Source organism: Falco cherrug, chromosome 3 (genome assembly GCF_023634085.1).
Source record: "Falco cherrug isolate bFalChe1 chromosome 3, bFalChe1.pri, whole genome shotgun sequence".
Lineage (NCBI taxonomy): Eukaryota > Metazoa > Chordata > Aves > Falconiformes > Falconidae > Falco > Falco cherrug.
The window spans coordinates 48256275-48492626 of NC_073699.1; the positions used below are offsets into that span (position 1 = coordinate 48256275).

The 236352-nt window shown below is 40.3% G+C and overlaps 1 protein-coding gene across 1 annotated transcript; it reads right to left on the reverse strand.

Moving 5' to 3' along the window:
* Positions 1-2224: 2224 nt before the first annotated feature.
* On the reverse strand, positions 2225-233793 carry XKR4 (XK related 4). The gene is made up of 3 exons (XM_055705303.1): positions 232854-233793; positions 83059-83258; positions 2225-3745 (listed from the first exon to the last, which is right to left on the reverse strand). Exons 1-3 carry the CDS (start codon positions 233696-233698, stop codon positions 2799-2801), a joined length of 1992 nt encoding a protein of 663 aa, XP_055561278.1. The 5' UTR covers positions 233699-233793; the 3' UTR covers positions 2225-2798.
* Between the last annotated feature and the right edge of the window lie 2559 nt (positions 233794-236352).

The window sequence follows — 236352 nt, forward strand, 5'->3', positions numbered from 1 at the left end:
TCTGTATGAAACGTTTCTGCAGTTCTGTAAGCCCTGACCAAAGGGGTCACAGCTCTAAGGAAGAGCAAGACAGGACGAGAGGGACATCAGAAGAGGACCAGCCTCACTGATAGCTGCAATGCTGTCCCTCTCCCTGGGAGGTGCTGGAGGGAGCTGAGAGCTCAAGAGCTCTGCGGCCTGCTGTACCTCACCCATGCTAAAATTTCTGAGTTGTAAAAGCAGCAGCAAACACACTGAACCGTTTCCAAAAGAGACCTCACATCTTGGATTACAAAGCTTGCCATTTGCCTTGTTTGCAAAGAAACCCCAGCAATTTCCTTGTGCAAGCTAGTTTGATTCTGGAGTGAAGGCTACTGAATTTGACGGGACAAAGGACTTGCTCCCAAAATCTTTTTTTAGCAGTTTTTGCAGTGGTATATTTTCTGACAAAATATCAGTGCTTTTCTCTGAATAATCAGCTACATCTCCATGGAGGGAAGGACAATCACTTTATACAAAGCTGCAGGTTTGAACTACGAAAGAATTATTTTATTTAAAAAAATTACTATAGAGGCAGCTGGCCACTGCTTATTTGAAAATAGCTAAGAAAACCTCGAAGCATAGGTGGTTTTTGATCTGTGGAAAGTTCCCTCTGCCTTGCAGATTCCTGCACTTTCACAGATATTTTGTTTTGAGGAACTCGCCCCAGCAAAGAATAACAGGTATTGAACATTTCACTAATAAAAAAAGTCAACATTAAAAATGGCTAATTGAATGCATACAAATAAACATAGGCTGTGTAACCTTGGCCATTCCATAACACAAATACTAATAATAGGAAAGACTGAAATTTACCCAGCAGCATATACAGCAGTGACTACACTGGATACATCTGACAATGAAGATTACAATACCAATCATCTGGTCTTCTCCATTCTGACAATGCCATTTACAACAGTAATTCTTCAGTTCTGCTTCGCTCTCCTAAAACGGATGGAAATAGTTATAGCAAATTGTTTCTTATGGAACCGCTTGGTGTCGTTACAAGCCACTTACATTTGAAGTAGGATCCACGGTTTATAGAGTATTCTAAAAGTACCCATGTAGGCTTTCATATGGCATTACACTGCAAAACAAATCCATAATGTGTGAAAACCAGGTTTGTATCAACCTGCAGAAGCCAGTTGATAAAATTCATGGACCAATTCTTAAAATCTAAGCTATAAAGAGAATGAAATGTATTAAAAGATTTGAGGTTTATAAAAAGTAACCTTTTCATACCATATTTTTACTTTACAAAAATATTGAAATAATTCATGAGTTTTTCACTCTGCACCAGCTTTAAAAAAAATACTATCAAATTTTGACTTGCACCTTTAATGCATCTGAAAGCACCATCAGGGGATACTTTTAACATAAAGGAGGACATCACTGACTAGATTTAGGGAGGTATTTAAAACCCAAAAGCTTGCAGCAAAAGCACTCTATTACAAGAGATTCAACATAATTTTTAGACGTATCTGGACACAAGTCTCGAACAGGCAGAAGAGGGTCTTCCACATTAACTTGCTTATGTTATACTTCGGTGAATATACTTACTAAGAGGTGGCTGAAAGCCTTTAAAAGACATCACTTTCACCTTGGGTGGGAAAAATCAGAGCTGTCTCTACACGTTGAGAACTCGATTGGTCTTTCCTGCTTCTTGTTCTGGCAGGGCTTGTGCCACTCGTTATTTGTCCCTCGGACAATATCAACCTTGCAGTTATACAATGTTTGGCACTAGAAGGGTATGGCATGTCAGTCTCTTGTCACCCCTGCACACATTCACACACTGAATCATGCATTCTCAGTCCTGAAACAGAGAAATTTCAGTGTATTCATCTCCTCATAGTTTCTTCTGAAATATCTGAATGGGGTCCTCCAAAAAGTTTAGAATATGAAAACTATACTTCCCTGTTCTTTTACATATGTCTATATATTTTTTGCAAATTGAACACTGAATCATGATTATCATTTAATTTACATCACTACGTGCTAGAGCTCCTTATTTCTCCTGAAAACCAGAAGCGAGCTGCATAGGATTTCTGTTGAAAGTAATGTAAAGAACTTAAACTGCATTTCAAAAGACTTTGAAATTCCACAAAAAACAAACAGTTCTGGTTGTATTAATGTTTATAACCTAATTAATCAGAATTTAGCTTATTTTCCATTGACAGCCTTACAAACATGATGATGTATCTTTTTAATTAAGAACTATTTTGCAAATCTATTCTAACCCGAATGGTTGATTGATGGGAGTGTTGAAGACTACTAAGCTCCTATTTTTTCCCCAGAAAAGTTTTTGTAACAGCAACACTGTGTGCTACAGTTTTGTTATTTTTCAACAGGTATTTTTTGTTTGCTTTTGCCATTGATTATGCAAATATTAATCATTCATTTCTAAAATAAAATGCACTACTGGCTAGAGTTGAAAGCTCTGGGCAGAGCCTTCCTGTTGGTTTGATTTTAAATATCGTGCAGTCAGAGTTTCATAGCAGCAAGGAGTCATGGGTGAGTTTCCCCAGCTGAAGTAACTGATCTGTATGTGTGGGTCAGGGTTTGGGGTTTTTTTGAGGCTTTCAGGTGATGCTGCTGTATCAGTGTCCGGCAGGCAGACTGCACACAGTGGATCAAATGATAATCATGATGATAGCCAGACTAAGAACACTACAGCTTGCTGCTCTACTTGTAGTACGCAGTTCAGTAATTCCTACAGCCCTACTGTCAACCTTTAATTTGGACTGTTAATGTCGGAGCTTCTTCAAGATTTTTTGCTTTGTTTACAATGTAGTTTCATATTCCAAGCGCTCCTGGATGAGGGCATCATCTTTATATTGTAGCCGTGGAGGAGCAGGGGAACATTCAAACGCTAAGATCGCCTTCCTCAGGCTCCTGTCCAACACGTGTCTCTCCCACGCTGGGTACCTGTTCCTGAACAGATCGATTTTAATGACAGACTCCTCAATCCTTGGTGGCCGGGATGAAGGTGTGGATGGTGCGGTAGGTCTCACCTGAAACACAGGCACACACCCATCCCTCTCTGCAAATTTTTGATCCCGCTCGCTTGTGACACTCCGGTTGTTGGAGATGGACCGCAGAGTGTTTGTGGCCACTTCTGGGGGTAGGGTGAAGGCAGCAGCGGGGTCCTCACAAGCGCAGCTTGGTGACTGCCCAAACCTTGGTCCGTTGGGGTGAAAGAAGGCATAGTACATGAGCATAAAAACAATGCCTGTTAAAAAGCTGCTGAACACTACACACAGTGCTGGTATGGCAAATGCATCAGAGATTGGTGGGGCCTTGTACAGATACCAGAGAGCACTCAAGGCGGTGTTTTCTAAAAGGATCACAAAATAGTAAATGAAAAGCCTGCAGCGTGTCCTTCCTTCCTTGACATTGAACCAGCTGAAGATATAGATTATCCCAACAACCATGTCGAAAACTATCTCCTCCCATTTAGTGATGCAGAACTCTGTCTCGCAGTGGACGATCCAGAAGGTCATAATGCACCAGTGCAGCACGATAAAGATCCCAAAGTACAGCTGGAAAACCGAGGCAAACAGAGCAAAAGTAATGACCCTCGCTGCAATCGTGAAGAAATGCCAGCAAAATTGGATGATAACAGCCATATAACTGATGGGTTTCTTGTCATCACGGGAGTCACGGAGGGCCTTTTGGTAGGAAGCCAGAGCCCAAGCCAGGGATACCAGAGATGCCGCAGCAGTAAGACCTAGGAGGAAACAGGAGACACAGTTAAGGCATCATTAGTGTATCACCACTTGGTTGAAACCGGTGTGATTCTTTCTGCTTTAAATGTGCTCTCCACCACTGACATACTAAAATCTCTTCCTTCTCCTTTAACTCAGCCGGCATTGAGAAATGGAACTCTACTGCTAGGATTTTCTTGCCTCTACCATGTTGGATACACACAAACAGGAGTGGCCAGCAAACTACACTCTGAAATGCCTCTCTAGCAATTTTATGTTTGAAACAAATTAATTCATTCATAACTTTGAGCAAGTTGGGAATAGGTGTCTGTCAGCTGTGTGATTTAAGAGGATCTCCTGTGATTAATGCTTTAAAGAAAGAATAAGAATTTTCTAATTCTAATAAGTCATTAAAGCAGCCTAATACAAAGCAACCAAGTGTCTGTAATTAAAATGCCAGCATCACATACATATAATCTACATCAATAACAATGTGAGCATAAATCTACATTTTTAAAATAAATTGATGTAATGTTACATCAAAATTTAAATTAAATGCCTTACTTTTGCTGAGGGGAAAAAATGCGTCCCATTTTGATATTTCCACCACTTTTAAGCAGAATTTTAATTAGTAGAAAATGTAAAAACTTTATTTTCTTCCATTGGGAAATTAAAATAATTTTAGAAATGTTGGATTCCTCTACTGAATTAAAATTCTGAGTACAGATGCTCCTGCATTAGCGGGTTATGACTTAATGTTCATATAGCCATTCTATCTCCCATATATCACAGAACTGGTCTATTTATAAGGCCCTGACTATAATATTTCTGGAAAACCTGTCAAATATTTTTCACAAAAATACTGCAATATAAAATTATTTCTCATGAGATTTTCAACATTATTTTTGTGTAAATAATTCCTATTCACTTGAAAATATAAAACCCATAGAACATTTTTTTTAAAAAAACTTTCTATGTTTATTTTGAATGTGTATTATTCTTTTTTCTCAAGTGAGTGTGATTGTTGTCAGTAGATAAAATAAAAAAAAATATTTGCTTTGCCACTGAGTCTAATTTGTAAACGAACCTGATACTTCCATACGCTATCAGAAAAACACCTTACATTCCTATTTAAGAAGTGATATAGTTCAGCATAATTATTCAAACGCTTAACACTTTTGTAGTATTCTGTTACAAAGGAATGATAATTCTTCTTTACTAGAAGATTCATTTTTATTTACTTACCACTTATATCAAGCTGCTTTGGAAGGAAATAGGAATTCAACTGAAATGCAAAACCCCAGCCTTTCTGGTGTATTTATTATTTAAATAAAATTGCAATAAATATGTAGTATACAGAGGAAAAATGAATCAAACATTTTATACTTAAAACTGGTTTATTACCAAAGCAAATTTTATATACAGTTAATGAATGAATTCATAAGTCTTAGCATCCCACACTAAGAATTTATTCATAGACGATTTAAAGATAATGACGCTTCAGCTCACCCTATTTCTAAGCAGTTCCTTAACTTGGAATTAGATATTGAAGTAAATTAAACTGAAATGAAGACAACATTTCTTTTGTCTGCTGTTAAAAGCTGTTTAATAATTTCAACAACCTTTGGTTCTGGATGCATAGACAGTACTTTTCTTCCCTGTTCAATAGCTTCCTTTAAAATGGAACCAGCAAGAATATATTATTTAAATATTTTAAATTTTATGCAAATTTTGTTAATACAGGGTGGTACATTTAAGTTGTTGCTTAATACATTTAGCAACAATACATGTTGCTAAATACATGTTGCTATTCACTTTTGGAAAAAAGTTCATTTTAAAACAGAAAAATGTAGGTTATGGAAATAATACCTGATTGTAAAGGAAAAAAGAAATATTAAGCAATCCATCTGGCTTAACATGCCAAGATTCTGCTCAGTAAGTAGTACAGAGGGATTCATTGCTTTCAGGAGGGATTGTGTTTGCCAGTATTTCTCCCTCAGTCACTGGCAGGGTGCTAATGATGTTGTGAGCTCCCCTAAATCTAAACCCCCTTTGTTTTAAAAATAAAAATAAACAATCAGCAGAAATATAGAATAAACTTAGGATTCCAAGGAGAATTTTTAATAAAACATCATTTTTCTTCCCATGCAGATGCCTGGATGCCAAAACACCAGCATTACTTCTGGAATCTTCCTTCACAGAATAAACTATCAGTGATGAAGACAGGAAGGAGACATAGTATAAATCGTTATTTTCCTTTCTGACATGTATATTTGCTTTTCACGCTGGGCTGCCTTTCAGTAACCATTCTCTCTGGAGACAACACTAACAGCTGAAAACTTAAGTTCTCTTTTTCCTGTAGGACTGTTTTAAGTATTGAAAAAACCCACAGTTCATTTTCCTTATGAAATGAAAAATTTGGAAAGGTAGATGAATAGGATAAAGGATAAAAGAATCCTTCAGTACAAATAAGCTACTCTGAACAAGAGCTCAAAAGTAGTATTATCAGCACAGGAAAGAATGTGTGAGAGAAATCCATATGTTTTCTTTGCAAATCTAACTTTAATGACCTTGCACACTCCCCCAGAGGTTTGTAAAGATATCATCAGTTCTGCATTAGGAGGTGTACAATCATTCAATGAAGCACACAGAATATAATGTTAAAATTCATAGGATTTTCCAGTGTTCTAATGTTAATTAATTCCTAGTCATTTTCTGGGACAGAAAGAAGCAAGTACAACAGCGATGTAATTCTGTTATTTAAATAGTCATTAGTAGGGAAACATCCTTTGCTCTTACAGAACAAACTCAGTGATACTGGCATACAGGAGAGAAAAGCAGATGAGGAAATGTACAAAGGACAAGAACTGCCAGTTAAATTATTATGTATCTACCCTTGTGCTATTGGCGATGGTGTTAGGGATATAGAACTAAGATAAGGCTAAATGCTTCATGGGCACCATCCATTTTTCTTTATTGATGAGACCAAGCACTAAAGAATTATTAGAAGTATAGTTAATACTGATACAATAATGTACAAGTGATGCAAATGGCAGTTTGCTAATAAATATCACTATATAAAAATAATTCACTGGGAGTGGTGAGAGATAAAGTGAATTATTGTAGCACAGAATGGGTAATTCATTACTTAGAACATATTGATGCATTTGCTGCGTGTGTGTTCTTATAAACCTCTTTATCCCTATTTTAAAAGAAGAACTACAATACATTTCTATTACTATTAAAAACAAAACTTTAAAGGCACCAACATGGCACCAGGAAAAAAGGATCCTATAGACCTAAAGGAAAACAAAAGAATTGTAACAATGCAGGTGGTTTAACTTCTGCGGTTGGGAAGGCTTATTTGCCATTCAGAAATGAACTGTGATCTGTGGAGCCACCGTTGATGAAGACCGAGCACCAGCTCTCCTGCTTGCTCAGCTTCAGCCTCCGCACTCCCCTGGGGCATCGCAGCAGCTTTCTGGTGTATTTGACGGCCTTGTGTTGATGGTCTTGATCTTGTAAGTGAAGATTAACTAGCCATTCTCAGTGAATGTACTCAAGAAACTATATGTTCATCTGTTATAGACTGTTAAAAGTCTGGGAAAACAGGGATTCTGTAAAATGGCTGTGAGAAACATGAAAGCATGTTCCTGTTTCTTCCTTTACTAAAGCTGAACCTTCAATTTTTTTCTGCAGTATATGATTTGGTCTCTAAAGTTCTGTGCTGAAGAAGAAAGAAATACAGGCTTCGCACAGAAAAAAGGCCTTTTCACATATTGCATTAGGCAACTGATGCTTTTGTTTGTTTCTAAACTGGTGATCTGAAAAACTGAGTAACAATTAGTGGGGAGTGTACCTACTCACTTCCAGCCTTTGCAGCTCAGCCCATCGACAATAGTCTCAATAGTGAGACTAGCCAGTAATGCATTGTATCAGGACAACTTTCTGTCTGGAACTAATTAGTATCTGTTTTGAGTGAAAAAGACAATTTAGCCTCTTTTATTTTGTCAGAGGTTAGCATTATTTAATCATATTATTTGTACAAATGACAACTTTGTAATTACAGATGAATTTCAGATGTCCTTAAGACAGAGCACTTCCTGTCTGAAAACGAAAAAACAGAATTGCCTTGATTGAATTATAATTATAACTTCTTTCCCTGGAAATTATTAATTTCTCCATATATAAGAGTTGTTCTTGCATTTTATAGAGTGTTTCATATCTGTACTGGTACTTCAACTATAAATACATCATACACTGCAACAAGATACAGCTCATCAAAGACAACATATAAAAGAAATGGACATGACTTTCACAAGTGAAAGCAAACATATATGAGGGAAAAATCAATGCATACAGAGATGGCTACATTCACAAATGTAATATTATTTCAAGGAAGCAAGCTCATATAGCTACAGGAGAGCCCACAAAGTTCTCCTCAATGGTATTTGTGAGAAATCTGACTGAAATGTTTTGTTTATGAGTAATCCAAATATAATTGCTCACAACAGATAGGGGTTTTCCATTTTATATCTCTGCTTGGCAATTCACAGCTTAATTGTATCCTGCTGACACCTCTGCCTTTGCATTATGGGTCTCCCAATTTATTATACTTTGAGGAAAGCAATTCAATGTCTAAGCAGCATGTATGATTTACTAGTTTGTATTTTTCTCCCACTCCCACAATATAATCTTTAGACTGGGATGTAACTGAAAAAAATATGCATCTCATTCTCAAACTAATTATTTTACTCCTGATTTGTACTTGAGAGAGTAAAGGCATATTCAGGTCCATAAACTACTTTTTTTCTAATTACCCTAAGTCCATAAATCCTATATAGAATAAGTACAGAACATCTTAGGTCAGCTGAAAACCCTGCAAATGAATGAAGTGATCAAAGAAAGTGCTTAACATTCAGTCTGATTTTGGGAATCAAACTCCTGCCAAGGCTTCTGTCTCTGCTTCATCCCCCTTTTTAAACATGTACTCATATCACCATTTCCAGGAGTAAATTCGTGTATAAGCAGAGATACCAAATGCAGCAGGACATCTGAGCATGACAATATTGCCTGCGATCTGGGACTATGAAACATTTTTTAAGGAAGCCTATTTTTATGAGTTTCCTACCCAGCTGGAGGAGTGATATTATATTCATCCAAGCTTCCAGGTGCTTCTCTGAACCAAAGCCTTGATCCTATAGGAAACAGCATATCATGACTGCATCCCTCCAGCTTCAGAAAATGGCTTGCTAGATTTACACAGCTTTTGCTGTACTGCTCTGCAAGTATGGCCACAAGCTTGACATTCACGTGGAGGCCTTGCGGGCAGCTTGACAGTAATCAATGGGTTTCTGCACTAATTCTTTTGTTCCTAATACACTGGTATGGCAATGAATGACACGGCATACATACTGTGCTTCTGCATGTGGTTTAGTGCACAGGACGCTTTGCATGCTTCAGGGGCAGATTTAGATCATATCAGGGACCACGTGTCCAGATTCTCAGAATATTTCATGCTCATGGGTCTCATTACCTGACCAACACTGTGAGATGAAACCTAAAGATGAGACTTACTCTTTTATGCGTTCATATTATTTAAAGGGATAACAACATAAACTTTTGCCCTCACCTGGGTTATTTCTCCATCAGCATGTTGCCAAGATAATCTTATTACTTTCCCACATCATCAATTAGCTGTCCTAAATCATAGTCAAAGACGTTCTGTGCAATTAAAACAAGCTGTCTGAGGTCAGAAAGGCACTTTTTTTCTTCTTTCTTAGGTGCCAATAGGTCTGACGGCACCCAGATAGAAATGGCATCTTACTGAAATATTCCACATCTGTATTTTTAGACTTAGACTGTTTTATGTTTAGACTATTTGCTATCATGAACATGGGAGTGACAGTGTCTGAGGATGAGCCTCTCGGAGTTCATATGTCCACTGTTTGCCACAAGGCTGCATTCACAGCTGGGGATGTTCAAGGCAATAGAGATGTTTTCATCAGCTCATCTGCCAACATTCGGCTTAGCTTTCTCCCACAGCATACTGGGGTGGGGTAAAACAGCATAAGGGATGACAGGAACACTTCCTTGTTGAAATCTAAGTCAGATTAATGCCTGTTATTACTTCTCCTATGTGTTATTACTTCTCCTATGCCAGCACGTATAGGAATAATTTCTCCCATGATTCCTTTCAGCTGCTTTCTATAGACACTTCTGGTGAGACAACTTCCATGTGATTTGGCACTCCACAACTATTTACCTTTGCCCTGGAAGTCTAGAAGCATCATATATATGTATAAAATGTTATTTTCAATGTTGCTTATTTCACCTACTCCTAAATTTTTTCCAGTGGTGGTTTGGACTCTGTGTGGAGGACCAAACTCAACTGACAAAAAGGCTGGCTTGTTGTACCTATCTCTAGCAGATTCTTCAGGTCTGTACCAGATACCTGATAATGATTTACCTCTTGCTGCACTCAAGTTCATATCCACCTTAGCAAATCTAACTGTTGACATACTGTTGAGATGCTTCTGCTAAGCAGCAATCCTGGTCACAGCTTTAAACAGATCTGCAGTTGAACGATGGTCATAATTTTATTTCAAGCTAACATCAAGAACAGTTTATCTTTGTCTCTCCCCTAAATCCAAACTAAGTCTTTTATCCAAATTTTGTTGTTAATATCTAGGTTGACTTAGCACTCAGGGACCATAAGATGCATGAAAGTTGGACCTCTCCTGTCTTTCAAGAGACCACAGTCAGTAATTCAGACCTCTCTTTCTTCACAGACCACTAATGATTAAAGGGTTTTGGGGCACAATGACCAAAAGCTCTGCTACCTTCTCATCAATCTGTAGAAGTAACTGACTCTAAGGTCCTTGAACTGAAGTCACACTGCCAGAATATGCTAGCTAAGGCCAGTTACTAGATGACTGAGCATCCTGAGTGACCTCCTTTACAAGTACATTTTCCTAATATTTTTCAGTTTCTTGGTCAACTAAACATGTGTTACATTTATAACTTACAATTCAGGAGTCCTTGTTAGCCACCAGTCCTTCACAGGCAGTGACAACCACCAGGTACTCATGTATGCCATGCAGTCTCTGTTCTGCCAGGTTTGGCAAGGCAGCATGAGATCTTTTCGCCTGTTAGGAAGCTAAACCTACACTTCTGTACTTACATAGCTAGACTCCTTGTCTGTTAGGTAATTTGGTATCTTTATATTCCAGTGAAGTATGTGCAGCATAAACATACCTACTGACTCCAGGCTCATTTCTATGATTTGTACATTTCTTCTTAGGCAAATGTGCATTTGATGTCTTGAGGTTGCTAGAAGTAGCTTATAGAAATCAAGGGATTATCTGGAGACTGCAGCAACCCCAAGCAGAACAAAATCCCTGCCATTAGCTCTTGAGGAGAAACAACATCATGATCACATAATGCTAAGTTAAAGATAGGGCACCATCTATGGGAGAAGGCTCCACCTGCACTGCTTGGTCCAGTGCACTGCACATGTGGGCACCTTCCATAAAGTCAAAGGCAGAAGCAGTAGCATTTCTTCCTGCTACCCAATAGGAGGAAGAGGAAAAGATATATTCTACTAGACACATAAAAAATCCTGGCAAAACATAAGTTTTGAGGAAATGCCTTTCTGTTGATCCACATTTCTGAGATTTCACCTTTATTTTTCAGGTGAGCTTTTATATAATTTTGCTTATGCAACTTCTGGACAAAGTTCCTCTTGGTATATTCTACTGATTTGGAGGACCCAGCCCGGCAGATTTTCATTCCATGGCTGCTAACAAGATCAGGTGGAATTCTTTTATTGGAAGCACTTTGGAAAAATATTTGAGTGGAAAAAAACAACCAACCAACACCCAAAAGATGTACACAGTATATGCCACTTAGTTGATTTCAGTCTTTTATGAAAACAAAATATATTTTTTCTTTAGGAATATGCAAATATTTTTTTATAAAAGACATTGTACTTACTCTACAACAGTGTACGAGCATGAATAAGGGGAAAATTAATATTAGTGTTTGTTTCTTTTGCAAAGTCACTACAGTCACCAGCCTGAGGTCTGTTTGCTGTCCTTCCCAGCTTGCAGGGCAGTGGCCTGCCAGCCCCCGGCGGCTGGCTTGGGGCCTCTGCAGGTTAGACTGAACCCATACAGCGAAAGACGGCAAGAAAATAAAACTTCAGAGTAACAACTCTCAAAGCAACACTGCAAAAGCCAGAACTAAACCACTACATGATTTTGGAAATAAATCTGTTGAAGTGAAAACATGCTGGCACTAGAAACAGTATTGGTTTCCTGGTCAGTTCTCTATAACACAGTTTTGTGATGTACTGGGTGCCAATGCGCAGGTGCTGGCAGCGGGCGGGGGGACAGGGGGGTGGCCCTGTGAGGGGTGGCCAGGAGCTGCCCTGTGCCAGACACAGCTGGTCCCAGCCAGCTCCAAACTGAAACACAGCTGAGCCTGTCAGCCAGGATGGTGGTGGCTCTGGGAAAACATAATTAAGAAAGGGCAAAACCACCCGATAGGCAGAGCAGGGGGAAAAAGAAGGAATGGAGAGCAGCAGTGTCATCACCAGGGTGAGAGAAGGAGGAGGGGCAGGAGGCACTCCAGGCACCCCTGGGAGAGGACCACAGTGGAGCAGGTGTTTCCCCGCAGCCTGTGAAGGACCAGGGCAGAGCAGGCATCCTGCAGCCCGCGTATATTTCCTGAAGGAAACTGCAGACCACACTGGAGCAGGTTTATCTTGAAGGAACTGTATCCCGTAGGAGGGACCACTCGCTGGAGCAGAAGAAAAGTGGGAGGAGGAAGGAGCAGGAGAGACAGACTGTTTTGGGCTGACTGCAGCTGCCATTCCCTTTCACCCTGCATGCACCGCGTGCCAGGAGGAGGTGGAAGGGTCACGAATGGAGGAGTGAAGTTGAGGCTGGTAAAAAGAGAATGCCAAGGGAAAGTGTTGTTTTAATTTGTCTCTTTTTCTCACCATCCACATTTATTTTAACCATCAATAAATTAATTTTCCACAAGTCGAGTCTGTTTTGCCTGTGATGGCAACTGGTAAGTTACCTCCCTGTCTTTACCCCAATCCACAAGATTTTTCATCCTCTTTTCTCCCCCTGCCCTATTGAGGAAGGGGAGTAAGTGAGCAGCTGTGTGGGCGTCTGACTGCAGTCCAAGGTAAGCCCACCACATCTAATCATCTCACGGCAACATATTTTTCCATACACAAACCATATATATGGTCATTAAAAAGTGACATTCAGTCTTCAGGGGCCAGGCTGTACGTCTTCCAGGACTACTCAAGAAAAAGTCTTTTTCCTTGCACAGGGATGCATAGAAACATACTTCAAACTTCTGTAAACCCTCCTTGCTCCAAAGGGTGTTCTGCCACCTGCCAATGCCCTGTAAGGCACTGGCCACCTCAAAGAATGGGTGTCTGAGAATATCAAAGCTGCCACATAATTTCCTAAGATTTAGAGGATATGGGAGCAGAATGCACCTAATACCCAGGAGGATTGGAAAGTTACTACAATAACACTTTTTCTATGCTTGAAGAGAAGTATAAATTCTGGAAAAAGGAAGTACGTCTTAACATTGTCTGGTTTAGTTTAACATAGTCACAACCAATTTACTATCTTCTTCTATAGTGAAACATGCACAAAATTTGATACTTCAGTAGTGTGTTTCATAGATACAGGTATATATTCAAAGTGAGATAGCACAGTAACAGTCAGTCAGTGTACAACACAAGGCACAGAGCTTTACCTCATGAACACTGACTGAATACCATAATTGTGTTAAAACAGGCACATAAGAATTCCAAAGTTTCAAACAAGGGAGAAAACATCCAGGGATTATTTACCTTAACTTTAAAAATGCACATTTTTTTCCAGTCTGACTTTATCCACTTTTGATTTTCAGCCACTGATTTGAATGATATTCAAACAACTTCAGCGTAACATTTCACAGACCTTCAGAATTTTAAAAGCAATGGTTTCCAGGACATTAGTTTTTCACTCAGAAGCCCTCAGTACCTTTGAAATAACATAATGTTAGGATATCCTTGGAGATATGTCTGTCTTTCCTTCCTTCCTATTTTTTTTTTTTTTTTTTTTTCGGGAAGGATATCTCCTTCCCTTCTCAATATGCAATGGGACTGTAGAGATCAGGGTATAATTGACAAAGATGACTTGATGGTTAGTAGTATTTCCAAGTAGTTGTTTTTAAATTAGTTGAACATTTGTGTGTCCTGTTATGCAAAGACTAAATGCTGGAAGAGAAGGAGACATGAACTTTGACAATCCCATCACATATAGCCCTCAGAATGAGGGCTTAAAGCATTATTACTGATAGCTCTACGGTTCTTCATCATCTGTGTGGCTAAATGAATATCCATAGAAACGTCAACAGCATGGACAAAGCAACTTTAAAACAATTTTTTAATATCTGAAGACAGTTTTCCTAAGCCTGAAGTGAACTGGTGAAAGATGTATGTTCTTACTATTAACCAAGCTTTCTGATGTGTTTTCCACCAGCATCCCACAAGCAAAACAGCTTGAAATGACCATACTGGCTGCAATATGGTGGAACATATCAGAAATAGTATCTGGTGGATTCAAACCAACTATTCAACTCTCTTCTGTTTTTTCAAGAGATACTGAAATCATAAAATACACATAGCTGTGTCATACTAGCTTTACAGATGTCTGTTGAAGATTTAGAAGAGGAAGGGCTAAATCAATGTTTCTAATATACCAGAGATTTATTCTTTTTTAGATATTGCACTAGCAGTGGCCAGCATCCAGCACAGAGGGAACACTAAAAGCCAAGACATGTTTTGGCATGAAAAATATCCCAAATACCTTATACTACGTCTTATTACAAATCAATAGCATGGGACCAGGTCACTGGCAACAAAACACTGACTCCATGCAGAAAGATAGCATGGGGCCACTACTCCCCTTAAACCTCCTTAAGCCATAAGTTTAGGATTGACTTTCAGTGGTTCATAGGCTCATATTGGCTTTCTGAAAGGGGATAAATTTCAGCCTCATTAAGCAACTGATATTTATCCCACCTGCACATTAAAGTCAGCCTGAAGTTAGTACCTTATTTGACACAATTTGTCTAAGAAATATTTCATATGTAACATTTTCCTGTTTGCCTTTTAAGCTTCTCTAAGCTTTTTAGCTGTGAAAAGATGCTGAGGATAATGCCCGATATGGTGCTTTGGGACAAAAGGCAATTAGCATCACTCTGAAAAGGAAATCGATTTAGCATTTGTGCAATCCGTCTCAGCAGAGGGAAAACTGGAGATGTTAGGTTTGTTTGGTACATGATCCTTTTTAAGTTTCCTTTTGGCTCAAGTTGAAATATTACAGTTCTCACTCTTTGTTATGCTTCTTTCACTTTGAAAAACTTCAAATACATTTTTGCAATAACTCATTAAACAGACTTATTTTTCTGTTAGTGGAAAAGCAATCCCTAACCTCTTCTCCTCCTTCCCAAAAGAAAATCCATATTTTGACCTACTGTGCAGATAATGTAAATTGAAACAAAATCTAAGGAACTGATTTGAAGAATATTCAGCATATTCAGGGGAGTCTGGAGATTAATTCTGGTTCTAGCTCATGCCCAGGTTTGGATTATTTTAGATCTCATATTTATATCTTTGTCTTCAATATTAGTTATCAGTAAGGAAGATCTACAGCTATATCTCTACCTATCTCTGATATAGCTAGAATATGTCCACATGATAATACTATATAGGCAAATATTATGGACGGCATTCAGCTCTGGGGTCCCCAACATAAGAAGGACATGGAGCTGTTGGAACAAGTCCAGAGAAGGGCCAGGAAGATGATCAGAGGGCTGGAGCACCTTCCCTATGAAGACAGGCTGAGAGAGTTGGGGTTGTTCAGTTTGGAGAAGAGAAGGCTCTGGGGACACCTTGTCCTTTCAATCCTTAAAGGGGTCCTACAAGAAAGATGGGGACAGACTTTTTAGTAGGGCATGTAGTGACAGGACAAGGGGGAATGGTTTTAAACTGAAAGACGGTAGACTTAGATTAGATATGAGGAAGAAATTCTTTACTGTGAGGGTGGTGAGGCACTGGGCCAGGTTTCCCAGAGCAGCTGTGGATGCCCCATCCCTGGAAGTGTTCAAGGCCAGGCTGGATGGGGCTTTGAGCAACCTGGTCTAGTGGAAGGTGTCCCTGCCCATGGCAGCGGGGTTGGAACTAGGTGATCTTTAAGGTCCCTTCCAACCCAAACAATTCTATGATATATCTGTGTACATATTTAGATTTATATACTACATACAGACAGATAAACTGGCACAACTCGAGTACTCTAAGCAAAATAATGACTCAACATTTCCTCTGAAAAGCTTTCTCAATATTTATCTGTGGTTTGTGCCAAAATTTGCATCTTGTTGCAAGATTAAATTAACCTAATTTCAATTTCTGGTGCTTGTCTAGAAGATTGGAAAAGCTTCCCTGGCTCCTGCTATTAAACATTTTTTTTTTCATGTAAAAGTACCCAGAGAGAGTGATCAAATTACTTCTTCAGCCTTTTCCCAATATTCTGGGTTGATCAGTTCCTTAAAGACATATCCCAATGGTTGACCAATGGCCTCTGGGACCATTTTGTTCCTCTCCTTTGAGTTGCCATTAGTAGCTCCATCCTCCAGGAGCTGTGGGTCACAGAACAGGGCACAGGCTTTTAACAGTGGTCTTATCTGTGGTCACAATGTAATGATCACTTCAATGTGTCTACTGCGTATCTTCCTTCTTCTACATCCATGGATCAAAATAAGGCTCAAAGCCACAACTTGATACTGAGATCTCACATAAAAAACGTCTGCTGACTGCTATGCCATCTTCTGAATTACTGTTTTTTTTTAAGACAGAGATTTTCCCACCCTATAGGTACAGTCTGTGTTTCTGATTGTCAAATACACTTTTCTGTTTTAAAATATAATTAGTTGGATGTGATAATTCTGACCAAATTATTCAGATCAGCCTGTGATGGTAGGTGTCCTATGCACTATTAACTACCCTCACATCTCCGTGCAAAGCCTAGAAAAACTTTACCAGTCACTGGAAACCCAGCCAGCAAATATTATGCATCATCATTCATAAGGCTATCAAATAAGATGAGAGCAAGGACAAGTATTTTGTAAGTGCTGCTAAGCATTTCTTCACTCACTCTTTCCTAATTTTCATATCCCTCTAGAAGACAGATTTTAGTTCACTTAATGTAAGATTTACTCGCTCCTGCTTCAAGATCTCATATGACTTTAAGTCCCATTAACTTTTTTAAAAAAGAGCAATACATTATTCATTAGAGCTGCTGTCATCATTCTAACTTGTAAGCTTGTCAATGTAACATAACAGGTCTGGGTAACAAGACTCGATGTTCAGTAAAAAAAGGTTTGAAGAATTCTGCTATCTAGCTTCTAGTTCTTTGTTACCTGAGTACAGAGTTGACCTTTTTATTATTGTATACTGAATTAATGTCAGGCTAATCTATACTTACTTTTAGCTCTGTGCACCTTTTCTTTTATAATTTTTAGATTTGTTTCTTTATGCATCTGCACATCAGTCTGCTCCATGGCATTTTTTAGGAACTACCAACTGATTTCAACAGAATTTGACACAGAAATAGATGTCTCAAAGATACTAAATTCTGTAAAGTTCAGGGAAAATGGCAACTAGAGAATGGCCCATAGAAGTGCGCCCACTGAAAGGAAAGCAGACTTCAGGCATTTTAATGCCTGAATTTTAGGCATTTTTATTCCAAAAGCCAGGCACCAACTAGTAAGTGAATAAATATGTTCCTGGCAGCTGGCAAATCCATATAGGTATAATGTTGAGCTAACCCCAGCAGATACTGCTTCTTACCCATCCAAACCCAAAGTCATGAGAGAGAACTGGGAGCAAGGCAGGGAGCGAACAGGTCAGTGTGGTAACCCAGGGAATCTGAGGAAAACTCTTGATATTTTGAATGCAGTGGTTGAGGGCAGGGTATGAGTAGGAGACACTGCATGAGGAGGCTATGAAGACATTATGTGTTTATACCTGCAGCAGGGATAGGAAGAAGCCAGTAGGAAATGAGGCTTCATTATTTTTACTGCTTGAAGAACCTATGAAATTATATGAATAGGCACCCTGTTTTTCTGGAATTCACCTGCTTCTCCAATGTTTTGTCAAAAATGAATGTTTCTGTGTCTATAGACACCTGCAGTAGGGTCCTCCAAGCTGGAGACAGTATATAGTTCACGCTGGAAACAGAACACAAAGAGGGCGCTTTAACTGGAACTCAAAGACTCCAGTTATGTTTTAGCCATTACTGAGCACCTGCCTCAAAAAGCAAATAAATAGGTATTAGTGTTACACCTGTGTGACTTCCTGGTTCTCTGCAGACACAAAGGGGGAAGTGACAGTCCGCTGCATACCTAATATGTATTTGATTTATTGGTTTGTTGATACAGTGTGATAGCAGATTAGCAAGGCATTTTTTTCTGACACTGAAGATGATCAAGAAGTTATCAATTCCCATCATTGGCACATTTTTACAAACAGAATAACAATAAAGCATTCAATCTACACTAGTAACCTGACTAAAGAATCTGATGCCAAAATCCAGTCTTTTTTCAATAACACCAGCAGTAGCAATAACTGATAAAAGTCCAGAAGCAGTAGCTCTAAACCTATTGGTGAATACACTAGACTAACAAAATGCCTCCGGTCTGGCCCACCTTAATCATCATGACTTGGAGAGGAAAAAGGACAGAACACATGCCCACCATTTGGCAGTGGGGATGGGGAGGGGGGCAGATATGGATATGCTATTTCCCTTCAACTTTAGTAGTTGTTTGGATGTGCAACACTGAATGACTCTTTGTTCAGCCTGCAGAGAGAGAGCTTATCTCTGCTACTACTACATTTAGATAACTTGTTCCCCTCAGTCAATTAAAAACATTGCTATTCCTTAGAAAACAGGGTTTATAGAAAGCCCTCTGAGCCAAGCTACAAACACACTGCCAAAAAAGAATCAAAACCAGTACCCTGACAAACATCGCATTTCAAGATTTGAAAGGTAATATGGAAATACACTTCAAAGAGTTCACATTCCCAGTTACAGCAAAAAGAAGTGCCATCTTCTATTTGAGTAAACGATCTTCATAGAGAGATCAAGTAAATAGGCAAAAGTTTTTTTACAATTGCAGTTCTTATTAGAGCAAATGCAAAATAACTTTCTCCAAACACTTAGGTGCTGGTGGGAAAAAATATTTCACAATAATCAGAAATCCATTCAGTGAGCATGTATATTGCCTCTACAAGTTTTAAAGTCAGGATACCAAAATAAGCTATATTTTAAGATATTAGTATTTAATTTGAAGTCTAAGCACTTTATAACCTGGTTATACACTAATGAATTTAGCATTTTTCTGTTACTATCGCTGACTGTTTTGGAACAACATATTATGGATATTGATGTTAGTTTAGGAAAAAAATGCAACACTTTTGCAATAACTTAGTATGCTTAAATTATTTATATTATCATTTTCTTTCAGTCCTAACCTGATTTGGGAGGCAGGAGACAGAGACACTTTGTTTTGTTTAGGATTAGAACAGTATGCAAGTACAAACTTATTTAGAAATTTTCCTTATTCTGTTTTTGAAAAGTAAGGTCTATCAAGGTGCAAGAGTGTGAGCCAATTCATGCTTTCTGAGATTCTCAATGCTTCCTTCTCCTCTGGGAAATTAACTGCCATAAGTGATAGCTTAAACATCTCCTCCATTTTGGTTCTGCATCTTTCCCTTCCAGTGTTTCTGCCCTTAGAACATCACCTGCCTCCCAAATGTTCCTTGAGATACTTCCCTTTCCTCTTTGTCACCTCATCTGCAAGGTTTTCAAACCCCTCTTCTCTCAGTGGTCCTCATTTTTCTTGCTTTTCTGCAGGTTTCCCAGCTCCCATATTTGTTCTCTGTAGAGGTGCTCTGAACCCCCAGCCCTGCCTCCTCTCTTCCCATGCCCATCTCACCTGATGTTTCCACAATCCCCACGGCTGTCCCAGCACTGGCACAAGATGTCTATGCCTTTGTATTTAGATACAACCCCTTGATGATTAGGGCATGGAGACCATAGCTGCCTGGTTCAGGAATGTGTTGTGGTCCACCATAAAACCTAGACAGCTACCATTTTGTGCTCACTTCTCTCAGCAGCAGGATGTCCCAGCAACTCACTGCTCTGGTTTCCAGCCTGTACATAGTCACAGACAGGCTGTGCCTATTCGTTGTTCTCCAAGCCTTTCCCACAAGCCAGCTATTCTGCTCTCCTTAAACAGTCAGTTCTTTCAAAACCCTGTTAAAGAGCAGTGGCGTTTTGGTTTTTATAAAAAAAGATCCTCCTATAGCAATGAATTCCATAGGAAAGGAATATTATTGTTAATTTTAAAGAAAGTGTCGGTTTTATTAACTACTTCTCATATTTTAATATGAGATGTCATACTGAGGACAAAGGTCTGCTTGTGTGAGTAACTATCAAGTGAGCAAGGGTATTCACTGTTTCTTACTTTTTTCAAAGCAGTCCTCATTATCTAGTGGATTTCAATTCACTTTCTTCTGTTCTGACTAGTGCTCCTACCTGCTGAATTATGTCATCAGAATAACCTCTGCCCTGTGCATCTATTAATTTTTATTACCTCTCTTTCTCATAATGAGGTGAAAAAACCCTGAATACAATAGTCAAGTAATCAAGGTAAAGCTCCACAGAATGCAGGAATATATTTGTAATTATTTGCTCTCACATTGTATTTCTGTCTGCATTAAAATGATTTATGCTATTCACAGAGTATCTGGATCCATAAATTCATAATTTAACATACAAAATAGATAAAGTTATAGGCATGATCTCAATATACCCTATTCTCAGTGCAATTGAAAGAGTTCATAAACTGCATATCTCAGAGGTTAATAGAAAACGCGAGTGATGTTCCTACAAAAGATGTTGTCTGCCAGTATTCCGTTAGTAAAACACATTATTTCTGTCCCTAGTATAAGATTCCATCTCCTTTATCCATGCTGAAAAGGTGACAAAATTTCCCCTTATAGCTCCATTGTATTCCTCTAAGCTCTTCAAGCTGAGCAACATATTAGCTCCCAGCATGTGTATATTCCTGTGAATGGGACATTTTAACAATGCTTTGCAGATCTAACACCTTTTCTCAAAATATTTTAGTATTCTCTGTAGTCATTACATTATTCTTAAAATAGCTTCTGAAGAATGTCAGTTTGACATCCATTTTCCTGATGGATGAACCAGGGCAAAAGGAACAAAATGATTTGCCTGAAATATTAGCGTACAAAGCTTTTTCAAGAGGAAAAACCCAAGAGTTTTAAAGCAGAGTCTATTACCCTTGCCACAAATAACACACCTTCAGTGGCACCTCAGTGCCATTTTGCAGCAGACTCCTTGGCCAAACTTTTGAACAACAAATTAGCTGTCTGCATTGGTACTGTGCTTACCAGTGGACTCCAGCACCATTGTCCACGAACCAGCATTACCATCTCTGCCCGCACTGCCAAAGCTAGTTTATCAGCATAGACCTGAATCTTTGGAAACTTGTTTCCAGAGTGATCAGGTTACCAAAAAGATAAACAACTCATATACTTGGGAAGCCAACTGAGTACCACTCAATCTACCAAAAGCAACTAGGCTTTGAAAATAGGTCACAGCAACAAGGAGAAAATGTTTTCAAATTAGCCTTCAGCAGTACTGGGCAGTGACAGGGATTTCACTCTTACAAGCACATGGCTAAAACAACCACAATTCAGAATGATCACAATTAACTTTTCTCAAGAGCTATATAAATCAAACTTTCTCAACAACTTATCAACTTTCGACATCCTAGGTCAAGTGCTTAGTTTATCTTCTTACAGCTGCAGGTGAAGTTTTGTGCCTGTGCTCACCCAAGACAGTGTTTAACCATATTTTGAGCATCCTGAGAATGCCTGCCACAAACAGTGTCACGCCTTTGGGTGAGTATGAAATAAGTTTTCTTGGAGCTTTTCAAACCTTAGATGCCCTTCACAAGATTATCACAGCAGTGACAGATTGGTTAAAGACTTCACATTTGTGCAAACAAAATTCTAATACAGGGGTCCTCAAACTACGGCCCGCTGGCCAGATACGGCCCCCCAGGGTCCTCAATCTGGCCCCCGGTATTTACAGACCCCCCCACCCCCCCTCCCAGGGGTTGGGGGGGAAACCAAGCAGCCACAGATGACTGCCTGCCACTTCATCTGTGTGCCGGCCCTCTGGTTAAAAAGTTTGAGGACCCCTGGTCTAATGGATTTCACGCTAATTCACTGGTAAGAACTGTTAGATGAACTAATTCTTAGATTAGTTTTACAGAAGTGTAAAATTTCAATAGTTTCCCTCATCTGAAAGAAACTCAAGGACCGGGTATTGATGAGCATAAATTCTATGGATCATTAGCAGAATTTGGTTCACTAAATCCTTATGGGCCTTTTCAGAACGTCTTCTCTGATATACTTGGTACAACTATTCAGTCAAACACTGTGACTTGAATTTATTATTTCTGGACAATGGCACATTCCAGCACAGTCACATCTGGTACTTCTGTACTTGTTGCCATATGGTGTATACTCTGCTGTTTAAATAGCAATTAAATAGCTGTACTGGCTAAATGAGGATATTGGCTTAAATCCATATTTTATGAAATATTCAAGATTAATGGAAGCAAAAATTTTCTACTTGTCTTTAAAAAATTCTGTTGCATTTTTAGAATAGAAATCAAGCAGCAATTTTGTTGGCATATTTGTAAGTAGGATATTAACAAATTTCCCTAACTCTGTGAAAGCTAATGCATACTAGGTATTGCCAACCTGAAAAGAACTATTACTGCATCATAATAATGTCCTCAAAATAGAAGTCCATAATGTGAGTGCTTAAGCTCACATAATGAATGCCAGGCTATCATACAGTTATTACTCTGCACAGTGTATAATTAGAGAAACTGGAGAATATTCTGGGCTTGCACTTTTACTGTTGTTGGACTGTTTGATAAACTTGACTGGCAGCTTCTCTTTAATTTTTTTTTTAACCAGCAGGGAATCGAATCATGCCGTCACTTTGAGTGACAGCTAAAGGAAACCGACTAATAAGCAAACATCCCACACTGCATTTTAAAAATGCAAGCACCATCCAGAAAAAGGAATTGCACTAGCCAATTTGTATAATAAATGACTTTATAAGGCATGCATGATAACAGAACTGAGTAAAAATGGGATGACAGCCCTGGTGAGCCGCATGCAGCAGGCATCCACAGCACAGCACAGGATGTCTTCACATCATGAAAGGCAAACACCACATACCTTGGCTAAAATGCCAATTAATTAAATAAATTGTTAATACAATTAGTTTGGTCAGTTTTGATTTCCTGGGATGAAATTAATCAGAGCACCTTTTGCACCTTTGAAGACAAATGCTTAAATAATCACATATATTTGTTATAGGAAATGTAAATCCTTGGCCCTCGGAGCAGCTGGAGGGTGGAATGAGGGAGTTTACCAATATGTTAGCCTGTATAAATTAAAGCAGCTTGAAGGTGGCTGTCATTTGCCTTTGCTGCTGACAGTTTTAAAATACTATTGATTCAACTGATGAGCTTTGGAGGAGTTTAGCCACGTTGCCTTTCCCAGGGCCATGCTCTTTGCATGGTAGGGAACAGTTACTCACCTTCCAGAGCATCAGGGGACCGTTGCACACTGGAAAGCTCTCCTGCAGTCTCTGGCTGCGAATTAAGGGCTGCTGTGTGGTGGGAGTAATTGCCTGCATTTGTGAAATAGGTCAGCCTGCCAAGCAATGCAAGGCTTCTCCCTCAGTTACAAAGCATCAAAGCCCCAGAAAACCACCTAAGCTAAATGTTTGAGAGAGAAGAAAGTGAGGGAGGGAGGAAAGAAAGTAGAGCAAAGGCTTAATGCATTGTAAGCAACTAGAAAACACCTGTGATTGTTTCTATGAGGAAAAATAAAGGTCTCCAGAACTGCTTTCAGCACAGTCACATAGTCACATGGGAGGAAAAGGGTACTGCAAAGGAACATAAAAAGCTGTTTCTTAATACAGTTCTCTTTCTTGTGCTGACTGTACTTGCCAACATTTCACCTTAGGGGTAAACCTTTTTACTTTTGTTTAATGAATGGTGACCCATGGTACAACAAGGTGCAAAGGCAACACATAACATGGTAGGACCTGAGCCATGTTAAATCCATCATAAGAAAGATCTTCATTTAAATTTGTGAAAAGTCCTGGTTCCAGTTTCAAAAGTAACTTAAACTTGGATCTTTGGCAGTACTTAGGTACTTAACCCCCTGAATATCAGTGGAAGCCAGACATTAAAGCACTTCAGATGAAATTCTATGGGCCAAAATCTCCACATTTAAAAACAAGATTGACATCGTTTTCTGTAAGACCCCTACCACAGCTCAAAATAAACCCTTACACTGAACCCTCAGTGCCAGTTCCAATTCAGTCACAGTTTTGGAAATGTAAACTGAGCACACATTGATCTGGTCCCTTGCTGAGGACATATTCACTGCCTGTCTGGGAAAATTACACTTTCCCCAAGACCTGAACTAAGCTTTCAATGGCAGTTTTCTTCTGGTAACTTTTAAATGTTCAGCCTTGCTCTGCTGTTTCTAGGGGCAGACAAAGACGCTCTGTCTAGCTAAGATACCTGTGTATCCTTTTCTGCCTTTGGTCAGCCATGTACCCACGAACATCTGCTTTCTCTGTGCTGAAGCAACAATAGAAATCTATAAAAAATCCAAGATAAGATAAAAACACCATTAGAACAAGCTTCCAGGAGGGAAAACATGTCAACATTCAGAGGGGCAATATATTAATGTCTAGAGCAAAAGTTCTTTGACAGATTGCTAATTCCTTGCAGTAGTCCATGGTTTTCACTAAATCCTGCAAAAGTGAGTGGGAATGGATAGAAGGAATAACTACCTACCATGAAATCCAGGCCAATGCAAAGAGGAACTCATTCACCATGAATTCAAAGTACAACGTAAGTATTGTTCTGGTATATCCTCCCAGGCTCATTTTGCTGTACACTTTGGCAGCACAATCCCCCATCTGACCAGATATATTACTGGCAAAGACACAGGGTATAGAAAAAAAACAAGTAGGCATGGCCAACTTTTCTTCTGAATTAACTGCATACAGAGGAACCAAAGAAGCAGCAATACAGCAAACTGCTTCACTAATATACAACCAGCTGAAACATCAAATAGCAAACCCAGAAAACATTTGAAAATCCTACCCACAATTCTGACAGAGATGAAATTATTATTGCCCTCTTTCTGTTTGTAATTATCTGTTGCAATCCAAAGGAACACTGTGCTGTAAGTTTCTTTTTTAAAAAAATCTGGTTTTCCTCAGAAAAATTTCAAAAGATGTCAACAGAAATTTTCAAGATTAATTGTCAAATCCTACAAGACGCCACGTCAGCCTCTCTGTGGTAAATATAGGCTTTTGATCAGCGGACTGTTGACTGTATTTATTTATGAGCCAGTGTTCCTAGAAACACATCTAAAGGCTGTACTTAGAGGTTGTGCCACAGTACTGCAGTGCTGCAAAAACTGGTCACATATGGAGGTAAACAGTTTAGAAAGATTAACTCCCCTCAGCTGTGATGTGCTCTGACATCCTGTGGATGCCAACTGGCTGCAGACAACACCAGAAAGGAATAGCTGTGGTATGTCAGGAAAGGAGACAGCTGCTTATTTGGACAAAAATTTACAGCTTAAAATGCTAGGATGGAAAATCTGCAGGGTATTGTAGGAAGGTCAATGATATGGATGTTAAGACTGGGAATAGGCTCACAACTGACATAATCCTGAGTAAGTCTTATGCCTGAGATCATGAATATTTATTCTAAGTAATCAATTATTTATGTTAGATAGCTTATATTTGTTATAAATATAATAAATATACATCTTTAGTTAAAAAATACAAGTCATCTAGCACAGTCACCCTAGACAAGCATGCAAAAATTCTCCAAAAGATTTTCAAGGTCTAAGTTAATACAGACTTAAAATAAACATGTCTCACACTCATCTGTCCTGAGACAATCTCCCAAGCAAATATGAGCTGTGTGTCAGTAAATCCAGTTTGTGATGCACTCCTCTTCCAGCTAATAAAGCCTAAGCTATCAAACAACCCTCTCAATTAAAGTCTCCTCAAAATTCATGGTTGAGCCTCAGACACCCTTGTAAAGTAGTGTTATGTCTCTATTCTCATGTTATAAATTAAAAGCTGAGACATAGATAGACTCCTTTAGGAAATGTAGCTTATTTAATCAGTTTCTTTATGCTTTGGGCATTAATGAACCATCAATTAATCTCATTCTCTCCATGTAGCCAGGTTAGGCATTTTTAGAAATGAAATGCAATCTGACACAAACCTTTGTGCTTAGTATGACATACTTAGGTAAAACTTAATGGACAGGTATATACAGACAGTTGGACCTTAATTTCTATGAAACAGCAACTGTTGAAACCAGCAGGATGTCCTCTGGGAAAAGTTGCAAGATGGATCCATTTTCCCATGTCTCAGGTCCTTCCTTTCCCACAAGGCTCTATTTTCTCTTGCTAAGAACAGATCATTCCAGCATCAAGAATATTTTGCAGAAAGCATCATACTTTTTCCCTTAAGCCCACCAATAAATCTTCAAATGCATGCAGTGCCCTAGTGTTTCAGAAAGTGTATACCATGGAGACAAAGACATAAGAATGAAAAGAACCACCACCCCACCACCCCCCAGCAGATAAGGTATAACTTACAATATCAGTCACATGTAGTCCAAGGTAAAAGTATATGGCTTTGTTAATCTCCAGTGAATGAAAAAGAAAAAGCTGTGTGGTAGTGTTTATATATCCTTATTCACGCTAGACAGTATTGCCCTGTTCCCACAGTAGCAGCACTGATTAGGATCATCGCAAGGATACCAGAAGCTGTCCTTAGTGACACTTAACGTGCTTGAGAATACGCAATATTCTTTTTCACAGAAATGCGTTGTGAGCATCACAAAAGTACAATTCAGAGAGACAAGCAACCTGTCCATGGCAGGTTAACTCTCTGCAGAACCAGATTGCTTAGCTTCTTTGTTATATAGAAATGTAATAGCAGTAGTATCTGATCTTTAAAGGTATTGATAAAAAATAAAACCTAAGGAAAAGCTATTCACTCCAGTTCAAATCTGCATACTTTTTCCCCTTGTAGGGTGTGTTTGTAAACATTTTAAAAATAAAAAAAAGTCTTGTCAAAAAGAAGCCTTGAAATAAAATGTTGTCCTTAAGCGTTACTAAAAGAGAAGGTAAATTCAAAAGAAAGATGTTCTGCCTTGTGCAGGCCAAAACAGAAGAACCAGCTAATTGCATACAGGCAGATGCAGTCTTACCAGTGAAACTATGTCATCTCGAGTGTCTTTTCAGACCAGCCAGTATGGTGTGTGATCTTATGTTGCAGGATATAACTGAGGCTGTGCAGCTCTGCAGCACCATTTCCATGTGTATTCATGTCCCCCCACACTCCACTTAATCCTTCTGGCAGGCTATGCTGGCTCACACAGATTTACATGAGTATGACTGACTCCATGATGGTGTTGTGGGAGCATCCTCAAAGATAATGGTCCTGACAGGACCACTGTTAAGGTCAGGATAAGTTTCAAATGGCTGATGTAATTTCTGCAGGAGTCCATAGCATCCTTTAGGCAGGGTAATTAGGGCGATGGAAACCAATCCTTGCTATTGAGAGGCAATTAAGCATTGATGAGTCCTGTGGGAGTGGATGCCTGCTTATTTAGTTGATAGAAACATTAGAAACTGTGTAAGATTTAGGTGGCTGATTCAACAGACACCATCTTGTGATAATTTCCCACCTTGTTAGAGTCTTTTAAAAGTGTCTGATTATCTGCAAAGAAAGTGGTGATGACTCATTATTTTTTATTAACAGCAAAGCAAAAGAAAAACCTAATACATAAATACCAATGAAGAAAGATTAAGAAGACAGGAGTTGCCACACTGGCTCAGGCAAAGTTGCATAGAGTCTCGTATCTCTGTCAATGGCACATTATCAGTCAGTCACTAGGGAAAAGTGCACAAACAGGACAGCCATACCCTCCTCTTTCCCCAAATGTGAATTTATGTTTTAGCTACCTTCAATTCTCATTCTCTTCCATGACCGCTCATATCTTCTCTTTGGACTTGTGTAAAATTTATCACCCAGAATATCCTCTAGCAAGGAGCTCCACACTTTAAATATACCCTCTATCAAAAGCCACATCTGTTTATTCATTCTCAACCTACCATCTGCTAACTTCCCATCTTTGTCATCAGACCTTGTACCAAAAGAAACTGCAAACCACTGCTCACTCCTCATTGCACTCACAACTTCTTATCTGAAAAAGATAATTCTAGCCTTCAGTTTTCAGAAAAGGATGAAAACATGGCCCATGTGTTCAATTTCTTCAATGTAATAATACATCTACTTTTGTCCTCAAGAGAAGAGAAAAGGAGCTGCCGCTACAACAATGAAGAGACTGCAAAGCTGAATCAGGCACCATAGGATTGACTCATCCCTGGTGGAGGGTGAACAAAAGCCAATGCTAGGATTTTCCTGCTGCATAGTGGGCTGTTCCAGTAAACTCCCTAAGGATGAGACCAAAACAAAATGTCTGCATGTATAATAGGTTTTTTTTATGTATTTACTAACCTTCATTTTTATAAACTGAAATTTTTAGTTATTTTTTTATTTTAGTTATTTTTTAGTTAGTTATAGATGAAACACATTCTAGAAAATGTTAGCTCAGTGACTGGTGTCTTTCCAGTGCTGTTTATAGGACAGTATAGATCTGAGATATCCAATCCACAAAATAACTAAAAATTTCATCAGTGAAATAGTTAACAGAGTGGTCTCAGTTCAGTAACTGCCACTAAACACTTGACAACACATTGACACAAAGGAGGTATTTCACAGTCCTCAGTATTATCTATTCAGATTTTCTGCAAACACAGGCCCACATCACTTTCTTCATCTGGAGTTACTTTAATTTACTTCATAACTATTAGGAACTTCGGAAATAATTAAACTGAGATTCTGGAGAACAAAATGTCAGCCTCAAACAAGCAAGTTACCTTCCAGCTCATCTGAACTGAGATGGCAGGAGCAGCAGAAGCTTTAATGTGAGATCTTTCTTACTTTAGTCTCTGTTTCTGAGTCTGTACATTTCTCATAGCATACACTAATACATCGGACATCCTGCTGATGAGGGAAGATACTGGAAGAGAATCAGGTCTATTTAAGTCAGTAGACCCTCACGTATTTCTTATAGACAGAAGAAATAAAACAAGAAAATGGAAGCCTGCAACATACCAGTCCCTCAGTGTTGTTCAGTATCGCTGTTGATGAGTCAATGAAGTTTGAGGCATCAGGCCTGCTGATGTCCTTTATAGGTGGAATCAAAAAAGTTAAGAAAACAGTTTTAAAAACCCACATAATTTGAACATGTACCTTTGCAACAGCCTTGCATGGAAGGCAAAAAAAAGCTATTAAGTCTGCTTACCCAAACTTCTTTTGTTAGTAGATTACCTTTTCCTGCTCCTTCCAGAAAATAAGAAAGGAGAAGTCTGCTTGGAAGAGGAGCGATTATGCTGAATTGGCCGTAGAACACAATGAAGCAACAGAATGTGTATGGGACCTGCTGCCCTCAAAGCCTCTAAATGTTGCTTGCTTGGACAATTGTCCTAGAATCAAGTTTGGAATTAGGCAGTTTTTAAAAGGTGTTGGCCCTAGAGCTCTTACAATATTGTATTCTGAACCAGCAGTTCCAATTGGCTTTGGAAAGTATCGGTGACATGTTCTTTAGAATTAGGGCCCATGCAACCAATTTTTATTTTCCTGTACTAGTTCCATGCATATATTTCTATAGGTTGATTTGGAAATTTCCCCACCGGTTTGCAGAGGAGCTATGTGTGTACATGTTTTAGGGACCAAAACTGTCACTGTTTTCTTGGCAATGATTGCCAGCTTGTGCCTTTCTTGCACTGTCTCGCAGAACTTCATTGCAAGTGACATTCTGCAACAAAAGCCATGTACACCATAGTACACACTACCAGCTGAAAATATGTACAGAGAATATATATATTCAGTATGTTATACTGTTACAGTGCACAGTAATGAGCACTAAAAGAATTTTATCTCAGTAAGCCTTGTCTGTAACCTGGGGAAAAAAACAACCCATCAACCTGTAAGAATCTATGTTATTAATTTCCATTGTAAGGGGTCTGAATGGTTTGCTATATGAATAGAATACAATGCTCACCTTAGTTATGCCAGCCACTTGCTCAACACTATTTCAACAATATTTCTTATAAAGAAATACAATTCTTCAGCCGAGGCCTTTGTACTAAAGCAGGTTTAGATTCTTTATCAGACAAGTCCTGACACATTTCAATATAATTTACTAAAGGAAACTTGTGGAAAGGTTAGTATTGTTCTGTTTCTGTGTTTACTAGTAGTAGATGGCCAAGCTAACTCTGATTCATGGGTCATAAATGTAACTTTCAGTCAGCTGCCAGGACAATATTATATGAAAAACATATGTAGAATTCATTGCTTTATTATGAAGAACTATTAATTAGTGCATTATTTAGATTCACAGCACGAACCAGTTTCTGCTCTAAGACCTGGGTATTTTCATCTCATTTAATTTTTCATAATCAACCTAGTCCCTCCCTAATGATAAATGCTGTGACAAATAAGAAATTAAATAAAATCCTAAGCAGTACACCTAGCTCCCTCTATAAATACCTTGTGCTAAAAATGACCCTTCCAGAGCGTTTGTAAGATAACTAATACAGGCCTTAATGGATCATGTAGGAGACACAGTTTCAGCTCAGAAGTTCATCATGAAGAGTATTTGTCTGAATGCACTTACTCATGTCAAATGAGTTGCAGTGCTTCAGCAATACCAGCAGCAACTCTAAGAAATGGGTTGCACCAAATAATCAGAAGTGATAATAGCTGTTGTTCTCGCATGTTACTTGAAAGAGAGAACATGGAAAAATCTTGTTTCCTGAATAATTTTGGTATCTGTGCCTGCTGTGTGGTCTGCAAGAAGGTGAGAGACTGAACTCTGCAATGACAGCAAGAGGTTGCACTTAACTGGCCACCTAAAAGCAAAAGAAATTGCATTTGGTTATTTGTAGCCAGAGCAGAAAGAGGCCAGAATATACACCTGTGATACAAATTATGTCATCCTTTGCTAGTATCAGTATGATCCCTTGCTGTCTCTGCCACCTTTTCTCCATTTATCACCTTTCAGTCTGGATTGATCCATACATCCCTCCTACAGAACACCACACAGCTAGGAGTACATCACATCTACTCATAATCCATATTAAACAGACCTCATGACTAGAGAGCAATTACCCACAGCTGCTCATTAGGTCCTGCCAGAGAACAAAACCAGAACAATGTGAGGACCATAGCACCTGCCCTATTAGGACCTGCAACGTCTCCTTCATAATAATAATAATTCACAGCTTCTCACATATCTAGAAGAACCACAGTTTGTAACCTGTTCCTTCTGCTGCCAGAAACAGGTGAACAGGTCACGCAACTTCTTTTCCACATTCAGATTCCAATCAAAGAAGGTGATGGAAACCAAAAGCCAAAATTGCCCTAGCAACTCTTCTCAAAAAAACTCCATAAAAAAGTGGAGGAACAGCAATTCAGAGAATGGTCAAGACTTTCATCATGAAGTGTTAAGAGTTTTTGTGCAAAGCTGAACAGCTTAATCCGTTTCCTTTCAGGAGAAGCACCAACACCCTCCAACAGCCATGGGTACATGGCCTTCACAGTCTGGTAGATGAAACACATTCTAGAAAATGTTAGCTCAGTGACTGGTGTCTTTCCAGTGCTGTTTATAGGACAGTATAGATCTGAGATATCCAATCCACAAAATAACTAAATGAGGAAAACCCAGAAAATGACCACTCAGAGCAGTCTTCTAAGTCAGTTTGTCTGTGAGCAGCAAAAGAAACCATTCTTGATGCTGTGAACTGCCAATGCACATGATACTTCCTCTGACTATTCATCTGCGTGTTCATGAGGAAGAATAAAAGACAGCAAGGAGTTGTAGAAATGTTCAAGATAACATCATACTGGCTGCTGCTGAAGCAACAGCAACAGAAAAACCGTCCCCCTTCTCCAAGAATATGACTTTGATAAACAGATAAACCTTGTAGTGTTGCTTTATGGCCAGTGAATTTGGGATTTTCTGAATTAACTAGGTTACAGGGAAAAAGCATAATCTCAGAGAAAAGTCTGCCTCTGGTTGTCCAAAATACAGCCTAAGGCTTGGTACCATAAGCATTATAGTGTATCTTGATTGTAAACGTTATTTATTGAGAATACTGAATGGAAATCAGAGCTGGGATGTTCATCCCAGGGCTGTCCCATCTAAAAGTGTCCAAGTGGAAAAAAAACCCCAAACCAACTAAAGGCTATAGTGGCAACTTGTTCTCTGTTCTGGATTAATATAGTCTTGTAGCCCTGCCAAATTATAACAGCCAAATCGCTCCTTAGATAAGAAAAGTTAAATGCAAAAAGTAATTAAGAATGCAATAACTTTAAGATTCCTCATGAACGGCTGTTGAATTTCTAGTTTCAATGTTTCTTTTATTCATAAACCCCCAAGTGTTCCTTGGCTACCAGGTAGGCATTTAAAAGAAGTAATACAGTGTTTACACAATGTTGATGATCTCCAGTACAGTTGCTTAATTAAACAGTAAGGTTTACACAGGCACAGCCCAACAAAGGTCTGTTTGATTTAGATCCTGGCTATCAGATAGCCATCAGGGTCTGGGAAAAGTATGCTTAAACAAACAGCTCCATTTTATTAGTTGACAGGCATATCTGTGGTAAGGTATATTCAGTGAGAGACCCTAGAGTCTGAAAAGTCATTTTCACTTTTTAGTGAGCAGAATTAGAAAGATTTCACCTAAGGGTTTTCTGCTGGATTTCTGCATGGGTTCTGTTTACATTTTTATGTTGGGCATAGTTTCCGAAGTAAGTGTAAGCTGTGCATTTTATAATGGTAAAGTTTTATGTAATACCTAGCACTGAAGTGCTACGTAGCTGAAGTCTTTTGATACCGCCATAAGGATATCCATGCTGGCCAAAACTTGAAAGATTAAACTGGGGAGTTCTATAGCTAAAAAGAATTAACATACTACAGCCTGAGCTAAAAAAATGCAGATTTGCTAGGTTGCACTCTTACTAGGCACAGGCGCAAGAAGACCTACTACATACTCCCTAATGGGATGCACAACTTATTACTGATCCCAGTCTTAACCAAAACCAGCTAATACCTTAGACTGAAATATTTCTATCGCAAAGGCTTTTAAGACCTTTGGTCCTTTTGTAAGAATACCTACATTTTCCAACTAAATAAGAAATACAAATACTAATAATATTACTTATGTTGGCCATTGTAAGCTTGACATAATTATTATAAAGAAATTTTATTGGAAATTATTAATTCACAGCCTATTTAGTGACAAGATCTTTCTCTTACTTGCCTCTTGGGACTTTATAAGCTATGGAGGGCCAAGCTAGGTCAGATCTAGAAGCACTTTAAAGGTGCTATGAAAAGTAAGATATTCTACTTGAAAGTCTTAATGCTAAAGTTTTGGTCTCACTTTCATCCAGGTATTTCAATTAAACTGAAACATAAATCTATAAAGAGACTTCAAAAGGTTTTTTTCTAACTTACAAAGTTTAGTAGAAAAAATACTTGAAATGTAAGCGTGATATTTCTCCATATATATTAAAAGGTTCTGCCAACATTATGCGGTTATAATATTATTCAGTGTAACTTCAAACAAATTACTTCAGGCTCCTCTAGAAACCCCAGCTACAACTACAATTGATTTATGGAAGTAGTTAGGGAAACAGTGGACATACAGCATGTTTTTGGCTCATAAACTTGATGAATACTTGATTAGCAACTGTGGCAATTAACCATTTTATGCTTGCCAGAAGCAGAAGACAGCACAACATTATCTTCTCTTGTCTTACTCACACCCTTGTCCAGTTTTCTGCAGGTCACTGAGATACTGAGGCAACATGCTGAGGGGCTGGCGTAAGCTTTTGGGCCTTCATCCAGAACTGGAAAGCCCCTTTAATAGCAAGGCTTTATATTAAGGTCTTGTCAAGTATTAAATTGGTACAAATGAGTATTGCACTTGAGGTCAGTCAATAAGGCCATAAGGGTCAGTTTATGTATGTACACTAACTCATTCATTCTCCCTCCTCCCATTCCTCTGTGCTTTGCCCGATGTGGGTTACTGATGCCATTGCACAGGAAAGCTTTCTTGGCTCTGGAAAGGTAACAAGAGAAGCTGCCTTCATTTTCTCAGACCCTGGTGATGTAAACACAGTTAGCACACTACCCATGTGCTGTACGGATATGAAATAGTTCAAATGCATCTGTTGAGAGTGGATCAGATAAGCATGTAATGAATTGATTCATTGCCCATTGTAGCTGTTAAAAGGACTTATACAACCGGGTGGAATGCTTGGAATTGCTAAACAAAAGTTACGTCATTCAAATGTAGTGTTCAATCTCTCCAGTGCATTTTTAAATGGAATGTCAGGCTCATTTCTAAGAGCTTCTTTGATAGTGCTGATAATACATGATTAACCAGGCTCTTTACAGACAGACTCAACAGTTTGCAGTCACATAAGGGTCACCACAGGTATTAAGAATTTCTGATAAAAGCTTGAGGAATTCCTTTATGCAGACAAGTTACTCACCTAAGGCTATGCCATTTATATTTGGTTTAAGGTAACAGTGATTTGCACACCTAAACACACTTCAAATGTTGATTTCTTGATACTCAGCCTTAGAAAGTCTTATTTTGTGATTACCTTTATCAGGCTACAGCATTAGAGAAGTTACTGTTGGCCTCCTGATGTCAAAAAGTCTTGTCTTTCTTTTCCTTGCCTTGCCTTGCCTTGCCTTGCCTTCCCTTTCCTGTCTTGCACTCCTCTTAAAAATGCCATCTTTAAGGAGGAACAAGGAGCTTATTAATACCCCCAAGTATTCAAGGGTACAAAAACCTTTCAAAGAAAAGATAAGGATGTCCAGAAGACAGTAGCATGCCCACATTTAACATAGGATGAAAAAGAAGAGTGGACAGAAAGAGACACTTCAGATCTGAATTTTAAACTCAGTGAACATGGAATTTGATTGTCAGTAAAACTAACGCAGAATGAGAGAGCTATCTAGGGGAAAAAAATCACAGCATAGCCCATATAGCCATCAGTTCTATTATTCTTCCGATTTAGAAATACTTTAAGCAGCTATGAAGAAACAAAGACTGGTAATCATTTTAGCTTTATTAACTAAAATTTGGTTACACAGACTAGCATCATTACTACAGGCATCATTACTACCTTTTAAACAAAGCAGCTCCAAATCTGTAGCTCTAGGGATTTGGGTATGGCTATAGAAAATCATGCTTCAGTGACCCAGTAAATCTGGATCTAAGGTGCTTTGTACTGGACAAAAAGACCCAAAGTGCATAGGCATCTCTCAATACACATTTTTTTTATCTCTTCCAAGGTTTCTTTCACCTTTCTTTAGTATCATGACTACTTAAGTAACAGAATACTCCATCTCTGGATCACTTTTAATTTTTCTTGCACTTCACTAGGATTCCAGCTAATGGTATTTGAGTGAAAGCAAATACAATATTTAAGACCTTAGAGATATTCTAGGTGCGTAGACATTACTGACCGAGGAATTAGGGCCCCTGGGGTTTAGACTTCGTGCTGGATGAAAATAGGATATTTACTTTAGCTGAAATCACCTTTCCTGAATGTAAAATGGAGGTTATAAGAAGTAGCTATGCATAGTTAGTGTGAATGAAAAGCAAATATAAGAAGTGTTCATTCCTAAAAAGAAGCAGGTGAAGATACTGTCATGGATTATGACTACAGATGTCTGGGGGACCCACGACTTCTGCCAGAGCTTTAAAGTCTTAAATAGCTAGAGAAACTCCTAAAAAGCCAGGGGAGGGCAACAGCAGCAACATTGTCTCCTCTGAGAGAGGGGGACAGAATGTGACAGCATTAACTTCTCCAAGCACAGTGAAGCAGGTGACTTCCTGGATGTGGAAGCTTATAAGGGCCATGATTTAAGTAGGGTCTATTCTCCCTCTGTTTGCCTTGTACCCAAGCCAGTGAATCATATTTCAGTTTGAAGAAGCTGCCGGACAATCATTTCAATTAGCACTACCTCAACTGACAGACAAAAAAAGACTGCAAAGCTCATGCTATTGCCTAAAACATTGGGGGCTGCCATGTAGATCTAAGATGGAAAGTGGTTAGGCCAGAGAAGGCACCATCCTTTCAAAGAAGGAAATTAGGTCTATTAAAAACTGGTTAGAAAACATAGCTCATACTATATTGACAACTTCACCCACAGTCACCAAAGACTCGGCCCCTGCAACGCTGCATGTTGCAGCGCAAGCCCCAGCACTGAGATGGCTGCCTTGCTCTTGGCTTAGGTGAGGTACGGAATGAGGTGAGATAGATGCTCAAGGAAAGTGATCCCTAACAACCTGCATGCTGGTTAAACCAGTTGGAAATGCTAAAGAAAGAGCTGAATCACAAAACGTCTTGGGCTTAGGAACTTTGAAGAAACTGGTATTTGCAACCAGATGAGGCTGAGATAGATCCATGAAGTCAGGACCACACGTACCAGGACTCTGCAGAGCACCGAGGGAAATGTGGCTGGTTTGGAGGCTTTTTTCTTTTTGTTTTGGTGAAGTGACCATTTGGAGCAAGATGCCTACACTGTGCCTTACGACTTAACAAATAATTTTAATCTTCAGTGTTATACAAAATAAGTAATCCTTGCTGATCCTCTGTGAAGTATGTTCAGTTGCTCAGTCACTACCGAGGTGAGTACACCGTGCAGGTTTTGGTAAGCAAATTTACTATCTTAATTTTATCTGACATGCAAACAAGGTAGGGAGGAGGTTAGGAAATGAGAACAAGGTCTTGCAGTGACTCAGAGGCTGATGCTACACTGAAAATTAGACATCTTGGAGCTATTATGCTTAACTGTCTGCATTATTCTATTCCCTAGCTGATTCAGGTCACTCAAAATGAGAATATAGTAAAAAGGGAACACAGTAAAATGTTTGGATTTAGATTTTACACATTAAGCTCAGTGTAATTAACTAAATAATTATGCATTAAGATTAAAATAAAGACAGACTCCTGCTCAGACCAGACCTAGGGTTAGTCTTCAACTTCAGCACAAAAATATATACACTTTTAGCTCAATTGCTGATTGGCTTTACCAGTAAAGGCTTGCTTTTTGTTAGTGAATAGCTCACATGGTAAATTATGTATTTGAGTTTTGTCTTGAAAACCATTTTCTCTTGTGTGAAAAGACTAGAGGAAAAAATGTAATACAAGCAATGATTTGATTTTATCTCAGCATCTCCTCTACCCCCTCTAGATATCAGAAGCATAAAACAAGTTCCCATCCTGACCATGTAAAGAACTGTTGCTGAAGATTGAATACCTTGTTTTTATTTTTCATAATAACAGTAAAGTTGACCAAACCATTTCTAAGACATAAGCATTTGATTTCATTGATTCAGGCACATTCAAATATTCTCACTGTACCTTTACATTTTACCTTGTCTAAGTGAACACCCGATTTAACTAACAGCTTTCCAATCAAACAGGGCTTTTTGGATGGACAGTGGGAGCTTCTCCTCCAGGAAGGCAGGGGTGAGGTCTTTCAGCCCACTTCACCTCTTCTCCACAGGGCTCCCAGGCTCCTACGCCATCCTGTTTACTCCCGCACATCCCTTGTGCCAGCAGCAGCACTTGTACAGCCTTGCAGTTGGTGGTTTGGCAAGGTGATCTGGTTGAAAACATATGCATTTTGTTTGTGCATAGGGTTAATTTCAGCAGGATCTGTGTGGCCCCAAAAGCCCTACCACTAGACAATGGAGAGGTAGGAAAAGTCTGCCAAGAAGAGGACAGGAGGACTGATCATTTCATTAGTAATATGACTTTAAACTGGCCTTGTGATCCAGGCCCTAAAAATGAATTTTAGGTAACAATCGCTTTCGTTTTCCTACTTTGAGCAAATAGTAACTAGAAAAAGGCTTTGAAAATAACTAATGTGTTGCTGTCTCTGGTTCGCAGCATGAAGCATCTTCCAGGGTTTCAGCTATTTCATTTCAGTGATCAGAGCCCACCGTTCTCCAGAGACGTACACAGTCTGCTTTGGCAGGGCTAAAGTTTCCAAACCGCTATCTTGAAAAATGCCATTCATACAAGAACAAAGTAAGAATTTCCTTCCATAAGTCATATTTAAACACATTTATCAGCTATATATTCCTTATCAGGGACTGTATAACAATTAAGAGGCTCCACATTCAGCTGAATGTCTAGATGGATGCTTTACTTCAATCAAATACATCCAAATTTAGGAAAGAACTTGATGTTGAGGTGAATTTTGTTTATAATGAACTTTGATGAAAATATTCAAATGCTTAAAGCCAAGCACCTGTTTAAGGATTTTTCTGAGCCAGAGTCTAAAGGAGAAATACAGATTTGAAGGATCAATGCAGTCATCTACAAAGAACTGACTGATAACACAGGGAGTACCAGGGATGAATTTTTTTGTTTTTCTTTAATTGGGTTATATTTTCCAAACCCGTGTTTTAATGGCTGAAGGCCTTGTTCCACATACTTTTTCCTCAATAGCAGCACTGGCTTAAAAAGTTCTTATCTTCTTTCTCTTCCCTCTCACCCCTATGCCTTAAACTTCACCTCATCTGCTGAAACATCTATATTATTAAGGAAGCCTTTGAGAAAAACAGGAGTTTAAAAACTTTGATAACTGAAGTTACCCAGTTTAGAAGGCAATGTCGTAAGCAGCTGCACCAGCACAAGTGTGAGTGATCACTTTCAGGAGGGGACAGGAACAAATATGTTGCTTTGAAACTTATCTTGTGGTTACAGGCTGAATTTGAATGATCAGTTTATAAGGCCAGATGTTTTCAGCATCATTTAATAGACATAAAAAGTTGTGGGTGCCTTTCTACTGTTTAGGTGTGCAAATGGTTAAACTATGTGCAAATTAAGGGGTGGCTGTTGATTCCTTTAAAAATGATGCCTTAAACATGGTTCTTTGATGAAACATTACTGGAAGAAAAATATTGCAAGAAAAGTATGGGGCAGGGCTTGTTTCTTTCAAATTCAATCTACTTAATATACAACCTAAAGGTGTGCTGCTTTTGCGGCCAGTAATGTAAATTCAGAATATTCTGAAAAGTGACACTAGTGTCTTACTTCAGCAGCTATGAGAATCGCGCACTTAAAATAGGGGGCTAAATTCTGGTTCACAGAAAGGTCTCTTGGTGCTCTTTTGACTAAGGAGCAAAGACTTCCCTAGGACTGACACATTGGTGACTGATAGGCAACTGTGACCATTGTACTCCAACATGCATTGAGTTTCAGGGGCAAAACTAGATGTTTCTCCCAGCTGATATGAGAGAAGTATAGGAAGAAGTAACCTTTCCTTCCTCAGCAGCACTAGCCATTGTTTAGAGGTGCTTGAAGACTGAGAAGAGATTCATCAGTTCCTTAGATGAGGCTGAAACAGCAACACCCTTTTCAGGTCTGTTAGAGGCTCAAGGACCATTTGGGTAAAGGCTGGTGTGATGCTTAGCTATTCTGTTCAACTTCGCACAGCTTAAACTAGTTGGTCATGAATGACAGCTGCACAAAACTGCGAGAGGAAAACCAAGACTAATGGTTCATAGTCAGACTCAGACTGTGTTGCCCTGGCTTCTCAAGAACTTTTTTTCAGAAGCAAATGGATTATTTATGGAGTACGGTGCAGGAACTTCACAATATAACTTAGAGCATCAAATCTTGTAAAAAATGACATAAGTGGAAAATGTTAGTTGTTCCTAAGCATACCCAGAAAACCTAACACAGTTAAAAAATCAGAATATGTATGCTTGGTTACCTTACATTCCAAAATAGCTATGTGAGCTGGAATTGACAAACAAATGGGGGGAGGAAAGTGATTCAAGCTACATGATGACCAAAAAGTATTAGGTTGGCTGCGGTTTTTATAGGCGTTGCTATTTTTTTTCCTTTAGAGGAAGGATTGAGATCAGCTGTGAGTCGTGTCGTTATCTACAATTCTTTTAACAGCAGCATGAAGAAAAGCTGCCAAAGCATTTAAAATTAATTCAATCAGGCTAAAAGGAGTATGTCAAACTGACTTCTTTGCCTGCAAATTACAAAATTATCTGCAGTTAAAATTAGTTTCTAACCATCTTGAGAGGGAGGAGATGTGCTCCTAAAATTGCTGTATGCTGTGATGTGGCCGTGATGTAGGCTGGGCCCATCAGCAGTACTTGCAAAGTCAGTTGCTGTTGGTAGAGCTGCTGAGGTGCATATGTGGTGCACATGTGATAACCAATGCAAGACAAAGGAGGCAATAACAGTAACTGTAAACTATGAATAGCAGGTTATTATCACCAAAAAAAGAAAATCATCTAGACATTGAATTATGTTCTCTTTTTCTCTTAAAAAATCATAGTGTAGCCTACTTAACTCTTACATGGAGTAAAATTAATTTTTTTACTTATTACTACTGGCTAGAAATGTCAATAAAATTTCCCTTAGCAAATTTGGTTTCAGCCACATCTATCTTCTGATTGCTGTCCTTCAGCACAGGCACCATTACAGTCAATTATATTGTTATCTGACTCAAACATGTGGACAGTTCAGTCAGTGACTTTAATTACTTTCTCATCAAAGCCATGTTGGACAGCCTTTGAAATTTTTTCTTTGCCTCCTAGGACATAGTAAAGGACAAATGATTTTTGCATCCCGTTCATCAAACATGACAGGAAATCTTTTAGTTTAGTTATCTCAAGTCAAGTTCCACAAAAAACTGCATGTATGCCTGGATTGGCAATGGGCTTGTACCCCTTGAGATCTGACAGGCATCGTATGCCCTTAGCTTCCTGGATTACTTTCAGAAACAATAGGCAAAAATGCACATCTTCACTCACAGAGTTTGAAATCAATATATTAACAGAGCAATTCTTTTGTTAAATTAGTACCTTCACAATACAAAAAGGTTTTCAAGTGGTCTCTCCACTGGAGATTCACAAGATTCCATGCTTACATGCTAATTAATTGTGCTCTGCTTTAGCCTTGCCAGAACTACTGGATGGGACACATGTTTTTTCAGACTGAATAGGACTTTTGGTCCTAGCTGTAACTGCCAAGACACTAATCTGCAGGGTTAATTTCTAGTTTGCTCTAGAAATTCAAAGCATCACACCAACAAAACAAGCTCAAACTGCGTGTAGATTATTTTGAATGTGCAATGAACTTAATAATACTTAAGTACTTCTTATTGTTACTAAAGTCCGTGACCATGTGAATAAAGAGATAAACAGGATGCAATTACTGGAAGTTCATATCATCTGTTGCATTATTATTGTAGGAAGCAGGGCAGATATTTATAGCAGATGCATCTCATAAAACACATCTCAGATATAGTCAAAAGAATTGCCCCATGAGGCCATAATTAAGACCTTTTATCAAGAACACTTACTTCCACAGAAGAAGGTGTACTGCAAGTGTCCCTGATTTCTTTTTGACAGCTACATCTGCCATTCCATGCATCTAAGGGGGGCATTTGAGCCAATGTTTGAATAAAAATAATCATGGCCTCAGGCAGAATAATATTCTATGAAAGTGTAATCTAAATACTGTTGCCTTTAGAACAGACAAAACTGCAGCTGTTCATTTCATGAAGAACAGATTTAGACACATGCAATCAGAGTGAGAACTGCTCAGAGATGTGATAGCTCTTTGATTGCAGAAGGGACAATTACTCCTATAGGGCTTCTAGAATCAATGAATCACTGAGGTTGGAGGGACCTGGGTCACCTAGTCAAATTCCTGCTCAAAGCAGGATCAAGACTGAATACAAGCCAGACTGTTCAGGGCTTTTGAAAATCTCCAAGGAGGGAGGGCTTGCAACCTCTCTGGACAACCCACTCCATGATTAATTCTCTTCTTGCTGAAATTTTCTTCCTTGTATTCAGTCAGAACATTTCCTGTTTCAATTTACGATCACTAGTTCTCATACTTCTGCTGTGCAACACGGAGAAGAACCTGCCAAGAGGAGGGAGCAATATTTCCTACACATTTTCCCTAAGTATCTCTCCTACTGGCCACTGTCAGAAATTAAGTATTGGTCTAGCAGAACCTTTAGCTTTATCAAGTGCAGTGCCTCATGTTCCTGACAGAATCTCCACTACTTCTCTATATAGACTACTAAATAGTAATTACCAGTTTCTTTTCTTTTAACACTTCTGCTCAGCCAATGACTTGATTATAGAAACATGCAGCAAAAAAAGGGTCTGATCTACAGAGAGATTACAACAGTTGTTTAAATGCCCTACATGTTGTAACTTAGGAAGCTGAATAATTTTTTTTCTTGATAAAAAACCACATGGGAAACATCATTTAACAACAGAATCTGGTGAGTTATGGAGCAGGGATCAGTAATGGAGAAGAGCATTGAGAAGGAGCATGGAAAAAGTGCAGGTGCCAAACATGCATTTGTTAGCAAAATTGTCACTATGACTCCGAACTGCAAAGTATCGTCTCCCACTGCTCTAGGACTTTTGCACCTCTGCTCTTACATAAATGTGTGAGAAGAAGAAACTACAAGCGGTACAATGGAGGTGGGGATGCATGATTGCAACCACCCCCACTCTGGGAGGCACCCAGGCATTGCTGAAAGAAACAACAGGTTCAGACCTGTAGGAGTGCAGCCTGGAGGTGATGTCAAAGCTGTTGAAACTAGTGACTTGACTGGTTTGTTAACAGATGAGCTGGAAGCATGTGTAACATAAAGGGTTTGGGTAATGCAATAGAGCGCTATCACGTAACAAGAAGACTGGTTCAATGGGACTTACTCAAACAGAACTGTTATCAGGGATTAAAGTGGACTGGTATTGAGTTTATGATCTGAGCACACTCTTGATTTCTTCACACAGAGTTCACATAGACTAGCAGAGTGAGCTCAAACGTACCATCTATATTTGCCAAATTCATTTTGGAGTTATGTTGCATACAGAGGCACATTGGGCACTGGGATTTCTCTACCAAGGGTTAAAGAGAAAGTGCTGCACTGCCTTTTGTCCGCTATTCTTTTGTAACCTAGCCTTCATCTCCTTTATACTTAGCATTTTTAGCCTGTGCCATAAAACTTGCTATTTCTTTAAAGAAAACAATTTACTTAAGGATGAGTTTGTAGGAAGAAACAATACCCTTTATTGTAACAACTTCACTTATATCCTCAGGGTATGATGGTTACATTATTATTTGCCATTTACTTAGAAAACAGGAGTTGGCATGTCAGTCTTGGAACTGGGATCCTCATCAGCTCTGTCAGCTGATACACTAGCAATCTTCACTTGGCACTTTCAAAAGGAAGAGATTTGAAGTAAATGTTATGCCAAAAAAGTTGCTGGAACATTTACTCAAGTTAAAAGAATACCTAAATACACTCCTAAGCCAGTCTTTGTTTCTTATAAACACAAAGTAAGTGTAAATACACTTTAGAAGCAGGAAGTAAGCACAGCAGATTTTTTGATCTCTTTTAATTCCTTAACTTTTAGTTTTTCATTTGGTTTATAAAACAAATCGTGGTGAAGTTTTTGTTTGTTTTGGCTTTTACTGAAGTAGTGCATGGAAGAACATATGTTTTTACAGTTATAAAAAAAAAAGTAATCATTAAGGCACTGCAACTAGGATATGGGAAATTTGCACAGATTTCACAGTTGTCCTGTGGGCTTTCTTTTTTTACTCTGAACAAATATTTAAAAGCCCTAATACTCTTCCTCCAAAGTTTGTCTGTTTACATACCATTTTCACTTGAGAAGAGACTATAACCTACCAAATGAAGGCAGAGTAAGACATGGACCAAGAATAAGAAAAGGCAAATCCAGCTCTGTTTATTGTAACTGCATGCACTAAACAGCCAAAGGACAAATTATTTCCTGCAAATATGTCATGTTTCCCCTGAATACATAACTATTTTGCCTTGGAAGCTACAGAAAACTTTTACAAGGTCACAGCGAGCTTCACGTGCATTTGTGTGTGGTTTAAGGGATTTTAACATTTAGTGTATGCCACTAGGGTAAGCAGTTAAGTGATGGTGCTTAAACTGGTTTCAGCAGTCACCACCCTCCCTGCCCTGAACTGGTTCCCACCTCCACACTTCCCCCAGTGTTGTCACGGCATATGTGAAAGCATGGCTCTGCAGCAAACTGGATCATAGCTGCCATCCAGCCACAACTCAAACTATTTCTGTCCAGGTTATTGTTAAGCAGAATCACATTGGGACCCCAACACAAGAAATGCATCAACCAACTGAAATGAGTTCAGCAGAAGGTCACTGAGATGGTCAGTGCTTGGAGCACTTGCCCTGTGAGGAGCTGCTGCAGGATCAGGGTTTGTTCAGCCTGGAGAACCTATGAGGAGGTCGTCAATAAGATGGATCCAGGCTCTTCACAGAGGTGCAAGGTGGGAGGATAAAGGCAACTTTTAAAGTTGAAACAAGGGAGGTTCAAACTGAGCATAACAACAAACACTTTTCCCCACGAGGACAGTGAGGCAGTGTCACAAGGCTGCCCAGAGCTGTTGTACAGTCCCCACCTTCCAAAATTTTCAAGACCTGGCTGGATAAAGCCCTGAGCAGACTGGTTGACCACACTGCTGTTCCTGCCTTAAGCAGAGGTTCCTTCCAACCCCAGTGACTGTGATTCACACCAGAGTCAGGGAATGCTTGAACTGGCTCTGCTATGGACCAAACATACATGAAAATGTGCTATTTAACCCCAGGATCAAGCAGTTGGGACATATTAGTCAGCAAATGAAACACAATGCTTTCAGCCCATAAAACACATGAAAAAGGAATATCATGGTATCACATTCTATACTTTAACCACTACTGGATAAGCAGTACAAAGAACTCCACTACCAGAGTTGTTTATCCCTCTGTCCCTCTGTAGTCTATGCTTTTGTGTATTCATGTCTGTGAGCATACAAAATTACCACTGCTTGAGAGCAGTTTACCCCAAGCAAAAATTACTCTGCCCAGAGTGTTTGTTACTGTATTGCATACATTTCTTACCTGTCTCAACAGTGCAGAGAGTTAAATCTTTAGAAGTTTTCGGAGGGCCAGAACTGGTTATAAGGGTGTGGAGAGGTTCAGATTAAGCAGCACTAATTATCAGAAATCAGACTGTCAATGAAGCTGATCTCTACAGACATGCTGGTGCTGAGTGATTGCAGGACTACACATACGTAAGACTATTTTGGATATATTAGGAAATAATTGGCCTGTTGTGCTTATGTACATTGTACTTCAAGGGATGGATAGAATGCTGGATTTAAAAGAAAAAGAAATACCAACACTTCACAATTCTAATGGATTATTGATGTTCCTTTAACATTATTTTGTAAGGCAGGCATGTATGATCTTCACCTTTTCAGATGAAGAAACAGATGCACTGAGATTGAATGGCTTGCCCAGGATCACATGTTAAATCTGTGATGGAATCACAAAGAAAACCCACATATTAGTGGCAGCATGTCCTCTGCCTTTCCAAGTTTATCTTTCATCATCTTTTACTGATAAATTAGAAGGCTACCAGGTCAGAGGAGCTGGTTTTTTTATCTGCCTGTGAATCACCCATTACAATCTACCTTAGTAGCAGAGGTATTCCTTCACATTATCTGTGTACAAACGTGGGTACCAGCATTTACTCTCATAGGCAGTATTTTCCATTGGAATGAAGCCCTGTGAAAGATGCTGATACTCACCCGACTCTGCTCTCTTTTTGTAATTTAGTCTTGTATGAGAAGAAAAAGAGAACTTGGGAAAGGGAGAGCAAGAAAGAAAGCAGGGAAAGAAAAGGAATACCATAGAGAATGTAGAAAGACAATGAAGAGCAATGGAGATGGAAAGAAAGAAATGGAAAGAGAAAAAATATGAAGATGGAAAGAGGAAGGAGTATAGGAAGGCAGAGGAGAGACATATAAAGCATAAGTAAAACATGGCAAAGAAAGAAGACAAGAAGGAAAGCAGGAAAATTACAGAAGAAAGAAAACAACAAGAGATGAGGGGAGAGGGAGAGATCACACGGAAGTACTAGAACCTGATATCTGATTGTGTGCATTAAGTAAGCAAATTTAACAGAACTAACTAAACTACCTTTGTTTCAATGTCTAATTCCATGGATTATCATGGAATAGACAAGCAAAATGACTTTAAAGTTGTGGCCATAATTTCCAAGTTGTATTAGAAAAATTAAAATATGAAAAACAAAGATTAACAGTCATGCCAGGCCCTATGAAAGTCCAGCCTGATCTGCATAGTATACATTCTGGAGACAAACTTGTGTTTGGTATAACAAAGTGTGGAAAGTTTATCCCATGATTCACTGCATCTCCTAAAGAAAATCCATAAAAAACTGCACTCAAAATACTATATTGCATAACAGGATAGAAAGTGCATCACGGAGCAGCTTCATGATACTTTTTTTGCTAGGCTCTTGCAGAAGGCCTTTGAACTTCCTTCCAGAACACATACAGCAACTTTAACCATGTGCACTGCCATAGGAACAGCTATTGCTGGTTTTATTTAATTTACCTAAACTGTCATAACTTCTTTTTAAGATGCTATAACTCACTGGGGGTTTAAAACATTTATAATTTGATTTTTTTCAACTTAACAGAGCAATTGGATCACTAATAAAACTGAGATTTACTTTTCCACATTCTCTCCAAGCCTAAGCAAATGATTTTAGAGAATGTATTCACAAGTGAAACATAACATCATGTATAGATACTTCTGTATCCAGCTGGAAGTAAAGTATTTGCATTAAAAGAAGATTCAAATCTACTTAGCAGAAATATTTTAAGTAGACATATTGAGAGAAATAGATACCATTACATTGTGGTATTAAAAAATACCAGCTCAAATTCTGGAAAATTGCAGAGATTAGTCAATCAAGAAAAAAATGTGAAAGTTTAATTTAATGGAGAAAGATAACTTCATGTAATTATCTCTTCCTTGGTTTTCCTTTCTGCTGCAGATATTCTTTGCTCATTTTCTCTCTGTCATTTTTGGAGAGTAAAGCCAGTTCAGCCTGCCTTCCCATGAAAGTCTCTTACATCTACATCCTTTCAATAAAGTAACAGGGGTGAAAAAGCACGTCTTTATCCATGTTCAGACAGTGGGTGGGCACTACGTGCCTTTGCCTAAGGTTCAGTATTTCTTATATACATACTCCATCTCCACCTTTTCCCATTTAGAAGTATTGACTACTTTCATACTTCTGGGTGAAGTATTGCCTTTCTTCTTGCAAGGGCAAGGGCACTGACATTGATTCTCATCAAGCTTTAATTTAAAGAGGACAATATAATGGAAACATTATGTGCACACTTGTCTGCTCTCAGCTCCACAATTCATCATAATCAGAGAACATATAATATGTGTTTTCAACTGAGAATGCCCCTTCTGTGCAAATGACAAGTTTGGGGGTTTTTGAAGTTTGCCCTATAGGACACAGTAGACAAGGAAACAGAGATTAAACAAAAAAGGGGGTTAAGGAAAAATCCTAAGTACATCAGTCTCCTAGAAACTTTGCTGTCACTGCTTTTCAAAAGTGACCCAACATAAGCCTGCAGTGGGGGTCAGATGTTACCAAAAGACAAGAATTTCATCCAGTTGATCCTTGTGCCTGCTGTGTGAGGGGAAGGTGTGGGACGATGAAAGTTTGTCATTCCTGGAGAGCAAAGAACAATATCCAAAGTCATAGAAACCCTGGGAAATCCAGGAGCAAGGCATCGCTCAGAGGCTGACATCCAGCTTGATGCAGTACATTCTTCCTCAGCTTAAGTTACAGAGAGGAAAAATGAAAGAAGCTACCCTATGTGACCCGACACAAAATGCTTCTGTGCCACATACTGACCTCACCTGGTTACTACAAAGGCCAGGAGCAATCCAAACTGCTTCTGTGCACCCAGCCTTCAACTGAGAGCTACTCTCTGTGTTTAGAAGGGGTGGGCACATCTGAAAGGTGAGTTATTCCTTTACTCTACATCTTGGTGCCTGATTTCGCAGTCTGCAGGGAACAGATCTGATTTTGATTGGGGCCATTCAGTAAGAATAATTGTCAAATGTGGTATCAAGTATCATGATTCCTAGCCCGCCAAAATGAAGCAGAATTATTTTATATTTTAATTGTGCTGCTAAAACATCCCAACCAGCTTCTTCCAGCCTGCTCAGCAGTGGGGGCCTGCCCATGAGGCAACAGGGAGTCTGGCAGGTACCCCATACCAAGCTCCCTCCCAGCACCGGTTCACAGCCAGGTCTGAGCTGCTGACTACAAAGCCATGGGACCGTCACAAGGGCAACTGAAGCAAGGTCAGACTTGTTATTGGTGATGGTACTGTTATAACAGTTGTTAGGAAATGCTTGTGGCTCTCAGGTGATGGCTGTCTTGCACGGCGTCTGTGGCAGGACAAGACAAAGATGGTTAAAAACCAGTTGCAGTTATTTCTCAGATTGGTCCTAGGACTGTTTTCTTTTCGGTTAAGCCTCTTTTACCCTCACCCAGGCACCAGTAAACCCGATATTTTAATCTGCTCCTAGTTTCAAAGGGACCACATGTGCTATCAGGAAAAAGAGGGGGCATACTTCCTAGACATTGTCTCAGAGGGTTCAAGGAAAATAGTAGGAAAAGCAAAGAGAAAATAGTTTCAGAGATCAGTGCATATGACCATTTCAAAGTTTGACACAAATTTGACAGAAGTATGCTACCTATTTTGAAAACAAAATTAGAATTTTCAAAAGCATAATCTAGCCTCAGCTTCAAACACTCAAAAATATAACCGTCAAGACCAGTTCAGCTTAAGACAAATACAAAATAAATGAGCAAATCGTCATTCCTTGGGCCTGATTTGGTTAGTCTTGATCTGATTTTTCAAAAGTTACCACACTATGTGTATTATTTTAAATTTGGGAAGTATTTAAGCATTATTTCATAGCTAGGATATACAGAAGTAAAGAAATGCCGTTTAAAATTTATATACGTCCACAGCCTGCACCATTTTCACATTATAAAGGTGGGATAAGAGTGGATGGCATTTTGATTACAGCTGTGTATGTCGGCAGGAAACTGAAAGTGCACACCTGGTGAATCACAAGATTGGATTAAAGTAGATGTGTTTAGTCACTAGTACAATTAATCACATGTGTATACACTTATGTAAGCATATAAACTATTTATAGATTGAAATTTTTCAATAGGTATATCCACATAGTTTTGCATGCATGCACTCAAACGCAACATACCTGATGTTCACAGAACAAAATGGTCACAGTAATTAGTAGCCCAAGCGTAAAACCTCTTACTGCTGCCTGGCTGATGATACCACTGGAAACCCTCTTATCAAATGTTTCTGGTTTTAGGTGAGAGGTAGAAGCCTGCTGGCCTGGCTGGTAGGCAAGGGTGCGAGGTCACACACAGGCAGGCTCTCTCCCCATGGGAATGACTGCTGTCCCCCCACCATGTGCCCCATCAATCCCACCACTAAGGAAGCAGATGAGGACTTTTTCCCCGCTCCCCTTCCTTCTCCTGGGCTCAGACTCCCTCTCCTGGCCTCTGGCACCACTGTATCCTCGTTCCCCTCCACTATTTAATCCTGTCCCAGGGATTAAACAGCACTTCAGTGTCACTGTTCCCCACAGAATCTTGGGGTCAGCTTCCCAGGTATCCATCACATCTCCTGTTTGTGTCAATATGGACCTGCCTGTTGCTGTTTTCCCATATTTTCCCTCTTGTACACAGCTATCTAACACAGATGTCACCAGAGCAAGGTGACAGTTCACAGCACGGGGGTCTGAAGGGATGTCACACCCTCGACTTCCCTCCTTCTTCTGTGTATCAGGGTGATGAGATGAGCTGCTACCTTACCTATAGGCACTTGCTGGCAAATGCCCCCAACTAGGTGTGTGGCCAGCTCCTCTGGTTTTATCATTATATGCATTTTAATCTGCCCACTCTTAGTGTCAAACAATATTTCTATTTCAGTCTTGCAAAATTTCCCATTTTCATAATAGTCCCTGTTCAGAAGAGGTAAGATGCAGGCGCTGCTGACTGCGCATGCTGCTGCCCTAGTAAAGTGAACATCAGTTCCCACTGTTTCCAGGGAGACAGAAGGGCCTTACAGAAGATTTATTTGGGGGTTACACAAATAACTGTAGAGAAGATGGGACTAGATGATGTAAAGGAGCCAGAAAATGGACAGATAGAATGGTGGTGGATATAAGGCAATAAGAAGTAGAAGAAAAAACCTTAACGCAGTGCAGGAAAATGTCTGGACTGGTGAATAAAAATAAAATGGGGCAGGAACCATTGTCTGTCCCTGACGGCAGCTTCACTTGCACCCTTATAGTTGATCTTTCTGCTCCACCTCTGTCTCCTTAAAACCCCAGACCCAGACAAGCAGGGCAGTCTCATCCAAACTGCCCTCTGGTAGCAGACCCTGAGTCTGTGCTAATTCCACAAGCAGTCTAGCTATTGCTCGGGAGAGGGGGGCAATGGGTGGCTTGGGAGAGGCACTGTGTACCAGAGTCCATCACATCCTCATCCTGTTTCATGCACTTGGGTACATATAGATATAGATACATGTATGGAGAATGTAGCAACTGACAAAAGAAGAGGGAAATACAGGCTACAAACAGATGTGGAGGACCACAGAAGTCAGGACCAGTGGAGAAGCAGGAAAAAGCATTATTTGGACAGCTTTCTGTACAGGCTAATTGCTGTGGGATGCAGTAAGGTAGCAAGGCAGATCCCCACCTAAGCAGAGGAAAACAAAGCAGCCTTAAAGCAATGGGTAGGGAAGCCTCTTACATGCATAATGGTTGATTTATTGTTGAAGTTTGAACCTGAGATGACCATAGACAAATTTGAAGTTGTCAGCTTCACTCTAAAAGTGAAATTATAACAAGTCAGACAAAATCAATTTCATTAAAAAAACTCATGATTTGTAAGCCAAACTCATGGTTTTTTGGAAGTAACACACTCTTCCTTAACACCTCACTTTGGCACTGGTGAGAGCAACAAGAAGAATCAAATTGCTCATCTCTGTCGCCTGCTGCTGTCGGTGAGCAGTGCGTGTGACTGTGGCATGGTCCAAAACCATCATTCATAGGTGAGTGACATAGTTATCAAATCACCACAACAGACTTCGCATGCTACAAATCATTTAACAGTCATGAAAAATTTATTTGTGCTTTGTGTGCATGTGTCTGTGCTCCTGCCTACCTGTACTGGTCTCCCTCTTTTCACTGAGGTTATGGAGGAGATCAGACGTGAAGGCTAACTTCTCCATCCTAGATTGTAAGTCCAGAGTCAATTCCAGGTGACTGTGGAAGAGGCAATAACAATCTTTTCCATTCTCAGATCAGTAAAATGGTCTGGGTCTGGCTGGGATGGAGTTAAATTTCTTTATATCAGCCCTTATGGAGCTCTGCTTTGGATTTGTGGCTAACACAGTGATGATAGCACACCAATGTTTTGGCTGTTGCTGAGGAGTGCCTGCTTAGCACCAAGGCTGTCTCTTTTTTCAGTTTCCTCTCTTGCAGCCAGCAGGCTGGGTGTGAGCAAGGAGCTGGAAGGGGACACAGCTGGGACAGCTGACATGAACTGGGCCAGAGGGATAGTCCGTACAATATAGTGTGATGCTCAGCAACAAAAACTGCAATAGAGGAAGAAGGAAGTTGGGGATTTTGGCTTCCAAGGTGGTCGTTGCTCAGAGACTGGCTGGGCACCAATCTGCTTGTGGAAGCTGGTGAGTGATTCCCTTTGCATCAATAATATATTTTTTTTTTTCTCTTTCCTTCACTTATTAAGCTATCTTTATCTCAACTGTCAGGAGTTTTCTTGCTTTTACTCTTCCTATTCTTTCCCCAGTACTCCTGGAGAAGGGAGGAGGAGTGAGTAAGTGGTTGTGTGGGTGCTTGGCTGCTGGCCAGAGTCAAACCACTACACTAGGATTTTATCCCAGCCTTGTAAAACTTTTAACAGAAAGGAAGGAGTACTATGCATATTTTTCTGTCATGCATAGAAACACATACAATAACTATTTAAAATTTTATTTTGTTAATAGAAATGAAAAATAAATAGAGAGATGATTTAATGGCTAGCTTGATTGGTAATTTTAATATTGTTAACACATCTTTAACCAAAATTGTCTTCAATTTTATCCCAAAATTTAAAATAAGCATATACCACAGAAAAGCTACATTTCCTAACTAACCTTCTACCTTTATGATAGTAATAATAATCAACATAGCTAACTTATTTTGATGACTGCATGGAAAAATCTTTCAGTGACCCATCTGAAATATTTTTTTTTAACAGAGATGAAAAAACTTGGATATCTAAAAGAAGGCAGGGATAAATCTTCACTTATTTTTTTCTTATTTCACTTGTTTCACAATTGCTGCTTGCTAAAAAGACTCAGGCATAAAAGAGAGAAAATGGATGTCCTTCCTCATCTGAAAATTTAACTTTTCAAAATGACGGTGTTTATTGGACTGGAGACAGAGTCTTTATCTTTTAATAATCTTTGTGGAATTAAGTTTGTACATACTATAACTTTTGCACAAAAGGCAATTCTATTAATATTATTTTCTGCTTCTAAAGGCCTGTTCTGGTAATGATTGCTGCAGTGAGCACTGGAGCGCTGCCCCAGTCCAGGATGCTGTGGATGTCCATGATGTGGCAGAAAAAATAGGCATCATCTGCAAACCATGTCCCAGACAGTGGATTAGAAAAGCTAAAAGACCTTTAGAAAAGGAAATTAATTTTCTCTGTCATTGCAATGTAAGATAGTTATAACCAATGATTTATTTAAAAAAATAAAAACAAAAAAACCAAGCTGCAGTAGCATAGGAATCCATCATCGATTTTTCAATCCAGGAAAAACTGCATGGAAAAAAATGTAAAGAAATGCCACATTGCACAGATTCCCCTACACTGTATGACATCCATTATAACAGTAAATAGTGTTCTGAAGCTTCCTTTTTTAATGCCAAAATTAATTATGAAATTAATTCATGATGGCCACCTGCAGACAAGGTTTTTTTTAATGCAACACTTGCTTTTGCATGTGCCTTTCCGTGGAGAACCTCCCTTCCCTGATGTTCAAAGCCCTGGTGGTGGCACTGGGTGCAGTCTCAGGGGAGATGACCTGCCTGGGCACCTGCTCATCCAGCACTCGTCCAGAAATCCTGCTGCTCTCTACCCACAGCCTCCATCTCTCAGGGGCTGTTGGGCTGGAGCACAAATATGCTGTTGTTGGACAGAGCAGGAAATATTTCTGAGGTATGGTTTGCAAAGGCAGATCCCACAGCCAGAGAAATAAGCAGTTTCTTATGCAGGGAGATTCCTGCCTCCTATCCTGCTTTATCCATTTACTGCTCAGAGGTGCAGGAGCAAGGGCTGTCGTAGCAAAGATTTCTTCTTCTTCCCCCTCTTCTAACCCAACACTTCTGTATCCCCACTCTCTGCTTTTTCATGAAGAGTTTATGCAGACTTAGGGCAACCTCACAGATTTTATACATCATAAAACCTTTCTGCATAAAGGATTTTGATAAATAGAAGGCCCAAGGAGGATCTTATTAATGTATATAAATACCTGAAGGGAGTGTAAAGAAAATGGAGCCAGTCTCTTCTCAGTGATGTCCAACGACAGGGCAAGACTCAATGGGCACAAACTGAAGCATAGGAGGTTCCCTCTGAACACAAACCTCAAGGTTTTTTATTTTTTGTGGTTTTTTGTTTGGTTTTTTTTTTACTGTGAGGGCCATTGAACATTGGAACAGGTTGCCTAGAGAAGCCGTGGAGTCTCCATACTTGGAGATACTCAAAACCCGTCTGGACATGATCCAGGGAAACAAGCTTTAGGTGATGGCATTGTTTTGAGTAAGGGGATTTGACTAGATGATCTGGAGGTCTTTCCCACCCTCATCTAGTCTCTGATTTTGTCATTTGATGTTTGCTTCTTCTAACCATTTCGGGAAGGAATTTTGGACCCTTGGTTTTTATTTAGTTTTGTAGCCAGCTATGCAAGGCACACAAACCTGCAAATATAGATTTAAAAAAACCATAAGAGATTTGTGGATGCTTCTGTGTAGCTGGATTTGATGTTCCTCTGCTCAGTTCTGGACCCTTTTCTCCTCTCTTGGATGGTACATTGTAACATAGTATTTCAATACATCATAGCAACAACTACCAGAAACGGTAAAATCCCCCTATTGGCTTGACATGTTCAGTCATTTCTTTTCACTCCTCAGTGGGTGTTTTATCTCTGCACAACTGGTATCAGGAGGCATCTACCACCTTGTAGAAGGTAGATTCAGTGGTTCAGTGTAGCTGGCTTGCGCCTGGATACAAGGGATGAAATGAAGCTCTTTGGCCAGCAGTGTTCCAGCCTCCTGTCAGTGTCCAGAGGTATTTTCTGTTGTGTTTGTAAGATGGTGTCTGGTCCCAACAGAGCTGGGTCAGCTGCAGCTCAACAGCTGTACCACTTGATGTTGTACTAAACAGATCTTTCTCCGTGCACAGATCCTCTGAGCAGCCTCCAGCTTTCCAGACCTTTCAGTCTGGAAGGCTCACCAATGTATATTGTGCAAAGTTGTCAAAAACCTCCTTAGGGTTTCTTCCTCCTAAATTCTCTTTTGTCATTTGCTTTACTGTCATCATGACAGCTTAAATCTAATATTCAGTGTTTCTCTCCCATTCATCTTCTACTTTCCAGCCATGAATAAGTCTTGCTGTTGCTTTCTGTTGATAGATACCTGCCAGATCCTGGCTCTCAAAAATCAAATAATTTGGTGATGCTTTAGCCATTTCTTGATTTAGCAATCACATTTTCTGACTTTCTCCCCATGGATGAATTTCTGACACAGATGATTCCAGTTCATACATATTCCTGTTTCAGACTCTGTTCTCATCCCTGAGCATGACCTGCAGCTTCTCAATGCTTTGCACAACACATTAAATGTGGTCACCCTATTGCTTTTGTCTTTTCTAAGCTTGCCCCAGTCATCTGGCATTTCACCACACACACCAACAGTCATGCACTCCTGTTCTGCTCATGTTTGGTGTACAGAAATAGCTCCCAGCTTGTCCTCTTGATACCATCAGCACCGTCCTGTACAATTTTAATAGGCAGGCCAGTGAAAGGGAACAAGGGCACCAAGCTGCATATCAGTTGTGAAGTGACCAGGGTGGTGCATCCCCACCCACTGTTTTAGGTAGATGACATGTCATGGGGCTTTTCCTGGTCTTTCTGCCCTCCTGTATGCAGGGCAGCAGGGCTTCACACAAGGGACGTGCAGAGGAATGACTCCTGTTAGGCTTACAGCGGTCTTAAACCATGATACCCACAGAAGTAGCACAAAAGGAAAATGAAGAACACAGAGAGAAGGATGGCTGCTTGCTACAAAGCCATGCTACCTGTTAGGTGAATATTGCAGAGCTAGCTTCACATTTGTGACCCAGCTGTAATGTAGCAACAAACAGCTCCTGGTTCACAGGTGTCTGGATGGGGATGATGTCTTAAGCTTTGCTTACAAAAGCAAAAGTGTGTGTATTACCAAGGTATGATGAAGGCAATCTAAGGCTGTTGAGGTTGAATAAATAAATGTAAATCTGGGACAGTTGCCCTAGTGGCAGAACTCATGCCACAGGGAGAGTACTCCAGGGCACTTGATCCTGCACCGAGCTCTTCAGCTCTTGCAGTGTTGAGTCTCTAAGTGGCTCTTCACTTTTATTGTGAAGATACCTTTATCCAGGTCTATTAAGCTGTGGTCAAGGGGTCTGCAGTGCTAGCCAGCTCTAGCCACCAGAAGAGAGCAGACAGTAGGTTTGGAGCCTTTTTGAGGAAAGTCAAGTCAATGTAATTATTACTTATACTAACTGCAAACCCCAAATACTCTACTCCCTATCCCAGTGAACTTGCCATCTTGTTGAGGACAAGATCTGTCACATTCTTCCTCATAGAATCACAGAATCATTTAGGTTGGAAAAGACCTATAAGATCATCAAGTCCAATCATTAATCCAGGACTTCCAAGTCCATCACTAAACTATGTCAGTAAGCACCTCATCCACGCGTATTTTAAACACCTCCAGGGGTGATGATGCTACCGCCTCCCTGGGCAGCCTGTTACAATGCTTGACCACCCTTTCAGTGAAGAAATTTTTCCTAACATCCAATGTAAACCTCCCCTGGTGTAACTTAAGGCCATTTTTTGTCCTGTTGCTTGTTATCTAGAAGATACCTACCCCCATCTGCCTACAACCTCCTTTCAGGTAATTGTAGAGAGCAACAAGATCCCCCTGAGTTTCCTCTTCTCCAAACTAAACAACCCCAGTTCCCTCAGCTGCTCCATGTAAGACTTGTGTTCCAGACCGTTCACCAGCTTCGCTGCCTGTCTCTGAAGTGGGGGGAACGGAGTGCCCTCTTGCAGTGAGAGCCTCAAAACTGAACACAGTGTTTGAGGTGCAGCCTCACCAGTGCCCAGTGCAGGGGGACGGTCACTGCCCTGGTCCTGCTGGCCACACTGTTTCAGTTACAAGCCAGGGGGCTGTTGGCTTTCTTGGCCACCGGGGCACACTGCTGGCTCATGTTTACCTGGCTGTCGACCAGCACCCCCAGGTCCTTTCCTGCCAGGCAGCTTTCCAGCCACTCTGCCCCCAGCCTGTAGTGCTGTGTGGGGCTGTTCTGACCCAAGTGCAGGACTGCAGGACCCAACACTTCTCCTGGTTGAACCTATATAACATATATGAACATACATAAACCTTATGAACCATAACTGTCATCATGATTATCTCATCTACTGTCTTCCATTTCTCTCTGCCTCTGCTTTCCCCAAAATAGAGCTCCTCACTGTCCATCAGCCCACATCTTCTTGGTGCTCTCTTTCTCTTTCACTCACAGCAAGAACTTCAGCAAAATACCTGAATTCAGAACAAAACTATATTCTTTTTCATTCTTCCTCAAAACTCATCTCCATGCGATAAGTAAAGGCAGCTGACAACCTATGAAACTGTTTATTATATTCTGTGGTAGCAAACAGACTGTTTATCTGCCCTTTCAACGTTTTTATTTATTTCTGCTTTGTCCTCCATATGTTTTAATTCACTATGAGTTATTGCCTTCAGTATATGTAGGGATGGCACATAGTGCATTTTGGCAAGTTTGACAAGTACTTGTAAATATTACCTCAATGCAAATTACTAATTAAAGATAAGTAAAGAAATTCTTATAATAATTTCTATATACCCCTGTATGTACCTTGACAGAACCCTGCTTGCTTAAATGCTCTTTCTGGTACTTTCCTATAAAGACTGTTATGGTACATCCTCTGATTTCAATTTCTGATCTTTACGTTCTCACAGTCACACTTTGAATTTCAGCTTCAAAAGACAAGATATCACGAAAGAGATACTGTTGAAATTGTAGCTGTAGTAGACCATTTGTGAGAAGAAAGCAGGATGCTTTCATGTATTAACTTATTTGACACAAATGCTCTGTTCTATTCTGAATTCATACAGTTTGAATCAAACCAGGAAACTAGAATTTTGATTTAACAGTACAAACTACTCCAAATTTCCTGGAAAAGTCTGAACAATAGTGATCTTTTAGCTGAACACTGCTTGAGTCAGAAAAGCAATCAGTATTTAAGTTTGAGTTTGTTATGCAACGAGGAGCAAGAGTAGGCAACTTGAATTTTAAAGTGAACAATTTGCATTGTACTGTAACCACTTTGTGCTGAATAGTGTAGTGTTCCTGCATACCACTTTTCTCTTCATCACTGGGAGCTTGATTTCTCATTGCTTTGCACCTTTTGAAGTCGTTTATGGCCGTGTAAAGTGGGTATTTTAAAAATACCATTTTGGTTTAATCATATTTCATACCTACTTTGTGCAGGATGCAGAGAACAGACTTTATATTTCAATCCAGCTGTTCATTACTGCAGACATCATGATCTCTTAACTAACTAAATTTGCCATATTTGGAAGCGTAAACCCATCTTTTTTTCCCCATACCCATTTCAGAAACCAGTTCCTTGATATATTAAATGGCATTTTTAAAGTAGTTAACTTGCTTGACTCTTGCACCCCCATCTCCTTTCCCCCATATTAACATCATAAAGGGAATACAAAAAACTTTAAATAGCCTCTGGGGCTGCAGGGACACCCTGCCATCATGCTCCTAGACCACTTACTCTCAGTTTGTTAAATGGAAGCTGGATGTTCCTATAGTCCAAAACATGTAAACATGGCAGACGCCAGCTGGTTCCCCAGGTAGTTATTAGGGAAGACAGAAAATACAGGAGATACTGAATCTCAGTCCACAAAATCATTAACTTAGTGAATGCACTCTCATTTTTGCAGTATTCAGACCATTTGGTGTCAGGGCAAGATTAGAAGGAAAAAACCAAACCCAACAAACAGATGACTTTAATCAGAGCTTTCTGAAGTGTGTTAATTATCTACAGGGGACAAGATGCTACAATGAGAGACTGTAGTTTAAATTCCCTTTTCTGAGACTCTGGAGCTTGGTTTTGTTTCGAGTGAGCAGTGTGTTGGGTAGGGACTCTGGGGTAAACCTAGAGTGGATGTGTGTTGTGATCAGTGGACTGTGTAATGAAATACTGATGCAATATATTTCCTTTTTTCTGCAGGGGAGTCCCTCTGGGATTGCATGTAGCTACATTTGATATTATAAAGAATTTAAAACCGGTAATAAACGTGTGCATACCTTTTCCTAAAAAAACTGGTATGAATTTTGATGCACTGACTATTTAGTATGTGTGGAGCTGCTTTTTTCCAAGCAATGTAACAAATCTGCCTTGCTACGCTTTCTTTTAGCAGTTTGGAACTGGATTGTATGCACACCGTGTATCAGCAGCCCTAGCGAGACAGCTAAAGAAGCCAGCAAGGATGAGCAAAGCATCCCAAGCTCTGCAAGCCTACATGACCGCGCCTCTGCTGGATCCTCCTGCTCCTGCTTCCCTGTATCCCGTTGCTTTCGGTCTCCCCTTCGCCCATCGGTACTGTGCGTTTCTGGCAGTATATTTATCATCACAGATGTGAAGGACAGAGTTTGTCCTGAATTCCCATTTCTTTGTTTCAGCTTCATAAACTCTAGATTACATGCCCAGCGGCATCTAGTCAACCCTCGGCCATTCTGATGAAAGCCGCCGGAGCGCTTCCAAGTCTCTCCTGCAAGAACAAGCCTAACGGCCCCCAGCACCCCTCTGAAGGAGGCGCTTAAAACTCCAGAGGCTGCGTGAGAGTCATTCTCTCCCCTCTCTCCTTCGAGTCACCCTCTCTCCTCTCCTTCGTGCTCTTCGGAGCGGACAGCTACAGCTGCACTCGGCAGCCGTGTAACTCCAGCGCACAACCCCCAGCACGGCAGCCATCAGCGAGGGCGAGGGCCACCATCCCGCCGGAGATGGTGACCCCTCTCTCAGGGCAGCTCCCGCAAAACGCCTTTGCGGGCCGCTCGCACCGCCCGGCCTGCAGCCGGGGCCCGAGCCGCGGCCCATGGCGCCCCGCCGCGGCACGGCTCCCGCTAGGTGGCGCTGCGCTGCCGCTGCCGCGCAGCCCGCGGCGGCTCTGCCCGGGTTCGCCTGGGGGCGCCTCAGCAGGCCAGGAGGGATTTTCCGTGTGTTTTGACAGCGAAAGAAAAGCGGGGTCTGCCCGCCAAATAGTCCTGTTGCCTCTCCCTCCAGTGACTAAAGCAGCGAGAAGGATTTTTCTGAGCTGTTTCTGCCAGCAGGCTGACCGGTGGTGCCTCACGCGAAGCCTGCGCGGCCTGTAGCAGCCGTGCTGCACCGCTCACTCGCCTTAACCTGGAACTGCGCAGCAGAGCTATGCCGATGTGTTTTAGGGGAGCCTTGTGCTCACAAATACTTTGCACAGTTCCTCAAAATAGACCTGACCTGTGAGGGACACCTTGTTCTGGCCTCTGGAGAAACTTCCTTCCCAGGCCAACAGGCATCTGCAGGGGCTGGCAAACAGCAGCAGCCCTGAGGTAATGGTGAGAGGCTGGAACTTCTTGGTTCCACACACAGCGAACTAGCTGGACACAGCCTGCTCATTACAGACCACGTCAGAGAACCTGCATGAAAGTCAGGCTGGAAATAGATGAAATTCCACTTTAACTGCAGAGGAACCACCACAAGGCTAAAGTGGGGCACAGGGATGCTATGTGAACAACGGTGCTAGAGGGAATACCGGCCTTTCCACCCTCTCAAAAGTGAAGAAATAAACATGCTGTATTAGCGAGGTGTTGAGCCTTGGATATCTGAAGGTAGCAGATGAATTATAAATTAGTACAACATTCAAGCATTAGAAAAATCTTGGAATTAATTGCAAATGTGACCTGGGATCCTTGGCCTAGAAGCAGTGTTCAGCTTAATGAAGCTCCTGGAAAAGCCTTTGTTGTGGTAACTAAGAAGCACTCTCTGTATGGGATGAGTAAACGGTTCAATAGTAGAGATGGATCATATTCCATGACCAAATAAGATTTCATTTCTATTGACCTGTTTGGAAAAGATTATGAAAAGATGTTTTTAAGTTGATACTGCACAGGAAATTTAATTGCCATTGTGTAAGTTTTGAGGATGTTCCACCTAATTATGGGTCTTATTTTGAAGGAATGTAAAGTGTAGCTCCCAAGAAAACTTCTAGTATGAGGATGATGACTTGGTATTTACACACACACATGTGCAGATACATGTGTCTGTGAGGCTGTGTTGGTAGTACATCTGTGATTTAAATCTGACTTTTTTAGGAGTTTAGTCAGGGTAGAGACATATTCTGAGCTAACTTAGGAGGAACAAAAGATCTTTGGAAGGCATATGGTAATTTCTCACAAGTGAGTTCACAGGAAGTTTCTGGTTGCACTTGTGATAGGGAAACAGCGCTGCGTTTCGTCACAAGACAGATTTTAGGAGGTCCTAGGAAGGGCTCGCTGTTTCCAGAACTCTGCTTATTTATCCAAGCTCCCACAACTGTTAAGATGAGTTTTTAAATAAGCTCTTATTATGTAGTCACTTCAACAAATGGCTAAAGAAAGCAGTCCTGGGCAACCTTTACAAATGTGTTCCTCTCTACAGCTTTTGTGAAATTGTCATCCTAATCAATACCTGAGTAATTGAAATCCTCCAAGACCAAAGTTGTGACCTTCTGACTGCCCTCTTTCCTGATCTGCTTTCTCTAACTCCTGTAGAGGAGGACAGCAACACCCAGAGCCAGATGATTGGCTTTGTTGTTCTAAATGCTAACCAGTCTGCCTCTGCTGTGTCAGCCAAAATACATTCCCTCCTTACAAGCCCGATAGCATCCTTTAATTTTCTGCTTCTGGAATCTAGGTATCATGTTACACATTAAAAATAATAAATCTACTGGTGTTTCTACATGCAACATGAAATTGCATTTTTTTACCATAATTTGAACATACCTTTTAGGTTCAATAACTATCGTTATAACTTTGAGAAAAATCATGTTGCTACCCATCCAGTCTCACTTCTTACCTGGTCACTTCTCTTGGGAGTGAAATCCTGGCCACAATGTGAGCAATGATAAACTTCAGGTGAACTGAATGATCCCAAGATTTTTCTCTGCATTTTTTTTAATACTATTCCTAATGTACTCAGATGCAATTAGATTATTTAAAAAGCCTGATACTAGCAGTTACAGTAATTATTTTTTATTTTTAACAGACTACAATGGAAAGTTTTGAATCATGTAGTTAACAAATCATCATGAAACCATTACAAAATCAAGGTTTTCAGCAAGCATATTGTTTTCAAATGTTCAAGACTGTAGTTCACAGGAGAAAAATATCCACAGCCCCCAGAACCTGAGATTTAAGACTTTGAATCTGTAATAGGAGCCAGATCCCTGACTCCCCGTGGATCCTCAATAAAATCAGCAGGTCTGTATGTAGTGTAGGATTCTACAGAAATCCCATTTCCAGACTTGGTATACACTCATGATGAAACAATAAAAAGGTGGTATTAGACACTGGCAGCTTGGATAGGCTAAAGCAATATAGCAGTAATAAACACCTGGAAAATCAGAGAGTTGAAAAATCAGATCTTTTGATTAATCAGCTTGAAGATGCTGAAGTAAGGGAAGTTAGGCCTCCTTTCAGAATTACTTAATGAAGGGTTTTTCCATTATGTGTGCCACTTGCATAATCTCTCGCAATAACAGCCATATCTTTCCAAAACATAAGAGATTCAGCAAGCAAAACTAGCTAGACATAATCCAGGATCTCTGGCACCTTCAATTTGTTGATTATTTCTAGCCAATATTCTTCAGAAACAACTTCACAGCTCAGGCCTCCTTGGCTTTATTGGCTTCTTTTTTATTTGATTTGAAATCGCTCTAAAGGTAAGAAATCATACTAGCTGCTAGATACAATCTGTTAATTGCTCCTGCAGATAACGAGCACCCTAAGGGGCGAAAAAGGTTATGAGGCCTACAGAGACACATCAGAAATGCATAATTTATGTTTCTTCCAACAGTTATCAATGCAATGTTTCTGTGTGCACAGTCTATCTTATGCTGTTCAGCCTCCAGCTTTTCAGGCATTTCATTTTTGGAGAGTTCACCTTTAAACAAACTAGTGAAACCTCCAAAAATCTCCTTAGGGCTTTTTCCTCCTAAATCCTCTTCTGTTATATGCCTCAATTATTTGGTAGTGAAGTAATTTCCATTTCCCTGATCTTTGTTCCTCTCCTCACTTCCCTACTTGCAGTCCAGAGTAAGTGCCAAGTGGTGAAAAGTGTTTAAAATAATTAACTTGGCATCTTGTACAGCTTGATTGCAAAGCAGGAATTATTAGTACAAATGCCTGTAGGACCTTTGATATAATTGTTGTTTTATTTATGCTGACAAAGTATAATGTTTGCATTTTATTATTCAATCGTTATTAAGATTGTTGAGACGGTGAAGATATGTTTTCTGTATACAGAAGGCATTCATAATTTCTAGAACAAGCATTGTAAAATGTAGTGCAAGATCAGCACACATTATGTCTGCCTGTGAGAACCAGTTAAACCAGGCTTTATGAATGGGCCAGGTATTTCATATTCCATCCCTAGCAAACCAGTTTCCTTATACATGCCTGTCCTGGTTTCAGCTAGGACAGCATTAATTTTCTTCTTAGTAGCTGGTATAGTGTGTTCTGGATTTAATATGAGAACAATGTTGATAACACACTTGTTTTTAGTTGCTGCTAAGTAGTGTTTATACTAAGTCAAGGACTTTTCAGCTTCTCATACACTGACAGCAAGAAGGCTGAAGGGGCATGAGAAGCTGGGAGGGGACACATTCAGGACAGCTGACCCAAACTAGCCAAAAGGGTTTTCCATACCATCTGATGTCATGCTGTGTATATAAACCGCGGGGAAAGTGGGCTGGGGCTGCTGCTCAGGAAATGACTGGGCATTGGTCAGCAGGTGGTGAGCAATTGCATTGTGCATCACTTGTTTTGTATATTCTAATTCTATGATTATGATTATTCCTTTTCTGTACCATTAAATTGTCTTTATCTGGACTCACAAGTTTTCTTACTTTTTGTCTTCTCATTCCTTCATCCTGCTGAAAGGAAAGTGAGCAAGCAGCTGTTCAGTGCTTAGCTGCTGGCTGCGGTTAAACCATGACAATGCTCCTTCGATAAAGTGCTTGCCATACAGGCACTTGCAATCAAGCAGCTTTAGCTGGCCTCTGTACTTATCTTCTTTGCCCCAACAGTTCCCTGAAGCAGCTGACGGATGCTGGTGGTGCCTGTGTTGTTCTACACAAACAATCTCACTGATGAAATCTCATTTATCTTCTGATTCACTGAATTCAGATTGTGTCTGCCAGTATGAATTAGACAAACCAGTTGTACAAGGATACTCCCAAGGTATCATATTGGAGCATTTTCTGTACAAGGCTGCAAGGCTGATCTTGTGGCAGGTGGAACAAGCTGTTTCTTCCTCAGAGAGCAGCACTCTGTCATTTTTCAGGGCAGCCTAGATATTGTAACTCACTCTATGACCTGTAGCAGTATTAAGTCACAAACATTTGCAGTGCCTCTCAATGCTGCAGTTTTGACACGTTACTGCCATGAGTTCAACCATGAGTCCTTTAAGTGCAGCATCCTATTTTCACTCTAGAATTAACCTTTAGGTTAGTTCTGGATGATAACACAGGAAAACTTTTATTGGTGGAGGAATGAAAAATTTCTCAGATTCTAAAGCAATGCAAATTCCTGGCATGTGCACAGAGCCACGTGCAAGAAAGCTCTCAGCACATCTTTCAAGCACCTATTTGCAGTGAAAGATGTAGAAAAAGTGAATGTGCGCTCATCTCCATTGATTTCAGTCATCTTAAAGTCAGACATTGAAACTAAATTAATTACTTGGGCTCCATTTCTAGTCCATGGAAAGAAGTGAGCATATCTATAGGGTAAGTTATCTCAGCTATATTAGATGTCCCTCAAGAAAGAATGTCCTTCAGATGCCTCTCTCTCTTAATTGGCTATAAAAGTAGCTTAAACCGGACACCTAACTTTTAAACAGAACGACAGTTCAGTGAGATTAATTCCACCCTTAACATGCAGTTTCCTTAGTATCATCTTCACAGTTCAGCAAGGCATTTAAATACGTGCCCAGCTTTCCACATCTGAATCACTCTAATCACATGAACTGGCTTAAATATTTTGCTATACCAGGGCTCTATGGTTTCTTGAACTGAACAATTAACACTCTGTGTGGCTGCCTCTGTCAGACTCCAGGCTGCTTGTTCATGGTACCAATTCTCTTTAGCTTTCTTGAGCAGTAGCATCGGTATTTCAGAGGGCAACTGGAAAAAAAACTGTTCTAACTTCCTGCTATTTTCAAAAGAAAACATGGCATCATTTACTGTCATGCTTTGTGCTGCATGTCTGACTAGGAGTTTGAATTAGTTCTGCTCTCCTTTGCCTAAACCTTTTAATATATTTATCCTCTGCTGTTATTTACTGAGACCGTTTTATCTAACTCTGTTAAGTGTTCTGGGACACAGATGGTATGAAATGCTCCACACATAATAGAGACTCATTGTTCAGGCAGCTCCCATGGCAGTTGATGGTGGAGATTACAGTACTGGGCCATAAATTGTATCAGTATTGTGTAAGCAGGATATTGTTGACACTTGATGTTCCCAATTAAAAAAAAATATAAAAGAACTTGTCAGATTTTTGAGCAGCTTCCAATGATTTCTTCACATGAGAATCTAGGGAGCATACACAGACAGTTGACATCTCTCTGTTTGGTGTAATGCTGATTTCAGGCAAACTTTTCGTCTACAGCTGGCTGAGGAATATCTAGTTTAAGGCAGTTTTTCTCTCATGTTGACCTAACTATATACATTCTCGCATAAAACTCACACCGAAGAAGAGTTGGATATGCAGAGCAGTATCTATAAGAAGGTATGGATCAAAAGCCCGCTGAAACCCTGGGACAGTCCGTGATGTCTGAGAAGCATAACTCGAAATCACTGAGCCAAACTGAACCCAAACCTGAGCCAAAACCAGAGCAAACCACTGCTTATCAAGAACCAAAGCAGAACCCAAACCGCTAGTGTAAAATCTTTGTAAAAATCCCTTGTGCCCTCCCCAGTGCCAGATGCCCATGCCAGGGGTTGCTCAAACAGCCCCAGCACAGCAGGGTTGCAGCCTGCTCCTAATCGATGTGAGGCTGGCAGTCCTGCAGGGCACAGATCCACGCGGTGTGCCGATGGAGGCTCACAGGGGTATTGCCACAGACGTACAAGGCAGGAGAGTGCCCACGACACCTGCAGGTCTTGCAACAAAAGTTACACGAGGGGGGGTGGAGGGGGTGTTAGCTGGAGGTGACCTGTGTGGATGGGGCCTCCATGGGCAATGCTGAGCAGGGGTGAAGGCTACGCTTCTGTAGGCTGCTGTGAGAGTTGGGCACTGCTCCCAGTGCCCATGTTACAATTGTTCTAGAAAGCTATTTTATCTGGAAGAAAAATACGAGCCATGTGCTTTTCTTCAGCATAATGTTGCAGAAAGAATCAGTCCTACAATGTCTCACAGAGGCTTTGAGTGATGCTCGCATTGGGATGAGAATTAAAATGTAAATTAAAGTTTGGTGGATCAGTTACGCGCTTGCACTCTGCTGGCCAGTACCTTTATCTGTTTGCCTCTTTCTTCCCCTCTCAACAGCATATTTCTGCTATTTTAGATCTAGCTTTTTAGTATCCTTGGGTTATAGCACTTCATGGGAGTAAGAAGGTATAATTTTAGCATATTTTAGTTTTCATGCCATGATCTCTTGATCTGTCTCCTTACTTCCTTTTGTTCTTTTTCTCTTAAACAGAAAGGCAACAGAAACCAGGCACTGAAGAAAATGAATACTGCTCCCTGACAACAAAATCTAGAGCTAACTGTTGCAGTCAGTTTTAATTTGCATTCCCTGGTGAAACCCTGAAGCTTACTGGGACATGCAAACACACAGGCTAGAGCAATTTATGATCAAACACTTAACTGCTGCTTTTTGTTTTCATTTCTTTTTCCTTGCAATTGTTTAAGGGAAACATTAGCAGTCATGCAGACTTCTGCCAAACTTATATAGCTTTTAGGACATCCATGTACAGGGGGAATTCTCAGTCCTGAGTGAGGAGAGATGGGTATGTTTCTTGTGCCCCAGCTAAAGAACAACACAAATTTAGCACATATTTGCCTAGAAATTTCTAATCTCAGTTGTGAGTCCCTCCACACATAAATAGATGAACCACTCTGGGCAGTTTGCCTATTCTTGCTTCACTTTGGACACAGTTAGATAACGCATTGCTGATTTTTGTTGATTATCGTTTTATAGCTTAGCATTGTTTTATTAGTTTCTTTGCATTTCATTGCATGAGAGTCAGTTTGGTGACCCTTCTCATCTGACACCTGACATTCCTTTAACTACTGGGAGAGGCTGTGATAAAAACACACTGTGAGTTGTACCATCATAGTCTGTGTAATGTCTTTAGAGGGCTGAACACATTTTCATGACTGTACACAAAGACACTCAGCAGATACAGCATCTGTTTTTGACAACAGAAATACTGGCTGAAAGCATCACCTCCCTTTTCTTCAAAATTTATGACATGGTCCTTAAATCCAGCATCTTCTGCAAATGGCAGGGAGGGAAAAGTGTGATTGTGAGGGGGAATGGAGGGGATGACAAGAAGGAGGAGGAAGTAGGATTTGTCACTGTGGATTAATAAACCAGAGAATGAATGTTTGGGCAGTAGTGCTTAACTGGAACCAGCATCAAATAGTCTCTGTGAAAAACTAATGAACATTTTAGCACTCACTGTTGAGGTGCTAATGAATTTGTATGTATGTTTTTGTGTCCATATGGGGGAAGCAATCAAAAAGTAAATATTAGTTAATGAATAATCTCCTTAAGGAAAGATTTTGTTCCTCTTGGCCATCCTATCAGGCCGCAAACATGTAGATGCACTTATATGCAAGTCCACAGTCTGATGGGCATGAGATACTTCAATAAAAGAGCAAAAATGAAAGAAAATATAATTGTGTTCCAGACAACCCCATATTTTAAAGAAATGTCGGTATTCAAAATCCAGTAATGATTTTAAGGTGCTTATTAATGGAGTCAAGAAAGCATTATAAATTGCAAAATATCTAGTGACAGGATTATTATTGGTCACAAGACTACAAGATATTAACGATTTCACAGGATATCCTAAAAAGTCTCACAAATATTTTCATGGCTTTCAATGTTATATGATTTCAGTTTTTTAATGGGGCAAGGTGTCATTTGGTCAACAGGTATCTAGACAATTCCTCTGTAGCCATAACATATTTACAAACACATAATTGTAAACTTTTTTACAAAAAGTTACAAATGCTTATCCATTTGAAAAGCAGACTACCTATTTATGTGCTTAACTATGGATCCCTTTTCCTAATTTTAGATATCCAATTTTTAAAGCATTTGTCAAAGTAACAGGTCATTGATGTGTTACAGGAAGAAACAAACACAGCATCCCAAAAGACTTGATCTAAAAGTCTGGTGTTCTCTTCATTACATTCCAGCTTTCCTCAGACTTCAGATCTTTATCTTCTCTCCTTCCAGACTTGGCAGTGGAGACATTTGGCAAAGTTTTCTATATAGTTCTTAGGACCAGGTATTCAGTATCTGAGAACTATCTTTCCATAGTCTTGCCAGCAGGGCTTTTGTATTTCATGGCAGGTATGGCTCATATGTAGAAAAATGTGTGAAAGTTTCTAACTGGAATTCTCTCTTAGTTGAGGACTTTGTTCTACAAATTACTTACATTAAGGTATTTGTCTAACCATCTTCTACAATACCATTCAATTTTCCTTTTAACTTCTGTATATGCAGTGATCTGTCTCTTCTGTTTTAAGGCTGCATAAAGAGCTCTCTAGTTAGCATTAAATCTGGAAATCAGTTCACAGTGTGTACAGATATCAAGACTGTCAAAACAGGAGATATTTTTAAATGTCTGATCTTCCTAATTTGTTCTGCAGAGCTAGTTTAAATATTTCTGAATGTATAATCCAAAAGACTTGGTCTTGGTGACTGCTCTCTGTTTATGAAACCTTGAGTAGGAGAGAAAAAGTCCATACTGCAGAAGAGTTCCCCATGCATAGTAACAGATGAACGTAAGACACGTCAGCTCTACTGGACTTGCAGGCCAGCTATTTAATTTGTGTTGCTGATAACAACCAGTGCAAGACACTTCACTGAAAGGTATAAGAAATCCTAGGATAAACACTTCAGGAATAACCCGCCATGAAGAAAAGGGCTTTTTCTACCTCAGGAAACAGAACTCTGAAAGATACAAGCAAGTGAATACCACCAGAATGGCTGGATTGTAAGCATTTGCTGTTAGAATTCCGAATATAATAACAACAACAACATGAATATTTTATGAATGGCTATTAACTTTAATAATGATAATTTATTAATAGTTATTACTTTTAATAATAATAAGGTTCTTCAATCCTTGGTCACCCTTACTGGTTGCTTGGCCTCAGTGATACTTTACGACAAAGGGATACCTTACACAGGCTAATGGTTTAAAGAGAGCATGGTCTCAATACACAGTTTTGACTTTGTCATTGTTCATTTACCTGTCCTTTAGCTTTCATGTTAGGTGAAGTAAGGCTGACGTGCTTTCCTCAAGATCACTTGCAACTTTACATTTTATCCAGCTGATCTTTTCAGAAGAGCTTTTTTCAAAGCTCTGTTCATTCTCATTGCCTCACTTCTGCTTCAGCTTCAGAAACAAACACAGGACCCTATCTGTGGGGAAGCAGATTTTACTACCCTCTTACATTTCGTTTTTTTTCATACTGGGAAGCCTTTCATACAGAGATGAACTGGGATCCCTTTTTAGATTGCTCTGGGTCTTGGCCCATGTCCTTTTCAAGCTTCAGCTAAAAGTGAATTTCTACAGATGCTTCAAGTCGTTGAGAATTGAAATTTAGAAGTGAAATGCTGACACCACCTTCCCCATTACAACACTTAGTTGCTTCTGTCATGCTGCAATCAGCCCTGTATTGTAAGTGTCTGTGTTGTGAGCCTCTCTGATCTAAACATTTGTTAGCTTAAAATATCAATTCAATTGCAATCCATTATGCTTTGCTCAGAAAACCCATCTGGCTCCAAAGACTGCTGCCACACGATGTGCTGCTGCTGCGAAGCCAAAGGCCTGATCCTGCCCTTGCTTGCAGAGCTCTGTATTTCAAGGAATGGCTTTGAAGCAGCTGAAAGTGAACCACCCCCGAGCAGGTGTGGGGAATGAGTCAGCCAGGTGTATGGCTGTATCATACACCCGTCCCAACTTTTTCCCCCTTTTTGCTGCTACCTGCATTATCAAGGAAGTGAAATTCAAAGACTGGAAAAAAAGAACCATCAAAACCAGAAAACACCTTTGGACTTTTTCCTCAAGGAGATGATTGTAACCCCATTTCTTTCCTGCTGACTCACCATTCAAGAAACTTTCAGGCATTTCTGAGATAGCTCTTTAAAACAAAACTGACTCCATAGGAGTGGAAAGTAAAAATCACACTTTTTAAAGGAAATGCCAACAAAAAGATATAAAATATTCATCACTTTAGAAGAACCACTTTTTACTGCAAGCCATTTCAGTGTATATTGTGCTTGCAGGTAAAATACCTGATTAAAAACCTCTAGATGAGAGTCCTTGTCTCATGACATGCCTATGAGACCTGCTGGGACTACAGTGGATCTGAAGAAAAGACACGGGAAACTGTTTTCAGTTTACTGTTGCCTTGGACTCACGTTGCATGTTTTCTGCCTTCTGCTGAGCAAAACCAGCAAAGAGCCCAGTTACCTAAGAAAGCAGTTATGTTTTGTGCTATATATAAGTAATAAGGATGACAAGCTTCTGTGAGCACCCAGAGAGTAAATGCTACCATGCCACTTAGGGTCAGGATCAGGAAGATCACCAGAGCTCAATTTTTTATGGTTTTGGGGCATCTTACTTATTAAGCTTCATTACCAGGAGTGACTAACCTCGGAGTTCAAAATGAGCTCTGAATGCCTTTCTGTGGCACGACAGACCTGGTAAAGATCCAGTTTAACTAGATGGTGCATGAACAGCTCTTTCCTATCTATCAAGCTTTCCAATGATAATGAACCACTCAATACATTTTTCCACAGAGCAGGAAAGAATATGAGAGCACTGAAGGCACTCATTAAAACCTGAAAACAGCCTGAAGTTGCATAAGCTTTCCGAGGGCTTTGACGCAGGGGTGGCAGCAGATGGCTGAAGGTGGGGTACACCCCGTCTTTCGCTTGCCCCTGTGATGAGGACGACAGCACGGCTCACGAAGCAGCCCCTGAGGTACTGCAGATTTTGGCACGGCATAAAACAGTAAGCTGAGATGGGGGTTAGTTTATTTAATTTCACAGACTGAAAACTGCAGTGAATCAGGTTTTTCGTGAGTCATTCGGTTGTCCCCATTGCCAGGGACACGGCGGCAGCCTTGCTCAGAGCAATATGGCAGCTGGCAGAAGGGGCTCGCTGCTGCAGAACTCTGCTACCCGTGAGTCCTGAAAGCCCCATGGCCTCACTGCCCAGCACCTGTGGGATGCTCCCCATCAGTCCCTTGGCCGCTCTCTGACCCTGCCACAGTGTTGCTGTGTCCTCCTGGTGACACTGGGTGGGTGCTCCAGGAAGGTGCCGCTGCCAGAGCTCCTGTAAAAGCCTGTGACAGTCCCGGATGGCTGCTGGGGGGTGACGGGGAGGACTATTTGTGGCTGGGCCACAGCACCCCACAGAGAGGATTCAGTTCATGCTTTTGTCTCAATTGTGTGAGAATGGAAGAATTTCTCTACACCTTGAAACGTCTGTAGGGTGGGAAAGAGCATGCAGATGAAGTGTCTATTAAATGTAATGGACTGGCATCAATAGCGACTCAATAGCCTCCTATCATGAGAGTCTTCCTGCCCAGGCTATTTAAGTCATGTGAGCACCCTGGCTACCCATGCGCAAACGATGCACTAAATGCCCCAATCAAAACCAAAACTAGAAATTCAGTCTTCATCTGTAATGCAAAAGCCATTAATGATTTGTTCTTAAATTGTATTCATTATATACAGAGAACAGAATATAGTTTACCACCTTATTAACTGACACACTACAAGAAATAACACCCACAGGAAAAAAAAAAATTAAATTTATTTTCATTATAATTTAGTCAGGGAAGCAAAAACCTAATAAAATACATTTAATAGATTTGTATCCCCATTAGGTTAGGTAAAATGTCAAGCCTAACACAAAACAGAGCTATTTAATACCTTTTTGTAAAACAATGGTCCTGTAAACTCCAGCCCAGTGTATAGCTTTTATTCACAAAAGCAATTCCACTGACTCTGGTAAGAAGGTGCCCACAGGGGTGACCCTCCTATGCCAGACTGGACTTTTCATTTGAGACTCATTGTAGAACTGGCTATTCACTGATACTGAGCACAAAGCAAGAACTCAAGGGGGTTTGTTTATATTTGCAGTTCGATATTCACCTAGTGTATACACAACAGAAAAATACCAATACTTATAATTTATAGATAGTAATTTCCATAGGTGATTTCATCATCTGTAGTATATCCTGTATAGAATCAAACTTGAACTTCATGCAAGACACATTTTAAAACATGCAGTCCCAAATGATCTGCAACTTTCTAAAGCTAAAATCACTCTCAACAGAAAGGATTACTTCTCCGGTAAATTTTGGCAAAAAAGGTAATTTTGCATATACGCCAAAAAGTGCAAGATGAACAAGGGAAGGGATATATCATGCACTAACAAAAAAAAAGGCTGAGAAAACTTCAGAACTTGTATTTGGAGTAATCCAGCTTTACTCCAAATACATCTTGAGGTATTTGGAGTAAAGCTGGACATGTACATTTGGCTCCCTGACTGAAGCTTTAAAGGCCACTGCATGATGAAGAATTCACATTAATTCTTATCTTTGCAGTATTGGGCACTCTTTGAGTAAGACACAATCACGATCAAAATTTCTCACTGCTATATTAGACACAAGGAAGTTTTTTTCTGTGCCAAGCATGCATCACTTTTTTCCCATCCCTGAACAAAAGTACCAGTCATAGAAAACACAGTAGCCCAAAACTGAGCTAGGAATTTGTTCTCTGGCAAATGTACTTTCAGCACAACAAAAAGGGAGCAGAAGGATATGCCACTAACTTTCTGATATTCCCCAACAGATAAAATTCAGTGTGTAGGCAATATATCACGCTCACAGAAACTACATACACTACTTTGTGTCCCAGGCTGTCTTTACCACTTTACCACTTTATCACCAATATACGGATATATTAGCAGCTTTATGGAGCCACTATTAAATTTAAAAAGGTGTAGATAACCTGAAAGTAATTTTCATGGTGGGTTTGGGGTTGGTTTTTTTTTTTTGCCATTCCCCCCCAACAATAAAGACTTTCTGTCCACAATATCTCCAGACTCATAACGATCTTAAAGGCCGGACCCATCAGAGGGGAGCAGCCGACGTACTGGAGGGCAGGGCTGCCCTGCTGAGGGACCTCAGCACTCTGAGAGGAGCCAGGAAAAGACAAAAGCAAAGGAAAATTCTTGCTTGTCCATATGATTTTGGGTCCCCAATACAGGAGAGAATGACAAACTGGAGCGATGCCAGTGGAGGGCCACTGAGATGGTTAGGGGCTGGAACACATGGCATATGAACTGGGCTTGTGTAGCCTGGACAGAGGGCTGGTAGAGAGGGGCGTGAAGCAAGGGGAGAGATCTGATTGCCATTTTCTCCCACCTAAAAGGGGAATTATAGAGAAAACTCGGATAAACTTTTCTTAGAGGTATACAGCAAAAGGACAAAAGGCAACAGTCACAAATCGCAGTAAGGGAAGTTCTGTAAGAAAACAAATATTCACCAGGGTGGTGAGCACTGGTACAATTCACCCAGAGAGTCTGTGAGATCTCCATCCACGGAAGTACGCAGAACTCAGAGACGTGGCCCTGAGCAACCTGATCTATCTATGACCATGGTGGGCATGCTTCAAGCAGGGTTTGGGCTAGATGATCTCCTGAAGAACCTTCAACTTAACTTGTTCTTTGATTCTGTGACAAGTTAAGAAATTATATCTCTCAATCTGTATGAGTTGGAAATGCCACGGACTGGTGAGACTATCAGCTTGGTACTGGGACAAGCTGCATTGAAATGCCTTGAGAAACCAATCTTAAAATTGTGTTTGTGTGCAAACAAGTTTATAAAAACACTTATAGTTCTTTCCTTTGAGACTGGCATAATACTTTTAAGATATTACAAAATATGTGCTTAAAGTTGGGCTCACCTATGTAAATATATGACAAAATTTTTCAAAATTTAGTGAATGAGGCACTCACCTAATATCTTTGGTAATCAGCTAATTTTTTGAGGTTTTTCAATAGGGTTTTGAAGCCTAACTGAGGACATATGAATTTGCAAACATCACTAGGATATCTAAAGTGGCCAGAAGAAAGAAGACAAAATCTTCCTAATACTGTTTTTTAATGAATTTTTCTATTAAAATGGCATACGCAAATCTCATGCTGGTATGTTATGAAGCCTTACTGCCATTCATTCAGAATGACCTGCATGGTATATTCATTTTTCCTGTGATTTAATGAGCGGCAAAAAATGGGAAATGAGTGGCCAAGCACCTCAAGTATTATTTTTGGCATTGTATCACAAACTCATATTGCTATGTCTATATAGTGCTGTGTAATCCTGTGGTCTTTTTATGACTGATTCTTAGGAATGAAACAAGGATAAATATACTAGCAAAAGCTCAGTAAAAGAGAGTCATCACAACATATCATTTGGGAAAAAATGTTGAAGGCAGTTCCACTCTTGTTCCTGATTTTGCTAGAGGAATTATGGTGTTTTTTCCCTGCAGTTAAACAGAAAGAAGAAAAATGCTCATTATCTTCTCTGGCCGACTTTCAGGGGTTGAGGTCCTGTACACTGGGTTTGTTATGGATGTGCTAAGAAATAACACCATGACGCTGCCGACTCCTTATCTTGCTGACAGTCCCTGCCACAATGCATAAATCGCCTCTTTTACATTTACAAGTTGTATTGACTTATCATAGCTATAGATAGATGAATGGACAGGGACGGGACTTTTGGAAATACACGAAATAGTCGCGGGTACAGGGCATAAAGCACTATAGGGTTATAAGGAGAGATATAGGGTTACAGAAACATCATGGACTCATAATCACACCCTGGACATAGGTACTGAAAGGGAGCTGGTATTCAGAAAAGATGGAAATAATGGTAAAAGCGGTGTGTGTGAATGGAATGAGAGACTGATGTTTCAGAAAGGGATCCCCGATAAAATAGAGTCTGTTTGCATACAAAATTACTTTGGGGAAAGATAGTGGGTAGTTGTTAGACCCTGCTGTAGAATTCCAGAGTTAAATTTGGATATGGATAGAGATGTTCAAACTGTTATTACAGGGAGAAATTCTGTGGAGAATTGTCTCATTATGGCAGACTCTAATTTCTCAGATATAGACTGGAGAACAAATGCTACTGAAGGCAGCACAGATATTCCAGAGTGTGACAACTGACAGATTTCCTGACAGAAAGCAGAGAGGCTTCTTTCTAAACTTAGTTACAGAAAACATTGAGGTTGTTATAGGATGGCTACTTGTAAAAAATAACATCGGATCACATGAATGTTGGTTTCATTTAAATAAAATGGATGGATAAGCAAAAATAGATCCATTAGTAAGTCTGCCTATCAGAATTTTAAAGAAATGAGTGAAGGCAGCAGAAGTTAATTGTTCGGGGACTTCTCTGTGGAGGAGATTTGGATTTTCTTTAAGGCAAAACATGGAAGAATTTCTGGAGCTTTTCAACCCTGCAAAGCAAAAAAACTGGAAAACCCCTCAAAACCTAGCTGTGTGCAAACCCACCTCAAAAATGGTGCCTAGATGGAAATGGAAAAATATGATCAACAATGAAGGCTGTGCCTTATAGATCAATTTTCAAAAAGGGCTTTTGAAACAAGGGCTCAAAGACAGAGCCAGCTGATGGGAAATGAGAACAGGAAGGAAATCTGCATTACTGTAGATACAAGCAAAACTCAAAGCTCCTTGTTTTCACCCAGTGCAACCAGAATCCTGTTTCAGGATTCAAAAATGCTGGTGTATGAAATCCTTCTGCTGGTGAGAAGCATTTCACAAGCACCTGGCTAAAACAGGCTGACAATCTAGGCTTCGACACAATACAAAGTTTTAGAGCAGCTTTGAAAGCAAAACCTAATTAAAATGAAGGCAAACGTAGAAGAAGATAAAAAATAACATATACCTACAAAAAAAAAAGCAGATCATAAAAGAACCACAGAGGCTAGGCTAACTTGATATCTCTCTTTTATAACCCCTTTCTCAACAAACAAAATGTGGCAGCTGTAATTTAGCAAAACTGGCAGAGTGTTGATTACCAGGCTAAAGGAGAAATACTGGTGAAGCTTGAGAAGACGGGGATTAGTAGAAGATATCTAAGGCAGTTAAAGGAACTAGCAAAAGACACTGCAAGATTATGTTGAAATGCTATTGAAACACTTTTGAGCTGGAGTAGAATTATTATTACCTTTTTCAGTACTGATTACCCTTGGAAGCAATCTTGTCTGAATATTTTTCTTAATGACCTTGATTTTAAAAAGTAATACGCTAATAAGATTTTGGGAGACATTATCAATATAGAAAAGGAGAGTGATATGTGGAAAAATTAGGAGTACCTCGCAGTCTGGAAAAGCAGAAATGAGATGAAATTTCATTACATGCATTTAGTTGCTAATAAATTTTTTAATGCAATTGAAGCCTTATCAGATTGACATGACACCAGAAGAGCCTGTGTGTTTTAAAGGATCATGGAATAATTAGGATTAACCAGTGCAATGCCTGAGTCAACAGGGAATTACAATCCTAGATCATACCTAGTGAGATACTGCCATGAGAAATGTAATCTGGAGTAGTCTGTACAGTCTTGGTCATCCATATTCACCCGAGATTAATTCAGACTGGAACTGATGAAGGGAAAGTCTTGAAGATAATCAAGAGAATGCAGAACATTTCATGAGATGACAGAATGAGCAGCAGGAGGAATGATACTTACTTTCCCATCAAAGTGTCTCTTATTCCCTAATCCCATCTGTCTGTCACAATAGTCTTACTGGGCAGGGGAGAGAATTGCAATGCCTTGTCTGGTAGGATGCATATTTGGACTGATTGGTGGCTGGTGCCTTACAAAAAAAAAAGAATAACAGTTGAAATCTGCCTGCTTTTCCTTTTAGTGGAGGCTCTCATTTGTTGTTTTTAACTCTGACTTGGCTGCTTTTTTCACAAAATCTAAAGAAACATAATTATCTTTGAGATGTTAAAAGTCAGGACTGAAGGACAGAAATGAACTATATAACCACGTGAACCTCATTTCCTTAGGGAACAAGTGTAAAACCAGGGATGGCACAACGATAAATAGGGACAGACTGCTGGTGAAGTTAAAAAGGCAGGACAGCAGCAGCAGGTCTCTATCAATCATAGAATTAAACTTCCAACTGGTATATTAGATATGAATGGTATAAGTAGTTTTAAGATTGTAATCAGGTTATGAAATAGAATATATGACATGATGGCTTTCAGGAAGTCCTCTCCAGTCCTATCATAAACAAGGGTGTGCTAATATATGGCTCTATCCTAATGAGTGCACAATAACATTTTAAGATTGGCAAAGGGGCCTACAGATAAGTTTAGAAGTCACTTGCAGAAGACACATTTACTCCATCGTATATCATATTTGTTCATTCCTGTCACTGAAAATCTGTTTTGCCAAGTTGCAGGCAGAACCTCTGACTGTTGCTTGCTCTGCTTTTCCTTCTCCCTGGAAAGGCTGGGCGCTGAACTGCAGTGGTGCAGAACCTTGACAGCACAGAGAAAAGCAGTGGCAGCTTGCCCAGAACTCAAGTGCTGCACCTTATTTCCATATAAATATACATTGAACTGTATAAGATTTTACATCAGAATATTTTTTTTTTATTATTATTTAAAGGGCACTGCAAATGTAGGCAGCACCTTACAGAGACATCCAAAGTTGCTGTGCAGGTAACAAAAAAAGAGAAAAGCCATGTAAGTGTGTAGCATTGTCCTCACAACTGATATGAAAAGAGTTTGAATTCCTGATGCATGAGGATGAGCTTTGCCAGAGATTTTTTAATGAACTAGCTGACACATAATTTCCTTCTGCCAGATGAAGTTAGGACCTATCAGCCATGTCATAAACTGCTAGCAAATCTCTGAACTTCTCATTCAGCTCAGGCAGGAACAGCAATTTGTTTGGGGTAGGACTGGAGAGCAGTGCTTGCTGGCACTGTGAACTCTTGTATGCTGGCTGCAGTGTCAGCATATGAACAGTGTAGGAGTTTCCAACAGAGCTGGTAGAAAATGGGAAAATGGTTGGCCAGGGAGATTTTCTGGAAATGTTTCAGCAGAATCCAGCAGCTCTGCGGTGTGTGGTGACTTCAATGAAACTTGATGAATTTATAAGTTGTTCTGAACTTCTCATTTTGCTTCTGCACTACTGTCAGCCTATGTTAAGAATATGATATAAACTTTGATTAGACTTTGATTAAACTTTGATAGAGACTTTGATTAATAGTACTGTACGGAGAAGCCAGAACAACCCCTGCCAGGGGCTGATGAAGAAAAAACTGTCAAGTGCTGACTAACCAGCATAATACGCAGTAAACAGGAACGAGAAGCTAATCTATAATTTAAACAATGTGTTAATTAATACTGCATAAATAATGAAATCTGTGGTAAATCCAGGGAGTAATCTTGTTGATCTGCTCATCTAAGAGCAGCTAGAACACTGTGCCCTTGAATAAGACAACAGTAACTGTATGCTGACGGACAGGAGTCTCTCTCCAATCAGATGATCAGCAGGATTTTTTTCTTGATGCTTTTTACTAAATTTAAGATATTAAGTCTTTCTAAAATCAAAAGGCACAGTAGGAAAATCAAAAGAAGTAAAAAGAGAGTGCCAAGGGATGACCGCCAGTCTGCAGGTGTGGTTCTAAAACAAGGTGCCACAGAAGGGGACAGCCCTGACCCTTCCTATCCACCCTGATGCTGTGCCTCCCCTGCCTCCGCAGCGCTGGCACTACCAGTTGTATGATAGCCCCTTGCCCCAGGGAGCACGGCTGGATCCCACTGAGCCTCAGCCAAGTTAGCAATGGGGAAATAAAAGTATCCGAGGGACCCAGCGTGCAGCCACAGCAATGCCAGTGACATAAAGGGGCATGCAGCTTGGGTGAGGTGCTGGCAGGACTTTCCATGATTAAATCAAAGATTTTCAGGGGCAGTGTGCAGGTAAGCTGGCCTCAGGTGATCGCAGAATAACCCCACTGAGCCAGCTTGCCAGCCCAGGTCTGTCTATCAGTTTGTCAGTCGTAAAACCTGTCAAGCCAGCAGAGCAAATGTAGTGAGAAGTGACCGTTACGCTGCATGTCTGGAGCCACAACCAAGGAAGAGTCTCATAGCCTTTAGACTACTGTGTCAGCAGATTGGCCCAATACTTAGTCTATGGCAGTTTATTGTGGAAATGTTTGTTTTTATAGCAAAGACTGTGAAACTACAGCTTATTTGCTAAATGGCTTGAAGGGTGGAGGCATTTTTAAGGGAATTACTTGCAGCCTTCTGAGTTTGTTGGGGTAATCCAATAATTCAAACACTTTCAACCCTGGTATTTCAGTTCCGTGTGACTTAGATGTAGATCCAGTGCAGGACCTGGCTGCTCAGCCCTGGGAACAGAACTGAAAACACAGGGCAAAGTGCCCGAATCCCCAAGGAGTTTCAGGTGGTTGGTGTATGCAAGCTGGCACTGAGGTCAGTTAGTCCCCCCTGGCCTCCAGGCTGTTGCTGTTAGGCTGTTTCTGGTCGCTGACACTGGCTCACCTGCAGAGCTGCCCCATTCCTCATATAGTTCCCACCTAGAACAGGACTGGTGAAGCTAGTGACTCCCACCACAAAGATGCTTAGGACATGACTTTCCTACAGAGTAATTAAGGGAGAGGAGAAAGAAAGAAAAAAGCAAAAAAAGCAATACAGTTTGAAGGTGCTGCTGGCTCAGCAAAGCTGCTGTGGGAGTGTTGTGCTCAGAGCACATAAAGGGAAAGGAAGGGAAACAGACTCCCATGAGGAAAAGACCAAGGAATTACTTATTTTCAAGGCACAACTAACTTCTAGAGAGTGGATATTTCTTCAAACTCAAAGTAACCACCAGGGTGGAAAAGGTGGAGTTAATAGAGGGGTTAGCACAGCTCCAGCTTAGTCCAGCATCATACTGAAGTTAGTCTTCCTGAGGAGTTAACACTGAGAAATCATCAGCTTCCCCCATAAGCCAATTCACTTCTTCCACACTGGGAAGGACCCTGCTGCTGGGTGTAGGCAGAATAAGAAAGATCATTGCCTCTAATTGTGACAGTTTTGATGAAATCTTAAAGAAGAATCAGATTTTTAGATAATAATTTAGGTACTGTTTTATCAATACTCTGGTATCTCTGGGTGCCAACACAGAAAAGCGATGCCGCTTCATAAGAACTGTCTATGGCCTCCCATACAAGCAACGTTCTGCTGCAGCAGCCACGGTACAGTGGTATGCAATCCATGCTAGAAGTTCACATTGGATTTTTTTTATTCATGCTTAGGAGGCCCAGGCAAGTCCTAAAGGAACCTTGTGGTGCACCCTCTGGGCTTTTGAAGTGGCCCTTACTGTGGCGTGTGGATGACTGAGAGGGAAGGGTTTGCACACACTGTGTGACATTTTTCTTGATCTTCATAAGGATGTATGTACACACCTGAATGCATGTCTTACCTTGATTAGCAGGGTTTATGGGCTGAAATAAGAAATAATCCACACCTAGCCAACACCCACTACAAAATAAGGAATCCTCAGTCACACTGACAACATTCTCCTGCTGGGAATGATACTATTTTGGTGCATTTGGAGTGGAAAAGACAATTTCATAAATAAAATATTTAACAGTGTTTCCTGTGGTCATTAATGGCTTGATGCTAGAAAAACCCTGCTTATAGACCAAGACATTTGCAGTATCATTCATTTCCCATGCCAAATTTGTGGTTTGTGATGGAAGCCTACTTTTAAGAATGTGGACCAGTGATGGCATTTATCAACTGTCATGATAACTTTGTCCTGTGGGACAGAGAACTAGAAGAACAAAAATAAAAGCCAAGTAGCTTTCTCTAAACAAAGAAAATCAATCAAACACTCTGTTTATTGATCCATGTTAGAAATCTCTATAACAGGCTCAGTGAATGGACAGCTAGCTGAAGCGTATACCTTATGGCTAGGCCTTTTAAAACACCCAGTTGAAGTATGATATCACTGAGAGAAATTATGCTCTCTTTATGCAACCTCACAGCAAATCTACTATCCCATAGTGCAACGTATTATCCTTAACATTTCTTTAAGAAAGGAGAGAGAACAGAAAAAGGATTTTCACAGCTGGCAACGTAATAAAACTTATTAGCTTTCATCAGGAGAATATAATGGTACTACTGTTTAAGAAAACGCTACAAGCTTGTTTAATTTTCTTAGGTTTTTTTTAATGGAGCCTTTTCTCCTTGGAAGATGGAAGAAAATGGTGAAGACAGGGTAAGTAAATATTTTCAGCCTTCTCAGCTGAAATCCATAATTATAGTTTTATTTCCTTCTGCTTTCTGATACATAGATTTCACAGAGCTGATTGCAGGCTTCAGGAACCATTTTTCCTTTTAATGGAAGCGTTGCAGGTTTTCTCTAATTAACAACCACTTGCAGGCTTAGTGCCTACTCACCAGCCACATTTTTCATAGACAGATCTGTTATTGCACTAAAATGAGGGTGAGAGGCCTTTTGTATTAATAGTTTATGAAGATAGCTAGATTACAGCTGACCATATAGTATTCTGGTTATATTCTTCTCCTAAATCTTTCCCTGGACTCTCGTTTTCTAGGGGGACAAAGCTTCTAGAAGTGATAATAGTTTCTCCTTAATGATAATTGTTTTGACTGGTTGGTATGGGGCAGCATAATTTTGAGAAATAGCTGTAGGAAATGCTTAGGCAACCCTCCTTGTACAGAGCATCAGCTAATTAAAATAGAAACTTTGGCTTTCTCTTCCCCTTAAGGTGACAGTTTTAGATCTAAAGAAACAAAACACAAAAACACAGGAAGCAGGACAGCTGCCATTAGATGTCAGTCCAAAGGGGAGGTAAATGAAAAGGCTCTGATTTATCCACAGGAAACCACCCAGGATCAAGGTCTTCACACAGTTACCCACTTTGTTCCCAGTCCTTTTACACCCGATGAGTCTCACTGCATGTTACTCATAATAAGCTAACTAGACCCAAAGCTTCTTGCAGCAAGGTGCCGTCACAGTTTTATCTTGTACAGTGGCAAGCACATGAGTTGTTTCTTAGAAACAAAAAAAAGTAAAAAATGCTGCATTTCCTTCCTCCCCCTGTCCCTCTGCTCCTCCTCCCTTCCTTCTCACTCCTCACTGCCTCATGACATTTGTGTCACCTTCTGGATCCCATGTTATCATTCATCTTAATTCCCTTGCTAATAATTTCTGCCCAGCCGCAGCCATAAGGCAAAACAATGGTGCAATACAAAAGGAAAGCTGTCAGGTATCCAAAAGCAGCATCAAAACAAGTAGCAAAGAATGAGATTTTCTTCTGTCTGTATTGCTGACAAAACCCTATGGCAGGACATATGCATGCATTTACCATTTTAAAGAAGTAATCATGCCTGCTGAAAGCATCAACCTTAGAAGGAAACACAGAGCTTGAAGGAGTATTGTTGTAATGCTCAGATGATGACTTGTGTTATTTCAGATAAACGTGGCTGAGAACTGAGGGACACATATTCCATAGACAGTGGCATTTTCTTCACAAAATAGCTGTTTTCTGTTTTGCATAATACCATGTGAACCTCATTACTGCAGTTTGGAGGGCTTTAAACATTCACAGAAAGAAGCATAGGGAGAAGAGCCATAGTTAGATGCAATTTTCACATTGGCCCAGTGGATAATCAGAAGAGCTCTTCCATTACAAGGATATGCAGGAAGCAAAACATTACAAATCCTACCTACAACGCAGGGCCAATAAGAAAGGCTAAAAAAGCTCCAGCAACACAGGCTTTCTTGACAGAGTCGTCGTTATCAGCTTAATAGCAGCTAGCAGGCAAGATTTGCTCTTATGCCAGGAGTACAAGGCACACGGCAGTTTGAAAGAAGGATAAATATGTATGTATAGAAATTACATCTTCCTAAAATGATAAAAAACAAATAGATCAAATGAACCCCTACCTTGGAGAGCCTGGAGTGTACGAGTCTGTACAACAATACAGAGTTGCAGGACCAGCTGTGGTGCACTTTCCAGAAACGTGGCTAGCAAATGCAGCATACTCACATCTGCATACTCATACACCATTTTCCAATAAAACCGCCATCTGTTATTCTCTCCACTCTGTCGACTCCGAATACCCAAGTATATTGTGTGAAAATACCTAGAAGTAAAAGAGAGAGGTTATAGAAATGCAGAACGATATTTTACAGGTAACATTTCTGCTTGAAAATAGTAAACGTTTTTTCAATATACTTTAAAATAATGAACATTTATTTAGAAGGATTATTGTACTGCGATTTATAATTGTTGACGTGATACGAGTAAACTAAACTGAAGACAAGACTTGCCTTCATAAATCCATGTAAAAAGCTTAGCATAGTCTTATTTGTTAAATAGCATTCCTTTCAAGGACGCAGCTTTCTGAATTGAAATATAAGGGGAATGTGTTGATTACACAGCCTCCCTCAGAGTTTTTTCAAATAATGGTGGGGGAAAGCTCATTCTGCAATGGTCTCCGCTCAGAACCTGCAAAGAACCCATCTCCTTTCTGCATGGCTCTTTGTGGACTTGGAAGACCACCTACACCTGCAAACCTAAGTGGTCTCAGCCTGGGCTTCTGCTATGGCTAAGCTCATTGTACTGCTTTTCCACTCATCTAATGCATTGAATATCATATTTCAGATACTGCCAAATATATAGTGCTTTTTTCTCATAGCTTGGTTATTTTAGGAGGAGAGAAGATGTAGCTGTGAGTTCCTATTTTAGGGGGAGCAGAGATCTGGCTGTGGGTTCCCTTGGTGATTAGAAGTGACTCACTACAATAGCTTCCGTGCAGCAGCAGCAATAAGAAGCCAGAACCAGGAGCCCAACAGGCTGCTGCTGGCAGTAGTAACCAGCAGATTAGAGAAGTAACAGGCAGAAAGCATGTGTCAGCTCCGGTGGCCTGTGCAAGCTGGGGGAAAAACACCTGGCCACCAGCCAATTAAACAGATTTTAGTGGGTGCAGGAACAATGAGTGGTTTTAGAAAATGAGGGATGTCTTCTGATGGCCAGGCCACCCAGCTGATGTGGTGCTTTTCATGACCTTTGCAGAGCTTGCAGTGGTTTCCCACGACACACCTGTGTCACAGCACAACGGCTATTCTGGGTGAATTTTGATCCACTCTGTTATTCTGTGTCAGTCTAGGTTCCCACCTTGCTCCTACAATTTTAGTTCAAAATTAATCTAGGCTGGCTGAAACAAACAGTCTCACTTCACAAAAAACTCTGAAGATTAAGATACTGTTCTTCCATCAGGATGTCTTGCATCCTACTGGAATGCCCTGTTGGGCTATCAACTGATGTGGACCTCTGTTTCTCTTCTTTCTTGACATATTTTTCACATCCTGGTCCTGAAGCATTTCCTTATGATCTTTTTAATATGCTGCCACAGCACATTTTTTTAAAAGTGAGATTATATTTTCTAATAAGAAAAAAGTTAGCAAATTTTCACCACTTCTAATGTGAATTGTTTTAATTGGTTAAGATAAAACATTTCAGTATTTCTCCTTCTCACAAATCCTTGTCTTAAAATCCTTTTCATAACCAGTGGAGCATGATGAACTGAGGAACCCTCATTGTTATATAGGCTGCATGCAACCTTTCATCCCCCTCTTCCATTCAGTTGTAACTCTGTAGGTATTTTCTGCTGATGCGAAGATCTTTGGCCTCTGACTGGTGAGCAGCCCGAGACTCAGTTGCCCCCTTGAAGAATGACCATTGTCCTTGTACCCAATGAACCCTTGCACCCAATACACACAGCACTGCAGAGGGACAGCTTCACTCAGGAATATGCAAACAAAACCAGTGAGTAGCACAGAAACAGCTGAGAGGCCAGATCTGAGCCTGAAGCATTTCTCTTGACAATACACATCATAGCAATATAAAAGGAAAACACATTAAATTCACATTTAAATTAAAATCACACCAGGTGGCTTTGGATTTTATCAAAGTCCCATGTGGGAGTGAAGCGGCAATGAACCACTCTGAGATTGAAACCACAGAGGTACAGTAAACAAGAACACAACCCTACCTCTCATGCAAAACACTGAGCAGGTCTAGATGGGTCAGAGTATGATGGGATAACAGGGGCGCTTTGGTGTCCTCAGGGTTAGGTAATGTGAAATGGCTTGCTGCCCAGATCTGAAAGAAGCCGCTGAGCTGTAAAGGCATCTTTTTGCTGCACAGTTCTGCTAACAGGGTCCGTCAGACTCCCAGCTTCTCAGTCACAATCAGTTTAATTGTTCCTAGACCTCTCATTAGTCTCCTGCAGCACACCAGGGGCAGGGAAGACCTGGATTTTCTTCCGCGGTGTTGCTTGCTGGATGGGGCTTGTTTGGCCTGCCTCATGTCCTCCCAAAGAGGTGCATCTGGGAATAGTGCACATACAGGGGGCAGACGGCATTTCAGCATCCTTCTTTTGAGATATTACTAACCCTTGCTATAAATACGTAAAGTAGCTTTGGCTGCTGAGGGTTGTGCCAGGAGGCTCAAGCTCTGCCAGTGGAGCCATCTGCAACTTCAGTTCTACAGCATTTGTGCAAAAAATACTTTTCCTATTATGAAAATGACATGCTGTGCCAGGCAACATCCCCTAGGGTTCTTTACCTGCTCTGCAGAGTGGTTGTGCATGGCAAATATGTTGTGATTAATGAACCCTTATGGAAATATTTCCTCTCCCATTGCACTTTATTGTGAAACACTGGCAGTGAGTTATTGGGGACTGGGGAATCATTGCTCTTTGTCTATTTAGCTCTCTGCAATTTAGACACAAGAGGCAGAGGAAGAAGATACTTTCTCTTTTTACACACTGGATTTCAGCCTAGGGTAGATTTTTCTGTCCAATCAATTTTGGCCAAATTAATTGCAGGCTGAAATGAGCATTTACACACATAATTACTGTCACTGATTTATAGGCACAATCAGGTGATTAGACAGCTAAACTTTCTCATTTGCATACACAATTAATTGCACCAGCAATTTATGTTAGGTGTGCAAATTAGCAGTTATTAAAATAAAAAGATGGTCTCATAAAATGCTTCATATATCAAAGATTTTTTCCCCCACAGTGAAATGGGAAAAAAAATAGTGGGAGAAAGTTCTTTTCTTGTTGTGGTTTCCAAATATAGCTTAACACTGCAGTAATGACACATTCCATTTTATATATATATATGCAATTACATAATGCGTATATATATGCATCTTAGACACCCTCACTGGAGTCCTATTTTCAGCAAATGCTATACAGACACACTCAGAGGTAGTTCCTGTTCCGAAGAGTTTTTATATTTTGGTCTTCTGGTATTGTTTTGGTGGAAGCTCACATTTTTCTGAGTCCAGCTTGTGACTTATATACAGTTATTCCAGAAAGATGTAGGAAGTAGTAATAACAGCTCTGCATTGGAAAATATCTTAGGTTCATTGTAGGGTAAATTGATGCCAATGAACCTGAAAGAGCAGATGTGAGTGTTATTATTTTTGTTGTGATTGCATCCAGAGGCCTCAACTACAGTCTTTTGCAGGCGCTGTACCAATATAAAAAAAATTGCCTATCCATTTCCCCAAAGAGCATTTAATTGACCTGAAAAGAGATGACAAGGAGTGAATAAGCAAGAGTTAAAGCACTAGAGGAAGAAAGGGAAAAACAGGAGGAATGGAAAGTACAGTAGCAATATTGCTATCTAGTGATGCAACTACTTCAACTAATAAGTAAAATAGTTTACTAAATTTTCTGATTTCACTAGAAAAGTAAAAAACAAATAAAAATACACCACCACCACCCCAAATTCACAATTTCATAGCTCTCATGTTTGTGGAGAAAAGCTTAGAAGTAACTGAGTTTCCTAAAGATTTTACAGTTAGACTATAAAATGTAACACGAAAAAAGTATCAAACATTATATTAAAATTATTTTTCCCAAGCCAGACCACTGCTTGGGTTGTCAACGCTGATATAAACAAGCTTACTATTCAGAATGAAGACAATGGAGTAGGAAGTAATATTTCCTATATTGCTAGTAATCAGGTGGCAACATATATATCATTATTTGAGGCTTAATGTCTTTTTTACCCTCTGGAGGAAGTGGAGAATGCTTCAGCATTTAATTGTTTAAATTTATTTCAGTAGATCACACAGCACAGTGTGCAGACCATTGATAAAGCATAACCCTGAAGGATATGAATCTAAAACAAGATAAGTGACATTTTTTCCATTATATTAATGAGGGAAGGCAGTAAACTAAAAAACAAAAGAGCTGGTTGTTAGTCCTTGTGCTGCCCACAAGAAGTGTTCAAGACAAGACAAACAGAAGCAAAAAATTACCTATATTTGTAGTTGTGGTAAAAATGTATTTCTGTTCTAGGGAAAGAGACATTCATTCTGATTAGACAGTGGCTCTCCAGTGTTTCCAAAATAGAGAACCCTCATTTTGCTCCAGGTTTACATACCGATCTTGAGGATGGTCAGCACAGACTGAGATACCTACCTTTGAAATACTTCTGGAGGCACTTCAGTTGCATGATTAAAGGATGCCCAATTGTGCATTTAATTGAGATGTGGTAGTGTAATTATATAGTAATACCAAATATTTATAGGACTGCTTTCCAAGTTTAAAGTGCTTACAAACATTAATTGATTAACTTGGATGAACGTAAATAATCTCTCAGCATTCATTCCCCAGGAACTGGCAGCTGACCAACCTAACACCTTGCTGCAGGAGCAAGGTATAGCTTTTACTCAGCAGACTCAAAACCAGGTGACATTTCATAAGCCCATAACGGGGATGAGTTGCCCTTTCCTTGTGTGCAGAAAAATCTCACTCCTTTCTCCTTTATTCTTAGGAATGTAATACTCGGTCTTGGATTTGTGGATAAAAAACCTTCTGCTCAGCTCTTGTTCCAGAAGAAGGTAGTCAATGAGAGCCCCAGAATTCTTTCCACGTGGGAGGCAATTCAGAGTCAGATATTCTGGGAGAGTTGAGATGCCACTGGCATCTGGGCTAAAGGTTTCCAACCTGACTACAGTTCACCTGCTCTTTTATAAAAGGCCTTTGGTGAATATCCTGATATCACTGAAACTGAAGAGGCTTTTAGCAGTGATTTAACAGAGCTTGGGTTTTTAACCAGTTTACTTCTAACTGGGTGTCATTTATGCCCATTACTTCTCTCTATGAAATGATTTCAGAAGGTGCTCCATTATGCTTTGCAGACACTATTCTTTTTAGTACAGACAACTAAAACTTTTTAAGTGGAACAGAGAAACCAAATCCTGATTGCTGGTGGATGTGTTGCTCCCCTGCCTGTGGGACTGAACTGTTCTTGCTGCACACGGTTTGGCTCAGCGTCTTTCAGTCTTCCGAGCTCCTCTGGGCTTCCCATCCCAAAGGTCACCATTTGCCCTTACCTCCTTTCTTCCATCCCCACAATTTATTGCAAATCTTTAGCTACAAATTGAGATTTTGGAGATTAGGAAGAGTTATGTTCAGTTGTTTTTCATTTGGACAAGGTGAACAAGTATGTGCATATGCAAGAGCAGAGCCATATGCAAGCCCAGTCTGACTATAGCTTTGAGTGCTTCTTGCTACAGATTTTCACCTTAATGAAACCATCATCTGATGGTAACACACACAGCTCTAGAAAAGAGTCTTCAGTTTAGAAGTGTCAAAGACTACATTACTCCCATGTGCTTAATCTAAAAAGCCTTAGGATGACACATGAATGAGAGACCATTTGCATTCGTTGGAAAAATGAAAATGTTCTGACTTCATGCCTCATGTAGCCCATATTTATTACAATGCCTAAGTCAGTAAAGGACATTTCCTTATGTTACATAATCTACAGATTCATTTGTGAGAAGATCAAAGTCATTAATGGCTGGTTGTAGCAGTCCTAGACATTTATTCTGATGCCTAATTTGCCCCTGTATCAAACAGTACATTAAACAATTTAACTATAAACAGTTGTTCTTCCTGTGTTTGAAGTGTGGAGAATAAAAATCACTACTGAAGAGCTAAAAAACAATAGAATAAACATCAATTCAGATAAGTGGCATTTTCTTCTGTTGCTTAGTTACCAGAGAAAACTTAACTGTATTTGTATCTCAACAGTATTTGCCATGTTAAATAACAAGAGATTGTTCTACTTTTTTTCTTATGTGCCTTTTAATCAGGTGTGCCCAAATACTTTAAAAAAATCATTTCTTTAGCAGCACTACTTACTTCCTTATCAGTATGTGCTAACACTTATTCTTTTTGTTCTGAAGAAATGGACAAATCCCTTCAGTTTTAATTCATTTTTCTAGAAAGGAAAAAGCAGCCAACTTTTAATTTTCCAATCAAATTATTTTTTGATGGAGGCATTAAGGTTTAATGTGCAAAAGGAAACTGAAATGCATTCTGTAGCACAGCAGTGACCAAAGCTTGTCCAACCAAGCACGGTTCTGGCAATTTACCAGCAATGAAAAGTCTGGGCTTAATTTACTTTAAATTATGAGTCCAGCATCCTCATCTGTGTCACTGAGATGAGATCCATGTGAGGACAGATCCCACTGGGTAATATTTCATCATAAAAGACATTAGATGACTTATTTCTAGAATATACCTCCATTACAAAGATAAAAAACAAACCCCAACTTCTTGTATTTAATTTTCCCTTGCAGTAATTAACATATCAGAGAACTATTTCCTTTACTTCCTTTAATACAAGGCAAGGCACTTTATAAGGATAAACAAAACTATTACATCTGTTTCATTATGACCTATAAAGCATTCCCCAGCATCTTCCACGACTGGGTGATCCTTCCAAAATGGCCACAAGTCATACTACAGCAGCATTTTATGGTCATCTAAATTTTTATGGCCATCTCAATTCAGCTGCTACCTGAATTCCCCAAATAGACAGTCATCCCCAGGGCTTCTCTTCCTTTCCTGACATGGCCAAACTGCAGATCTCTAGTATGTGAACCACTGGTAGGGAGATAGTAGGGCCCAGTAGGACTAGGCACGGATTTAAAGAGGAGACAGCAGGATGGTCTAAAGAAACCCCTGGTGCCTTCTGCTCCCCTACAAAGCCCTCTCACCAAAAGAAATCTCCTTGTGTTGGAAGAGAGGTGCACCTTGCATGCTTGCACTGAAAGTCATGGGTACTGGGCTGTCCTGTGCTAGCACATCGCTGGCTCTACAGCTTTTTACTGTCCCTTCCTTTACTCTGCACCCTGCAGATTCAGGTGAGACAGGCAGCAAACCCCCTGCCCATGCACACAGCCAGGTGATACCCCCAAACCGTGCCCACCACATGCCGTCACAGATGGAAACAATCCTGTAAATTTGCTATTTAGCTTAATCATTTCCACTTTTCTATTTTCAAAACTGGGGTGTTCCCAGTATGTGCTCAGCTCCCACACACCCCCATCAGCCTGGAGGCTCTGTGGTATGCCAACCAGTCTGTGACTCCCCACGCTGCCAGGCTGTCCCTGTCATTTCAGTGCTGTTGGTCCCTGTGCCAGCTGTCCCCTCCATAGCTCTGGGGCTCAGGGGCAGGCAGAGCTGGGTGCCTGCTGACCCATCAGGCAGGCATCTGATGGTGTCACTGGCAGTGACAGGGATGGCTTAACCTTGTCATGGGGTGTGACACAGCCATTGGCCACAGCTCTTCAAGATGCTGCCCTGAAATTTCTCAGGAGTAAACATTAGAGTGTTTTTTTGCACTACTAACTATGGGCTAGAATTAAGAAGGAGAATGAAGTGAAATTAAAAAAAAAAAATTCAGTGTGCTGCAGCTGTCTTAAGCTTTGTATCTCAGAGCTTCTTCACCAGGCATTGCTACTGGTGCTGCATAACAGCTGCTGTTCCTTTTTCAATCAGGAATGAGGCCATTTAGGCATGTTAAGCAGCACAACTAAGGAGTTTCAGTGTGCTCTCATTTCCTTACAGCACCACACACCTGCATGCTCTTTAACCACAGCCAGTGCTTCATCAAAAGCTGATGAAGTCACTTTGGGCCTCAGAAGCCCCTTAGTTTCCACCTGTGAGAAACACAGGAGTTCCTCACACACCATTAGGGCTGCAGCACTGGCAGTGGTGCCTGTGTGAGACCAGGTCCCCTCAAGCAAGTAGCTTCCCGAGAGAGTAGAGATCTATCCTGCTCCACATTCTCCGAGAAGCTGAGGGCTTTCCTGCCATGTTGGGAGAGTGCATAAGGGCCTCCTAAAGCAACAATATTCAACAAACTGCTAGGAAAACATGACTTTATTGGTAAATGGCAGGGCACTCCCAAGAGCTAAATTAAAATCCTGATTCACAGTCTGCTGAGTGACTGTCTCCTTTTGGTTTCCTTCCTGCAGCCTTACATGTTTTCAGTGGTGCCCAAGTGGAAGGTTGTCTCTGTCCTATGAATGAGAGTTGACATCCCCAACCAATAGTGGTTTACAGTGAATTTCTTTCTCTCCTCCATTTCTCCCCATGTCATATTTTCATCTGCTTTAAGCCCAAATCACCCTAGGAACTGAATCCTGGTTTGCATCTGTCTCTCAGTCTTGGAGATATCAAGAAGAATCAGGGAGCAGAAAAGCACAGAATCCCCCAGGGAGTTTCAGGCATTCCCTGGAAAGGCAATTAGTCATGGCCAAGTTTCTGTACCATGCAGATGTCACAGGAATATAATCATTAACATAGGCATCCTCACTTCACCAGCCCCTGGGGTTGCAGCAGGAGATGAATTGTTTCCCTGTTCCTTCCCAGCTATGACAGAATTATGATGATATCCCTTGGAAATGGTCTCGAGACCCCCCCCTCATGAGACTGGCAAGGAAGATGCACCTGTCTCCCGACCACCTATTTGACTGCACTTGAAGAAAGGACCACCTTTAGAGTTAAGAAGTGGGCACAGCTGGAGAACAGTGCCTCTGGCTTCTCAGCTTGGGCTACCGGGTGTATTTCCTGGCTCTCTGGAGAAGCAGCTGGGTGGCATCCCGTCACCACATAAGGATAAGACCAAGATAAGGCATCAAGAAACCCTTGCCTACCTTACCACATATTAGTTTTCACAGGAGAAAAGTGTACAATGGCATGCTTTGAAAACCAATGTCCCATGGCTGGAGGCTTTTCAGTCTGGAGACAGGCTCTTCTCCTGGGTACCAGTGTTTATTATTCATACTGCTCACAGGGAGACGCTCAGGCCCCTCTGGGGAAGCTGAGGCTCTCCCAGCATCAGTCTCAGACCATTTCCAGAGGGACATGGGCTATTTATCCATCTGAACAGACCACAAAGAAAGGTTCAACACAGAGGTGGAGCACCAGAGCAGCTAGTGGGATAAATACCCTTGAGCATTCCTGCACCGGTGTGTGGCTAGCTTTGTCAGTGAACCCTGCAGTGACAAGCTCTCAAACTTGTGGTCAAACTGACCATCTGGAAGTGGGAATACCTTCATATCATTATTCAAGAGAACTCATGTTGTTTGTTCTTTTTCTCTCATGTCTTTGATAAATTAAGTAGATGAATCTGCTGGCAGAATAAGCAGCTTTCCACTGTCAACTTCCACAGTACAAGAGCTGGCAGTTGCAATTTCCTTGGTCAAGGAAAGGAAAAAAAATGCATTACCAGAGGAGAGGAGGTGCCTGCAGTATCTTTTGCCAAAATCAAGAGAAGCAGCAGTTGTACTAGAGAATCAGAATGGCTAGGGTAGAGGCTATATTTTATCCCCACAGACAGAATATAATGTGTTTCCTTCCATATACACATCTTTCTTTCATGACCGCCGGTGTGTGCCAGGATGAATCTGGGTTGTGTCACTCAGGGGCCTAACACATAATCTCACACTGTGAAACAGCAGGAACTAGCTGTCTCCACTAACCAGTAAAAATGAACTATTGCCAACCTTCCCATTCCTTCCTCCAAAAAAACTACCACATTGCTTGTAAGAGCTTTTATAGGACCTGCCTGCTCTTTTTGGCTCAGAGAAAACACACAACTGAGAATTCTGTTTGGAAATATCTATGCTGTAAATAACCTTTTATTCATCCTATTTATATAGCAGTCTATGCTTCAGCTTTTTCTTTTAAGGTACTCGGGAAAAGCTATTAACTAATCCTCCAATATAAAACTCCTAGTAAGTTGAATGTTCATTGGATGGAGCAATCTTTAAGCACTCAGGAAGTAATGTGAGATTGGTCGCTCATTAAGATACAGACAGACAGCACTTGTGTGATCTTTATGTGATATTCAAATGGCTGTCTGTGTTATTTAACAGAAATTCAGACTATCTTCCTGTTGGTGCTTATAAGAGATCCTGACTAATAAAGAATGCTCTATAAGTGATGCCTGCTTGAAGTATTTTCTGTAATATTCAAGTAAAAAAAGTTTGCCAGCTAATAGCATTAGTAGGGCTGAACAACATCCCATAAAGAAATGGTCCCGAATACCAAGCTGAACACCAAATCATGCACTATATTTGTGTGCTTTGCAAATGTTTTATTCAGAAATATTTGGAATAAAGTTTCTGGCTCGGGTGATGCCTTGGGGCAAAGCTGTAGGGCAAATGGCAGCATTTTCATTTCAGCCTTTCATCAATTCCCATAGGCCAGATTCAAAGGGTGTCAGTGAGAAAAAGACCCTGAGGAATCTAGCGGGAACTTTGCCAGTTTACAGACCTCCCAGTCTGCTCCCTTATCAATATGTTATAGAAAAAGGAGAAGGAATATAAAAGGTGACATGCTGGCAGCAACACGTAAACCAAAGGAGAAAATAACATGATCTGGCAAGGCAGCAGTTATGTTTAGGACTTGAAAGCAAACTGTGGTCATTAGACATGTACAGTTTTTAGTCTAACTGGAATTCTTAATTCCTATTAGTTGCATCTTAAAGTATAACTCAAAATCCAAGAAGTGCTGAAGGAGAGAGTAAAATGCCTACAAGAACAAGATATTCCTCAAAGCATTTGTATCAAAGGGCACGATATTATAACAAATGCTGAGACTGAATTCAACAGCCATTTTGCTTGTAAAGTTATTAAGAAGAAAGAGATAACATAGGCATGCAAAAAAGAATGAAGAAAGATTTTTTGCTGTGCCAGGAATCCCTGGATGAAAAGAAGAAGAGAGACCTGACCACAACAATCTCTTTTATTCTGTATTTTGAGAAGGACTACCTAAGGGGTGGATGAACACAGTGGCCATTGAAAGAGGCAGCACAAAATAGTCAGAGGTGTCAGAGCCTTATACACATACTATGTGTTACCTTTTAGCTCAGAATAGATAAATTTATGTGCAGCAGAAGCAACTCCAGTAAGTTTAAGAAAAAATAATTACTTTCAAAAAATCTGTATGATCCATACAAGTTAGTCTACAAATAATCTCCATTTAATTGAAAAGATGTATTTAAAATGGCTGATTTAAGCACTTAAACTCTTGAGTTAGAGGTAGCTTGCTTTGGTTTAGATTAAGAGACAGTTTAAGGTAAACTGAAATAAGCTAATAGCACTGAATTAGTCTCAAGAGGTTTGAAAAAAGTTTGGCCTATGAACATTTTTTAATCCTATTTTTAGTTGAGTGGAAGGTTGGTAAAGCTTTGCAACACAAAAACAATCATATTTACATACAGATGCTTGTCATTCCCCTGCAGTTTAGGCTTCTTATTCAAATAGAGAAGGATGTAACATCTGATAGAAGGCTTGCAAAACTTGAGACAATCCTGCTGAAATGCTACAAATATAACTAAACAAATGCAAAATCTGTATTCAGTAAGCCCCAAACTGTTGTACATAATTGTATAAACAAAGAGCAACCCTATGTATCAAGCCTGAATTCATTGCCACCCTGAAGATCAGTATAATTAAGAGCCTGATGTAGCACAGGAGTTTTCAAGAGGGTACAAGTGGACAGGGTGTTGCCAGGAGCCATAGGGCCATCTTTTCCTCACCAGGGTGAGGGGGGAAGTGTCAGGGCTGGAAGGCTCACTTGGGACTTCTGGAGGGAACGCTTGTTCACCACAAAGCATTTGGCACTATCCCTTTGCACCTGGGCAGGAAACATTGCCCAGTGCTGGTTCCCCTAAACACACCGCAGGTTAAGAGAGCTCTGAAGGATATCTCCAAACCCTACTTTGGCTGCCGTATGTCCGTCGAGATTGGCAAATGTAGGGTGACCTGCTTCATCCTTCCATTACAATTGTAATCTTACAATCAAACAAGTCTGTGTAATCACAGAATAGCAGAGGTTGGAAGGGGCCGCTGGGGGTCATCTGGTCCAACCCCCCTGCTCAAGTAAGGCTGTCACCTAAAGCTAGTTGCCTAGGAGCATGTCCAAACAGCTTCTGAAGATCTCCAAGGATGGAGACTCCACAGCCTCTGAGCAACTTGTGCCAGTGCTTGGTCACCCTCACGGTCTGAGCATTTCCTGATCTTCAAAGGGAATCTCTTGTGTTTCAGTTTGTGCCCATCGCCTCTAGTGCTGTCACTGGGCACCACTGAGAAGACCTGGCTCCATCCTCTGTGCACCCTCCCTTCACGTACATAAGATCACCCCGAGCCATCTCTTCTCTATGCTAAGTAGTCCCAGGTCTCTCTGCCTTTGCCCAAAATAGGGATGTTCTAGTCCCTTAGTCATCTTTGTAGCCCTTCACTGGACACTGTCCAGTAGCTTTACATCTCTCTTGTACTGGACAGCCCAGAACAGGACACAGCACTCCAGATGTGGCACCACCAGTGCTGATTAAAGAGGTAGGATCACCTCCCTCACTCTGCCAGCAACAGTCCTCCGAGTGCAGCCCAGGACACCATTAGACTACTCTGCTGCAAGGGTACATTGCTGGCTGATGTTCAGCTTGGTGCCTACTGGGACCCCAAGGTCCTTTTCTGCCAAGCTGATTTCCAGCTGGATGGCCCCCAGCATATACTGGTGCATGGGGTTCTTCCTCCCAAGGTGCAGAACTTTGCACTCTCGCTGAAATTCATGATGTTACTTGTTGGCCTATTTCTCCAGCCTGTTGAGTTTCCTCCGGTTGCCAGAGTGACCCTCTGCTGTATCAGCCATTCCTCCCAGGTTTGTGACATTAGCAAACTTTCTGAGCATACACTCTGCCCCATCACCCACACCAGGGATGTAACATCTCTCAAGATGTTAAACAGAAGCAGAGCCAGCATTGACCCCTGGGGCACACTGCTAGCTACTGGTCTCCAGCTAGATTTCATGCCACTGTCACAACACTTCAAGCTCAGCTGTTCAGCCAGTTTTCAGTTCACCTCATTGACTGCTTCTCCAGGCCATACTTCATCAGCTGCTTTAGGAAAATCTTATGGGAGACAGTTGCAATTTAGGACAGACAACAAATATTGCAATACACCCATATAGATAAGTTGTCAACGACTTACCTCTCACAGTGTCTGTTATGGGTCACAGCTTGTCTCAGCTATGTTAGGCACCAGTTGTTGTAGCCAGAGTCCAACTCAGTCAGCCTCACACAGGGCACCAATTGTTGCAGCACAAACAAACTAGTAGGCTGCAACAAGGCTTTTACCATAGGTCAGATTCTACCATCCATGCTGTTTCTCCTTCCTTCAGGGGTCAAACCACTCCTCCTCCATCCAATCCCTTCTCCCATACTCCTCAGAGCTATTTAACCACTTAGCCGGAATGAGCTACAGCTGCACATCATCCATGTCAATCAACTCACTGCCGCTGAGGCAAGGCCACAGCTGCATGTTATCAATGCTAATCAGCCCACTGCCTTCATTCCTCTACAGGAGGTAGTGTCAGAGGCCCTGCTGAAGTCTAGTCCAGTACTAGGCCAGTCATTTCACCATGGCAGAACTTATGGTCAGGTTTATAGGTACAGCGTCAGTGAAAAAAATGACAGCTTACAAGTAAATTAAATATATTTTATAACTGCAGTTATAGCCTCTGTATAGTGAGCAGATAGCTCTTAAACTACCCAGCCCTATCACCAAAAGTCCCTCAGGCACACGGCAGATGCCAGAGCTGGAATTCCCTGTTCAGACTGACATCCCATCTCCAAAATGCCACCTGCTACAAGTCTGATTTCTGGCCCAGACTTAATAAATTATGAATTCTTAAGGAATATATGATACGTGTTTCCTAGCTCTTTGCACAGTGAATAAAAATGTTCTCCAAATACTAAGTGCAACTGAAGTTATACATAATGCTATTAATACTACTGTTGATAATAATAATTATATTGCTGTTTGGCATTATTTGCTTAAATTGAAAACCATTTATATTAATCCAGACAGCAAATTGCATGAACTTCCTTTAACCTTTGGAAACCATTAAGAAATTCAGTATTTTTGGCTAATTATGGTTGCAATTCATGGGGCCTGCATCCCTTTTATGTTAGCTAGGTAAAATACCAGTGTCTCCATGACAATTCCTTCCTCTGTGGATGCCAATAACATAAGTGCAGAACTGAACTGGGCTCTCCATGTGCACAGCAGCTCTGAATCTAAGGAGTATTTGAGGTGAAGGTGGATAGCGATATGTGTGCCTGATAAAGGAGGTAATAAAAACTATGAACTGCTCTTCTCAGCTTTTCAAAAGCACAATTAAGAACTTGCTCTGTCTGCTGGTATAGCTGAGACCAGAAGCTAAAAGAGCTTGGGGAAGCAAGAAAAATAATTTTTGCTTTTTTTTTTTTTTTTTTCCTATGGAGAATATTATAAAGAGAAGGTTTCCCTACTTAGACCTACCAGTTTCCTTCCTAACAGCAAACTGCCTCATTGCTGCTGGCTCCCAGGCCACATATATACCCTCTGTTTCCAGAGGAAATTAAAAAAGAGGGAATATAACTCAGAAGACTGCAGTATAGGAGGGGTAAAAAAACCATATAGGGATACTGAAGAGCTCCTCTTGAGTGCTTCAAAGAGAATGAGGGAATTCTGCTAATTTAAGAGGGTGGAAGACTATGCAGGTGGCTTCCCCACACCCAGAGGCATGGTTGGTCCCTGTGTCCCTTGGCTCTTACACCATATTCCTGGAAATTTCAGCCTTCCACACCCTGTTGAGAAATACATTTTTTAGGTCTAGGAGGGATTACTAAAGCTAGCTCTACCAAAAAAGCTGTGTATTAGTGTTCAAAGATGCATATCATTTCCTACAGCTAGAGGCAGCCATTTAGATCTGGCAGATGTTATTTTATTTGTTCAGGCTGAAAGGTCACTATAATTCTGCCAGCTTTATTTTCTATATTTAAAATGTCACCACAAACAGGTAGCTAAGGTAACGCATTTGCTTGCTACATGTCTTTTACAATTTTCCATGTCAGAGAAGGTCTTTTATGTCTTAGGAATCCTAATTAAGTTTGAGAACTGGTCTTTGAAAAAAAACACTCAAAGGAAGTGAAGCACCTTTTTAAGATGATTGTCTCAGTTTCAAGAGTGTTCGATTCTGTTGTTTTTCTAAGGACTTTGACATGTTTGCTTCTGGCAGAATTTCTTTGCTCTCTCAAAGCATCTCTTCATGCAAGAAGACAATTATAATGATCTGAAAGGTTTCCTGCTACTGTCCTCCATTTCTGTGCTCACGTCTACTTGTGTCTGCAATTTGCACCTACAGAGATACACGACAAATTTGACCCTGTGCTTTGAAGGCCATTTCAAAAAAAGCAATTAAAGCCACAGCTATACAGAAGCCTACACTGATCTATCTGTTGACACCCACTCTCCATGAACCCTGGCTGTGCAAATCCACTCCCTCCTTCGTGCCTCCTCCTGCACATGACTGAATCTGTGCTGAGCTGTTTCAACATGTCATGCAGGTCAAGCCCTCCGTTATTCTCATTTAATATTGGTTAGCTTTCTGTCATCTTAGCATGCTGAAATGGCTCCATGAGGATCACAGAGCACCAGAACCACAGCAAGAAGCAAGAGAAGAGTAAGCCATGGGAAGACAAAGGCAGGAGGAGGGTGGGACCACATTATCCAGGACTTGGAGGAAGTCCCATTGCCATGGCAAGGCAATTTCACTTAATGGAAAGACCTTGGTGGCTCCAAGGATGCCACTTGGATTCTTTTTCTAATTAGAAATCCTGTACCTTTTACTGACATTTGAAATGCAAGTATCTAAATGCATTTCAACTGTCATGCTGGTCAAATATGGCTGACTGTACTCCGGAGAATCCTGCCTGCTTATTAATTACCCTACATCAGGCATGTAACGGTAAAAAAGATCTCTCTGTGCATTGTTTAACTCAATCCACTGCATTTTTATTTTTTTTTTTAACTGAAGAATTAAAGCTCTTGCTTTGTGCTATAAATTAGTTGAAAGGAAGAGAAAAACATTCTGCTATTGAGGTATATTTCTGAATGGTTTTCTTCATACATTCTGTTTTTCCATCTTGTCCTTGTCAAGATGGACATGAAAGCAAAAAGACCAAAAAGAATCTCTACAGAAGAATAATTATTTTCCTTGTAAAAAACATTAATGATCAACACTGCCTCTAAGGACCTGTGATTCTTTCTTCCTTATTGTTGTGCATGTTCTAAACCAAACTGCAGACTGGCACGATATACTTGTGAAGCACTGAAATCCTAGGTCAAGATAAAGACTGTCATTCACTCTTTTAATTTGCTTTTGAAATTAAGTTTGAAAAAATCTGCAGAAAACCCGTTCCTGTGCCAAGGGTTTCCTTTTGTACTGACTTTGAGTATTTTCATAAATGCGTTTTTATCTTTTTTTTTTCCTTCCTGACCACATGGTTTGAACATACAGGTCAATGTGACCTTACAGCTCCCTAGGGAAAAATTAGTTGCAAAGAAACGGCACGCAGAGAGATACTGACAAAAAATCAGTGGGTTTTCTGTGAAACACATTTACTGTTTCTTGGCAGTCTCTGCCCTCAACTCCCACCTTTGCTTTAGTAGCATCTGCTGTGATTTTCTTATCTTGCACTGAGTGGTCCAACAAGAATTTCATTATTTGGAAAGTGTGTTCCATTCACTAATGTGTATCTGATTAAACTTGGCTCCAGATTACCTTAACTTAGAAGCACATTATAGCTACATCTTCACAGAACATTGAAACATCCCACTTCCCAGAAAGCATTGGCAGAGGCCCAACTCTTACTGAAATCACTGGCACCGAGACCTCTAACTTCCATTAAATAATGGGTCAGATCGATAAAATGGGACAGGCTGAGGATTATATATACAGGCATACGTATATATGCATGGACACACGTCCCATATATACACACAGACATGCTATACCATACTATTGTACATCTGCTGGACACTCTACAGGAGTCCGCATGCTTGTGACCTAACGCTTTTTCCCCAGAATCAGACTGAGATTCAGCGAAATCATTCAAGGGAAATGAAGGCAAAGAACTGAGGCACCGTCAATAGAAACTCTCCCAGATAAAACCACCAAAACGATAAATCCAGGAAGCTCAGCCAAAGGTAAGAACAAGCCCCAGGCTTCTGCTTGCCCACCTTGCAGGACACAGTTTCCCCTGTGGTCCGCAAGCTCATGCACTACTGCACTGTCCTGAATGGAGCCCATGGTGCCTTCCTCGTGCCACAGCCTGCTACACCTCATACCGCCACGGGTGAATCTGGCATTTAGCATTAAAATGCCACAGCTAGGCTTAGACCACTTTGTCTAAAAGAAGATTAAAAAGAAGTGAAGTTGCCATTCAAAATGAAAACCAAACAAATAAGCAAATAAATAAATAAATAAATAATGCCCTGAATGAACCAGTCCAAATCCCTTCTTTTAGTTGGCTTTTAACACCATTATGTTGTGGGGTTTTTTCACACTCTTGGACTGCAGTATATCAAGCAAGCCTACCCAAAGAAACTAATTTCAGCACTCTGGGAGTCTGGACTGTGTTTGCAATCGGAGAACCTTAACTAGGCACAGGGAGTACCAGAAGTCATAAAGAAGACTAATCCTCTTGAGACCTCTAAATTAATTTTAATAAACTGAGGAATTTAACTAAGCTCCTGTTAAGCTTTTCACATTTGAAACTGCTGTTTCAAGGTAAACCTGTGAGGTTTTATCCATCTCTATCTTCTTGGCTTGATTTGAACCGTATCCTGGTGACAATGGGAAACACTTCAAGCAGGAGGGAGGAAATGCTCTAAATGATTAGCGTTAGGAGTGAGGAAAAGTCAGTCCTAATTCTCATTCCGTGTATCTCTCATATGCTTGCAGGTATATCTCTCATAAGCTTGCAGAATCACTTAAGCGGAGATAGGCTAACAACATACTCAGTACAAAAGATAAGACAGAGATCCACAGAAAGCAAGTGTGCTCATAGAGTTGAATGCAACTCCATTTAAGCACCTACAGCAAGGAGACTGATGAAAATATTGACTCCTCCTTTGAGGAGCAAACAACTGGTGGTATCTCCAGTTTCATCCGTGAGGAATACCAAAATTTTGGCAATGCTGACCTGCTACCACACTGGACCAGCTGAATGGCTCTATATCTCCTACCTGCTCTTGTCCATATGGGAGGTACCAACATTTACATGCCTAGCACTCCAATACAGACCCGATCCTGGCTATAACCTCAGTCGCTCCTGCACACAAAGTGCCCCTTGGCCCACATTCTATTTTTCTGGCCTGGACATGTTTAGTGAGATGTATTCAGTGATCGAAAGCAGAGCGTGTTATTTCAGACTTCTCCTGTGGCCTTCTGGCTGAGTAACTCCCAAGAGATGTGAGACTGGGGCTCGAATCCCCGCAACCTGGAGAGGACCTGCTGGGAGCCCATGTGCCCCCTGCTCAGTGCTTGGCCCACCACACCGTAGGCTGGCCCTCTTACGACTTCTATAGTTTTAAGACAAATCCCAAGAACCAGCAGCGGATTTTCAGCATCCAGTAGCAACCAGAAGCAGATGAGATTTCAAATACCTCCTCAGTATTTCCTCCTAAGCATTCTCCTGTGTTGAAAGTAACATGACGCCATTAACTCTAATGCAATATAGTAGCTTTACCTCCTTGCACATCTCTCATCAGCTCTATATAGGAATAGTACTGTTCAGTAACATTGTAGATACATTTGGAGACTAATTAAATTAGGATCTGCAAAGTACTAGCTCCCTGGGATGGCAGGTGCTATATAAGTGAAAGAGATGATGTTTAAAATGTCATGTTAAGAGATTTTTTTTTCTTCAGAAGATTACCTCAGAGAAATCTTCCATGTGTTTTAAAGCTGAAATTTCATTAACAAGTTGTCAACACGAGCCCCTCCTCCCAAACCCTTCTCTTTTCCCTCCCACTCTTTCCCCCAAACACCAGCCATCTTGAAGCATCTAGAATGGCAAAGGAAAACCTGGTGTTTTTAAAAGAGGAAAAGAATCAAAGTCAGTCACAGGAAAGGTTTATTTTTTTTTAGGGCTAAAAGTGCTTCTCTGTCTCACACGTACAAAGTTACCTTATACAAACACACTCACAAAATGCATGTGTACATTCTTGACAACTAAATTTATGCACACAAATACAATTACAGGTTAAATGAAACAAAATATTGTTTCAGTAACAAAGAAATGACTGGGGACTTTTACCCACCTTGTTCCTCCATTTGAAACTCTTTGTAAGCCTCATTTTCTACTCATTAAATTAATGAGTTAGCAGAGCTCTCATTCCAATTCTTCTAAAATGGCTAGATGCAAGTCAGGACCCTACCAATTCCATTTTTTCCAGGAAAATAATTGCTTCACAGTAGACACTGGTTATAAATCAAAATTGCATGATTCCTCTCACATTTCAAGAAATAATAGCAGTGTGTCCATTCCAAAAAAGTCATGGCAATCTCATCTCAGGTCCTTCTAATGAAGATTGCTTTCTTCCATCTGTATCACATCACACACTATTTCCTGCCCTGTCTCCTCTTGTACATTCCAGTTCCCAATGTTTATTAAATGCATCCTGACCAGCCATTCTTTTAAATTAGCATGCCCCATGAGATGCGATATCCTTCTGAATTCTCCCAAGAACTGTTGCAGCTGTAATCTGCACTTAATATTGAATTTGCACCAGAGAAATTCATTAGCTATGAATGGTATAAGACTTCCTTTATACATGCTTTCATTTCATTCATCCAAAACCACCACAGTCCTTGGCTGCAGCAAACAAATTTGGCCTCTTCCCAATAAAATCAATTGTTAATGCACATACTGAAAAAAGTCTTATGTATTCAAAAAGGATAAATTATAGCTTGGACCCAGTGATTGTATCCTACTGAATATCTTTTTAGGCTTTGGCAATGGCTTATAGGCTAAAAAAAAGTTTGTTATCTATGTATCACAATACTCATTCCACTACTCTTAGCAAAATCTGGGAATACTATACAGAACTGACATAATAGTTTTAGAGAGGATTCTAAAATAAGAGCTACACAGATACTGGACAGATCTGAAACATTTAAATATTCCTTCCTCCAACAGTAATTTGAATATTCAAGTTGTGGTAGCAGACGTGTTGTGGTTTATATATATATGTATCTACAATATAGAAAATAACACTCTACATACACATGCATACACATATACACACAGGTACAAACATACTCAAATATTCTCTGTGCTTTTTGCAATTTTGTGTTAATACTTGATGCTATGACATGGTCACCCAAAACAGGTAGCAAAATTAATATCGTGACCTTTAAAAGTCTTGTAAAATTGTGATCAATTGCACTGCTCTGAGATCCCAACAAATAGGAAAGAGCCTGAAATATTACTCTTGCAATGCTTAAACTGAGAAGCAGACAAGGGTAGACTGACTTGAGCACTGCAGCATGCATGAACTAAATAATTTGTCACTGCGTGTCTTAAATGTAATGAAATATTGAAAAATGGCTTTCCCTTTTACAGCTTTTTCCCATAAGGAACGTATCTACATACAGTGTAATTCATAGAACCATAGAATTCTTTAGGTTGGGAAAGGCCTTTGAGAGCATCACGTCCAACCATGAACCCAGTACTGCCAAGTCCACCACTAAATCATGTCCCTAAGTGCCACATTTACATGTCTTCTGAACACCTTCAGAGATGGTGACTCAACCACTTCCCTGAGCAGCCTGTTCTAACGCTTGACCACCCTTTCAGTGAAGGTATTTTTCCTAATATTCAATCTAAACCTCCCCTGGCGCAACTTGAGGCCATTTCATCTTGTCCTATTGGGAGAAGAGACTGACAGCCCCCTCGCTCCAGCCTCCTTCCAGGCAGCTGTAGAGAGCAATAAGGTTCCCCCTGAGCCTCCTTTTCTCCAGGCTAAACACCGCCAGTTCCCTCAGCCATTCCTCATAAGCCTTGTGCTCCAGCCCCTCCACCAGCTTTGCTGCCCGTCTCTGGACACGCTCCAGCCCCTCAATGTCCCTCCTGCAGTGAGCGGCCCAAACCTGAACACGGCATTCGAGGGGCGGCCTCACCAGTGCCCAGTGCAGGGGGAATTAGAACAGCATAACTATATACAGAAACTCTCCAGCCTGGCATTTTAAAGAATACAAAAAATCCTGTAGTTGTAAATCTTTCAAAAATGACTGTGGATTAACAGAACCACTGAAAGCAGTCATTGAGGTAATCTAGCCCTCTTGATTAACAATTAAATTGTTAAAATACATCTGACAGATCGGAGTAGGATGCTTCAGCACTTAATATGGTGCATTTTGGATTGAACAGATTCAGAAAATACATAAGTTCCTCTGTATATTTAAAAGTCTTATTTAAAACTGATTCATTAATTTGTATAGGCATATTTCTACTCTTTTCCCTGAATGCAGTACTTTTTTGCTTTTTAATTGGTATATTTTTAAAAAACATTTTGTAAAATCACATGCAATGAAGGTACAGAACCAAGAAGAGCAATGCTTTTGTTCAGAGCAATCCTTCATGAAAATTAAGAGAATTCAACTACATACATGTAATATGGAGTAGATTTGTCCGTTGCCTGAAGCAGCTACATCCCCATAGCCATTTCTTTTCCTCCTTAGCATGAGTTTCTCCAGGCCATATAAACCAGACCCTAAAGTCAAGATGTATTAATGCAATGTATGCCTGCTGCCTCTCAGAGGGTAAAGATAAATCAGTAGCAGTTCCACCCATATCAATGCAGTTACACCACTATTTGACCTACATTTGCATAAAGCGGGGTACAAATAGAATTACATCCCAGATCCAAAATTAATCTCCAATTTTACACTTACTTTAATAGTCCTAAATTATTTCTCATAACTGCAACGCGTTCTCTTCTACATAGAACAAAATTTCTATTTTGGCAATCATTAGCATATATCCAGGATCTTTATATCTCAATGGGGAATCAATCTGTGACCTTTTAATGTATGTATTCCTAGTTTGTAACCACTATTAATATCCTGAATTTTCATTCAAATACGATTACAATGATGTGACTTCCTCATAATCCATCTGATTAGTCTTCCAGTCCACATAAATGTCTATTGTGGGCAATAGGTTAGATGGATATAAAGAATCTAAATGGATCATTCAAAGGACCAACTTCAATTTTATATTTTTCAGTTTATAACTGAAATATTTCAGCTATAAAGGCAGTGCATTAAGGGCATTGCTGGAATAGTGCTCTTTTGCACTCCTCAACCTCCTCCAAGCAATACAGAGTCAGACTGAAAATTCAGGTAGCAGTAATAAAAATATAGTTTGAACTAGCGTACCTCTCTTTTGTTCTGTTATAACCCTGGAGCTTACACACTTCACCTGCAAGCAAGGAAATACAGTGAAGGCATGTGTTTGGCAGCTGCCTTTTCTATTTAAAATGTCAAGTTCATATTTTCAACTATTGCCTTCAATTCTAAAGTAATAGTTAAACTGTTCTAGCTTGTGGCATGGAAAAAATAGATCAGGGTCAATTTTCCATGTTTGATTTACAGCAACAGCATGAGAAATCCTGCTGGTTTTTGCAGTTGTCCATGTTCTATGTTTTTTCTGTATGTTCAGATCTTAGTGGCACCATCAGTTACAATTCAGATTCACAAATATATTCAAGATTTTCAGTTCTTTTTAGGCTATACTTTTAGGTGCTTTACCTCAGAAAAAGTATTTTTAAACATGTACAGATAATTTTATTTGCTTCCTGGTGTTTTATTTTTTTGTTAGAAATTTCATCTGCCCTGCATATTCCGGATAGATAGAAAACTGTGTGAGGATAATTATAACTGAACCAAATTTTATTAAAATTATTATGTTTGTTTTGGAATTAGGAGCATGGGTGTTTCATTTCACTGATGTGCATTTTGGTTTCTTGTTTCATTTCTTTGTATGTTACAAATATTTAAACTGCTAGAGTGCCCAGCTGTTGCACACAGAGCATAAACCACAGACTGTCATGCTGGTTAGACGGCCTAATCTGTCTGCCTTGTCCAGAATCTGATGGTAAACTCTTTCCTGTTCAGAGTAAAATCCATGCATGCAGACAAGTCAGTTTTCTTGATTGTGCTGAATCTTGAAGGTTGAAGTACTTTGCAAATAAACTTCAGAAGCTTCTGCAGTGGCTAATGAGGACATCGTTCATTAAAAAAAGTGAAGAACTTACACACTTGAGTGAGCTGGTACAATTTTCTTTTCCAAAACATATTATTTTGTACAATTCTGTGATGAATTTCAATTGCCACAAATCTTCTGATTAAGTGTCCCATTTGTCCAACCAACTGAACCTCATTACTAGCCCCTGCCTCAGATTGTACCTGGCCAGGGTTTTAGTCTTCATGTCCTTGTGCCTATAGCCAAAGTAAAAACACTCGGACCCAGGACGCGGCCCTCTGCAGAGCGTTTGTGATCATCTTGACATGTACTGGAGTGCAATAGGCTCGAGATTACTTTTTTTTCCCTGCTCCCTCTAGGATAACAAGAGTGGGAGACAAAGACTGTAGATCATCCCTTCAGTGACGTTACTTAGAAAACATTCAGAAACAAGATTTTTGGGAGAAGAATATCAAACCCATATTGTGTGGTTAATTTTTCGCATTTCTGGAACAAAAAGGCCCAGTTCTGCTGGACTTTCTATACCAACTTGTCTCTACAGACAGCTGCTCACATGTGCTGACCTCTGACAGCTTTTTAGATTTCTTTTCGGCTTTAACTCTCCATTGGTAAAAAAAGACTTTCAGCACCTTGAAAATCAGGAATAGGGTCTTTTAAGCTGACAGCTGCTTCCACTATCTTTGCAATGTATAAGAAGATGATCTCATTTGAGAAGCCATTATGGTGCTTGATATGGATTTAAGATTGACTAATATATTCATGCAGGAAAAAAATCCTAACATTACATATTAGTTCCATTTTTCTTATCCTTGGTGTTGATCTTCATTAAGTTAAAAAAAAAGACAGAGTTTCACTGTCTTTTTTGTTTGGGATTATTCTAATACTTAGTTATTCTCAGATCTTACCACATCTTATTTCACTTTTACGTCATTAATGCACACATGGATTCCTTGTACAATGCCCTGAAGAAAGCCGGTAATTAACCTACTTCCATACTGACCACAAGCCATCTATAGCTCCTCTTTGTTTCCCTCAGTTTGTTTATAATCTTTATTTTGGGCCTGCCTACCTTCAATACTTAATTTCCTTAAATACAAAGGACAAAGCCATATCAAGATCACAGGGCCATAGCTGTATTTATGTCCTCTTTCTTGGTGCAGTAGCACTGTGATGGCAAAGCTGGTTCCCAAGAAGCCTAGAGAGACTCAGTCAGATAATAGAAAAGATCAATGAAGTTTCATGCAGGGTATGTGAAGGGCTTCTTTTGTTTCCTCCTCAGCACGCTCCCTCTGAGTGCTCCTTGTTGCTTATCCCTCTGGTAATAATTACCGAAGGAAACTGCTGACATGACATCTCTCTTCTGACTTCAGCCTGATGCCAAAGAACTCCTGCACCATTCTGCTGTGCAGCATCCCGCAGCCACTGCCTTGTGCCTCAACCCTGCCAGGGGCTGGGAAAAGGAGCTGGAGCAGAACTGGAAAGGGAGGTGCCTTTTACTGGAACAGTTGATGGAGGCGGTCTTTTTATCACAGGCAAAGTCATCTGTTGCTCCAAATGGCCTCCTGCTCTAGACAGCCTCCTACTATGACAAATGCCAGACACGGCATCCTGTTAGAGACTTTTGGCAAAGTCTTTTCGAAAATCTAGATAAAGTACTGGCTGACAAAATGCTTTCTGCTATTTTAATGACAGATTGAAATTCTATGAGATTAGTAAGATTAGATCTTTTTCTTCACAGAAGCTGGGCTGATTTGCATCTATTGTATCATGTTTAGTTTAAAGTTTTATAGGTTCCATCTTGCTTTTTTCAACTTATGTTCCTGATGCTGATTTAAGGTCAGTGCTTTATGTTCCTCAAGTCACCCATAATAATTATATTTTAGGAGAAGTGTAGTGTGTGTGACACTCCAGAGTTGTAGGTAAGTAATTGACTCTAGCGTGAAGCTACATTTTCATCAGCAGCTCAGCCACTTCTTTCTCAATCAGCCCTGTAATTCCTGCAGGAACAGTGGCTAGGCCCACTCCCTAATAATTTCAGTTTATTCTACTGCTCCATTTTTTAACATCTCATCTCCCATTATGCCTAGTTCTCACTTGCAAAAACAAGTGTTACCGTAGGAGTATATGCATCATCTTCTATGACATGCACTAATGCAAAGTCATAATAAAGCTCTTTGAAATTACACTTCAGACCTGCCTTCCTCTGACTCAGGGCTTTGGCTACAGGAACTAAGGAAGATCTGCACGTCTTCCCCTCTCTGCTGGATGCAGGCCATCATCCTTCGAACATGTGGCCTCAGCCAAGGCAGGATGCTGAGGTTTAGGGGCATGAAGTGCAGGTTACCGGGCAGAGCTGAGAAAACCCTTGTTTTCCTAGTTTTTACGTCTTGTCTGTGTGTTTAGAGGTAAAACACTTATGATGAGATATAAGGGGAAGAAGAACTAAAGGTCAGCCTGTGGACCTTGAGAGGCAGTGAGGGTGGAATAACGTGTCTCTGTATGTACTACAGTCACAGCCTACTTCCCAGGAATGACATGGCACTTTTGCAAAGCCCATAGCGTTGTGGGGATGCAGGACATCTGTGTTACACTCTCTTCACGTGACACTGTAATTCTGTGAGATTTTTACCTTACATACAGGGATGCTGGGAAAGAAAGTATTTTGTGGCGGCTGGTGTAGCAGACACAGGCTGGCTTTTCCTCTGGTCTCTTCTGGACTATTACATCTATTACATGGTTGGCTGTGTTTGCAGGAACCAGGCTCAATGATCCATGAACTGTCATCCATTCCTGTGGGGAATAATTGGGGATAACAGGAACAAAATCTCTGCTATTTTAGAGAACTTGGGATTCTTGTTCCCTGTTTCCCCTGTGTGTTGCGAGGGTTGCTGTGAATTCTTTAACTTATCCCAAGCTTTCAGAGGTGTTAAAAGGTTTGCTGGGCTTGCAGACCTGTCTGGAACTCAGAGATATTAAAAAATAGTAACAGAATGGCTAGATGAAAGAACAAAGGGCTGCAAGCCAGAATGTGTCCTTTGCCAGATGGTCATCTTAATAATATTTTGCATAAATGTAGCATCAGGAATTTGTACTTTGGCCTCTGAAGTGGATATATATCATTAATACTGTTTAACAAATGGGGAAGCTGTGGATTGAAAAGCTATATTCAGTGGCCACATTGTTAAACACATATGTGAGTTCTGCCAAGAATTTTTACAGATAGGTTATGCAGAAAAGGTCTTAGTGGCTATACCACATTCATGGAGATCCTTGGAGTAAACTGATGTTCAAAGAAAGCACAGTATGCCTCAGCAGCCACACTATAAACCTAAGCTAAAGGACATTCCTGGCTTTAGACCTAGAGACCTGTACAGGTGCTTTTGGGTAAGCTCCATGGCTTACGATAAAGGATGCTGTAATTCAGTCAAGGGCTGCAGCCAAGCAGCATGGTGGAGTTCAGCACTGACACAGCAGCTGTGAGATTTGCTTCACCCAGTTTGCCTCCGCAGATTGGTAGATTTTTGTGAACGTGTTCAGCCTGCATACTCCGTGGACAGATATAAGCTTGTTTCTGCCCATGCTGCAAGCAGACATCAGTTTATTTTGTCCATACTCCAAGGCAGAAAAAAAGGCCGTGACCTTGGAATTAAGCCAACAAACACATCCTTCCTTAAATCTCATAATGTGGGTCTAAGCAAGGGACTAATGGATGCACGTTTTTTTCCCTTTCTAGTTATGCATTGACACCTGCCCTAAAACCCAAAGAGTAAGCTTACCTTCAACCTATCTCTTTACAGTAACCTCTTGGTAGATTGCAGAGTTTCATCCTTCACATTTTGAAAGCATGTAGAGCTATGCCTTTAAGGCGTTACTCAGTAAGACATCTTGCCAAGAACATTGCAAAATGTCTAAATCCAAACTGTTCCTCACTTTAGTTCCTTTATGTTCAATGTAATTTGTCCCTTGGCATTCAAGTACAATTTGATAGAAAGGGTACTTTAATAAGGATTTAGGGCACTGTTTCTGAACCAAAGGGTCACAGAAGGACAGTGAAAAGAAATCAGGGTGACATAAAGTACTGTAAATTTTATTATATTACAAAGCAGAGAGAATGCTGTTTTCCAATTCTACACACATACCCTATCTATTCAAGGTCAAATAATCTGTTAACCTCTCCAAACAGACACATGAACATAAGCTTACATATCCTTCTTGTTACTATGGATATATTCTTTGTTCTTACATTTACAATAAGTGGAAAGAAATCATAAAAAATTGATTAAGACTTTGCCAAGTTGAAAAGCTTAGGAACACTGTTCCGATTTATGTTTTAAGAAGAAAAAAGCCTGGAAATATTTAATCTGCAAACAACTGCTGCAAATGGTGAGTTAATAGGAAAGGCTTTTCTTTTCTTTGAAAAAACAGGCTTAAATAACAATACATAGAAATAATAATCACTTTTATACTTTGGAAAAAGTAGCATAAAAATAGCTATGCTTTAAGTACTGTAGATATAAAAGCATCAGTAACTACAGCTTAACTGTGATATACTGCTATGTAGCTCCTATTTATGCTAATGAGTATCTCCTAAATACTTTACTGAGTACAGTGAGAGAAAAAAAAATGATAAAAAACCTAGGCAGAAATGATTCTCACATGGTATGGACACCCAGTTGACCCCATTTCAGCTCTGAAGTGCCTATATGTTCGGAAAATGCTGCTTACAGAGGGACCTCCAGGGAGCCAACTGAAAATCATAATGCAAATAAAGTTTTGTGTATATCACCTGTACTTCCAATAAACCAGTTATAAACCAGCTAAGTACCAGTGAAGTACTGGGACCCATTTTTATAATCCAGACAAATCAGAAGCAGAGACAGGAGCTTACTGGGGAAGAGAAAGCACCTGCTGCAAAATTAGAAACAGAGGTATTAAAAGCAAAGAGGTGAACTTCCCATCGTGTTACCTATACATGTAAATAACTTTCTTTTACTGCTGAATCACGGGGGAAATGGCATGGGCATGCAGTGGTACAGTCCCTTTGTTTAACACACACTACTTAAGGATTATACACAGAAAAATACGGTATCACACAGAGTTTGGCATCTGTTTTTGCAGCTGTCACACTAGCCCTGCAAGGGAGCATTGGGAGCTGCAAAAGAGGCCAAAGGGGGCTATATTCCACACAATCATCACCAGGAAAACACAGTGCCAAGTGGGTATTTGAGTCAAATTTATAAACCAACTTGCTTTAGAACAGTGTTTCTATTTTTAACACATGGGGAAGAGCCAAGAAACACTGAAATAATGCATTACAGATTACAGAATGATATGGTATTGCTCTAAGTTTCTCCCTAGTGCCCTTAAATATTTGAGCCTGGAGCCTATGTTCAGCTTTGGGGTAAGTAAGTGAAGTTTCATTTAGAAAAGGAATAAAACAGAAATGGCTTACAATAATTCAAAACAAGTGCCATTTTAAAAAGTATCATTCCCTGTCAGAGACTGCATAGTAATTTATAAATTATTTTGGCAGGCAGTAATGATTAAATGAGCTAGGTCTTCACTTAAATAAAATGAGCCATGTCATTTAGTTCGATGTTTCACATTTCGCATTATGCAAATGTCACAAGAGAATACTAGAATGATGTTCTTCTCTGCCCAAGACAAGGCAACACCTGACTCGAGTTCTCCAGATATCTGTTGGATAAATTTAAAAATTCTAGACTGCAGAAACTCAAGTGATGCTTTTTGGAGGATTCCTTCATTTAGATATTTAATTTTTTTAAAAAAATCCATATTTTTAGAAAAGGAGTGGAAATCTCTAGATTTTCACACAGATCACTTTTTTGGCTCCTGATTTAGAAATTCTTAATAACATTCATAGAGTTATATACAGAGCTGTTAGTATCACTGATTTGGATCAGCCTTTATTTAATCAGTTTCTTGTTAAATATTTTAAACTATTTACACAAGTTTAGACGGTGGATTTTCATTGTGGTTTTCAATAAGACCAAAATATGTGTCTGATAGGGTAAATTATAATAAAAAAACCACAACCAACCAAACCAACAAAAAACACATAGAAAACTGCCATATAACAATGAATAAACATATGCAATTTTATCACATTATTTAGCCCAACTTGCAAAGTTCTGATCATGCCTCACCTCATTTATTATTTTATCCAAAGTTCACTGAAATTTGTGTGTGCAAATCTGAAGTATTAGTGGAATATTAAAATCATATTAAAGCCCTGCAGAAATTAGCTAGCTTCCTGGTACCATCATCCTGAGTTACTGCTTGCTCCTTACCACAGCTTCTAGAACATTGGGTTCAGCAAATCTTTCTTTCCTATAAAAGAGAACATTTTAACAGTGCAACAGGACAGATTTCAGCATGGGCACACACTGATAATTCATGCTCAGAACAGCTATTTGGGACAGTTAAAGACCTGCTTTCCTCCACCTGTCTCTTACATACTGTTGTGGAACTCATGCTGCATGTTATGCCAGGTTAAAATCCAGGGTTTGAACCCTATCCTGGCTTCTGTTTAAGTCCCCAGCATAGACCCTTGTCTGTTGACCCTTGGTTTTTAAGCGTACTACTCTTCCAAGGTCGTATTAAGGTCTTCCAAGCACATCAACAAGGCAAAGGAGCTTGTTTGGTCTTCATACCCCGAGAACAGGCTTGCCTGCAGCAATTTTATTTCAAGTATCCTCATTCCCAGGTCAGTACAGCTATTTTTGTTGTGAATTTTCTCTGCCTCCCCGCCACACATATTTACCCTTGGACAACACCTAGTTCTCAACCTCACCAGTATTCATCTGCTACTTCGCAAGTTGTCAAATGACTACTCAGGTGCTAAAAAACCCAACCAAGTCTCTCTAGAGTCTTAATTTAAGTGTTAGCAGGGAGCTGAAAATTAGCAGTAACGTTCCTGCCTGCAGCTACGAAAAAAGTAGTGAGAACTGACACTTTAATGATTGCTAAGAAAGACTGGGTAGCAAGTTTGCTAGCTGCTCTCCATTCCACCTTCACTGCAAATGCTGGCTGCGTAAGCACTGAACCTACATTCCTGCAATTTCTCTCTTGAGGGTAGGAACCTGAGCTATGAATGCATCTTTGGACAGTAAATGCCTGTGTCAAGTAAGCTGGTGAGGCCCAGCAATCTGCTCAGGAAACTCTAGAATATTCCCTACATTGCTGACTACACTGTGGAAAGTTTTATGTGCTGCTGGTTTTGAGTGCACTAGGCCACAAAGCTCGTTCATCGAAATTGCAGCTCGGTCACCTTCTTCGGCACCTGCCGTTTGTAACTTTTACCTCTCTGATCCACCTGAAACTCCTCTATAGTTTTTTTTGAAGCTGATGATCTCTGCTCAGGCACTCATTTCAGGTCCCTGTCCTCACTCTTTGAGAACTTACTGCCTTTGATGCTGACTTAGCAGCTATATCCTATACAACCATAAACGGCGCTTGCTCTGCTGAGTCCTTTTAAATCAGTTATGAGTGTTTTCACTTTCAAATCATCTTCCCACTCGCACTCAGTGTATATGAGTGCTCTCCTGTCAGGACAACAGCTAGCTCAAAATCCATAGACTGCATCCCAGCCTTCGCCTTGGTAAGGCTGACTGTCTATGACCACCCAATGAAACTGGCTGCCAAAACCAGGATCAGAAATACTTCAAATGTCAAGTTTACTAATCTGCAGAGGGATCTAACAGTCACACCCTTCTGACATTTGCCTCATCTGCTGTTGGCCACCACAACACCAGTCAAGGTCTACTAGTGTTATGCTCAAGGTGCAGTTGCATGCAACCGTGCTGCACAGATACTCCGTGCATATCACCCCTGAGCAGCATCATTCTGCTGCACGTTCACCATGAAGGCTTTTCAGCTCCAGGACCAACACCCCCGCAACTTCCTATTGTAGCTTTCTTCCCCTCCTCTCTCCTTCCACATTGTCTCAAATCCCATGATCCTTGACCATTAGTTTAGCTATGCCATAACTTCTTAGTGGCACAGTGGCATCTTGTGAGCAGACAGAATGGGTCCCAATCTGCTTCTGTGTTGAAAGCGTATCATTCAGATAACAGATTGTGATGGACTGCATTACCTCGCGACCCTCCTAAATTGCTGCTGGCCATGGCCAATGCTTAGCCTGCAGCCACAGCTGGGCTTTCAGGACAATCTGTGTTGCCTATGTGGCCAGGTGCACGTTAAGATGCTCAGGGGATGATCTGCTGGCCAGGGAGGCTCTAAACACTCTGAGCATTGCCAAGATTGTCATGGTTTGGTTTGGCCAGTTGTGCACATGCTAAAAATAAAATGACAGCAGTAGACACTGGGAAAAGCACTTAACTTCAGACAGAAATCTCTAGTGACAAGTATTAAAATCCCACATAAAAAAATTTAATCTAGGACATCATAGGTCCAGCTGAACTCCGAGCCCAGGAGCACTTCCCATCTCCCGGCTCTGGCTGTTCACCTTGGCTGCATGTCAGCCCAAGGCTGAGGATGTGAGCGGGATGGGGACAGTCACCCCTGTGCCCTGGCAGGTCTGTATGACCAGCGGTTAAGGCTGTGGGGCACAGCACTGAACACATCCTTCCTGCGGTTTAGGCACTGTGTGACATAAAGCGGAGTGCAGGAAGCAATGAAAGCTGGAGAATTCATACCTTCTGTATAAACAGTGTTCTCTACATGAACTTTGGCATCTTTTAATTATGATGCAAAGTTTTCAATAACAGAGGAGATACTTGGGGTACTAGAGGGATACTAGGTTTGGTGGAATGTGGGCAACTTTAGAGGTAAAACGAGCAACAACCCTCAAAATATGAGGCATTTGAGAAGTATTGAAGTAAGTGCCTACAGCAGTTTATGAACAGATCCAGAGATGATGGTTCACAGTTCTCCTATAAAACTGTAAACAGTTTTGAGAGAAAGATTAATTTCACAGAACATCAGAACATCTTGGAAATGTGCTGTTCAGCTGTGATATTCTCCTAAAAGTTAAATGTATTTGCACTGTCTAATACAAATGTACCAGGGAAAAAAATCTTTTTACTGGAATGAATTATCACTACACAGTGTTTAGTAGTGCAATTCTCCCTTTAATTGTCTATTCCCTAGTGCTGACTGTTTCAGTGATTCAAGAATAAATATCAAAGAATAAATGAAGTGGATGCAAGAGATTTCTTAATACATAATGACTAGGCTGTACTTTATAGATGAAATCTCAGACAATTCAATCGTTACATAACCAACAGTCTCATGGCAATTCGAGAATTGCTGTAGATGAAGGCTGATTTCTCTCTCCTCTGCTTAGCCTCACCATAGCTTAATCATATTGTGTTTCTGAGTTAAGCTACAGCACTTCACTAGGAACATAACGGGCATTGATAGCATCTTGAAGACAAAGAAAAACTTCCTCTGAAGCACTGTAAAACTGAATCTTTAAAATAATTAAAGTCACTCATACTTTACACATGCATTTCAAAGAAGAAATCATTACAGTGCCTAAAGAAAACAAAACTTGCCATCCTTCTCTTTGCACAGCTCCCAGGAAGGCAATGGGATTCTGGGTACATGCGCATCTTAGCCTGATGACTTCCCCCTACACACCATATACCACCTGAACATACTGAGCACAAAGGGTTGGCTATAGCAACAGAGGAACATCAGCAAGCTCACCCGTTCAGACCATCCCTCCAGGCTTGTTTCTCTTCAGATTTTTCCTCAGGAGCACTCAGACCGTGCCCTTGTTCTCTCCTCTGTCTCCAGATGTGATAGGGGCCCCTTGGCCTTGGTTGCGACCCACCAGAACCAGCCTCTTTTGTCCCTGATATACTGCATGCCTGTGAACGAGGTGGAATTTGCAGCAGTCTGCTAGCACTTGTACACACTAACTGGTGGCAGGAGGACTTCTGCTTATTATGATAAGCCTTGTACCATTCCTGTCTGCACCTTAATTCACATATTTAATGGACCTTACTTCTATCACACTTTAAACCTAGTGATGTCATAATTTAATAATAATAATGATAACAAAAATAATAAAAATTAAAAGTTAATAGAATTTACCATTCTATAAAAAAATGCTGATTACTCATCAGCCTTCTACAGACATATATTTTATGACCTGAAGACAACATTCTCCTCACCTAGTGTGATCTGAATAACAGAAGCTAAAAAGAATATCACCCAGCAATTAGCTGACACGTCTCCATTTTTTCCTCCAGGAACTGTTTTTCCCTAGTATGTAAGTCCAGACACTGAACTCACATTGAACTTGGGCGTCGTATGATTTTTACAAAGAGCAGCTGTCGCAGTGCCTCGCCATTAACATGTGACTGACATGAGGAACACAGCTCATCCAGCGTAAGGCAACATGACAGCAGTGCAAACGGCGCAAGAACCCGATACACCTGAATCATCCATGAAACCACATCCTGAAACGACACATCCCGAATCATAGCCTCAAGAGCCAGCTTGGCACAGCAATGGCATCAAAGGTGGCAGACCCAAACCGGCACAGATATGACCTGAGAAGATACAGGCCAAACAAAGGGAGTTTTAAGAAGGCCCAAGTTGCTGATATGAACAGAAGATGGGTAACAAAAGCCTTGTCCGAGTTTCTGAGGAATACATATTTTGCTATCAGTGCTCTCATTATACTCTTAATTTGATTTAAGTCCAAGTGAAACCCTGAGCATGCTCTCATTAAAGAGCACATGTTTCTATACTCTTTAGGTAAGCAGCTAATTTTAAATGGCTGGAAGATAAATTAATTGCATTAATTTTAATAACATTTCATTTAGAAGTCTAGGAGAAAACAAATGAGACAGTTAAATAGATAATGGTGTAAACATTTTCTTCATTCACTGATTTATTAGAGAGATTCAATGCAATTCAAGCAGCTCCCCTAGTAGAAAGGCTGCATGGATCATGGTCATGGGTAGCAACAAAATGGCAGGTATCCTCCCTGCAAAACCCCAGCTACAGGGCACTGCCACAGGCACTGCGGGGTGAGGTCTGATCATTGCTGAGGCTGCGCTGAGTGAATTGTCTCACTCACATCCCGCCAAGACCAATTAGACAAGCATAACAAGCCCATTGATGCTACTTCCCTTTTTAATAATACTAATTTAAAAATTAAAACTCTTGATTGTGTTTTCTTACTGCCTTTTAGAGCAGTGAATAGAACATAAATAACTACTGGCCACCTAAAATTGAATTTTTAAGGTTAAAAATGCTACTTTTGCATACAGGTTTTCTTAAATGAATCCTGGAAAAAAAAAATGGAAACGTTAATTTTGGTTCTGAAAGCTTTCAGAAACTCAGTATTTTTTTTTTGGTAATTTCAAATTTTTCAAAATTTATTTTATTGAAATATTTTCTTTTCATTTTCTAAATCTTGCTTGTAATGTAAACAAGATCTGTTGTGATCTAAAACCAAAAGCTGAAATATTCAGTTAGGACAGTACATATGAATGGCTTTTATGTTATGTATTGAAAAAAAAATTATCAGCTTGGAACAGCTTGAAAGCTTTTTCCTTGCAAAATGTAAATCACAAAGATTTAGTTATATATCAAGTCAAGGATATAAATGTTTCCTGGAGCAAAAACTCAAATGTGTCCACTGCCCAGCTGAATCCTCCGCCCACCAATCTACTGAATCACAATCTGCATGTCCCTGAATATTTAGTTTGTCCACGATAAGGACTCATTTGGTTGTAGTTTCAATTACTATAGCATATTCAAATAGAGCAATCTACCAGAAAACAGGAGGCACAAGTTTCAGCCAGTCCTGCACCCTACACCATAATGCTTCTTACGTGAAAACTAACTTCTCTGGCTCTTGCATAGCAGGATCAGTCTAAGGAGCATGTCAGATACGGTCTCTCCACTGCCTCAATAAAACCTTTCCATCCTAATTTGATTTTTCCTCCCATGGGTGTTGCACATTGACTACTGCAATGGTTCCAGTTATTTAATTAAAGCCTAATCTTACCTTCTCACACAGAGCAAGACTTTCTGCCCTAGTATTCATAAATTGCAGCCAGCTGCTTGGCAGCGGCATTGGTTTTGCTGGTAAAAGCGTTTTTTTCCTCTTTAGCTCCTCTCCAGGGTGGGACGTGACATTCACTTCCCCACAGCATCCCTGCTGCTGCCTTGGTCAGCCCCCAGCAAAGGGGATCAGGGCACAGGTAACAAAACCAGTCCATGGTCCAGGCCATCTCCCAGCCAACAGCCACAGCTGGAACCAGGGGGCAGAGTTGGGGGGGAGGAGGCAGGTGCTGATGCTGCACTATACTCACTGCTGGTAACTTTAGGGCATTGAGAGGCTGTTAAATGCTCACCTGGCGACAAGTACCCATTATAAGTGTTTGGCCAGTTAACTCTTATCATCATCAACCTGTTCAAATGAAATGGTTTTGGTGCTTCTAAAGCAATTAAGAAAAATGTGTATCACAAGTGAAGTCCAGACACTTCCCTCCTGTGTGTTTTTATAACACTCAGCGGGATCAGAATCCATGCGCAAAATGCAAAACAGACTACATTGCTGGTAAATGAGGTTAGAATAACATTGATTTTTTTAAAAATAAATACTACCTTGTAAATTCGTCTTCTTGGAGAGAAAAGAGTCAGGCAGATTCTCCTGAGTGTCTGTAAGGCTCCCTCTAATGCTCAGGGGAAATACATACTTTTCCTCACACCACTTTTGTGATTTCCAGCTTTGCTTCTGTTAATTAATCTTTTTTAAAAGTAGATTTTAACAGACCTGACCTTCCCTAGCATCTTTGGCAGCATTTTAGGGTTTGTATTTGCATTCTGTAAGCCCTAAAATGTATGCAGGTTACTTTACTGGAACAAAAATGTTCATGCTTCCTTGGCATTTTGCCTACTTCTGGTATGGAGCATGAAGTGTGCAAACCACATGTAACAGCCAAAAGGGATCTAAGCAAAAGTGCAGGATCATTCAGAAAGCTGATACAGACACAGAGCATACATAACCTCTTTTCCACCATGAATGTGCTGAAGGCATCTTCCTGTAAACAATGTTTGTGGGGAAATCTTCAAATACAAAACTGCATGCCAGGTCCGTGTGAACAGGCATCTCTGGAAATGAGGTAGAATTATCGGTTGACTTTTTGTACTAATGCAACACAGAAGTTGTAGCAAAGTGAAGCAATTTTCCATCACACTACCACTGCCATCTGATTTCTGCTATGGGGTGAAGGTTTGAGTATCATCTATGGGAAAAGAAATATTAACTGTATTACTGATTTGAATTAAATGTGCTCTGATCAGACTTTGCGCTCTCATGTTATGCTGATGCACTTTCGGTGCAGTAGGAGATGGAGAAACCCACAACATGCCTGTCTTGATGCCTGCTGAAGTGTTAGTTTGGGGATACTGATGCTGCAGAAGAACAAGGGGAGGAAAAATGCAGAAAAAAGCTTAGGGAGGATCAGGGGGGAAAGGGTCTCAATGAAAAAGAGAGGCTGTTGGGGTCCATAAGCACAATATACAAGCCAAGTTGAGGAACACAGTCAGGAATCAGGCCAAAACCTGCTCTTCATAGAAATTCAAAAGGGAAAGATGATCTTAAAAAAGAAGCAGTGCCAGGATAAGCAAGGGTAGGCAGTGACAGGATCTATCTTAAGGCCTGCAGAAGGCAAGATACGGAGCCAAGAGGAGGAAGTAAGAGGCAGTCAATGCCATTCAGAAGAAGCAGGTCACCATGCATTCCACAAGTTCCCAGAGTGTCTCTTACTGCAACAACAGTGCTTTGGGCACAGTCTCCCTCCAGGGAGTGCAGAAGTCAATAACCTGGAGAGTGACTGCCCTCAGCTAGCAATAGCTAATTACGGAGACCATTCAAGGCTTTCATTGACATATGTACCAAAGCTCTTTGGGATTTTTGCTAAGTTGCCTGTAACAACTTTGCAGTTTTCCCAGACCCACCCCAAATCTTTTGAAATTCCAAGAAGGAACAGATATAAAAGACCTCAAAACCCCCAAACCCTATTGCTCCCAAAAGAAAAAAGGTATAGTTTTGTCTCTGTTCAATCTACTGTTTTGTCATTTTTGTACTATCCCATACTTTATTGCATAATCCATTTGTGAGTCAGTACAATCCTGAATAGCCTCTAATGAGAAATTGAGTAAATATCTGATTTAATGGTTTCTATTAAAAAGCGTTATAAGCATCCTCCTGTACTATTTGTTACCATAACTGGGAATTGGTTTTACCACATAATAGTACCCAGTGCAAACTTTTGCACATGATCTTTTACTAAAATAGCCTAGACAGCAATAACCTAGTGTTGGACATATTTCCTAGAGCTCTGAATTGGTGGCAAAGAAAATTTACAAGCAATACTTCAATTACATGCAAGGGAGAGACCAAAACAAAGCCTTGTCCTCTTCAGCAAAATACTAAATGAAGCCTTTTGGAGAACTAAAGCATTGATCTTCTCATGCTTTTTCCTGGCTTAGCTTTTTTTTTTTTTTTCCCCCCAAGCTTTTCTGTCAACTTGCACTCAAAAGTTTTACCTGAATAAAGCTGGCCTCAAAGTGGTAACACCAGGTAGCCTCAATTTAATGCTGGATTCCTGTGCCTTTCACAATGTTTTCCTTTTCCCTTTCAATCAGCTTAGAAGGAAAAAAAAATGTCTTAATTGCTGACACTATCTTATGATCAAGTATTGCCTATTTACAGGGCACATTTTTACAGGGCACATTTGATGCTGTGTACTTGTGCCCTAAACTGACCCTATTTTGTGTTATATCTTGATGCTACTTGGCGTGCTGGGATTAGTCGAAACACTGCACTTTTTGGAAGAGCCAACAGATGTTTCTGCGTGTGACTGTTCACAAGCACCCAAATGTACTGCATCATGTGACAACCCTATGCACGTGCTTTACTAACAGAAGACCTGCCTACAACTCAGATTTTTTAAAAAATACATCGTCTGCGTGGGGACTTACTGCCTTTCATTGCACGGTTATGCTGGACCTTCATTTTCCACACTCCTACTCTGCTATGTAGTCATGGATAACATTGATGTTTCAGCAACATTAGCTAATCCACATTTTAATAGTTACAAGCATCTGTGGAACAGAGGAAGGCTTGGGGTTGAATCTCAGGTTTGCATTTGCTGTGTCATTGTGGGCAAGACTGCTCTCATGGCTCTAGATTCTCGTACAGAAAAATGTAAGGAAAAATACTACAGTTTTATGAGGGCTGGAAGAGAAAAAGGGCTTCACTAACTAAAATAAATTAAAAACTGAAAAGTTGCCAAATCCAACTGTGAATCCAAGAAACCTATGCAATGACTGTTTCTGAAAGACACATTAACTATTTTTGGGTGCTTACTTCTGTCAGTCCTTGTCGTATGTGGATGCACAAACTTAAAAATCATTTTGAAAAGCATAGCATTGAAAGTCTCCACCTCCTATTAAGATTTCACGACGAGCTGGAGGCACCTGGAATGAAATAGGCTGTGTTGCCCAGGAAGAAGTATCTGTGACAATGTTTCCCACAGGTTCCAATGCTTTGTATCCTGACTCATTCTGGCCATGGAATCTACTTCCAGCGACTGAGTGGAGAAGTGTAACAGGTTCTACCCTCCACAGACAAAGTTAGCCCCGAAATGTGCAAGGTCTATTGTAAGATTTTGAAATAATGTATTCCACAGCAGGAATGAGAAAAAAGAGAGATAAAAGTGTTTCCTACGTACCCATCTTAAAGACTATTATTTGTTGTCACTTCATGGAGGAAACATGTCAGTTCAGGGCAAGAAATGCTCTAAGTTGATTTTAAGTGATATTCCAGGTACAATGGCATGATGTACATTATCCTCATTCTCTACATTTTATGGATATAATTTTCCTAATCTGCAAATTTAGCAGTTAATCAAACATAAACTATCACATAAATTTATTTTATACTCAAGACTAAATAACTCATTTCTACTCTACATTAACTATTTTCTGCTATTTCTATTGTTAAGAATGATTACTTTGGGTTTTTTTCCCCTACATTCTTCTTCTCAGAAACAATTCCGTTGTTGGTTTTTTTTAAACCTGTGCTTTGCAAATAAAATTTTCATTTGGACAGAAGTTAAGACCATGAAAATCTCATTTTAAGAAGTTAGCTTGTCCAGAAGGAGCTCTTTCTCTAACCAGAACACTATTGGCTCATCTCAGATGGAAGGCAGATACACACATTTGGATAACATTGTGAGGGGATGCATTTGGAAAATCAGTGCTTATACTAACACTAAATAAAAGAATAACTGCAGCCCTGAAGCATTTTCCAGATGGAAAATTCAGCTTTCTGATAAGTCCTTTTGTAAGTGATTCAATAGAAACATTTAAAGAACATTGTGCCACTTTAATTAGAGGGGTTGCCATATGTAATTTGTATCTATTAATTGTAGTAGAACTCTATCTTTCAGTCTTGATCTAATGTTGCAAGATAAGTTTGAGTAACAGGTATGGGGTTTAATTTTTTATTCTTTTAACATCCCCTGATGCTGACAGAAACTGGGATCTATTTCATCACTTTTTCAAAACCATAATAAGGGAACTATGCTCCAAAAGGGCTTGTATATGGCAGACAAAAATTGCAAAGAGAACAAGATTCAAACAGCCTGGCATCAGATCAAACAGCTGGCATAGTTGGAAACAGACCCCAGATCCCTGACATCCCAGTCCAGGCTTGTATCATCTGATCTCTCCTACCTCATTTATTTATACCAGCTTGTATTGCCTGCTGCTTAATTGAATTACAGGATGCACATCAACAGCTGGGGCTCACAAACTGGATATATCTTTTTAATAAGAAATGTTTAAAACCTTTATTTTAGTTGTCAGTGGTCATACGTCTTGTGCTAGCTTGCTTCCTTTTCTGAATATGAACATACACTGCTTTCATTCATTAAGTTACTGATCATTCATCTAAGGCTAGGGAAGGCAATAATGGCACTCATGATAACCAAAATCAATACAGCTGTAAATAAGCTTTGCTACAGCTTCTAACAGTTTTAAGTCGTTCATTAGCTAGAAACATATAAAGCCAGCCAAGGAAATACAATGGCTTTCTACAGTAGTCTCTACACTTTTCCTGTAGTTGTACCCATCACCTTCTACTTACAGGTCAGAAGAGAGGATTGCGTGGACTCTAAAGGCAACAAATGCATTGCCAACCCCATTACACATAATGCAATGATTTTGCTGAATAGACAAAGGGATAAAAATAATCAGTGTGTTTCCACACAGCTGCAGAGACTTGTTTCCTTTACATTCTGCTTTTTGGATCAAATCCCTTTTCCAAACTCCAAGCCAGGTTTTCCAAAGGCCTACAGGAAGAACAGAATAAGTCATTTTAATAACTTGCAATCACATTTTGGCCTATGGAAGGACAGTCAAAACATTCAGGCTATCTACAGCCTACACCTCTAATATCAGAAGGTGAAACATCAGACTGTAAAAGGACAAGACCCCACAAGGGAAAAAGCACACAGAAACTAAAGCTGATGCTTAAATGTGCTAAAATGGAGACCTTGAATTTGAACTCTTTCAGAAGGGCAGTGAGCAGACGGGGAACTTGACAATCCCTCTGGGGTATTCCTGGGTAGGAGGAGACTCAAGTACTGTAGAGCTAATAAAGGCAAATACGTCGGCCACATACCACACTGCTTTCCATTCTGCCTTAAGAAAACCAAAACACACTATGGGGTGCTGCAATAGTGCATTAAGAGACAAGATAGGAAAGGAAAAGGCATGGTATTTTGAGGTCCTCTTCCAAAAATCTGAGCAAAGTAGCACTGTAAACCATATCCCATCCCACTTCATACACTCAACTCTTTTGATCAAGAAGCAGAATTTTGGAAAACTTCCACAGACATGTTAGCTGTAGAGGGATGAAGCTGGGTTAATTAACATTGATAACATAGAGCTGTGGGCTGGCTTCAGGGGCGGTGGGTTGGCTGATGTAGATAAAGTGCAGGTGTGGCTGCTTCTGTCAAGTGGTTGGGCAGCCAAGGAAGAGAGAGGAGGAAGAAGCAGAGAGAAGAGGGACAAAGAGGGCCACGCGCCTGGGATGAGGAGAAACTAGGAGAAGGCAGCAGAGGGACGGGCATGAAGAGTATGCTGGTATGTGATGGTAAAAGACCTTGTTGTAGCTTGATAGTTTGGAGAGTGCTGTGACAGTTAACGGGGAACATGCCTAACTGCCAAAATGTATATATGTTAGCTTAAACTGATTTGACTACTTCTTACTTGCAATGTGAATTTCCAGCTCGTATATTTTGCAGAACAAGTTGGAATCTATGGAGTTCAATAAATACAGTGGAAAAATGTGAGGTAATAGAAATCCTGATAATCTTGATATGTTTCTCAGAAGAGTATGAAAGAAAGCTGGATTTGATTGCTTGGCAAAGAACAAAGGAAAAGGTCTTTAAGCTAAATCTTACTGGATCAAAGATGACATCTGACCACTGAGAAACAAATCCTTTACAGTTTAGTGAGTAACAAAGCCTAAATAACTCCACCAGAGCACCATATATTAACGCACATCTGACAACTTTGCCAACAGGAGCTCTTACTATTTAATCATAGATAAATTTTGGGCTTAGCCTCCCGGGCAGACATATAAATATTTTCTGAGAAGAAAGAAAACCTTTACATTTCTATGTGGAGCACACACATACTTTGTTTCCCCATACCTCTCCACACATAGTGTAAAGAGATCTGAACGAAGTCCGTATTTTTCAGTCTGAGACTGAACACACCAACTCAGCTTTCTCATCTGAGGCTCAGACCATCTGTATTAATTTAAGCTTGATGTTCACAGTGGCTGAGTTCCCTCAGCTGCGTCTACAGTCAAAGGGTCCAGCACTCATAAATCAATAAGGAAGTAAATCGGACTCCCACAGCTGGTCAGTCAGATTTACTACTAGAAAAGACAGCAGATACTTTCTCAGTATAGCTATCCACAAGGAGCAGCTTATCTCCTAATCTGGGACTCAGTTAGGGAGTCATTAAAGGAGAAAGATTTAACTTGAAGAATGTTCTTGTCCTAGATACCTACAAACACATTTATCTCAGAGCCCAGGTGCCCGTTAATTGGCTCTGCTATGAGCCCATAAGAATATTCATAGAATTGAGAACATATTTCTAAATGATTCATGTTGCCAATCCTCAATTATCCATTTGCAGCACCATTACCATATTAAATATGTGACAATATGTGAACTCTTCATTATGTTCAATGTCATCCTTTATTCTATTTATAGGCCAAAATCTGAATCTGAAATAGGCGTATCAATTTCTGGGAAGCTTTTTCATTATTTCAGTCACTGGAATCTTGATAGGAGTTTGGGTAAAAAAAATCCAAACAGTTTGTCTGACTGGATAATTATTCTATAGATGACAAAATAGAAATACTACTGTAAGTTTTATAAAACACAAAATTTTCTTTGAACTGACGGCATGAAACTGTATCTAGCATCCAAAATCTAGATTTGGGATGCCCTGTAGTATTAGAAAATCTCAAGTAAAAATTCATCATTGGCACCACCCTAATACAACAAAATTTTATGTATGCACCATTTCACTGTTCCTCCCACGCATGTTAGTGACATAGCTTATGCAATGTGTCTTTCTTTAGAATCACCAAGCTGAATTTGCTGAGCCGTATGGGGCTTGAAAATAGCTCCAGTGTGACTCCAGTTTGGGAGATATAGCCTGTGATTAATAAATGGTATGGCTGGCAGGATGGCTGCCGAGTAACGTTTTATTGCTACGGCACAAGACTGACAGCCTAGTCATGCTGTACAGGCAATCCTTGGAGACCAGCACGACACTCCTGGGACACTCTTATGGGAAGCAGTGTAGACTGCTACTCAGCATCCGTGCATCTGCCTTCTGGCCCAGCAGTTGTCTTAGAGAGCACACAAACCTCCAAAGAGCCAGGCAGACTTCTGCTGAAGATTACACTCGGTATGAACAGACTAATTTCAGCAGTGGAACTATTCAGTTCATAAAGAGGGGGAAGAATTAGAAAAGGTTCCATGGAAAGTCAAGTAACAACCACATGAAAATAAATAATGTAAACCCTGCTGAGAGACAGAAGTGATCATGGAGTATACCTGTACCTTTTGAGTTTGCAAATACTTTAGCGTATGTGGTATAAAAAAATCATATTGCTATATGGTTGGGAGTTATCATGTTGACATTCAAAGAACAATTAAGACCTAAATGCAGCTTTTGTCTGTACAATTCAAAAGTTAACTTCTTCAGCTAGCCTGAACAGCTAATTCTCTGAAAACCAAGATGACGAATTCTCAGAACTTATTTTCAGTATTGTGAAGCTAGATTGGTGGTATGGGTATTGTGGTGATCGAAACCCTGACAATTTTGTGGGAGGTACTGCTCAAATACAAGTCCACGAGGCAGTTAAAAGGTCAGACTCAGGAGACCTTGAAAGGCCACAGAGCATCAAGGCTAAATGAAAGCTACTTAAGTCTATGAGAAAAATGTTATATTCTTTAGGCAAAACAATAGATATTTAAATTTTGCCTTTTTGACCTGTTCCTTCCTGCTGGTTATAGTCTAACGAGGAAAAATACCTTTTTTTTAAGAAGCTGTTCTCCATAACTATATTTTCGCGGAAATTATATGTCTGAGAAAAATCTATAACCAAAAGACTCTTCAATAATACCATTACTAAACAGGGGAATCCATTATATATTGATCCAGCTAAACATCATAGTGACTCATGTGTTTCCACTCTGTTAGAAGCTTCAGTCGTGCCAACAATCCAGAAAGAGGTATTCATAGGAGAAAATCAAAGACATTGTATGGTTTTCTCATTACAGTCACCTCTGTACCACCCTGCATGGTATGAGAGCATGGCTGAGCGATCAGGCTGAAGGAGTGGGAGGTCTAAAAACATTTCCTCGTTTCATTTCAGAAAACCTGTGGCTACAACTGCGCTAGCAAATAAAGTGTCTGATACCTATAAGCCAACTGTCCTTTGGGAATACGCTAGTGACCAGTCGCACGCACACCTACCTCTGATTTGCTATAGGAGCAACAGCTGGCCCATGCCAAAGCTTTGCCAGGGATGAGGCTAATGGTAAGGGCAACCACATACCAGTGCTTTGGCCTTGCTTCAGTAAGAGTTATGTTCACAGCCACTGCAACCTGGTATCTGGATCCTGATGTCTGGCAGGGACATGCCACTGACATCTTCAGCTGTCACCCACCTGCTGTCTAGCTTCCATTGCTCCTGGGTTGGGTCTGGGTCTGGGTCTAGGCAGACTTGGAAGGTGATCTTTGTTCAGATGAGAGAACACATAGTTCAACAGCAGCCTTCCCAGTCCTGTGGATATGCCCTGGGGGTACCAAATACACTTAACATGCTGCATTAGGTATGTCACAGCTGGGAGGAGGAGCAGGGAGCTTGCCACCCAAAGCAGAGCAGGAGTACGGGCAAGTAAATCGCAGAATCATAGAATGGTTGGGGTTGGAAGGGAACTTAAAGATCACCTAGTTCCAACCCCGCTGCCACAGGCAGGGACACCTTCCACTAGACCAGGTTGCTCAAAGCGCCACCAGCCTGGCCTTGAATGCTTCCAGGGATGGGGCATCCACAGTTTCTCTGGGAAACATGTTCCAGTGTCTCACTACCCTCAGAGTAAAGAATTTCGTCCTTGACCTGCTGGTCACACTTCTTTCGATGCAGTCCAGGATATGGTTGGCTTTCTGGGCTGCAAGCGCACGTTGCTAGGCCATGTTGAAGCTAAAAGGGAGCATGAAACTGAATTAATTTTGACAACAGAACATGGGATACTTCAATACTTGATCTGACTTAGATGCTCAGTTCCAGCAGTTATTGATGCTTGAGGACAAGATGTGAAGACAGAGATGTGACATTCACCTTGTCCTGCCAGTCATCCTTACAACCCCAGGTGCTGAGATTCCTCCCTCTCTTGTACACTTCTCTCCCATTTCACTTCTGACTAATTTACAGGGCTTCCCTCTCAGCTAGCCATTTTCTGCAAACCTTTTCTTGAAATGCCTCCCCTGCATGGTATGGTACACAGGTGGTACACAGGATTGTGCACAGGATTGAAAATCTCACTGTATAGTGAATAAGATAGTGAATAGCCAACAAGAGTAAGTTGTTGCAATGGGGAGTAGAATAATGGTTAAGTACCACTAAATATGGACTTTGGGAACCTTCAAGGAGGTATGCAATGAGCACATAAGTGCCCAAATGGATGTGCTCAAATAATTGAATATAACACACATTGAGGCCTTATCTGCACTGTGAAAATATAAATGGGTAGCACTCAGGCTTCCCATTTCTAGTACATATCTGCCCATATCTAGCACAGATGCAAAAACAATCACAAAGTAAAACTGTAATCAGGGTAGCTTAGTTTAGTAATGAATTCTGATTTAGTCTGAGAGCTGTAGTGAGCAATTTCCAATTTGACAAAATATTTGTGCATAGATATTGCTACCACTAATGCAGTTTTAGCATATATGTTATTTAATGAAAAATGAATGATGAGCAGTAAATACTGATAACAGAAACCGGAAGAGAAGGAGGAATACAAAATAACATTTGTCATAAAAGAAAAGCAAATAACCTATTTTGACAAATTTTTTTCTTGTACTTTTTTCTCCTGTGTGGTGAGAGAAAATCTGTAAAAGATCACAAGAAATACCAGCAGCTTTGGAACTCTGCATTAGAAAGGCTTGAGGGTCACTGACATCCTCTCAGCCCTCTGCAGAATTTTGATAATTTGATGCAATCTGGAAGCACTTCAGTGCCAAAGAACAGTGGCTGTCTTCCATCACCCGAGTCTACTGATCTGGTTTACAGGTTCAGTGATTGAGATCTTCCTTCAGATTTATGTTACTCTTTCCTTAAGATTTACACTATTCTTTCACTTATTTTTCTTGAGGACCATCTTTTTCTTGGCTGTGATTACAACTGAGTGAATAATTTTAGGGAGTAATTTAGCTCCACATTTACTTCGCAAAATATCTGCAAGCAGATTGTAATTCCCTTCAGTTTAGAATTCAAATGCATTTCATGCATTTTTTTTTCTTCATTTGCTGTATTTGACACCTGAACTGCGTAGTTTCGCTGCATTGGTCAAACAAGTCACACAATCTTATTTCAGCCTGTATTGCGATGCAAGATCTTCACCCTTGACAGAGTTAAACAAAAGCCCAACATCTATTCAGGCAGGTGACTTTGCAACATTGCTTTTGAAGCGTTATATGGGTAAAACTGCATTCTTTGGAAGTGGAGGAAGGAGCAATGGAAGAAGGCAAGGTTGACATGCTTCCTGAAAACCTGGAATAAATGTTCAGTGAAATACTTACAAAGTGGACTTGAAATAGAAGACTTAAAAGGTAGCATGTAGAAATCTTAGTCCAACTGTTTGTGAAGACTGCAGCACAGCTGCCTTTTAACATGGCAATGCCAAGGCTCCCTGGGCACTTTCAGGTCAAAGACCTCCCCTGGAGGCAAGACATCTGCACCTGAGTGCACACGTAAGTCCCAAATGTCTCTAGGCTTGTCTACGTGACTCAGTACAGTCATCTACAGCATTCAAACCACCTCGAGCAAGTCTACCCTGCACTGTGTTGCTTTTTTATATTTTTTTTTTTTGGGGGGGGGGGGGGGTTACTTTTTGTTGTTGTTGTTTTTTAAATTTTTTTTTTAGGTTGGAAGGCTCCCAGCAGGCTGAATTTTCCACCTCTCTTGCATCTCTCACACCTCCCTCTCTCTGCACTGCTCTCCTGGGGAGAAAGGCACAAGGGAGAAATCTTGCTTTGCCGCTGTGTCAGTCTGGTGCTGCCCCCAGGGTAACGAATCTGGCTGAGAGCAAAGGCTTATTAGCCAGTTCATGCATACTGCGACCACGCTGCCAGCAAAACCTGAGCAGGCATCTGCCTGCTGTTGTACTAAGTGATCAGAGACCTCACAAAAACTGATCTGAAGGCGATTATGTACCAGCTAGTGAAAACTTCTCTGTGGTGGGTGGGAACAGCAGAAAGGACTCAGCAAATCGCAGCACTGGAGGACCCCAGCCAGGGAACTATTACTAGGTAGGGCTAAATTATCACTGCGCATCGGCCTTCATTGAAGATCGACCCTGGAAAAATCATAGACGTTTGCAAATTGGAAGAAATTTTGTCAGACTATTTGTTAGAAAGTCATTAATTAAAATAGTTGGCAATCATCTAATTAAATCAGAGACTACTGCAGTGATGAGAAAACATAACACTACGTTTTATTAGACAGCCAAAAAAAAAAAAAAAAGGATGCCAAGATTGGGGTAGGTACATTCCCAGCCATACTAATGAACTTTCTTCTGTCAGGCTGTGATAGAGTCCTTAGTATAAATGTGTGTTTGGCACTCATCTTAGAAAAGTTGAGTGCTATTCAGCATTGTTCCATTTGGTCACTTCTACCCCTGGAGCCTCAGAAAGCTCCTGCTGAGTAAGATAAAAGCTGGCACCAGGCACAGAACTTACGCATCAAAGGGTAGGGCACCATATATGCTCAAGAGCCAAAAGAACTCCTAGGACAGACTTCTATCATTATGGATTTTATTTGTCATCCTCTGCCAGATAAAAGTGGGTTATTTGCTTTGTCAGAGGAAGTGATTTTAAGAGTTACTTAGCATCATGCTATAGGATAAACAGTCAACACTAGCAGACTGCTTTCTCATTTCAGGGTACACATTGCCTTCCACTGTCTGTTACGTGCCCTCTCCAGTTGCAGTCCTTTTGGTCCTTCTCAGGAAGGAAATGTCCCTATCTTGCTGCCAAGTCATCAAGAATTTCCTATTTATTCCCCCCATTTATTTTTTATTTGTACTTCCATGTGGTTCTCCACATCCTTCCTTCTCTCACTTCTGTCATATTTTTAAAAAGGAGCAGGAATTCTTTACCCCTGAGGTTGTGCATTTTTACTGGTAGTCCAGTTTTATTAGCCTTCTCCTTATTAGTGATTGTATTACAATTACTTTTTTTCCTGATTATGTTTACTGCATAAACTGTAAGTTTACCGCAGTAAACCATACGTTTACTGCACCCATAACCTACACCTTCACATAAATGTCTCTGGTACACAAATGCTTGTTAAAGCAGTAACAGGAAGATTCAAGGTGAGAATGCAGACTGATGCATTTTCACAAGCATTATCCATGTCAAGGAGATACTACTTATTTGCTACCTGGTATCAATGACAGGGCTTGTTAATACTCCTGCCAACATTCACTTTCTTGACAATGTCTACCCATAAGTATATTTATTTAGATTTTTAAAATCTTAATTAAATCCAACACTAGGCCTATTGAACAGGAGCCTTGGCCAAATACCATTACTTGGCCAATACTTGTTACTAAAACAACGGGTAACATCACTTTTAGAAACTGTATCACACTTGGAAAGATGGCTTCTAACTGCCAAGAAAGTATATGTCATGAGGAGGAAATACAGTTTTCCTTTAAAAATGCAACTATCAAACATTTATCTATTTTGTGGAATTATGTTGACTGACAAGTTGCTTTTCAATGGAAGAAAATCAAAAGTCAAATTTTGATAGCACTTGATTTATGCTTTTTAAGCTGTTAAGCTTTAATACTAACTAGATGCCTACAGCTGTCTTTATTTTTAAATTTTATATAGGATTTTGCATTAATGAAAAACCAGAACCATCAGCACTTATGTTGAAGACGATCAATGATAAGAGAAAGGAATGTCTGTTTCATGAGAAACTGAAATTTGGGTTTTCTTTCCATTTCACATTAGCACAAATCTGCCACCAACCTACGCTCCAAATGTTGGAATTATGCACAGATTTGAAATACCTGTTTCCTACCAACTCTGGTTTCTGTTACTGCATCAATCAAAGCCTTCCATTTACTAGTCACTGCTCCCTTCGCAAGAAAAAGCCTTAAAGAAATAAGCAAGTTTTTCACACATGACAGGGGGTGTCACAGGTGGACCTCAAAGGCAAGCCTAATACTGAGTCCAGCTCCTCTTTGGAAGTCCTTGCAGCCAAACCCCTGCTCCTCAGAAGTGTCATCTCCAGCACAGGAGATGCAGACAGAGATGGTTGACAAGTAGGACTCACTCATGGCAGAAAAGGGATTCTTCCTCTGTTGTTATTGAGTCTCAGTCAAAATGGGACTAAATACAAATGCTTCAGTCTTTCCAGACAACCAGAATCCCCCTGAGCCTTGCAGCTGCTTGGTGAAAGTGTCTTTCCATCAGACTCACAGCTGATGCCATCAGGGAAATAGATGCTCCTCTTTTGAATTCTGCTTTGGTTTTGTGGAAGATTTCATCAAACACAGCACATTCTGAGTCAGAGAATTCTGCCCCCAGGAACAAGCACTTCAGGATGAAACTTTGTTTTATCAGACATTTCCTGCACATGGTACTCAAAGACACTCAATGACTGTTGTATTAAATGAGTAGGAAGAAGCTTTATTCAGCAATCGGGACCCAGACTTGGTATTTGCACTGAAAAGCAAACTGAACTGAGGCATCTATTCTTTTCTGCCTATATAATTGTGGCGTCCTGCTTTTTTCTTCACTAGAGATTGTAATCTCATCTGGTCACTTTTTAATCAAGAGTACTTTTGCAGCATAATTACATACCATATTTGCCAGTTAATTTGATCCTGAAATACTACCTCTTCTGGAAAAATGCAGGATGTTTCACACATAATGCATAAGGAGATGGCAGTCACCTTAAGGTGGGAGCTAGCAAAGATCATTTCCTACAATCAGCTTACTCTAGCATGTGCTGTGAGCCTCACTACGAGCAATATTTCCTTTGCCATCAATGCACTCTTGGACAAGTTAGATATGCACGACAGTGTCTTTAAGAAGGACGTTTTCACAGATATCCTTTTGCTTATGATCATTTCAAGTAGAAATCTCTGATACAGTAAGGTGCAATCACTTAACAGGAGTGCTCACATTGTCATAGAATCCTTAAAAATACCCCAGTGTCCCAAACCCAGCAAGCTGTCATTCACTGTTACCTAATCCAAACCTCAAATTAACTCATGAATAATCAGGGGTTCTCAATTCATGACATATCATGTGCTCCCATTAATGTAGCAACGTGGAAGTGTATATGATCAGAAAGGAGTACATCTGCACTGTATGAGGAACGTGACTGTTCCAGGTGATTGCAGTGACTGAGCCTACCCAGTAAGTGGCTGCACCTCACTGGTGCCCTTACACAGAACAAAGCTTAATGTCGTGCCTGGAAGCATTTCATTACCCAAAGGTTGACAGCTGGTACCTGGTTTAGATTACGTTTGTTAAATTAAGAGTTTTAGGAAAGTCCTATGAATGCACGTAGACATAAGAAGATGTGCAAAGAGGGGCAGTAAAAATTAAGAAAGATGTTGCCCTTTGTATGGTTCCTGTTTTGGAAGGCAAAATCAGGCTTGTCAGACAGAGTCTTGTAACTCAATTGTCCTAACGCTACCTGGCACTTCTACTTAAGCCAGCAGCACATCAGTATGGGAAACACCTTCAGATGAAAATAAAACAAACATGACAGTTACCACTCATTTTACTTCTTTTTATCTCCTTTGCTAATCTAGTGCTATCAAACTTGACTTTGTGTCAAGATCAGAAAACACCTGTTCCTGGGCAGTTTGCAATATGAAATGTTCTGTGTATGTGCATCTGTGAAATAAACATGCATCAGATCTTTGGTTTTATCTGTTAATCTTCCATCATAAACACAAATGAGTTGAACAGTATCTAGAATGCAAAATGAGGATGCACTCAAACTGGACTATATCCAAAGAGCCCCTGTTACATTTGAAATATAACTTTTAACCAGTCCACTTTGGCAGTGCTTTTTGCAGGGAATTGCTTGCTGGGTGTTACAGTCTCCTCACTGAAAGCACTGGAGAAGATTTTCATTGCAGCATTTATGTGTAAATACAGTGACTGAGAGAAGCACAGCACCAGTTTGCCTCTTGCAGTGTGATGGAGGTTTTAAAACTATCTGCACAACACAGAATGACGGTCTCCTCTTAAGCATAATTAGTTTCTCATGGTTTTATTCCTTTTATGATCTTAGGATTCAGCAGAAAGATATAGTTTTAAGGATAAGAAGCCTGTCCATTCTGAGTGGTGATTTAGAATAAGAAGTAAAATTAATGCTGCATGTACTTTAGAGTCTTTTCTAAGCTACTAAATTACACACAGGACTAGCAGGGACATGTTGTTAGCAGTTTTATCTTAAAAAACCCTCACCTGTAATGCCTTGTTTCTGAAAGCACATCAAACAGGAAGAAAAAAGAGACAGGAAAAGAAAGGAAAAAAAAGAAGAGAGAAAGTCAACCTACACTCATCAAAATAAGCCAGCACTAAAGGTCTGACTAAACTGAATTCACATTCTGCTGTCATTCTTTAGACATACATGACCATGACATGCATGAACCATAGTATGCAATTCCAAATCATATCACTAACAACAGCAGCTATGTTCTTGTTGAAGAGTCCTTTATTTTAACTGCTGATTAATTTCAGTAGGGCCTGGACAGGATAATGCTGCTACTTTATATGTTATTGCAGATGTGGAGGTGAAAAATGTAACAGTACTGTATGCAAAAGGAAAAAATATCCCTGAGAGGAATGTATTGAGAACTTGGGCTTGCTATTGAATGATAGACAGAAAACCCCAATTGCTGCATTGCCATAATTTGCTCAAGTGTTTGTCTCTTTCCATGAAAAATGCATATGCTTTTATCTCAGCCCCCAAACAGGATAGGTTGAACTAAATGCGCTTTCCTCATCTAGCTATAAAACTGGAAAACATACGCTTTTCCATTATAGAAGCAGCATATTATGCTTCCTATGCCATTTTGTTAACTCTGTGATAATATCTGGCTGATGTCTAGGTTATTTAGCATAAGCAATCACAATCTATCCATTACGCTAAACGAATAATAATATCTTCTGACAGGAATTCATAGTTTCATAGACTTTGAACAGGTTTTTCCTGATACAGCAATATTAAGATCCACAGTTGAATACACATTCAACTTTAAGTGAACACTAAAGGAGAAAAAATGTAGATATTTGTCTCCTCCTCTTTTTCCTTCAGAGGAAAACTAAATTAGAATAGCAGTCAAAATAAACACAGAGGTATGGCCACACACAGAGAATTTCTTTGTAACAGTAACTGAAATATTTTCCACCTAAGACCAGAAAAATATCTGTTTGATCTAGGGTGTGTTGCTTCACAGAAGGGCCAACCTCCTCCCTCTATAAAGGATAAGCTTGATTGCACCTTCTCATCTCACTGGAGAAGCTTTTGTGAATACAAAATAAAAACAGTCCATTCAATGATACGCTACAAGATTTTGTCGTATTTTATTATCCCTGATTTTGCATGCCTCAAATAGTTTCCCCAGTGGCACCAGGAGGCCGCTACTCCCATCAGCAATTTGACATTGGACCCCTCAGTCATATTAAAAAAAAAAAAAATTCAAGTTCCTGGGACTGCAAGAAGCTGAATGGGAACTCTCTGAATGGACCAGCTGTTGCTGATATGCAAAATGAAACTCAGTAACCTCCATTAGGGTTCATTTATAGTAGCTGTTGATAACAGCTATTCTGTATTTAATGAGTGTTGGCTTCCTTTAAAACATTAATCAAAATCTGGTGAGTCACCCTAGATATGAAAGTAATGTCCATTACCAGCTTTGTAAAGGTACATATAGCAAAAGTTGATCTTTTGAGGAACACATCTTATCTTACTGCCCACAACCCACAACATAAATAAGAATGGCTATGCACAAAATGTTAACAAATGCTGGTCCTACATTTATAGATTTAAAAAAAAAAAAATTTAGTCACAGCTTGAGTTTGCAATATTACAAACTGAAGGGCAATTAAACCATTTATATGCAATTTTAATTCTGCTTACAGAAGCTGAGTAGAACAGCTGGAGTCATGTCTCTAATTCTACCACAGGATGGCTGTACTATATTAAATAAAGAGAAGAAAAAAGCCCACCCTGAATTTCTCAGACAATCACAGAACAGTTACTGCTGCTTCTTCCAAAGAACTTAGTCATTTAAATCCAACGACATGGTATCCCTAAAATAAATCAATTTGATCAACAACAACAATAGAGATGTTCAGAACTAACAATTCCCATACTGTTGGAAAAGTCAATATTTAAGAAAAGTTTCATTTCAAATTGGAAAGATAGATATTTCTGGGTAGAGATGCTTTCTCAAAATGTATGTCAAGGGAGAAAGAACTGTACATGTTAGTCAGGTTTTTCCAAATTAAGATCAAAATAGAGACCCCAGTTATGAAATGCTATAAACAATACATCCTGTAAATTTGATGTTACAGCTCATGATAATCCCAGATCAAAAAGATCTGAAGCACATGAAGCATTCATCCTGGTCAAAAATACACAGAATCCAGTATTTTAGCTGGCAAACATCACCTGTCCTTCTGCAGCCAGCATGAAGCTGACCCAAGGCTATGAAGCTGGCCTAAATCACATATTACATAGTTCTGGCTTATTTGGCACATTTACACTGCCTCCTGATACAGCACCAGACAGCCTGGGTGTGTGGGCCCAGTCCTAGGGGCTTCAGCACAGCCCTAATTCCCAAACACCTTGAGGTATTGGTGGGGCTGGCAAAAAAATATTTCCCCTGCAGCAGCTCTCAGGCTCAGAGTAGTCCTCACGCCCAAGTCACCTCTCAGCAGAAGACCTGAGAAGCGATGAGAATTGCTTCTGCCAGGCAAAGCATGAGGAATAAACCAGGCCCAGCTGGTTGGATGATCATCAAAACCAAGTGACTCAATTCTTCAAAACACTGGGTTTCAGCAAATAGTCTTCCTGTCCCTCCTCCTTAACCTCAACAGCAGAGACTTCTTTATTGGAAAAGCTGTTGACCAGACCTGAGAATTCTGCAGAAGATAGGTGACTTGGCTATTCAACACACTTTTTACATGATCCCTCTCTAACTGTCAGTTTGTTTTATACAATAAATCAAAAGCTTAGGATTGAATGAAATCACGCAGAGAATTACTTCAAGGCTCATAGCACCGTCATCAGTACTTTATATGAAATGTCAAAAAAAGCAGCAAACGTTTCTTCAGTTATAATTGTCCAGACAAATTATTATTTTAACCAGTAATCAGAACTAAATTCCACCACCATAAAAAGACATTAAAATCTTTCAGAGGCATAAAGTTCAGTGTCGGGCTACATCACCTGCCAAATCTTACATTAACAAATGGTCAGGAGCAAACAGGGATGTCAAATATTTTATACCAGAGCCATTAAATGCCTTGAAAATACAGTGGTAAAACCTTTGAGTTAATATCGACCATTGAAAAGAAAAAAGTGTAAAAATAGGAGTGATATGTTGTAAAAGTTAAAGTTTTTTTACAGCTTCTCCATAATGTCATGTCAAGGCCAAACCTCAAAGAAGATACAGGAGCTCTCTGTTACTGGTTGGAGTAATTAGACACCAAAATAAATTAATAGTAGTTTGATCTTTTTTTTCTGTTTGAAAAAGATCCTCAGTATAATGATTTTTCAAGTGTTAGAGGTTATTATGTATTGTAAATTATAATTTGCATCTCCCTTCTTAGAAATAAAAAACCTTGATATATGGAACTAGGATAAATAGAGATTACATACATGAACTCACAGGTTGGTATCTCACTGTTTGAAGAAATCAAAATATATATCTGTGTTTTTGCAGAAGGGCAACTACTATTCAGATAACTCCAGACAAAAAAGGTAGATGTTTTCAATGGCACATAACAATTCACAGATAAAAGGAACGTCTATCACTCATATCCAAGGGACCTGAGAACAGGAAGGACCAAGCTTGTCCTCAGCATACGGAGGATCACCATATTTAATAATTTCAATGTGATTTGAACGCAAGCAAAGTAGCACCTGCACGTTCAACTCAAGACAGTGACAGCACATTTGGTGACCCTGGAAAATATCCAAGGACTCCAAAGGAATCAGAACAGGCTCCATTCAGTAGGTTATGACACGCTTTCATCAAACCCTGTCTGTGAAAAAGCATTTTGTCAAGTTCATGTGGGACTTTTCAAATAGGTCAAATGGATTAAGGTTCATACAGTTCAATCTCATTGACTTGTCCAGTTCCTTAAAACAGGAAGCACAAATCTGGCAGTTAATGGTGAAAAAAAACTCCACACTCCCCACCTCCCAAATACATACAACTACCACTTTTTCCTCAACCTCTCCTAAAAATTCAGAGCCCCCTCCATGTGTGAGCTTTTCACGCTTTTAATATTAAAAACAAAACCATTGGTTTGCGGAGGTAGCGTGATATATCAAAGTGTGTCAGATACAGATCTGTTGCTCCTTGTCCCTGAACAGCCTGACGAACTAGTGGTGGTGAAATATAGAAACGTATCTGGATCCATCAAAACAAGCTGTGTTGCTCAGACAGAACGGTACATTAACAACAGGGCAGAAGGAATAAGTAGGCTGTTGCACCTTCTGGATGAAGGAGTTCACGTAGAGTCTGAGAAAAGGTTGTACATGTGACTCCTCCCTCCAGCAACAAGGTTCATTATACAAAATTTCTCCTTGGCAAGGGTAAAGTGAAATTTTGCCATTCGTGATACTCATACCGCAGGAGACTCATGCCATTTTCATTCAACCATCTGGCCACAGAACATTGTTTTTCAGGGTATTATCCAGTCTGCTCAAATTTAGATATTACATCACCTCAGTTTTACGTGTTTGGCAAAGGAAGGTGGTTCAGATTGCCCAACTTCTCTACAAGTCAATGGAGAGATTCACGTACCTTTGAAAACTTGTAAAATTATATTCAGTCTTCCTAATTTACCTATTTCTCCTTTTTTTCCTGCCAATATGTGGGATTCAGGCATTTCCAGACAAGATCAGCACAGTCTGCTCAAATGAGGGCTTTATCTTTTTCACTGAGATCACAGGAAGCTAAAGGAAAAATTTGAGCAGCTCCATTCACTTAGTGCACAGAGTGGTAGTACTTCACAGAACTGCGCTAGCAGTAAAAATATGTGAAAGCAGTGGAAGATCTGGATGCCAGGCTATCTTCAGCCTGACAGAGCTGCGGTCATGTCTCAGGAGAGTGGCCTAGTGAATACGAAGAGCTCTTTAGACACCAAGTCACTGTGTCCAGCACACCGAAGGGGAACAAGAGCTGCAAGAGCTCAAGTCCAGCTTATTAAAGAAAACGTGGTTGTGAGAGGACTCACTTACACATCTCCCATTGAACCATGTCCTTGTCATATTGCTTATCACCAGGGGCAGAAACTTAGATCCCATCCCTTTCCCCCCAGTACTATCCTCATATAAGGTGAAGACAGACACAGATATCACACCATCTAAAATTTGGGGCTTCTTAGTTCAAGTACATTTCTGCCTCATCTTAGATTGTAATATACCTTTTGGTACTCAATTCCTCAGAAAGAAAGGCTCCTCTGCTTACAGACTGACAAAATGTTAGTGTCTACGGAACACAGACTACATGGGAGGCATCTAATGAATTTCAATGCCTGATGGATTTAATAGCCTTACTAAGTAAGTAGGCTGGATTAGTGTCTAGGATTCAGAAGGGTTTAAAGCATTTTAATTCCATTGTAGGCAGAATTTAGGCACACTGGATCATAGCCTCACTTTTTCACGTCCTTAAAAGAAGTAGTAATGAATACTCCAAATTGCAGCCCATGAAGGTATTACAACAGTTCACAGTGACAAGCTTCACCAGAAGCCAAGCTTCTAACTCCACATGCATATATATGTTTGCTTAAATTAACAGTAGTCAGCTGAGATCTGCTGAGAACTCTATATGAAATAAGCTGACAAGTTTTTAAGGGTTAAGAGACTTCAGAGCTATCAAACATGAATAACTTGCTCCCACTCTGCTAGTTATGCTGCAAAGCATGTTTGCCATGGTTAGAAGCTTGTATATCAAATGATAAAAATGAATGAAAGATTCTCTCTATAAAGGACAGATATGGTTATCCTACTGTCCGACACAAAGCTCTTGAGCAGTTAGGCTTTTATAGTGTAGAAGGGCAAGGGAATATACCGGATCTATACATGAAGAACTATTGTTCTTGCAAAAATCTGTGATATTGTGCCTTGATCACACTCATTAAACCAAATGATGCTTTCATTCACAGAGGCATACTGTGTTTTCTGTGGATCCCACTTCCCAAAACAGAAGACTCACACAGAATCGAATGATCAAGTAATAAACCTGCTGATTTAAACATCTGTGCTACACAAGCCACTGAAGATCTGAGCTTGAATTTCTTTCAGTCTATGAACTCACCCCAAGGAAATTAAGACAAGAAGCTTAATACACAAGTGGTATGCACTTTTAAGAGATCAGAAACACAGTTTGTCCTGTAGCTCTGTCATTCTCACCTGCAATATTGTACACAGAGTTTGTTACTCCTTTCAAAGAGAATATTGCTGAACTAATGGAGATGCTCAAGGAAAACAAGTGAGAATGCTTTTCAGAAAATAAAAAAAAACAACTTCTGTCCATGAGTATAATCGGAAAATACTGATGTTGTCAGTTCAGTAAAAGAAATTAGAATGATACTAGTACAGAATATATAAGTAACTGCTGTTTTGCTTTGCTTGCAGAACAAAAGGCAACATCCACAAGACTCGAGAAACAGGTAAGGACCTATAATCCCAGTTCATTCTGCAATTTCTGCTGTTGATACAAACAAAAGAATTCCAATCTTACACTCTTCCTTCCCACTCAGTGTATAACAGGTTGAGTTAAGGAACAATTTTCAAGAAGAGAGACCGATAAGCTCTTCCCAGAATGTTGTGCAGGCTGCTGTTTAAGGCATTCTCTTCCAAAGGCAAAAGATATGGGCTGAAATCCTCCCACAAGAAGAGGGATTTAAGCCCAGGTCTTCCACGCTTTGGTAACTATTGCTCTCAGTTACTCTACATTAAACCACAGTTCTGCAAAAATTAATAACTTAAGCAAAATAGTTCTCAATTCATATTCATTAAACCAGAATAAAAATATACAAAATAAGGTAGAAGAGAAGGTAGAGTGTAAAGAAAGGGAGTTAGAAATCATAAACATGAAGTAAGAGTCCCCAGTGAAACAGAAGAAATAATATGACATAATATTCAAAATAGTAGGAAGGCCCTGCAGAGGGATCTGGCAGGCTGGACCGATGGGCCGAGGCCGAGTGTCTGAGGCTCAACAAGGCTCAGTGCCGGGTCCTGCACCTGGGTCACACCAACCCCACGCAGCGCTACAGGCTGGGGCAGAGCGGCTGGGAAGCTGCCCAGAGGAAAAGGACCTGGGGGTGCTGGTCGACAGCCGGCTGAACGTGAGCCAGCAGTGTGCCCAGGTGGCCAGGAAGGCCAACAGCCCCCTGGCTTGTGTCAGAAACCGTGTGGCCAGCAGGACCAGGGCAGTGACCGTCCCCCTGCACTGGGCACTGGTGAGGCCGCCCCTCGAATGCCGTGTTCAGGTTTGGGCCCCTCTCTGCAAGACATTGGGGTGCTGAGGCAGGTCCAGCAAAGCTGGTGAAGGGTCTGGAGAAGACGTCTTATAAGGAGCAGATGAGGGAAGTGGGGTTGTTTGGCCTGGAGAAAAGAAGGGGGAGACCTTACCGCTCTCTACAGCTGCCTGGAAAGAGGTTGGAGGGAGGTGGGTGTCCGACTCTTCTCCCAGGTAACAAGTAATTTTTATTGATTTTTTTTAATTTATTTTGATTATATTGATCAATATAATAATGATTATATTGAAGCGATTCCTGACAAGAGGAAATGGCCTCAAGTAGCACCAGGGGAGGTTTAGATGGAGTATTAAGAAATTTTTTTCCACTGAAAGGGTAGTCAGTCATTGGGACAGGCTGCTCAGGGATGTGGTGGAGTCACCATCCCTGGAGGCAGTTAAAAGACATGTAGATGTGGCATTTAGTGACACGGTTTAGTGGCAGACTTGGCAGTGTAAAGTTAATGGTTGGACTTGATAATCTTAAAGGTCTTTTCCAATCTAAATGATTTTATGATTCTTTTACATGCTATGCAATGAAACTATAGAATTGATTTCCCCTATAAATTCTTGAGGTCAGGAATATAAGAACTAAAGAAAAACATTTATATAGATAACAGAGTCTGAACAATTATGGTGCATTTTTTTTGCAGCAGCAGCATTGATTCTCAAATTTCCAGATTTACGTCAAACTACCAATCAGAAGGAAAGTCGAAATAGTCTTCACTTTGATCTTCACTGGATTCTCACATACTTTTTCTGAAAAAAATTACCCTAAATACTGTCTGAAAATATTTAGATTTCTTTAACATGGGGTCTGATGTAATATGACTGTCTGTTTCCATAACATTTTGTTGCCAAATTCTTTCAAGTCTATATTTTGTGTCAATAGATTTTCTGTGAAATAGCAAAACTAGAATCACAGCCTTGCTTTATTTTGGAGCCAAGTTCTCTGTTTCATGACCATTCATTAAAAAAAACCAAAAAACAAAAAACCACAAAAAAACCAAAACAATAGAAAGAGAGAAAAAGGTATGGCCATTAGGAATAGTACATAGCTTTCAGGAGAATCTCATGGGAAAGTGATTTTTCAGGAGCATGCTGGAAAGATTATCCTGGGAAGACCGAAACATTTATTCATGATAGAATGAGCCCTTCTCTTTCTTCCAGCCATCAAATACTTGAAATAGATTTGTAGTCACAACATAACATAATAGATGAGACCGTAGTCAAATTTGCTTTTATCATTTAAGTATATGGTCTTGTTTGGCAATGTTATACCACTAAAGTGAATTCAGATTTAAGTCACAACTTTGGCTTGCTACATATCTCAGCAGTCTATTCTGATTCAGTTTTCAAGCCTGACTGCCATCATGTCATTTTGCTTTTCATTGCTACCCCTAAGAGAACACAATAAAGCTTTCCTATCTTACACAGAATTAAATCAATAAATTTAAATGCTGGAATGTCACTGATTATAAGAATATAAAATATTTTTTTCTAAAATAAGAGATTCAGACAGCACTATTTTTTAAACAGAATATTACATGTTCCTTTCCATAAAAATCTATTGAACCAAATTTAAATGCAAGCAAGAGAAAGCAGACTGTGGTTTCTAGACAAGTCTAGACAAAGGCTGGATATGATGAAAAACACAGAAATGCATTTGATACTACAGAGCTATGCTTCATCCCTATCTTGAAACGTTATCAATTTTAGCATCTCCTTCACAATGCATTTCAAAGGTATTCCATTAGATACACACTGTACACATGATCTTATAGCTTCCCAAAATGGAAAAAAACTATATGAACATACTGTTTGTCCCTCCATGGGATATAGTGGCCGTAATATTTATGCATGTACGTAACAAACCCCAGCTGGCACTCTCCTTTTCTGGCTGAATCTGCTCGTAACACAATCGTATAGCGGCTAGACCAAATCCAGGGACATTATGATAAAACTATGAAACAGTCAGACGTTCCTGTAATCTGAGGCAAGTTTTTCTCATAGTAGAGGAATCTAAGCTATAAATACGAGATAATGAGAAGACAGCTCTAGCACACCACTTTTTCTTCTGGTAAGGAAACGTAAATAGTACTGTGAGCTACACTTGCTGTACAGTTACTCTATAACTCTGCTTGCTGGAGCTGCTCAGTGTGTATCTTGAAAAAGAAAAAAAAAAATACCACGACTGAAATTGGAAAAATCAAAAAGCTCCACTTAATCATGAGCTTGACTTTAAAATAAATACATCTTGGACTTAAATTGCTTTTTAAAGACATTGCATTGATAAAAAATGAAAATTTTTTATAATTAATTCTGAATTGAAAGAAAAGAAAAAAACCCTTCCTCCCCTAGAGGAACAGCTTTGCAAAATCAAGGTGGATTCATGAAATGCTCAAGTGTTACTGAATTTTCTTTTTTTTTTTGCTCCATATTTGGCCCAAAATTCAAGTGTAGCTATAAAAGAATGACATATTGTACTAAACTCAGTGGATCATCAGAGTGTGATGGGGTGAAAGCAATGGGCAAGGGTAACAATACTACTACATAGGATACATATGGGGGGAGGGAGGGGGGATGACATGACACAACAAAACCAAAAATAAACCCTACACCAATCTCTGTGGCACATCAGCAGGAATTTTAAGCTAGCACACTATGTCATAGTGTCACTATGTCATATGTCACTTAAACTAAAACTCAGTTTTAGTCACCTGGATGCTCACAGTCATCAAGTGACCTTCTTGCAGGTCTTCCTAGATTGGCACTGCAGACGATAAGAGGCATGGAGCATCTCATTGCAGAGAGCCATGGACATAAAGAGACCAGAATAGAAACAGGCTCTGCTGTGGGAGCCGCACACGCAGCATCCCCTGACAAGGATACCTATCACTCAACATAGCCACCTCACAGAGCACCGCAGCCTCAGAAAAAAGAGAAATATTAACGCCTCCTCCCACTTCTGAGCAGCTTGGGTCTCTGAGCAAGCTCTAGGAGTCATTTGAGAAAGGATTGCGCAGAGTATCTCATAGCAGATTTGAATATTAAACAAGCAATTTTATTCTCCCTGGCCCTGCAGATTATCAAGAGAATTGTTGCATTACTCAGCATTGTCCTACATACATTGCTGCTCACGTGTAAATACCTATTTAACCTTAAGTTCAGGTTGCTGAAAAAATTACTACAATCTTACATTAAACATAGATACTACAGTCTTAGTAAAACAAACTAACCAACCTAACATGCCAGGACTGAAAACTATCAGGGATGTTATTGCATATAAAATGCAATAAATGCTTCAGAGTTGTTATTGGGGTTTTTTTTAAACACAGGAGAACTACCGAAAAAGCAGTCCCTCTGCTTCTGCTTACAGTCACTAATCATGCATTTCAGAGTTAGGCAATGTCAGAAGAAAGGTTGCCTGTGCAAAATTAATCCAGTCCCTTTGGATATACACATTATGATACAGTCTTGTAATTACACATTCACACACTGTTTTTCCCCTCAGGACCACTGCTGTATTCGGTTCTCAGGAAGGAAGAGTGCTCTGCTAAAAATCAGCTGAACAAACTTCTTTTTCTCTTTTGTTTCCTCTTTCAGGGTCGATATGTGGTCCTGTGCCACCCTATTTACTGCCTCCTGCCCAACCTTGCTCCAGTAACAGAATTAGCATCCTCCTGGGCTTTTCAGCAGTGCTTATCACCATGATACTCAAATGGTTCGCATATATTAGCTGATTTATTTTCTGAACACTTCTCTGGCTGAGATAGCATTATAGCTGCTTCTATTTAGCATGTGAGGAGTTGTGTCATTTGGAAATTCAGGTATAAATTTTCCATTCACTTTGAGTGGGCATAAACCAAGAGTTAAGGAATTCAGCCGAGCACCCAGAAAAAAAGAACACATGCAATCAGTGTCCATTTATGGAGGTCTGCTTTAAAAGATCTATCTAGCATTCTTATATAAAATTTAAGGCAGATATGGAATCCAGGCTCACAAAGGAGAATTTAACTGTTGAGCCTGAAACTCTCTTTCTGAGCTGCTTTGTGCCACTCAGGAGCTTTCAAATTTCACAGCAGATTAAAAGGCATTTTACAGAAAAACAAGCTCCATTGCTGCATTGTCTGGATTCACTCCCTCTCTGTCTCTCACACTAAGAAGTTTGGATTGCATTGGAAATGTGCTCCTCCAGCATCATTGTTGGACTCCCTTTGCTCCACTGCTCTCTTTCCTACTCTTAATTCTTTACTAGCCCTTCGATGCACACCACAGACCCAAGCTTCAGGCTTTCCCAATCTCTCCTCAAACAACTTATGAATTTAGCTTTTTTTGACTAGCCATTACCATGTCCTTTTCCTTCTTTTACCTCAGTCCCTTCTTTTTCCACCACAGTCTCTGCACTTTCACTGTCAGGACATCCTCTCCACCTTTGTCCAGTTAGTCCTTTCCCTCATTTCCCAAATCCATCTCTCTGTTTGAATCTGTTTTTCAGTCAGGCTCTTCTGAAATCCTTTTCAATTTTCATTGCCTTCTCCTCATAATCTCTCCTCCTACCGCCACTTTTGATGGGAGAATAACTTTATTCCAAACAGACTGAAAATCTTGTAAAAATTTTGGAAAGGCACCCTATCTATTGACTCTAAGTTCCAGGAATGTGCAATTCCTGCTGGTTGCTGTAGAGTCTAGCACCTGCACAAATATGTAACTTCAATACCATTTTAACAGAACTTTCATGTCATTTTAGTGAAATTTAGTATTTTTACTTAATAGCACACATATGGGGAGGGAGACTATCTTTCAGCATTGTCCTTTTAAGTACAACGCTCCTTTGAAGGAATACTTGCATCTGCAGAAGGTGGGGACAGTTTTATACCTAAATGATTTGTGGTATGATGAAACCTTATATTGACATTATAGTCACTTATATGCATACAGACTTTATATCTATATGCATACAGACCTTACGTGCACTTCTTAAGAAAATTGACCAATGTCCCTGACTTACATAAATCATATCTGTGATTTTCAAAGTGTGAATAGTAATGAAGATGCATTTATGATGCTTAATTTGATTTTTAATTTGGCCTCTATGGGTCAGTGCCTCAGAGAGCTGCTGCTGCTGACAGGCATCATCATGTGAAGAAATCTGCATTTAGGCCAGCTGTGTTTATGTATCATTCACACTGGTACCATACAATGGAGAAAATCACAAATTCGACTCTAATTGTGGCAGCTGTATTCAGTGAAGTGTCCAAATTAGAAGCGACCTATAAAAGACTGTATTACTTGTAAAAGCAACATGTTCTGGGTAATTTTCTACACAATGGAATATTTTGGGAGCAAGCTTTCAAAACAAATAGGAGATTATATATATGAATAAAAACCATGAATGATGCATGTAACCATGAATGAACTTTATGAATGTATCATTCTGCCCTTTGACAGAAAATATTTCTCAAAAGTCTCAAAACATTTGAGTTTCAAGTCCCAGTAAAACTGATTGAAGCATGACCTGATAAAAAAAAGAATATATTAAAGCACAATTTAAAAAGACAAGGGTAAGAATATTCTGCAAACATTAAAGCTAAAGCTCTGCATACATTGAAAGCAAAAATGTAACTTCTGCAGCATAGGTTGTCAAACCAAAAAGCATTACCTCATCAGGAGATCTGATTCCAGGAATTCCAGCCAATTTGTTAGTCTACCTGGTGGTTTTGTCAGCTGAATGCTGGATTTATTTACAAATCACATCTAAGCTCTTCTGTTGTGCCACACAGACCTCACTGACAGAAGGATTTACTGAAAGTGCTACGCTGGAACCAATGAAACTTGCCTTGTAAAAAAAACAAAAAAAGACACGAACTTTCACATAATTTTTAGATATACTTTAAATTTTTTTCAGTTCATTATTTATTCAAAATCTTAGCTTCCCAGAAATTTCACTGTTTTCTATATGTTCAAGAAAGTAGATTCGTGGAGATTTCAGTATTCAGTATTTTTTCTATTTCAATATAGCCTATACCACAACAATAACCTGGCACTTGCTTCACTGACTGCCTGAAATACTTATAGAAGAAAATAAGTTTAAAATGACTGAAGGCTCTCTCGACTTCCTAAATAAATAAATAAATAAAAGTTTTAAAATTTTTGAGTTAATCAGATTCTGACAAGGTTTGGAATATGAATGACGTGGGTATGGGTTACAGGAGATTTGTTGCAGAAAGATTTAAATAGAACATTCAATTTGTGGCTTAGTACTGCAGCACTCTGGGCATTTTTTGCTAACTCCCCAAAATACGACTGAATTCTCTATCTCCTAAATATAAATTCCACCCTTAAGTAGGTCATTAAGGTTAGCTTTATATAAAGTAGACTATAATGTAAGAAAAGCTGTATGATATTCCCATAGACTTAGAAAACATGGTCTAGATTAAATCCTCATAAGAGGGCACCTTTTGCTTGAAAAAAGTTCACTCAAAGACTTCTTTAAAATGGGTTTTGGTCAAAATAAAGTGGTTCTCTAAAAAGAGCTCTGTGTGGTTTTACCTTAGACCCATCTCAGTCTTTTCCAATGGATGATGGAACCGAAAGGACAAGAATTGTTGATATTCCAGAGGAAGGATCAGAACTCAATGATACTAGGAATTTCAAGGATTAGCCCAAATTCAATCCTATGAAATTCAATATATACAAGCATGCTTAGACAAAAAATATCAAGTATACCAATAAATAAGTAACAGCATGCTAGACAGCAATAGGACCAGGAACAAAAGCAGATTATGAACAAATAGGGACCAACAGCATGATGATGTTGCACGTATGCATCCATAAGTAAACAGTCTCGTGTGCTTCCTTAGTGCTGACATAGCTGGAATACCATGCCTGTTGCTGCCCAAATCATAGTAAGACAGTGACAGGCCGATTAGGGAGAGCCCAGAAAGCAGCAGCAGAAATGGTCAGATAAGGTGTTTGGAAACACACCGGTATGAGGGAAAACTGGAAGACTTACATTGGTTCCACATGGACTATGGACAAGAAGGGACACGTAAATAGTGATGCACATATGAAACCCGTGTTTAATGAAGAAGATAGGGAGAACATTTTACTAAATTCTCTAAGTCTGCTGCAATATTAATGTGTTAAGCATACACATCGTAATTGGATTGTGGGTACTTGCCCACCATGGCAGTTAGGACTTCCAGCATATATTTTTTTCCTGGACAAGTTAAAGACCCAACCACATAAATCTGGAACTCTGAAATACTATTATGCAGCACATGGACAGAAACAGGTCCTTGGAAGGTTTTCTGAGGTTAGGACTAAACTTCAGGATTCACAGGGGGAAGATGTGTGTGCCTAAAAAGAGATATGTGTTGTGCTGAATGAGTAGAGAGAGGCCCGTGAGCGAGCACTATATTCAGACACATCTTGAGCTGTTGAAGGAGAAAGCCATATTTCTGTTGATGTCTCATACAGAGGGTTCAGCGTGTAGTTGAGCATCACCACCTCTGTCAGGAAGAGCCCTTTTTCTAGGGCAGGTCTCCGTCACGTCATTATTCATATCACTGCCAACTGCATAACTCAAACCCTGCAGTGAAGGTGGTGTGATTCAGGAAAAAACAGCTTCAGCACATTTCTGTAACCTTTCTGTTCAAACCTGGACAGCCTTCAGTCATGTATCTATCCTAAGCTAACCTCTGCCTTATAGCAGAGGGCAAGATAATTTTGCAGCTCCTGGTGAAGATCTTGACGTACATTCTCCAGCTGCGTTTTCAGAGAACAACCCGTGGCTGCAGTCCCTCTCATGAGGGAGGCTGGCTGGGTCGCGTTCCACTGCTGATTTCTAGCAATAAAGACTTATTAACATAAACGGGGCACCCCACAGAGAATAAAAGGATAATAGGATCTCCCGTGCTTGAGTAAGAGGCTGGAGCTTTTATTCACATTTTAACTTGCTTCATTAAAAAAATCCTGATTATTTCTAGAGTGTGGTCTTGTCTCCCTCGGGACAAATATGCCATGAGAACAAAATTCATTTTCACAGTGATGCTTCTTTAGCGGTAAAGATGTCTTGTTCTTTTGTGTACCTTTTTTTTGTTTTCTCATTGTCTCAATGAGAAAACAGCTTGTACAACAAGTGCAAAAAATACAAGCAGTTTAAATCTCAGAGAAGGTACTTCTTTGCATTGAATAATGATCAGAACAATGGATTTGTGAGAAATTTATCTTAAAGTAGACTTCTTTGGAACAGTTGCAATATGTATATGATATGTTCGTTCACATGTTTGAAGAAAGGTTGCATTTTGCTGAAATACTAAATTGATTTAAGCTTCCTCATGCCTGAACAAAAGGCAGAGATTTTTTTTTTCTATTTGTAGTGCTGTCATTAGAATATCAACTTTAGGAAAAATAAAAAAGAATAGAAAGAAAAAGCCTGTAATTTATAGAGAAACTCAGAAACTGATAGGCATACTTTCAACTTGCCATTTTCAAATCTTCAGCCATACACATTTTTTCAAACACACCTAGCTAGTTTGCTGGTTTAATTATGTATATGATTATAAAGCACTGTTGTGAATTTAGTCTCTGTTACATTCACTGTGTTTAGTACACTGTAGTTGTTTTTCATGCTGCAACATTACTTCAGACCTTCCTGGACTGAAATGTAATCTTCTTGGATGCTTTTTCACCACCATGTAATCACACACCATTCAATCATTTTAGACTGCTATCTACTTCTCACTCTCTTCAGCAACTCTAATGGACAACCCTTGTCCCAAGTTCATTCATTCCAACTTCATGATGTATTGCGCCCGATAATATGTGTTTCCATCTGACTATGAGTAAGTAACACAGAAGCAATACAGACATTTGCATCGCATTCAGATCACTCACATCAGTGCAGTTGATCTGACACAATTCTACCTGACATGGTGTTCATTTATGTGAGTTCAATTTGCAGTCTGTATTTGATTTCTCCTTACAAAATTTGTTGTGAAGCTTGCTGGCACTGTCTTTTTTACCATATTGTTGGAAAATTACAGGCAAAATGCACATTGTAAATATAAAATCCATATACATGTACACAAGGGTAACAATTATTTTAGTGGTTTTGTTTCCTTTTAAGATGAGCCAAAATTTAGAAGCAGAGGAAAAAGAACTGTCTTCATATTCACGTAACTAAGTCAATATCTAAATGTTTCGATTCTAGTATGGATGCTGAGATTTATGGGAGAACTTAAGGCCCAGAATTTCTCTCATGATAAATCCTAACAGACCAAAAATAGACTTTTTCTTGTATAGCTAAAATCTTTGGAACCGTATGTTAACTCAAATATCTTTAAAGTGCACGAGTTCTATCACAACAAAACAAGAGATACAGGGAGAAGACAAATGCGGAGTGGAGAAAGGAAAAGAGTACTTTCATCAGTTAAATATTTACATTATACATTAAAAATACACTATAAGCACCTCACTTTATGCGGTCCCGTCATTTTAAAGCACAGGAGGCTGACATGGGTGAAGGTGTCAGGGAACTGAAGAAAACCAGAGATGAGGTCTTTTCACTGAATGGTGCCTGGAGCTATTAACTGGAGAATATTTACTTGGCTATGTCTACCCTAGCAAATAGGGTTTTGTTTCCATTCCTCCTGTTTGGCAGCAAGCAGAAAAACAGAAAGGCTGGTGATGAAGATGAATGGGGCTATCACCAGAAGCTTGAGAGAGTTCTGAAAAGGAAAAAAAATCATAACATTTGCAGTTTGTGGGTTTTTCATGAAAGTAGCTGAGCTGAACAACATTTCCCAAAGCCTGGGAGAAAAGATTAAGATTTATGTAAGAGCAAAGCTGTGCTTTGAAGCTTTCTTGCTTTTTACCAATTGCTTTGCTGACCCTTAAGCAAGCCGCTAAATAATGTTCTGTTTTGAATAAATGACTTCTGACTTGCTTTAATTTACTCACAGGTATGAAAAACAGGGCCAGGATAGTCGAGGTAGAGCACTGAGGTAGAAGAGGCATACTTCTCTTACCAGAAGTGAAGTCCTTCAGAAGTCACATTAAAAAAAATATTTCATTTTTCTTTTACCCAAAGTGATTGAAGCACTTCTAAAGTACAGTTAAAACAGACTTCTTAAAGGCTGTAGGCAGCAACAGTAATAACAAAAAATAGAGTTCTCCCTGCATTTCTCATTGCATTTAACATACATGTATGGATGAATGGCTTCTATTAGCATCACAGGAGAAATTAATCTACAGTTGATAGCACCTAGTCCACTGTGCAAAGGCCGCAATCACACATCATAGTTCAGTAGCCCCTCCACTCAACAGCCAATACAGAAATGTGGTATTCAGAAACCTGTATCAAGCGCACAGGTTTCACATGCATTGCATAATACAAGGCAAAACATCTCAGCACTGTGATGTAAAAACCCAACACATTTAAACAACGAAGTGCCCAGAGCTTGCTCACCAGAAATGCTTAGCACAGAGATGTATTTGACAAGCCATTTCTCTCCTAAGCTAAAGCAGCTGACTCAGTGCTACAGACAAATATCTCAGGCCACTAAAGACCAAAAGCCTCACTTTCTGCCTAAGAACTGCCCCCCTCCAAAAACCAGCCCAAGAAACCCTTCCTCTTTCAAATACTGCAGTATTTTACATCATATTTTAAAACATAGCTGTGTTTTATACTCAGCTGAGACCAGTCTGTAAGGTAACAGCTTTGTGATTAGAATCACACTCAGACATGGGAGACATCCATGAGGCATGAGGCAATTCAAAGGTAAGAGTGTGCTGCAACCACCAAGGTAAAAGGGGTTGAAAACCACCCTTTTCTTACTGAAGCGGAGACTACTGAATGAATCCACAGAAATTTCAAAGAACCAAGGGTAAAGACCCCGGGGCTGCCTCCTCCCAGCACGGCTCCTGCTTGAAACGTGAATGCTATATTACTTTCCCTGATGGGTCCATTTAAAAGAGTGCCTACCCTGCCTCCTCATGTGAGTGAAGGGGCCGAATTCATTATTAATTAATTCAACAGTTATCCTAGTGTATTAATAGTGTGTGGTAGAAGCGCTACAGACGCATTACCATGCTGCAACTTTCAGCTGTTCTTTAAAACCTTTTGAAAAGTACTTTTGTCATAATCACAGTCATTAAAATGCTCTTATTAGCAGAAGACCTGCTGATGATGTTCGTTCTCGGCAACTGGAAAAACATTAGAGGCCGGACTCTGAACACAACAATTTTGAACAGTGCCAGTGTTAAAACCAATCTTAAACTCTGTCAATGCTCAGTGTGAAAGGAAACAATTTTAGAGTCAAATCTTTCTATAACTCCTATCAGTGCCTCGGAGTGACGTAGGCTGTAATGGTTCCCTTACTTGTCTTCTGTCTGAAGAGGGAAGGCAAGGACTGAGCAAAGTGCGGACTTGGGCAGGAGTAAGCTCCTGGGAGTTACTGCTGCAGTCCCTCTTCCCTGTTCCCATCATGCTCTCTATGGGTTGCCACTGAAGTCAAGCACTGAAACTGAGTAATCTTGCCCACCTGCCAAATCAAATTTGTAGGCACAAACTGAATATTCCTCCCTCTACCTGTGGAAAGATGCTTCAAAAAAAAAAAATCCCAAAAGGACAGGAAAAGAAAAAGGCTTACCACATATACTTCCGAAACACAAAAAAATGCAATAATCAAGTCCTTTAGGAGACACTTGATCATCTTCTACCGCCCAGGTAAAAGCACACTTCAATACCGAACAGCCAAATCCCCCCAAAGGCAGGAGTTGCAGACCTCTCTCATTCAGATTTGGGTTTACTGACATCTACTGGCTGCTCTGCCTCACACCTTCGTGGGCCCGCGGATGGGAGAGGTGGGTCAGTTCGGCACTGCTGTAACGCCAGCGACTTCAACAGCGTCAGTCACATCAAGGGAAAGTGGTCCTTCCTGTCCCCGTGTATAATACAGAAAATCTAATTTACATGTATTACTTCTAAAAATTATCTTTCTAAAAGTATGATTCATCAATAAGCTACCTATAAAAATACATACAGTTGCCAAATTCAGCCCTCCCTAAGTACTTTTCTTCTTTGTGAAATCCAAGCAGAATCCAGGAGGTTCTTCCTTTAACCAGGACACACGTGCTTTACAAAGAAACACTGCTTGTAGAATGCAGTTTAACAAAATGATCTTATTGGACCGTAAGAGTTAGATGATGCTTCCCTCACAGTATTATTTTGCCAACTGATTCAGAAACATAGTTCAGTATAATGACATGATTCGCTAGCACCTATTAACTATTTAGGAAAGAATACGCTCCCCCAGCTAGTACTCTACAAAAAAAAAAAAAAAAAAAAAAATTTAGGCAAGCAGAGAACAACCAATATAGTCTCAAAAACAACAGGTGGCACATTTATTCAGTGTGATAGATGTCCCAGGAGTTTTCCCAATGGCTTTGTCACCTCACCTGTAAGACAACAATTTTAGGGAAGTTTCATTGCACATGCTTCTACTGTGCCTCACCATTGGTTAAATGTAGTCTGGCAAACACCACCCCACCTCTTGACTCCAAATCAAACAACGCTCTCTGAAATACTGTCTGAAATGAGAGGTGGTCAGGGTTGGCTCTTTGAGTAAACATAGTCAGTCAATATGAATGGCAAAATTTGGTTAACCTTTAAAGAATTTCAGAATCACAATTTTTCTTTGTTATGGTAAATTCTGCTAGGACTTGCTTCCATCTTCCAAGAGAAATACTCAGAGAATGTATCTTTTTGTTTAATACTAAATTAGCTAAAGCATTCACAAGAATGTTTCACAGGAATTCACAGGAAGCAGTTTCTCTCTCAGATGAATTTGAGAAGAGCCAATAGACCACTTAGTCTATGACCTTAGGATGTTCTCCTACCAAAACTGACTTTTCTCCTAAAAACTGGCCGATGCTTTCTGACATTTCTGGCCATCAAAAGTAAAGCAAGTAGCAAGGATCATAACAAAGTGGCATTCTTCTATTAGCAATGAGGAAATAATTTTGGTTTCCTGAAATTTCTCTTTTTCCTTTCTCTCTTGCATACTGAAATCTATCAATAAAAGTATCATAGGCATTAAAGGTATTCACCTCCATCACTGTTCTTAAGTAGGTAGCTTTTAAAATATAGAGTATTGGATAGGTGTCTGCTTTGAATGAATCACGCTGTCATAAGATTCATTCCTCAGTGGAATAATTTTAGATACCTGGATTAATTAGGTCAAATTTCCTAAATTTTAGAGAGGAAGAGCTAGAAAGAGCTACTGATCTCTTGAGGATGAACACATGAAATAGAATACTCATTGCTGAAGAGCAATGAAAAAGAAATATGCATCAAACTGAAGGCAAAACATAGGATTTCAGGCAAACATCTCATAGGACCCAAGGAGAGATGAGGAATATCTGAATAGACACTCAAGGGTTGGACAGTTCACTATTAAAAGCAGCTCAACTTCAGTTCATATATTCAGAGTCTAGAGATGAATGAGACAAATTCAAATTAATATTCCAATAATTTAAGAAGTGTGTACATAGGCTTATCTATATTCTGTACCACATGCTGAAAAAGGGTTTCAAAAAATGTTATCACCCTTCTCTGAATATATACAAACATTTGTACAGTATCAAACAATACTAAATGCCAGAAAATTCTTATGGTGTTCCATTGCCAAATAATATTCCTTTTGTTCCGTTCTGTTAGGTGCTACTCAAGGTGGCAAGGGCAAATTAGGAAGCTTAGTAATATCACAGATAAGTGCACCTTTTAAATATGGAAATACATTCTACAGCTCCCAAAATAAATTCTCAGATGAACACACATCATCCTGTGAAGTTTAATTAACTAGTGATTGGAGGTTTTATAAAAGAGCATCCTTTTTGGAACAGTCTATAGAAGCTTCTTTAGTTGGCCATTGAAATGTTCAAGGTCTAATTTTTTCATTGTGAAAAAGACGCACTAGTTTCTGAAAACCTCACTGGTCAAATCCTTTAGCATGAAACTATGAACAAATAATAAACCAGCATATTTTGACCAATAAAATATCATTGCCATATAACTCTGCTAATGGAACTGAATGGGTGGGTAATCCTCTAACAACTGGAGTATTAAGCGTCTTGTATTTTGGCCTGATTTTTGTTTATAAGTAATTCATTCTGTCATCTAACCTTTAGCCATATTGCTAAAACAAAACTGCTGTCCAGTATATAATGAAAGTTTTATCTGTAAGGAGAAAATGCTGAGATAAGAAGTCCATTGTTAGGATGACAAACATTAATTGCTCTTCTTCTTAATTGTTGGACCAGAGACAGACTGGCCTGACTGCAGTCATTCTTGGGGAGGTTCTAATGATTCCAGTATGTGAGAGAAGCACAAAACAGAACCGTAAAGCGTGGCACATAGATTACAAGCAGCAAAGCATTCATACTTTAACATGTGAGAAGCATAATTTTAGCACTATGAGCAATGCATGATTATAAACATGCTAAAGGAGATGACTATGAAGAAACCCCACTCACAGTAATAATTTTGTTTTCTTATTTTCTAAACTGTCCTGAAGCCTTTCTCAAAAATAAGATTATAAAACAGAAAGGTTGCATACCTTGAAGGTCACCAACACCTTGAAGATCTATTAACTAAAGAGCAAAAGCATTCTAAACTCAAAAGCCATTGCTAGTAACCCAGTGCCCAAAGTTCCCATCTAAATAACATCAATACTATCTGAAAGCCCAGACAACACAGTTCCTGAGTTTCAACCAAAAATTAGCAAATAGCTACAGCAGATGAGGAAGTATAGAGGTAACACGCTGTTTAAAGAAACACCAGGTAAGACCAACAATCACAAAATGAAATCACATCACATAAAATGAAAATGTATTGATGCAGATAGATATATAAACTAATCCTAGTGCGATACCAGTAGTAGCGTAACAACGTTAATCTGGCATACTATATTGGTTAAAATGCCTGAGAGGGGGGCTACTGTGAGTGCCTAATATACCCTCTTTTCTAAAGGGTTACTGCAGAAACAGCTACTTTCAAGACCCAAAGTGTCTTTGCATGATTGTACAGACCACATTTCTTTTTTTTTTGTAAACTGATGAAGCATATTTTTTAAGCAAGAGCAGTTATTACAGGGGCAATATATATTTTAAGACTGTAAGTAAAGGTAGCAAAATTAACTTTTTTTAAGCCAGTGGTTATTTTAGGCTTCTTCAAAGGGGGAGATATGCAGATCATATCAAATAATATGGAGAAGAAAAAGGTAATGCTGTCTGCCAGTTACAGAAACAGAATACTCATTTTCCCTCCAGTGCAAGGATCTTTGCCCATGTGTGTACCTTAACAGCTCAAGACGCAGTAAGACCAAAAATCCAAGTAATAACAGCCTATCACAGATTTCTGGGGTAGGTTGCCTTCTGGAATTGCTAGACTAATCACATGTAAAACTGCAGATTATTTTGCTTCCTCACTAATTACACCAACATCCCTACTCTTGACTGGGTTTATTTATTAATAAAAGTAACCTTGCTCTAGAGCGTGTTATTGCTAAATCTCAAAGTACGCTTCAGTATTGGTATTTAGTTAACTCTCTATTCTTGGAGACAGTGAAGCACAGGATAAAGTGATTTTTTTGATTTCTCTGGCAAGATATACAAGGAGGAAAGAAAGAAAGAGGGGTGATAAAGTGAGTGCAGTATTAAAGATATTATCCAAGTATCAAAGTATTTAATTTAAATGTCTAAATCATACTCTTTTCATTCATCCCTAGCAGAAATCTTCTTAGAGCTCCTAAAGGGGCAGTGAATGCCCTGTCAAATTTCTACCTAAAAACATGCAGTGCCTTTTAGAAGAGGCCTGCTTTGCTTGGACAATAGTGGGAATGACAATGCTTAATCTTCTAGCACTAAACATACTGGATTCACAATTTAGCAATAATAACCTAAGAAAAACTTGTTGCCACGGTTTGTTTTTAGCAAGCCATGCAGAACCATATTGGGAACCTACAGTATTTCATCACCTGAAGGAGCTACGGAATGAACTCCGGCATGCATCTTATACTTAGAATCCTATAATATTTGAAAATATGCCTCTTGCCCAAGTTTATAGTTTCTCAGTGCTCACAGATGAAGAATATAGTCAGAGAGACAGCTTTTATTGTTAGTCCTGTAAATAAAATCTGGAGTTTGAAAAGCAAACTGTGTTCCTTGTGATCATTTATCAGCAAGGTTTTGACATTCACAACTTCATTAAATAACTTTGCCGGTGACACAAGACAAGCCAAAGTTCTTGTTCCCCTGCAAGGCATCATCACTATCAGCATCACTGAAAGGGTAAAACATTTCCAGAAGAATGACTCTTATTAAAAAAAGCATCTGCAATTTAATTCTGAATACACACACAGAGCAGACTGATGAAGAAAAGATCATTTAAAAAAGTACAAAAAAAGCCACCATCACCAGTCTGAGCCCTGTTTAAACAGTACAGACATTATTTAATCTTTTTCCCTTTGTAAATAGTACCCCCAAAGTCCCATTAGAGGTTTTTAGCGTCATTACTGAAGAGAGTTCTCGCCTCAGGGAGTTTACAGTCTAATGTAGACCAAGGAATCCCACGAAAAAAGCTACTGTTTTAACTAAAAATAACAAAATATATGTTTCTCTTATCCATTTTAGATAATGAAATAACAGTCTGACAGCCAAATCAAAACAAAATTTTCTTCAAAATATTTGAAGATGGAAAAACTGAAAGTACTTTTTTTAGTCCAAGGAAACAACAGTACATCATAGCAAAACATTTACATTTATTCTTTGATACTGAGTGACTGCTATCAGAGCAAGTGACCAAAACCAAAAAAAAGTGTATGATCTATAGGCAAGAAGCTAATAAAAACTTGTGCATGTCTTCAGATTATCTATACTCAGAAAATCATGAGACTCCTAAAAATGTAACAACAGTAAGACAATTAGAAAACATGCTTAAAATTTTTAATAGGTTGGTAACACATTGGATTGCCTTCAGAAAAGAGAATTGCACATGGATTTGTACAACTAGTGTTTTCTCTGTCAAATAGGTGTTAAAACCTTTTTTAAAGTACTTGTCTAATCTGAAGGCTATTATATTCTTTGCCCCCCACCCAGGTTCAGATATCATGTTGGATCATTGAATTTACTTCCAAACACAACACTGAAAATACAATGCAGTGATGTGGCTAACATCTGAATTTAGTACAAATACATTCTGAGATTAGGTTGCCACTATCTTCAACTTCAAAAAAGCAAGGGGACACTGTTCTTGGATGTGCAATTGTTACTCCAAAGGCATTAAAAAATATAGTGGCAGCTATGTGAGTAAGGAAATAAAGTATACCTAAGTGGAACCTCTCCACCTCTCAAATTACTCACGAAATGTAAGAACATTCAGAGCTAACCTGGATCCTAACAAAAGTCAGGACTAGGTGAAGCTACAATGAAAGGAGAGTTTAGCAGAAAAGATATCCATGATGGACACAAAACATCAATATAAATTATAAATGCCAGCTATAAATTCTCCTGAAGAAAATGGCCATTTCTCCTGTGCCTAATAGAAACTGAACTTCTCTACAAACTTTGCCTCTTCTGTGCCTGCAGAGTTCTAAATGTCTTAACCAGGGTAACTGGAGGTAAGCACTTACTCTGCAGCATGTCACTCTTCATTGAAAGAGACTGTGGAGCTGCTCCAGAGTGAACTCGGTGACTGAAATAAATATTTGGGATCAACTGACAGTAACATATTTCCATGTGAAACACAGCCAGAGAAAACCTGCCAAGTCTTATGCAGTCTGCATTCAGCATGAGACTCACTTCTACTTCTTCAGTCTCCTGTTTCCCACTATGGTACCAGCCACCAAGGGCAGTCTGCCTCAGTCTGGCACGCTGAGTATGACTCCCTGACTTGAGCCTACTTACATAGTATTAATATCTAATTGTGCTCTGGCTCATTAAAGGACCCTATAAGCCAGACACGACTCTTCAGTAAATTTCATGCTCCATAACGCCTGTTTTTCAAAGCTGCATGCACGTGGCAGATAGGTCCCACCATGCTCCAGGGGAGAGGTGCAACGATGTGCTGAAGTGCAGCAGAGTGCGAACTGGTAGGGCCCTGTGCTTGAAGAAACCACGTGAGAAGCCAGATTTTCCCTGCTACAGCCTAATATTATGACCCCTCTCCACCAAGTGACCTTGCACACGTGAACCATGCAGGAGCACACAGCAAGGTGCACATTTCCACATACGTGAGGTCTTGCATGCTGAACAAGAGATAAATGGAGATTTCTGTTGAAATTCAAAAACCCATTTAAGAAGAAAAATCAAAATCACGGAATTATAGAATAATGCCAGTAGAAAAGGCCAAATGGAGGTCACCTGGTTCTACATGGGGCCAACTTTGAAGGTATATCAGGTTCCCCAGGGTCTTGTCCAGTCACATTTTGAATGTCTTGTCTGCAAGAATGGAGATCCCATAAATTCTCTGCATAACTTGCCTTCATGTTTGACTGCTGTTAGGGTGAAGAACTTGTTCCTTATGTCTACTTGTGATGTGTGTCCATTGCTTCTCATTCTTTCAGTGCACACCTCTGAGTCTGTCCTCTACCACAGTGTAGCTGAAGTCAGAAATTAGATTCCCTCTTCCCTTCCCTTCTCCCTTCATACATCATATGCTTCAGCACCCAAATATACACTAGACATATATAAAAAAATGGTTGTAACTGCTGGCTCTATTTCTAGTGCTGCTTCTGTTGGCCTCCGTGATACAACTAAATATACAGTACTATACAAGCAAAAGTGTTTCACCAGTGCAAATTGGGGTAACTGTACTTTTCCCACAGTTATACCTATTCTCCACTGTGAGCACTTGGGCTCATATTGGCCCTACATACATTCCTGGGGGATGCTGAGATTTTTGGTAAGCTCTCTGAGTTTTTTCCAACTGACCTGCAGAACAGCTTGCCTCTCCTTCCTGATCATCCATGGAGTCACAGGAAGGCAATAGAAAACTACCAGCAACAGAGTAGAATTAGCTGGTGTCCACTCCACAGGGCAGTTAAGCTAACAAGCAACAAATTGTCCTACATCAAATTTCAGCCTGTACTTTCTGATGTGCTTATTAACTTAAAATGGGGGGGGGGGGGGGGGGGGGGAGAGCGGGGAAACATAGCATTCAGCTTGGGGTTTTTACATATATACATAACTTGCAGGTTAGTAGTCCCAGACCTGATTTTAAAGAAAAGCAAACAGCACATACAAAAGAAAAGAAAGGCTCCAAGATTAAACTGGAAGGATGGGCAGATGAATCTTACTTCGCAGTTTTGCTCTCTCTAAATGGCCAGGGATAAGATCTGGGTCTTAGAATAGATTTTCAGACTTAACTCAGAATTTCCTGGTTTGGTCAAAGCAGTTAATTTAGAACCTCCCAGTGACTAAAATGTAATCTGCAGCTTTCATTTTACAAGCTATTACACAGATTGAATACTATAATAATTTTTCTTTGTAATATAGGCTGCTGGCAAGTATATTTCTTTTTTTAATTGTTCAGAACTTGAGAAGTGGGTGCTAAAAGACATTTTTAAACATTCTTGATAAAAACCGACTAAATCAGCCCCATGTCACATTATGCATGCTCAGTATATCTGCATGGTGAGGAGGGGCTCACAGTGCCTGTATCACAATGTACATCACAACTTGATATTACCAGAAAGGGTACATATAGAGTCCCAGGTATTTAACCTTGCTACAGAATGACCACTAATAAAATAGATGTGGTGAGCTGTACATAATGGGGGGGGGGGGGGGGGGGGGGGGGGGCGGGGCGCACAGGTTAGAAATGGATGAGATACATCCTTTGAGATTGTAAGCTGGAGACCAACTCCAGAAAAAGTATGTGCTGCTGCTCCAAATAATGAGCTATTAGACACCAAAACAGGGGCATCAGCACCACCACCAGCCACGTGAACATGGTTTGTGGGAAGAAATAACCATAACTCCAGCAGACTTTGAATTTGCATTCTCTCTGCAATCTGAATTGCAGTTCTCTCCACAGGCTAGAAAGAGAGGAGCAGGATGTAAGCCACATGCCAACAGGTTTAATATCCTTTGTCTTATTCTAATAGGTAAGCTGGAACGGGTAATTTTCAGATCAATTTTTTCCTAACACAAATTTTTGTACAAACCTGCAGTAATTCTGTTTCAGTAACTGGCATTACACTTGTGGAGAACAGCTATTATTTAGTGGGTATTCAGACTTTTTATCTTGTTACACATTCCACAGCCCACTCAGCTGGGTCACAAGTGCAAGCCAGTGTCCAACAGAAAACCTACAGGGTGGTAAGGCTTTGCCCCAAAGAAACAGTGGAGAAAATATATTCCAGAAGGGTCAAGACAGAAGAGAAAAAAGATAAGGAAACAATTGCATATATAAACTGAATATTTAGATCTTCTCCCTCCTGGAAATGTAAAATGACAGTTCGGGTGAATGGCTCTCACATGATGCTGTCACCCTTCATTCTACAACTCTGGCTGAATGACTTCTAACAGGAAGCTCTCCTCACCTCACCTTCAGGGATTAGATTCTTGGAGCATACTTAGGTACCTTCTAATATATGAATTTAAAAGACATTCAAATTTGTAATGCAAGGAATATTCTAACTGACAAATGCCTCAGTTTTTCCCTGTATAGTGTTAATGCACTGCAGTTTACAGTAGTAACTATCAGCTTGCAAAACCTGATTATATCAAAATGCAATAAAACACTGTCCTTTCTCACTAGTGAGAAAATTTAGAAATTAAATGCATGATATCTGATACACGGTCATCTATGTACAGCCCATCCCTAATATGTATAACCACCATTAAGCATCTTCCCCAGTACAGTTTTCAGGACTGGGTTTCTATGCGGCAAGCTCTTTGGCAAAGGATTATATCACAGGTACAGTAGTTACATAGAATAATCTAGCTATTATTGCTTAAAGTTCTACTAATTTAAAAAGTAATTTTGCTCAATCTTGCCTTGCACGACATTTTAACAAAACCCCTACAAATCATACTTGCACAATGTATGCTAGGTCAGCTTCTCTTTATGCATCATGATCACATCAGATATACACGTAATTCTATGCTGTTCAGATAGACATTGGAAAGGCAGAGCAAGACAATGCAGCACCACAGTGAGATATCAAACTAAAGATCCATGATCTAAACCTGATCTGAGTCTATGCACACTAATTGCATTAGCATGACACTATGATATCCTGACAAACTTACAGCTTGCACAGCTGTGCTTGTAGTACCTGGGCTATCCTATATGTAAGCTATGTGGCAATTCTTGACCTGAAGAGTTCATGTCCTGAAAAAACAAAGCCATAAATGAAAAATGGGGAGACAAGAAGAGCAAAATACTAGTATTCCTCAAGTCCATGAAACCTGCGATGAGCACATCAGCGTTTGCTAGACCATCAGGGTGAATACCAGGAATGAAAAGACCAGGGTAACAGCAGGTCTAGGTTTTGATAGGCTCATGAAATTTGTCAGGATTTGTGATTCTGGTTTCTATATTGCTTGCTAGCCAAAAGCCACTGATGAAGACTGCAATGGTAGCGAGAGTATTAAAAAGTAACTTAAGCTAGTTACTACTAAACAATATCCTCACATGGTTTTAAAAAGTTGTCGCTGTCCAAGGTAGAACTTGCAATATAATATCTGCCAACATACTGCAGATATTTATTTCCTTACTAATCAGATTCTTCAGTAAAAACATTACTTTTTAAACACCTCTTTAGTACAATGAAAAGCAAAAGTTGCAGATGGGGGCACAGACAATCCTCCAAAAGGTCAGACAAGACAAGGCCACCATCTTAAGGAGATAGACTCTGACGGGAATGCAAATGCCTTAGTTACCTGATATAAGTTAAGCAGTAGCTCAGCAAGTTTTAAATTATCTCACTAGTGTCTAAATGCTGCAATTAAAGTTTCTAAAGCAAAAATAAACGTTCAAGTCCCTCTGTTGATCTAGTCTTGGTATCTGCTACCAGTAAAGGTACTACATTTTAAAAACAGACCTGTGTAGATACCAGGAGCCACTCTAACATCTAAACGAAGTTTTGTTTTGTTTCTTTGCTTCTGCAGAACTACCTGTATGTGTTCTGTAGCTATTATGGTACTAAGTTTACTCTCTCATAATAAGATTGATGGATTATCCTGAAATTTAGGACATTTGTGGTAGTTGCTGAAAAAGCTTTGCAGAGGTCTTGCTTAGAATTTTATTGCCCTAAAAAATTCAGAATTATGAAAATCTTGTAAACCATGGAATTATAAAATCAGTTAGGTTGGAAAAGACCTTTAAGATCATCAAGTCAAACCATTAATCTAGGACTGCAAAGTCCAGCACTAAACCATGTCCCTATAGCACTACACCTATGTGGTTTTTAAACACCTCCAGGGATGGTGATACTACCACATTCCTGGGCAGTCTGTTCCACCCTTTCAGTGGAAAAAATTTTCCTAATATCCTACCTAAACCTCCCCTCGTGCAACCTGAAGCTATTTCCTCACGTCCTATTGCTTGTTCCTTGGGAGAAGAGACTGACACCCATGTTGCTACAACCTCCTTTCAGGTAGCTGTAGAGAGTGATAAGGTCCCCCCTGAGCCTCCTCTTCTCCAGGCTAAACCGTCCCAGTTCCCTCAGCCACTCCTCATAAGACTTGGGCTCCAGATCCTTCACCGGCTTCACTGCCCGTCTCTGGACACGCTCCAGCACCTCAATGTCCCTCCTGCAGTGAGGGGCCCAAACCTGAACACAGCAGTGCCCAGTGCAGGGGGACGATCACTTCCTTAGTCTTGCTGGCCACATTATTTCTGACACAAGCCAAGATACTATTGGCCTTCTTGGCCACCTGGGCACACTGCTGGCTCATGTTCAGCTGGCTATTGACCAACATCCCCAGGTCTGTAGCATTGCATGAGGTTGTTGTGATCCAAGTGCAGGATCCAGCACTGAGTCTTGTTGAACCTCATACAATTGGCCTCAGCCCACTGATCCAGCCTGTCCAGATCCCTCTGCAGAGCCTTCCTGCTCTCACGTAGATCAACACTCCCTCCAGCCTGGTGTAATCTGCAAAATTCCTGAGGGTGCACTCAGTCCCCTTGTTCAGATTGTTGATAAAGATATTAAACAGAACTGGCCCCAGCACCAAGCCCTGGGGAACGCCACGTGTGACCAGCTGCCAGCTGGGTGTAACTCCATTCATCGCTGCTCCTTGGGCTCAGCCATCCAGCCAGCTTTTTACCCAGCATAAAGTACACATGTCCAAGCCATGAGCAGCCAGTTGCTCCAGGAGGATGCTGTGGGAAATGGTGTTAAAGGTTTTATTAAGGTCCAGGTAGACAACAACCACAGCCTTTCCCTCCACCATTTAAGTGGGTCACGTTGTCATAGAAGATCACAAAACCATGCTGGGTTTATGAAATGGAGGTTCTCTGAAAAGGTAGGTGTAGAGGAATGCACCAAGTGCATAAGAAAGGTCTTTTGCCAGCCAGTAGAGTGAGACTGAAACCCTAATTTATTACCCACATTAGCATGCTCTGTGGCAAACCTAGAAAGTCGCTGTAAATTATCAAGAAAGCTGTTCAGGTAGAGGTTGCTAATGCACATGGACACAACTATACGTGAGAAAAGAAGGAGGGCCCACTTCTAAGTGGGATGCCAGACTGGAGAGCAGGAGCACAGCAGAGATAGAAGCATGACCTTGCCAAACTGAGCAGGTGTCCCTGCTAGCCTCATTCCCCAAAACCTAGGGGAAGGGGCAAGGTCACAGCACAGGATTACTCTAGCTCTGCCAACTATCATTGCTGGTGTGGGGGTTTGAGCAGGGAAGAGGGTTTGGGATCAGCTCTGCTCAGTTTCATGCAATAAGTGGAAACGGGAAGGGAAGATACACTCAGAAGAAAAAAAAAGAGTGTGGAAAGCTCTCAGCAATTATAATTTTCCAAACTGATATCCAGTGTCCACAGGAATTCTTTATCTTTGCTTACACATATATTATTGCACCACAGTAGCAATACTGCAAAGATGAGGGCTCAAAGTATACTTCTAAATATTATAAACCTATTTACATCATGTACAATCCATGTACATAGTAATACAAGTTATCTGTCCAAAATGTACTAAGTCAGTGTTTGTCACTTCCAAGTAAAATTTTTATTGTTTTGTTTTTGTTTGTTTTTTTTTTTTCCTGAGCTGTTATTCCAAGAATAATAAGGCTTTCTTTCCGGTTTGGTGATCTAAAACATCAGGTGAGCACAGAAAACCCAGTATAAAGCTCAGATGAGTGTTTGAGGGAAGAACAGTACTGCTTTAAATAAAACAATTTACTGTGAATTGCACAAAACATTTTAGCCTGGATTAGCAGAGTTTCACTCTAGTGAATTAGCTAGACTCTAGACATTAGCTCCAGTCTGCAGGTTTTGGCAAATGACCCACTCAAAAAATTTTGCCTGGCTCTACATTTTGTACAACTTTGTATTCTTTAAAACCTAGCTATACTTATGTCCAACAGGATTTGAACTTGCCTACTGGATTTACATCACAGTCATTTATTAAAGCCCTGTCTTGTACTCTGATCTAAGCTGATGACATGTAGGCTCTCTCTGAATCTTTCTGCTGTGTTAGCACCACACATGAGTAGGGAGGCTTTTCTCTGCGTCAAATTGCATGACCAAAATACCCAACATTTGTACTTACACTTCAGGAGGAGGTCTCAGACTGGGATAACCACTGCTGACTCCCTGTAACCTTGGGCAAATCACCTCACCCTTGCATGTTTCGTTTTAATCTTCTGTTAAACACAGAGTCATAGAATTATTTAGGTCGGATAAAGACCTTTAAGATCATAGAGTCCAACTGTTAAACTAACACTGCCAAGTCCACCACTAAGCCATGCCCCTAAGTGCCATGTCTACATGTCTGTTAAATACCTCCAGGGATGGTGACTCTACACTCTCCTGGGCAGCCTGTTCCAATGCTTCATAATCCTTTTGGGGAAGAAATTTTTCCTAACATCTAATTTAAACTTCCACTGGCACAAGTTTGAATCATAGAATCGTTTAGGTTGGAAAAGACCTTTAAGTTCATCAAGTCCAACTGTTGACCCAGGACAGCCAAGTCCACCACTAAACCATGTCCCTAAGTGCCACATCTACATGTCTTTTAAAAACAGGAGAGCACTTTTATGTCTTTGGATGAAAGACTTAATATAGTCCATTATTAATATATTAATATTAATTAATATATTAATACAGTCCATTATAAATAAAACAATTTTATTTAGTATCAGAATATAGCTTTCACATTAAGATCTTATATGAAATGGAAAATTATGATCTTATATAATCTGTTATATACGGGCACTGACAGCTTATCCTTGAGGGTCTGGCAAGACATAACTATGAGAAGGTAATGGCTCTGAAGAATTTTTTTCTCTAGCCATGACACATCCCCTAGGACACAAAGGTCTCATCAATTAATTTTGTTCCTCTTTTGAGAAAAAAACATAAAGCAATATCAGGGAAATGCTGTAGTCGCTTGGGGCAAATGCACCCAAATCCCAACTGCTGTTCTGTACAGGCAGACTTTTTTCTCACAGCAGGCCCTAAATAGACATATTAGCTCCATATAAAATAAGCATAATGAATGAGCCAACAAATACACACAGTCTTATGCAAATTTTCTCACAGGCACAGAGAATCAATTATGGATGTATTTTTATCACAACCCAAGCAAGAGCTCAAACTTAAGACAGTATGTCAGTGCCAGTCTACTCCCATTCACACGCCCAGGGCAAACTCCTGGGTGTTGGTGCCATGGCAGCTTCATTCCCTCCATCTGGATAAGAGGTGCACACTGACCCATACACCTCCGGGTATCATGCAGCTGTGCAGGAGCCATGCTGTAAGGGCTCTTACATGATATGCCACAAAAGCAGAGGGAATTCATAACATGTGAGCTTTATACACTCATTTAAAAGTATGTATGCTTGCAGAGCACCGATCTACCAGCAGTTTCTTTCATTCAACACAAATTCAGGGCCAAGAAATGCTCTATACCCTAGACCACCAGCTAGACTTAATGAACCAGGCAGGCTCCAAGTCAGACTCCATCAGCATGGAGTGTGTTGAAGGGAGTTGCTGGAAACCCCAGCGGAGCACACATTTACGGAAAAGCTTCACCCTACTTTTGGGAAAAAACAGAGCAACTCATAGGTGGGTACCAAGCAAATATTTGCAGGTTGAAGCCTTTAATAAGTTACTTGCAGTCTTCCAAGTCGTCTCATCAGAAAATGTCTTTAAAGAGAAGAAAGTTTATAACACAAGATAGTAGAATATGCTCTGGGAATCTGAGGTATAAAAAGCAGACCTGAAGACAACAAAAGCATAAAGAACGTACAAGAAAGTGCAAACCCTTCTAAACACACTGCAACACTTTCAAGTTGAGGCTGTGCTCCTCTAGTGTATTTCTAAATACACTGAAATGCCCTGATGAAAAAAAAAAAAACCCACATATAAATTAAAAATAAATTTTCTGAAAGCATTTTTCTCTAATTTTATAATGACAAATTGGTCTAGAAGAATGGAAGGCCAGTTTAATGATGTGTTAACTTAGAAAATGGCAAGAGAATCTTCAAAAGACCATTCTGTTCGTATCTAGTTTTTAGTGGTGCTTTTTGGTAGCTGTCATAGCACTCTCCAAACTAGCCAGCTGCAACAAGGTCTTTTACCATCTCATACCAACATAATCTTCATGCCAGTCCCTCTGCTACCTTCTCCTAGTTTCTCCTCATCCAGGGCACGCTCTCCTCTCTGCTTCTTCTTCATCTCTTCTTTGGCTGCTCTCTCTTCCTTGGCTGCCCAACCACTTAACAGAACCAGCCACAGTTGCACCTTGCCTACATCAGCCAACCCACCGCCCCTGAAGCCAGCCCACAGCTGTATGTTATCAATGATAATTAACCCAGCTTCATCCCTCTACAGGTAGTATGTTGATTATTCACTTTTCACCACCAGCTGGCCAAGTCAATAAACTGTGTGGGTCACACATGGGACAGCTGATAAATGAACAGCTAGAAGGATTTAAACTTAATGTCAGGCTCTCCATTAAAGAAATACTAAAAGTATGAGAACACAGAAAATGCTGAAGGTTGAAACAGAAGTATAGTGACACAGCCGGTGTTCCACAAATAAATAACCTAAGGAAATTTGTATCTGCTCAAATAGAGAAGGTAGTAAATAAATATTATTACCTGTAAATAAATCTCTTGCAAATGCTTTTGTAAAACAAGCAAACCTTTCCAAACCAGTAAATACAGATGTTTATTTGCATGCTGCTGAAGCCAAAAATCTGGAATAATTTTGGTCATTAGAGTGTACTTACTATGCGTCTATTTATCCTTTCCTTTAAATAGAAAGCTAATACTCCATTCTCCCTTGAAGGTTTATTAGAAGATAAAATGCTAAAGGATAAAACAAACACAAATTAAATGGTGGTAGGAATCCCAAGAGAAGAGTAATTCAGTTTACATTTTGGGGGGTTTTAATTGCTGGTAAATTACACTTCTGAAATCATGTTCAGAGGATGAAATGGTTCCTGCTCTACTTTGTAAACCATTTTCACATTTTTCAGGCAGGAAGCCAACCAACTACAATGGCATAGGGAACTATAGAACTCAGGATCTGCATCGACCACACATTCACTGGCATAAAAGAGTTCAAAGCATGCAGTATATTTGTTAAAGAGAAAAAAACTTGCTGCTTATATTTTTCGAGCTTACCTGAATGCCCCCTGTTCATTATCTACCGGTTACACACCAGTTTCCAAGCAAAATAAGTCATTCATGGTAAACTGATCATAAGCAAAGAGAAGCAAACAAATTAAATCAAAATCTGACCAACCATTACTTCTGATTAAAAAACCTAAAATATTTCAATAATTATTGCTTGTGTAGCTCCACCCCCCAAGTGAAAATATTGCAAAATCTGTAGTTAGTGACTGGCAGTTTTCAAGGACACACCCCTGTTTTCTCACTAAACTTCACTCATAACTTACACCTTATATTTTAGAACAGGACTTCACTGCTGTTAAAGTTAGCTTTCAAGTACCAAATACCAGCAGTAGAGCACAGCTGTTCTATTAAAAAGCAAGCAAACCACAACATGTAATGGCTACAAGAGTTGGAAGGGAGAAAGGTGAAGCTATTTCAATATTTTGTAGCTCATGTGATAAGCAATCAATAACAATAATAATTGTGGTGAAAGGGAGAAAAATACTTTGTTATAAGAAAGGGGATTATTCCTGAAGCATCTGTGTATCTATCTGTATTGCAGTACCTTAGTTATAGGCTGGGATGCTCTGAATATTGATAGAGGTCAAGAAAAACAAATCTTTCACCACATTTAACATTCTTAGCTCTTGAGTGCCTAACTCTAATCCTTAGAGAGATAAATGTTGCAAAAGAGGACTAATCATAAAAGATCCATCCCCTGACTCTTAAAAGTAAGATACGCACAAAGGTGGATCTTCTGACAAGGTTTTGTCTTCAGTATTTTTCTTGATTATCGTTATACAGAATCAAACTATTGTTAGATAGTAGGGCTCAATCATGTGAGTACTTACAAATATCATGAGTCATCCCACTAATGGCGGTGAAGTCAAATAAATGACAGTCACAGGTGCTATGCTGAAAACAGAGATGGTGACAAGGTAAAAATGTGGGATGTGTCAAAGCACTGCTCCCACAGCTTCCCAGAGATCAGGAGACAGAAGCAAGAGTTTTTAAGTTAGACTATTTTCTCTCTTGACATAGTCATTCAGCCCCTAAGATCTCTCTAATTTTTGTTGGTTTATAGATGATTTTTCAACATGTTTACACACCTCCTTCTGCTGATCCCAGCCATCAAAAACAAGCAATGCAATCCCCTGCTCCCACCCAAGAACAGGTATTTATTTAAAAAAAAATATGTTTTATCTAAATTAAAGGAACCAGGAAAAAAAAGATGAATACTGCAGTGGATTAAATTCATTACCCTTTAACCATACAAGAATCCTTTTTAAGCCAAAGCAATATTTGCTGTTTTACTGGCATCACGAAGGCATGGCAATGTTTATGCTAATTTACAATGCACAGAAGAAAAGGTCTTTTGATCAGAGCTTTTTATTTTCATCACTTTGATTGACTGTCAACTATACTAATTATCATACAACCACTGATCATCCTTTGCTGCTAACTAGGAAATGTTGACATGTTTTCTGTGGCATTATTTAGCATGCAAATTTAAGAAGAAATGGTGCTAGACCTAATAGGCAAAATTTTCATCTCTGCCTCATTTAAGAGAGAGAGTCAATAGATATTTAAGAATAAAACAAAGTTCAACTGGGCAAAGTTCCCGGAAGCAACATATAGAGTAAAGAAACTGAGCTGTAGACAGTATAGAAATGCTTCCTATTTATTTGTACTCATATTCTCTCTACCTTTCTTGCTGAAATCCATTCCCTACCCAAATCTAGCTCCCAATGTAAAAAACTCAAGAATCTGATTTTCACAAAAAATTATTAAAGGCATTTCATAACTAAGGATAAACTGCAAGTTCAGCATAACTTGTTCAGATGGCACCTGCTGATATTTTTCCAAAGTTCACTTTGCTTTAAAAAAATACTGTATTTTATCAGAAAAAGTTTTTATCCTTTATGCGTCAATCCTATATATCAGACAAAAGTAATGAAAAATGATCATGATACACCTCAGAGAAGGAACCAGAAACAATATTATCCACAGTTCAAATGAGTGTACTGTAGACTTTGGAGTTGCACCTACTATACCAGTGATAAGTTTATCATAACTTTCACTTGGTTGTCGTGGTTTAACCCTGGCTGGTAACCAAGCCCCATGCAGCTGCTCGCTTGCTCCCTCCTCACCTAGAGGAATGGGGAGGACAGTCAGAAGGGAACGTAAAACTGGAGGGAAGGCTGAGAAAAGAACAATTTAATAGAATAAAACAAAAAAGAACAATTGAAACAAAATAAAAATGAAAGAACAATAATAACAGTTATAATGAAAAGGAGGGAGAGAGGAAGAGGAATGAAACCCAAAGGGAAGGGAGGAAAGAAAACAAGTGATGCCCAATACAACTGCTCACCATCCGCTGACTGATGCCCAGCCAGTCCCCCAGCAGTGATCGGCAGGCCCGGCCAACACCCCTCCCAGTTTATATACTGAGCCTGCCATCCCATAGTATGGAATATCCCTTTGGCCAGTTGGGGCCAGCTGTCCCGGCTGTGTCAAGTCCCCATTTCTTGTGCCTCTCCAGCCCTCTGGCTGGCAGGCCCTGAGAAACTGAAAAGTGTTTGACTTAGTGTAAACATTACCCAGCAACAACTAAAACCATCCATGTGTTATCAGCATTGATCCGACACCAAATCCAAAACACAGCACTGTGCCAGCTACTAATAAGAAAATTCACTCATCCCAGCTGAAACCAGGACATCAGTCCATAAAAAGTTTGTGTAATGGCACAGAATCAACACAATAAAGCCCTATTTACTTCCTTGGCAGCTTCTTTATTAAGATCAATAAAAAAAAAAATTACTTAAACTGACCGGTTAATTATTTAAAATCCACTTAAGTTTTCCAAGGTTACTACTGCTTCAGCAGAAAACCTAAACCTGTGAAATGCAAGAGGCGTTGTGAGTGGAATATGAAGAGAAGATAAGGAAGCCTGATGCATACCTCTCCTACATGGCCATCCCGTGAGGGGTTTTACAAGCTCATTTCCCCTTCCTGCATTACAAGTACTCTTTCTGATCGCCAGTGAATTAATAATTGGGTTCCAGAAAGCCATAACTTCTGGACTCATAGCAAAGAAGATGTAAAAAAGTCATGAAGACAAGATGGAAGCATTTACCCCTGTGTTTGTACAGACAAACCACAGAACCAGACGCAAGCAGGAGAAAGAAGCACAGTTATCCCACTCAGGACCAACACAATTCAAATTCGTACATGTGTCTTTGAACAACAGCAATCGTCTATTAAAATGTCCTCTTAATAACGATGAAAATCCTGCCTCAGCAGTGACCTAATCACCATTACAACACTGCATAACTAAGAGCAAGACCTCAAAGTCCTCTGAATATGGGGTGCCTATGGTGCTTCTGCAGTACTGTGGAACCATGGAAGTGCCATGAAAGAACCCAAGAATCATCCGCATGGAGGCTCACTGTCATTTATTAGAAAAGTAAACATTGCTGACAATATAGTATAATAGTTTTTTTTAAAATATAAAGTAATAAAAATATGGGGGTTTTCTCCACTTTTTCCTGCTGTCCCAGATATGAAAACTGGCAGCAGATTAACTACAGAAAGTTATATTGCAACCTCTATGACCAGGAGCAGAAAATTTTTTATACTTTTCATAATACAATTATTCCACAAATGGACAATGGAATATTCTGGGGATGGACCTAGAGACCTGAAAACAGCATTACCCTCCCTCAAAATTTTTCCTTGCATTGGGTTGACCAGTAGCATAAACCAGCTCAAAACTATATAAATCCTGGAATAACACAAAGCATCACAATCTTTTCTCTCTCAGACCTTTATATTGTCGTTGAATAACAGAAGGAGCTGGGTCATGGCTGAGGCACCTCTGCATTGCAGAAGCAGTAGTAGGAGAAACCAGATGCATTTTTCTAACTTACCCTTGGGACAAGACAGCCACTGTTCAACACCCACAAAGAGGGTGCAGACATCTTTGCTGCACGGCTATGAAATATGGCACACAGAGCTCAGATACACCTCTGAATACAGACCTTTGGTCTTATACTTGTCAGCTTTCATGAGAAGATGGAAATAGCTTGTAAAATTCGCCTTTATTGATACCAGTTGTCATATGTTAAGTTCAGTTTGTTCACCGTTAGACTTTACACTGGGTAAGTTATATTTCTGAAAAAAATATTTGATTATTTAGATATTAAAGATCAGTAATGATAATGATAAAACAAAGAGCCCTCATCAATCACATCAATAAAATGCACTGCAGTGGTGTATTTAAAAATTATAATAAGGTTTAGGCTTTAAACTAATCAAAGCACTTTTAGCAAGTGCCATCAGTGCTGAATCTCAAAGAATTGTAATCTCAAGAAAGGTCTGAAAGATGTTGGAGACTTGCAATTATTATGCAGGAAAGGTCTTTTTTTTTCTAAAGAACAAAATTTATTTTTTTCTGAGTTTCACAGGAAAGCCTGAGACATCCTATAGTCACCAAATCTCAGAATTTTTAGTAACTTTGAAATTTTATTATGTGACAGATAGTTCCCTTGTGACCTCTCCATACTTCCTGAGGGAGGGTCATATGCATGCTGAGTGAAGAAAGGAGAAAGAGCAGAGCGAGTAAAACAATCTGAATGCAGGGCCCAGGTATCTCCTTCCAGTATGGCCTGTCCAAGCAAAAAATATTGGTTTGAACCCATGGTCATGAGCAGAAGAGACAAATTATATGTGTTCACTCCGTGGACAATCCCTAAAGCAGACATGGTCTTTATTTAAAAAAAAATACAAACCAGCATTGGTCTAAAAAAGACAGTTTCTCTTTATGGAAATACACCTGAATTATTGGTCTAACAGGGACAAATACCTCTCTGGGGAGGAATGCTTCTCTGATGTACCCTACAGCCTATGCTGCCAATCAAAGTTGCAAAAGTTTGGGATCCACAATTGTGTTTCTGTTTAGTTAGCAGTCTCAGCTGTCCTTACCCCTTTCTGCCAATTCAGAGACAAGATAGATGCTAATTTTCAGTTGTATATTGTCATGTGTTTTTAACAATATCAATGGAAAGAAATCATATTACCAGCATGTTTTAACAAATTATACTCTTCCCTCACAGAACAGCATTTTTCTCATATCTTTAAAAACAGTATTAAAGATGATTCTTTCTGATTACTGTCAACACTGAAATGTCTCACGTGGTTCTACAACTACACTAGCTTTGAAATCTGGATTTTTTTAAAAATTCCTCCTACTCCCTTCAATAATTTTCTTTAAAACATTGGAGGTTTCTATAAAGGAAGGGCAAAAAGAACCTAAAAGTGTTTTTATTCTTCTCCTTATATTTTAGAATATTCTATTTTTCCTAGGCTGAAAGCCCCATAAAATCATGACATTAACCTGAGACCACTATCACTTGTATTCGGTATTTAATATGGAAAGGGCTGTTTCTTTCCCTTTAATGGATGAAAGTCTCTAAAAAAACCCTACTGACACTACGTAGGTATAACAAAGTTTGTTGTGCCTTAACTTCGAGGTATCTTGGCCTTTGAAATAAAAGATTAAAAAAAGAGGCTTTAAAAAACAGTTGTAGAGATCAACACATGTAGCAGACTTTGAAGAACAATATACATGCTACTTTCTAGAAACCAAATTCTTTTTGTAGTTACAAGACTTGGCTTGATACTGCAAGCAAGTCTGAATGTAAAAATTACAGAAAAAAAAAAAAAAAAAAGCTTAAAATTTCTCATAGCTGTGAAGCTGTATTTGCCAGTGGTCAGTATTTCTTAAGTTAAACCTCCAGAAACCAATATGGTTCAGCCAAGGAAGCTGAGGGATAGAGGATGGGATGAGGCACAAGGGCAAGAAAAAGTCAGTATGTAGATTAAACTTGTAAAAATGCCACATCCTTAATCAACATTTTATTCAACCACTTTATTCAGAATCGTAAATGATGGTTTTGACATAACTAATTGCACAAGTAAAGATTCGTGTTACTGCAATTGTGCAGAGGTGCCCTACATGAGGAGCAGCACTCGTAGTGCCTCTCCATGTGTACAGGTGTACCAAAGTCAGCTCCTGTGCCACCTGGTTTATCATCTAATCTGGCAACTGAAGCGCAGGAAAGAGGATATTGTCCCTACGTTAGTAATAAGAGCAGAGGGGATGTCTGGAGGTTTTATGGCAGCAGATGTAGGAATTTAACTCAGTCTGTATTTTTTTTATAATACTCAGTTCTTTAACCACAAAAACCACCTGTAGACTTGTTTACACTGCAGAGCCAGCCTGGCTACAGCAGGCAAACTGGAGCCCAGTTTAGTATAGCTGTACTGAGTGTGGCTGGGATGGAGTTAACCTTCCCCATAGCAGCCCTCATAGTGCTGTGCTTAGCATTTGAATCGAGAACACCTTGGTAAGGTTTGGCTACTGTTAGGCAGTGCTTGCACAGCGTCTAGGTTGTCTCTCCAGTTACCATCCCCAAAGGCCAGTAAGCTGGGGGTGGCCAGGAGGTTCAGAGGGGGCATAGCCAGGACAGGTGACCCCAACTGACTGAGGAGTCCATACCATATGATGCTGTGCTCAGCAGTAAGAGCTAAGAGAAGGGAGGAGGAGGAGAGGCATTTGTTGTTAAGGTGTTTGTCTTCTGAAGCAACTGCTATGTGTACTGAAACCCTACTTCCTAGGAACTGGGACATCACCTGCTGGTGGAAAGTTGAAAATATATCTTTTTGCTTTGCTTTGCTTGTGTGCATGGCCTTCACTTTTCTCCGTTAAATTGCCTTTATCTCAACCCATGACTTTTTCAACTTTTCTTTCCCTGTCCTGCTGAGAAGGAAGAGTGAGAGAGTGGCTTGGTGGGCATCTGGCAGCCAGCCAAGGTCAACTCACCACAATAACACAGAAATACTGATAATGTGTAATGTATGCATTAACAGAATTATGAAACTTTCCTTGCTTTATCATCAGAGATTGTTAATGCTAGTATAGATAAAAAAAAGAATGGCAAAGTTTTGCTGAAGGTTCTTTACGTTAGGGTCCTCCAGTGAGTAAATTCTTTGAAGATGGTTAGACAACACAACTGTATTTGGCCTGCAGATACTCCATAAGGTAAAACTTTTAATTATAAAATGGTCAAAGTTGATTTGGAAGTCATTGAGTGACAGCAGCTGTAATGGGGTTCTGTTTAATTTCAAGTCCGCTTTTAGTATCGACAGACATTTTAAGAGCAAAGGTAGTATTCTGAACAGTTAAAACCTATTCCTGTTGAACTGACAATGGAAGCATATGGTGTTTATGAAGTAAAGACACTATTACATTTTTTCATCAAGCTACAATGGTATTTGGCCAAGTATTTTTGTTCTTATTCACATTGTGTATTAACTAATATGATACTATTCATGAAAATTTTCATTTAGGAACAATGTACAAGTCAGATTTCAAATCCAAAAATAACAGACTTTTCCCAGCAGTTTCTGACAAATAATACAGTCCTTATAGATGACTTTTCTCATTTTAGAAGGGACTTGACAAATAATTCTTCTGGTCGCTTTTACTGCCACAGACATAACTTTTCCCCATTTTAAGCATGTCTAACATCTAAAATGTACAATTCACTTTTATATTCTTCATGCCTTTATATTTTTTCTAACATCAAGATGTCTGAATAGGCTACTTAATCCCTTCAGGATCCTTCAGAGAAACCTTGGTGTTGCCTCTGAAGAGGCTGTATTTTATGCAATATAGTTTACTCACGCAGAAGGAAAGGCACAGGGGGTTTGTGGCATTCACTGCGGCAGCAACTAACCCTGTTCTTCTGTGGGTTACCTATTCTTTCCCTTGCTAACTCTGACTTTCCACATGCCATCAACCTTGATCTCATTTCTTATTGTTAATCTTTTTTTAAAAAAAATTATTCTGAAGATAAAGGAAAAATAATCAGGAAAATTACATACAAAATCTTTCAACCTACTTAAACTCCATTAGGGATAGAAAGAGATCAAGTCCTACCCCACATGTTGGGAACTTAGATGTAAGATTTGATAACCAAGAAAGAAGAGAAATCCAGAAGAAGAACACAGTTCACCTGCCTGTTCTGCCTGGACAGTGTAGAAAACGACTGAGCTGCAGCCCTACAGCTTCAATGCCCATGTCTACCCTGCACTTGACAGGGGAAGAAAAGGCAGAGTTATGGCACGCTGTGTAAGCCATCTGCCTTTCAACAGCACAACTGTATTGTGGATGTCTTGCAGGCAGCTTAAAATTCCCAATCCTCTGCTGGCATAAATACGCTAAATCCTCTCTCTCAGTGACAAGTCTCAAGCAGATATAAGTCCACTGACTTGTTGCTGCTTTGGATTTGTATTGGTCTAAGTGGGAGTATCAGCCTGATGAGAGAATGGATGGCATGGAAGGGACTGGCTGCAAAATGTTGTAACTGCTATTTAATTTTTCCAACAAAATTGATACACATCAAGAAGTTAAGAAGATCAATTTTCTACCTGAGCTGTGACCTACCCACAAATTAATTTTTCCATCAGATGCTGCATAACTTTAAACAATAATAAAGAATAAACAACAATAAATCATAATAATATTTATAAGCTGGACATTTGTGAATTCTGAATACAGTTTATAATTTGTGGATACTTTTCAAGGTCAGCTTTTCCCACCCTTCCTCATGTCTGGTACAATGCCATTATTAGTATCACATCATCACCAAGAAATACCAACCAAAACCAAAGCTCTCTCAAGATGGTCCCTGTAAGAATATGCAGTGGAAGAGTCTCTGCTCAAGGAAATTCAGGATAAACCAACAAAATAAAGTGTGCATTGAGGTAGAAGCGGGAAATGACTACTCGGATTTGAGTAAAGTCTTAGCAGTCTGAAGTCTACGCTGTCCCAAAGAGAAAGTACCTCTGGAGAAATAAGTAACTCCTGAACACCACGCAGCCTGAGCTAGGATCACAAAATGTCATTGCATTGTCTTTTATATGTAAGTAAAATACACGGCCAGAGTCAGTTTCTTGCCTTGCTTTACATATTGTTCTTACATGGAAATCAACAGAACATATTCAAAATTGAGTACAGCCACTTCCACATTTCTTTCCTCAGCATGAAAGCAGTTTAAGCAGTCCCTCTGCTCACAGCTCATTTCTTGCCCTCATGCTACAGTTTGTCATCTGCTGAGTTTTGCCTGTACGGCTGTTTATGGGCTATTCCATAAACTGGGTCACAAAATTCAACCAGAATAAAAACAACCTTGTTCCAATGTCTGCAACAAGGACATGGTTCAAGAGAAATGTTTCAAGTTTCAAATAAACTTTCTTAATAAACTCAAGTGCTGAGAGAGCTTCTAGCATGTGCTATTATATATGCTGCCATTATCCTATATACTGATAATAATCTGTCTGAATCTCTGAAGCTGGCTCAAATTAGCATTTCCAGTATTTAGTGATTTTCAGGATCACCTAGATGTCAGGTATGGTATAGCTGCCTGTGTATTGCTTGCAGATCCTGTCCATGTTAATGACATTGCCGTTTCCCTGAATACTTCTGGGTAAATAGAATTGACCAAGTTTGTGTCATGTCTCTATCCAGGAATAAAGGAAGGGCCCTTGCTAGGAAGACCTGTTTAAGTGGAAACACCTCAGAATAATAAGATACCTCAGAAAATTCCCCTTGGGGAGCTTCTCTGAGGGGAACTGGCTAGGAAGAGTGGAATTTCCTCAAAAGCAAAACAAAGACTAGGCGTACTGGGTTTCAGAGGCCTGGAAGTGTGAACGACTTGAAAAGAACTGAGATTCTCAATGCCACAGAAGAAAGAAGACAGCTCTGCTGCCTTTACACAGGCACCTACTATAATTGCCAGACCAGGGATGGGGCAAATCGGCTACACAGGGTAATAAGAAAGTGTCCTATGGCTCAGAAGGGAACAGCAAAGGTACGAGTCATGGATCCCAGGCATTACTCTTGCTAATACTCAAAAAGAGGTGAAGAAAATAAGAAAAACACATAAGGATCTGATTTATACACTCCTTTTATCAGTTAAAGGGGATTCCCTTTGTCCCCACCGAAAGGTTTTCCTTCTGGTCAGTTCAGCTTTCAGATGTCCTTTGACCAGCCGATCTATGAACGTAAAAATGACAGCATTGCTGGGGCTCTGGGATATGTTTAGAGTGTTCTTCTGTAGGGGGTTTGGCTTTGATCATGAGTGTGTCTGTAAAGCAAACCTCCCAGCTGTTCCCATTTACTTTAAGGAGGCACATTTATCTGTTGATCACAAAGAGGTCTCAGGGTATGCAACCTGATGTCTTTTGGATGTAAAAAACCCGAAAGCTGTACCGCAGGGTGCACCTCATCCACTTGAACTGTTAGTGAGTTAGTCCAAAGAGAAACAAGGGAAATGCCGGCAGTGTGGACATGAGGACTTCAGCAATGTTTTACTCCAGAGACTAGCTCCTCTTGCACTGCCATGCTGCCATGCTAGCTACTGCAAGCACATCCTTACAGACTGCTGCAGGCAGAGATCCTAGCACTGATCACAGATGCTTTCATTTCAGCACAGGGATAATGCTGGGGACTGTGACTGAGGAGCTTCCCAAGACTCCAGAAAACTTAAAAGCCTCCAGTGCAGCGGGGCAGCAGCTTGGCACGTGGCAGTTGACAACACATGCATGCAACTACTTCTGATTTTTGCAGCTAATGTCCTTTCATTTCAAATTTACCCATTTCAAAAAATCCACTGCCATGTTTATCTCACTTGATTGAAATAACTCTCCACTACTTTAGATTTAACTATAATCTCCAGAATAATGTAATTCCTATTAAAATACACATGTGCTGAAGATAATGAGAGACTGATGTAGAGAATTTGGTAAAAATACCCAAGGGAACTCTTCCATGGACTCAGAAGAAAGGATGGCTGAGACAATCCATCAACACAAATTTAAGCTGTATAAATATTTTTATGTCGCAAGCTAACTCGCCAAGAATTAAGTGTTCTTCTGCACCAATCATGACAGTACATATTATTCAGTTTTGTTAGGTTACTTTCCATCATTTAAAAATTTTCTTTCAGAAGGCAACAGCTAACTTGTTAAAGGAAATTTGATTAGTCTTAAGTAAGCTACTTGTTATTTCACCACCATGCAGTATTGATGGGAATAACATAAAGGATAATGGAATTAAGAATTTGTTAATAGCTCAAACAACGTCCGATTACATCAGACTAATTCGTGTTTCTGTAGTAATGTGTTCTGTACCACTCCAGTGTGCTTATGCAATCAGAGCAAAGAGCTGTTACCAAGGAAACCAATCAACCCAAGACCCCTTGTGTGTGAAAAATGCAGATATTTAACACGAAAAATCCCATACAAAATAACTTCAAATAGCAACCCAGACTGGACCTACCTCTGACATTTATAAGTTCATGCAAATCTGGCAATTGCTGTTCTGACCTTTCAGTTAAATAATTTTGCAGCTGTGGACTGAATAAGAAAATTTCTGTTAAAAAAAAATAAATTGAAAAGTGTATTGGTCCAACACACAGGAAAGTTTATCCAATGTTATCAATTACAACACAAATGCAACCAACTGAATGGTACCCACAATTAATTCTCTGTTGTTTTTATTAAGCCTATAGCCAAAATAACTAGGTCTGCTTTCAATGTTGGACAGTGGAATCTTAAACCTATTGCACAGAATGAATTGATACAAACCCATGCTATCAATGAACCAGCTAATCATAAAAAAAAAGGGCTTTAACACTTCATACCTTGTGGTAAGAAGCTTCTTTCCAAAGCCACTAATCATAGGTAGCTTGTTAGCAGATGGTAATGCCCAAATTCCTGAACTACATATTTGTTGTAAATGTCCACAGGACTAGATACTAAATTAGCCGCGTTCTCCAGCAATGTACAGACCTGGGCTCTGTAGAGGGAGAAGCAGATATGCAAAGCCTCTTGTTCATCAGGATCTGAGTTCTTCAAAATTACCAACTAATTTTGCAAAAAATGTGGCTAACTCCAGATGTTCAGTACAGTGAACCTAGGTCTGTATGCACACAGATGAAATTTAAATAAGCATTTTTAATTTTCATTTTTCTTCCTAGCTCCTTAAAGATTCTTCTTGGAGATATTGTCTGTGACTGTAAGGGCTAAAATTCAAAGCAAAAGTTTTCTAAGCTGTACAGCTCAGATAACTAGAGCTTTAAGAAAAGCTTTTTACTAACAGAGAGAAATTGCTGCTCATAGACACTAAGAGTTCTTAAATGAAAATTAAGTCCTCTAGATGTAATTTATGAAAGCACAGGAATATAACTTAAAATATAAGTATAGGTGGCACAGAGATACTTTTTGCTGAAGTAAAGTCCATTAGCTTCGTGGCTCATGATCTTGAAAAGGACTCTATTTTAATATACATAGTACAATTTACTTTCTCTAATAATCACTGGTACTATCTTGTTGTAGGACTGCACTTGTAAAGGACACACTGTAGATAGATTAAATTGGAAATTAATTCCTTACTGAAAAACAGACGGCCTAAAATAGAAAGATTTTGAACATATGGAAATAACAAATACTAATCAAGCTTAACAAAAATTTGCATGCTTCAGGGGATTTAACAATAGCTCAAAATCATTTGTGTTGCTAAATATGCATACACTGCTTTACAGAAATCAAACCTTCCAGTTAACTTCATTTGTGCTAATAAAATTCACAAAAGATACGCCTGGCCTGCTCCACTGGCAGAAAGCAACATCAGAGTTCAGAGGCAGCTGCACAAAGCCCCAGATCACCTTTATTTTTTTCAGTGCAGGCGTGAAATAGTTTTTACAAAGGTATCTGTCATGTTTAAGAGAGATACATCACATGTTAGGAAACCAATCCATGTTTCTTAAACTGCTTAAACAGTTTCACTTAAGCTAATGTTGTATATGATAATATTTTTTTATTGTTAAATTCGGTGTACGTAAATACAAAGACAGTGCCTGTCTTAAAGTTTCCTTGAAGCTATGTTGACCCCAGCTGCTCCTCACCTACTATCTTCACCAGCTCAGAGAGCTCAAGTGGTTATCTAGCAGTAACAGATAAATAAAACCCATTTAGAGATCGTAGTTGCTTTTATCTCTTCCACAGTAAGTTTTACTTCATTCTGTTCTAGCATGTATCAGGGACCAAACCCCAGAATAGATCAACCTTGAGTATTCTACTGTTGCTCTTAGGGATTTCTCCAAGCTGTGAAAGCAGCAGCCCATCTCTCCACCTGGCCGTGCTCCAACAAAGCATTTGGTTTTGGCTTTCTCTCATACATGACACAGATCTCATCTTCTGAAAGGAGTTCAGAACAGATCATAAGGAAGCCACCTTGACTTGTTTTGCACCAGCTGAATGAATTTCTAATATTAGGAATCTAAACCGATTCTAAATTACGATCTGCCATGTGAAAGAATAAGAGGAAACTCAGGGTCTGGGGCCAAAGGAAGGGGCTCCTGTGGGAGTAGTTTTGCTTACTGAGGGCTGGAGGGGTGCTTTGTTTTAAGAAGTCAGGCATGATGCCCAGTGGAGAAACTACGATCTAGTGCAGTCTCTAAATCTCTGTTGGACAAAGCAAATGATTAAATCATCTTCCTTTTAAAACCACTAATTTCGAGCATTTCTAGAGCATTGCTAAGTGTGTAGCACAGTATCTGCATGAAGTGCATTTGCAAGTCTCACTTGGATGTTCCTTCTCTTCCTATGGCCAAAACGAAAGGGAGTTAACTGGTAGTTTGGGTTCCAGCAGATGACTGTCATGTTATCAGAGTGTTAAATAGAGCACCTTCTCTTCTGTGCCCACAACATCCATTTTTCCCCCTCCTTTTTGAACCAAATAACCAATATATTGCCATACAATATATTGAACATTTCAGTCCTTGTAATAGTCACCTATTTCTTTAAAGATACACATTATCATAACATCTTTTGGTTTTTAATCTGGAAAAAGAACTGCACTGAGTTACATGCTAAGTGTCTCCAAATTACTGTGTGGAAGCTAATACGGGAAAAGTGCTGGCCCTGGTAAGTTAGCTTGGGTTTGGAAAGTCAAACTTAGTGTTTTCTGGTCCCCACATCATCCCTGTTTTATCTAAAAGTTCACCATGCAGTCTGCAGGATCGTCTTAAGAAGCCCAGGCCTGGTTGGTTCCCAGGCCCACTAGGGGTATCAGAGCACAGCACGGCCAAATTTGGTGTGCTCTGAAGCAGGCTAACCAAGAAGAGAAGTAAATTGTTTTTCACTGTGCAGGAGTGGGGTTTTTTTGGTTAAATTGTTTTTGTATCGAAGCTAGTTCATTTAGCTCAAGCACCTCAACACTGCAATGCAGAGTAGCTACGTATATCTGTAGTTAAGGAAGCTGTTCTTGCTACCTCAGCTAGAACAGAATTCAATACAATCCCTTGTAGTTTAATCAGACCTTCCATGCTAGCACAAACTGTAGTAACATAAATTTATTTCAGTAACGTAAGCAGATGAGTCCTGGCAGCATTGCAAGTAGAAAATCTATTAATTCATCTTTATCACATTTTATGCTTATGCTCATTCTTACATCTTTTTTTTCCAGGAAAAAAGAAAGGCAGCACTACCGCAGAAGACACCCTCACACAGAAGTGAATCAGCAAAAGCTATCTACTTTGTCTGTGTGCTCAAGTCCATGTGCTTACAGAATGCACCCTCAGAGCCACTGGGCATTTTTCGTCTTATTCACCTCCTCACAATGCAAATAGGAACAGATTTCAGTCAGCAGCCAGACTCCAGGCACCCAAGTCACACTATGCAATGCCTTATTACATGGGAAAAAGATAACTACTTAAGTGTGAAGATGTTATCAAAAAAGCGTCTCCTTCTGTTAGCAGGAATATAATCACAGCTGATCTGTGTTCAGAGAAGGTGTTAATGGAAGACATAACTACAAGTATTCTTTTGAGCTTACCATTTTAACAGCAGACACATTTTGGTCCATTAGGATAAGAGAAGAGTATTAGCTTCCAGCACGCAAAGGAAATCCCAAAGGGCGCAAACTCAATGCTTCTCCAGCCAGGAACTGAATCCAAATATTTTACAGCAATACTTGCAATATAAAAGCAAATATTGGTTTTCATATTAACAACCATTAACTCACTAAACCCTAGCTTAATAAACTATGGTTTACTAAAAGCAGATGATGAAGACTGGATTAAAAGGAAGTTTCAAATAAAATGACTAATGATTAGTACATTCCTTTTTCTGTGACCAACTGTACTATTGAGTGCATTGAAATCATCAACTGACTTGAAAATCAAGTTCTGAGGCTTCTGAAAAGAGACTTTGACAGATGTTCCTACTTTCAGTAAAAGCTCAAGTTGAAATACTAGATAGGACACACATTAAGAAAGTTTACACACTATACACTTAATACAATGGGAGATTGATTCACAAAAGAAAGATTGGAAGTATGATTTACTTACTATCACTTAAGACCAAAATTTAAGATTTGTAGGTGTGACTAAACACAACATTGAGTGAAAGTCACTGACCACTGTTGAACTGGTAAAGGCTCATTTATTTAGAGTTGAATTCATATGGGTAAGTGTTTACAAAGTTTGCTGAATTACACACCAAAAAGTGACCTAATCATTATAAAACTGTCATCAGAGTACCATAGGACAAGACTTGCCTTTTGTATGAAATAACAGTAATTGCTGTAATATATACTTAATTGTTGTGGTATGTGCTAGCCCTCTATTGAAGAACCAGAATATTTTAATAACTGTTTTTGAAGTATGATTCCTACTTGTGGGTCAAAATCTTGAGCAAATAACGTTAACTGGCATTTTTTTAAAACATAAAAACCTCAGTCTTATAAATTAATTATGATTCAACACAGAAATTCAACAGAAATTAAAGACAGCTAGTAAAGTTGCTGTGTACTTGAAGAAGGACTTTTAACATACATCTCATTACAAGAACTAGTGACAGCTACAGTAACACACAGGGAAAACAGGACGTATAATCAGGGCAATAAATATTTTTGTTGGGGTTTGAAAGAGATTGCATGAAATAACTTAAACAATAAAAATTATTTATGTCAACTTTTACATTAATCTAAGTGGAATCAGCAAGCAGATCTGCTTCCTAATAGCCTTTTCAGGTTTAATTTAAGTATTCACTCAGGAATTTACATTTTGTTTTTATCACACTCTAGGAAAGCTTTCTTCAGCATTAGTCTAGTTTTTACACTACATTACTCCAAAATGTTAACTCAAATTCATAAAAAAAAGTAATAGGTTTAGAATATTTTATCCTTATAGATTTTTGCACTGTCATATCAAGGTATGCAATCTGTATGCAGTTTACATAAACTTCCAGTCTTAATTGGCAAAGCAAAGGCAAATCTTTACAATCATTAAAAATTACAAACTGCATTTTCAAGAAACCAAGATCCAGTTTGCCTTATGTTTGGTTCTGCCCAGGAAAACCAATTGTAGGCGCATTTCTGGAATTAAGTCCTAGAGATTATTTTTTTTTAGAATATGCACAGATTTTTAAATGTGGAACCTGAATTAGACAACAACCACTTCAGTCAACACAGAGATAAAAAATATTAAACCAAATATATATACATTCACATGTATGAATATATATGTATAAGCACACATATATATACACACACATATATATATGAAAAGATATGAAAAGACCTGAGCAATCAAGTGGAAATAAAAGATGCATCCAAATTCCCTGAAGCTTGTTTTGACTTAGGAACACATAAAAAGTCCAGATCCTCCTGGAAACTGCTAAGGTACATGGAAAATAAGCATGTGATTAGTGACAGCCAACATGGCTTCACTAAGGGCAGAATGTGCCTGACAAATCTGGTGGCCTTCTATAATGGGGTTGCAACACTGGTGTATGAGGGAAGAGTGACTGATGTCATCTACCTGGACTTGTGGAAAGCATTTGATGCTGTCCTGCACAACATCCTTGTCTCTAAACTGCAGATACATCAATTTGACAGGTGGACCACTCAGTGGATAAGGAAATGGCTGGATGGTCTCACACAAAGTGCTGCGGTCAATGGCTCAATGTCCAAGTGGAGCCCGTGACAAGTGGCATTCCTTAGGGGTTGGTGTTGGGACTGGTGCTGTCTAAAGTCTTTCTTGGTGACACAGACAGTAGAATTGAGTGCATCCTCAGCAAGTTTGCCAACAATATCAAGTTGTGTGGTGTGTTGACATGCTGAAGGGAAGGGATGCCACACAGAGGGACCTCAACAGGCCTGAGAGATGGGCCCATGTGAACCTCATAAAGTTCAACAAGGCCAGGTGCAATGTCCTGCACATGAGTCAGGGCAATCCCAAGCACAGTTACATGCTGGGCAAAGAATGGATTGAGACCAACCCTGAGGAGAAGGACTTGAAGTGCTGGTGGATGAGAAGCTCAACATGACATGGCAACGTGCACTTGCACCCCAGAAAGCCAACTGTATCCTGGGCTGCACAAAAAGAAGCGTGAGGGAGGTGGTTCTCCCCCTCTACTTCACTCTTGTGAGACCCCACCTGGAGCACTGTGTTCAGCTCTGGGGCCCCCAACAAAAGAAGGACATGTACATGTGAGGGAGAGTCCAGAGGAGGGCCAGGAAGATGATCAGAGGGCTGGAGCACCTCTCCTATGAAGACAGGCTGAGAGAGTTGGGGCTGTTCAGCCTGGAGAAGAGAAGGCTCCAGGGAGACCTTACTGCAGCTTCCCAGGGCCTTTAAAGGGAGCCTGCAAGATAGATGGGGACAGACTTTCTAGTGGGGCATGTAGTGATAGGACAAGGGGGAATGGCTTGAAAGTAAAAGAGGGTAGATTTACACTAGATATCAGGAAGAAATTCTTTACCGTGAGGGCAGTGAGGCACTGGACCAGGTTTCCCAGAGAAGCTGTGGATGCCCCATCCCTGGAAGTGTTCAAGGCCAGGCTGGATGGGGCTTGGAGCAATCTGGTCTAGGGGAAGGTGTCCCTGCCCATGGCAGGGGGGGTGGACTATATGATCTTTAAGGTCCCTTCCAACCCAAACCATTCTATGATTCTATTAAAAACTTTTTCTTAGTGAGGGCTTTTTCTTCATTAAAAATGCATTCACAGTATTTAACTTGGTGCTGCCACTTCTGATTCAGGTCTTTGTTTTGACCATGAAGCAAAGAGCTGAAGCATCACTGGAGTCAGCAAAAGACTGCAGAAACAGCAATCAAAGGACTCAGCATTTGATAGCAGATGACTACTAAGACATTGTTTATCTGAATCAGAAGACAAGTTATAGTTTATGTAGATGAGAAATGGGAATATTCCTCTTGCAGTGAACAAAACTGTGCCTTTTGCCAAAGTACAGTCTGCAATTAACTAATGAGTGGAGAAATTACAGTGACACCAGCTTGATTTTTATAATGAGAAGGAAATAAATGCTATTTACCCATTCTCTTTGCAATATACAAAGAAAAAGGTGACTGTGTCTGAAAGCCCATAATTGTACCAGCAAAAGAACCTAATTTAGCCATAATATCAGGGTAGTATATGCAACGGCACTTAAATTTTCTTTACAATACCAGTATTTTGTTTTCACCATTCATGATGAGCAATCATGACCTTGGGTCAGAGGTCTGCCTAGACCCAATGCTTTTTTTTCATCTCTGACTTCTCTGTCACAACACTAATAATTCCTTCACTGTTAATTGCCATGTGGACACCTGTCCACTTGGAACTCTATTAAGAATATTGGGTTCATTTCATAAGCAATTGCAAATTCATTATATAGTAATGATTCTGGCTACTGTCAGCTCGGGTGGCTTCAAACCAATAACCAAAATAAGGTGAAAACCTTGACCTCCTTCCATTATGTAGGGCCACTAAATTAAACTTAATCTGTCATCTGTGGAGCTATATGGCAGCTGCTGGGACAACATCCAAGTTATACAAGTCTTGGAACTTGCATCAGATAACTGCAACAGACTTCTACACTCATAACTCACGTCCTGACTCTGGCATATTCAGTGCTGACAAGGGAGAATTTCATAAGAATGTTCCCCCTTAAAAAGAGGCAATTCCTGGGTGCAAAAAAGAAAGGAAGAAGTGGTACTTCTGCATTTCTTTTAATACATTCTAACTACATGCCATACACCTGCCCAGCAAAGGGAAAAAGATTGAAGGGTAAATTTTCATTGTGGTGCACAGGGATTTAATTATATGACTCCCATAAATGTTAATGGGAATCACATGATCCCATCCTTGTACAGTGCAATTAAAAATCACCCAAGAGTATCAATCATTTCTCAGACCAAAAAAAAGTAGTTTAACATAGCTAAATGCTGAGATTAAAGAAAGGTGTGCAGAGCAGAAAGAAGAATTGGATGTAAAGGCTGGCTTGGGAACATGCCCAGGAGAATACAAAAAACTCAAATTCTGTCATAATCTCCAAAGGTCTGAGATGAGGGGGAAAAAGAGACAACGGGTTGTTTACAGATAAGAAATTGTGGTGCAAACAGTCTCCATAGATACAAATTTAATTTGCTTTAAGAATATTCTAGATAGGAGAATAGTTAGGGTGAAAATAGCAAGGGAGATCCAGTAGCCAGTCATACTAGACTTTCCCTGGTTAACCCAATGTAAATCGGTGCCTTAGGTGAAAAAATAGCTTGAACTGTGAACGCCAACAGGCAGCTGACAATTGGGTGTCTGAGGGGGGAGCAGGGAAAAATGTACAAATTTGAACTTCTGAATCCTCAAGCAGAAGCCTACTACTACTAGCTAGCTGCAACTGGTACAAGCTAGGAGAAAATTTCAGTAACACCTAGGCTAAACAGAAGTGGCATCACCTGAATTCTCATATCAATAAGGAGACACGAGACAGAGTCACCAATTAGGAGGCTGATCACGCATTGTTCTTCTGCACAGAGACTATTTAGACTGTAAAATTGTGGGTTTAGGTTCTAAAGAAAACTGCTGCTGCCAGAAGGAAGAGTTGCTAAACAGAGGAGGTGGTCTCATAAAGAAGAAGGGGGCCTGGAAAAGGGAAGGTGAAGAACTTGGCTGGAGGAGAGATCCTGGAAAGTGGGGAAGATCCCAGACATCAGATTGCTTCAAGGAAACAGATGGCGGGAGATGCTCAAGGACCTCAGCTGGGGACGCTTGAAATGGGTGACTGTAAGCAGCAGCACAGTATGAACCAACATGACTTTCCCAGGGCAGCAGCAACCCCTCTGTGGAGAAGTCAAGACCTAGGCAGCGTAACACTGTGGAGAGAGTGACCAGTGACTGTGCAAGCTTACCAGGTAGGCTAAAAGCTCTGCTCTGGTTGGCTCTTAAATAAGCCCTAGTATTCAGATCCACTACGGGTTGCTATTTATTCTGAGAACATGAGAACAGGCTACTGCACATTTTGATTCCCATGTTAATAAAATTTCAGAGTTTGCTTCAGCTACACTGCCCTCTAGTATTCAGTCTAAAAGCAAAATTTTATTAGACATTCATGGAAATTCCATTTGATTTCAAATGGTGCCTGTGGTTTCTGGTAAAAATGATCTTGAATTTTATTTCAGCTTATGATCCTAAAGCCCAAGACCCTGCTACATAGTGCCAGGAAGAGACAAATCATTTGAACAAAACCACTGTAAAATCAGATTTTGAAGACTTTGAGAACAGTCTTCCAGTGAAAAAAAGAAAGCTATACCACAAAACATTTGTTATTACTTACTTCAAAAGAGTAAGGCTAAAATTGATACTTCTTGTGAATTAGATAAAGACCTTAGAGACAGCAGGTGTTATAAAAGCATAAAGTACTATGTTAGAATTAATTATAAAATGTAAGTGTCTTAAAGTGAGCCTTAGCAAAACCAGCTTAGACATCAAAGGGATGAACTCTGAAATAAGCTTAGTACTATTTTTACTGTGATTCTATAAAAACATACAAGATGACATGCACAGTTTCATTGTCATCTTAAAATCTAAAATTAGGTGGTAAACAGAAGTCCATAAAAATGCAAGGTTTCAGAATGTATATTTATTCCATACCCATACACAATCAAAACTTGCTGAATAAAAGCTGGGCAAGGGGAGGCAGGAAAAGGGAGAAGGCACACAGGATAGTTAAGTGGCTAGGGACCTCCCTGGAGCTTGACTTGATACCAGATAAACCTCTCCTAGTCACTCATTGGAATAATTTGATTTAATGCTACTGAATGAACATTTCAGTGGGCCAAAAATAAGCACATAGGATCTCACCACTTCTAGAATCAGCCTGCCTTTTCCCAGTGTCATGAGGATTTATGTAGGTGAAACAAGAAAGCTCCAACGGGGGGGGGGGGGGGGGGGGGGGGGGCGGGGTGTGTGTGTGTGTGTAATTGACACAATGTATGATATAAGGGAGACCCAGATTTCTGCCTATACACTGTTCAAATCTCTCTTTGATTGAGGAAACATATATAAATCCTTCCTGTGTCTAACTCAAACCATACTGTCGAACACAAATCTAAAAAGTGAATCTGGATCACTGTACTATTGCTGCTACTAGCCTTTATTGTTCTTGACCAAGATTTTCATTCTTGACTTCATAAAAAATCCCCAAGGATTTTTTTTAAACAAATAGGTTAATAAAATATTCCTGCTTTTACCAAAACAGCATTCCACATCAAAATCCTTTTGAGAAGTGTTTCCTAATAAGGTTTATTAAAACATCACAACATAACAGAATGGAAAATAATATATACAAGGCAACGTAATACAACGGATCTTTTTTCCCTTTAGGAGCCATTAGCTGATTTTCCACAACAGAAAAAAAAAAAAAGTAAAATGGGATTATTTGTTGTATTCCATCCTTCTCTCATAGCAGCAAAGGACATCCTGACTGTTACTTGTGCTGCACAACTGACCCTGGGATGTCCATGGAATGGAAAAAGTATCAGAAATTTGTTGAAGTTGAACCCTAATAGTCAAAGCAAGAGCAAGTCCACTTTCAAAACTCAAAGCAGAACTAAAAAAACCCAGGGATTTCTGTATTAAACAAACCAAAAAAAAAAAACCACACCAACATCAAAACAAAATAAAAAAAAGCCAAAAACCCAAACAAGACCAAATTCCATTAGGAATGCAATACTGCATTGACCAGGAGCTGATGGAATCCAGTGATACACAGAACAAATGCCCATGAGCTAGGAAGTTCTGCACAGACAGCTCTATCATTTCCTCTCACGTGACGTGTTACACTAAGCAGAATACAGAAGTTTGCATGGGGTAAAGCTTTTGTGAATCTGTGAGGGGGTCTGTGATGGTGAACCATTTCTATTTTAACTTCCCGTCTTGCATCCCATAAAGACATTAATACCTTTAAAACTGTGAGCATAATCCAACCTCACAGTCTCCCTATGGTTTTCAAAAGGGTCTCCATGGTTCCAGATCAATTATTCTCTTTGGATTCACAGAGTGCCATAGTTAGGACTGAATTATCAATCAGAGCGTTTGTATGACTAACAGAAACAAATAAGAATACAACAGAAGAATGCAACAGTTGTCAAACCATTACTAGTTTTGTTGTACTAGAATTACATCCTATACTGGGGGAAAAAATTACAGTTTACTTCTTAAACACACTGTTATTCTATCCCCAGACAACACTGAGCACAATGGGCATTATACAGTACCCTACCATTTAGGAGATGATGATGGTGATGATTATTCTGGGCTTCATAAACTCATAAAATAAGACCAAATTTCCAATATATTTAAATGTTTATTTCGGATGTTCATAAATTTTGCTAACAGATATTCTGTACGGATTTTTTGCCTTATTTTTATCACCTCTGAACAGTGCATGAACAGGCTGGATGGGGCTTTGAGCAACCTGATCTAGTGAAAGATGTCCCTGGCCATGGCAGCAGGGTTGGAACTAGGTGATCTTTAAAGGTCCCTTTAAACCTAAGCCATTCTATGATTTTTAAAGTTACTCCAAACCTACCCTTCTTGAAGATAATTGGCTGGTTTCAACCACTGATAGAGCTCTGCAAATACAGGCAACGATATGAAACATATTTTGACCCCTGTTTAGTCCAAAGTGTTACGGATCCTCCACTTCCTGAGTATAAAGAAGAAAATATTTTTGGAAGCGCTAAGCAAGCAAAAAAAAAAAAAAAAAAGCAGAGTATTTACTGATACAGATATTGCATATTTTTCGTGAAGGTCATGAGATAAAATTGGAATCACTTTAAAATAGCTTGTGCTTTGATTAGCCATTTTCCAGCCCTGTCTTTCTTCACAGATTCATTAATATACCCCTAGAACTGTCATTATCCTAATATTCAGAAGGCTTCTAATTCCAAATTAAATGCACTCAGCATCACTGTTCCTTCAGCTGAAAAGGAACTGCAGGAGTACATACATTATTCTTTCATAAATATTTTGCTGTAGTAGCTGCCTGAAATAAGATGTTTTCCTAGCCCTTCTTACCAGAATACTGTGATTATTTCACAGTAGAACTGTGAGGATCTTCCAAGAAGATCAAACGCTTCAACAAATGTTCACCTAACTTGTCTGCTCCTGTTCCCCTTCCCTACTACAAAATAACACCATGATGAAGGAGATGCACCACTTCTTGGACAAGGCAATCTTATCCACTCAGCCGCTCCTTCCTCCTTCTGCACAGGCAGCCTTTTCTAATATTCCCCCCAGTTTAAATATTTCTTGGCCCTCTCAACCACAGAGAACATGCAATTACTTTTTGTCTTAAAACACACATATTGAAGACAATTATTGGTCTTCTCTTTCCTTTATCTTGACAGGGGCCCTGAATACTTCTCTGAACTAAATACTGAAATAAAATTGTAAACGATGCAATAGTAGCATGTCTAATAAATGACAATATAGGCAAATTCCATTGTTTCAGGATCAATAACCTTATGTTTACAAGATACAGCTTCACATCATACCCACCTTCAGAATGTCTAATGTTCCCTTACACTGCCTTGAAAACACCCAGGCACTGAAAGCTTTTCTTTCAAATGCTTTAATGCTAACACAAACCCGGTGAGGGTTTCCAACAGCCCTAAACTCTACTTTCATAGTAGTTGATGTTAATATTTTCATTGAGTGGACTGGGAACCCAGCTCAAAAATTAGTTTTCTTGGAGATCTCATCCTGAATTATAATCTTTTGAACTACAGACTATTAATTAAAAAAAAAAAAACATAATTTGCCCTCTCAGTTTAGCTTTAATTAGGAAAGCTTTTTGAATGTAAACATGTTCTCACTGTAAACCTGCAGCGTTATTATTTAAAATCAGTGAAGTTACCTTGAATTTACAAGAGGGTAAATGCCCTCAGAATTTCGTTTCTTGCATGCCACTCTTTTACTCAGTCTAAATCCTGGACAATAAATCTATAAAGGCAATAAGTCACAGGATATTCTAAAACCATAAAAACCTTCAACTTGCCAATTGAAACACTAAATGAACATTCCAAATGAGTTTTAACTCATAACTCATGAGTTTTAGCAGAACTGGTAAAGATAGATATGTTGTGGTGCCTATTTTTGAGAAGTACGAATGTAATCTTTAAAAGATTGTTAGACTTCTGTGAAGAGTGTTAAAGTGTAAAATATGAAGTAATCCAAAAGAAGCATTAACCTGCCGGTTTTCTTTTGTCTGCTGTATATCTGTTCTTTTTATCACTTCTCATTAGATCCGCAATCGAGAACAGAAAATAGTGTCACATTATTCTCAGTAAGCTTTTAAGAAAATTTAAAATACTTAAAGGGTCAGCAGTGAGATTATCGTTATCAAGGAAGGGGTTTCTCAAGCTATCCCCCACAGAGCAGAGAATTAACACAGCGGATTAGTCACCTCAGTACTGCGATATTAGCATGTGATACACCGCACCATACTACACTACTGTTTCAGTGTTGCCAACTCATGCAAATCACACAATAATTGGTATTTTCCCTAAGGCTGGTATAATGAGATTACATAAAAATAATACGTCTTTAAAAACTAATACAATTCTGAGCCATATGCTTAGGAAAAAGTCTTGAAATAATTGTTCCTCTTGATCTTAAAAAGCCAACAGATAGAAAGAAACAAATTCCGAAATTCATCACAGTTAAAATTTCACAATTTTTAAGCCAATGGAGATCACCTAAAGATCAACTTGGCAATACTGAAGGAATGTCACCATAGCTAATGATCCCATTTCCAAGCCACAACTGCTGTACACATTTTCTACTCACCTCTCCATCACATATTATGTGGATTAGTTTTGGATTAAAGTTTTGTTAATCTTAGGTATAGAAACCAGGTTCAACATGTGGACATTGAGTGGGGGAAAAATCTTACTTAGTTGGAGTTGTTGAATTTTATTATTAATTGGACACTGTCTGCTGTTGCCTAACCAGTGAAGGACTACAGCATTGTGTATATTGTCCCTCTGTGGTGGAACAGATGGAAAGCCAGTGAAAGAGCATGTCAAAGAGCAAAGGACTGACAGTTCAAGAAAGGGCAGGAAGGGATTCACCACATGAGGGCTCTGGGAGAAGCAGCCTTAGTCAAATCTCCAGAGCAGAATTACATGGCATGAGCTAGGGCACAGCACTGCTGACAGCAGACAGTGACCACTGGAAAGTGTTTTGCAGTTTGAGTCCATCAAATATTGCTAGTGGCAGTTTTGCTACTGTGCTGTGCATTTACCACACAGACTTCTTTACTTCTCCCAAAATTAAGTTACACAATGGAATGCATACCTATATGTGTATATCACTGCGTTCATCCTCTATAAAATCACATTATTCTTAAAATAAGCAGAGTATAAGATGCTGTTAATTTCCTAGAATTCTTTTAACATGACTGCTCACTCAAAAACAAGGCAGCATCAGGTAACTTTTTTTAACTATTCATGCCACAACTCTGCAGATTAAACAACTAATGCATTATGCCTCAATGTCTTTTGGAAACAAAAGCTAGTAAATCATGGACTTGCCTAGATCGTGCATATTACACAGATACCCTCATATATATGTCTAGAAATTAGTAAGAGGCCAGTACAATGTAGAATGTTAATTTTGTACTATAGCATATAGAAATGTTAAGATACAGAAATTGATAGAAATCTGTTATGGCCCTAAATAACCAGAGAATTGACTTCTCCAAATGATTCCGTGTCAGCCAGAAGCAGCCAAAAGACATAAGCTGAAAGCACCCACTTCCATAAGCCGTGCCCTCAGAGCCTGTGTGGCCCCAGCTTTCACTCTGTCAGGTCACCAGGCCCAGTTCTACCAAACCTAGCGCACACTGTGGGTGACAGCACCTCCTCTCTTCTCTGAGCAGAATGGGCTGAGAATTTAGAAATGATTGTTTACGGGCTCTGTTCCTGGATGTCTTTATATACATGCATCGTGGTAGACTTTTGTGTATTACTGTTGGCCTGTGTTTAATATATAAGATGTGAGTATCTCAATTTGTCAACAACATAGATTAAAACGCAAAAGGAAGATGAGAAGTGAATATTCCACTTGTTTTCTCTTTTTTAGGGGTAGATTCTAAGATATGGGGGAACAGAATTTTCATTGGACATTTTCCAGCACTAGCCAAGCAGCAGCAGAGAAGTAGGCATTCAGAACCTGAAGTATTTAAACCAGTAATAAATTATTTTTAGTTTTAATAATTTTCATTGCATTCATACTTTTTCCTAAAGTTCAGAGAGATGCCTTGCAAAACTGATCATACTGATTAATGCTCGACATTTGTTTCATTTCCCATTTCCCTTCTATTTTTGTCTACTGATAAAATTGCAGTGAGCTGGTCATTCTTCTGCACTACTCGATACATAAGAGAGGACTCCATCACTCAAGGAATTTCTTTTAAGAAAAATAACAAAACAAAACAAAACAAAAAAACCACACCACCCTCAAAAACAAAACCCAGACCTGTACACGTGTACACATAATTCTTTTGAATAATACTTAGCATCAGAAATAAAATATCTCAAAATCTTTGTTGGTTTTTGTTCTTATAAATTTGGAATTGAGTTCCCATCAGAAAACTTATCTGCTTAAGAGGATGAATTATTGTATTTTTGTCCCTTTAGTCAGTAATTCATTGTTTCTGAGTAAACAGAAATTATTATAATGAGAGTTTAACTACTTTTTACTAAGAAGTAGTTAAACATTATGCAAGCAAGATTACTCCATGCTATTGGAAACTGTCCCTGTTCTAAATCTTTCCCCAGTCACACACCACTCTTAGACATTACTTATATGCTTTTGGCACATCTACGGCTGAGAGGCTATACATTTGACTTTACAGAGTATCTTCCTAAGGCAACCCTCTCAGACAGAGTTTACCTTCTCCTGCCTTGCAGGAGGGCCCAATAGTCCTTCACCTGAGAGATCAGCTAGACCAGTGGTCTCCAAACTTTTTTGCTCATGAACACCTATCAGTAAAAATCTTCTCAGCTAAATAAATTTTATTTATTAATGTACTACTGCACCACTATATTACATATATTGTAAAGCATACACAAAACCAGAAATCGAAAGGATGAGATAAAGATGAAAAACACTATTTTTAAAATATTATTTTCTCTAGTAGTGGTACAAAATATATTTTCTTCTTACACGCAAATGGATTGTCCTGTGTGTTCACCTTACATTGGACACCACTGAGCTACAGCACCAGACTGCTTCTAATGCACAAGGTAAATGCACGCCACAATTCTCTCTGAAGTTCTGGCCTCTCTTATCAAGTGATCTGCTGGGGTGTACCCTAGCTTTCTTTTTACTCATATACCCAAGTTTATTTTCAGAGACACCAGGGGAGGTTTTATCACAAAACAATATTAGGAAGAGTTCCAAGGGTGTGCACCTAAACACAAAAACACCTCCAGGGTTCATCAGTTAGATGTCTTCACCATGTAGCAGCCTCATTTTTCAGCAGGCTGATTTCAGAACATCTCTCTGATTTCAGCAGAGAGATTTCAGGACAGCTCTCTGGAGACATGGCTGGATGATAAATACAGTAACTCTGAACAGCTTCTTCAGAAACCATAGGAAAAAACAACCGGAGAAAACACTGACACAAAAGCCAGGTTACATCTTATCTTCCCTAACTTCAGCGTTCCCCCTGAGGCTTCTGTCTGGCCCTTCTGAGTCTGGCCAGTTTTGTTCATATCCCTCCCTCAGGGAGCAGGAATGGAGAGTCTTGATAGTCTTCAAAATTAGCTAGCTCCCTACTTTTCTCTCAAATGCCAGCAGAAGGGTTGTCTAAGGCCATTTCTGTGTTCTTATGTGTGCCGGTTGTCTCAGGCAGAAATTGACTCTTTGAAACCAGGTACAGTCCAATAATCAAATGGGCTAAGACATGTGACAGTCACAGGATCTTCACTTCATTAACAATTTTTACTGTCTCTTGACTGTTACTGGGAGTGTGAACACAGGATTCTCAAAGGCTGCAATTCAATCTTCTATAGGATACATAAAAATCCTGGCTTTCTGCTAAGTCCCTTAAGCTGATTCACATTTTACTTTAGGTATCCTTACAAGATATCAGCTAATCTTTCAAATGAGTGCATTATGGTCTTACAACTGGAAAAAGATTAGTCAGAAGTTGCTACTTCTAAGTATTAAAAAAGATTATGAACTCATAACAACTCAGATATAGTGTATTTGCTCAAAACCCACCTCATTAGAAATGTTATGTAAAACTCCTCATTCCTGGAATGCCTCATAAAGAACACATCATAAAACGTTTTATAATCAAAGATTATAATCAAGCAGTTTTAATCAAAGTGAAAATTCTAAAGAACTTTCTCAAATGACACAGCATCCTGATGCCAGGGTTTTACAGGTTACATCATATACCTCAAACATTTCATCAGCAGTTCTGGGAGTCTCTCTCCCACATTGCCAGGTCCCAGGATCTCATTTTGCTCCAGGCAGAGCTATTCAACAATAAACATCAATCACTGCAAAAAAAAATCCTCTTGGTTCCACCAAGCTCAGACCCCAACAGGCAACACATCATCTTGGCAGCTATGTAACTATCAGGTGTTTTTCTGTAACCCAGGACAGGATTTTTGAGAACAAGACATTATCTATTAATCCATTTTCTATAGGAATCACTAATGTAAAGAATCAGTGGCCAGATTTCTCTTGGGTCCTCTTGCTTGCCTAAACGTATCCCTTCTAGACAGACAGAAGGTAGGCAGATTGGCAGACCAGCAGTACGAGCGGTTCCCTTCAAAGGCTCCAAGTGAAAAGCTCTAGACTGGACTGTGCCCTCTGCTCTGTACGCAGATTTCACATCCAAATCCCTGAGCACGGTCCTAGGTGCATTCATGCCATTTCCACATGCGAATCTGTGTCCTCTGGACTCAAGGTGAGGAAGGGGATAAAATGATAAGTTTTCACTTAAAGAAATTTCTTTTTGGACTTTGATGTCTTTTAGATGCTCAAGGTAATTCTGTTACTGACAGATTTTCAAGCCTTATTCGTGCCTACCTACACATGCCTCCATGTTGCCAAAAGAAATTAAATAAATTGTTTGAGATCAAGTTAGATGTGTTCTGAAAATAAATTTTAAAAAAAAATATAATGCACTCCGCACTTTCGTTTGTCTTGGGTCAAAAAAAGCGAAAGTGTGCAGAGTCTAGATCTCACCCTCTTGCACCTGTCAGTGCTCTCTGGTCTCCAGCCTGTCCCCACATTCTACTTCAGTATTAAGAGACTATTTTCTGAGAAGATACAAACTTCTGGTTCTGATTATTCTAACAGATATGTGTATTAAAAATTAAAAACAAAAACAAAAACCAAAAACAAACAAAAAAACCCCACAAAACCAAAGCATCCAGGTTTTAAGATCCTCCAGACACACCCGAATTAACTAGTCTTTAAAGGGGACTATAAACTAAGGTAATATTTTCTTTAAAGAGTTAACGATTGCTCTGTCAAGGATTAGCACTTACATTTCCAGCTGGAAAATACCTGGCTAACAAGACAGTGTTTGTTATCTGGAAGACCTCAAACAACTTTGTAGATGACCACATCTATGGTTTTTATTTGTGTCTGGTTCATAAAGCAATGAGCATTTAGTTTAGCCTTGAATGGGTGCTCAAGAAGGGAAGAGTGCAGTTATTTACCAGCATGCAAGTTCTTCCAAATCGCAGATATCTAAAAGATAAAAGCTCAGATTCACCCCACAACGCATGAAGAGCCATCTGTAAAGCTGCCAACATAATTGCTCACAAAGCTCCCCAAAGAGCCAGATGCCACCACTTGAACACGTTCCCAACTTAGTCATCTGAGTACTGAAGACAGGAGGGAATTGCAGGAAGTTGAAGGGTCAATGGTATGCCATTTATATTCTGAAAAGATGAAACGGATTTTTGGAGAAAATTAAACTGAAAGAACGTCATGCCAAACAGAATGTGCTTTAGCAGCACAATTTAATACTAGAAATAAATGTGTGTGTCATTCTGGAGTTTTTAGAATATGAAAGGCATGAAAATTGTTCTCTGATAATAATACAGAATGAAAATGTGGCAAAATTTCCTCATAATTAAAAGATGTAGTGAAGACACTCATGCAAGTTGTTTTTGATTCTCTGCACTTTTCCAATCAGGGTTTTGTTTCCAGACCTTATTCTTGCAGTAAAATTAAAGCAGGCATTTAAAATCTCATTTTCTTATGCACCTGTTTTTCCATTTTACTAGCAGTAGCTGTTGTAATTTCTCTAAGTGCTTGAAGGCTGACATTTCGTCTTAAAGGCTCTTGCAATGGACAGAATATAACAAAAGTGGATAAATATAAGGACAAATACTCAAAGTACAATTACACTGTGCATTTTTGATATTGTCTCATCCCTGTAGCTTCTTTGTATCACATTATCATTACAAAGCACTGAGTTCTGAAGTCCTAAGTCCACAAACAACTTACCACAAAAATTAAAACATCAATCACCAAAAAAAATTGACCAAGATAAATATGTTAGTCTCTGGGTCAATGGAGGAAGCACTACTTCTGCAAGACAGCAGCTGAGTCCTTATTTCTCTTTCCTGGTATTTTTCCTCTGATTCCAAGGGGGCATATGCCCTTCGGCTCTTTGCTTGGTAGTACTTTGGTCTCATATAACACCAAATTGGCTCTTCCTTGTGTATTGTCCTTTACAATCAGCTGAGGGAAGAGGAAACATCTCCCTTTCCATGCCTTTAGCTGAGACAGAGCCAAGTTCAAAGCAGTGCCAGGAAGCATGGTGGCTCAGGGAACCCCTTACGGGCATGGGTTAGGTTTGTCACTTTTCATCTCTTTCACCCCAACTTCAGCCCTGCCAGGTCCAGCTAATGCTTCATAACTCATTCAGGAGACCTGAATATGCACAGGAATCTTCACCATTGAAAGAGATACCTGTGCTGCCCTACTTTCCTCTTCCTTGCCACTCCCCTCTCCACTGCTGCACAGGTACCAAGCTACAGTCACCTTCTCTTCTCCGTCCCAACTGCTAGTACTGTAACTGTTTTTAATTCACAGTATTTGATCACGTAAAGCTACTGATGAATTTGCTTTTTCATTACACAAGGGCAATAGTCTCCCTTCACAGCTCATCCCAATGACTCCCTTCCAGCTTAGTGTAACAAGCCCATGGTGGTCCATGATTTTTTTCCAAATAAAAAGTAGACTTCTCTCTCCTCCTCACCATTTGAGAGATGTTGTTATTCTGTTCTGTTCTTGTAATACCAGAAATACTTGAGATCCCCTTCTCTGATGTTCAAAAACATATCATATATAGCAACCTCCTGTCGCAACACCAACTGCACCATCATGTGTTCTTCATTCCCAAGGTTGCATGACTATTTTCCCTTTCTTTGACACAACAAATTTTATTAATGAACAATAATTTCTGGCCCAAAAAATAAAGCTGTTTCTCGACTGTACAAAATTCCAAGACAAAAATCAAGTCTGAGCTACCAGTCACTATTACAGTCTTCTTTTTTGAGCACCAGCCTTTCAGCATTGCTCATTTAAACTTTTTACCCAGTCACTGAGGCTTTGCCAGTACAAGGGTCACTCAAGAAAGTTAATCTGAATTAATTTTTAAAGTGGATTGGTCAAAACATATTAAACTTCTGTGTAGACACTTTCATTCAAAACTGCAGCACACTTAATTAACTAATTTGCTCTGGAAATTAAGTTAAATTGAATCAAGACACTTTTAATTCTGATTCAGAGTATCCACATGAGAGTTTAATGTCATTTAATTAATCCACTGTGGATTCACACTTCTATTTAATTTGGATTACTTTTTTGGAGGGTTCCAGTATACAATATGTCTGATGTTGGACTTGGGCCAGAATTTTCAGAAGATTAGAATTTTTCATTTAAAAAATAAAACACAGGCGAGTGATACAATTAAAATTCATGATAGAAAGCTATCCTCGTTTGATTTCTTTCTGTGACTTGTGAAGTGTTAAGCTTTATGAGTTAAAACAAAAGTAGTCATTTGATAAACATTTTCATTGAAATACTATATTGAAAACCTGGAACTAAATTGCAGTGAAATTAATTTCTTTATTATTGGCATCAATACTAACCCACACTATTAACAGAACTAGGAAAAATTTAACTGATTTTTCCTTATCCCCATTCTTGACTGTTTATTTCATTTGACATGCATTTTGTCTAATCATTTTTCACTATACTGTGGGAGGTTCAAGCTCCCTGCCCACTTCCAACAAAGGTCCTGCAAGGCAGAGCTCAGCACTAACAACACTGTGATGCCTGACAGTCCGAAACAAGGCATCCCATTGACCGAAAGTAAATGGTCTGAAAAGTTTTCATGCTAGAGGTATTCAGACAGCCTCATGAACGTGTAGGTGCCAGAGAGCTCTCCAGCAAGCCACCAGCAGAGGCAATCTTCCAAGGACTTTATTTCTCATTTAAGGCAGGCCCCAATGAGGGTTCATACCAAACAGCAGGAGGAAAGGCTGAGGTTATCTATGCGAGATGTTGCTCAGCTTGATGGTCCCAAGAGCCATGGTGCACACCGTTCTGGGACTACAAACATGCATACCATCCCTCCCTGTACACATTGGACAGGATTAATAAGGTTCATACTGAGGCTTCTCAATTTCCATCTCATCAGCTGAAATAATACCCCGTTATTAAGCAATTCCTGCCTTCTCAGCCATTACTCCGGAGAAACTTCTGCTAGGCCTCAAGGTATCACTAGGTGGAAATTCATACCAGTAATGAATTGGTCCAAGCATAAAGGGACAGGATTTGTAATGGTGTCTAAAACTGAGTTGTTGCAAAGCGCTAGAAAGGTGCCTGCAAAACTAGTGGGAAAGGATGGATCAGGACATGGCTAATATTATCATTTGTGGGTTTATGCCCAAATCCTTATTCTTATGCCATCTCTTATGCTAGTCAAATGGTATGCAGAAGGAAGTGTTTGCAAGAATACATATGGAGATGCTTATGAATAAGATGCTAGAAAACTGCCTTTCTGCAAAACTTTGTTGTGGGCACTTTTTCCTAAGGCATTATCCCTTAAAATAAAAAAAAATATTATTTACATTGCTGTCTAGAACAGAAAGGGTATTGCCTATACACAGAAATCAAGTGTCCCTTAAAAAGAAATCTTGCACTGACAACAGTAAAGTAATGCAAGAAAGCACTGGCAAAAAAACATTTAAAGGGTGCAGAAATGTAAAAAAAAATACGGTTTTAACCAAAAGGTAATAGGAAATTCTACCCAATTTAGCAGAGTGGCTTTGAAAAAAAATTTTTTTTCCCTTCAAATAGTACCAGTAAAGATTTTTTCATATTTTCTAAGTACTGCAGTAAAAATGTTTTCAAAATGGCAATGTAATTACTAGCATCTCTTCCTAGCAGCAAAAAAAAACAATGCCATGACCAGTCTTAGTAAATTTAGCAGTTAGCAATTTTAGAAGTACACATTGTGGTCAAATATTTTTTGCTGTTGTGATATTTGCTGACACCTGTCAATAAGAAAACTAGTTCTCATTTTTAGTTAACTTATAGTTATGTTCTTCCTGACTTCAGCATATGAAGAAAAAGTCTTTTTAGGAAAATCTATCATATTTGCTCTTCTAACATTGGCAACACAGATGAACAATTTATTTATTTTTTACTGACTAACACTTGTCTGCAGTTCTGCAAACTCACCAGAAAAAAAAGAAAATAAAAAAGTGTTTCCTTTTCCCTTATGAATGAATTAGTGTATATACAAAAAGGCTTATCTGTCATCTGGATTTACTATACCTCCCCTTCAGGAATTGCATAGGGAGGACTGCTACATGGCTCATACCTTAACACATTTACCGTTCACCTCTGCCTACCTTCAGTACCTTCAACCCTAGATTATGTTACAGGTCAATTCATTGCCGTGAACTTAATCCCAAGCACCCATCACAAATCTCTCTTAGACTGTAATTTGGTAGTGCTGTTTTAGGCATGATGGCCTCAGGATACATGGGAAAAAGGCTTGTAGGAAGAGGAAATATCTTTTATTAGTCCTGCTGATACAGCTGGGTGAGGCAGCCAATCATGAGGATACACTGTCCCTTCACCAGACGTCACATAATTCCCATGCCAAAGGACACTGACTAAAAAAGCAGATATCTCTCCTATCAGGGCTGAGATGGCCTACTTGACTGTGTTAATTTCCTGAAAATCCCCTCATTAGCTACTGCTATTATTTTCCAATTCCAGGCATATTAGACATCATTGCCAAGATAAGAATTTTATAAGCACTTTAGTTATAGTCACTGCCTGAGAAAGTTCACAGGTTAAAGGTCCAGCCCTGCTCAGCAGGCTTTCAAATGGGGGTACTTAGTGTAATTACCTGCAGAAATATATTCTAAGACAAGACTCAGAAGATAAATGAAACAAATACATAAGGGAACAAAATTTGCTGAGAAGAGCTGAATTTCAAATACAGTGGGAGCTGATAACAATTTGCTGTCTTACCTACACCTATATACACTTGAATAGGAAATACCAGGATTTTGTTTGTGTATCAAGCTTGCACTAGTAAAAAAACCATCCAGCTAAACAACAATACAGAAGGAAACCTCAAACATTTTAACATGGATTACCTTCATCATTAATTTGCAGGCAGTAAGAACCAGTGATCACAACTCACCACTTGCCTATGAGAATTCAATTATCTCATATCTTGGTTAGTGTCTATCAAAATCTCCAACTGTTTAAGAAAGAAACACAAACAGGAATTAAATATATTTTTGCTTAACAAAACACAGATACTATCCATGTCTTACTGTAGACTGGCAATTTTCATCTATGACCGCCTAATATTGGTATTCATCTATTTACAACATTAAATTATTTACGAATTTAAAAAGATATATATCATGAGATTCTAGAAGGGAAAGCCCTTCATAGACACTGTATTTATGAAGCCTACCAACTAAATGGCATCACCATCTGTATTCATTCTTATATATAAAGCATTTATCTTTGTACTGCTTAACAGACTAATGAGATATGTCAATGCTTTTGACTTTACAGAAAAAGAACAATGGCTTTTGCAAAAAGGCTTAAATAGCTCATTTACCACTGGAAGTTGTGAAGTCTGATAAAAAAAATCCTCTCCACCCCCTACAAAACCAAAAAAACAGCTACCTCTGGTGCAGATCAGTTATCCCTCTATTCTTGACACAAATCATGTGATAAATTTCATAGGCAAACAGATATGAACACCAGAGGTGGGTCAACATTATAGGGGAGGCATTTGCAAACAGGGAAGGTAGTGCTCCCACCTGAAATCTGGTAACAGAGAACAGGAGCCATAGGGGCAGGCAGGGGAATAGCAGAGGATGCAAGGAAGGGACAGCAAACACAGCCCAGGGCTAGAGAGACAAAAGTAAGAAAGACAGGAGGGAAAGCCACTTGGGGTGATATTTACAGAGGCTGACTTCTTCCCAGACTCCCTAGGTTCCTCCTACAGGCTGCAGAGGAGACGGGCTCTTCTAGGGCAATAATTCAAACTACCAAGCAGCTATAACCAGTCTTCTGCTGTCAACTCCCCTCCTGGGGGACAAGCCCTCCTTTAACCTGAATGCAAGATTAGGTTTCCCAGGATAAATTCAGTCTTTGTGAATTCCCATATTGTAGATTTTTAAAAATGTCAATCTCCTAATTTTCATTTTAAAGGCCCTGGCAAAAAAAAAAATTCATTGACTTGAGTAGTAATATACTTTGGCCAATGTTGAGTACTAGTGAGTACCCTGTTCTAAGCTCCATGGTGAACAAAGAGAAAAGAGACAATCACAGGGTGACTGATAGCAGGTACTACATCTGCACAAAGCCAAGTGGCATTGTGCAGATATGCTAGCACAGGACCTGAAAACACCACAACATCTGAGCTAATAATTTCAGAGTTTGATCCCAGAAATATTCATTGGCAGCCTTGGAGAGGGTCTGTCTCAGTGCATCCTCACAACGGATGTGCAGAACACTTCTGAATTTTTAGATCCCAGGCAGAGGGGGGTTGACAGACAATTTGACCAGCTATATTAATGCTGAGATGTTTCTACACATCAGAAACAGTCCTTTTTTCACCGACTTAAATGCACAGTTTAAAATATGATGCCCACAGAGTTTAAACATTTCCAGGGTGAGAGAGTGGCTGAAGTGATTTTCAGATTGAATTTTTGGTGTAGATGCTCAATTTCCATCATACATGTGTTTGGTGTCGTGTCCCGTTCCCCTCCGCACCCCCCCCCCCCCCCCCCCCCTTTTTTCACTATCTCAGCTCTTTCTCCAGCAAATCAAGAATTATCTAATGACAGTTCAGGTCCTCCAGAGCAGCACTATAACTAATCACTCATTCTTTCTTGTTTGGGAGATTATGAGATAACATATTATACAAATAATGTACTAATAACTGTAGTACTACTGTACTTCCTAAAAATTTTCTAGTTACTTGTATAGCTAATGCATGTAATTATATCCAATTCATGTGGTCTTGGTGATATCAATGGTCTTGTACTCTACAGAATAGATATAACATGCAACTCAGTAGTCTAATGCAAAAATGCACAACTAGACAGTATAGGGCAATTTCTGACCTTGGTCATACCATACTACATTAGCGTTTATTCCATCAAATACCATCTCATATTTTTCAGATAAAGCAGATCTGCTTTTATTTTTCTATCAAAAAGCACAGCTGTATGTTTTATCAGAAAATAATTTGCTTTTCAGGCTGGGTTTCTTTTTTCCTGTTTAAATTTTCTCTCACGGAACTTTTAATTTTACATCAGACTATCAGCACAAGTTTCTCAAAACATAAAGAAGTGAAAGAACATTCTTGGAGATCTTATTGCCCTCTAATGTCTGTAGACACTATTGTTTTTCCTGCTTTCCCAGACAATCCGTAACTGGGGAGAATATAGCTCTATTAACCTTGCTATCATAACCAGAATGTCAAAATCTGTGTTATAAATCTTCATCTTAATCATTTATGATTAAATATTCAGATGAGATTATGTGCAACCTAATTCTACACATCCATCTCCACTTCCCTAATTAATGACAGACAGCAACAGAAGGGGAAAAACACCACCTTTCTGAAGTAACTAGGCAAACCCAAGCTTTTGTAGACAACTTTCATTTCTAAAAACATATTTATTTTTTTATCACCATTTAAGAAAGAGACATGATTAATGAAGTTATGTATATTGAATTTTAAATTTGTTGCTTTGCTATGGATTGCTAAATATTGCCAGTGTTAATCCCAGTAGCCCCAAAACTTATTTTTATGAAGCCTCACTGGTTTCAGTTCTTCCCCATCTGTCAAAGAATTTGACATGCGTGCAGTGAAAGTTACATAGGAGGCAACCTTCCAGGGCTCAGTGGATAAAATTCACCGTTGCTCAGAAAAACAATCTAAGGATTTATGAACTACTAAAGATCCTCTTAGTCGTTACTTCTATTTAGAACTGCTTCAGCTTTAAACACAGAATTTGAGCTGCTTACACCCCAATTCTGAGAGGGGCTGAAAAAGTGTGCCTTATGCTGACACTGAAGTAATTGATACACACCACAACAAATTTTCAGAAAAATCAAACGTGAAAGCTACTAAAGGCATCATTTAAACTGAGGCAGCCAACTCAACCTGTAAATCACAGGCTCTAAATGAAAGAGACCTCTCAGACGTGGTCTGTCCCATCAGCTTGAAACTGATTTCTCAGTGTATTTTCTAGAACTGTGCAAATACTAGATTCTTTGATTCCCTGAGAAGAAAAAAAAGTTTAGCTCAATTAAAATCTGATCTTGGGGAAAGACTGAAGCAGGAAAGAACAATACAATTACATATTTTTGCACCAACCTGGAACAAGTAAAAGCCAATTCATAAATGAAGGCACCAAATTTCAAAATGACAAATCACATTTTTTAGCATAAAACTTTTTCCCCAAACATGCAGACATTTTCACAAATTACTCAAATAAACTATCTTCAAATTTTCCCCCTTTCAGCCAAATCTACTTGCTAAATGCAAACTGAATCTGTTATTATTTTCCCAAATGACATTTTTCAAACTTGCTTGAGGAGGAAGTAAAGGGGGGAGTGGAAAATTGCCTGGCTCCATCCTCTGCTGCATTTTCTAATTGCATTTAAATGATCCATGCAACTGGTCTCCTGCAACTTCCCTGAGGGTAATATTTCACAGTCTAGCTAATCTCACTATTGAAATGTGTCCTGTTTTTCAGCAAAAATTTCACTAGCATAACACACAACCAGAATAATTTTTGCTGACTTCTAAAAAAAAATTGTTCGTTTTATGATAAAGAAGTATGCAAATACAGAATATCAGTAGAATATGCATCTCTGGATGCTCTAGCAGTGCAAACTGATCTGCCTGCCATGCAAGGTGCCTCATGACTACTTATGAGCCCAAATTTGTGGTAAAACTGATTTGGCCCAATATTTTGTTGCATCTGAATGCTAGCTACCTTTTTAAAAAGAAAAAATAAAGAAAGAAGTCCAAATTTATTTTTCCATATTACACACATGTAATATTGCAGCCCATAACCTGGGCTGCATCAAAAGAAGTGTGACCAGCAGGTCGAGGGAGGTGAATCTCCCCCTCTACTTCGCTCTCGTGAGACCCCACCTGGAGTACTGTGTACCCCAACAAAAGAAGGACATGTACATGTGAGGGAGAGTCCAGAGGAGGGCCAGGAAGATGATCAGAGGGCTGGAGCACCTCTCCTATGAAGACAGGCTGAGAGAGTTGGGGCTGTTCAGCCTGGAGAAGAGAAGGCTCCAGGGAGACCTTACTGCAGCCTCCCAGGGCCTTTAAAGGGAGCCTGCAAGATAGATGGGGACAGACTTTCTAGTGGGGCATGTAGTGATAGGACAAGGGGGAATGGCTTGAAAGTAAAAGAGGGTAGATTTACACTAGATATCAGGAAGAAATTCTTTACCGTGAGGGTGGTGAGGCACTGGGCCAGGTTTCCCAGAGCAGCTGTGGATGCCCCATCCCTGGAAGTGTTCAAGGCCAGGTTGGATGGGGCTTTGAGCAACCTGGTCTAGGGGAAGGTGTCCCTGCCCATGGCAGATGGTTGAAACTAGGTGATCTTTAAGGTCCCTTCCAACCCAAACCATTCTATGATTCTCTGCATATTTGATTTATTTAATCTTTTATTTCTTTGGCTCAGTCATGTGACTATTTTTTTGAGCTTATTAAGCTCTGGCCCTGATTCTTCAGCTGCTTGTGTATGTACTTAACGCAGATGGTGTGGTGTTTGCAGGACCAAAGCTCTGTATACACCTCCTCACTGCGTAGGCTGCTGAAGCACTACTCGCCAAACAAAAATCCCAACTCTTTGGGAAAAAAAAAACCCAAAAGTGCTGCTGCTCACAGTGACTGAGTAATCCCTTCTGCAACTACTATTAGCAAACTTACAATACAACCTAATGGCCTAATTCTGTCTTCCCCCCCACCCCAGGATGAGTAAGATACTACTTCGTGAATTTCTGATTAAAGGAGTCAGACACATTATTAATCCTGTGGGGACTGCATGTGGATCTTAAGGCAGGGGTGCCTCTGCCTGCAGACCCTCACACAGGGTAACACACCCAGTTACCTTTTGTACTTTAAACTGGTTTAACACTAAGTTAAGTACTACTTAACCAGTTAGCGCTGTGGTACTCTGCATGAGAGGGAATGCATTCCAGACTCAGTCCAAAACATCAAAGTTTTTTTCTTCAGACTAACTCAGTTTCTGAAGCACCTAGATTTGTGTAACATCAGGGAAAAGGGACACCTCCATGCCTGAGGTGAGAAAAATTCTAGCATGAACCAACAACAAACACTACTGAACATAGCCTAAAGAAAGCTCTTCGACACTACTTGACATATACCAGTGTCATTACAGCTCTGGACAAGGAATATATTATCTGGCTCAGTGAAGCAATACTGTCCTGTTTCTCATTTAGTCTCTGGCTGTTGTGCTCATTCTGCAGCAGCAGGTGAAAATGTTTCAAACTATAAAAATTAAAATAAAGCCACTTCCACATTAATACGATGTTATTTTTACATTTTGATTTAAGGATACTACAAACTACTACACACACAAAGCCCACCACTGCCTCAGTTTGGAGGAACTGACAAAAGTCCTTTTATTGTTATCCCAAAATCTCCAAGCAGGCAGGCTTACCAAGTACAAAGCACACAATCAAGTAAAATACCCAGGCTAGCTTTTGTTTGGAGTAGTTTATCTCTACACTTCGGATCTAAACGATATGAAGTTAGTCATGCTCTTCAGCTATAACAGCTCATTTCCTCTGTCACTTTGCAGACACCTGACTGAACACCCGAATGCCCATGGCTGCAGAGCAGCCAGTAAATTCAGCAAGGTTATGCATCTAAGCTGAGAATTGTACCTTCTGAAAAATCTTGGTCCCACATATATATTATCATAGAAAAGTTTAAGCAAAATTTTCTGACATGCCATGACATATGGAGAGCTCTAATTTAACTGTGGTCTCAGGGTATGGCACAGATATACAAGCTTGAATCCTATTTGAGAAGATATTTAGCGGAAGCTTAAATCATTGACTCTGAAGTTTTTAAACCCTCTGATTTCATAGCATGTGACAATACATCTCTGTGGAGTAAAATCAAAATGTAGAAAGACTCAATTTATTTTGACTGTATTTCTACCAGCAATTTTTTTTTTTTAATCTGTCCAGATCATGCCTGGAGAATAAACAAAATCCCAACATGCTCAGAGCAGGCTGTGAAATGCGAACTTCTCTCTGACATAAAATTCAGAATTTTGAAAACAAAATGAGCTAATCCCATTCTTGTCCAGCTTTGCTAAAAACTTCCAAGGTGCATCAAAAGTTTTCCCCTGCCAGACAGAGCACGCACACCACATTGCCTTCAACTATAAAATTCAATACAGTACTGTGCAAGTTCCCAGGTCAGTCTGGTAGTACTGATCTTTGGTAAATCCTGTTACATTTCATTCCATTCCCCCTTTATCTGTATGTCTTTAGAAAACTGTTTTAAAGGAAAGAACACTTACAGCTTCACTTACTCGTAGGTCTATAGTTGGTGGATAATTTCATTTCTAAATAAAACTTCCTAAACATGCAGCTGTTCTCCAGTCCTATGGTGCTATCTCTGTCTTAATAGAGTCAAAATATAGATGCAATTCACCATTTTTTTAGTATTCTGGAGTGGAAATTATTAATTCCCTTTGATTTTACAATGATAAACTCATTTAGTCTTGGTATCACTGCAGCTGTGGTTATTTCTATTTTAATACCATCAGGTACTTTGTCTGTCTTCCATTTACCTGATGCTAACATAATAATCTTTACTGAAAAATGGGGGAAAGCACTGAGCCATATCTAGATTATATTTAATATCCACTCCCATAAGATAGCAGCTCTCTTTCTTCCCTTTTCTATCCCTCTTACATAGCTGTGGAGTGCTCTGCTATTTGTTGTGTCTTCTGTCAAGCCTAGCTCAGCTTGGCTTTGGAAATTCTTACCTTATTTCCAGACCTCTTGACCTCTGAGACTTCGCACTGATCAAAAAACTTGAAGGTTGCAAAGGGGGAAGGAGTCTCTTGCATTTTCATAGTGGTATTGCATACATACACTTTATTTTAGCACCACATCCTACAATTTTTTCTCTTTTTTTATGCTCACACTGCTGGCAGTGTTAGCATCACTAATTTCAAGGAGATTTAGAATTTCTTTCTATATTTATATATGCAAGTTTCTCCTACTAGCCATTCCCCTCAGTTATGAAATTTTGCTCTTTTTTTTTTTTTTTTTTTTTTTTTTGGGGGGGTGTGGGGGCAGAAATCCCAAAACAACAACAAAAAAGCCACTTAGGAACTTCTTTATTTCCACAAGAAACATAAAAGGAAGGTATCTGTGCTCACTCTGTTGAAGGTTATTTGGTGTTATCAGCCTTCCATAGTGTCCTCATTGCTTACTGAGAAATTCTAAAAATTCCAAAATATTCCATAAAAAACAGATCACTAACACGTCTTACTGATACATTAACTACTTGATGAAGACTGTCAGCTACCACATGAAAACATCATGATGATTACTGATAGGCTGTGTTCTCTAAAATCTATTTAAAGTAGTTAAAATCCCCCGCAATGGTAAAATTCTCACAGATTTCTGGAATGTCTACCCTTCCCTTCTCACAATAAGACTCCAGCAACCCATTACAGAAGCCCAGTGGTAGCCCAGGGAAACCACTTTTGAAGACCTTTTAAAAAAACTTATTTGTTTAAACACATAGAACCCACGCTTTCAAGTTATTATATCATTAAATACTCAGTAGTACACCAGCAGGTCTCCAGTCTGAGTTCTCTGTCCTCAGTAACACACAACATTCAAGCTCCTATTTCCAGTCATGAATTCACCTGACTCAGGTTCTTCACAGTTGCCCCTATTTCTTCCCTTTTCTTGCATTGTTTTTTGGCAGGTCTATATCCATGTTTCAGCTTTTCCGTAGGGACAACACTCAGCCACTGAACAGATCAAACACAATCCTGGCAGCAATGTGTCATCAACACTACTTTCTCAGCGGCTTAGATTTTCTTTGCTAGCCAAATTGTTATTAACATTTCTATATCCACTTTATTATCCTCATTTTTCCCATCTTACTCCTCTTGTAGTAATTATATATGCATAAAAGGCATAGGGTTTCCCCCTATCTTCTCTCATTTCCCAGTCTGAAGTCCTTCTTCCCGATGTGTCACCACCAACTTGAGGACCATTTCTCAGTTAGACAAGAAGAGTGCATCTTTAGACATGTTTTTCATCCAGCTGCATAGTAATGGCTGGTGCTTCAAAACATCTCTTGTAGTGTTATGAGTTATGTGCTGATCACCATTGCTTCCATCATGTGTCTACTCTCATATCCCGCTGGAACATAAAGAAAATTTCCAAACATCCTGAAGGCATTTTAAATCAAAGCAGAAACATCTACCACTGACCTAATGTTCATTGTTTTTACAAGCATGCCATATGATCAGCAGACTGCTCCAAAAATGAAAATCTCTGGCATAGTCCTGCTGAAAGACTAGGTCAAATAGGTAGTTAAACAACAAGGCCAGTATTACATTCATAGTAATGAGCCAGATCTTGTGGCATTATGCTTCTCCAGGTAAGCATGGATTTACATGAAGAGGGGATGGTTCCCCTTGAACCCCTCCTAGATTTATTGAGATTATAGTGGAACTCTGGAGAAAGAATTACTCATTACTCAGCTATAGCCTTCTCTGTAGGCGAACAGATTGTGAGAGGAGCCCTGGCTATCTTTTCCCCTTATCAGGCAGATGACTTGGAGGCTGCTATAGAAGTAGGGAGGGCAATTATTTTCTTTTCAAGAACATAGAAAAACATCTTCAATCTCCATCTACTTTTTTCCTGAAGAAATACAGCTCTGGCTCCATCTTATCACCAAGACAATTGCATGTCCCTGAGTATGAGTTCATTATATATCTTTGATATAAACACTGCTATGGTTAGAAGGCTTCCTAACAATAGGCTTGCTAGAAGATACAGACCCTAGAGGATGCAAAGGACAAATGCATGAAGATACGCATTTCATTTAACATCTCCTTACTGTAGGCATCCCTTGCTTCAATGCAAACCCACTTCCATGGATGCAAACCAGAGATTAATTGCTATAGTTTAATTGATTATAGCCATAATCCTTCATGAGAGTGCTTATACTCATTCAATGTTTAGACTAATGTTGCTTGTGTAGAGCCGAAACAGAAGAAAGTTTACACCAAAAGTCGCGATGCAGCAAGTACGGACCAGACTGAATACAACTGAGCCACTCTATAAAAAGTGATGTAGTGAAAGAAGTCCTAACCTGAGTTCAGGTATGACAGGTCTGTAGCCTTTTTCTAGTAGGACATGATACCTATGCCATAGATGTACTCCCAGCTCTATGTTTTCCTACCACTAGAGCAAAAGCATTAGAGAAGGAATTTGTCTGTTTTTAACCATAACTATTCAGAAAGAAACACAAACCTTCCCAGCACAACCAGTAGTTAACTCTGTAGTGTAGGGTGTTGGCCCACCAGTGGCAAAGGAAGGAAGGGGAAAAAAAACCCAACTTCCAGAAAGCAGGTTGTCCTCTGCAGATTGATCCCATGGGTCAGACAGCTCAAGAGGGGTAGGCACAGCCTTTCACCTACAGGATAAAGCATAGGTAACTAATATACTGAAACTGTGCTTCAAAAGAATAGTTCAACAAGTTAAAAAAAAAAAAGACATGATTGTGAGATGCTAGTTAACAAAGGACAGAGAAAATATTCACATGCTCTAAAGCAACAATTTGGATTCAGAACACAAGCAGGCAAACTCTGATTTAGCATGTAATTAAGAAATCCTCTCTGAATTATGCAACTTCCATTCACTTCTTCAGAAGATATGAGAACACTGTAATCACTTGCCAAGTTTGATCCCAACATGCCATGGGGCAAATGGAGACCCTAAACTGTCATATTCTATTTAAATCATATGTAGGCTAAAGTGAGTGTGATTGCTCAGTATATTAAATTACTACTAGTGTGTTGATATTTCCTCCTGAACAATCTATGGCTCTGAATTATTTATTGAGGAGGAAGTGGCTTTTGAAGTGAACATTATTTCTTTCTCAGAGCTAATGCTTGAATATGATAAAAATAGTTGCCAAGAGAAAAAGGACATTTAAAAAAATACTTCCATGACTGATGGCTCCCAGATTTTACCTGACTCCTTCATGCATTTCTTCTCTTTGTGAAGCCTATAGGCTAAAATTATGTTCACTTAAGAAATAGTAAGATGTGGGGCAGCCTGTGTCAGGAAATTGCTTGCAACAAATCACAGCTACATCCACATTCAGTGATGGCAATCAATAGGATTCCCAGACTATTCCCATGGCTTTCTGTTTCCTTGCCTCCAGAATTCAGTACCACTCATAGAAATGCAGCTTCTAGGGAGCCATAGAGCAACCGTCTTCTGGCATCAAGAGTGGTACACCACAGAATCAAAGAGCTTTGGGTTGTAGTGGAGATGAAGAACACTTAACTGAACACAGGGTGAGAGCAGGAACAGGGAGAGGGACCCAAATCTTTTACTGGTCCTTCAAGTTCTCCGACACATTTTTCAAATCTTTGCCCCCTCAACAGGAGTCTTCACAGGTTTTTGAGGATGGGTAAGTGAAAACACAGATGAAGCAGTGGCAGACTCCCACATAATAAGATAAAACCAGTGTGACACATTCTGCATTGTGACCAGATTAGAATTTATTTGGTCAAAGAGGCATTCTCACAATAAAGTGCCCCCTTGAGTGAAAGTTGCAATATTTGAACCCAAAACAATAACTTGAAATGAATGTAAATAATCCTTCTGTCTTCCTTTCTCCTTCCCTACAACTATTAATGTTGCTATTCATGAAGAATTTGCCATAGATTGATTTATGGCATGCCATTAGAAGGCATATTTCTATCAGATGTCTATTGTTTATTCATTTGCAAATAGTTTATAAACACTAGACATGGATCAAATCTTCCTGTAAATTTTCTGTGAACAGATTTGAATGTTAAGTTTATTCTCATTTCAAGGTTATTCTTCAGTTTTCAAGGTGCTGAAGTTAATTTCTTTAATAACCAATCCTTTGTGTCTACTAATTAGAAATATCCAAAACAATTTGCTATTTAAATCCTATGTCATTGCTTCTGATCCTTGATTGGATGAGTAATGAAATTAAGTAAGACCCATATGAATTGTGAGTCTTACTACTGAATATGTAATTAAGGTTTTGATTAATGTTCTGGCACTCAGGCTTAAAATACACCTTCCATACTATTTGCACTAATAAAGCTCAGGCACAAAAAATCAGTACAAGTCATTAACACTGAATTCACAAGTGAACTTCAAAAGAATACTTTTACGGTTTTTTATGATGATGGCTATGAACACTGTGCTTTTAAGTTGGACTCCTGTATTAGTGCTAGGTGTCAAATGAAGCTACTGGCCATCTTTCTTCCTTAGGTGCTGGTATAAAATTAAGAATTAAGGATACAAGTTTTGCTGAGGTATTGAAAACATTCTGTGTTAATACAAGTTGATAATTTAAATGCCAATTGTTTCAAAGCTCAATGAATCATTTTATGGAAATATAAAATTCTGTAAGACAGTATTATATTAAAAAAATGAAATATTATACTTCTTCTTGTAATACACTTCTATTTCTTACTTAGAGTATTCATTAGGAACATTGTATGTCATTACTTAAATATACTTAATTCAGCTGACAGTCAATGGTTTTCAAAATGCTCTTCCCATCCAATATTTTCTGCACTTAAATCCAATCAGAGTACCTGATATTTAATAAATAGAGAGGCATGGATGTATCATTTCTTTTTTGTTACAGAAAACTCTCATTTGTAAAACTACAAATAACATTGATAATGACTTATTAATATTAATTCTGCAGCAGTAGGGTATACCACGTCTAGTACCTGTCCTGTTAAAAGATGTTAGCCTTGTAGGAGAGTTCTGGCTTTTATCACAGAAGTAGTTGAGTCCCTTGCGCAAATCCACACACTGTATAATAAAGAGATAGGCAGCGTAAGAATAGCTGGACTCCAGGAAAAGGGTTGAGTTCAGGTCTGGAATTGACTTTGACATTAGTTAGGAAAGGCACCTGCTCAAAACCACACTATTTTGAACACACCCTTAAACTGCAAGTAGTAGTAACTCCTCATTACTTGCATTACAGAAGTTTCCCAAAACCTGCATGTATCAGTCTCCTGCTGTTCTAGGAAGCATTCAAAGGAATGGAAAGAAATCCTTCTTCCAAACACCTTACCAGCACAGGTGAGGCTGGAATCTGTTAATACCTCTCACTGGAAGAGTAAGGGAGACAGGCAAGTCCCACACGAGGAACCTCCCATGGTCCAAATCACAGGCTGGTTACGAGACCAGCATTCTCCCTCTAAAGAGGTTATACTTTCACACTGGTGAGTGTAACCCCCCCACAAAACAAGCCCAAATTCTCAAGTTCTCAATCTACCTGACAGCATCTGAGTAACAGATTGAACCTGACAAGGGAACAGATCCATTTCAGCCACAGCCTTCTCAGCTCCTGGGCTTTTATGCTCTGCTTATTCAGACCCACCAGTAAGCTCTACAAGGGGCTGAGTCTGTCTCTTCAGATGCAAACTTAGTGACTGCTGGTGGAGTAGCTTGTTTGCTACCCTTTACTAGTTTTCTCTGGAGCCCTCAATTTTACCCAGCCATGCAGAGAACACACCCAACAATTAATTAATTTTCTACCTCAATTGGATCATTAATGGAGTAGCTCTGCCACAGAAATGACACTAACAGAATGAAGACAGGTTAGAGAAAAACATACATCCCCAAAACTGTATTTTTTAGGTACAGGAAAAATAATGAATGGCATACTAAAGGATCAAATGGTAGCCCTCAGTTCAGTAAGGTAATTTTCATACTCTGTTATCACGAGTTCTTAATTAACCTGTGTGGTAAAAATTCCAAACAAATGGTTGTTGACTGAAAATGCAACCCTTCCTTTTGACACATGTATTAATGCACTATTGCAGAAGTTCAAAGCTGTTATTATTGAGTTGTCTCAGCCATATTAATTATCCTTTGTGCTTTATTTGGCTTCACTTGGGTAAATCTTCTTGAATTGCCCGGTTTTTACTTACATAACATCTTTGTTTAATATACTGTGAACTCTGTTTACATTTGTGCTTTTTCCAATAATTCTGTGTTGAATGTAGTTTCCACCATTACTACTGGAAATGTTCTACACTCAGCTTATTTGTCTCCTGTCACCTATACATGTCATTGCTTTTGAAGCTGAAATGTCCAGTGCTTGGAAGGTTTGGGCTGAAGTGATTCTAGCACCTCTGCTATTTTTAAAAAAATTCCTAACCCTTGTTACCCAGGCCATTTTTTTTCCCCATAGCAATTTATAAAGCAAACTGACAAACAAGGAAAACAGCCCAAGAGAGGGGGTGATAAGCTAACTAAAAGCAGAAAAAGTGGGTAGGGGATGGAAATAGGGTGAAGGACAGAAATTTTCAAGCTGTATAGCATACTATGGGCATAATAAGCACAAACCGTTGAGGAAAGAAATCCTTAAAATACTAAAATCTTGCTTTAATATACCTATGAGGTCCATTATGGAGAGATGTTCATGTTTCCAACGTCTTTAACTTAAAACATGTTTTGATAGGCACATTGACATGTTAATTTGTTTTGACTTGTTTCCACCTAGATCATTTTCCATCTGAGTATCTCAAAGTATGTTACAAAAATTAAGATTCATAATATCAATATAACTTGACTGTAAATAAATACTAAATAACTAAATGAAAACATCTTCAGAAGTATGCACTGCTTTTGACTGCCCAAATTGAGCCATTTAAAATCTTCTTCCCCTTTTAAGAAAAAAGAAATGGTAATAAACTCCACTCCAATAAAAGTAAGAGAGATGTAGTACTTAATTTCTGAAACTCAGGAATGTAAAAAAGGCAACCAAAATTATGCATACTGAAAACTTGGGCTCCACTTGCTGTGGAGCTTGTGGTGAGCTGGGAGACAAGAAGTTGGGACACGTAGCTAGGGTTTTATTTCAGCCACAAAACTCTGCTGCTTACGTTGATAAAAATCACCTACAGAAATGTTATCAGGAAATCAACTCAGAGCAAGAACTGGGAACTCAAGCATTTTTAGGATTTTTATTTAATTCACTTTTGTGAGAGACAGCAGAAAAGGGTGAATCAACTACTGAGTGACATATCAAAAACACCTCTCCTCTTTCTCTTTTTCTAAAGTTGACTACATATGACAGGGAAAGGTTGATGAAAAAATCCTTCAGCTAATTCAGATGATCTAGAGCTGCTCCCATAAACTAAGCAGGCATTTCCACATAGATCTGTAAGGTGGTCTTGTTTGTGGTTATATTATACAAGAAGGATGAATACTTGTAAACAGAAATACTGGTGGTGTACTTTTAGGATAATAGGTTAAAAGGCAGGACACAAAAATTAATTAAGCAGTAAAAAAAGAAAGACAGGGAAATCTGTATTTGGTCCCGTTTGAACGCCTTAAGTATTAAGTCTTCCCCTCTGGCTTCACAAACATGACACTTCTGTCAGCATGATAACACAGCTCCAGCAGGAAGGACAGTAAATGTCCCCATCCAGTCTTGCCTAAGCCTCCGTGCACAAAGCACTCAAGGAGACAGGATGTGAGCCCTCACAGCTCAGGTGTCCTCACAGCACAGGGCAGTGGACTCGGATTTCCTAAAACCTGAGCAAATACTCTAATCACAAGGGATATTTCTCCAGTTCTATAAAACAATCAGGGTCAGTAATACTTGTTGGGGTTCTAAGCTCATCATTGCTCATAAAGGAGGTTTAAACAATGCTTGCCAACTGGATCCACTAAGGGGTTTTGATGCCACTCCAGCCTAGCCCCTGGTTTGCAATGGATTTAAATGAGAAATAGGGACTCAGTCTGTGTGTGCTGGAGAGGTTCTGGAAATGTCTAAAACACAGAAATAAAAGCCTCTAGGACACTTTCAGGTTGAAAATTATGGTCCCTTATGTTTAAGTTGCTCTAGAAACTTCCTAACAAGGCTGTTGAGCCCAAGTTTCTAGATTATATTTTCAGGTCTGTATGCCTGAAGAACATCTCAATTCTCCTTTGCAGAGCTAAGTCCTATTTTAGATCTGGCTCTTAGAAAGATTTCTAGATAAAGTGAGCATATAAAGATTAAGGTTGAAGAAAAATAACGATACACAACTCCACCCATACTCTTAGGATATCTTAAGATAAAAAAGCCACACATTTTTAATAACCAAGCTTACCGTTCCACACTAGCCATTATTAAACCATGAAAGTAGCACAGTGGCATTTTTTTTTTCTATGCATGTATAGATCCCTCTATAGAGAGCTGAAGTCTAGTGCTTGATATTAAAAGGTACTTTCCTTGGACTTGCTGGAAACCGTCTACTGATCCTATGCATCCCACGTGGAAAAACAACACTCAGAGGAGTTGTCAGGATCCTATAATAGATCAGATGTTTACAGGAAAACATCCATTAAAGTGAGTAATGTTGGAAACTGTGGCACTGCTAACCTTCATTCTTAGGGCAGAAATCAATCTGATATACAGCAGCTGATAGAGATAAGGGAAACTGCCCTTCCATCTGTAGGTTAATTTACTTTTTATTCACCATAAAACATCTGCATCTTTCTCTAAAGCAACTGGTACCAGTCCTTGGTACATTAGCCTTGTCTATGTCACACCTTCCAGTTTTAGAAGAACAAGTTACTTTTGTTGTCACATCATTGGCTGCCAAACTTCCTTTGAAAGCACCCCACAAAATAGTCTCACTCCATTTGCTCCAACTCATGATATCAAATCATTTGTAACTGATAGCGTTAACCACTCCCTCTGATTATCCCTGCCAATCAAAAAGATTTCTATGGCGTGCCATACAAATCGTATACGATGAACGTAGTGAACAGCACAAGCATGTTGTCAAAGGAAAAGTAATAAAAATAATAACATAGAATAGCAATTATTTTATCTTGGGGGGGAAAATACATTATTACTCATTTCAGCTATTCAGGGAGAGAAACAGAATGAGAGGGAGAGTGACAAGAAACCACTTCAGCAATCAGAGCCCACAGGGAAGCAATAATTCAGGTCACAGTTGTCAGAAAATTCAGGTAAAATCTCGTGAAAAAAAATACACCCAAGACCTATTATTTTTTAATTCTAAAATTTATGAAAAGATACTTAAGAGTACTCTTCTCCCTGTAAACTGATGTCCAACTGATACCTCACATTCGTATTTATCATTGCTGAGATGACTCACTGCAATCAGAGTTTATCTAATGTTTTCTCTCTGTATCTATTTTTGCTGTAAGTTTTTCCAGACATACAACTCTTCTTTTTTCCTGAATCTTCCTCCAGTCTCTCAAGCAGTCACTTAGAAAATTATTCAAGTAATCTTTCTTTGGTCAGTGGCTGAAGGGAAATAAAGCTGGAGTTAGGTACATAGTGTATGATGATTAACTGGTATTCCTGTGTCTTTTCAGAACCTGTTCCCTTTATATGCTCCCTCAGTTGTTCCTCATGTTCTCTTTTACATCAGCTGCCTTTCATTTTAAAAATCAGGCAAATCAAACCAGTACTTTTTATAAAGTTTGCCACTTCTACTCCTGTATGCCTACTTGATAAGAATGTATACAATTGATGACTGTGCTAAAATGGACAAAAATAGCACTACTTTGTAAATATACTTCAGCAACCACAAATTTCTACTGTACCTTGAAATACAAGCAAAAGAGCTATTGATTTTGTCTGTGCCTGATGAATTCCTCCCAAACAACCTGTTTACTGAAACTATAAGTCACTGTTGTGATTAATCTGCTGTATATTGAAAGCCACTTAATTAGAACAGAGAGATGGAAGAATAAGCTAACACTGTGAGAAGTGACAAAGGAACTGATTTAATTTTAATTTTATGATAACTTTTGCGTCTTTGTAGCCAAGTCAGTCCTTATGGACAAATATTAAGGACTAAGCCAGCTTAGTCCTTAATGCAAGGACTCCTTAGTACAAGGAGCGTACTCTTCTGAACAAAGTAAACTGTGATGGAAATAACCTAAAGATATGGAGCAGGATAACTGAAGCTATAGATGAAGATCATGATGTGATGTTATACTTTCTTGCTTTCCCACAGGAGATGTGGACGTGCAGACTGACCTTTCAGCACTAAATACTTTCCCTGATGCAAGTAACACAGAAATTTTAGTCAATAAACCTCATATCGTTGCAAGAACTTTCTGAATGTTTTCAACATTTAGAAACAAATTATAATGTGAAACATTTATTTGAATTCATGGTATGTATATTCCTGCATGGCATCAGAGAACTCTAGAATAATATCTATACGTGCTGACACAAAATGCTCTGAAACACAAACCCTTAAAATCATATAGATTTTCCACATAGTTTGGAAAAAGCCAGATACAAATTTTTCCCATATGTAAGTTTCTAGAAAGCATTCTGTGTATGAAATATTACTTCTCCTACTAAGCCAATTGAGCAATCAGAAATTTTAGTGCTTACACAGTCCTTTGAAAAATCTGAAAACTTACATAACTGATAAATATTCCCTATAGAGAGAACCCTTGTTAATTATTAAAGTACAGTATCTTTCTTCTAAAGTACATCAGCATCTTTTACATGTAGCTTAGGTTATTAGAATAAACTGAATACCAAATTTGATTTGTATGCAGACTTGTAACAGATTTTTAAGGACATGGTAAAGCTTCACTTTTGTATTTCAAAAAAAAATTCTGAAAGGCACAGCCTTCATCTGCATATCATGTCTTCACAAAAAAAAAAAAAAAGAAAAAAAATTGAATATTTATTCTACTGAATGTATTAGCAAAAGTTTAAATGTAGTCAGGCTGTCTACAGGGTGGGCTGCCCCTTCTAATCCTGCTTTCAGAGAGGAAAAAAAAAAAACCTTCAATTCCCATTTCTGACAGCCCATCACCTTTCCCATGTCCTAAAGACACAGCAAGCAAAATAGTTAGCCAGTAGGACTTCAACTCAAGCACTGCGGTAACTCAATGAAAGAAATACGGTATTGCTGGGTGGTAGCATTTTGCTACACTAAGAGACAGATGGGGAGGATATGCAATAATCTTGTCTAGGAAATGGCTATGATTCATAAATTTGGACTTAATGTGACAAATTATCTGACAGATTTCAAAACAGTGAGAAAAACTGGTGTCAGATTGAGATATTATCACATCTCAGTGTGAAGTCCAATGGCAGCTGGAATTATTGACCACCTAACTACACTGAACTCCTACATCACTACTGAACAAAAGTGTCAAAACTACTATGTAGAGCAAAAGTGCGAAAATAAATGAACCTTTTTTCAGGATGGAGTTGAGCTGATTTTTTCTTACTTTGATCTACCTCACTCACTACCTTGCTCACAGTTCCAGCTTAGGGGCCCAGTCATACTTAATAGTGAGCAGCTGAGGAAGTTGTAAGGACTTCTCATACACAGTGCAGACACCATTTCCCTTCTTTTTCTGGAAATTGTTAAGAGCATTAGCTGATTGCAGAGGCAAAGTTTATGAGCATGAGCAATGAAATTTCTCTGGTGGATGATTGAGCCCCGTGAAAAATATTTCCACAGGGCACCAGGGTGACTGCAACTCACGCTACTTCCAGAATCCAGCATCACTTCTATAGCCCTCCTCCAATTTTTTTATTTTTTTTTTTTCCCCAAGTAAGAACCAGGACACAGAAGGAAGATAATAATTTCTTAGTATTACATATAAACAGATATAGCTAAATCATTGCATAGCTTTTTATGGAACCAGATCCACTTTGGAATAGATATCTGCCCTGGACAAGTGCCACCTGGAAGGGCCAGCAATTAACCTGGTGTCTCCTTCTTTATGTAGACACACAGCTACCAATCTCAGCCAAAACTCCTCACTTGGTAATGGGATATACTTAATCATCTCAGTATCATCTCAGCTACCCAGAAATAATTTTACAGGGAAATTTCCAGTCCTCTTCTTTCCAGTAATTCACCTTTCCTCTGGCTTTACTGGCTACAGAAACTTGACAGTTCCCTTTCAGGCACTTTGACTGCAGCCTTTCAGACAAAATGACAGCCACCACGGGAATCTCCAAGCACCATGCACACCAAGGCAGCCTGCTCACCCCATTCCTCTACAAGGTACAACAGTTGTCTCAAGCAGCTGCTACTTGCTTTCCAGATGGCACAAGATGGGGACCATCAAGTCCTCCTGTCTCCTGCTCTTGCCTGCCCAGTTTCTACAACCCATCCTCTCTCAGGGCTGGCTCTCAGGACCAATGGGTCCTGAGTTTCAGTAGCATTGGTCTCCAATCCTGCCATCCCAAAGGAATATCATCCAGAAAAAAAGTTTCCAAGGAAAACACTTTTGCATGGCAGTTTGCTGAAGCCCTGCCAGCTCAGCCAGGGAGTGGTGGTACCCACCCGGCAGGAAGCCATGGCCTCTCTCAGCTCTGCACCCCCCACGGCTGAGGCAGCTGCCCAGGCAGAGCCCTGGTGGGAACACGCTGCCAGCCGGGAGCCGGGCTGCCGGACGGGCTCTGCTCTTACACCAGCACCAGCCGCAGCAGCGGGCACAGCTGTGGGAGTGCGCCCGGGGAGAGGAGCCCCCACTTAGTGACAGAGCCCCGCGGGGGGTGGGGAGCACGAGGAGATCAGGGAGCACGAGAGAGAGACCCACCGCTGGGATCACCCCCTGCCCTCTCTCAGACAGGCCTGACGGGCAGCCAGGGCATGTGATCCAGAGGGTTCCCTGTCCTCTCTCCGTGTGGCCCGACACAGTGACTGACTGAAGGGAGAGCGCGAATGGCAACGGGTCCCTGCCCGGTGCAGCGCGATGTCTCCTCTGTGCCCGGCCCAGCGGCCCAGGTGCCCACGCATGGCGCGTCAAGGCTCTGCAAGTGGAACCCAGCAGTAACGAAGACGGGGGTTCATCGAGTGGGGAGGTGTCGCTGAGGCTGTCGGCCTACGCCCCGTGTCAGAACAGCTTCCACACAGAAAAACAGACGCGTTACTGTCAGAGGAGACTCCCCTCTGAAGGGAAGAGACGGCCCGGTGTGCAGAGCGGACCCACCCAGGGAAGTCTGCTGCCTCCCTGGCGGCCTGGCTAAAGGTGGGAAGAGAAAGCTGCCTGTCCTGGTGCGGCCCTCAGACCATTATCCAGTATCAATTTTTCAGGTAGGCAGCAATGAAGTTGTAACAAGCCTGAGGGCAATCAAGAGAGACTTCAGGGTCTTGGGATGACTGGTTAAGGGATCAGGAGCACAAGCAGTGATCTCCTCTAGCCTTCCAGCTGCAGGGAACGATGAGGGAAGAGGAAGAGCCAGCAGATCAATACCTTGCTCTGAACCTGATGTCACCAGCCAAATTTGCGGTTTCTTGATCATGGTTCAGCTTGTACACCACCAGACCTGCTGACAACAGATGGGGTACACCTGTCTCAAAGCGGGAAAAGGATCTTTGCACAGAGTTAGCAGGGCTCACTGAAAGAGATTTAAACTAAATTTGAACAGGGAAAAGGATAAAACCAGGCTTACTTAGAGTTAAGCAGGGGGCAGCACACCAATGTTTGAGAGACAGTGTCATGGTGAGGTCCTTCAGTCTGGTGTCTCAGTGGATGTAGGGGATGGATATCCATGTGGCAGCAAAGATGCAAGGGTTATTGATGTTTTAGAAAACACTGAAGCACTTAAGAATGGCCACTTAAGAATTAGGGCTTCTCTCCCCAGAAGGGTGGTAAGGATCAATAGGTCAGCTGAAATGCACCTACACCAATGCACCCAGCATGGGCAACAAAAAGGAGGAGCTGGAAGCCATTGCATGGCAGGAAAACTATGACTTAAGTGTCATCACAGAAACACGGTGGGAGGACTCGCACAACTGGAGTGCTGCAATGGATAGCTATAAACTCTTCAGAAGGGATCGGCAAGGAAGGAGAGGTGGTGGGGTAGCCCTGTATGTTAGGGAGTGTTTTGACTGTCTAAAGCTTAATGATGGTGATGATGGGGTTGAGTAAGATAGGTAAGAATCAGGGAGAGGGCCAACAAGGCAGATGTCATGGTGGGAGTCTATTATAGACCACCCAATCACAATGAAGAAGCAGACAAAATGTTCTATAAGCAGCTGGGAGAAGTCTCACAATAGCCAGCCCTTGTTTTTGTGGGAGTCTTCAACTTAACAGGTGCCTCCTGGAAACACAATACAGCAGAGAGCAAACAGTCTAGAAGGTTTCTGGAAATTTTGGAAGTTAACTTCCTGACACAACTGGTGAGGAAGCCAACTAGGCAAGGAACCATGCTGGACCCATTGTTTGTGAACAGAGAAGGACTTGTGGGTGATGTGATGGCTGGAGGCCGTCTTGGACACAGTGATCATGAAATTATAGTTTTCAATTCTTGAAGTAAGGAGGGGGGTCAGCGGAACTTCCACCTTGAAATTCTGGTGGGCAGACTTTGGCCTGTTTAGGAGTCTGGTTTACAGAGTCCCATGGGAGGCAGTCCTGAAGGGCAGAGGAGTCCAGGAAGGCTGGGCATTTTTCAAGAAGGACACCTTACAGGCACAGGAGCAGGCCGTCCCTGTGTGCTGGAAGATGAGCCAGCAAGGAAAACGACCACTTTGGCTGAACAGAGAGCTTTGGCTGGAACTTATGACCTTTGGAAGAAGGGTCAGGCAACTCAGGAGTGCAAGGATATTGTGAGGTTACACAGGGAGATAACTGGAAGCACCAAAGCCCAGCCAGAACTTAATCTGGCTACTGCCATAAGAGACAATTGAAAAAATTTCGATAAACACATTAGCAACAAAAGAGGGCTAAGGAGAATCTCCATCCATTATTGAATGCAGGGGGACATACTGACAAAGAATGAGGAAAAGGCTGAGATACTTAATGCCTTCTTTGCCTCAGTGTTTAATCGTAAGACCAGTTGTTCTCCGGTTACCCAGCCCCCTGAGCTGGGAGACAGGGACAGGGAGCAGAATGAAGCCCCCATAATCCAAAAGGACCAGTCAGTGTCCAGCTACACCACTTAGGCATACACAAGGGATCTGCACAAGTGTACTGAGGGAGCTGGTGGAGGAGCTCACCAAGCCACTTTCCATCATTTATCAATAGTCCTGGCTAACCGGGTACGTTCCAGTTCACTGGAAGTTAGCAAATGTGACGCCCATCTACAAGAAGGGCCAGATTGAGGATCTGGGGAACCACAGGGCTATCAGGCTGACCTCAGTGCCAGGGCAGGTTATAGAGCAGATCATGTAGGGTGCCATCACACAGCACATAGAAAACAACCAGGCAATGGGGCCCAGCCAGCATGGGTTTATGAAAGACAGGTCATGCTTGACTAACCTGATCTCCTTCTGTGACAAGGTGACCCACTTGGTTGTGGAGGGAAAGGCTGTGGGTGATGTCTACCTGCACCTTAATAAAGCCTTTGACACCATGTCCCACAGCTTTCTCCTGGAAACACTGGCTGCTCATGGCCTGACTGGGTGTACTGTTCACTGGGAGAAAAGCTGGCTGGATGGCTGAGCCCAAGGGGCGGTGGTGAATGGAGTTACATCCAGCTGGCAGCTGGCCACACGTGGTGTTCCCCAAGGCTCAGTATTGAGGCCAGTTCTGTTTGATATCTTTGTCAAAAATCTGGATGAGGGGATTGAGTGCACCTTCAGTTTGTAGACAACACCAAGTTGGACAGAATGTTGATCTGCATGAGGGCAAGAAGGCTCTGCAGGAGCATGTGGATAGGCTAGATTGGCACACTGAGGCCAGTTGTTTGAGGTTCAACAAGATTCCCTGCTGGGTCCTGCACTTGGGTCACACTAGACCCACACAGCGCTACAGGCTTGGGGAAGCGTGGCTGGAAAGCTGCCTGGTGGAAAAAGACCTGGAGGTGTTGGTTGACAGACCATGAGCAGCAGTGTGCCCAGGTGGCCAGGAAGGCCAACAGCATCCTGCCTTGTGTCAGAAACCGTGTGGCCAGCAGGACCAGGGCAGTGACTGTCCCCCTGCACTGGGCACTGGTGAGGCTGCACCTCGAATGCTGACAGGTTCAGGTTTGGGCCCCTCACTGCAAGACATTGATGTGCTGAGGCAGGTACAGCAAAGCTGGTGAAGGGTCTGGAGAAGACATCTTACAAGAAGCAGCTGAGGGAAGTGGGGTTGTTTGGCCTGAAGAAAAGGAGGCTCAGGGGAGACGTTATTGATCTCTACAGCTACCTGGAAGGAAGTTGGAGCCAGGTGGGTGTCATTCATGTCAGTCTCTTCTCCCAGGTAACAAGCGATAGGACACAAGGAAATGTCCTCAAGTTGCACCAGGGGAGGTTTAGATTGGATAGTAGGAAAAATTTCTTTACTGGAAGGGTTGTCAAGTGTTGGAACAGACTGCCCAGGAAAGTGCTAGGTCACCATCCCTGGAGGTATTGAAAAGACATGTAGATATGGTGCTTAGTGACATGAATTAGTGATGGTCTTGGCAGTGCTAGGCTAACAGTTGAATCTGATGACCTTAAAGATCTTTTCCAACCTAAATGATTCTATCATTCTATGATTCTATGAAATGAACCTGCTCCACAGATGCCAAGTGAATTCTATTATCTCTTACATCCAGTCACCAAGTCTTGCTATCCACTGCAAAATCTGAAAGCTAGGGGTAAACCTGGGAAGCTTATTGAATCAAAGGGATGCTCAAGGGCAATGGTCACATACTTTCATGCCAGGCTCAAAGGGCAGTAGTTTATCTGCATCCTAGTGGCCCATACACCTCTTCAGAGACCTTACAGACTAAAAATTAAAGCATCCACTTCCCTTTTTTTCCTTTCAATGGAATAGAAAGACCCCGTATATTATATCCCCCTTGTACTCCCCAGTACAAAAAGCTGTGTATCAGACAGCACGTACTTGGGAGAACAGGACTCCATAGTGTGGCTTCCATGGCCACATATTGATAAAAAGTAGAATACACTGGAAGTACAGATATGGAAACATACCTGTATGTATCTCTGAAGGCAGAATCTCATCAGCCATCATATTTTAATATGGAATCAGCTGCCAACAAAGGCCTAGTTGCTGCACTTAGCTGTGGCAAGCAACTCATCAAGAGACTTCACTAGAATTTTCACTGAGGGACAGTGTTATCAGGAACACCCAACCCCTGAAAAAAGATATTTACATCCTTATTCTTCAAAATGGAAGAATTCAGTCTTCAAAAAGTTATTCCAAAATTGTTATACCAATTTAAAAAAAAAAAAAAAAAAGATTAATTTTTTCTTCAGAACTGATTGGCAGCTTAGATGCTCCTGGAGCTCCTCTTTACACACCAGGAAAAAATGGGTTTAGTAATTTTAGATTGCCTATTTCCAGCATTGTTCCATGCCACATTAAAGACCTCATTCATTTCCCATTAGCCCATTTTAGTTAAAATTAACACATAATCATTTTCAATGATCTGGCTTTCAATATATTTGTAAAGAAAAATTAATCTCTAATGTAAGACAATGAATTGTTAAAAATCATCCTTACAGAAATAATAACTAAACCCACATTTTTACACTTTTTCTTTTTCAATCCAAAAACATTGGGATTGCTGGTTGTACCCCCACATTCCTCAGGATGGCTTCCTTAAATAAGCAGTTGACACAATTCCCCCCTTTGGCAATGGAACAATTAATGGGAAACTGAAGACCTCATGAAACAATTCAACATTTTAAGAGGAGACAGAGAACAAAAAAACACTAAACAAAAGCAAAATGAGCACCAATCTCAATATATCAAGGACCAGCCACATGCAAACCTCTCTCCTCATTCCCTGATATCCTTGCCCTTATGCAAAACCTCAGTTCTTATACTTTATACCAAGGGCTCCTTGTTGACAGAGAAATGACAAATATTACTGCCATTTTTGCTTGTCAGGGATTCAATACAATAAGTAACAAAAAACTTAAATGTGGCTGCAGGAGAACTTTAGCCAGGGACAAAATGAAAAGAGAAGGAAAAACAGAAAGCTGAGAGGAAAACACACAGAGAGAGGCACAGAACAAAGGGTAACATGGGTTATGTCAACTGTGGGGACGGTGCCCCCAGCACATGTGCACGTGTGGTGCTAACACAGCTGGCACAGTCTGTTTAGCTACATTAAAGGAGTTAGTCTCCAAACACATACAACTGGAAAACACTTCAGATCATCCTTCAGCCCAAGTGTTCAGGAGTTGTTTGCTCAGGCCAGCGCCAATGTTACACTGCGGAGCAGAAGTTTTGGACTATTAAGTGTCCGAATAGAGACACTATTTTCCAGAAAATATCCACAGATCGTGTTAGTTCCGACACCATGCTTATGTACAGAGTTTTTCAGTGTTTGATGTGACCTCTCCTTTTTGGTGCTGATTATTAGTTTTAGATGACTCTAAGGGCTCTCCCTTATGAGGACTATACCTAGGGAATTAAAATGAAATGACTTCAATCAGTTATGAAGTGCTGATATGCAAGACTGCATACAACTGACCATGTAATTTGTATGTTTGTGGAAAACTGCAGATAAATATTACCAAGTTACTGACAGACAACCAATCCTATGGCTCTGTTTCACTGAGAAAAAAGCATAACAACATAAAACATAAATAATGTCCTAACACGCCTTGTCAATTTAATATTCTGGTAGTCATGCTACCACACATAAAACATGAAGAAGAGCTACACATGATCAAGAGCCTCAGCTAGCTTTAAATATAGAGGACTAGGTGCTCCTGCAAGGAGCAAATCTTATTTTAAAAGAGATTGTGCTTCATCAAAAAGCAAGCAGCTGGAGAGTCTAAATCCCAGCCACCTCATCTGACAGAAGTGCTATACAATATTGGATCGCACCCTGCTCCACCCAAAGTCCCGCTCTTTGTGTTTTCCAATACCGAGTCATGACACCAGACTTCATAAAACTCTCTTCTGTGTCACTCCTATGATACACACTGTTTGTCTTCTCTATGGATTATTATCAACATGAGTTTCTGTGTACAGTTTGAGCCATTGTACTTCTCTGTCTCTGCAGGACTGGGACTAAACATTACATAAAAACATTTTGTTTAGAAAGTCCTGAACTTAACTTGTGTTCAACTGTGGAGGTAGAGCACACAGGAGCATACGAGCATTCAAGATCTAGAACAAAGCAGCACTTCTTTTTTTTTCCCCAAGCTGTGCTTCCCTCTCAAGTTGTGTCATAGTTAATATCAAGCACACCTGCAACCTTGAGTTAGTTTCACAGGTTTAGAAAAACGTCCTTGTTATAACAAACCAAAAAATCTGGAAAGAGAAAGACAGTTATGACATCCCAAGTTCTTCCATCTATTATCTAGCAGCACTTGGATTCCTTGATGCTTAAAGGCCACAAGCAGAAGTGAGCTGTACTGGATACTGCACTAATACAGAGCAAAAGACAGCCCCTGTCCAAAAGGGTGGAACAGAGTTTTAGAATGCCAGAGTCAGAAGTTTAGACTAACAACAAATTAAACTCTCTAATGAAATAGTTGTGGAAAAAACCCCAGTGTTTCCAAAAGAGAGGCATGAAAGAATTCATTTCCACTCATCAGTTGAGAAACCACAGAAGGATTTTCAGCTGTTGCTTTAGTGCACTGCCCCACCGCATGAGTTTCTTTCACGCAGCATCTATCTTCCACAATTTTATGTGGGAATTTTAACTCCTTGTACACTATGCGTTTGGAACTCTGGACTTTTCAGGCAGCACTAAATGAATTTGCAGGGCATTCAGCGTCCGTACAAATCTTTCCTGGATTGCTTAAAATAAAGGAAAACCTTACTTCTGCAAACTGTGATGTCATCTCCCTTTTCAGCACGTGCCTTCCACAACCTGCTCCAGCACGTCCTCTCCGCAAGGCACACCATGTCGCCTGCGGATGTTCCCGAGAGCAGCGACTCAAAAGTTTGATTTGGAAGACCTTCCTTTACTACACCACATACGCAGAAGACGCATACGCGTAGCAAGGCGCAGACAGCGCGCAGCCTATTAACACGTCAATAGCACAACACGGCAACGGGGCGTGCACGGAGTTTCCGGACGGACAACTCTCCGCCGTCAGCGGAGCTCCCCGCGGGCGGCAGCGCCGTCCTGCCCACACGCGAGGAGACCGGGAGGCGCACGCTGTGGGGGCATTCCCCTCTCTTCCCGCCTGTTCCCTTTTTCTACTTGGCCCCCGGCACCGGTTTCCCGGGAAGTTTAGGGCACTTCGCGGCGCGTGGGTGGGCGCCAGCCGGGGCGGCACAGGGCGCGCGGGGGCCCGGCGGGGCTGCCCGCGACGGGGCGGGTCACTCCGCGCCCGGGGCCACTGGCGGCCCCGCGGGGCCCGGCCGCCCCCGAGGCCCCTCAGGGCCCGGCGGGCCGCGGCGCGCCGTCCCGGGGAGGGACCCCGGGGGGGACAGGCGGCCGCTCGCCGTGCGCAGTCCCGCCCGCGGCCGGGCTCCCTCCCCCGCGGCGTGAGGAGCCGGCCCCGGCTCCCGCGCCGCCCCCGCCCGGCTGCTCACCTCCAGACCTGCCCGAGCTGCAGGATGTGGACGAGCGACTGCAGGAGCCAGATGCAGAAGGCGCAGGACGCCGACCGGCCGGTGCCGGCGCGGGGGCCGGCGGGGCCGCTGCCCGCGGCGTTGCTGCTGCTGTTGCTGCTGCTGTTGGTGGCGTTGCTCTTGCTGGCGGTGGACGCCTGCCGCTGCGGCGTGCAGGGGCGAGCGGCGTCGATGTCCGCGGCCGCCGAGCCGCTGCTCACCAGCAGCTTGCTCTCGGCGGCGGGGCAGTGCCCGGCGGCGGCGGCGGCGCTGTCCTCGGTGCTGAAGTCGTGCGCGAACCAGCGGAAGCTGAAGACCTGCACGGAGAGGGAGCCCAGCAGCACGAAGAAGAGGGTGAGCCCGAACCACCAGCGCTGGCCCCGCAGGTAGTAGTCGACCGCCAGCCAGATGTCGGTGCCCACGTCCGCGAAGTACACGGCCAGGGCGGCCAGGATCCAGAGGCAGTCCCACAGCGAGTAGCGCCGCTGCTCCCTGCCCAGCCGCAGGCACAAGGAGGACGAGCCTCCGCCCGAGCCCCGGGAGCCCCCGCCGCCGCCCCCGCCGCCGTCTCCTCCTCTGCCGCCGCCGCAGCAGCAGCAGCAGCAGCAGCGGGAGCCGCCGCCCGAGCCGTCCCCGCCGCCGCCGCCGCTGCAGCACCCGCCCCCGGGCGCCTCGTCGTCGTCGCTGCCGGCGCCCGGCCCGGCGCCGGCGGGCAGCCCCGGGGCCAGCGCCTGCACGGAGCCCGAGTGCTCGGAGTTCTGCAGCGGCGTGAATGCCACCTCGCCGCCCTTCTTCATCTTCCGCCGCCCGTCCGACTTCGCGGCCATGATGCCTCCCTCAGCCCCGCCGGAGAGCGAGCGGGAGCAGCGAGCGCTCCTTTATCCCGCGCCTCCCCCTGCTCCTCCTCCTCCGCCTCCTGCCTCCCGCCCTCCGCCGCCGCAGCCGCCGCGGACCCGCCGCTCCCCGCGTCCCCTTTCCCCGCTCAGCGCCGGGCTGCGCGCCCGCGGGCGGCTCCTCCGCGGCGGCCGCGGCCGCAGCGCCGCCTGCCTGCGGGGAGCCGCGCTCAGCTCGCCCGCCCCGCCGCCTCCGCGGGGGCCGGCGGTGCCGGGGCCGCCGCTGCCGCCGCGCTCTGCCCGAGCCGGGAGCAGGCAGGGCAGCACTGCCCGGAGCAGCGCATCCCGCCCCCGCCTCACCGCCCGCCTCCGCCCGCACCCGCCGCCGCCACCACCCAGCTGACTGACGCCGGGAAAGAGGATGACCTCATCCCTCTTCCCTCGCTGCCGCCGCCCCCCGCCCGGCACCGGCACCAGCACTGGCACTGGCGCAGGGGCGGGGAAGGGGGCGCTCGGCGGCCGGGAGGGAAGGGGGCGCTCGGCGGCCGGGAGGGAAGGGGGCGCTCGGCGGCCGGGAGGGAAGGGCCCGGCGCGGGCCCGGGGGTGCGGAGCAGGGCTCCGCGGTGGCGGGGGGCAGGCGGTGGCTCGGCTGCCCGACCCGGGGAGGTGGGCGCGGCGGCGCCGGGGAGGTGGTGGCGCCGCGGGGCGAGGCAGCGGGGCGGCGGGGAGCGGCGGGGTGTGGCCGGCGCCTCCCGGGGCCGGGGGAGCGGGAGGGGCGCGGCTCCGCTGCCGCCCGCCGCCGCCCTCGGCGCCGTTCGGGGCGACTGTGCTCCCCCGGCGCGGGGCCGGAGAGGCGGGACGCGGGCGGATGCGGACGGGGCTGCGAGAGGGGATCCCCGGAGCGGGGGGAGCCGCCGCCGCACCAGCGCGGTGGCGGGGGGCCGGTACGGGTGCTGGTGCCCCGCCGTAGCGCCCGGCGAGCGGAGCGGCAGCCGGCGCCCGCTCAGCTGCGCTCGCCTCCCGGCCCGGCAGGTCCGGCGCAGGGCGGGCGGCCGCTGCCCCGCCCGTCCCGTAGGAAGCGCTGCCGTAGTTCCCCGAACTTTGTGTAACGCGACTGCGAGGTGCAATTCTCGGGTGGTGCCGTGACTCACGCGGTCTTAGAGGCGTTTGGGGGAAGGTGAGGAGATGCCGTTGTGTTCCAACACCCGGAGAAATCGTGTTTTCTGCACCGAATCGCCTAGGCGAGCTCACGATGCCTTCCCCCGCCCCCCGCCGCCTTCCCCGCAGCTCCGGCTCCCTGCGGAGCGCGGCCGACCCGCGCAGCTCGCCCGGCTGTCTCGGTGGCGGGGGTGGCCCCGCCGGCAGTTTCCAGCTTGTGCGGCGAGCGGCCGAGGCCGGGGTGCGCCGTCCCGGGCTCCGTGCGGTGGAGACCGGAGCCCCCCGGCGGCCCGCGGCGGCCACCGGCCCCGGAGCCCGGCGGGTGCTCGGCGGCTCTCCGGTCCCCGAAGACACCCGGCCGCCTGCCCCCGGGAGTCACCCGGGAGTTCTGCGGGAGTTACCCACGCCGCGACCTGAGCCGCCGGGCACAGGGCGCGGGGTGCGGGCGAGGAGGGCCGTTTGCCACCCACCCTTGGCCCTTCTGCCCTCTCTGTCCTCCTGCGTCTCCAGATGTACGGGATGTGCAACTGGCTGATCTCTAAAATTTATTTATTTTGTCGCCTCCAGAGTATTTTATAAGCATGCCCTTTCCCTCCTTAATATAGAACGGTGAGATGGTTCAACCACGTTGCTAGAATGTCTTAATAGGAATGGCAGTAGGACTGTGACATTAAGATATGTGACTAAATAAAGCCCCGTCAACTTCATTGATGAAAGAGAAGCCATGTGGACAGCTGAAAAATCTGCCGTCTAACTGTTAAATGTACATGGTAAGTATGAAGTTGCCTTTTGGAAATTAGCTGTTGCTGTTACATGCCCCAAATGTCAAGAAAACACTACAGCATGAATGCTGTATTATTCAAAGAGTACCTAGCACACAAAAATCAAACTTTGAAAGGCGGAGAGCACACGTAAACTAATTTAGCTTGTTATTTTGCATGTTACCACACATTACAAGAGTCTTTAATTACATCATCACATAATGGTTCTTAAATAATACACATTTGCTCTGCAATCTTGGCTACAGTGGTATAGTTGTACTTTTATTTCTAATCCTTTTGTAACCCCATATTAATTTCATTCTCATTACTATCCATATGATCTTTATTGCCTTAGACTTTTAATGCAAATTACTTCTTTCTTTAAAGTATCTTTTAATAATTCAGTCAGCACCTATATATAACACAATAGATTCACTTAAGATTACCTTGTCAGCAGAGAAGGTGCTTTAATAATGAAGCTAATTTATCTGCAAGTTGGTGGTTTATATATACCAACAAGTTTCCCATATTATTCTATTTATAGTTACATCTTTAGTGTGCACTTTAAGTTACTTCAATTGAATCTGTTTGGCATACGCAGGTCTAAAAGATGCTACAAATTTGTAGTGGAGGTTATAGTGTGATACACAAGTGATGGTGGGGAACAACTGTGCTCCTAGAGCCAAAATCCTAACCTAAGATGCTGGGGCTGGTGTAGGAGGGTGACTC

What these genes read in the sequence shown, in the direction of transcription:
- XKR4 (XM_055705303.1), bottom strand. Translation starts at nt 233,698, where the DNA reads ATGGCCGCGAAGTCGGACGGGCGGCGGAAGATGAAGAAGGGCGGCGAG. An exon ending in CAGCTCGGGCAGGTCTGGAG is followed by an intron (nt 83,259 to 232,853) that starts GTGAGCAGCCGG and finishes TTTTACTTCTAG; the next exon opens with GTATTTTCACACAATATACT. An exon ending in TACACTCCAGGCTCTCCAAG is followed by an intron (nt 3,746 to 83,058) that starts GTAGGGGTTCAT and finishes GTTTCCTCCTAG; the next exon opens with GTCTTACTGCTGCGGCATCT.